The 288,358-nt window shown below is 41.5% G+C and overlaps 4 protein-coding genes across 13 annotated transcripts; 1 reads left to right on the forward strand and 3 right to left on the reverse strand.

Moving 5' to 3' along the window:
- Positions 1-3,174: 3,174 nt before the first annotated feature.
- Positions 3,175-15,567, reverse strand: Trappc2 (trafficking protein particle complex subunit 2). The gene is made up of 5 exons (XM_085837909.1): positions 15,465-15,567; positions 9,415-9,526; positions 6,367-6,515; positions 5,592-5,673; positions 3,175-4,159 (listed from the first exon to the last, which is right to left on the reverse strand). The coding sequence occupies exons 2-5, from the start codon at positions 9,505-9,507 to the stop codon at positions 4,061-4,063; spliced, it is 423 nt and encodes a 140-aa protein (XP_085694035.1). The 5' UTR covers positions 9,508-9,526; positions 15,465-15,567; the 3' UTR covers positions 3,175-4,060.
- A 23-nt stretch (positions 15,568-15,590) lies between these two features.
- On the forward strand, positions 15,591-64,547 carry Ofd1 (OFD1 centriole and centriolar satellite protein). Of its 3 annotated transcripts, XM_029473384.2 has the most exons (24): positions 15,591-15,638; positions 15,922-16,044; positions 16,208-16,306; positions 21,857-22,057; positions 24,779-24,847; positions 24,925-24,955; positions 27,840-27,947; positions 30,539-30,675; positions 30,848-31,021; positions 32,733-32,839; positions 36,386-36,505; positions 38,109-38,182; positions 39,574-39,665; positions 40,704-40,893; positions 42,235-42,365; positions 43,196-43,307; positions 46,619-47,230; positions 47,672-47,828; positions 49,609-49,706; positions 52,003-52,116; positions 61,107-61,261; positions 61,867-62,046; positions 62,549-62,616; positions 63,625-64,547. In XM_029473384.2, exons 2-24 carry the CDS (start codon positions 16,030-16,032, stop codon positions 63,665-63,667), a joined length of 3,087 nt encoding a protein of 1,028 aa, XP_029329244.1. In that variant the 5' UTR covers positions 15,591-15,638; positions 15,922-16,029; the 3' UTR covers positions 63,668-64,547. The 3 variants fall into 3 exon arrangements, with proteins under 3 accessions (XP_029329244.1, XP_021009274.1, XP_029329243.1); XM_021153615.3 differs by lacking the exon at positions 15,591-15,638 and having other exon boundaries at positions 15,673-16,044; XM_029473383.2 differs by lacking the exons at positions 15,591-15,638; positions 15,922-16,044 and adding an exon at positions 16,051-16,133.
- Positions 64,548-65,650: 1,103 nt separating this feature from the next.
- Positions 65,651-214,435, reverse strand: Gpm6b (glycoprotein M6B). Of its 6 annotated transcripts, XM_029473196.2 has the most exons (9): positions 109,268-109,669; positions 100,701-100,820; positions 81,814-82,000; positions 78,783-78,939; positions 74,365-74,536; positions 72,081-72,154; positions 70,651-70,716; positions 69,168-69,258; positions 65,651-67,708 (listed from the first exon to the last, which is right to left on the reverse strand). In XM_029473196.2, exons 1-8 carry the CDS (start codon positions 109,326-109,328, stop codon positions 69,178-69,180), a joined length of 918 nt encoding a protein of 305 aa, XP_029329056.1. In that variant the 5' UTR covers positions 109,329-109,669; the 3' UTR covers positions 65,651-67,708; positions 69,168-69,177. The 6 variants fall into 6 exon arrangements, with proteins under 6 accessions (XP_029329056.1, XP_029329055.1, XP_029329059.1 ...); XM_029473195.2 differs by having other exon boundaries at positions 65,651-69,258; XM_029473194.2 differs by lacking the exon at positions 69,168-69,258 and having other exon boundaries at positions 65,652-67,708.
- A 49,783-nt stretch (positions 214,436-264,218) lies between these two features.
- Gemin8 (gem nuclear organelle associated protein 8) lies at positions 264,219-285,248 on the reverse strand. 3 transcript variants are annotated; one of them, XM_021153523.3, is made up of 5 exons: positions 285,111-285,248; positions 277,221-277,329; positions 277,033-277,071; positions 275,105-275,561; positions 264,219-266,567 (listed from the first exon to the last, which is right to left on the reverse strand). In XM_021153523.3, exons 3-5 carry the CDS (start codon positions 277,033-277,035, stop codon positions 266,311-266,313), a joined length of 717 nt encoding a protein of 238 aa, XP_021009182.1. In that variant the 5' UTR covers positions 277,036-277,071; positions 277,221-277,329; positions 285,111-285,248; the 3' UTR covers positions 264,219-266,310. The 3 variants fall into 3 exon arrangements, with proteins under 3 accessions (XP_021009182.1, XP_021009180.1, XP_085694036.1); XM_021153521.3 differs by lacking the exon at positions 277,221-277,329; XM_085837910.1 differs by lacking the exons at positions 277,033-277,071; positions 277,221-277,329; positions 285,111-285,248 and having other exon boundaries at positions 275,105-275,576.
- Between the last annotated feature and the right edge of the window lie 3,110 nt (positions 285,249-288,358).

Below are 288,358 nucleotides of genomic sequence, written 5' to 3' on the forward strand. Positions count from 1 at the left end.
TAGGGGAAGAAGCCCATGGGCTGAAGAGGCTTTAGAGTAGGGGAGTACAAAGGAGCCCTAGGTATTGAGTCTAGAGGCTACCATTCACTTTGATATGCTAATAGGAAGACAGCCATTCTGTGTTTCTTTGGGACCTGACACTAGTGTTCAGCTTGCTTTTTCTACTCAACACAGAACAGAATCCCTTGCTTAGGGAATAGTGCCACCTACAGTGGGTGGGTCTTCACCTTAACATATCTGTGGAGACTTCCCATATGATTTTAGATTGTGTCACGTTGGTAACACAAGTTTTGGAAGTTAAGGTTTCAACAAGAATTTTAGGGTGACATAACTCAGCTTATAGGTATGTTTAAACCTTTACTACACAGACACACATATATGTGTATGTATACTAGAGCAACATAACCAGTGGCTTCCCCCATTCCCCTAAGGGAATACAGATCCTCAGGGAGGGGTGGGGCCCTGTGAGCCCCTCCATAGTGTAAAGTCAACAGATCCAGTCTTGGGTAGGTAATCACAGCAGATGTAGCCAGTGCAGTAACCATGGTGTATTTTCTATTTGTAGATTGAATGTCTTAGCATCTTAGCTTTTAGGCTTAATGAGATAGGATCTCTTGTAGCTGAGGTTGGCATTAAAGTCCTGACCTTCCCAGGTGCAGGATTCCAAGTGAGCACAACCCCCCCCCCCCCCGCCACACACACACACATTTAACATTTTCACTTAAAAAAATATGTTTATAACGTGCAGTTTACTATTGAAGGATTAGACTAGTTGGTTTTTCAAAGTTGGTTTTCAAAAGGTTAGAGCTGGGCAGCCAGAAGTGATGAAGTTTCTGGTTTTCGGTTTTTGTTTGTTTGTTTTTTGGTCTGTGGAGGGAGGAAATACCTAGCTTCCTTCACAAGGTGTTAAAGGAGTACAGTGAATGCTGGCTAAGCAGCCACACATGCACCAACTGTATAAACCAGGAGGAAGAGAGGAACACAACTGTAGGGGGAGGGTAGCCTTGGCCACTAAACTAGCTAACAGGATTTTGTTGTGTTTCAGGACAGTCAGGGGTGCTGATAGTACCTAGACAAAGATGGACAATACAGAAAAGTAAGAAATAGGAAATAAAGCAGGTGGTGTGGCAGGAGAAGCAGTGACACGCAGCTGTCTAGGAAGAGAGCAGATGGATGGGAGGAACTGTGTTACGCTTCACTGCTCCTATGTAGTCACCATATAGTGTCTGACTTTCATTACAGTTGTCATGTCATATCTAGCTGAGGTTAGACTGGACTCATACAGAGCCTTCTGAGTTAGTTCCATTTTAAGAGGCACATTACTGAACTTGGAAACACATAAAGGTGCATTTGGCCACTCAAATATTTCTGCTCTTCTATCCTGAGAACTTTCTAGTTGAAATTAAAACATCACAGATGTTCCTTTGCTTTAAACTTATTTTACAATTATATATTAACTTCATATTTATGTAATGATGCCATGATGGCAAATTCTTTCCAATGGCAGTAAAGGTAAGTAGAAAAAAAATGGACCAATATAAGTTTCTAGTGAAATGGTGGTTTCTGGGATGCTAATGGACTGACAACTAGGCAATCTGGGTGTCTTAAAAGATTAAAACGGGCTGGAGAGATGGTTCAGTGGTTTAAGAGCCCTTTCTGCTTTTTCAGAGGTCCCGAGTTCAATTCCCAGCAACCACGTGGTGGCTCATAACCATCTATAATGTCATCTGATGCCCTCTTCTGGCATGCAGGTGTACATGCAGATACAGCATGCATAACATAAGTAAATCTTAAAAAAAAAAATTGGCTGGGTAGTGGTGTGTATTCCTTTAATCTCAACACTCAGGGCTCAGGAACAAGCAGTTCTCTGAGTTCAAGGCCAGCCTGCTCTACAAAGTGAGTTCCAGGGCAGCCAGGGCTACACAGAGAAACCCAGTGTTTGCTCAGTGGGTAAAGGCCTCACATACCTGACTACCTCCAAGTTCAATCCCTGGAACCAATACCCATGCAAAGGCGTAAGGGAAAAAACAATTTACATTGTCTTCTGACCACATGCATACCATGGCACATACACCCTCCTCCAAACTTCATACACACACCAATGACTAAGACTTTAAATAGCCACAGGGGTAGGGACAGAGTAAAGACTTAAGGCCAACATATTAGAAATACACCAGATCCATGGATACTGAGTGAGGTATCCTAGAAATGTCCAGCTACAGAAAGGATACAACCAGGTTTATGTATTTTTATCTGGATCACCTTTTGAGTATAAATGTATTTAAAAATTTAGTGCCAACATGAACTTTTACCTATCAGCTCCAAACTTTGTCAGATGAGCTTGCTTAATGCTTTACCCTTACACAGGTTCTGGCTCCCATGCCTGTATTCCTGGAATGCTGCTTTCCTGTTTGAACACTCTGAGGTCTCAGTCATTGCTGGACTTCCTCTTGAGCTTCCTGAAGGTCACACGACAACTAGTACTTAACTGTTGCAATATATTTACAAGGTGAATGGTCCTAGTTCCCATTTTGCCCTCATAAGCCTGAAGAAAAAGCAGGCTATTTGCAAGGTACCTCTTCTCCAGGGCTAGAACCCAAGTCTTGCCCGACTTCCTGCTGTAATATGCTGCTGCTACTGGTTGGGAATTATAGCACCTACCTGGGTGTGAGTTACGTGCTCATTGAGGGTGAGACAAGTTGTATATGATAAAAACATCTGGGTCTCGACTGTTAGCATTGTTCAAAGTACTAGATTAAAAAAAAAAGATTGTTTTTAATAGTATGTGTGTGTGTGTGTATGTGTGTGCGCGCGCGCGCGTGTGTGCGTGTTGGTATGTGCATGTAAATGTAGGTGCTCAAGGAGGCCAGAGGCATTGGAAATCCTAGAGGCACACCCTTTAGGTGCTGGGAAACCAGTTTGGGTCATCTGCAAGAACAAAACCACAAAAACATATTCTTAACTGCTGAGTAATATGTCTAGCCTCAAGTCCTAGAATTTTACCTGAGTGCCTTTGTCAGCAAGTAAGAGGTGATCTGTGATCAAGATGTACCATATTACTTTTCAGACTTCAGTAGTGAAATGGGATTGAAAAAGTATTGGTGTGTTGGTCTGCATTTTAAAGTAGGCATCAAATTACCACATTGTTAGATATAAATCTTTATTTAAGAAATTAAAAAAAAAAACTAGTGATGATAACTTCACCAAAGAATACAAGAAAGTTTAGAAGTACTTACTCAAAAGTTAGAATGGAGAGAAATTTCCAGTGTGTACATGAAAATCTGGTTTGCTTTTCCATACATATGTATTACTGTAAAATCAAACCAACATTTCTAACACAAGAGGCCACATCTGCCACCTCCCACCCTGTATATAGCCTAAAAGGTGAAGTGTAAATGTCAGTGTAACCCAGGCTTTTATTAGTAATACTAAATCCATATTATAGCATTTTTCAAGTACAGATATTAATAAATTCAAATAAACCTTTAGTTTACTAAGAGAAAGGAAACATTAGAATGTAAGGTGACAGAGGCACCACATTTTGCCAAGGCCTGTAACTGGTGCAGCATACATAGATCTAGGGGTCTAGAGTTACAGCAGGATGGTTATTCTCAGCCTCTGGCAGAGGTAGGCAAGCATGGAACACTTGGCATGGGCTTTCTGCTTCAGCTTCTTGGTACTGCAGTGTATTATGCATTTTAAAAGACCATCTCTAAATGTATAAATAACTCATTTCACTCATGTCCCCAGAACTTTTCAGTCTTAAATCAATCTAACAAATATTAACTATGACATATGCTTTTGAATTAATAAATTAAGATCATATTATCTTCGGCAAGAAAAGTTTTCTCAAGTTTTTAAATAAAAATGTTCAAAACTACTGGTAAAGAGCTGTTTATAAATATCACAGTTCACAAGCGAATATTTATGCTGATAGTCAACATGAAAACAAAGTACAATTTTAAGGGAATGTTTTCCAGGCTATTTCAAATTATTTACAGAACACACATTCCTGAGTATACCCCACGATGATACAGCTTATTTCAGAGTTGTTCTCCATTTAGCTTAAAAGGTGTTTCTTCCCAAGAAACTGAACTTTTCTGTCAAATGCACTTGATCGAATAGGAGAATTGGGTTCATAAAATGGATTCATTGCAAACTAGGAAAGAAAAGGGTTATTAGTGAGCCTATTAAAGGAAAGTGGTTGATAAATCATAGGTTGCTAAAGGAAATTTACATCTTAAAATTTAGCAAAGAGTCTGAGTCCCATTTTTAATTTTCACTGAAAGTGCTCCACTGCTTTTTTTTTTGATGAAGCAGAACTGGATTTCAAAAAGGAATTTATAGAGTGTAATCATGAGAGTTATAGAGAAAGAGACACCCAGGAAGTAAGGCATATCTAGGGCATCTGTGTGGGCTTCACAAAGAAGGATGCCCATTGTAACATCTTAGCCAGGTGCAATTTCTGAACTTGGGAGCTGCAGGAGGACCAGGAATTCAAGCCTAGCTTTAGCTGCAGAGTGAGTTCAAGGCTAGGCTGGGCTACATGAGACTATCCCAAAAAATTAACAGGCCCAGTGCCTAAAGCCAACTTGACAAGCAGACGTCCATCTCCAGAACCCACATAGTAGGAGAGAACTGATTCTTCCAGGCTGTCCTAACCTCCCTCCATTAGTACACCATGGCATGTGTTACCCCTCCCGAGCCTCCCACCCACACAAATAGACAAATAAATGCAACAAGAATCTTTAAAAAATAAACAACAAAAACGTTTTTTCCCCCCTGGGAGGCAGGTTCTCATTCTGTTCCCTAGCCTGACCTTGACCTCTGTAACCTAACTAGCCTTAAATTCACTGTAGTCCTTCAGTCTCCTAAGCCTTAAAATTCAGGTGTAAGCTACCACACCTGCTTGTCTGATAGCCTCTTGTACAGCCCAAAGCTGCCTTAAACTCACCATTTATCTGAGACTGGCTTTGCACTCCTGAATTTCCTATTCTACCTCCCAAATGCTGGGATCATAGGCATGCATCTCCTTACCTGGCTCCTCTTTAGGAATTCAGTATTTTAGTTCTGAGAAGTTCCTTAAGAAGCTAACCTTACGATAGTATGTGTGATATGGCCTATATACATTAACATGGACCTTGAATCTCCTTTGTATTCATTACAAATGGATTAATCTATATTTCCCTTTGGATTATGTAAACAAACAGTAAAACATAAATGTCTCATATGTTCAGTTTTTTAAAAAGTTATGCAATACTGTTGCTGTCATTTCCAACCCCAACCCCTCCCAAAACTCTTGTGTAGCTTGGCTGGCCTCAAACTCATGCTTCTGCCAAGTGCTGGTATCACGACATTGCCACTGTGCCCTATAATTCTTTTAATTTAGGGTTTAAATACTTTACTTTAACATAAAGCTAAACCACATCAGTTCCTTAGCTAATATAGGAGCTTCATAACATATGTGAGAAAACACTAAGAAGAAATTACTAATGATAAGAGAAGCTGACTTTTTATACCTTAATTTGGGCTCTATTTCCTGCCCTATCCTTTTTAAACATTAGATATTTTAATTTTAGGGTATACTGTACCTTTATATACAAATCATAGACATCAGTAAAGAAGTTCTTTATTCCATCTTCTTGCCTCACATCATGAAGCATAATAAATCTCATATGTGAAGAGAATTAAGGCATAATCTTTACTAGAAATGAAGCCTTTAAAGCAGTTATCTGGTAAGATGGCCTTTACATTTGTCACATGAACTGTACTTTGTGATGGCAAAGCTGAATACATAAACTGGCTTAAAATCAACTTAGCTTTATCTTAAGGAGAATTTAAAACAGGCTTTAAGGAAAATAGCTTTTGCTATGGTTCAGATACCCCCCAAAACATGTATGTATGTATATTAATGTATGTGAGTACACTGTTACTGTCTTCAGACAGACCAGAAGAAGGCATTGGATCCCATTACAGATGGTTGTGAGCCACCATGTGGTTGCTGGGATTTGAACTCAGGACCTCTGGAAGAGCAGTTAGTGCTCTTAATCTCCGAGCCATCTCTCCAGCGCTGCTTGCCTCCCCCCACCCCCCCCGCCCCTTTAAACACCATGTTTTTTTTAAAAGCCTTATAAATGAAAAGAGATTGTGTTAGCTTGACCTTTTGAAGTTGTAGGAGGGCCAAGCTTATTGACGGCAGTACCATCCATAGGCAGGTGGTCTCTACTTCAGTTTCTGCTTAAGCTCCTGCCCAGATTTCCCTCAATAATGGACTCGGGAAGTGTAAGCTAACCCTTTTCTTCCTGAAGTTGGTTTTAGTCACAGTGTTTAGAACAGCAGCAGAAAGCAAACTACCATAAGGTAAGGATATGCCCTGCAGTGACAAATGCTGATACAAACCACTCATTAAATTTGTCCACAGTTTTTAAGTACATGTTGTTAGAAAGCCACATATTTTCATCCACAAGGTCAAGAGCAGCATGAGCTATAAACTGGTTCAGATGACGGTGATCATCCTAAATAACAAAATGAAGAAAGATGAACATTTCCATACAGCACTAGGAACACCAGCAATTCATTCTAAAGTCTGTCAATTTGTATGTATTGTGTTTTCTCTTATTTTAGATATGGCCTTACTATGTAGCCTAGAATGCTCTTGAGCTCCTGACCCTGCCTCAGCCTCCCAGGTGTTAGGACTACAGGTGAGTACCAGCATGCCTGGTTTTTATTCTGTAAACTCCATACATGTTTTTCTTAGGGGAGGACTCTTTGCATTTATTTCATGTATTATTATCATAAGACATAAACGATTATGGTGTTTAAAATATTATTGCTATCACTCATAAACAGGAACACCAATTAATAAATAAATGTCTTCAAGAAACTATGAAACATATTTCCAATGCTGGTAGAAGGCAGTTACTAACTTTCTACAACTATTTCATCATCTGAAGAAAGACTACTACTTTTAATGGAGGAAATAAGGCAGATCCTACTTTCCAGAAGTCCCTGTCTTACTAGAAGACAAACACACAGTGTGCAAGCAGATGTCGGCCAAAGAGAGCACTTTCCTTAGGTGGGGACCAAAGTAGAAATCAAGGAGAGAAACAAAGGGATGCCATGTACATAGGGCCCCAAGGGCTGGAGGCAAAAGGGACAGCCAGGCTTCCTAAACAGAAGCTGCAGAGATAGTAGTGGTGGCACTTGTGAAGACCTATGATAGGCCTCTTGCAGAACTGAGCTTTACATGGCTTTGGGACCTGGGATGGGGAAGGAGGTCATGCTCAGCCCAGGTTCGAACTGTCATCTCTATTAACAGCAGAAACAATCTGCTCAGAACTGTGGGTGTCCTCTTCATGGGCAAGATGGCCTAACTGAAAAGAAGGCAAGAGTGACTAACTACAATATAGAGAGTAAATTCCTGACCTGGATGAAGTCTTACTCCTGTGGAATTCTCTTTGTCAATGTGTTTTTTAAAAACCACCTGCTATGGAAGAGATTCTATATGGTATATAGCAGTGGTTCTCAAACTATGGGTGGCAACCCCTTTGGAGGTTGAAAAACTCTTTCACAGGGGTCAGCTAAGACCATCTGTATCAGATATTTAAATTACGATTCATAAATAGTAGGAAAATCACAGTTATAAAGTAGCAATGAAATAAGTTTATGGTTGAGGAGTCACTACCACATGAGGAACTGTATTAAACTGTCGCAGCATTAGGAAGGTTGAGAACTACTAGTATATAGAGTCCTTCTCAAAACTCACATGGTCCTCACAATGTGGCCTTAGAAAGAGGGTCACTGAAGATGTAGCTAGTTGAGGTCACTCTGGAGTAGAGCGGGCCTCTAATCCAGTGAACTTGCTGTCCTTAGAAAAGTTTGCTGTGGTGTGCGGTGTCTCATACCTGTAATCCTGGCACGAAGGAGTTTAAGGACAGAGTATTTATGACCTGGAGGCCATCCTGGGCCATCTCGTGAACTCCAAGAGAGTCAGGGCTACAAAGTGAAACTCTGACATCCTCCACAACAAAAAATGAAATGGGATATCTGGCCACATGTACACAAGGAGAAAGCTACCAGAATGCAGGAACTAAGTTGCTACAGGCCAAGAGAACTACCTTTCATAGGAGTGAGGCCTTGCCAAGGTGTTAATTTCAGACATTTGCTCTTAAAACTGCTACAGTGCATTTTTGTTCTATGCCACTCAAGTTTTGATACTTTGCTATGACAGCCACAAGAAACTAGATTAACCTTTTTACTGGGGAGGTTGTTCCCAGAATGAGGCTGGTGGAAGGTCACCAGTTACCCAGGAACCCTTATACAGTTAAAGTATGTTTGCATTCCTAATGTTGCCATGCCATTCAGAGGATTCCTGAATCCTTAGAGAAATAGCTGTATGCTGTGTCCGTCTCTTAAGCAGTTTTCCCTTCCTATACACTGATGATCACTCTTGAGGAATTCGGCACATACTGTGGAAAGGCTTTAAAGTGAGTGGTAGCCAGAGAAGGAACTAATACCTAGACAAGTTAGATAACAAGAAAGCAGGACCTCTGCTGTGGCCTTTAGAATTTCCTGATGTGGCCTGGCTGTCAGTAAGATAGAAACAATTTAAGCAGTGCTGGAAAAGCCACAGAAATAAATTGCTATAGTCCTGATGACAGGATGACAACATGGGAGTAAGGTTCTTTTAATCCTCAGGTGCAAACTGATCTATGTCTGCTCTGATGAAAATAGGATTTGCGGAAGCACAATGGACTACTATGGCATTTTGAGGCAACAAAAATTGTCCCAGGCCCATGATAGGTAGGCTACATTTCCATATGCTTAAGAAGCCTTTCATAGTTGGTGACATTCCTTCCCTACCTGTTTTCTATCAGCCTATGGAACTCCAGATAAGATCTAATTTAATTGTTGCTATATCTCAGTTGTTTTATTTATCCTGATCTATTTCATTTCGAAAATACTATTATGACATGCCATTAAAATGACATACAAAGTCTTATTAATTTAAGGTTGTGGGCTGGAGAGAGGGCTCAATGGTTAAGAGCACAGAACACTGACTGCTCTTCCAGAGGTCCTGAGTTCAATTCCCAGCACCACATGGTGGCTCACAGCCATCTGTAATGGAATCTGATGCCCTCTTCTGGTGTGTCTGAAAGAGAGCAATGATGGTTTACTCATATACATAAAATAAATAAATCTTTAAAATAAAAACAACTAATTAAAAAAAAAATAAGGTTGCGCCAGGTAGTGGTGCCTTTAATTCTAGCACTCCGGAGGCAGAGGCAGGCCGATTTCTGAGTTCGAGGCCAGCCTGGTCTACAAAGTGAGTTCCAGGACAGCCAGGGCTACACAGAGAAACCCTGTCTTGAAAAAACAAAAACAAAACAAAACAATTTAAGGTTGCATACATACTTTGGATTCTGCTTTCCCAGGTGGCAAAAATTCCATTTCAAAAACTGGATTATCATGGTGGCCAACAATTACGAAGTAGAAGCTTCCAGACATTGTCTCCAATACGTAGCTCCTAATCAAATTAAACAAACAAACAAACAAAAAATACACATACTTTTAATCAATACTAAGGTCCAAAATGATTAACACGAAGTACAGAATTCTAATTTTCCTATTTAAATTGGGCAATATGGTCTGCTTTGTAGTATACTATCATAGGCATATGACTCTCGGACTCTACACATTAAATATCTATGATATGTCCCAATGTACTATATCTTCTGAAGGAAACTGGAAAACTTATATCATAAAGATGGTATTTTCATGATTGAAAATGTAAACATTTAGCTCAAGGGCCCCTTCATCTGATGGAGTATGTCTTGGCTTAAAGTATTCCCATTGGCACCTGGAGAGACTAATAGAGGTTGTTGGTTAAACAGTAGAAAAGGCAAAGGACATAATTAGCTTGTCTCAGAAGTATTCCGGAGGTACCCTTCAAAAGAAGCTAAAAGCCAGCTTTACCACAAATCATTCCTACACAAGAGAGACAATGTAATAAAATATTTGTCCACAGATTATACAGTGTTTTTGGCTTCTTTCTATCAGAAGGATGTATGCTACAAATTTAAGTCCCTGAAAATACAAGGGCCTATGATATGTCTCTTCATACACTAATTTATTATGAAAGCCTGGCAGGCATAATAGACAAGTCTTTAATCCCAGCATCTGGGAAGCAGAGGCAGGTGGATTTCTATGACTTCCAGTCCAGTCTGGTCTATATAGCAAGTTCTGAGGCAGCCACAGCTACATAATAGAGACTGTCTCAAAATAAAAACAAACAACAACAAAAATAAGAGAAATTTGGGTAAGGTAGGCAGAAACTAAGTATTCCACAGTTTTACATTAAAAAAAAAATACATTTACTGTGTGTGTGTGTGTGTTGGGTGAGTAGGTGCATCTGCATGCACCATGAAGATCTGTTACCTCTTGCTTCCATGTGAGCCCTAAGGATCAAACCTAGGTTGTCAGGCTTGGTGGCAGGTGCCTTGACTGCACCAACCCTATTCCATGGGTTTCAACAGAAATTATCAGAAAGCTGCTTGGTAGATGGGGTGGATTTTAGTATGCATATACAAGGGCTTTGGGTTTAGACAAAGCCAGGTTCTGGGTCTCACTTGGAATGTGACCATAGGTACCAGTTTAACCACCCTGTCTGCTTCCTCATATATACAACAGTGGCAACACTGGAGCGACTTTACTGATGTGTAGGAGGCTTACTACCCAAGCTAACATATGTAAAGCATGGAAATCTAACACAGGGTGTCTGGCTGACAGTGAGGGCTTGATTAAGTGTTATCTAGAATACCATGGAAGAATACATGACACAGCTAACTCCTCAGTATTGTATCAGAATCTAGGCAACTGGACTGTCTAGTTAGCCTCCTGGACATCTGAAGCCATGAAAGACCACAGCTTACCAAGCCCCCCTAGGTCGTCTGCTGATTCACAGAAAAATCAATGATAACCAAAGAAATTGGGAATGTGTTCCCTAATGAAGAAAAGCAAGGCAAAGTTAGCACATTTCAAAATGGAAGTCTATAATTGTGGAAGACAAACTTGAGACTCTTTTTGGCACAATGAAGTGTTTAGAACATTATCTAGGGCAGGAGCCCACACTTGCAGATTGCAGGCCAAAACTTAACCTCATGCACCCTACTACTATTGTCTAAAAACTGCTTTCATCCTTCAATGGAAGATCTGAGCATTGACAACAGAGACTACCTAGCATTGAGCCTGAAATTGTTTACCATTTAGTCCTTTCCAGAAAAAGCTGTTAGTTTTAGGAGAAAGACAAGAAAAAGGATCCAATATTAAAAGTGGATAACAAAGATAAGCAGGAATGATATAAAACTATGTGAGGCTAGGAAGCCTTTGCAGTAGTCACAGAGAAAAGGAAAGGAAAGAGAACTTGAAGTTTGAAGCAACTAAGCAATGATATCATGAATTCTTGCTATAAAGGGCTGCAGTATGCCAAGGGAAGGATTTACTTTGTTCGGCACAAATAGCCACAATCGCATAGGAGGGAGCCCCCAGACAGCAGAAGGAAATGCAGGCACAAAAAGATAACCCACATCATGTCCCACAGTTCCTTTATGGGATGTGCAAATGGTATAGAAGTGTCTTGTCTAAGGATACCATTAAATAGAATAGGAAATGTGTATAAGGGTTCTCTTACAAGCTACTCAGCTAGGCAGTGAGACAGAGCTTTTTTCCCTTAGTACTCACTTACTGCATAAACACTGGCTTTCCCAGGCCATCTTCATCCAAACAGAAACCACATCACACAGTCACTGAGACCCACTTTGGTCATCTCCATTTCCTTACCACCTTCTTGTTACTCCCTCCTTACCTCTCTCAAACAGTCCCCACTTCCTTTATTTGCAAATGTTTTTCAACCTAGATCTCATATGTAAGAGAAAGTATGCAGCAGCATTTAGACTTAGCTACTATTCTTAGGCTTACCTCATGCTGGGCCCTGGGCAAAGGTGATACACACTTTTGTTGTCCACGCTAGTAAACTTTCTGCCAAGATAGAAATGCTCTATAACCATACTATCTAATATAGAAGCCACTAAGCATCTTATCTCTACAACTTTTAAAAATGTTACAGTCCCTATGGGTAAAATAGGTGCTTATTAGCTGATCCCCAAATACACAGATTAAAGCAGACATGCAATCCTAGCACCGCGGAAGCTAGGGCAGGCAGATCCTAAGCTCAAAGCTAGCCAGGCTCCATGAAAAGAGCAAAATTAAAGGAGAACTTAAGTGTACAAGCTATGTAAGAAAAGCCAATGCTTCTGTAGGTTGTGACCATTAGGAAAAGAAGGGCTTCCAGCACTGGACATACACGGAAATAACAAAAGATGCAAATCTGCTTAATTTCCATTCTCCCTGTTACATACAAAGCATAACTTCCCAGCAGCGGGGCAGGCAGACAGGCGGGGCAGGATGCAAATTTCAAGACTGCATGTTAGATATTAGAAAACTTCCTAAGCATTTCAATTCAAAAAAGTCTTCAGGTCCTGGCCAATTACACAGCTTGGATCAACAACTCTCCATCTACTGTTAAGTGACATTAAAGAAATCATAGGCACAGAAAGGTTCTATATGCTAAGAGACAGGTAATGATATTCCAATTTTCAGAAACAGATAAAAGGATATCTCCTCATCTATGATGGGGTATATTCATGAGACTAAAACACCAACCTAAGTAGGTCTTACCTGGCCGATTTTGGTCAGATAGCATGTCAGGACCTTTTTCTGTACGGTAGCTCACTCAGTATAAGAAACCACTACTAGCACCACATCCAGGTTATTATTCATTTAATTCTCTACTTATACTAAGAACAAACCACATCAAACTTCACTTTTCTGCTCTGTAAAGGAAATGTGGTAGGTAGACAGTAAATTTTCTGGGTATTTTGGTATCTATGTAGGAGCACACTGGAGACCTATAACCTGGGTGACAGAAAGAAGCCCTCAAAGAGAATAGACACACTGTTCTGTTCTGTATAATATCCCCAGGGTTCCGACAGTGCCAGCAATCTAGCCAACACTCGTTATTTGCTGAATAAGGGGCAACCTAAAGCTGACTTAAAATTAATACCCAGAAACATCTGAGTGTTCTATGCCAATTGATGGTCCAATGTCTCCACAGAGGTTTCCATCTCGGCCTTTGGATCAATACTTTTTTTTTTCCTGGAGGGTATGTGCATGTGTGTGTATGTGTATATGTTTTGTTTTGAGACAGGTTCTTGCTATGTAGCCCAGGCTGTCTCTGAACTCATGATCCTCTTGTTTTAGCCTTCTCAGTGCTTGGATTGTAGGTCTGTGCTATCATGGTTGGTACTAAATCAGTAACTTAAAGACAGCTTATCACATTCAAATCCAAGGTAACTATTAAGAGTTTATTAGTAGACCAAAGTTAGGATTAAAAATGATCTCCAATGCTAGGTCTGGTGGTATACATCTTTGATTCCAGCACTTGTGAGGGGGAAGCAGATGGATCTTTGTGAGGTTAAGACAGCATGACCTGCATATAACACCAGGGACAGCCAAGACTATATAAAGGGAGACCCTGTCTCAGAATGGGATAACAGGAAAGACACCATGGGACCTGTAAGTCTACAAGTGTTGCATAAAATTATTAAGATATAAGAGACTGAGATATAGTTTTATACTTGAGTTTTAAAATCAGCAGAAGCCAGGTACTGTGGCTCACATCTTTAAACCCAGCACTAGGGAGGCTAAAACAAGAGAACAATTATGAGTTGGTCCAGCCTAGGCCACAGTATGAGACTCTCCCTCAAAAAACTAAAACCAGTAACAACAAACCAACTGTACAACAAAAGGAGAGAACCCTAGAGAAAAAGAAATGAGAATCGAAAAGTTTGGATTTATTGCTCAGTAAGGCAGCAGCAGCCTGACATGTCAAGAAAGGAAAGCTAAAGAATTCTAGGCTGAATAAAGAGTAAGACAGCTGGGGCAAAAAGATTGCGCAGCGGTTAAGAGAACATACTGCTCTTGCAGAGGACCCAAGTTCAATCCCAGCTCCTATATCAGGCAGCTCACAACTGCTTGTAACTCCAGCTCTATGGGATCTAATGCCTTCTTCTGGACTCTGTGGGTACCTGTACTCATTACACACACATACACACACACACACACACACACACACACACACACACCTCTAAAATAAATCTAAAAGTACAAAACAACCAAAAACTGAGTGAAGATGGTGTCCAAACAAGGTGTGGAAAGTGCTGCTGTCATCCTCATTACATCTCCTGTGAAAATACTCAGTTCTGGGAATCATAAGTTCAAATGATGGATACCTTTAAACAATATGTTGGGAGTAGGAGGATGGGGGTGGGGACTTAGACAATGAATGGTCTGAAAACAAAACAAGAGCAACTGAAGAAACCAGCCGAGGGTGTTTTAAGCTAAGTGAGGATTTGACTAGGGATAGCTCGAGGTTCCTTATGAGCAAAATCTGCTTTGCTGGTATGGCTGCCAGGAGCTGGTGCTGAGAAACTGTGTGGTCAGCAGTGAAAGGCTGTGATCAATTAATTATTCATGTCTGGTATGGCTGTCAGGAGTTGGTGCTGAGAAACAGTGTGGTTGAATGGCTATGATCAATTATTCATGTCTGGTATGGGTTTGAGGGAGTGCAGTACATACACAAGACCAAGTATTTTTTAACTCTAGACTTGACAGACTTATTCTAAACTGCTGTAAAGGCCAAGCCCAGGGCTGACATCTGAAGTTACCAGGAAGCTAAAAATTCATATGGTGCAATGGTGGAAGACTACCAGTGCAAGAGCAGGAGGATGAATTTAGAAATCCTTACAAGTTAAACATTTTAGTTAACAGGCAAACACAAGATAAAACGCATGCAGCCCAGTTCAAAGCCGTCCATATTTATAGCAAATCTCTCTATGGAGGAACCTTTCAGAAACTTGCTCCTGACAGCTGTAAATTCAACTTGCCCCATAGATCAGCAAAACCAGTGGGGCTTTTCTATAAAATGAAGCTCCGTGCTTCTCAAGGAGATGAGCTTTTGCCCTCTTTGAGAGCATCTGTCAAAGTCTGGAGACACGTGAGGGCGAGGTAGGGTACCACTGGCATTTAATGGAAACAGACCAAGGATGCGGTCAACCTACGATGCCAGGGACCGCTTTCTACAGCAAACCGACTGCAAAGGGCAATGGCACTGCAATGAAGATGCACTGCGTTAGCGACCTGGAGAACGCCAAGCCTCCGTCCCAGTGCGCGGAGGTCCCCTCCAAGGGGACACGGAGGCTGTACCAACTAGGAGAACCGGGATTACTCGGCGCCAGGGACTGGGCGTGCTGTCCCGAGTCAGGGCTGGGTAGAGGTAGAAGACCACTGTCCGTATCACTGTCCGTATCACCCGGAGTGCCCGCCGCCTGCTTCCCTCCAGAGCTCACCTGTAGGGAGGAGCCGAGATGAGAACCAGCCACCTCTTTAATCTGCGCTCCGGAGCCTCAGCCTGGGAGTCCCAAAGTCACTCCCGCGAGATCTGAGGCTATGCTCTCGCGAGACGTGGCCGGGACTGCTCGCCTAAGAGCACGCAGGCGTCACGGAGGGCTAAAGCCTGGGCGGTTAGGCTGGGCCGGCCTAGCGGGCGGAGCGGGTGGAGCGGGTGGAGCGGGTGGAGCGGGCGGAGCGGGCGGAGCAGGCGGCGGGCAGTGTAGGGATGAGCTACGGAGCAGGGAAAACTGCCGACTGAGCGGCCGCTTCGGGGCCCTCGCTTGTCGTTTGCGTCTTTATTCCGTCCAGAGTCCCTCCTGGCTCGCGGCCCCGCCCACCCTTCCCGAACCGTGGGAGGAAGCGCCGCTGCTTGACGAGTTAGGGGCTGAATGTTCAGATCTCTTGGTCCCCCAGGTCCCCAGAGACAAGCTGGATTCCGAGGTCAAAGGCTCCCTCTCCTCCTGCGCCCCGGCCGGGGCCGAGGAGTCCGACCGTGGAGGGGCGAGCTCGGGAGGAAAGCAGATGAGGATGGCTCAGGTAGTGCCACCTGCCACTCACTTACCAGGGTTTTCCGGACAGGACATCTCTTTGTTTTGATGTCCGTTAAAGCTTCCTTAGGACTTCCGGTGAGGTCACTGGTCTGATTTCTGGAATTCAGGTCCACTTTGACACTAGGTAACCCATCATTTTCTCTTTTCAGTCCAACATGCCCCACAAGTCTGATGTGTTGAGTCAAGATGAACTGCGCAAAAAGCTATACCAGACGTTTAAGGATCGGGGTGTACTGGACACACTTCAGGTATCAGATTTAGGCATAGTTGTGTCGTTACTTCCACAAGTGTAACCTTTAACCGCAGGTGGCTCCACGTTTAAATGCATTCTAAAATACTGAAATATCGATTGTATGAGTGAGTTACATTCTGAAAATGTTGCGTTTCAGTCGTCTTTTAAAAGAGCATATAATAGATTTCTTGAACTGACATTAAGGTAGCACATAACGTGTATAATGAACACATTGCCATAAAACTAAGCTGCTGTTACAAATCTTGTTCACAGTCTCGACTTGATCATGCTACGTATATGTAGTGAGCAGGAGGGGGACTTGTGAGGAACAGACTGCAGAGGGTAATGAGAAGGTGCATGTGAGCGGAGTACGGTGGGATACATATCTGAGAACAACAAAATGATGCCCAGTCTGTTTGATGAGACTCCCTAGAAAAAAAAAAAATCTATAGTGGAATGGTACCAGGTGGCTTGTCACACGCCTTTATCCCAGTTCTTCGGAAGCAGAGGAAGGCACATCTCTTGTGAGGGTAGCTGGGCCAAATAGCCAGTTCCAGGTCAGCCAAGACTTCATAGTGATACCCTGTATCAGTAATAGTAAGTACACATAAGATATTTTAGAGTGTGAATATTTTAAATGAATAGCAACTGTTTATTAGTACATCTTAAGTCTGGGTAACAGCAAGGGATGGAGTTAGTTCAATGTGTTTCCTTACAATATACCTTTTAGACTATATTTTACATATAGAATTGGAAATTAAGGAAAGGTGAGCCCGATTTTTCCCACTCTTGTTTTACTACATACAAATATTTTAGACTTGTCCAGAAAATACAGAAGGGCAGAAGAGAGAAAAATCATATATTTCATAACTACAAACTGCTGTTAGGCGTGTATATCATTTTAAAATTTAGATTATATGAGGATCCTGTTCCTGTTTCCTCAGGTTGCTTGAAATCCTTATTTTCAGTGGCAGCAGACTCCTCCTGGTCAGTCAGAGGTCTTGGAGGTCGCTGCCTCCTATTGACTGAGGCTTCTACCCAGGTCTCTACTTCATCTATTTGTTGTCCCTGTTATTTCCTGTCTGAGGACAAAGGCCTGAGCATGCTTTGGCCAGTTTGCAGGGTTCTGCTTCCTTCCTGAGTACTGGGGTGTTAGGCCAGGGCCATTATGCCTTGGGGTAAGAGCGTTTCTAGCAGTGTGTCCATATGGCTAGGAAAGGATTGTTGGTGTATATTTCACAAGCAGTTTGGGAATATTTGTGTCATTGTTGTTTCATTTGTTTAGCAGGGTAACACTGAAAAAAAATGACTGCTTCACTTTCTGCTTCACTTCTTTGTTGTGCTTTTCTGGCTCGCTCACTCTCTTTTCCCATGAGACTGGTTAGAGTGGTAGTATTTTAAGAGTTTTCTATTTTTGTTGCAGTACTTTCCCCTCCATGTTCTGCTTTAATCTGGCTGTACAAATATTGATGTCTAATATTTATTAGGTCAAAAGCCAAACTTTTTAAATTCTCATGTCATTGGATGTTTGTTCACTTTTGTGTTGGTGTGCATATGTGTGTTCTGGCTCCTGTGTGTGTAGATGCATATGCATGCGTGCGTGTTCCTGTGTAGGCCAGAGGTCTACCTTAGGTATCTGTGAGCCATCCACCTTGTGTTTTGAGACAGGGTTTCTTTCTCACTGACCTAGGCTCACTGATTTGGCTAGGCTTGCTGGCCATTGAGCTCCAGGTATCCACCCCATCCCACACCCAAGCCCCAGTGCTGGAATTACAAGCACTGACTATCATACTTAGCTTTTTATGTGTATGGTAGGTAGGGATTGAACTCAGGATCTCATGTTTGCACAAAAGGTATTTCATCAACTGAGCCACCTCCTTAACGCCCACATTTGAAATGATAGAAAGGCTTGATCTTTTACATTGAACTCTAACCCATTAATGATTCTGGATTTAACCACCTGAATTGAATATACTTTATTAATCTCTAATATTGAACAATCTGGGCATGTCATACTCTAGATTAGACTTGATAGTCCTTCATGTCTCAGTTTGATTTGGTCTTAAGCAATGGTTATCATTATCAGTAACCCCTTTGTGCAAGTCTTGTTCCCAGTTTCGGCATGACTGCTTTTTCAGTCCATTAGCCCAATTGAAAAAGGAAAAGCAGGGCACATTTAGATCATTTTTACTTTCTTAGTTCAATGACTGATAGAGGTGAGTTATAATGTAAATTTTATGGAATTTAGTGCTTAATTTATATTCTCCTTTTCTTTGAAATGAATTTGTACTTCTAGTCAATTACAAAGTCATTTATGTCTAGGTACTTTTGTTCAATCTGTGGGTCTTGTCATAACTTGTGGTTTTGAAACAGTGTCTCACTCTACTGCCTCACACTTAGGTGATGCTCCTGACTCCACCTTCCTATGATTAACATTACAGACATCTTCTCCTACATCCAATTTAGGGATAAAATGAAACTTGTCAAGTCATCTGTTTCTTTATTTTTGCTCTAGTTAAGACCATTTCTGAGATGAGTGTTAAGATTGGCAAAATTTTGTCTCATGCTTTGAGTTTCACAGACTTTGTGAGAACTGTCCTTTTGTGCTGCTATTTTTTTTTAAGATTTATTTATTTATTATATGTAAGTACACTGTAGTTGTCCTCAGATACTCCAGAAAAGGGCATCAGATTTTGTTACAGATGGTTGTGAGCCACCATGTGGTTGCTGGGATTTGAACTTGGGACCTTCGGAAGAGCAGTCGGCACTCTTAACCACTGAGCCATCTCGCCAGCCCCTTGTGCTGCTATTTTTAAAAAGATTTTATTTATGTCTGCCTGAGTGTGTGCACCTGTGTAGTTTGTGTGCCTATACTTGCATGGAGGCCTGAACAAGCTGTCTGATTCCTCATGGTTAGCAGGACACCCAGCTGGCTTATTGCACAGATACTAGGATTTAAACTCTAATCCTCATGATTATGTAACAGATACTCTTAACCACTTTTTTTTTTGAGACAGGGTGTTTGTAGCCCAGACTGGCCTTGAACTATGTATAGAGCCAAGGGCTACCTTAAACTTCCCATTTTATTTGAATCACCTGTTTATTTGGTGCTGGAGATCAAACCTGAGTTCTTATGCATGAAAGGAAAACTACTCTACCAACTGAGATACATCACCAGCCTCCAAGCTGTTCAGGAGAGTCATGTATATGGAGGGGGAGTGCGCTCTCTAACATACGGTGTGGAGGCCAGATGTTGATGTCAGGTGCCTTCCTCAGTTGCATTTTCCCTCAGTGTTTTGAGACAGGTTCCTCATTGAACCTGGAGCTCTCCTCTAATTCAGGTAGATTAGCTGGACTGTAAGCCCCAGGGATCTTCCTGTCTTTACCTTCTCAGCTCTGGGATAACAATTGTTCACCACTGTGCCTGGCTTTATGTGGGTTCTGGGGGTCAAATTCAGGTCTTTTTGTTTGTAAGGCAAACTACTTTACTGACTGAGCTATCTCTTCAGCCTGCACAATTTAATTTTGAGTATTTTCCTAGTGTATTGGCTGTTGGGAAGCTCTAAGTCAATTTTGTGTCTCTACTAGCAAGTATTTTTTGCTTTTTGTGATTGTCAGGAAGGCAGTTCATTTATAATTGCAATTTTAGTTTTTCTTGCTCTTATTTTCCTTTCAGCACACACCACCACTAATTTTTTCCTTTAGGCAAGTAATCGTAAATTCTTCTATTGGTTAAGCTAGGACTGAATAGATCATTTCCTTGGTGTATTTTATGCATTCAATTAAGCTACTTCTAAATTTGATTGGTGGAAGATGTTGCACTTTCCCTTTTGTTTTCCTTCTTTCTTTTTTGCTTTACTATGTCGGGTTGTGAATAATGCCGAGTGTGTGTAATTTGTTCAGTGTAAATGTCTTTTTAAGTAGAGGGGTTTAGATATATGTTCTGTCGTGGTGCTTAGATATACCATGCCAAACTCCCACCATCTTTACGGATTGAGCTGGATCTGCTTACAGAAGATCATCCATCATAGCCAGGCTTGTTGACTGTTGACATTCCTTCCTAAATGTTGGGTGGGTAGGATCATGGGACCTCCTCTGGAGTATCCAGTCACTCTTCCCTGATAGTTTGCAGTTCTGCTCTGATTGTACATGGCCCCATTCTCAGGCAGGGGCTAGAGTATATAGATTGGGAAGGAGTCGTCATAATGGGTGCAGAATTCATTTGTTGTGACTGCTTCCTTTAAGGGCATCTACACTCCTACACATAAAAACCTCACTCATTTCTCTGTAAGCAAACCTAATAAACTCAGTTGCTCCCAGAGTGAACTTCAATACATCATCTGTCCTTGGGACTGTAAAAGGAGGGTAGATGCTGTTTTTGTTTTCTAGGAAAGCGGTTTTAGCAGCATTCTACCATACTCAAGGATAGCAGAAAGAGCTAAACTAAAGACCCCTTTTGGTGCTTCCTTGATAAATTATTACATTTTGTTTCATACAGAACCTCAAGAATCTAGGCAACTTGCTGTTAAGTTAAGCACAGTTGTACATTTCTAAACTATATGTAAAAACTACTTAAACATTTAGTAGTCTTGTTAATTTAGGAGATTTTCTTAAAATTCAAATGAATAGTGCCAGTGTTGTAATGTGAAGAAAATTTTGTACTCTGACCCTTTATGTCATCATTTATCAGTGGTAAGAAATCTATCTTCCAGTGGTGTGACATATGAATGAATACCTATGTGATAGTGCATTGTTTTTATTTTTAAAAGAATGCTTGTGTACACGAATGGCTGTGCACATTTCCATATGTGACCCTCAAAGACAACTTTTTGGGAGTCCATTCTCTCCCTCCATCTCTGATCCCAGGTGTCAGAAGACCCAGGTTATCTGGCTTACCTGGCAAGTGCCTTTTTTCTTTGAGCCATCTTGCCAACCCGAAAGTATATTTTCGATAATCTTCTTGGGATATACTAGTTTCCCTCCTGTATGTTATTTCTTTGTTAAGAACTAAATTTTAAGCTGAGTGTGGTGGCTCACACCTTTATTCCCAGCACTTGGGAGGCAGTGTAGAGGCAGGTAGATCTCTGAGTTGGAGGCCAGCCTGATCCATCTATAGAGTGAGTTCCAGCATAACCAAGCCTGCACAGAGAAACCCTGTCCTGGGAAACAAGCAAGTGAAAACCAGCTAAAATTTATTTTGATCAGTATTAATGCCCAAGAACTGGATTGAGCCAATACTTTCATAGACCGCCACAATCCACAGTTGGAATGAAGTGGCAGAATATACCCTTTGGCTTGATTTCCTGATAACAAGCAGTTGAAAATGCTTTTAGAGAAGTCAAGTTATAATCTGTGGACAGTGGTTTTGGGAGCTGGAGAAAGAAAGCTTTTGCCCAAGTCTACTGAGGGGGTAAGAAATTGTGAAAGAAGTGGTTTCTACCTTCTGCCCCTAGACCCAGGGTCATTTTGAAAATTCCAAAGAGTTCAGTGACTAGGACAGATGTGTGTATATTTTTATTCTGGTGAAATGTAACTCCTTTTGCCTTTTTTCCTGTTTTTACACTAGACACAACTCCGAAACCAGCTAATTCATGAATTGATGCATCCTGTATTGAGTGGAGAAGTGAAGCCTCCATCCATTTCAGTGGAAGGGAGTGCCCTACTAATAGGTGCTTCTAACTCGCTGGTGGCAGATCACTTACAAAGATGTGGCTATGAATATTCACTTTCTGTTTTCTTTCCAGAAAGTGGTTTGGCAAAAGAAAAGGTAAAGTCTGGTGGTTTTGAATTTCCTTTTGACAGTTTCTTCCTCTAGTAACTGAAGTCCTACGTAATTACCCTGCTGGGCCCTTGACTGGATAGCTTCATTTCTTGTTCATCTTTGATGCAATTCCTGAACAAATCATACTTGTTAGATAACAAATGAGTACCAAAAGTAGCTGTTGTTAAGGCTTTGGTATTTCAGTCTTTTGTAAAATAGTGATAAGTGCAATCACTAAATATTTTGGAGCTAAAAGTAATGTTACATCCCATGTGGTTTAAATTAGACTGGTAACTGCCATTTCCATAATGTTCACTGTGAAACTGATACTGTGCAGGTAGCACATGTGTTTCAAATGAAGACTCAGACTGTAAACAGGTGAAATGATTTTGATTTACACACAGTGAGTAGCTTCTAAATAGCATTACAGGGTAGAACATTTTGATTTCTAATGTGATAGATTGCTGCAGATATTTCTCTGCTTTATAGTTACGTTAGAGAAGTGCAAAATGCATAATTTAAGAAAATCTATAAAGTTCTGAACTGTAAAAGCACATGTTGTAATCACTCTGATGATTTTAACTAGTTCTCATCACCACTGAACATAATAATCCATTTTATTAATTACTTTAAAGTGATATTTATCAAGCATTCTCAGTACTTGTCTTAGTTAGGGTTTTACTGCTGTGAACAGACACCATGACCAAGGCAAGTCTTATAAAAACAACATTTACTTGGGGCTGGCTTACAGGTTCAGAGGTTCAGTCCATTACCATCAAGGTGAGAGCATGGCAGTATCCAGGCAGGCATGGCACAGGCAGAGCTGAGAGTTCTACATCTGCATCCAAAGGCTGCTAGTGGAAGACTGACTTCCAGGCAACTAGGGTGAGGATCTTAAACTAGCACCCACAGTGACACACCTACTCCAACCAGGCCACACCTCCAGATGGTGCCACTCCCTGGTCCAAGAATATAAAAACCATCACAGTACTTCTATATTATCTAAGATAGAATTTTGTTTTTGGAACGGTTTTAGGTTTGCAGTAGAATTGAGTGTGGTTTTCGTAATACCCTCCTCCCCCATGCAGAGTCCCACACTGTCAAGATCCCACATCTAGGGATATATTGGATGCAGTCAACTATCCCAAAATGACACGTAATTGTCAATCAAGTCTGTCTTTTACAGTAGGGTTCATTCCTGGTGTTTTCTGTGTGTACGTGTTGTTTGTAATTGTCCAGAAGTTTTAAGAAATATAAACAATGTTGGTGTTCTAAAGGAAGATTGAACTTTGAATATGCTATACTTTATTAACAACTGGATTCAACTTGACAGCATAAATAACTTATTTTTTAAACTAGGCATGGGGACACACATGTGTAATCTCAGCAATAGCCAACAGACGAAAATCACAAGTTTTAGGTCAGCTTGGTGAGTCCTAGGCTAACCAGATATACATAATATGACACTGTCTTTAAAAAAGAATTCATTTTTAGCTCATCTTCTTTCTAATGATATGTTTTATAATTTTCTTTACTGTGTAATAGTTATATAGTTATAGTAATAATTAAACCAGTTCACATCATTAGTAGTTTCTAATAATATAAATGCCAACCAGAACTTTTTCTTTAAAAGGAAACCACTTGAAAATGCATTGAATCAGTATTCTAAGGGTAGTTCTAGTACATAATACATAGTATAGAAGAAATACATATATTAAGAATATTTGTGTGATTAAAAATATTCAGGCATGCAGCAGTCATTCATCATAAGAATAGTAAAACCTAGAGTTTATTTACAGTTTTAAATAACTAAGGATCCTGAAATTCATTCATATAGCCACTGGTTCACCAGATAGGTGAATGTTATCTGTAAGGCATTAATCATTTCTTTCATTCTTGTTAGTATTTGGAGGTTAATTACTTCATTTAAGATATTTTATCTGGGCAGGGAAGATCACTTACTAGATAAAGGGACTTGTTATGAAGGTTTGATGGCCTCAGTTGGAGTCCCAGGACCCATTTGGTGGAAGGATTAAACTAATTTCTACAAATTGTCCTCTGATCTCCACATGTATATCATAGCATGTTCATACCCTCCTAACACACACATATACACTAAATAAATGTAATTTAAAAAATAACAAACTGTTTGATCTTTTGACCTCAATATATTTATTGTAATTTGTTAACAACATAAAAAGCTTTACTTTTTCATTATTGGGTTAGCTGTAATATTATTTTAAATCTGAAATGAGTCTTAGTTCTATATTCAGTAACATGTTAATCATTTAAACTTGTCCACAAGTTTGTCTTAGTTAGGATTTCCATTACTATGAAGAGACACTGTGGCACTGTGACTGAGGCAACTCTTACAAACTACAACATTTCATTGGGGCTGGCTTACAGGTTCAGAGGTTCAGTCCATTATCATCATGGCAGGGAGCATGGCAGCGTCCAGGTAGGCATGGGGCAGGAGAAGGAGTTGAGAGTCCTCTGTCTTGATCTGAAGGCAGCTAGGAGGGAACTTTCTTCTGCAGGAAGCTCTTTTCCTCCCTGGGTAGAGCTTAAGCTTAGGACCTCAAAGCCCTTAGTGAGAAACTTCCTCCTGCAAGGCCACACCTACTCCAACAAGGCTATACCTCCTACTAGTGTCACTTCCCATGGGCCAAGCATATTCAAACCACCACGGCTACTTAATCTTTTTCTTCCCTTTCTTTTCTCTTTAAGATATTTACTATGCAGGATCTACTACAACTCATTCGGATTAACCCCTCATCCAGTCTCTATAAATCATTGGTAAGATTAATGATCTACTTTGATCTGCTACTTTTATGAATGAGCAGCTAATAAGAGTAAATATTTTCTTTTAACAGATTTCAGGATTTGATAAAGAAAATAAAAAAGGTAGGAGTCTTCATCTTTGTGGGGAATAGCAAGATCTTTATATGTGCTGCTGCTTACAAAAATGCAAAGCTTTTGGTTATCAGGGAGAAGAATGGGAAATTTAACTAGAATGAAAATAATAAGCAACCATTTACATATTATCTTCATAAAAATGGGTTATTTCTCCTATATTTCTCTCTTTTTAATAAGTCTTAGATATTCAGGTATGGACACTGCAGACAGTAGTCAAGAGCCTAGCATATGAAAATGCTATTTACAGAATACCTGCTGTTTAGAACATTTATACAGTAACTCCCTCCCCTGAAAAACAACAAAACTAGTAACGGGAGCTCACTATCTTTTTATATTAGATAGCCCCCTCAAATGGAACTTATGAAGTGGTACAAATAGAATTTATGAAGTGGTAAATGTATTAGTAGTTTGTTTAATTGAGTTTTTATACTTTGTTGATAACTTGCCACACGCCTGGCCTTGATAACAGCCTTGTATATAGTATATTGTTACAGTTGCCAGGCTGTAGTTTAGACTTGGTAATGAGCTCTGTGTCGCAAACTGGCAGCTTAGCTGCTAGGGATCGTTCCTTTACTCTTTTTAAGTACTCTGTGACATGTTGCTGTGGTCCTTTTGTGTTGGAATTTTTGCCTTGCCATCCAGGCTAGGATGTTTATAAGTTGGTACTTAATGAGCAAATATTTGCATGTCTACTTTCAACTAGCCATTAGTCTTTGACTTAATTGTCAGTTAATGCTTGTAGTTGGTAAGTAAATTGGCTTACAAGGTGTTCTAGGCTTCCTGCAACAGAGATCCTCCCTATTGAATTTCATTATGGCAACTGACTCTACATTCCACAGTGAAACAGATTCCAAAGGCTAACGCTGGATCAGTTTGTACAACAAAATTAAGTCTCTGGCAGTCTAAATACTAGTGAATTATTATTCAAAATAAAAAGATGGCTATCTTTTATTCAATTCTGCTAAGGAAATGAATAGATAAGACCCTACATTCTGAACTCTTAAGAACTCTAAGGCAGTATGCTATTTAGTGTAAGTATGGTTTATTGGAAATGCCCATCTCTGCTGTCTCATGTGGTAGCCACTAAGGTCATGTGATGCTTGAAATGGGGCTACTTACTCTGAACAGTGAACTTAATTTTCGTTGAATTTAAATTCAGTTACCCACATGGCTGCCATACTAGAAAGCACTGGTCCAAACTATATGCCACTAATAGCTGTTGTGAAAATATTGAGAAGGAAATTTAGAGCTTGAAGTAATATTTAGGAATAATCCACTTTACTATAGCTTAAACAATATTGCCCATGTTTCCATACTTTCTTAAGTGTTTCTGGTACAAAAAACATCTGACTAACACTTGCTACCTGCTTACTGTGATAACATTTCTGGGACATGGAGAAACTGAGTAGCAATTGTGTTAAGCATCTAAGTGCCAAAATTTGGGTAGAGCTCTTTGGCTAATCAGTAATCATTTGTTAATTTTGGCAAAAATCAGTACAAAGAGAACTACAATTCAAATTTAGGAGATTAGGTGACCCTAGATGGAATATAGATTGTGGCCAAACAGTGTTACTGAAATGCTCTCACTTGGGCTTGAGTACTGAGCTTCTTAACTTTAAAAGTTAGTGGAGCCTAACAGTTGAATTGGACTGGATTGTGTTTGATAGTTATTTGCATAGTAGGACTTAGTAATTATTGTGAAGTTGCAGTCAAGTCTATAGGTAGCAGATAGTAAGAGCCAGTTTTCTGACTGTTGGAATGTTCCCATCTCACTGTTTGAATGACCCATCGAGATGGGTCAGCACCTAAAGTTACCTGTTGCTAATCCTGACCACGTGAGTTCCATCCCCAGGATCCACATGGTGGAAGGAGAAAACTGACTCCCATTATGATTGAGAGTTTAGGTAGTTAGTGTGTGATTTTTAGATAAGGGAGTAGTGCGTTTGGAAGGAGAAGTTAAAGGAAGCTACAGTTGTGGGAGTAGGATTTTAAAATCTTTAATAGAAAGGGATAAAAGATTGTACTTAGGCTGATGAAGCAGGAGTCCTTTCAACTTGTTTAGATCATTCTTGAAGAACATATTTAAATCCTTTTTTTTTTTTTCTTTTTCCGAGACAGGGTTTCTCTGTGTAGCCCTGGAGCTCACTTTGTAGCTCACTTTGTAGACCAGGCTGGCCTCGAACTCAGAAATCCGCCTGCCTCTGCCTCCCAAGTGCTGGGACTAAAGGTGTGCGCCACCACGCCTGGCACATATTTAAATCCTTATTGAAGGAGATCAGTTGTTGCTTGCTTTTTGCTATAAGAAACAATTAAGTGTGCATCATGCATACTTTGTGCCCTTACTTAAAGGTAGGATATCAGTGTAAGCTGAAAATATGAGCACACTAACAAATTGCTCTCCTCTATTCCCTCAGCACTTGACATTATCATTGATTTAATCTTAATAGTGTTATGTGCAAAATGGGGTCTCTCTGTTTTTAATTTGCACTTATTTATGGGTTTTGTGTATTTGTTTAACATTTAAAAGGTGTTCATTTTTTTTTTCTATTTAAATTTTCTTCCTGTGAACTTTGTCCATGTCTTTTCCTACTTTTTTGTTTTACTGATTTGTAAGAGTTCTTTGACATTACAATGAGACTTCTCCGTCTTTCCTGATATATCATTTGTCTTTTGAGTTTATTTTATGCCATATGTAAATTTATGTATTTTTTGTGGTTATAGTGATCTCTATTTCTTTTCAGGTTTATATCATGCTTGGAAAGACCTTTCCTTGGTAATCAAATGATGACACTATAAATCAAGACTCATAAACAACAATAAAAATATAGCTGAATGATGTTCTTAAACAAAACTATGTATGTTACACTTTTAGGTTTTCTTATGAGTTTCTTAAAGGAGTTGGCAGAATATTATCAAGCTAAAGAGAGCTGTGATGCAGAAACTCAGACAAGCACCACATTTCCCAGCCAAGTGTCCCTAGGTAATTAGAGCCTTCTTCAATTCTGCTCGCTAGCTTGTTACTATTTTTGTGTTTGCCTGATTATTTTACAAACAGGGTCTCACTATTTAGCCCTGCCTGGATTTGAATTCACTGTGTAGATGGAACTGGCCTCAAACTGTTGATTGTCTTGCCTCTACCTCCTCTGAATGCTGGTATTTACAAATGCATGCCACCTCACTTCCTTACTTGTGGAGGTTAACTTCTCTTAACTAGGAAACTCATGACTTCTCTGACTATATTTTTAGTCATTAAATTAGTATATGTTTTTGTCAGTGTTGTGTTGCTGTGAAGAAATGTATTTTACATGGGGCTTGCTTACTGTTTCAGAGGTTTAGTCCATTGTCATGGTGAGGAGCATGGGAACAAACAGGCAGACATTGTGCTGGAGAAGTAGTTGAGAATTCTACAGTAAGATCTGCAGGCAGTAGGAAGAGAGAGCTCCTGGGCCTGGCTTGGGTGTTTGAAACCATAAAGCCCATCCTCAGTGACATACTTCTTCCAGCAAGGCCATACCTCCTAATCCTTTCAAATAGTGCTATTCTCTGGTTACTAAGCATTCAAATCTAGGAACCCATGGTAGGGGCTGGAGTATTTTTATTCAAACCACCACTGTATGTTATAAACTGTTTGCAAAGAATTAGAGAAGTCATTGTCCCATCATTTCACTATATAGTGGAAATTGAGGTCCTCAGCAGGGAGAACAACTTGGAAACCCCCATTTGAGTAGAGTCCAAGGCCTAGAGATTTTACATTCTACCTTTCTATAGTATCTTCCTACCTGTGGTGGCTACTTTTTATTGTCAACTTGACACAAGCTGGACTTGCCTTAGAAGACCCTCAATTGAACAGATGCCTCCATCAGATTGTGCTATGGTTATGTCTGTGGGGAATTGTTTTGTACAATGTGGGAGGGCCTGGTCCACTGTGGGCAGCATCATTCCTAGGTGGGAGTCCTGTTCTATATATAAAATTTAGTAGGAGCCAAGGATCAAGGCAGTAAGCATTCCTCTGTGTTTCTGCTGGAGTTTCTTCCTGACTTCCCTCAGTAATGATGGACTGTGACCTGGAGTATAAGCTGAAAATATAAACCCTTTTCTTCCCTAGTTGCTTGTGGTCATGGTGCTTGTCACAGCAACAGAAAGCAAAGCAGACACTATCTTTTGGTTTTATATCAAAAGAGATGGAAAGCAGTTATCTATACTGATGTGCTTAATCAACTTTTTGGCTCATCTTTAGTAGTGCCTTTAACTTAGAGGAAGATAAGGAATCCATCATTTACAAAGCTATATTCTCCAACTAGGCCCTTAAGTATAATTTTAATTCCATTAGAAAAATAAGTGTTCATTGCAAATGAGAGCTTTCCAGTAATACAAAGCACATAGAAAAATTTAAATTTCCTAGTGGCTACATTTTTGTTTTTTGAGGTAGGATTTCTCTGTGTAGCCCTGGCTGTCCTGGAACTCACTCTGTAGACGAGGTTGGCCTTGAACTCAGAAATTTACCTGCCTCTGCCTCCCAAGTGCTAGGATTAAAGGTGTGCGCCACCACTGTCCAGCCCTAGTGGCTACATTTTAAAGAATGAAAAGAAACAGGTGAAATTCATTTTAATTATTTAACTTAAAGCATTCAAGATATTTCAGCAAGCAGATAGTATAAAAATATTAGTGAGATATTTCACATCCATTTTATGGCAATTCATGGAGATGTAGTGTGTTATTTTCACTCAGAACACAACTATACTCAGATTGATCTCATTTCACATCCTCAGTGACACCATGTGGCTAGAAAGGATTGTGTCAGACTGTGTGGTTACGGCGGCTCATTGGAAAAATAAGGGAAGTGGCTGGAAAAACATGGCCACAATTGTGCCTGCCACAAACTCTCAAGATTTTAATCTACTCCTGCTATCCATTTCTTTCCGTGTGTGCCCTTTGGTGATGTGTGTGTGTGTGTGTGTGTGTGTGTGTGTGTGTGTGCGTGCATGCAGCTGTACTCCATGTTGAAGTTTCTTCTCTGCTTCACAGTTGGTTTGGCTCTCTGTTTGGTTTAAGGGCTAAGGGCCTTGGGAAAAGAGATCTGGTATGAGAAAGTTAGCAGGCCTCAACTTGAGCCTGGTTGTGCTGTAGTTGCTTAACCCTCTGGAAGTCACTCAGACTCTGTGGCCATTTGTTCTTTATCTGTAGAAGGCAAGAATTAGAGTACGTAGTTTTTATACTTTTAAAGTTCTTGTTTTGAATGTGTGTCAAGCTTAATTCAAGTCCAGTTCAAGCTTTCTGCACTTAAAACTGAGAAGGGGATTACTTTGTATTTTCCCCTCCAATTTATTATCATTTTCAAACATGCAGAACAGTTGAAACAATGTTAACAGTGACTACATAGATGCTACTGTGGAATTTGCATTATACTTGTTCATCACTTATCTGTTCACTTATCTCAGGTTTTCAATATATTTCAAAGTAGGTAGCAGACATCTCTACACCTTTCTTTTAGCGTAGTCTGCTTTGGGCCTCTTGCATAGCTTACTGAGTTGATTTTATATTTCCTAATTGGCTGTGTTATTTTTTTAATAGCCGAGAAGTTTCAGCTTATTGACGCTCAATTTGCAGATGGTTTTCCTCACCGTTCCAAGCTAGAATCTTTAGAGACAAAGTTAAACGAGTATAAGAAAGAAGTACAACACCAGCTTCAGGTAGAAATGTGTCATAAGGTAAGCTGTAGTCCTGCTGCTCTTGATGAGAGCCAGGCCTACTTATCTTCTACTAGCTTAACCTTGCTATGTGGGGGCCAGCTACAGCCTTTTATTAAGAAAGGAACTGAATGAAGAGTGAATTTATACTGTTTTTAAGGAACTATTTTTAGTCTTTGTGCTCAATTCATAGCTGAAGTATTTTAGAGAAGCTGAAATAACAAAAGTTAAGATGGAAGAGAGAAGAAAGTATGAGAAGGAATTGGCTGAGTTCCAGAATGAATTTGAAAGAACTTGTCAAGCAAAAAATGAAGCCCTCATTTCTCAGGAGAAGAATTCTCTGGAAAGAATTAAAAAACACCGAGAGGTAATATGTGGGCATAAGTTACTGGGTGTTGTGTCCTGCTGATGTTAGTAGCTTTGTGGAAGATCTAGAAAGGACAGTGGATGGAACAAGGCTCTTTAGGGGCAGGTAGGGCTGCTATCAGGAATACAGACAAGCTCATGGAGACTTTGCTCAGCAGTGGTCAAAAAGAAAGCACTGGGGTGAATGTCCTCACTGATTAAGAGACACTCAGCAAACAGGCTTAAAACTTGTCAGGCAAATTGGAGAGGGCTTTACGGAGAGGCTTAGAGGTAAATAGTTTCTATGGATGGGGGTGGGGGTAGCTCTTTAAAGCAGAAAGGATGTTACCATTGTAACACCCAGCTGACGCAGTAGCCAGGAAGGGGCAGAGCAAACCATGTGCTCTTGTGACAAGAGCTTTCTGTTCTGGCTCTGGAGAGGACTGAGCATTTATGAGTACCTGCTCACCCCTTTCTGTGGGGGTGAGAAAGTAGAAGTGATTGAGGAATGGTGTTTTGCTGAACTTAGTTTGACCTGAGAAAGGCAGCCTCCACAATTAAAGACCTTGGTGCTCTGCTAGTGGATGAAGAAAGCAAAGAGAAGCAGGTAGAACATGAGTGGCCCCCATCCTGAAGGCAATGGAGGGATACATGGTAGTGTCAGAAGTAGGAGTAGGGTCTGAGCGGCTGTGTTCAGAGTTGCCCCTTTGTTTGCTAAGAGAATGTCTTCAGTCAAACAGGACTTGCACCACTGTTTTCAGTGTTCATCCAGAGCAGCTGTTAGAAAATGTTCGAAATAGGAGTCCTTCCCCTTAGAGTTCATCCTTGATGGTGCTTTTCAGTAAGAGCTGTTATCCAGCATGATATAGGACTCTTGTACTATGTATCTAGTGTATCTGAGAAAGGAACTATTTTCATCTATGAAAACAGGCATAGATATTTAAGATACTGGGTTATGTTTAGACTAACAACTTTATTTTTAATGTAGGTGACTGTAGTCACCTAGGCTGTGATCTGCTGGCCGGACACAACAGGTGGCTGCCTAGATCCCCATTTAGTTAATATTACCTGAAAGTATTAAAGATTATCATCATCTTTGGCTATACCATGCCTTTGGATGCTTGTCCACATCTGTCCCTGATAAGGCTGTACTGTTCTTCAAAGACCTAGCTTGATGTCACCTCAAGTGGCTTCTTACCCAGCTCACTGAGCGACTCATACATGTGCTATTCCTATATGTGGTCTTTGTATACTTCAGTCATGAAATCATTTCATCTTTTCGTGATTGTTTCTCTCTCCCTCAACCAAATTGTGAGCTCTGTAAAGATGAGGAACTTATCTACTCCTGGTAGTGTTTGTTCACTGATGGGGTGGCTCATTCACTGGGAGTTCACCTGAGCCTGTAACTGGAGTCAGAATGATCTGTAAACAAACATTTAGGCATCACCATCAATCACCAAGGAGAATATGAGGGATGCTAAAGAGCTAGCTAGGATCTCTATTCCTAACAATGGCAATGTAGTTTACCATTCATTGAGGGACTCATTTTTTTGTGTGGACAGGAAGTATATTTTTGTGCCAAAACAATCTTCATTGAAATATCTTCATGGAGAAAGTGTTCCTCTAAGTATCTGTAGCTTTCATTGTGTTCTAGAATAAGGAAGCAATGTCTTGAGTTCCAGGGTTTTATTTAACTTTGCTTGCTTGCTAAAAGTAAATGCTTTCCTATGCAGATGGAATCAAAAGAAATTTATGCTCAAAGACAGCTTCTACTAAATGATATAGCTTTGCTTAGAGGTAGAGAAGCAGAGCTGAAGGAGCGAATCGAAACTTTTCAATTGTAAGTAATAAATGTGTTCTTTTTGGATATGAAAAAGTTATACTAAGTATTATTTATGTCTAAGTTTTCTAGCCTTTTCTAAGAGATTGTGTGTGTGTGGTCTGCAAGGTTACATGCAGGTGCACTTACCCATGTGTGTCTCTAAGGTCAGAGGTCAACGTGAGGTGATTTCCTTTATCATTCATCTCCATATTTTTTGGGGGGGGTCTGTCTTACATTGGTTGGCTCAGTGATTGACTAGACTATCTGGACAGCAAGCTTTGGGCAGCCAAGTGTCTCTGTCATCTCCCACCCCATGCCTGGCTTTTCTATGGTACTGGGGATCTGAATGCAGGTCCTCATGCTTTTACAGCAAACACTTTATTTAGTGAGTTATCTCCCCAGGCAAATAAAAGCCTAGGGTGGTAGTGCATGTCTGTAGTCCCAGCACTCTGGGAGGGGGAGACAGGATGATTTCCAAGAGTTTGAGACCAGCTTAAGCTTCATGGTAAGTTCTAGGCCTGCCTAGATAATTGAATCAGCTGTTCAGACCTGCTACTATACTGAAAAAAAAAAAACCCAAAATAGAATAGTCCAACTTGACTTGTCATGGATGGAGCTATTTCTCATGGTGTTAATACCCTGTCTAAAAACAAAACAAAACTTCCAGGGAGAGTTCCTGGCTCTGAAGGTGATATGAACTGAATTAGAAGGTATAACTTGGGGTTTTTCTTGTCAAGTATTAGATAATTAGTTGGAAACTATGGAAATATTTCTGTCAGACTGCCCTGAGGCTGGACAACTTGGCTATTCTCCTGATGTGTGCTTTGCTGCATCTTAGTTATCAGACCTGATAGTCTCATATATGTAGCTGAACTCCAGGCACCCTGGCCTACTCCATTTACCTACTTTGTACTCCAGTAAGGAACTCTGTTCTAAGTTGGCTCATCTGGTATGGAACCATTTCTCATGATGGGGGCAGAGGTGCTACTTAATGTTCTCTAAGTGCTCAGGATGCTTCATCCTTCAGTTCTTACCTGGGACTGCTAGCAAACTCAGAATCTGTAGTGTATATAACCTTTTTTTCCAATTAGAATTTGCTATTAGCATTCATATGTTCTTTAGAACTCTTGCTACATTAAAGGCATTCTTTTTTTTTTCCCCCAAGACAGGGTTTCTCTGTGTAGCTCTGGCTGTCCTGGAACTCACTCCGTAGACCAGGCTGGCCTTGAACTCAGAAATCTGCCTCCCTCTGCCTCCCAAGTGCTGGGACTAAAGGCGTGCACCACCACACCCGGATTTTTTTTTTTTTTTACTTTTTAAAAGATTTATTTATTATTATATCTAAGTACACTGTAGCTGTCTTCAGATGCACTAGAAGAGCGCGTAGGGCATCAGATCTCATTACGGATGGTTGTGAGCCACCATGTGTTTGCTGAGATTTGAACTCAGGACCTTTGGAAGAATAGTCAGTGCTCTTAACCACTGAGCCATCTCTCCAGCCCTAAAGAAATTCTTTATTGGTGTTTTCTCACTTCTGTATGCACAGTTCATTTGATTTCTTTTCTACTTAACTTTTTAATTTTTTTATTAGATATTTACTTTATTTACATTTCAAATGTTGTCCCCTTTCCTGGTTTCCCCTCTGAAAACCCCCTATCCCTTCCCTCCTCCCACTGCTCACCAACCCACCCACTCCCACTTCCTGGCCCAGGCATTCCTCTATACTGTGGCATAGAGCCTTCATAGGACCAAGGGCCTCTCCTCCCATTGATAACCGACTAGGCCATTCTCTGCTACATATGCAGCTAGAGTCACGAGTCCCACTATGTGTATTCTTTGGTTGGTGGTTTAGTCCCAGGGAGCTCTGGGGGTACTGGTTAGTTCATATTGTTGTTCCTCCTGTGAAGCTGCAAACTCCTTCAGCTCCTTGCGTCCTTTCTCTAGCTCCTTCATTGGGGACCCTGTGCTCAGTCCAGTGGTACATTTACACAGTAGAGTACTACTCAGCTATTAAAAACAATGAATTAATGAAATTTTTAGGCAAATGGATGGAACTAGAAAATATTATCCTGAGTGAGGTAACCCAACGACAAAAGATCACACATGGTATGCGCTCTATTTAACTTTTTTTTTTATCCACTGCTCTCCCCTCCTTCTAAGCATTCATGTAAATTAAGTGTGTTTTCCCAGCTCCATGCCTTTCCAGGTTAGTCAGCAGAGGGTGCTGGTGCTGGCACCTCGAGCTTTTGCTTAGTTCTTGAAGCAGTGAGCTTTAGGTATTGGTTCTCAGAGTGGCTTGTTCTCTGCAGTACCTGGGAGGTAGAGAACTGCTAGTACTACCCACTTAAATGTCTCACTAGGAAGGCCTTGTAGGCTCAATATACAGAAGAATAGGACTTCTCCTCCTCCCTCCCTCCCTCCCTCCCTCCCTCCCTCCCTCCCTCCCTCCCGCTCTCCCTCTCTGCCTCTATTCCTTCTTTCTTAACTCCCTTCTGTCACCCCCTCTTTTCATATTTAATCAATAGATTATTAAATGTTGAAAGCAGGTCTTAAGCCTTTAGTATCTGTGAACTAGTGAATTAAATCCAGCAGTTGTAAAGAATATTATAGAACAAACAGTTATGTGTGTAAGCTAACTTGTTTGTGCTTTTGTAGCATTAGTCTTTACTTCTAAATTGATTGTGGCCACTTACCATCTATAGCCAGGTTTTTGTTATGCTTTACGTTTTTTGTTTTTTTGGTTCTTTATTTTTTGGTTTTTGTTGCTGCTGTTTTGTTTTGTTTTGTTTTTGTTTTGTTTTTGACATATGTTTTCATTTTGTTTTTAACCCTGGCTGACCTCAAACTCACTATGTACACCAGGCTACCCTTGGACTTGCAATGATCCTTCTGCCTGTCTAGTGTTAGAATTATAAGCATGGGCTCACGATGTCACTAGTTTGTTGTGTGTGTGTGTGTGTGTGTGTGTGTGTGTGTGTGTGTGTTTAATTTTAAAACTAGGGGCTGGAGAGATGGCTCAGCCGTTAAGAGCACTGGCTGCTTGTCTAGAGGTTCTGGGTTCAATGTGGTGGCTCACAACCATTTGTAATGGGATCCGATGCCCTCTTGTGGTGCTGTCTGAAGACAGCTACAGTATGCTCATAAAATAAATCTTTTTTAAAAATTAAAAAAATAAAACTAATTAAAACGTATTGGTGTGTGACTGGGTTCATGCATGTCACAGCATGGAGGTTAGAGGACAACTTGTAAGAGTCAGTTCTTTTCCTTCTATCATGTGGATGTGGGTCCTGGGTATCAAACTCAGTCTTGGCACCAACTGCCAAAACTGCCCTCCTAGGCAGTTTTGAAATGTTAGCTCTCTCCTGTAAGAAAGGACTATGGCATTGGCTCCTTCCCACTTCTTTACGCCAGCTACCCCTCCCTGTTCTGCTCCCTCTTCAGGCTGACATACAGTAACGAGGTCAGTTTGTAAAATACAGGGAGACTTTCTCCTTTACTTCCTAGTTAGGACAGTCACAGAAATTGCAGTCTGCTTTCCTACAATTTTTTTTGGGTTAATTTCAGGACCCAGAAGCTCCAAGAAGAAAAAATTAAAAGTGAGGCTGAGGCACTTGAGAGACGGGAACAGAATCTGAAGAATATTGAAGAGACCTATGATCACAAACTCAAAACTGAACTGCTAAAGTAATTGTCGGGCGTTTTCAAAAGACTAATATGTTTCAATTAAGTTGCTGAAAATGTAGCCAAAATTGATGAAGTAAGAAGACTAATATTTACATGACAAAATTCAGTGTTTGAGCAAAACTATTTTCTTTGACAAATCATAGCTTTTTGATAAATACTTAAGATGGTTTCTAAAGCTTACAGTGTAGAGAATTACATCAGATACTCTTATTCATAACTCCTCGGACTGTGAGGACTCGTGAGTTACTTTAACCTTACATATGTAAGTGTGTATTAGATTGTATAATTATTCCATTGTTTTTAACCCTTGGATGTTATATACATTTGATTTTATTTTTGAGTCTCTTTTTTTTCTTTTTCCAATTTTTTATTAGGTATTTTCTTCATTTACATTTCAAATGCTATCCAGAAAGTCCCCTATATCCTCCCCCCGCCCTGCTCCCCAACCCACCCACTCCCACTTCTTGGCCCTGGTGTTCCTCTGTACTGGGGCATATAAGTAACTTTAGGGCACCATATGTCTTGCTTAGTTTGTGTAGCTGATCAGCTGTAAAATTGGAATTCTGATTAGTCATCGTTCTCATGCTGCCACTGAGATGAATGTCAATAACAATTATAAGTTGTTTAAGGTAGAATTTGATTGAGAACTCAAGCTTTGTTCTCTCAAGACTCTGTAAAGCCAGAATCAAAAGAAGGGAGCTAAAGTAAACTATATGAAGCAAAAGGTGATGCAGGGAAATGAAAAATGACAGCTACAGTTAATTTGGCCTACCCCCCTTCTCTTCTGCTTCTTGCTATGTAACATAGCCCAGGTTGACCCAAAATTCTTGATTCTTTTGCTCTGTGCTCCCAAGATCAGTGATAGCAAATGTGTGCCACCATATCCAGGTACTCTAGTCTGAATTTTATGGGCCAGTGACTAGAACCCCAGAGCAAGGATAATTGGATGGTAATTTTTCTCAGTGGCAGGTGTACTTGTCCTATCTAATAACCTTTAATATTTGTCTTTGGTTTCAGCAATGGTAGGGGTGAGGGATATTTATTACAGGAGGGTTTGCCTTTCTTTTTGTCCATCTCTGACTAGTGATAACTGAAGAAAATAAGTAAAACTCCATGGTAACATCCCCTTTGCTATTGCTGATATGGATCTAATACCAGTAGGCTCTCAATTGTATATAAACCCTAAGAACAAAAGTTCTTGACTTGGTTGGAATTGGGGAGATTGCACAGGCAGATTACAAATGACTGAATGCCTTGCCATCTCTGGGGACACAGAATCTGTTGCATGCTAGGTAAGCTTTTCTTTGTTTCCTTTTATACTCTCTGTATAAATTGAGGCCAGTGGAAAAGTAGTTGTTTCCAGGAACCCCATGATAACATCCTTCATTTTGTGTAATTGAGTTTGGGACTATATTTATAGGATGGAGGGTTTATTGGACCTTTGATGTTTAAAGTTCTGTTCCCTGGCCTTAGAACTGAGACTTTGAAGTTTCTCCTAAGCCATGTTGGTAGTGGGTATGCTGGGCCACAGATAAGCTCCTCAGGATTAGTGGTCTCTCCAGGTAGATGGCAAGGATCTCATTTTAGTCATTCTGATTCTCAGGTACCAACTGGAGCTAAAGGATGACTACATCACTAGGACAAATAAACTTCTGGAAGAGGAAAGGAAGAATAAAGGTGATGTGGATGGATGGCTCATTGCACTTCTGATATAGGCTACTAGCCTCCTAAGTTACATCTGTGGTATATTCTTTTTGTTTGTTTCTTGTTTTGGTTTCTCAAGATAGGGTTTCTGTATCCTGGTTGTCCTGAAACTCATTCTGTAGAACAGGTTAGTCTCTTAATTCAGAGATCCATTTGCCTCTGCTTCCTATGTGCTGGGATTAAAGGTGTGTGCCACCACTCCCTGGCATCTCTTGTATATATGTTCTTAAATTTGGCTTCCACTTATTATGAAACATTTATTTGCATATTTATTTGTTAGGGGGTGGTTGTATGTGTTAAGTAGTGTGCATGTAGAGGTGACAGAACTTAATGGGACTTGGTTTTTGTCATTCTACAGTTGGGTCCCTAGCATTGAAATTGGGTTGTCAGACATAGTAGCAGGTGTTTTTACCTACTAGTCCATCTCACTGGCTCTTCATTTATTTTTTAAAGATTTATTTATTTTGATTTTATGTGTGTGAGTGTTTTGCCTGCATATATGTCTGCACCATGTGCATGCAGTGTCCGTGGAGGTCAGTAAAGCATATTGGATCCCCTGGAGCTGGAGTTACAGATTGTGAGCCACCATGTGGGTGCTGGGAATTGATCCCAGGTCCTCTGAAAGAACAACCAGTGCTCTTAACTGCTGAGCCATCTCTCCACCTCCATTATAGAAAATTTTACTTTCTCTGTCCTGTGACCAGGTTTCATTGTCCATTTTTTCTTACATATCTTTATACTTCCTAAGTTTCAAGTTTATGTTGATCTGAGTCTATGAAAATTGACTACGTTTCTAATTTTCACATATTTTACTTTTTAGTATATTTGTAGGAAATTGTGAAAAGAACATGATCTTTGGAAATTTCAAACATTTTTGAAGTAAACTAGAGCTGCTTATTTTATTGACTAGATACCAACTGTGTGGCTCCTTTTGCTCCTGTCTTATAGAAGCAGATGCATCTTATAGTTCAGTGCTCTGGTGTATTTAGATTTAGTAAATTTTCCTTTGATATATATCTGCATAGAGTTTTGGTACAGGAAGGAAAAACTACAGAAGGAAAACAGATCTTTGCTTTTAAGGAAAGTAGGCACTCTTAACATTCAGGTCCCATGCCCTGCTCAGAGAGAGTAACTGGTTAGCATGTAGTAGGAATTTTACCGCATATATGGCAGTTGGAATTTGGCATCACTCATGGGTAATGAAACTTATTTCTTATTTGCCCACTACGATTTTGGCTGATAAACTTGTTGCTTTAAACCATGAGACAGTGGTGATTAGGTCTCACAGAGTGGCCATAAATTATTAAATGTCTTTTATGTTCAGTAGGAAATCATTATTTAATTGGTTCTTCTTTATTCTCTAGAAAAAACTATTCATTTGCAAGAGGAGCTCACAGTTATTAATTCAAAAAAGGAAGAACTCAGTAAATCTGTTAAGCATATGAAAGAAGTTGAGGTAATTGTTAAACCTATCTCTTAACTTTCCTTAATGACTGCCATGTTAGGGTTAATGCTTTCTTATTTATAGAGAATATAGAGGTGTTTTAAGATTTATTTATTTTTATTTTATGTGTATGGGAGTTTTGTCTGCATGTATGTCTGGCAACCACATGTGTACAGTGTCTGTGGAGGTCAGGAGATCCCCTTGGAACTGGAGTTACCCAGGGTTCTTAGCTGCCACGAGGGAATCTCCATTCTGGGAATCAAACTCTGGTTCTTTGGAAGAACAGTCAGTGCTCTTGACATTGAACTATGGCTCTACCTCCTTATGCCATCTTCTTCATCTGCTTGGACTGATTATTTTATGACTAAGAAGGTGATAGCTGAAGTTAGTAGAGTGGGTTCTAATTTTAAGCAAATAGAAAAAGAGTTTGGATCGAAGAATCCTGCTGCTTAAATTATTTCTCCCTTCTTAACTGCTTATGTGCCTTTAGGCAAGTTCTGTGACTGTAATCTTAGAGATATTACTAACAAAGCATGATCGTTGGGGGAGTTGGGTGATGTACCCATAACAAGTGACCAGTAGATATTATCTTCTATCTTACCAGCAAGGGATAAGTGAGACCCCATCTAAAACAAAATGGAGTGGATTCTGTAGGTGAAGTTTACCTTTGCATCCTTGGGACACTTTACACTAAGAAAATGAGAGCACCTCACAGCAGTAGAGACTGTATTCACCTCTTATCTGTTTATGTTTTTTAAATGTCTTGTTACATCATGCAGTTGTATTGGTGGCATTTTGGAATTGACTCCAAATTGCGTTCACCATATACCCTTCCCTCACTTCATAGGACAGATATCTATTGATATAGGTTCTGAGCTGCTGGCCTATCTGTCACCAGTGCAGAAGAGATCCTGTTGCAGAGATCTTGTTACCCATGTCTGGTAGTCACTGTCATTCATTTGTGATGCTCAGATTCAGATAGCCTTCCAGCCTTAACTTTTGCAGTGCTGTGAACATTTTCACATACAAGTTTTCCCTTTTCAATTTTAGCTGGAACTGGAGTCTGTGAAAGCTCAGTTTTTAGCAATGTCAAAACAAAACCACTTGCTGAATGAAAAGGTGAAAGAGATGAGTGATTACTCACAACTGAAAGAAGAGAAAGTGGAACTTCAGGCACAAAATAAATTACTTAAACTGCAACTGGAAGAGAATAGGAATGAAAACTTACGACTCCTAGACCGTAAGTCTTTTTCTGTGATCTGCATGTTTCTGTAATTTCGATTAGGTCAGGATTATAGAATTACTACCTATCTGTAAGGGAGGCTTACATTGGGAGAATATTTTAATATTCTGACATTGAAGTTGCTTACGTTTTGTTTGCTATTGCATAGTTAGGAGTTTCATTTAAGTAATATTTGTTAAGTAACTGCCTCTGCGGGTATCTTCAGGGTTCATGCCCTCTGACTGTTGCCTCAGGCGAGCCAGTAAGCACTTGGAGCAAGGCAGGGAGAAGAGGTTAAAATTGTAATCATTTCTATTCCTAGCCTTGGCCTTCAGGTACAACAGTCTGGACTGCCTGCCTACTGTGATTCTCAACCAAGAGGGCTCATAGTCCCTTCTTGGTGCCTTCTACCAGTGCTCTGTGCCTTTGCTTACTCAGTGTACCTCTGGAAGTTGTTCTCTCTCCTAAGCCCCTAGTTCTAAGAGAGTCCTAACATTCTGACCCAGTTTCTACTACATTATCCTTTATGATTACCCTACATAAGTCACACTTTACGAAAGGGGCCTTTGGGTCACCCAGATGGAGAGCACCATCAACCTTATTTCTGGAGCCTAAATGCCATGGGCTGCTGTTCATATGACATGAAACCAAGGACAGGCACTGATAGGTGACCACTGGAGAGCTCTTTGTTAGAATACCTTCTGCATGTGCTATGGGAAAGAGATAGGCTAGTGGGTTAAGCTAAAGGGATCTGCAACCCTATAGTTGGAACAACATGATGAACTAACCAGTACCCCGGAGCTCTTGTCTCTAGCTGCATATGTATCGAAAGATGGCCTAGTCGGCCATCACTGGAAAGAGAGGCCCATTGGACTTGCAAACTTTATATGCCCCAATATAGGGGAATGCCAGGGCCAAAAGAATGGGAATGGGTGGGTAGGGAAATGGGGGGGGTATGGGGGACTTTTGGGATAGCATTGGAAATGTAATTGAGGAAAATATGTAATAAAAATATTAAAAATTAAAAAAAAGAAATTCCTTCTCATAGTCAGAATAGAAGTTGAGTAAAATGCGCATGTTGTAATAAAAAGAAAGAATTAGAAAGAATTCTTTATCTTAGAGGGCTTTCAGAGGAATCCAATTATATTAACATGCATTAAATTATTCTGAAATTTGTGACTCAAGATGGTTCTTAGGTCACTTAATCGGATTAGTAGAATATTAATTGCATGAGTACAAAGAAGGAAAACTATTTTAAACCTCTCTAGCTACTTTGTCTTTTTAGTGAGATAGGCAAATTGAAGATTGATAATGACTAGGAATTTTTTTCTTTTTCTTTTTTTTCTTAACCCTTCTTAGGTATAACTCAGCCACCTCCTGAGCTTGTGATTTTTCAGAAGGAATTACAGAAAACAGAGAAGGCTATGGCACTGGAGCACAAGGACTTTGAAAGTCATAGGCAGGCTCTTGAGAAACAGCTGCAGCGTGAGGTGAGTATTGGTCTTTATTCTTACGGGAATTATGCCAGGCTGGTTTATAGGAGTTAGGGAAAGCTTATACGTATCAAGCCAGTGAAATCATATTATTTGAGTACAAATAATTCCTTACCCCAACATTGCAAAAGAGCCTTTCTCATGTGAGAAAATTCTCTGGTGATTTTGACTTCATATTCCTAATGATAATAGCACTGGAAGGAAAGCAGACTTATGTAGGTAGACTTAAACTTTTCAGAAATCCTGGTAATTCCCATTGTCTCTGGATAACTGCTTTGTGGCTTACACACATCTACTGTGTCACTGTAATTTCTTCCTGCGAGCAATAAATAGAATAGCTGATTTTAGACAGGTGGCACACACATTTAATCCTAGCACTCAGGAGGCAGAGGTAGGTGAATCTCCTTGAGCTCTACAATAGGGAGAGACCTTGTCTCAAAAAAAAAAAAAAAAAACAAAAAAAAACAACAAAACTTGTTTGGGTGGTTTTGTTTGGTTGGTTGGTTTTTGGCTTTTGTTGTTTTTGATTTTGAGGCAGGCTATTTCTCTGTGTAGCCCTGGCTGTCCTGGAACTCACTCTGTAGACCAGGCTGGCCTTGAACTCAGAAATCCGACTGCCTCTGCTTCTCAAGTGCTGGGATTAAAGGTGTGTATCACCACGCCCGGCTGGGTGTTGTTTTAATAGAGGTCATCCTATTGATTGTTGGTGTACCTATTGATTGTTGGTGTAAAGGGTTTAGAATTGACAACATAAAGAATATAAGTACAATAAAAGACATTTTCTTTTTAGAGCAAGCTGTAATTAATTGTATGTATTTCTTTTTCAGATTGAAAATTCTGCACAGCTAAGGAACCAGATAGCAGAATATGATGCTTCTGTCAAGAGGTTAACTGTTCAGGTGGCTGAGTTAAAGTCACAACTAAAACAAACTCAGATAGGTTGGAGACTTTTTAAAAAATAAATTGTTTATTATGTGTGCATGTGTAAGAGAGAGAAACAGATACAGAGAACAGCAGAGCACTGTGGCACTCTGGTGTAGGTTACAGGACTTGTCAAGGCTTAGTTCTCTGCTTCTCCCTTAGTGCGACAGTGAGTCTCTTGTTTTAGTGTCTGCAATGCCTACTCCAGGCTAGCTAATCTGTGCAGTACTTGCCCATTGTCCTGCTGCTCCTACCTCTAACTTGCCATAGGAATGCAGATGTGTGCACCTACATGTAGCTTTTTTCTTTAATTCTTTGACTATTTCCTAGATGTATAAAGTGTATCTTGATCGTCTCCACCCTTCTCTCTCTCTCTCTCTAGCTTCTGCCTCCCGTCATTATATCTTCCTTTCAGCTTCAATCCTCTTTGTTCCTTATGTAACCCACTGAGTCCAGGTAGTGTTGTCCATATGTACCCCAAAACAACTGCTAAGCACGCCCTACTCAGCCCCCAGTGCTGGTATTTTTAATTGTCTTGTTGTTGTGCAGATAATCATAGTTACTCTGAGTTTACATGTGCAACAGCTATGTCATGGTCCAGAAGACAGCATTTTACAGCACTTGTTGTCATCTGCCAGGGTTTACATTCTTTTCATACCCTCTTCCCTGATGTTCCCTGAGCTTCTGGGATGTGTTGTTAGAGATGTCGCTCCTATGGTCAGCATTTGCAATTGCTTATTCTTGGCACTTTGAACATTTATGAGTCTCTGCATTAACCATTACCCACTGCAATAAGAAACTTCCCTAACCAAGGTTGTGAGCAGAACAACTTTATGTTTATATTTAGGTTGCAGTTTGACATCATAGTCGTTTAATCAACATCATAAGCAACATTAAAAGATGTCCTCTTGGACCTATGATTCTTTACCCACTTTTTTTTTTTTTTTTTTTTTTGAAATAAGGTCTCTCTACAATGTCCTGGCTGTCCTGGAACTTATTATGTAGACCGGGATGGCCTCAGACTTACAGAGATCCCCTTACCTCTGCCTCAGTAGTGTTGGCATTAAAGGCATAAACCACCATACCTAGCTACCTATGTTTTTGTTGATGTTTGTTTTTTGAAGATTTATTATTTTTAATTTTTTATGATTATAATTATTTTAATTTTATGTATAGGGCCATTTCACCTATATATGTATGTGTATTGTATGCATACCTGGTACTTATGTAGGCCACAGGAGGACATTGGATCCCTTAGATCTAGTTATAAACTAATTTTAGGGGGCACTCAGAACTGAACTTGGGTCCTCTGAAAGAGCTAGTGTTCTTAACTGCCGAGCCATTTCTCCAACTCTACCATGGGTTTTGACCATGTTTATAGTAGCAGTTACAGTGAACTCTATCCAGTGGAAAAGACCTCAAAACCCAATTAAGAGAACACTTGGTTCCGCCCATATATAGTCTGCAGCAGTAGGCACCCAGGTCATTTTTATGTGGGTTTCAGGGATCAGACTCAGGTAGTCGGGCTTGTACAGCAATCACTTTTACCCACTGAGCCAGCTCCCTGGCTCCAAGAGACAATTTTAACTGGTGTGTATGTGTGTAAAGTTTCAGGTGGTTGTACAAATACAATGACTGTGATCTATTAACCACTTAGTAATACTGTAATAGGGAAATGCTATAGAAACAAAAATCATAACAGAAATGAAACTTCTACTTAGGAATATCAACTGAGTCACCAACTAAAGTGCTTCACTCACCTTTTTAAACAGGCCAGGTGTGCAGGTGACACAGATGTACCCAAACTTGTTTTCTAATTTTTTTCTATTTGTTTTGGGATATGTGTATGTGGAGGCTGGGATGCATATTAAGGTTCAAGAACAACTTGCAGGAAGGAATCTGTTCTCTGCTTCCATGATGTGGATCCCCAGATTGAACTGAAATGCTTAGTGGCAAGTGCCTATACTTTTTTAGCATCTTATTGCTTCCCTACCCCCAACCATCTCAATATTTTCTTTCTTGTGTGTGTGTGTGTGAGAGAGAGAGGGGGGGGGAGAGGGAGAGAGGGAGGAGAGGAGGGAGAGGAGAGAGAGAGAGACAGAGACAGAGACAGACACTCTGTTAAGGCTAGCAGGCTTTTTCATATATCTATATATTCCTTACCAGACCTGTGTATAAATGCGCAAGAGAAGCAGGATAGAACATTGCTTTCAGAGTTGGAGACCTCCTTTGTTTTTGCCTTCAGTTGAAGTTGTTTGATATTGGGAATGACATGTTTAGAACGTCTTCAAGTTCCCCATTTATAAGGGAGCTAACGCCTATTGGGTCACAGTGGGCAAAGATAGAATCGTATATGGAAGCCCCCCGGGCACTCGTTACGCCAATGATTCATTACTGCCTTTGCTGTGAATGTCTCTTCCCCTGCTTCATGGAAAGAGGAGAAAAGGTTGAATACTTTGTTCTTCAGTTGGTTTTGGGCCCAGTGTGTATTTGTTGCAGTTCAGCTTGTTTCTCATCCTTCCTCTTTTTTTGTATTCCTCAGTTCTTGCTTGGACTTCTATCAGTCACTTGTTCCTTACACCTTCACTAGTTTATTTCTAGGTCTTTATTCACTTCTAAACTCTTTTCCAATGCCTTGTTTTCTGTTAGCAGTTGTTTGCCAGACCGTCTGCCACTGAAGTTATAATGGTCTTGTAATGCGAAAGTCATTCAGTGAAGCTAGGCTCTTCTGCAGTCCTTCACATACGTGGCCTACCTCTAGCCCATTGTACACTTTGTTTTGTAGCATCATAAGGAGCTGTTGCAGGGTTAGAGGCAACATAGACACATGCTAGGAAATTTCAGCAGCTCTAAGAATTGCTGACCATGTGGTTCCCATGTCAGGAAGACCCTGTCCCCTTTCCCAGCAGAGAGCAGTGGCAATTTTTAGCCAGTTTGGCCAGGTTATTTGACACTTGGGCTTGGCAAGAGACTAAATATATTGCAGTCAGATGTGTGAATATTCTCACGCTAGTTGGAATAAACAAAGATTAAATGTGTTTGCTATAGTTCAGCTCTGGCTAGACTGTACCCAGTAAATTATATATTTTCACTTCTCAGACGTAGTTATTGTAGACTCATGTGTAACAGATTATGAAATTTATCGTGTTTATAAAGGCTTGGTACATGAAGGCAGCTTTCAGTAAATATTAATGAGTATGACTATGGATTCAGAAACTGTTTAATATGTAGGCTTCTTTTTACCACTTTAAAAATATTCCTAAGTATAATTTAATTTTATTCATAGCCTTTTCGCCTCATTTCTCAAATTTTCTTTTTGTGATCTGCAGCCCTAGAGAATGAAGTGTACCGAAATCCAAAGCACTCTCTGATTCATTCCCTGAGTGGTCTCCTATTGAGTGGCAAGATGGCACCCCACAATGATGATAAAAGTGGGGATCTCTTGAATGTACCCCTTGAACAGAACAAGGTTATAGCAGGTGCAGTTATGTCAAGGGTCCCACCTTATGTAAATACAGCAACAGAAGCTAGTTCCCCAGACTCTGACCTTGAGTTCATAGCCAGTAGTACTAAAGCCAAAGTAAGAGAGCTAGAGCAAGAGGCTGAACGCTTGGAAAAGGCATTCAGAACTTACTATCAAAGAGCTACTCAGAATCCTTCTACGAGCCCTCAGCCGGCAAAGAGTCCTTCATCTGTAAACTCGGTGGCAGCTCTCAGAAGCATAGCTTCCAGTTCCATGGACAGACCTGTTTCTGCAGAGGACAGAGTTGTCTCTGAACAGCCTCTTGGGGACATACTGAAGGAAGAAATGAATGATATGTCCAAAGCATTCATGGGCAGTGTGGTTTCACGGCCACGCAGGACCTCTTCCTCCACACGCCTCTCCTCTACACCCCATCCAAAATCGAGAAGAAGTCTTGATAATGAAATGTATCTGGAAGGTAAGCCACTGTGAAGAGGGTTGTAACATAGATGCTTTAGACTTGGGCAGCATGCTCCATAGGTAGCCTGGGGAAGTCTGCTCCAGCACTGGTGGCTGCTCTCATCCTACCATACTCTGGTCAACAGTAGTAGCCCTTCCATGTCACAGGATTGCTGTGGAAGTCGGAAATACAGAGGGGGTTAAGGTCTAGTTTCTTTAGCATGCAGAAGTGTTGAGGGAGCACATGGCCTTTGTCTCGCTGCTGATTAGTTCTGTATGCTCCATGTTACTTCTACAGTTTGATTTTGGTGCTTGAACCTTGGTTCTCATACATCAAGCTTGGCTATTTGCAAGGATTGTGTAGAATTTATTTTCAAATTAATAGAGATTTAAAAATCCACTTTGGTATCTTCTCTATGCAGTTTGTAATATTTTTGCCCTGATTCATTCTTCCTCATAGGTCTCGGGAGATTACACATGACTTCCTCCAGCCCTCTTCTTGACAGAGTTTCTGCATCACCTGCTGCTTCCCCTAGTCCTTGTCCTGAGAGAACAGCCCAGCCATCACCTGTTCCATCTAGGCACAGCTTCTCTGGTCTTCCAGAGCAAAATGCCTGGTAAGTTATTTTCTCCTCATCTTCTGTTGAATCATGCTGCTGACCTGCTATTTTGACCTTTACTCCTTTGGTCTTTTTAAGGCAATGATAAAGATCATGTGGCAGTCTGGAATTTATAGTTAGACTGTTAAGCCGTTTGTGGTCTTCAAAAGTCATTTGAATTAGAGAGAGAGTGCGATAATTGTGCGAATAAATATCTTCCTGGGTCTGTGAATGGATTTGGTTCATAAAGATAAATAGTTGCTTATAAAGTTTGTCACAGCAAATAAATTGGGCTCATTTTGAGACTTGGAGAAATTTCACACATCAAAATGTCATTTAAAAATATGTTTTGAGGGTCAGGAGTGGTGGCACATAACTTTATTCCAAGCACTCATGAGGCAGAGGTAGATGGATCTCTGCATTCAAGGCGAGCCTGGTCTACAGACTGAGTACCAGGACTGCTATATAGACAGACCCTGTCTCAAAAACAAACAATGATAAAAAATGCTTTGGCATTTAAATGTAAACAAGGTTTCAGTTTGTGTATCATTGAATCAAATTCTGCAGTAATGATGGACACTAGGGTATAACTGTCAATGTAGGAAGAAGTGGATCAGGCCAGCGGGTTGCCTGAGCTGTAATTCACAGGCAGGACTACAGTAGGAGATTCTGAATCCCTACTTGTGGGCTCCAGTTGGATGCCTGATGTTTATAAATGCTGCCTGTACATACTTGAAAAACTGCTCTGTGTGTCTACCATGGTCCTAGGGCATTTATATTCTTTAATATCTTTTAGATTGTAGTTTTATTTTGTTTTCAGACGACTCATTTGCTATATTGCCTGGGCTGGCTTCAAACTTATAGTGATCCTCCTGCCTGATTGCTTCTTGAACTTTAAGGCAACAGGCATGAGACCCCACGCCCAGCTTGTATTGAATTTTCTTATGAGGAAGCCAAAAAGAGCATCAAGACCCATATTATGTAAAGTCAGTGTACGTTGATATATTGTTCGGCTGTGCAGTTGCATCTTCAGCTGGTTTGTGCTGATGGCATATGGGATGTGTCTTTAGAGAAAATGTTTTGTTGTTACTGGAAAACTACCCTAGGAATAGTATTGAGAGTATGTTATTCTTTGCAACAATGTCTTCTTCAGGCCATAGGGTGGTAACAAGGGAGATGACTGAGTAAATATAGACTAGTTGCCAAGAACAATGCCTGGTGGCAGGCTCTGTCCTCTGGAGCCATTCTCTCACACCACACACACACATTTTTCTTTTCATTTTTCTTCTCTTTTGAAATATATTACAATAGAAACTAGGATCTCATACATGCTGGCCAACCATTTTTTAATGTGTATGGGTGTTTTGCTTCCATGTAAGTCTATACCACATGCCTTCCTGGTGTCTACAGAGGCCAGAAGAAGGTGTGAGAATCCCCTAGAACTGGAGTTACAGGCTGTTGCAAGAAGCTATGTGGGTGCTGGGAATTGAACCAAGGTCCTCTAGTAGAGTGGCCAGTGCAACACGTAGAGAGCCATTCTTTATAAGCCAGTGAAAAAATGAGTGGCAGAGCCAAACATCCTTGCTTTTCATACAATCCCTATATTCGGGAGTCTGAGATAGAATTGCCAGGAGTTTGAGGTCACTTTGGTCTACATAGTTCTAGGCCAGCCAAAGAGAACTATCTTTAATAAAAGCAGAACGTTCTATAAATTATTTTTAACAACCAGACAACCTATTCTCGGCTTTTTATGTTGTTATTAACACTTCATATTCATGTATTTATTCTTTCAATCTAGTTTATATCAGAGACAAACTGAAACGCAAGATAAAAGTGAGTTTTCAAATGTGGACAAGCAATCTTTGAAAGATGAGAAACTTGAACCACCTTTCAGATGTAAGTTTTGAATATTAGATTTTGTGTATATATGTTCATGTTTACATATGTGCCAAGACACCTGTGTAGAGGTCAGAGGACAACTTCAGGTGGTATATTTCATCTACCACCTTTAAGGCAGGGTCTTATCATTCCATTGTATACCAGTATGCCAGGTTACCTGGCCTGTGAGTTAACTAATGGAGACTCTCCTGTCTTAGCCCTCCATCGTGCTTTAGTCATGCTGGGATTACAGACACCGATTTTCATGACCCTTTTTATGTGGGTTCTGGGGATTCTAACTCAGGTGCTTCCTCCCCTTGCAAAGCAAGCACTTTATTCATGGAGCCAGGCTCCCTAACCACATAGCATTTTTTAAAAAAAAAAATATTTACTTTTATGTGTAGAGGTGTTTTGCCTGCCTGCATGTTTCTGTGTCTTGTGCCCACAGGGCCCAGAAGAGGGTGTCAGCTATCCTGGGGCTAGAATTACAGATTGTTAACTGTCATGGGAGTTCTGGATGCTAGGAATTGACCTTGGGTCCTCCTTAAGAGCAGCCAGTGTACTTTTTACTGATGAGCTGTCTCTTCCCCCGCACCCCAACCCTAACATACACCTATCAGTTTTTATAAGTAGAAATATAGGAACACTTTCTTTTAGCAAAATACTCAAATGTTGGGACATGTCTATTTTTGACATGGTACAGATGATTCCTTGATTTTTTCCTTTTAAACAGTTTTATTGCACTTTTATTATGTGTGTATGCACATGTAACATGTACGTGTATCTGTGTAGCACAGCACAGATGTGGAAATGAGAGGACAACTTGCATGTGTCAGTTTTCTTGGTTCACTCTGTGTGTCCCAGGCATTGAACTCAGTAGCCAAGCTTAGTGGTAGGCACCTTTACTTGCTGAGCTGTCTTGACAGCCTTGCTTCATTTCATCTTTCTGTGACAGAAGTTTAGGGTGCACTTGAATTTCCTTTGAAAACAATTGGTATAACTCATAGTTTCCAAGTAAAGACTCATGCCATAAAGTGAATCTTTAATATTTCAAGGCTGGGGTTACTTCAGTAAGTACGTTTTTCATTGTTCACTCTTTTTCCTTTCTGTGGAATATGAAGATATTTTCTTTCAGTTATATTGATCTTGGTGATTCTTCAGATTTAAGCAAACTTCATCTTCATTGGTAGAATGGAGGTGAAAGAATATTCAAATGAGGGGCTGGGGCAGTGGCTCAGTCTTGTAAAGCACACTCACATAGTAAAGGCTGGGTAAGTGGTGCACCCTGGAAGCAGAGGCAGGAGGATGCCCTGGGGGTTCACTAGCCAGCCAGCCTAGCCAAGTCAGTGAACTTTCAGGTTGAGTGATAAACTTTGTTACAAAAACTAAGATGGAGTATGACTGAGAAAGACACTGAGCATTGACCTGACCTCCACAGGACTACACCAAAATTAAGATGAGAGTCAAGAAAATGGTGGCCTGGCCATATAGCCTTACATAGTATCACCTACTGTATCACCCTACTTTATAAGTATAATAAGGATATAGGGTCCATCACCTTTGAGACTCTTTCTAGCTTGAGAATCCTTTACATTTGTATATAATTTCAATGTCAGAACTGAAAGATTCATATCCTGCATAGTTAAATGAAACAACTTAGTGCATTTTGTCAATTTTTTAACTCAACAATTATGACTGTTAAATCATTATTTTTATTCTTTGAGAATTTCATACGCGTATACAATGTATTTTGATCATAGCCACTGTCTGTTCTCCCTCAACTCCTTCCTGACTCCCCCTGTCACGTCTCCCTCCAACCCACCAGGTCCAGTTAGAGCTGTCTATATGTGCACCAGTATACAGGTGTAGGATCATCTACTAGAGCAGGAGTAACCCAGTAGGAGTCTCTTTCCTTAAAAAATTACAAAAACTGGCTCCCTACTCCAGTAGCTTTCAGCTACCAAAGTTCTCTAATAATATACCAGAGTGTTGACTAGCTTTCCATCATTGATGTTTAAATTGACTCAAAGGGTTTTATCAGCAAACCCAAATGAATTCTCTATTGCCTGTATTGGTTTATTTTTTTGCAAACAAATATAATTCTTTAAAATATAAAGAAACTTGAGAGTTGAGCACTTTGTAAGTGGTTGGATTTAGAACTCTGTAGGAAAGGGCAGTTTTAGTGTTTCATGGCTATCCCTACCACTCCCTAACTCCCAAGCACTCCCCACTCCTGCACTGCATAGCACTCCCTACACTTGCTACTGTTACTAAGGACTCATGGCACAATTAATTGTACCTCATATGGATGCAGGGAACAAGACAGCACAGTTTGAAGCAGAAGGACTCCACCCTGCTGGTGACATGCCTGGAATAGATTTTGCTGCAGCTATTCAGTCTTCAAGACTCATTTCATACGACTACCCAAGTAAGTGGTTCCTTACTTAAACTAGCAGTAAACAATAGCTACATATTACATGCTGATCTATGTGCTCTGTAACTTATTCCTTACATGACTTCTAGTATTACATTTATTTATTAAATTATATATAGGTGTATGTCTGTATATATGCATGAGTGTGCCTGAGAGTACCTGGGGAGGCCAGAAGAAGACATTGTATTCTTTGGTGTTACAGCTACAGGCAGTTGTGAGCTGCCTGGTCATGGGTTCTGGGACCCAAATGCTGGTCGTCTGGAGGAGTAGCAAATACTTTTAACCCCTGAGCCATCTCTCTAGGCCCAACATTAATTGTTTGTTTCGATTTTTGTTTTTGTGTGTTTGTCTACGGAGGTCAAAGGACAACTTGTAGCAGTCAGTTCTCATGGAACTGACTGCTGGGGTTTGTAGCAAGTGCCTTTACCTGCTGAGGCATCTCTGGTTCTGTAGGACTTTCATAAATATAGATAGAGGCTTGGGCTTGTGGCATTATCATTCTTATGGGACTTTCCCTGTGTGAACATGTACAGACTGCTAAGGAAAACCCCAAGACAAGACTTCTCATTTAGTCTTGATTGGAGTTGGACAGAGCACTTACACTTTTTGCTCCTCTTCTGCAAAATCTGTCCCATAAGGAACCTTATCATCTTTAGAAATTGTGTTAAAAACGTGAAGTAGGAGGACACAGCTACCCAGGAACTCTGCCCCACCAGTGGCACAGGTTCCTTCTGGTCTGGGCCGGTGCCCTGAGCAGACCTTGGGCTCGAACTCCAGCCAGTCCCACAACACCCATAGGAAGATCTGTTCCCAGGTGCTCCAGTACTCCCAGAATCATAGGATCAGAGCCAGTCACACAACACCCAGAGGAAGCTCCGCTCTCAGGAGCTCTAACACACCTAGGATCATAGGCTCAGAGGTGTTCTGAGCAGACCTTGAGCGCTAACTCCACAGCCAGTCCCACAACACCCAGAAGAAGCTGCACTCCCAGGAGCACTAACATGCCCAGGACCACAGGATCCCAGGAGTTTTACCAAACACCAGGATCTCAGGATCCCAGAGGGAGCTTGACTCCTAGGAGCTCTGACACATCCAGGATATCAGGATCACAGGATCACAGAGACAGCTGAACTCTGAGAAGTTCTGACACAACCAGGATCACAGGAAGGACAGTCCCCAGTCAGATGGGCAGGCAGAACTAGGGATAATCAGATGGCAGGAGGCAAGCATAAGAACAGAAGCAACAGAAACCAAGGTTACTTGGCATCACCAGAACCCAATTCTCCCACCATAACAAGTCCTGGATACACCATCACATTAGAAAAGCAAGATTCGGATCTAAAATCACTTCTCATGATGGTGATAGAGGACGTTAAGAAGGTCATAAATAACTCCCTTAAAGAAATACAAGAGAACACAGGTAGACAGCTAGAAGACCTTAAAGAGGAAGCACAAAAATCACTTAAAGAACTACAGGAAAACATAATCAGAGAGGTGAAGGAAATGAACTAAACCATCCAAGATCTAAAAACAGAAGTAGAAACAATAAAGAAAACGCAAAGGGAGACAACCCTGGAGATAGAAACCCTAGGAAAGAGATCAGGAGCAAGCATCACTAACAGAATACAAGAGATAGAAGAGAGAATCTCAGGGGCAGGAGATACCATAGAAAACATGGACACAACAGTGAAAGAAAATGCAAAAATCTAACCCCAAAACATCCAGGAAATCCAGGACACAATGAGAAGACCAAACCTAAGGATAATAGGTATAGAAGAGAGTGAAGATTCCCAAATTGAAGTGCCAGTAAATACCTTCAACAAAATGATAGAGGAATACTTCCATAACCTAAAGAAAGAGATGCCCGTGAGCATACAAGAAGCCTACAGAACTCCAAATAGACTGGACCAGAAAAGAAATTCCTCCTGTCACATAATAATCAAAACACCAAATGCACTAAACAAAGAATATTAAAAGCAATAAGGGAAAATGGTCAAGTAACATATAAAGGCAGACCTATCAGAATTACACCACACTTCTCACCAGAGACTATAAATCCTGGGCAGATGTCATACAGACCCTAAGAGAACACAAATGCCAGCCCAGACTACTATATTCAGCAAAACTCTCAATTACCATAGATGGAAAAACCAAGATATTCCATGACAGAAACACTCTTATACAATATCTTTACATAAATCCAACCCTACAAAGGATAATAGACGGAAAACACCAACACAAGGAGGGAAAAAACAAAGTAATCTTTCAACAAACCTAAAAGAAGCCACATAAACATAATTCCACCTCTAACAACAAAAAGAACAGGAAGTAACAATCACTTTTCCTTAATGTCTCTTAACATTAATGGACTCAATTCCCCAATAAAAAGACATAGATTAACAGACTGGATACGTAGACAGGACCCAGCATTTTGCTGCATACAGGAAATGCACCTCAGTGTCAAAGATAGATACTACCTCAGAGTAAAGGTCTGGAAAACAATTTTCCAAGCAAATGGTCCCAAGAAACAAGCTGGAGTAGCCGTTCTAATAGTGGATAAAATCGACTTTCAACCAAAAGTCATCCAAAAAGATAAGGAAGAACACTTCATACTCATCAAAGGAAAAAAAATCTACCAAGAATTCTCAATTCTGAACATCTATGCTTCAGATGCAAGGGCACCCACATTCATAAAAGAAACTTTACTGAAGCTCAAAGCACACATCGCACCCCACACAATAATAGTGGGAGACTTCAACACCCAACTCTCAGCAATAGACAGATCATGGAAACAGAAACTAAACAGAGACACAGTGAAACTAACAGAAGTTATGAGCCAAATGGATCTAACAGATATTTATAGAACATTTCATCCTAAAGCAAAAGAATATACCTTCTTCTCAGCACCTCACGGTACCTTCTCCAAAATTGACTATATAATCCGTCACAAAACAGGCCTCAACAGATACAAGAAGATTGAAATAATCTCATGCATCCTATCAGATCACCACGGACTAAGGCTGCTCTTAAATACCAACAAAAACAATGGAAAGCACACATATACATAGAAGCTGAACAACGCTCTACTCAATGATAACTTGGTCAAGGAAGAAATAAAGAAATTAAAGGCTTTTTAGAATTCAATGAAAATGAGGACAGTTCATACCAAAACTTATGGGACACAATGAAAGCAGTGGTAACAGGAAAACTCATAGCTCTAAGTGCCTCCAAAAAGAAACTGAAGAGAGCATACACTAACAGCTTGACAACACACCTGAAAGCTCTAGAACAAAAAGAAGCAAATTCACCCAAGAGGAGTAGATGGCAGGAAATAATCAAACTCAGGACTGAAATCAACCAAGTAGAAACAAAAAGAACTATACAAAGAATCAACAAAACCAGGAGCTGGTTCTTTGAGAAAATCAACAAGATAGATAAACCTTTTGCTAGACTACCCAGAGGTCACAGAGACAGTATCCAAATTAGTAAAATCAGAAATGAAAAGGGAGACATAACAACAGAAACCAGGAAATCCAAAAATCATATATATATATATCTTAAAACAGTTATGCCGCTTGTTGAATATTAACAGTTGAAAATAATAAAATTATGTTCTACAAACATCATGGAAATATTATTGATAATTTGTCTCACTGCTTGAAATTAGCATTTTCTTAATGTTTAACTTCAAAGAGCTTTTGCTATTTTGAAAAATTTAAAATATACTTACTGATAGAATAATTTCTCTCCTATAAACACTGATAAACTTTTTTAAGTAAACTGATTGTTAGACAATGTACACAGATATATAATGCATTTTAAATACTCTCTCACTATGTCAGGTGGTATCATATAAGGGCTTTTGAATATATTTCTTAATGATTCATTTTTAATATTTTATGCTCTTTTACTGTGCTTAACTCCCAATGAATATTTTGTATGTTTTGAAACAATTTAGTATTCAACATTAGATATAGGATCCTCAGTTATGGCTAGTATTGCATATTCATTAATGATATTTTTAGGATAAGGATATGAATATAAAAGCTGAACAATTTTTTACCTATTATTTGATTCTCAAAATACTCAATATTATTATGTTTGATGTATAAAATGCATTTAAATAAGAAAAAATAAGAAAAAAAAAACCCCTGAAGTAATGGTCAAACCCACCGTATAGCTTTACTGTTGCAACATTTTAGTATTTATTGTCTTACTGGCTTCATATTTCATAAATTAGGATAGAAAAACATATTTCAATCTTCAAACGTTATATGTTACATTGTCACCGAAAGAAAGTGGTCATCACACTTCTGCCTGGCCCATGCTTTTTTCTCTTCTTCAGTTTATCTACTTCTCCCTCAGGTGGTAGAGGGATCAGAGAGCAGAATTGAGAGGAAGTTTGTCCTTTCTTCCAGCCCAGTCAACAGCCAGGTCCCTTTCTTCTCAGCCACAAACTTGAGAGGAAATGTTTTACTTTAGGTTGCCTCTTAGATCTGCCCAACTAGGAACACCATTAACACTCCTGTACTCACTGTTTTTGTGTGTTAATTTGATACAAGCTGGAGTTATCAGAGAGAAAGGAGCCTCCCTTGAGGAAATGCCTCCATGAGATGCAGCTGTGGGGCATTTTCTCAATTAGTGATCAAGGGGAAAAGGCCCCTTGTGGGTAGTGCCATCCCTGGGCTGGTAGTCTTGGGTTCTATGAGAGAGCAGGCTGAGGAAGCCAGGGGAGGCAAGCCAGTAAAGAACATCCCTCCATGGCCTCTGCATCAGCTCCTGCTCCCTGACCTGTCTGAGTTCCAGTCCTGACTTCCTTGGTGATGAACAGTGTACTGGCTATTTTTGTGTCAACTTGACACAGCTGGAGTTATCACAGTGAAAGGAGCTTCAGTTGAGGAAATGCCTTCATGAGATCCAACTGTAAGGCATTTTCTCAATTAGTGATCAAGGGGGAAAGGCCCCTTGTGGGTGGGACCATTCCTGGACTGGTAGTCTTGGGTTCTATAAGAGAGCAGGCTGAGCAAGCCAGGGGAGGCAAGCCAGTAAAGAACATCCCTACATGGCCTCTGCATCAGCTCCTGCTCCCTGACCTGTTTGAGTTCCAGTACTGACTTCCTTTGGTGATGAACAGCAGCATGGAAGTGTAAGCTGAATAAACCCTTTCCTCCCCAACTTGCTTCTTGGTCATGATGTTTGTGCAGGAATAGAAACCCTGACTAAGACAAATTGGTACCAGCAGAGTGGGGTATTCCTGTGATAACCTGACCATGTTTTGGGGAGGACTGTGGAAGGACTTTGGAACTTTGGGTTTGAAGATCCATTTGTTGTTAAGAGCTCTGTCAGATGTTGTGTAGGAGCTTGGAAGATAATGCTGAGAACAGTGCAGAAGATGGAGGCCTGGTTTGTGAAATTTCAGAGGGAAAATTAAAGACTCTCTTCAGGGCCATTGCTATTCTTATTGTGAAGATTTTGTAGTTCTGGTTAGCTGGGGCTGAAGAATCAGCTATGATTAACAAGATACCAAACTACTAAAGCAAAAACTTTGCATTACTGGGACTATTGATGCTGGTTAGCTGGAGCTAAGAAATAAGCAGTGATAAAGAAGAGACCAGCATCGTTGAGGTGACATCTTCTGGGAAGTGTTTTCTGAAAGCACAAAGAGGCTGTGTTCCAGAAATAGGCAAGGTTGTACTCCTTCTGCAGTGGGACTTGGTAATGTGTAAGGGTCACCCAGGTGGTACTGGTTTTGAAAGCATGAAGGGGTCATGCAGAGCAGCTGAGGCTCGGCACTGTGAGAGGCCATGGAAGGCCATTGGTGAAGGTGCAGCCTCAGTTGCAGTTGACGGCCCAGGACTGAAGGGGTCATGCAGTGTTTTGGAGATGCCAGTACCATGAGATGACCACCAAGAGCAGCAGCAGCAGTGGAGTACAGGCATCTGGAGCCCAGAGGACGACGTGTGTGCTACAAAGGGCATGGCTGGAGAAGTGACCCAAGCCCTTGGAGGAGCCCAGAAGATCGTGAGTTGGATCCCAGACGTTGGACGGTTGGAGATTGATTTTTGCTTTGATTGTGATTGTGCCCTGATATTTTCCCTCTTGAAGGAAGAAACTGTTTTAGTGGAGCCCACAGTTAAGAGACTTTTAATTGTAAAAAGACTTTGGATTTTAAAGAGATGGATATTTTAAAGAGATTGAAATTTTAAGAATATGTAAAGACTGTGGGACTTTTAAAGTTATTTAGATTTTGGGGATGAATAAGAATGTAAGGGTTGAGGCTTACTAGTGATGTGTTTGTGTGTCAAGTTGACAAGGGGTCAATTGTACTGGCTATTTTTGTGTCAACTTGACACAGCTGGAGTTATCACAGTGAAAGGAGCTTCAGTTGAGGAAATGCCTTCATGAGATCCAACTGTAAGGCATTTTCTCAATTAGTGATCAAGGGGGAAAGGCCCCTTGTGGGTGGGACCATTCCTGGACTGGTAGTCTTGGGTTCTATAAGAGAGCAGGCTGAGCAAGCCAGGGGAGGCAAGCCAGTAAAGAACATCCCTACATGGCCTCTGCATCAGCTCCTGCTCCCTGACCTGTTTGAGTTCCAGTACTGACTTCCTTTGGTGATGAACAGCAGCATGGAAGTGTAAGCCGAATAAACCCTTTCCTCCCCAACTTGCTTCTTGGTCATGATGTTTGTGCAGGAATAGAAACCCTGACTAAGACAAACAGCAATGTGGAAGTGTAAGCCGAATAAACCCTTTCCTCCCCAACTTGCTTCTTGGTCATGATGTTTGTCTAGAAGTCACAGTACTCAGGAAGGAGAGGAGCTACTGACAAGGAGCAGGAGATTTTGATTATACTTATTCCTGAGTAAGTAAGTGTGCTTTGGGAGACAGTTCATTTAATTAGACCCAAGCAAGCACCTTCTCTCTGTTGGGCATTGCCTAAGGGCTAGGTATATTCAGTGAGCCAAATCAAGCTCCTGCCTTCATGGAGAGTGTGGGATAAGAAGGTGGAGCAATGAAGGAGTCTACCAGGCTATCACTGAGCAGACGGTGCAGCAGCCATGTTCAAAGCCTTGAAGGAAGTAGCCAAAATACTAGCTAAGGGAAATCAGTGAGTAGTTAGATGTTCTGCCTTGAGATGTATAAGCAATCATGGCTCTTGAAATAGTAAATAAGTAGCATTGGTTATGTTTTGGTCATTTGATAAATGCTTATATATTCATTTCTGCCTCTTCATCTAGGAACAACACCCCCCCAAAAAAGAAACAAACAAACAAGAAACAGTAAAAATGTGGTGTCCTTGAGGTTCCTAACGCATATGCTTCTGGTCTTGGCTTTTGTGTCCAACACATTTCTATATAATTTTGCCACTTCCTCTCTCTTTCCTCTTCCCACTTTTTTCATCCTGCTCTGCATCTTCTTTTTCTTCATTTTCCTGCCTTTTTTTCTGTCTTCTTTTTCCTTTATCTCAACAACAATCTTATTTTGTCATTGCTATTTATTCCCTGTGGGAAAGTAGGTCCATTTGAAGTAACCTCTCCTCTACTGGAAAGGAGGGACAGGGTAAGTGTGTCTGTGGAAATAAGTGTGACCTTTTGGTATTTTAATTTATTGAATGGCTGGCTGGATAGACAGATAGATAGATAGGTAGATCTGTGTGGCCATTTTTCAGTAAAGCTAGTTCTTATTCCTGCTAAGCATCTGGAACAAGGCACAACACCAGAGTCTGAAATCCTTTGGTGAACCTGTGGCATTGTTGCTGATTAGCATTTTTTGAGTGAAAAAAATGTAGGTCATGGGCTGGAGCTGAAAGAATGGCCAGCATCATCATCTGTGAAACTGAGACTTATTTAAACCTTTGAAAGGCAGGGACCTGTGCCAAGAATGAAAGGGAACAACAGACAAATAATTAAAACATGAACCTTGCTCAGAAGAAATAGAAGTGGGAAAAATACGCACACATGATTTTTTTTCTTTCTTTTCTTTCTTTCTTTCATTTTTTTTTTTTTTAGAAAGGGGTATAATGTATTGGCAAATGATGTGCTGGCATATTTATGTATCACTTGGAGGGTAAGGAGGACCTCACAGAGGAACTGTCTCTAGCAGCAAGATGAATTGGATAAGCACACAAGTACTGGTGGCTCAGTGGACCTGGGATAAACTCTGTTGCCTGGGTTGCTCTTTATCTTGTGGGCTCAGCCTCTTGAGTTGCTAGCATTATAGATGTGTATTTCCATGGCCTACCTAGACAGAGATGATGAAAGAACCAGTGTAACTTGGGGAGGAGACTAGCATTTTGGGATTTCTCCATTTCTGTGACCAAAATCCCATTAAAAACATGATTGTTAGGCTGGGGGAAATGGTCAGGAATGAAGAAAGACATGGAAATGATTAGGGGTTAGAGATGGGTCAGTGGCTAAGAGCACTAAATGCTCTTCTAGAAGACCCAGCTTCAATTCCTATCATCCATATGGCAGCTCACCACTGTCAGTAACTCTAGTCCCAAGTGATCTGATGCCCTCTACTGGCCTTCTCAGGCATTGCATGCATGTGGTACAGATAACACATGTAAGCAAAGCACCTGTACACATTGAATAACAATGGAGAGGAAAAAAAAGGATGATCCCTAGAAAGGACCAGGATCAGTATAGCTCGAACTGAATAGTGGTGGTAGTGCCAGAGGATAAAGGGGAGGAGGGAGTTTTGTTCTGTTTGGGGATAGGAATGTCTCGAGCATCTTTTTTAGGCATAGGGAGAAAGGATTTTGAAATTACTGTGGTTATGAAACCCCTATTGATGCGCTAATAGTTCTAAAGATAGGGGATGGATTGTAATGAAACATGAAGGCAGAACTGTAGCATTTGCTATGGACCAGCAGCTTAGAGCAGGCCATCAGAGTCAGTAGAAAATCAAGCAGGCCTGCAGAAGACTACATCTGAAAAATCTGATGCCGGTAGCTACTCACTCTGTTCTCTGTCCTGTAAGGTGCTGTTCAGAGCCAAACTGGAGAACAAGACGAACAGCAGCTATGGGAACTCCACATGAAAGAACGCAGGCAGAGAGAAGAACAAAGGCATAATGAACGGCAAGAAGCTTTAGAGAGGGAAAGAAGAGAGCTGGAAAAACTAGAGCAGGAGCGGGTAATGCGTCCCTTAAATCTCTGTATACATTTCTCCAGTGGGCATGGCACCTTTAGCAGGTACCTTGAGCTCAAGGCTGGGAGCCAGTAATGCTGTGAGATCAGAGAAGCAGCAGGTGACCTCAAAGGCATTCTCTTTCCCCTCCTGTCGTGCTCCTTCTGAGCAACTTGGTTTTGAAAAGACATTCACATGTATTCTCATCTGTTGTATACCTTCCCTCTGTATGTGCACTCCAGGAGAGCCAGCTTGCCAGTTGGAAGAACTAGGGCAAGAAGGTGCATCTAGTCAATCTACAGTGGCGTCTAGGCACACACAGCTTTTCTACCTCCTCCTTGCCGTTCTTGTTCTGATTTTAGTGCTAGGCAGATGGATTACTCTTGGCTAGTTAACATGCCTTAAAAATGTTTCTTGGCCTCCTGGTTAATCCTTTTCTTCCTTGAAATGACATTTTTGTCTGATGATAGCAATGTCTTTAATTTTAAGCACTTTCTCTGGTATGCAAGTTATGCTACCAGAATAAGGATCTTATTCATATGATTTTTAAGACTGAGAAGCTTATAAACTATGTTCATATATTTCCTCTTTTGCCGCTGGTCTGTTTCTAGAGGATGATTGAAGAGTCACTGAAGATGGAGATGGAAGAAGAGTCACTGAAGATGGAGATGGAAGAAGAATTAGAAAAGAGTGTTCAAGACCAGAAAGACAAATCAGCTCATTGTGAAAATACTTTAGAAAAATACATGAAAATTATCCAGCAGAGACAGGAAGAATCAAATGCAGATAAGGTGCCTATGCTGTGGCTAGCAGTCAGATGGCAGAGGGGAGGGGAGGCACTGGGGCCTTGAGACATGTATTCTCTATTGAAGACACAAAGATTAAAGACCATAAAGTGAATACTTGAAATAGAACCAGGATTCTGTAATATATATATATTACACACACACACACACACACACACACACACACACACACACACACTGTTGACAAAATTTGAGCCTTAGTTTAGGTAAAACATTGAAGAGATTCTAATTTTTAATTTTGTACCTGATAGGATGTTTTATTTGATGTTTCATTGAGTTATAGATTGTGAAACATTTTTTCTGTCTGGATTATGAGTACTGAAAATACATGCTATGTATTATTTTGATGTGCTTGCTAAGTTTCACTTTAAAGAGGCTCTTACATATGTTTCCAAAATGATTATTAGAGAAATCAAAGTGTACTATTTCTTGGCCTTTTTTTGAAGTTAACTTGTTTCAAAATTCTTCTTTCTCCATCCTGTGTCAGAGCTCCAAAAAATCAGGCAAAGAATGCTCGCTAGTGGACATGATGATGCCTAGTGACAAGGATGAAAGGTATGGCTTCCTTCAAACATGTCCCTCAGGCAAATCAGTATTGCTCATGTTGCCAGATAGAAATGATCAGATACTTGAGCTTGCCTTAAAGAAACCATTGGATTAGTAAAAATTACTCCTTTTGAAAGTTAGGTATGAGCCGGGCGTGGTGGTGCACGCCTTTAATCCCAGCACTCGGGAGGCAGAGGCAGGTGGATTTCTGAGTTCGAGGCCAGCCTGGTCTACAAAGTGAGTGCCAGGACAGCCAGGGCTACACAAAGAAACCCTGTCTCAAAAAAAAAAAAAAAAAAAAAAAAGAAAGTTAGGTATGATAGTATATTCTGGTAATTCCAGCACTCTGCTACCTGAGACAGGAAGATCAAGAGTTTGAAGCTAGCTTGGGCTACATAGTAAGACTCTCAAAAGTTATGAATTTAAAAGGGATGGAGATTTACTTCAGTTAGCAGAGTGTTTAACTAAAAGGTAGAAGGTAGAAGTCCCCGGGTTCAATCCCAGACACTCATAAACAGGGCATGGTACCACATGCCTGTAATTCCATTACTCAGGTAGAAGCAGGAGGTATTTAAAAATTTCAGGTAAGTTTTGTTTACATAGGCTAGCCTGAGACACAGGAGACCTTTATTAAAAAATAAAACAACAAAATAAAAAGCCACTGGCCTCAAAAAGTCGATTGTGATTTGACTTGTGAAATTGACCCTAATACTAATTGTAAGTGAGAGTAAAAACACAACAAGAAAGGAGTAGAAGATCTGAAGATCTAGAGCAGTGCTTCTCAGCCTTCCCAATGCTGTGACCCTTTAATATAGTGCCTCATGCTGTAGTCACTCCAAGCAGGAAGTTATTTTCATTGCTACTTCTTAACTGTAATTTTGCTACTGTATGAATTGTAAATATATGTTTTCTGATGGTCTTAGGTGACCCCTGTGAAAGGGTTGTGACCTATAGATTGAGAACCTGATGATGTAGAAGTTGGCATGAATTTTTTAAACATCTAATTTTTCTCTTTAGTTCTCCAGGATTTTCTCATGAAGAACCAGATGACATGTGGTAATAACATTAGCAGTCTAGTTTCTCACAAGAAGTCACGTAATATGTGTTCTTGTTTTTCTGTAATTAAAGTTGTCAAAAAAACCTTTGTGTATTGTTTTTAACATTGTTTTAATTTTGCACCATAATGTATGAGACAACAGTAACAGAGTCAACTGAACCCTTCCTCCACCCCTTTTATTTTTGGAGATAAGATCTCTGTGAAGCCCTGGCTGGCCTTGAAGTCACAGATTCACCTGCCTCTGCCTCCCTTTGAAGGCATGCACCACCACACTTGGCCCATGTAGTCCCCTAGCCATGGCATGTATTCATTGTTTTAAAATGACATTCCTCTCTCTGGCTTTGTCTTAAGTTACATCTATTTGAAAACTTATCTTGTCACCTTCCAGGCTTGCATTTGCTAAGTTTAAGCTGTGTGCCTCCTGCTCCACACTTGGGCTATAATGTGTAAAACAGGAAGCCATCCTCCCAGCACAGTTTTCTCCCTGGACATGAACACAAATCTTTTCATTGTAATGTCTATAAATAATATTTTGCATCTGGTGTGGTTAAACTTGTAGGTCCTCCAGTATTCATGTTTGAACCCTAGTGTGATGGTATTAGCTGGTGGGCCTCTGCGGCGTGATGACATGAAAGCAGACCCTCCTACATAGAATGAATGAGAGCGCAGCCATCCCTTTCAGAAGTACCAGAACTTGACACTGTACAAGCCACGGCCTGACTCTTACCAGACACTGAACTTGCCAGCGCTTTGTTACTGAGATTCTCTGTTTCCAGAAAACCCCAAAGTTCTATTCTTTACTCGTTACCTTGTCTAAGATTATTTCTGTAGCAGGAGTAAGCCAGCATCTTTACTGTAGAATCCTTTAATCTTATTTATAATGGATAATGGGTGAACTTGTTGATTTTTAAATATTTAGGTTACTAAATATTTTAAATAAATATTTTAAAATATTTAAAATAAAAAGGGAACTTATAACTTTGACTTCTTTTTTTTTTAAACCCTCCAAGACAGGGTTTCTTGGTCTAGCAGTCCTGGCTGTCCCGAAACTCACTTTGTAGGTCAGATTGCCTTCATACTAATAGACATCTGCCTGCCTCTGCTGCTCAAGTACTGGGACTAAAGGTGTGTGCCACCACCTGGCTCATTTCATCCTTTAAAATGTGTGTGTGTTGAAACCAGAGGTAATTGGAAAAACCTGTGTCCCCCAGAGGTTCCTATGTTTGATGGTAGAATTACTGTCAAGGTTACTTGTGGTTTTGTTAAAGCACTCTAGTATTTATTCAGGAGGCTTATCCAGTGACACAATGCAGCCTGAGCAGACGGTGCTAAGTGAGACAAACTTCATTACATTGGAGCTCCTGCTCGTTTCCCTGCAGTGTGTGAGTGAAGGGGAATGATCCAGAGGCAACTCCTCATTTAGAGGTGGTGTGCCCATAATGCTAAAGGCACAGCCTCACTAAGAAAGGTCAGGTGGAGACCAAATGCATAATCATCCTGACAGTGTTATTTCAAGTTAGAGAATGAAATCCCAAGACAAATTTAGTGCTGCTGCTTAAAGAATTAACTTAGAATTAGATTTCATTATATCCCCAAATATACCTTTCCCCCTAGACTTTGGCTTATAAGTCAACAGTTTATAGACCCTTATTAAAGTTCCCCATTTTTCCTTTGCCCAAGATTAAGCTGTGTATGTGTCAATCCTGTAGGTAGATGGCTTTTTATTGGAGAAACTAGTTAGGAAAATTCTGTGCTTTTCACACTCTTAAGTGCTAGTAGCATTTTATACAAAGTACAGCTCAGTGGGCTACAGTATTTTCTCAATTTGCTCTTGCTAAAAACATTTTGTGTGTTTGTGTGCATGTGCAAAATGAAACCAGTAGCAGTCTTCCATGGACTATATGTCTCTACCTATGTAAAATCTTGGTGATGTATATTATTTTAAAAAATGACACCGTACCGCGAACAGAGAAAGATAGGATTTATGTATGGTAAAAAGGCAAGCGAATGAAGCTATAATTTTATTTCATTATTCTTTAGTACATCCACAACTATTTCCACCTAAATAGATCTTTAAAATAAGCATACACAAGTATTGACTATTATCTACAAATATTTATTGTAACACTTGAATAGAACTACAGGAAGCCCTTGGCACTGATAGAAAATATTGATTCACTGTTAGGTTACAAAAATTTATACATAGCAAAATTTAATGCTCTTTACATAAAAAATATTAGACTACTTCAACAAAACTTTCAAAAGTTCCTGGCAATAGCTACCAGAATTAGAAAAGTAAAATTAGGCTTTAGACACTGCCTCTTCTAGAACACTGGACTCTTAACAGCACCTCCACTGCTGGAAACAAGAATTCTGTCATGCAACAGGAAAACAAAACACTAAGCTATCTTGGAACAACTGTTCTACACAGAAGAGAGCGTCTCCCAATTAAAAGGAATCCAATTAGGCGTTTCTCGGCATTAACCAAAAGAAAAAAAAATCCAAATGAAATATTATAGTTGATGTTCAGTTTTAATAGCATCTTGATAAAGGTATGCTTCCTTTCATTTGAATACATTTCTGCACATGTATATGTTTTAAAATCCAGGAAACAGCCAAACCACAAGTTAACTCTTAACATGAATATACATAGTTAACCCTATAGTATGCAGCCCCTTTGAAAAGCACTGATGCACCCCACAGTTATATGGATCATTCCAGAAAGAACAACACAAAACTTACCATCACTAATACCCAGTACCTATTAGTCACTTAATGTTCTGGAACACAATGAGTTAGAAGGCAAGTTTCTTTTGAAAATGGCTTAAACTCAAGCAGTTTTCTTGCTGAATATCAAACATTATTATTCCAGGAAATTAAGACTTAGATAGGAAAACAATGAAATAAATACCAACCCTAATTTAAATTACTTATGTATTAAAGTCTATAAAAGTAGAAGGTCAGAGGTCTGTGGTCAATTTGCAGTTAGGTTTTAGATAGTTGATATGAAACTGTAAACTCACTGTCCAGACCACTTAAAAATGGTTTAGAATGGTAGTCATTTTAACAAGGTAACACTTCTTAAGAAAGATATTCATGGAACAAAAAAAATCTATGTAGGAATTTTGGGTTTCTGGTTATAATATAAATGATTAGAAATTGAAAGCAAATATTAAGGCAGAGCTGACATTTGTTTCCAAACAAGAATAGTGATCACCAAATCCTCACTCCCATTTTGTTCCCATGTGATCGACTGTGAAGCTGCTTTTGCAGAGCTCGGGTCAGAATCCAGCTTCTGCACTGATAAATTTATCATAATTGCAGCTCATTTTCGTATTACTAAAAGTTAGGTTTCTGAGTGGCTTGGGAAACGAATGTGTGAAACCATGAGGGTGCTGATTTTTAAGTTTGGAAGAATCACATTATCTTTGATGAGCCAAAGGTTAATAAAGGTCAGTTATCAAAAATGAACTTCACACTGATTCTATTTTGATAACACTTGAGGACAGGTGGCATATGTAAATCTAGGGTCATATCCTTTGATACTGGCATGCCATAGGTCCCCAGTAAGGAACATGATGTGATTCTATCCCGTGTTAAAACTGCTCTAGCAGTTAACTGGACATGCCACGACTTTGCAAAGGATGAATGGTCATTCTGTCAAGTGTTGCCTTTTAAAATGGCTAACGTGAAACCTCCAATATTTGTTCTAAAGAAAATGATTTACCCACTGGAAGGTTTTCCTAGAGATCCACCCCAGCAGTTTGAGACAGACAGTGAAATGTTGGTACGTCTACATTAGTTTGGTGGGATACACATCTGTACTGCAGAGCAGCTGTCTGATGATGTGTCAGAGCTGTAAATTCATTGGCTGACACGCTCTGGCAAACACTTTTAAGTGTAAGAATTGAGTTGTTCTTTTGACCGAGACTGGATATCTTGCAGTTCCTGTTCTTCCTTTGCTTTGATATCCTGGTAAGCCTGCATTTTGCTTGCATCCTTTAAGTAAGCCCAGTTAGAAGACAGTATCATGAGGAAGTGGATCTGGAAAAGAAGGGTGAGCATGATGGCTAGTGAGCATGTGAGAAGGCAAAGCGAGCTGCTAGTCAGATTAGACGGATCAGCTGGAGAAGGGCGAGGGTTATTCGCTATTAATACTCTTCTGCTGGCAGAGCTGGCAGACACGGAGCATGCTCTACTAGTTTGCTTCATAGTAGGTTGAAGAAACGTTAGTATGCACATATAGTGAACTTGGGAATAAAATGACCAAGTTATTGTTAAGAAGTAAAAATGAAATATATGACAGTGTTTTTCACCATTTTGAGAGTAATTTTAAAAGACAAATGCAAAAGTTCAGAAACATGTTGCTTTTTATGTTTAAAAATGTGGAGCAAAGACTTATCTGTGGGTAAAAAAAAATTCCCCCAAAGGCCTACAAAGTGTGAAAAATGTTCATTTTGAGTAAATGACTATAGAAGTATATATTTACCATGAAGAAATTAAATGAATGTCAAAACCAAAATTAAAAGTATGAAGTCTATATGTTAACAATTTTTTAGCAACGAAAACTATTTTCTCCTTTTTATAACTGCCAGTATTTCATTTCCTCTAAGTTCATTTCACATAAAAATCCTTATCATTCTTTATAGTTCCTATGGCATACACATCCTTCCCATGTATTTTCCCATTGCCCGAAGCAAATCTACACAGCTCAGTTTCCTAAAAGGCCACATTCCCTTCTCATACCATACTTCCTTCTCAACGTAGATGAGACCTTCAACTCTGGGCCCAACTTCTCTTCCCATTAAAATCTTACATGTAATTTAAGAACCTAGTTATGAGGGAACAGTTGCTATGCAGCAAGACAATTTAAAGTTACCAGTTTTGTGGGTTCTAAAGAAGTGATGGTGTTGTATCAAAAATATGTAATCTTTTTTTTTTTCAGAAAAATCAAATGGGTGATACCCTTCAAATTTTTATCTGGCCTAACTTGGCATCTATTTGGTAAGGAGCCAACGATGTGCTATAAAATTCTTTAAACTTAATTTTAACTATACTTGCAAAATCTTTTCTAGAAAGATATGACAAAATGAAAGCTAGGTTCTAACTTTCCTCCTTTGGCACTCGTTCTCTTTCCCGTCACTAAGGCTGGTTATCAAGCAAGCAAAACTAACGGAAAAGACAGGTGTGTCAAGGTATTAATATTCCATTGAGAGATACTGACTGCTCAGAGTTTAAGGTCAAGAAAATTATTTTTCAAAGGATGCTTACCGGAGTCAGTAAATAACAATCCTTTTCAAACTGTGGGAATAGCCAGACCCCATTCTTTTGTAATTCACATACAGTAAGTCCTATTTAGTCTACCATGCAAAGTGAGTTAACTAAAGCTATTTACAAACTACTGTAGCAAAACTGCAGAAACCTAGGCTCCGCTTTAGTCTGGAGTGTCAGTGGTGTTCATGCTACAGAATTGAGCTCTCCTAAAATAAAGCTCCTTATTGACCTTATGCAATTTAGAACTTAGTGCAGCAGTCTTCTCGACTCTTAAACTTCAAAACCGCATAGTTATATGTAGTAGCCATCATGTAGATCAGCTGGTGGAAGAGAACAAAACAGAGCGGTAAGATACAGGCAGTGAGGGTTGATGGTGTGACACCTCTAAAACTGGACAGGGATAAGTGCCAGCTCAGTCTGAGGGGTTTCTCCCCACCTTCTCAAAGCAGAAGAGTTCTCTCGTCTAGCACATGCCTCTTTTCTGAGCACACATACATAATGGAAACCTTTGACTCTGCCCTCAGTAAGCTTATTAAAAAGCCTTGGATGTATTTCAAGAATAACAAGATAGCAAGCTGGGTCAGCAGTATGAGAGATGAAGCTCAGTGCCCTATTTCTTCTTTCCCTCATCTTTCCCAAACTGCCTGCTCAGCAGCAATTAGTCTTCCTGCCTGTTGCTCAGCCAAGAGAACAGGTCACGACCATGGTGAATTCATGGGAAGGAATGACTTAATGCTTAGGAAAACTGAGAATGGGTCATCCTCAAGCAGCTGAAATCTCTTTGGTCTCCCAACCTACTAGTTTTCTACAAATCATAAACCAAGCAAAACAAACATGCATGCAAGCCTGTTTGCTTATAAGTTGATTCTCATTATGTGCAGATTCCAAGTTTGGCAACTTGTAAAATATGTAATCACCAAACAAGTATTTCCTCAGCCATGACTAGGCACGTTCAAAGCACTTAAGGATTTGAGTGCCCTTATGTGCACAGTCCCAGCTGAGGTCTACTGAAGTGATACTTCGCTGCACTTGTTTTGCACCCACAGTAAACAAGCATCCAGCACCACATTTGCTAAAATAGTTCCCAAGAAAGGTGTGCAAGTGCCTTCCAGAGATAATGTGCATGACAGAACCTTTAGGTGGGCATGAGTGATAGTGCTGTTGCCCATGAACTCACTAGTAATGTACCAACAGTATTAGCTAAGGTGTCTTACACTCAAATCTACATGGGAGGACATGGCCAAGAACCTACTCTATTTCCTCCAGCAGGCTGTGTTCAATATGTACAACTTAGCATTTATATTGCCTTTATAGAAGTTTATTTCTGCACATAAGGAGATCAACTATACATTACCTTTCTATTTGGAAGTCAATATTTCTTTGCAGAGAAATGGGCAGTGCCTCACAAGAGTCTCTGTCCCTGAATGAAATCATGGAACTAATTGCTAAATGCAATAAGGCAACATGCTATGCCTAGTCAGCAGGTGTTGGTACCCTCTCTTCTTTCCAGTGTCCAAATTGCATCAGTCGGTGCCAAGACAGCCACTAGTACTTCCTGCAAACTAGACATTCGGTAAGTTTACAGAGGGAACAGTTAACCACAGCAGGATACACAGATCCTTTGCTTCATCTGCTGGTAAAAGCTGAAAGGGAAACCTGTGGTTCCGAGGTAGGGAAGGAATGCTACACTAGGGTGGTTCTGGGATACTCACCAGGGCAATGACGGTGGCACCAGCTCCAGCACAAGCCACAATGAACAGGTGATACGACATGTAGAACTAGGAAAGAATAGGGCTCCATGAGCATTTTGTGGGGCAGGAAGGGCCTTAGTAAATGTGTTCTGGAATGATGCTTCACTGTCCTTCACAGTTACTGGCTGCCAGCCTGGGCACAGACCCACATGCCCTTTGAGCCTTGGATGCATGTTACAATCACTGTGGGAACTTCAACCATGGATATAGTGTAGTCCCTTGATGACTGTAATGTGCACCCAAGGTTAGGAGGCTCTGCTCTGAGCCAACAGTCCATGTTATGACTATACAAACTGACAAGCCAGATAGGGTAGATGCAGATCGTTTCTATAAGTTGATGCTTTCTAAAAACAGATCATTGTCTTAAATGTACATACTCCCACCAGTGCATTGAAGACTTTTGTTTCATAAACAGTTATAAGCCCACAGCTGACAAATACTTTAGTGTTAAGAAAGTTTGATTTCAAAGTGTTAGGGCATATTGCCAAATAAGGACTAAAAAGAAAAAAATAAGCACTTATCACAAGTTGTTCTGGAAATATGAATGATTAGCTCTGGCCTCTTACTAAAAAAATCTGACACATGCACATATTTAGAATACCTTGTTTTTATTATCATTTTAAATTGTATTTGTGGGTATGGATGTTTTATATGCATATAAAATATATGTGTACCACATATGTGCCTGGTGTCCTTGGAAGACAGAAGACCATTTTGGGTCCCCTGGGACTGGAGTTAACAGGTGGTCGTGAGTTGCTATATGTTGCTATATGGGTGGTGTGAATGGAACGTGGGTCTTCCTGAACAGCACCAAGTGTTCTTAACTGCTAAGCCATCTCTCTTCTTTCCAGCCCCAGACCTTTGTTTGTTTTTCAAGGCAGGGTTTTTCTGTGTAGCCATAGCTGTCCTAGAACTCACTATGTAGACCATGCTATCCTTGAGCTCACAGAGATCCACCTCTGTGGATCTCTCTGGAGTGCTGGGATTAAAGGCAAGTGCTACCATACCCAGCCAGCCCCAAACTTTAAAAAACAAAAAACAAAAAACAAAATAACTTGGAATTAACTTTCATTTGCCTGTGAGACGTGTTCTTTGTGAAAACATTGCCAAAAATCATGTCTCAGATTTTTAGATTTGGGATCACAAACTATTGCAGAGAGGAAGAGCCCATTGCCTTAAGGATGCCTCCTAAATGGGCTAGACCATCCGAAATGGATATCGTTATTGTAGGTGGGAAATGAAGAGTGATGGTTACATAGTGTTCCACTGTTCCACAGTTTACGTGGAAGCCCTTCCTTTCAGAGCACGTTGGCCATTATCTAGAGGCCTGTTTCTCAGCTTAGGTTGTAAGTCACCAAGTGTGTGAGTCCTCAGCTCTGCGGCATGGTTACCTCATTTGTGTTGCAGATGTTCTCCAGGGCCGAGCCACAGATTTTGCCTGGGAATGCATTCCAAGGAATGATACCTGCAAAGTGAACCCCAACAGAATATGAGTGAAAGCTGTAGTGCCCAGTGGCTTGGCTTCAGTTTAGGTTGTGTTTTGTGGTGCTGGTGCTGGTGCTGGTGGTCCCTCCCATCCCCAATACTAGGACCTTTGCATATGCTAAATACACATTGTTATAATCCCAGCCCACCGCATATTCTCAGCAGACCTTTCCATTCTAGATTCTAATTACAGTTGTTAGCTATGTTCCTTTTCAATCGAGGTACCCAGTGTCTGCAGTTCAGGCAAGGCAGGACAAAGAATAAGCAAGAGCAAAGTTATTCTAGTTCATGTGAGATTTCAACAGTTGGGCATCTTTTTTTCTTGCCTATACATTGTATGTTGTTCAGTGGAGTTTGGTATTTGTACACGTCAGATTTTAATTAATTAATTAATTTTAGAAAAGGTTTCACTATATAGCCCTAGCTGGCCAGGAACTAGCTATGTAGACCAGTCTGGTCTTGAAGAGATCTGCTGTCTTGTGCCTCCTGAATGCTGGGATTCAACATGTGCATTGCAGTGCCTGGCCCACATTTTCAAGGCTAGTTGTTATTGTTGTTGCTGTTGTTGTTTGCCTGCAGTGAGTTTATTAACTTGCAGGGGAAGCTCCTCATGAAGCATGCTAGTGGTGCTTAGGCCACAAGACTCTGGGACCTGTGTCTGAGTCCTAGCCAGAGAAGCACAGCTTGCAGTCTTTTCCTAGCCAGAACTCTTAAGTTCTCTCTACAGTGACAGTTGAATACTGGACTGCTGGTCTTTCCCCTCTTTAATGCATGGGGATGTACTCAATTTACACAATTACCAGGAAAGAAGGAAGTAAGGAAGAGAGGCAGGGAGGGAAGAAGGGAAGAAAAGAATTTTAAGTCTGCATTTTCTCCTATCTCTAACATCAACTCAAACAAGTAATCTCAAAAAATAACCAGCTGGGCAGAGACAGAATTAAAAAAAAAAGTATTACCATGGCAACAAGAGTTATTTGTAAGGAACCCAGAGATTATTTGCACATATTCTTTTATGGAAACTTTTTGTTTTGAGGTTGGATCTGACTCTGGCCCAGGCAGGCAGGGAAGCGGCAGTGTGACTGCCTCAACGTCTTGACTCCTTTGAGTGCCACCACATGTGGCATGTGCCACCACACCCAGCTTTCCAAGTGCTTTAAAAACTAACCCAGCGCCCTTTCAATCTGTTTTAAGGCCACGCCTTTGTGAAAAGAGATCTACTGTGAGCAGTTTTAGGCTGGTTTTATACCATGCTATAAGATAACACACTGAGAATAAGCCACATAAGAAAATCTATGTAGGAATGAAAGAGCCATCACATTTCCTACTATGCTAGTTGGAGCAGTAATTACACTCCCTCTTTAAGATATGACTTTCCCTTAGCAAGGAAGTCAATTCCCATCCAAATTAATTGTCTGGAGGCCCTAGTGGCTTCTTCTATGGCTGGTCACAGAAACTGTGTTTTGAGGATGCCATTTTTTAAAATTAAATTGTCTGAGTCAGCTTCTGACGGTGGGGACCGTTCTCCCCAGAGTCTATTGTGATGGCTTTTGAAATCCATCTGCAGTTTATGTTGAGTTTTTCAGTACAGATAAGTTGAAGCAATTGGTCATTTTTGAAAAGACCCCCTTCAAAGGGGCAGGCATGCAAGTGAAAAGTCCCCAAGGACCTGAGAAGAGCTGGCTATGGGAGCACATGCCAGGATTGCAGCACTCAAGAGGCTGAAGCAGGGCCAGCCTGGACTACATGGTGAGATAAAAATACAAATGAAGAAGAGCAAGGGGGCAGAAAGGAAAAACTGAAAAAATAAATATATAAATTCTTATGGTGGCTATCTAAAAGTTTTTTTTAAAAATCGAACTGCACTATAAAGTAGTTTTGCATTATAAAAGACATTTTTTAACTATATGCCTAACTTGAAAAACACTTTAATAAATCTCATTGGAAATGTAATTGAGGAAAATATGTAATAAAAATATTAAAAATCAAAAAAAAAATCTCAAATAATATCCTCTAGCAAGTACAAGGGCCAAGAGATGCTTACCTCCAGGAAATAGAGAAGAACATGAATTAGTCATGAAGAAGGTAGGAAGTGTGTTGTGATGACTAGAGAGAGGTCTATGTGTTAATTACAACCCAGACTCAGGCAGAAGACAATAACAAAGTAATAGGGGCAGGATTGAAAGGAGGTACCGTATTGCCGGACATCCACACAGATCTGCTCCACACCCGAGGTCCCGTTGCTTTGTGGGGACTTGATGACTTCACAAGTTGACCAGATGTTGTAGAACATAAACACTGGCACTGCAGAAAAGCCGAACACACCCAGCCAGGCCACTCCCAGCACATAGGTGAGGAACACGAACTAGGCAGAGAATGAGAGGAGGGGCAAAGCAGCTCACTGAAATAGGCAGCTTGATCTTAGAGGGACAGCTGTACTTCTCTGCCCTGCATGGACCTGTGGGATGCAGGATTCATATGCCCGGGACTTGGCTTGCCTATGAATGTGGGGAAGAAACACCTGCTCAGAGGCTTTCTTGGGCACTGATTTATTTAGTGTGTGTGTGCTTGTGGGTGTGTGTCTTTGTATGTACAGGTGTACATGTGTATGTGTGTGTGTGAATTATGGAGGCCAGAAGATAACCTGATTGATTCTGAGGTGCTTTCTACTTTGTTGTGTTGCTGCTGCAGTTTGTCTCTGTGTTCTGAAAGAGACCAAGTAGGCTAGGCTAGCTGGCCTCTGAACCCGAAGGCTCCACTTTTCTCTGCCTCCCCAGTAATGGAATTCTAAGCTGGGCCACCATGCCTATCTGTCTTTTCCACGTTGAGTTCTGAGGATAAAACTCAAGACCTCCTATCCATCTCTCCAGCCCTTGGTGTTCCTCTTTTAGCCCAAGAGGTAACCTTAATCCCCCAACCTAATTAGTCACAAGGCCAGAATGATGGTTAGTTATTGTTATTTATTTCCTTTTGTGTTCTGTACTGGGGATCAAATCTAGGGTCTTCTGCATGCTAGGCAAATGTTCTGTCGCTGAGCTAAACACCCAGGCCCCCTTTTAGGTTTTTATTTGGAAAAAATGGTTTCACTAAATTGCTTAAACTTTGGATTTCCCTACCTCAACCTTGCATAAAGCTGGGATCATAGGCTCACACACTTAAGCCAGCCTATGAGATATTCTTTCTAAATATCAGTTCTGAAAACTCCCAGGTAAAACTCCTACTAAGCGTGGGATAGGTCCAGGGTGTCTGTCCAGGTCTTTGAGTCCTAACATCATGTTGATTTCTCAGTGGGGAGGGAAGAATAGCAGCTGCCACAGGAAGCCTTCTCTCAAAAGGAACTCTACCAGTTTCCTCATCCTGGGAACTTACCAGAAGCATTCAATGCTTGAACCTTGACCAAAATTTTCAGTCACGAGCACAAGGACTCTGTCAAGATTCTCATTTTCTTCTTATATGTCATCGTCACATAAACGTTATGCTGTAGGAAATGTCTGTCCAGAGGAAGGCTGACCTGGACATTAAGTTTGTATTGCTGCCCCTTACTGGTCACCTTGGGGAACTGCAGATACCAGTTTACCCTCCTGTTCTTTTCAAGGACCTTCACAATCCCAGAAGCACTTGAATTGCTGAAATTATTCAAAGGTCCCCACCTCTGTCCCTCCCCAAAGCTGTTCCAGAATAGGTTTGCTCGTTCTTTCCCTATCCATGGAAAACGGATGCCCTTAATGGCAGTTCTAATAACACTGCAGGGACTTGAGAAGGGGCTAGTGATTCTTGGCCTTGGTGAGCCTTTACTTCTTATGGAGGGTCTGGGTCCCAGAGGTCAGGCCAGAAAGCAACCCCTGCTCCTTCCAACACTATGAATCTGATGTTCAGAGCCTTCCTCAGTAGGCTCTCCCTGCACCCCAGGCAGATAGGTATTTAGCTCCCACAAAGGCCTGAGAAAAAGCAAGGTATCCCTGAACAAAGCACAGGTCTCATCTTCTTCCCCACAATGGCATGCTGCTGCCGTACTATTAACCCTGGGCTTTGTTTTGTTTGTTTGTTTTTTTTTAATTTTACCTTGTCAATCAAACCTTTAAAAACCGAATTGGGGGCCATTGAGATGCCACTTGCTACCAAGCCTGATGACAACCTATTCGATTCCTAGAGTGCACGAAGGAGATGATTCCTGCAACTTGTCCTCTGACATCCATCCATACATCATATGTGTATGCTATGTGATGTTCTATTATGGTCCTCACCCCACTAAATAAATATTAAAAAAATTTAAAGTCAAAGTGGGGGCTGGAGACATCATGGTTCAGTTGGTAAAGTGCTAAAAGTAGGAGGCCTGGGAGTTCAGTTCCCAGTTGCCACGTAAAAAGCAGAGTGTGCTGGTACATGCCTGTAATCCAAGTGCGGAGGAAGCAGAGACAGGTACATCTCTGAAGCTCACTATCCACCCAGTGGGATCTACTCAGCAAGTCCCAGGTCCCAGACCTGCCAGGAGAGACTGGTGCTGTGAAGCGACAGGCATATGGTCCCTAACAGGAATGAATGGTGGCCACAGTGGGTATTTTCTTTTAGTAAGATTGTTTATGGCACTGTCCTTCTTATGCTGAGGGAAGTGAGGCCTGGCCAATCCCTGTGGGAGGACAGTGGGACAAGAGACAGCAGGAGCCTGAGGCACAGCCATTCAATTGTGGCACCACTTGGACAAATCTAGCAGAGTGGAGGTCAGGGCAAGGTTATAGGTCCCCGGGTATCTTCAGGCACCATGTGCCATAGCCTTCAGGATGTGGGTTCCTGGAATGGCAAGGAGGCCACGGATGGGAGGAATGACATGTACACTAGACCTGATACATGAAATGAGCTGGATCCTTTGCAGGAATTTGTCTCTAGGTGGTTTCTGAACCTACACATCCGATAAAGATGTGCCTATGGATTCCTCCACAAGCTTCGGTGGACACTTGCTCATAGTTACTACCCCTTAGCAGGCAACACCCAGCCATCTCAGCCCAGAGCATCCTCAGGAACTCTAGCCCCAAGTGTGCATATGACACACTGGTTAACTGTGCTGCATGGTTCTCCGAGGCTTATCAAGCTCCTGGGGTTCAAACTGAATCCACCTGAATTCTCTATCTCCTAATAGGACACAGCTGCTCAGCACAGTACTGAAGCTGACTTGTCACTCACTGCTTCCTCTCACTGTCCCACCCATGGTCACCACCACAGCCCCTCCTCGACTCAACTGTCTGGGCCTGGATCACATCTCCAGTCTGCCTCACTTGGGTCTTAAGATGGCCTCTTGCAACTCCACTTCCCCAAATTCATCCTCCATACTACTAGGTGATAGGCCAAAGCTTATGATCACTGAGTTGCTCTGGTCACTGCCCCTTTTGTCTTAGCCTACCAATGGCATTCCTAGCCTTAGATCAAGGCTCACCTTGATTGGGTCCCTTCCACTTCTCTAAGCAGTATTCTTTCCTGCTACCTCCATTCTTCCTGTTTAGCCTATCCAGACTGGACTTTTCTGGGCCTTCCCTGCCCACACTAGTTCCTCTTTCCTGGTTTCCTGTGAGGTGAGTGCCTCTGTTTTGGTCTGGCATAAAGCCATTCTTAATTCTGCACACTTCAGTGCCCCCTGTCCCTTGGCCTGCTGGGCCTGCTGGCACTTGTGCCCATCATCATCACAACTCTCCTGCCCTTAACTTTTCCCCTTTGTCTGCGCAGCGAAGGACACAGAAACCCAGGGCCAGGCAGAGCAGCAGCTGGTGCAGCCAAAATCCCCATGATTTCCCCAGGCCTTTCCAAGGATCGTAATATTTCTGCCCAAGGCAGTATCATATTTATCTTGATCATTTTTAAGATTTCAATGACTGTGTAGGTATTGTGTATATACAGCTGCATGGGTGCCAAGTCACCACAGACACAAAGACTTCTATCCCAATCAGCATACCTCTTTCATGGAAACTGTGTAAACAGTGGTCTCTCCTGGTGCTGGATGGCATACCCATGGCCCCCCTTTCTGGTATTATCTTTCCCCTCTTTTACAGTGGGAGTGTGGTCACTGCTATACACTAGGAAGCCACAGCCCTGGCCTGAGGATGCCTTCTTCCTGGGCGGGCCCATGCCATGCCTCACATTTCTTCCTCAGCATTTCTACTTTTCTCAGACTTCCGGATATTTTTTTCTACACCTGACTGTTCTTTCAATGAATAGCAATCTGTCCCGCTGTATACAACATCTTGATAGGGATATATCATGTACAAAGCCTGTACAAGGGCTGTGATGTTGCCTAGTATGCAGAAGACCCTGGGTTTGATTGCCAGTGCTACGTACACATGTATAACATGTCATGGTTTTCCTTTGTGATTGAGCAGTTTTTAACCCTGTCTTTTTAAGATTTATCTTCCTCTAGGACAGAGTCCAACAAAAAGGAGACATTTGGTTTAATACTATCAGTCACAAATTTTATCAACAACACAATGATTTTCAACTTCTTAGGACCATGTTGGTAAGAGCAGTGTTTGTGTCAAAGGACTCTGCATGAATAGCTCCTAGCTTCACTGACTAGGAAGAAACACAGCCACACATGGCTCTGCTGCACACTTGAGGTTAGTACTCACCATTCCACTGATGCATCGGCCACAGGCAGTTGTTTTAAACTCACCGTGCAGCTCTTTCACTGCACTTGTGGTGTAGAAGCCTTCTGCCAGAAGAATGATGCCATACAGGAAGAAAAAGGAGGCGATTCCATAGATAACATACTGCATCAGTTGGATCCTGTGAAAAGAAGACAGCTCTGCGAATGTGAGAGGCACTATGGAGTGGGGGTGTGATATAACCTTACTGTTCCATTTCCCGTGGTCTCAGCAGGTTCATAGGACAGCCGAAGGGGATATCTCTGTCCATTTGAACAGTCCATAGTAGGCTGAGATACACATCCTTCTCAAGTAATCATGGGCAAGGTCCACTTGTGGTGTATTGCTACTTATCCAAGTCTTGTGCAGTTGAGATTTGTAATCTCCACTTTGCATGTAGCATGACCATTGAGGAGTTAAGCTACCTATTCAAAGCTACATAGTGCCAGAATAGGCATTTGAGCTCTGGTTCAAAAGGCACCATGCTTTTCCCAACATACCAAAATGCTTCTCAACCAGACTTGCTGGTTGATGGTGTTCTGAGAAAACACCTAAGTCAGCCCTCAGGGTATCTTCAAGGAGAAGCTTGTGCAGATCCTTGTTCACAAGTGATGGGACACCAACTTACATGTAAGTTATAGAAAGCTTCTTCTCAACTAAGTTTGTGCTTTGAAGGCAGATCCTTAGGCTTTGGCTGCCCAGAGAAATCATCTAGGTTGTTTTAGAAAATGTTAATACTTAGATAACACTTCCAAGAGATTTAGTTAACTGGCCTGCAGTAAGACTTGAACATATTTTAAAGTTTCTCGGAAGTTTGAGAGCCATGGACTAAGAGACTAAGATCACTAGTTAATTAAGTTAATATACCTTCCATGGTATTTCTTCCCTGCATATTTCTGTCTTCTTCCTTCCTTCCTTCCTTCCTTCCTTCCTTCCTTCCTTCCTTCCTTCCTTCCTTCCTTCCTTCCTCCCTCCCTCCCTTCCTTCCTTCCTTAGTCCTTTCTTTCTTTCTTTCTTTCTTTCTTTCTTTCTTTCTTTCTTTCTTTCTTTCTTTCTTTCATTTAAGAAAAGACAGAGTGTCATATATCCCAGATTGGCTTGCAAGGCCTATTAACTGGTTAGAACTTAATGACTGTGGACAGGTCCAGAGCCTAATTACAATTCAGCTTGGACTATCTTTAATCCCTTAAATAGTCATTTCTCATCCACCTCTGTGTCAGACCTAACATCCTGTGAGTAACAGATAAAAAAAATCTTTAGAATATATTAATTTAGTAGAGCACTAGCACCCATCAACCAAAATCAATGAGTGTCATCAGATAGCATCTGAGGCCATCAACAGTGGTTTCTTGCTTTGCCATAACCTGCCTCTCTGATCTTTCCATCAATATATTTGAAGAATGTCTTGCTTTGTGGCTTTCTTTATTGTTACTGTAAAAACATTAAACTGCTTCTTTGTTGGAGCATGGAATTTCAGGTGACTTAAATCTGTGTTCCTGGGCCATGGTCACTCTCATTTGACTCCAACACATATTTTTGCATCAACACTAAGGTTGACTTTAAACTTCTGGTCCTCTTGCCTCTACCTGCTTGAGTTTTGGGACTACAGTTATGAGCCAACACATTCAGTTTGTGTAGTGCTGCGAGTCCAACTCAGAGCTTCATAGATATTAGGCAAGCACACTGCTTGCTGATCAGGGTGCCCTAGCCTTCTGCACATACATTTCTCCTGCACTTCCATACTAGCTGATTCCCCCATTGTAGCCTTCTTATCCTCTCTCATTTCTTTAGACACCATTTGTGAACAGATTTTAAAACATGATCACCCCCCACCTCAGGCATGCTCACTGACACCTGTAATTCTAAGCACTTGGGAGGCAGAAGCAGGAGAATCACTTAAAGTTCAAAGGCAGCCAGGACCAGAGCAAGACCCTCAACAACCCAGCAAAAAGCCAATTCATCCATAATTCCACATTTATTTATACCTTTTCTACTCCAACGGTGATGTTTCTTCACAATTACAACCCACCAGCACTGAAGCTTCACAACAAAACAAACCCCGAATGCCCAAGGAATCAAGCAAGTAGAAGCTGTTTAAAAGGAAGTACCAATGGCAGTGGGGCTTGCAGTTAGAGATCAAGCTTGAGAACTGTTGGGATTCTGCTGAGAATCCTTGCGAAATAGGAAGATAGACAGCTGGGACTATGTTTCCAGGGCTTCCTCTTTGCTGTATGAGGATGCTCTAGGCTTATTAGTTCTCCTACCAGAAAAATTGACGTGGGAATCCCATTCCTGTCAACTTCGATCTGAGTGAGTCCTCCATAGAGGATCCATACTGGGGTGCAATCTAGAGAATCCTTGTTACTTAGGAACAATGAGAACTGTCTAGTGAGATGCTCTGCAACATTGACCTGTCACCATGGATGTCTACCACACCCACCACCACTGTGAGCAGTATGCACACCTTGTCATGCTCAAATGAGATTTTAACCTGGGCCTCAAGGACCCCCATCGCCCTCTTGGTGTTTTCTTTTTTGTTGTATCATAGACTTCCCCAACTCCTTTTTCCTTTCTTTTTCATGAAACAAAGTCTCATATCCCAGATTGGCCTCAAGCTTATTATGACTTTGAACTTTTAATATTTTTATTAAAAATTATTCTTTGAGAACTTCTTGTTTGTATATAATTAAATGTGACCATGCCTATGAACATTTGATCCTTCTGCTTTTACCTTCCAAGTGCTGAGAATACAGGCATGTCCAATTTATGCAGTGCTGGGGATAGATCTCAGGACTTTGTACACAGGAGACAAGCACTCTATCACCTATGCTACCTCCCCATCCCTCGTAGACTTTTTCTATCTGAATATAGCTTTAATCAAAGGATTTGACTTTCTACCAGAAAAGGACAAGACACTCTGTCAAAAAACAAACAAACAAACAAACAAACAAATAAAAAAAAACATTGTGAGGCAGCTGCATCTTCAATATATTTGGAAAAGGAAGCAGATACTCACACTTCACTCAGCAAGGCATGGTCACTGGTGTTGGTGGAGAAGTGTTGCTCAAGAATTGCCACGGTGCCTGCAAGAGCCACATGCCCACAGCCACAGAACAAGGCCACTCCAGAGAAACATAGGATGGTGGCCACCAGGGAGGCATAGGGAACTCCTCCCAGACACTTGATGCAGCATTCGAAGCAACCTAGATCAAAGGAGGAAAAGGCAGCCATGATGGGCAGGAATGCCTCAGGTCTTCATGATCACTAACATTAACACATCTATTTCGAATGCACCACCCTTCTCAGCTCTATGACTACTGTGTCCAAAACCACAGGGGTCGTTTCTAGGGTCTCAGATTCCATGAGGGAGGACCCTGGCACTTCAAAGGAGAGTGTAGCTGACTTTCCTTAGATTCTCCAAAGGTAGTGAGTGACAGCCATCAACTGTCACTTATGAGATGTAACTAAATTTGAGAGCTTCCCAACTGACAGTGAGGCAAAGGGGCAGCTGCCCAAGTGACGATGGCTTGATAAAGGAAAAGGAGAGGACCTCAGAGCCATTGTAGCTCCATAAAGAAAAGCTACAGTCAGGTTTCCTCCAAAGCCAGCTTTATGAGGTTTCAAATAAAAATTCCCCCTCCCCAACATGGGCAGCAGAAGCACTTCATTCATAGTCCTCCTCATCTTCCTCTTCCTCCTCCTCCTCCTTCCCAGCTTCCATCTTAACATACATGCTACATGCTCAGAGTCAGAACCCAAACCCAGTAGGTGATATTTAAGTAGTTGAAGGGAAAAGAAACAAGGTGAGGAGAAAAGGGACAAAATGAGACTCCATGAAGTGAAATGAAGGAGACAGAGCCAGACTTCACACCTGCTCTTGAGAAGATGAGACATTATCTACTTGTTGAAAATATTTATTTTTATTTTATATGTGTTTTGCCCGCAATTGCATACATCTGTGTACCACATGCATGCCTCATGGCCAAGGAGGTGGTGAGCCTCCTTGTGGGTGCTGGGAATTGAACCCAGAGCACAAGAAGTGCTCTGAATCACTGAGACAACTCTCCATCCCCTTTATCTACTCTTAAAGAAACGTTTCCTTGAAATGTCCATAAAGGTCTGCCTGACCTCCACAGCCAAGTGACATTTCCAGCTTAGAGACAGTTATTTTCTACTTACCACAGTGCTGTTCCTGGGGATAATGCCTTTAGCTCTCCTGACCTCTCAGCCATGCTTATAGCATCCAGACCCTTCAGTATATGGCCTATCAGGGAAAATCTAACTTTAAATGCATTAACGTGTTTAATTGCAATCAAAGGCAATTCATTAGCTTAGGGTAAACACACTAAGCCAGTTGAAAGTCTTTCTCTCTAATGGTCTTCATAGGAGTCAGGGATTGGAAGCCTAGCAGAACAAACCAGTGATGAACTCTCCTTAGATGAGCATCCTATGCGAAGGCAACATTTCTTTTAGTCTACTGCAGAAAGTGACTGGATTCTCTGCTTCTTGCAATTGGTCTTTAGCTCACTGGAAAAAGGCAAAATATCAGGGTTTCCCAAGGAGCCTGTGTATCCTTCTATTTCCAAAAGGTGACCAGCTATATTTGGGAAGGTCTGCCTCATTGAAATAGATGTGTAAATCCTCATAAAATAGATCCGGTGCACAATATGGTTCCAAGTTCATTAGCAAGTTAGTCCCTTAAAGAGCTTTGAACACTTGAGATTTGTGAGTGTGGAAGCTGGAGCTCAGCTTTATCTTGCCACATGGCTTTCTGAGGACTAAGTAGAACGAATGAAACTAAATTCCACATTCTCTCCAGGCACCCATCCTAAGAAAAACCAACATCCTTGGTCTTGATCTGTCCCATCAGATAAAGATGTGTGTGTGTGTGTGTGTGTGTGTGTGTGTGTGTGTCATTTGTGACCTCCTCCTTCCCCCATTCTCAGTGTTTATGATAATATGAAGAACAGGATGGATGCTTGGTGGTGCATCTGATCTTCATTAAACAGCGGTGTGGCTCCAGGACTGTGCTATCTGGTCAAGAAGTCACTAGTACATGTGGGTCTTGAGATTTAAGTTATTTTAAGATGAAGGAGAAAGAACAATTCATTTTCTCAGTACCACTGTCCACACACACACAGCTAGTGGCTGCCATGATGGATATTGTCCATAAACAATGTTTCATTATCACAAAACTCAGACTTACCATTTATTTGTTTGCCAGTAATATGAACTGGGTTCTAACTGAACCCAATGAAATCACCTTGGATACCATTCATGAGGTACTTATGAAGGCCTACTGGGTGAATGTCAAGCACTGTGCTTAGCACCAGGGACATACATCTGAAACAAGACACTTTCACCTTCCAGATCAGTATGATGCTGCATCAAAGACTAGACTTCACCCAAGCATATCCACTGTTTTAACACTGCAACACAACACTGTAATTTACAAAGCTCACACTCAAGAATTGCACAATTGAGTCATTGCAAACTACATCACAAACTAAATGTAAACAAACAAACAAACAAACAAACATGTTTTTAGAAACTTTATTATTTTATGTTGAACCACATTCATAGCTATCTGGTGGTGCATGAAATCTCAGACTACAGATTAGGAATACCTAGTATCATGATGAAGGTCAGGATCCAGACCATCAGAAAACCAGTGGAGGAAATCAAAGAACAAGGAGGAGGGTGTGGCAGAAGGGAAGGTAATTCGTGCTGGAGATGGGACAGGAAGGCTCTGTGCAGAAAAACATAGCAACCAATGCCTCACTGATGTGCTGACCATGGTATGTATATATATATATATATAACCTGATAAAGTGCTCTTTCATTTCAGGATATTTTGGGTGCATATATACTTTTAACAATCCATATCTTGTCATTTGGAGTTAGGGTTAAGTGTTACAGTATAGCACATTCATTCATCCCCTAACAATGGAACACATCCTTCCAAATCCACAGTGGCTGCTTTGAAAGGCTCTTTTATCCAGAGGGTTAGAGTATTCTGCTTCTTTTCAAAGGAACTATCACAGCTGCTCCCAGGCTTAAAAACACAAGTGGAGTTAAAAGAACAATGACGTACAGTTCCAAATTCAACACTTGATCAAGGCTGATGTTTCTCTCCAATTTCTCACTCTTACAGACACCATATACTGCATGCTGTGGATCTAGTCCGGTAACAGCAGGGCAAACTAGGGATTCAGGAACGTGGGGAAATCACAACCACATCAGTGAATTCCAGTCTAGACTAACATACATTTTCAGCAGATGGCTTCATTTGTGGCTGGGAACCTAACTGAAACCACACAGTGGTCATCTTTGTTGTGTGCACACACACACACACACAGAGCTCTTACGGACCCTACAACAATACGACTAGAAGCTTGTGATATGTAATATAGAAAAAAAGCTGATTAGGAAATAGTACTACCAGGTGGACCTAGACCTAGTGGACCTAGTGGCTTTATTAGCCAGTTATCTAAAGAGCTAAAATTCTATGTGTGGTGACTATTCAGATATCTACAAATGGACTGCTCTCTTCCATATCTATGCCACTGTAGATAGCCCCAACACCCATATAAGCTCTACTTTGAGATCAACTGCCTGATACAAGTTCCTTACTAGTCCAGTTGCAACTGCTTTTCTTCTTCTATGACAAGTCACATTCCAGTAGAATGAAATCTCTGCAAAACAGTTCTTACTTTTGGCTAAGATGGAGGAGGAGCAAAAACCAAATTTAACTTCGAGCCCGAAACAGTCAAACAAAAACTGGACAGATTACATGAAACAATATACATGTAAAGATAATACCGGTTATGAAGAACTATCCTTGGCTAATGATAAAATTACTAAATCATAGTGAAAAAGCAGTCATGACAGCACAAGTCTTCATGAAATCACGGCTTGGACCTTGCTCAAGCTAAAGATGCCATTTCCCTTAACCATTATTACACATGTTGGGGTCTTTTGGAAGATAGTCTTATTTATTGGAGCTGCTGTGAGGCAGGATTATGGGTCAAAGCAAGCATGGTCAGACATTCTATCCCTTTCACAGAGTAGCCATTGTGTACTGAGTGCCTTTTGTGTCCTGTGCTAGGTACTGGGGACCCAATGATGAGCTAAGATATGTATGATCTGTTGACATCTGCAGGTTATGGAGGGTGAGGGGAGACATTAAACTATTTGAAACTCAAAAGTGTAAAGAGAATTAACAGTGGGGGGCAACTCAAGTTTCAGGAGGTGACTGAGGAAGACATCCTAAGCTTAAATCTGAGACTGAATGAGTTAGGCAAAGGGAGGAAAGGAGGGAGAAAAAGAGTGAGCAAGGCAGTGAGAATAACATGACTGGAAACCCTGTGTTGGTGGAGACCAGGATGCACTCAAAGCCCACCTGAAGCATGAAAGAAGCCAGGGACAGGTCAACGTGAGGGTGGCGTGGTGAAGCAGGAAGGTCTATAGGTGTTCAGTCATGTCATGTAGGGTTTATCTGGTCACTTTACCAATTCTGGAATATGTTACAGGTTCCTACTGGCTATGGTGGTGCATGTCTTTGATTGTGGCACTTGGAAGGCAGAGGCAGGTGGATCTCTATGAGTTCAAGGCCAACCTTGTCTTTAAAGTGAGTTCTAGTCATAGATTAGGCACTGCGATCTTGTCTCAGCTCTGCCCAGCCACCCCGCCCCCCCAGCAAGAAAAAGATTCGACTGACTGATTGATTAGAATTTCCCTGATTGTGGAGAGATGGAATGTTGCAGGTCCTGAGCCAAAGAATCTTGCTCTATCTTTAGCCCACTTAACATAAAGACAACCATTGCCCACCTGTGTTAGGACTTACTAGGTAGATCCTTTTGGAATATGCAAATAGACTCTAGCCTTTACCAGCCCAAAGGACTAAGAATGACATCAGATAGCTTCTCAGGTCTGCAGCATGGGGTTCCTTGCTTTCTGCAATCTGTGCATCTGATGTTCTCACCTATGTATTTTACAAAAACACTCAGGTTTATGCCTTTCTGTCTTCTGTCACTCTAAGAAATATAATGAAAACTATTACCATGTTGGAACATGGTGCTTAGGGGTCTGGATTTGTGTTCCTGGGACATGGTCACTCATATTGGGCTCTAGAATGGACTACAAGTTTGAAGTAACAACTGTTTGTTTGTGTCAACAAATGCATCCCTCAGAATCATGCAACATTCTATTAGACATTTTGAAGCAGGGGAACAGATAGCGCTGATGAGATGAAACATATGGGCTTGCAGCTCAGCAAAGGTAAACATGAAGCCAACAACAGCTACTGGACGGCAACAAAAACTTCGAGGGGTCAAGAAGAGATATAAGCCAGGCCTGGAGGTAGACATCTCTAATTCCAGCAGTCAGCCAGGAGGCTGGAGTAGGAAGAGTGTGAGTTCAAAGCCAGGCCAGGCTGCACTCAGTTTCCATTTGATCTTAGCCAAAAAGCCAAGAATGGGTAGAAGATCAGAGGGGAGATGGAGAAAAGAGGTGTTACTTGGAAGTGCCTTGCACAGGGTAGTTCTGGGAGGAACCAGCTGAGGCTTCAAGAAGTAGGGAGTTTGTGAGCTATACATCTGTGTAGAATCTTGGCCATAGTCTCTACCAAACAGCTGAGTGTGTACCTGCACTGTAGCAAGGACTATCTTCCCAGAGTGATATGCACAGGTTGGAGAAGCCACTCTAGTTAGCAGTCCCATCTTCCCAGGCTCAGGTGTGGCATCCTGAATCTATGTGCGATGCCTGCTTTCACAAGGTGCTTGGCATTTTTACTCCCTAAAAAGAAAAATGAAGATCCTCTAGGATTCAGCTACAACATTCTAGCTACTTGCAAACCAAATAGCTAGTTTCGGGGCTATAAGGAAGAAAATATAAGAACCAGAGTGTTCCGAATTGTTCTGCTCTCTTGAAAGGCTGCAACTTTAGTGCTTTCTCAGAGACAAGGAAGCACAGATAACCTCAACACGTTTCACAACTAAGATACCATTTGCCCCAATATGGGCAGGGGCTGAGAAAACAGATATGGGACCACTGAAGAAAGTTGATTTATTTGTACCCCTCATCCCCCCCCCAAGATGCTAGGAGTGTATGTACTGGCAAAAATAGTGAGTCTCACATATAGACTAGCTCTAATGTAGGGAGTCCCAGGCAAGTGATACTTTTTTTTTTTTAAGTATGGGGTGGTGCTTCATATCAGCAGAGCACTGGGTTGCTAAAAGCCAATGCTTGTTAAGGAAAGAGTAATGCTTTGCTTCAATGCACTTGCAAACTTGCAGACTTGAGTTTTCCCAAGCTTCAAGCCAGCAATCATAATATTGGCTACCACAAACCAGGGGAACAAGAAAAAGTACTTCCCCCCAGTTCTCCCCCCTCACCCCCGCTCTTATTACCGTGATCTTAAATCAAAATGGGAAAAAAAATCAATGCCAGGGTTTCAAACATATTTTTACTAGTAATTCTCACTCTCTCACCAAATTCCCAAACCACTTTTGAGCTAATAGCTTAAGCCTTCATTTAGCTGGGCTCTGTGTAAAGATAGTTTTAGGTTTGACTCACACAAAAGCTCCAGTGTGTATTAGCCTAAGACAGTTTAAATATAAACCACATAGTAGGGAGGAAAAAGTACACATCAATGCCTATAACTGTCAATGGCCATTTTGTCCCCAGCACCCCTAGAACCTTTTGTGCAGAACAACAGAATAAAACACCTTTTGTCCTCAGACTTGGGGATGACCGTTGCCATGGCTGTGAGTTCATAATGGCCAAGTGATTTGCCCAAGTCATCCATGATTTTGGCTGCAGATTTAATGCTGGCTCAGAAGGAGGGCCAGCAAGAACAAGGGCTCAGATTCTTCCCCAGGGAATGAATGTCACACGAATGCATACACTATACTCCCTTCTACCCAGGGCATGCCTTACCCCTTTATCAAGCTACAAAATTAAAAAAGGAAAGGAGGTTTTGCAATGGTCAGACTTCTATCTACAGGGGAATGGGAGCAGCTAGAATCCTACTTAAGAGAAGCCAAAGTAAACGAGTACACAGAAGCGCCAGGAGATGCTAAGTAGCATTCTCAAGAAGCAACGGTTGTGCCCCATGGTGACCTCTGGCAAAGTTGATTGATATTTTTAGTTGTCACAGCTGGGGTAAGCGGTGCTACTGGCATCTATAGTGGGTACAGGCCAGAGATGTTCTAAATATCCTACAGTGTACATGACAGCTCCTCCCAACAAAGACTTACTAGATCCCAAATGTCAATATAGTCCAAGAGGAGAATTTCTGAGATGCATAAACAAAAACTGTTTAGACTAGTGGTTCTCAAGCAGGTGCCATCTGGCTCCTCAGGAGACACTGGGCAGTGTCTAGAGATAGTTTAGGATCAATAATACTTGGAGGATGGTGTTTATATTTGTGCTAAGGAACCCTGCTCTGAGGTTACAGTATTCAAACTTGGTCTTAGAATTTGGCTTTGTCACCAGGTTAGTTTAAAATAAAAAGGGATTGTGTTTGTGTGTGTCTCTGTGTGGATATATGCAAGTGAGAGCAGGTGTCCCTGGAGACTAGAGGCATCTGATCCCCAGAGCTGGAGTTACAGGTCCTTGTAGACTGCCTGATGTATGTGCTTAGGAACTGGACTAGGATCCTCTGAAAGATCGGCATATGTTCTTAATTGTAGAGCCATTTCTTCAGGCTCCCAATTCTAAATTTGTTTTAAAAAGAAATGTTTAAGACAACATCCACTTAAAAAGCATGCTAGAACTATCACATTAGAAATATCTGAAAATTCTGACATCAAAGCTCCACTGACCTGGATCAATTAGATTGGGATTTTCAGTTGACAAGTGGTAGTATTAACAAACGAGAGAGTTTGTTCTCTAAGCCTGTAAGCTTTCCTGGTGAATTCAATGGAGGCTCAAGTTGGAAAACCATGGATACAGAATACATACAGGTCAACACACTGGTCCACGGGGGCAAATCAGGTTTGCTCTCCATATAGCTATGAACAAAGAGTGTTTTTTTTTTTTCCACAAGTTCAATGCCAGCTTGGGCTATTTCTTTAGTTTATGTTTATTCCATCCTTAAGTGAGCCCAATCTTGTCTAAATGGGGCATGTGGAGGGAGGCTTGAAGAATACATTGCGACATATGGAAAGCAGATGAAATTCAAACTTCTGTGTCTGTAAATAAAGCTTTATTAGCACATGGTCACCCACGTTCATCTCCATATCATCTAAGGCTATAGTCAAGTTCCTAAGGCAGTGAGTTCCTAAGAGTGAGTAGTTGGCCACAGATAATTACATCAGAGCCTTTACAGGAAAAGCCTTCAGAGCTCCACTGGAGAAGAAAGGTGGTTCACATATTTTACCATGGAGAACTCTGTCTAGGGGCTAGAGAGCTCAGTCATGAAAGTGCTTGCTGCTCACCCATGAGAACTAGAGCTAGATCCTCAGAGCCCATGGAAAATTTGAGGTTTTATAATTTCAGTGCTGTGGAGGTAGAAATAGACCCCTGGGGCTTGCTGGCTAGCCAGTATAGCCTACAAGGAGAGTTCCAAGCTGATTGAAACACCCCTTTTCAAATAACAAGATAGACGGTACCTGAGGAACGACAGCTGAGATTATTCTCTGGCCTTTACAAGTGTGTGTGTGTGTGTGTGTGTGTGAGTGTGTGCGCGCATTCCCCCCCCCACCCCCCACCAACCCCCTCACAGTCTGGAGAGGACCAAGCTGTTGCTTTTCTTACTAACTCTGATACTTTTCTTACTAACTCCCAGAAAATTCTACGGTGCAAGTCTGAGATGTAGAATGGAGGGAAATTGGTTTAGCCCCAGGAGACTGCAAGGCCCCTGTAGGAGGCCTGTGAGGTCCAAACTATCACTCTAACAGCACTAAGGCGTTATTTACTTTTGCCACTGTACTGACATTTGCTCAGTAAAAGTGCTGATGCCATAGCACAAAGCAGACAGTGGCTCTAAAGTGCAGTGAACGCATTCTTCAGCACTACGCATTGCAGCAAAGAGAAAGAAAACTGCAGAGCTGGTTTCATGTCACAACATCCTCAGTACAAAGGAGACATCCATCCATCTGCAGTGCCATGTATACTAATATATGGGACTTTTTTTTTAAAGTCACAATCCTGAGACTGTGTCTTTGAATATTCCATGTAATGAGAGCGGGGGAAGTGCAGAATACTCGAACTGCACATCAACAGATGGCCATAACCTTTAGGAAAGTTCTGCTTCGGGTGTGTGACAAGCCCACCTAGCACCTTTTCTCATGGAACACTACTTGATTTTTTTCCTAGAAAGCAGCTCTGACAGGCTATAGTTACTTAGACATAGCCATTTAGAAGAGATGTTCTCAGTCATGAACTAAGTGAACAGCTTGTCATTTCAAAGAAAACAACTGGTGGTACGTGTTGCCAGTGAACTTGGAGAAACGTGTACCTGCCGCAGTGAGACTGACAGCTTCCCCAGCTCTTATGACTTCTTGATGAAGTCTTAGTAGTGATATAAAGACATAGGACTTTATATGGCTTAATAAAATGTGTCAGTATTGGGAATTCAGACATAGGTCCCCACTCACTGCTAGTGTTTTCCAAATAATCAGTGTGTAACTTTACAGAATCATTTATGAATATAAGAGCCAATCAACATTCAGGCTACACCAACGGATTTTAATACCTCAGAGTACCAAAAGATCATCAATTGGTTTCAGATTCCACAGGGCCAACAGTCTTTAAGAGACCACTACTTGGGGCAGCTTAGTTGGTAAAGTGCTTGCTGCTAAACTTGATGACCTGAGTTTATCCTTGGGACCCACATGGTGGAATGAGAGAATGGCTTCTGGGAGTTGTCCTCTGACCCCTCCCCCAAAGTTATAATAGAATATCTTTTCAAAAATGAAACTATTACTTGCTGAATCTTGCCATTGGCAGAAAGGATTTTCTTATTCTGCAATTATTTTTAAAGACCACTAAAAATCTCCTCAAACCTCATACCTGTGAGAGATGGAATTTTCTTCATATATCTCAACTAAAGTAGGACAAGCCAAGATACCACTGAATGAATACAGAGGCAGAGGCAGAGGCAGAGGCAGAGGCAGAGGCAGAGGCAGAGGCAGAGGCAGAGGCAGAGGCAGAGGCAGAGGCAGAGGCAGAGGCAGAGGCAGAGGCAGAGGCAGAGGCAGAGGCAGAGGCAGAGGCAGAGGCAGAGGCAGAATCCGGATGTCTCAAATTAAGCTCTATATTATAAGGAGATTTAAAAGTTGAAAATGGTATTTGCTCTTCTCACTAAAGCATTATTTTGATTTGGAAAGAATTTCGCTTTTTGAAGATGCAATTTAGGATAATATAGGATGGGTTTATTATTATTTTCAGATGTAGGTTGAACTGAGGATGTAGCTAAGTGGGAGAACAATGGCCTAGCATATGCAAGGTAGTCTCTTGGGTCTCATTCTGACAAAACCAAAAGTTTACTATTAATTATAATTTCTTATAATGCATTTATATCTCTATCTATCTATATATCATCAATATTGTTGAAAGGGGCCTCTAATTTTAAGGGTATAAAGAGGCTTAACATCCCAAAGTCTGAGAGTCACCAATTCAGAGCACTATACAGTATTATGATGTCAATTTATGGCAGTGAGGCTTTCTTTAAAGAGCTAAGCACAGACACACAGTAACTCACCTTCCAGTCCTTTTGACTCTCTTTTAGACCCAGACATGAATGTTCACCCATGTAATGATAGGAATGCTGAAACTATTTCTAATGTCATAGAAGGAATTATGTCTCAGCAGACCCTTTAAAAAGCTTGTCCTAAAAGTTGTTTAACACAAAACTTCCAGTTCTGTGGCATACCATGAAAATCTTAAAGTAGATTAATCGCCAACAGTTTTAAAATAATATGTGTGCAATAGAAGCTAGGTGACCACATAAAAGTTAGACACTTACATGGCTGGGAATAAAGAAATTTAAATAGACACACTTGCTAGTCTTTTCTTTTGCTTTCTATAGGTAGGACTGACTGCCTTTGTATTTCCTAAAGATCACTTTAAAGTGCTTCACACTTTGCCTAGTCAAATAGGGGAGCAGGCAACTGCAGAAACTGACCCTGAGAAGGGAAAACTAGCTCTAAGTCCAAATAATACTGATATTCAGAGCAGGAAGGTCTTTAGGAAGTGAGTCTGGGGTCTACCAACATTCAGCATTCTTGACAATTTGGGGGTCAGAATCTTTGCTTTCTTGGATCCACTCATTGACTCTCTTGATTTGATGCTATGTGTGAGACATTGTGCCAGGGCTGGCAGGTGTTCCCTTCCCAACACTGATCCTTGTAGGGGATGGTGAGGGAGCAACGTACAAGTATATAACTTTTAGTTAGAATGAGAAGAGCGACAACATAGGGATATGGGGAGTGAGGTAGGACAGATGCCCTTGGTTAGTGTGAGATACTGACAAAAAGGTATGGATCCATCTATGGATAGACTGAGTGTAAATAAGCCTTGGAGTACACACATGTTCCCATGATAGGCACTAGGGAAAGAATGCTGAATCAATGTGGTTTGGGGGCCAAGGTTTAGCTGAGTTGCTCAAGGACACAGGGGTAGAGTTAGGAGAAGTCAGAAAAGAAAAGCAGGTGGGCCCTCCTCCAACCGTAGGAGGCAGTCAAGCCGTCTTGAGCCTCTGTGCTTCATTTGAAAGCAGGAGAGGGGGCAGGTTTATGTGCAGGAGAGTGACATGATTGGGGATGTGCTTGTGAGATTCATCTGGTGCTGGTGTGTAGGCTGGACCAGAGTGGGTGCAAGCTACAGTCTTCAGCTGTGGGCGGAGGCAGAACCAGCCTTTCTGAGTTTTATTCAAAGGGGACAAGGGCGTTGTCAAGGGAAGCAGGAAGGATAAAAATCAGACAAAGCCACAGAGCTATTAAGCAATCAGTGTCACATGCCAGTTTTTAGAAATGAATAAATGAGAAAGGGCAAGAAAACTTATGTGAAGCCATCTTCATAAGGCCATTCTAGAAAAAGCACAGAAACCCAGAGAGAAGGCAAAGTCAAGGTTGTTTTGGGAAGGGAACAACAAAGAATGGCTTAAAGAGGGCGTGGTGATCTCTGGGCATGACAAACACATCATCATACTTGGTACACAAGGAAGCCAAGACTTAAACCTTTGAAATCAATGCAGGGTGATGTTAATTCTGACTGTCAACTTGACAAAAATCTAAAATCTCCTGGGAGGTAAACCTCTGGGCATGTCTATGGGATGGCATCTAGATTGGGCTACCTGAGGTGGGCAGGCCTACCCTATGTATGGGTAGCATCATCCCATGTGCTAAGGTTCTGGATTGAAAAGGGGAAGTGTGCAATATCTGGTTTAAACTCCATATGATCCTTGACTGTGGATTCAATGTGACCAGCTGCTTCATAACTGCAATTTTGCTACTATTATAAATCATAATGTAAATATCTGTGTTTGCCAATGGTCTTAAGTGATCCTTATGAATGACCCCCAAAGGGTCACAATGCACAGGTTGAGAACCACTCGTCACATCTGTAATGCTCATGGTGACTTCTTCCCCATGATGGTCTACAACCAGTGGTTCTCAACCATCCTAATGTTGTGACACTTTAATATATACAGTTCCTCGTGTTGTGCTGACCCACCAACCATAAAATTATTTTTGTTGCTATCTCACAACTGTAATTTGGCTGCTGTTTTGAGTCACAATGTAAATTCTGATGTTTTCCAATGGTCTTAAGTGACTGCTGTGAAAGAGTCATTCTACTTCCAAAGGGGTCGAGACCCACATGTTGAGGATCACTGGTCCACACCTTCAAACCATGAGCCCAAATAAACCTTTTCTTTCTTAAGCTGCCTTTATCATGTATTTTGTAGCATCAATGTTACTGCCACTTCAAAACAAGGTATTTATTTGGTTTACAGGAAATAACCATAGGTCACCTATAAGTGAATGGGTGTGGCTGGTTTGCATAAAGTTTTATTAAAACACAGTGGGTGGTATTACAAACACCCATAGGAATTTCCACTAATTACCTCCAGGAAACAACCACAAAGCACAGGAACATGAGAGTTTCAGTCTTTGTTTCTCCTTCTGGGAGACATTTCATCATTGGCACTATTCTCCTTAGGGCAAACAGCATTGTCTGTGCAAGTTTATAGATAAAATACAAGCATAACTTCAGAGAGAGGCTTAACCTATTTAAACAGCATTTTGCGACCAGAAGCATTCCATTTAGTATTAGCTTGTCCCAGACAGACACAGCAACTGCCTATGAATATAGGGCTTGTTTGGAAGTGAACCTGGATGACCAGAAGGACACAACCTGAAGAGGTGCGGGCCACACAAGCTGCCAATGTCGTCTTCCATGCCAAAGTATGTCCACTTACCTCTAAGAGGGCCAAAAGATGCCAAGGCAAAATTAAGTGGTCATCACTGAAAATAATGCAAAGAAGTAATCAGACATAACCATTAGACCTCACCAATTGCAAAAGACTGAGAATTACTCATTCTGGAACAATCCAAGCTTTGTTCCTAAAAACTTTTGTGACTGGCAAATAGCTCCAGCTCGGCATCCAGGGCTGATGGACTCTCTCCTCCTCTCCACTTTCTTTGCTTGCCTGCTGTGAGCTAAGGAACATATACAAGGGCAAGTAGCCAGGTAAGCTGATGCAGTGGGCAGTCACCTGGGCCATTGTGACACAAAGCTGCACCACTCAAGTACTGACAGAAGAGCAGCCCCAAACTGGAATGCTTGTAAACAAACCAGAGATGTTTTCTGGATATAGAAGATAGTTGATTATCATTTGTGCGAAGGACGGTAGGAAGCAGCTACTCTACAGTAGACTACATTTTATAAAAGCAAGAAAAGAAAGGGCCCAGGAATACTGAGACTTAACAGTATGAGTCTAGACTATGGTATGCTCACACTGTATTTACTTCCATGGAACCAGAAAATCCCAAATGGCTAGAAGCATACTGTAGAGTGAGAGTTTCTCTGACTTGAACTCTATATACTCAGAAAGCTGCCACTGAATGTAGACTCTAGGGATCAGAATGACAAGGGCCATCAGAGCCTACATGACATGACTACCCCTCTAATGATAGAGGAAACCCCACCACAGACACAGGTGACATGTTCCTGGTACATGTCCAAATAGGAACAAGGGGATTTCTCTCTTGAGATACATTTCAACTGTTTGAAGATATGACCCTAAAACATAGTGGCCATACATCCTTAAGTTCCGAAAGAGGAACTATTGTTCCCTAAGGGACAATAGCACTTGGGAAGCAGAAGAAGGTGGATTCCTAAGAGTTTGAGTCCAGGACACCCAAGGCTACATGGTAAGACCCTGTCTCAAAAGAACATAAAACAGAACAAAACAGAACAAAACAAAACACAAGTGTAACAGCACTTTTAAGGAAGAAGCAGGCTCTTCTCATCTACATAGAGAGATCAGATTCAACATGGCTACATGAGACCCTGTCTAGGCATGTGGGCGGGCAATGGCCAGAGTAACTATCAAGTCTTACAGTGAAAAAAAAAGTTATGTGTTTTGGGGGAATCAAGGAAAAAGACACTGGACCAACCCTGACCCTTCTGGTGGGGGACAGTGAAGTTGGGGTAAAGTAGTCTCTGATAGTGGCTGCACAGTGAGAGAGGCATTTTTCTTTGGCAAAGGCTTCCTGGTCAGCTAGTATCAACACCTCTATGGAAAGAAACTGAGAACTATATCGGGGCGGAGGGTGGAGGGAGACATACAAGCCATATGGAATTCTCTATTTTTTCCCACCACACCATCTGGTTTAGAATCTAAGTACAGAATGGCAACTGTGTTGATTTTAGAGCAGAAAAAAAAAAAAACCAACCCTAAACCAAAAAACCTGGGGAGACAATGACATGACTGGGGCAGGTCTCACTCTGTGACCAAATCTACCATCTTTATTTACACTGGTGGTCTGGTGTAACATTGTTCCAAACACAAAAGGGACTTTAGACATACATTTGGTGCCCAAGAGACCGAGGATTGAGGTGAATTCATACAAAAGTCAGGACATATGTCCACATAAACTGCTTCAGGATCTCTTTAAAATCTACAAGTTCAAATCAAGTACAAAGACTTTCTTTCCTCCAGGCAAGACCCTGCTGGCTCCTAGAATTCTTTCCTTATAAAACGACCAGCAATTTGGATACCATAGGCAGCCTGGATCTCTCATTATACCTAGAATTTCAAAGCCCCTGAAAATGTAAGTTTTAAATTGGGGCAGGGAGGGCAGAATGGACTCACCTTCCTTGGTGCTGAACCTTAAACTGAATGGCCAATGGGCCGGCCTTTCTCAGAACAGAGCTGGGCTCTTAAGAAAGGTGAGTGCACTGCATGTGGTGGTGGCACCCTGGACAAGCTGTATCACCTTCAAAAACTCATGTTCCTCAGGGCTCCCAAACAAACCGATGTTAGCAGAGTCTTTGAAGCATTACCATTTTTGTTTGTATTTTTGTTTTCATTTACTTCTCAGCCATGACTGCAGCTTCAAATGCCTCACATTCTGAGGTTTGGCTGTCAGGTGGAAAGCACACACATCTTACTCCAGTGCTTTTCTATGAAACTGCTTGATGCCTGGAGCCACAGACAGACTCATGGTTTCCTCTAGGAAGATGACAGTGTTTCTTTTCCACACGGTCTAGTGTCTGGGGTTCAAAAATGACTCAAAGCTCTTTCTAGATTTCCAAGTACCCTGGTATCATTAATTTTTATTACATTTATTTATTTCCTTATAACTGTATATTTATCGCACATGCGCACACTCACATGTGTACACACACACAGACACAGACACACACACAGACACACACACACACACACACACACACACACACACACACACACACACACACCATGGTTGCAGTATCTCCTACCATGTGGGTCGTAGGTATTGAACTTAGGTTATCAGGCTTGGTAGCGAATGCATTTATTCACTGAGCAATCTTGCCAATCCCAACACTCGTTGTTAATAGAAGCAGTATCCTGTCTCAAGAGTGGCAGTTTCGGGTTCCTAGTCAGTAACATACTCCCGTCCTCTTTCTGCCATGGATTGAATATATGTAATGGGATGGTGTGTGTGAGGTAAAACAGACAAACAACAAAAAAATGGCTTTAAGATATAACTTATAAACCAGAAGATTCATTTTTTAAAGGTAGGGTCTTACTATGTATCACTAGCTCAAGTCATCCTCCTGCCTCTGCCTCCCAGGTACTGGGGTTATGGGTCTGAGTTCCAGTGCCAGACTCTCATCTACTCTAAATGTTACAATTCAATGATTTGGAATGAATATAGAGTTGTGTGATTATCTCCAGAATCTACTTTTAGAACAGGTTTATCACCCCAAGAGATTCTTGGTTCTCATCTGTGGTCAATCTCTGTTCCATCCTTCTCTCAGCCTCTGGCAACGAACTCTCTAAGAACTGTCTCTAAGAAGTCACCAGTTCTGGAAATTCAATACAAACGGAGTGTTATAACACTCGGGTTCCTATGTCTGGCTTCTTTTACATAGGTTCCTGCCTTTAATGTATATCTATGACACAGCATGGGATAGTACTTCATACTGTTTCATTGCTGAACAGGAATCCATTGGACGGTTGTATCACAGGGAATGGCAACAGCAATGTTTAAATCAAGATTCCACCCCTCACACCCACATTCTTTGAAGGATCTATGCTAAAGAATGCTCAGTCCATTCTTGCTCACCTTATAGGCACACACAGAATAAGCACCTATGGGCAGGGGGAAGCAGCTATGTTGGTAAAAGCTTTCATAGCATACATGAAGCCCTGGGTTTGATCCCTAGCACCACAGAAACTGAATATGGTGGTATGCACCTTTAATCTCAGCATTGCGTCATCTTTTGGATGTTCACAAACAACCTGGGATACATGACTTTGTCAAGAAGAAGAGTTGAGAACCACCATCACCAGCAGCAGCAGCAGCAGCAGCAGCAGCAGCAGCAGCAGCAGCAGCAGCAGCAGCAAATTGTAGACCTGCGTGAAAGGGCCTTAGCAGGCTCTGGCCTGGCAAGCATGGTGCTAGCAAGCTATGCCTTTCCCCTTTTCCTTAGCTAGCCATCAGGGTCTATTTCCTTATTTGGACACTTTCTTATTCCAGACTTGTTTCTGAGGATGACTACCAAAGTCCAACAATCAAAAATCCCCTTTAGTTCACCTGACAACATGCCAAATCAAAATCTACCACCACATCCTAGCCCATTTTAACACAAATGTCTCCTTTTTCTCTTCTTAAAAATTACACCTGCAAGGTCATTGGTTGCTGTTTTTCTGCCTGAGTCAGAAGGCAGTCACTTTAACTTTCCTTCCCTGCTCAATAAAGGATCCCTCTGTGAAAACAGGTGTTTGGGCATGCTTTGTGCCTTATCTGGAGTCTGGGAGGGAGCCCAGAGTGTGTAGAGCTTTCTTCACTATCACCCTTATGTGGAATGCTCAAGCACATAACCCAAGACACAGAACTAAATCCAAGTTGGATTTTATGATAATTAACCTCATGGTTCCATTTTAGGTCTTAAAGGAAAAAGGGCAGATCTGCCATTCAACAGGATATTTTGTACTATCCCTCAAGACTTCTATATCTAATGTCATTTACCATACTGCTATTTCTTTGTTCTTTTAGAGGCATGTATGTGTGTACCTGCATGTACATATGGAGACCAAAGGTTAATGCTGGATATCTTCCTTTATTGATATTTCCCTTTTTTTTTTTTTTTTGAGACAGGGCCTTTCACTTAACCCAGAACTCATCAGTGGGCTATGAGCTCCAGTGATCCACCTGTCTTTATGCCCCTTATGCTGGGCTTACTGATACACACTGCCATCTGCTTCTACATGGGTGCTGAGGGTTGGAACTCTAGACTTCGTGCTTGTGAAACAAAACCCCTTTACATTGAGATACCTCCCCAGCTCCTATCACTGCCATCTTTGGTTGATCCCTGAACACAGCTCAGTTTCGAGAAATGGCATCGCAGATTGAGACAACATGATAGTAGTATTTTAAGCTTACTGATGAGTTTATCTGACCCATCATTAGTCCTTTGTATCATGTTTTACATGACTTGAGCTACCATCTTACACTGAGTTAAGTGAGAAGAACACTAAGACATATTGCAACTTTGGGGCTAGAGAATGAGGGGAGGCATACTGCTTAGCATCTTTTCCACCTCAAATCCACCAAATGACTCATACATATATTTTGCTCAGACCTAGCCCCTTAATGGTCATAGAGATGAGTGTCCTTCCTAAGCAAGGGAAATGGAAACTGAACTCAAAGGACCTACCTGCCCAATGTGTAGCTATCTTATCTTAATTTCACCGGCTTTGCTTTCTTGAAGATATAGACTGATACTAAATGAGAGTGGTACAAAGCTGTACCACTGAAGAGGTATGTAGACATGCTCAATACTTTCATAGGTGAGGCTCCTTGAAATCTCTGACCCAGTTCTGAGCCCTGTAGTGGATATGTACATACCCCTGCCACCATTATTGATTCAGACATCTGAAAATCTGTGGTTAACCCAAGGGCATAGCTTACTGCACACTGTTCCCTTTGATACAAAGAAGTGGGTTGAGGAAAGCGAGGGAAGGTGGGAAGAAGGTGGAGAAAGATGGGGTGGAATGAAAAGGGGGAGGAAAAATGAAAATGATTAAAAAATCATTAAAGGGCTGTTTCCACCCACACCCATGTCAACAAATGAATGCATCAAGAAAAACATAAAATATCACCAAACTGAAAAATCCATTATAAATCCCAATCAAGATAACAGTCGAGTTGCTTGTGGAATTCACCCCAAGGCTGTATTTACCTGGACTGCTCAAGGGGCCAGCCCTGTCCCCCAGGGTTGGCACAGGACGGTACTGATGGTTCTTTGAGCCTGGGTACATCCAGTGGTACCTGCCAATTTCCATTTCAGCTCTGCTGTTCACTGCCAATTTCAGTGGCAAAGAGTCAGTGTCTTTCTCCAGCAAAGATTCTATAATCAGCATTTCTATTTATTCTCTTACCATACAGTAAAGGAAAACTGGGAGTTAAAAAAATGCTATCAAAATGCAACTTTTCAGTACCAATCTATCAATTGAACATGAGAAATTTCAGAATCAGTTGGACTTTGGTCTTCCATTTTTGAATTTAAGTTTATACAAATTACCAATATTTTTTTGGTTTCTATTTCTGCATTATCTCATACTCTAAAATGTTCATTTGGGGATGGTACTGTTCATGCTAAAATGTGACTTCTCATAATGTGTTTCTTTGGATTTATTTCTTTTTCAGACAAGCAGAGACCTGTAATTTTTGCCAGCTGCATGAGCAACGGTGAGCAGAGTGCCTTCCTTTCTGTAACGGTGCCTGGTTTCCATTCTAGAACTTTGGCAAATTATTCTATGGCCTGTTGAGTTCAGAATGTGGCTCCCACTTCCACATGGACACCTGAAATACTCTTGGTCACTTCATCTTCCAATCAGGATCATTACATGGTCCTGAATATTCTGAATTGCATCCCGTTTCAACAATCTTTCTGTCTGTCCTAGAGAAGGAGCTGCTTACTCGAATGGCAACAGATAACCTCCCAGGAACTCAGGTCACTGTCTGCTAATACATTTCCCACTTCTTAGGGGATCGGAGAAGCAGCAGTACTTCTCAATTTGTCTGGCATAGAATATAGGCTTCTTATTCTGAATGGAATTCTAATCCTGAGGTTCTTAAGAAGTTAAAAATGTCACTATGAGCCATCCATGCCTATAAATTCCATAAAATGAAGGAAGCAATGATGTACTCTATGATACTACAAAAACTTAAGTATTAAAATAAATACCTTTGGCATTGATATGGGTAATCATTCCATCAGAAGATGAGGCTCTAATTTTCCATGTGGCACCTCAATCATTGAAGACCAGATAAATAAGCACATCGTGGAGCTAGTGAATGCCCATTCTTACCAGGTACACCAGGAACCTTAATCCACCTTAGAAATACCCCAGTTCTACTTGCCAATCTCTGAAAGTCCTCAAGATATTTGAGACTGGGACACATTGGGTCGTAGTGTTTTATAGAAGACCCTTTCTGGCTTCAAGGTCAGATAAAAATGTCTTATTTCAAAGGAAAAAGAAGAGCTAGGTGTGTACGCTACAGGGATAGAGCAACTGTGTAGCATATGTAAGACCCTGGGTTAAATTTCTAACACTGAAAAATTAAGTAAATAAGGGTAAATAAAGGCTCTCGAGTGAAAACAGAAGTGTACCATGAAGCTATTTTTGCTGCTTCTGTTTGGGGTCTCAATAAGGATGCTAACTATAATTTATGGAGTACTCAGTGCGCTAGCCTTAGTGTTATGCACATACCTGCTGTTTCACTAGCTATAATCACCGTAGGAAATTATCACTCAGTCTTGACGACAGACAGAAGAATAGAATTCAAGAAGAGACCTATTACTTGCCTAGCCTGGAGGTGGAGTCTGGCTACGCAGCTGAAAAATCAGCCTCCAGAGGGCACCCTTTCAAAAGCCTAGCATCATCCTCACTGGGGCCTAGAGAAGTATGGTCTTTTTCTCTTTTTTCAAGTTGTTAAGGCCACTGAGAGCTGGTCTAAGGTCCCCGTGGAAGTGAGCAGTACTTCTGAGGTTCCTAAAGAAATGGTCCTGGTCCTCTATTAATTCAGGGTTCATAAAATGTAACTCTATTTCCCTTGGAATGAGATGTTTGCCTACTGGTTTTTGGGCAAAGGTTACATATGGCTCAAAAGTACAGTATATGGCTATCACCTGTGGGGCCCTACATTTGGTTCTTGGGACCACCCAAACCAAACCAAACCAAACCAAACCAAATAAACAAAAACTTTCATTATATTAAAAAAAAACCCACATTCTTTTAGACAAAGGTTATGCTATATTCTCTGCAAGGAAGAAACACAGGCAGACTGATGCAAAGAACCAAATGGTCAAGTCACCTCACAGTATACACTGATCTCCTTTTGGTAAAGCTGACTGTGAGTCCTTCACATTCACCTCTCAAGTAAAAAGATTTTAAGCAGTTGAATATCTTCTGATATGAGTTTTTTCTTTTCTTTCCTTTTTGTGAGTATAGGGAAGGTGTTAGAGATGGAACCTCATGCATACTAGGCAGGCCCTATACCATTGATGTACCTTCACAACCCTCATCTTGTTCTAATAAGCTTATTGCTCTATGTACAGCACATAATAGGTGCTCAATAAGTTGCTGGATCGAGTATTTTATTGAAAGCAAAGGACCACCCTAGGGCCCTATGGACCCCTACCATGCTGCCTTTCCTCTTAGTAAAGTCTGACTGGTACACTGTCACTTCCACACATAATACATTTATGCACATGATATCTATGGTTGCAGTTCAGAAGGTCGATTTCTGTCCTGTCTTCATCTCCTCACATGGATGGGAATGTCTGCAGATATCTGGGCAGTCAGGCACCGGCTACTGATTAAAGACAATGGAAATGCACGGATTATCCAAGTGTGATATTTTTTAAAAAAATTATCCTCCCGCTCTCTCCCTTCCTCTCTCTCTCTCTCTCTCTCTCTCTCTCTCTCTCTCTCTCTCTCTCTCTCTCTCTCTCTCTGTGTGTGTGTGTGTGTGCCTGAGTGTATGTTTGTGCACCACATGCAAGTTAGAGCCCACAGATATTGGAAGAGGCTACTACGTGAGTACCGGGAACCAAACCCTGGTCTTTCTCAGAGTAAAATATACGGCGGCTATGCATTCCCAAATGCTTCCCAGAATGTGAGAATATGATGAGAGCGGCAGATCTGGAGATGAGATTGGACAACTACACAGCCATTCTCCAGTCCTTTGGGCTAATATTGGAGAGGCCTTTCTCCAACAGTAAATCTTGAGGTATAAAAAAAAAAAGAGAGAGAAAAATAATCACTTCTATGCTGTAATTTTGAGCCAAACTTAAACAGAGACATTAAACACAGAGTTATCTCCAGTGTGTATGACATCACACTACACACTTTAATCCTGAGGACAGGATCCAGATACCTAAAAGGAGTTAAACACCTTGCTGATTCTAGGCATGGACAAGAATGAGGGAATGATTACACAAACAGATGACAACATGCTCTCCCTCTGAGATGACAGAACAAAAGTAGCTGTGCTGGCCCATAGAGACACATACAACTGTGAGTGGTCATCACCAAAAGGGGCATGACCTACATCATGGGAAAATTGGAAGGAAAAATGAAAACAATGCCTTGTCCTCCTTCCACACCCCCCATTTCCTCTGATAATATGATGTGGGTACTAGGCTGGAAAGCTCTTCAGTGTTTAATAATTATCACTCAGAACAACCAAGTAATAACTATGGCTGGCAAAAAAAGACCACAGTTACTGAACAAGGTCTTTCAAAGCTGTGTTTGTCATAGTCTGTTTGTATCCACTAGCTAAAATGTGAAGGGAAAGACTTAAGGTTCCAACAGAGTACAGGACAGCCCTGCAGACCTTCTCATTTAGTAAATAAAATCTGATTGGAACATTGCCACATGCCCTTGTGCACATACATCTGTGGCTGTTTCTTCATGCTAGGATAGTAGATGTATCAGTGGCCCAGAAGGGTAAAATATGTGCCACCTGACTATTTTCAGGAAAAGTGCATTGTGCCTTGGTATCAAGTGGTAGGTAGGGCTTGGTAAACAAAGTGGTTAATGGAATTGATAAAATCAGCCTGTAAAACAAGGCGTTCTTTTATTTTCTCTCATTCACTCTCTGAAGAAATGTATCATGGAGCTGGCTGAGGATCAAAAGTCTCTGTTCCTGCTATTGGTTATTTGCCACCAACCAGTACAATATGGCCAAAACCCCTATGATACTACTTCCAATGATGCCTGAATAGCATCCCTCCTTCAACGGAAGGGAGGGGGAAGGATGACATTTCAAAGGAGCATATTTTTAAATGAAGAAATGACTGACAAATAGCGAGTAACAAAGGACACTTGTAAGACTAGGAGTGGAGCCTCCCTGTCTCAAAAGCCAGTGTGTGTCCCATTCTTCTGCTATCCTGTGGCCACCCCTTTCTCCTAGCAGATTAGATCATGTGTCTGTGTATTTGATCTAAAGGGGGCAAAAAAGGAAAGGGTGTCTTTGGAATAATCCAACTCATCAGCAGTCCCAGTGAAAGGGAATGGACATCATGCAGACACTGGATGTTCATTCTGCATGTTCGTGGATGCATGAGGACTAAGAAATGGTGTCACTAATTAAAATCTTTCACTCTCAACTGACCTGTATTTCCAAGTACCAGAAAAACACACAAGCTTACAATTTACTGCTACAATGCTACAATGAAGGTTTATGTTCAATTTCAAGGAAGACAAAACTGATTTTTCAAAAAAGGGTCCCTTATTTATTTATTTATTTATTTATTTATTTATTTATTTATTTATTGTCTAATGAAATAACATGGCCAGGTTGTAAAAAAATGCGCTCATGGAAATTGTAACAGAAAAGGAACAGCTAGACCAACTTGCTCAGATTGTTCTCCACATTTAAATTTTCTTAGAAAAAAACCCAATAACCCCCTTCCCCCTAAACCATCACAGGCTGCCATGTCATACCTACCACATATGTCCCCCACCATCTGGCCAGCCACTTTTTGCTACAGCCTATATTCCCCAGGCACTGTCACTTCAGATGCTCACCTTGGCAAACTCTTACAAAGAAGAGCTGCAGTTAAAACTTTCCCTGTGCCACCTTCATATAAACAAGTTAGTAAATGTCAGTAAGAATGTCATGGATCCTTCAGAATAATGTAACACGTTAAATGTTCCAGAGAAGTGCTTTTTCCCCCTTCTAAACAAGCACTGATTCAAATTCATCTTGCATTCCAACTCTGTCCTCCAATTTATTTTCAGTCAACATTATTTCCAATTTAACCACATTTTTCCCTTCCAACGTGGCTAGAAACTTAATTTGATACTTGGATTCTGGAATTGGTTTCAGCAATGATTTACAGGAACTAAACTAGCCTGCTTATGATTATTCTAGTAGATTCCAATTTTCTACATGTAATAAAAATAATTTTCATTAGAGATTCTGTTGCTTCCCCCATAACAGAGCTTTAGAGTTATTCGGGGGTTCAATTGTCATCTAACCCACGATGACATGCTGCCAGCAATTCCAGACGCATCTGTTTTCACAAATGACACTAAGTGATACTCCACAGAAACAAATGGAAACCCAGCTTTCCATCTTTTCATTAGCAGAGGCATCATCCACTTCCTTTAATTGCCTTATTCATTTTCTCTGCTCATTCTGCCTTTGCTGATTTGGTTTACTCAGTTCTGCCACTTTAATTCTACACTCCCACTTAAAAAAACTGTCACTTGTAATAATTTTGCGTTTGCTACACTCATCAGAGAAAACCCACTGGCTTAAAAAAAAAAACAACCCCCCCCAAACCCAAACAACAACAAGAACAACAACAACAACAAAACAAAAAAACCGCCCCCCCCCCCACCACTACCACCAAAGCACACAAACCCTGTATACTGTGAATTTTGGTTGCTCAGCAGCATGCCGGGATAATACTATGAGAACACTGAGAAGCCACAAACCCTTCCCCTTTTGTTAAGATTTTCATCATTTTTGTCTGAAATAAGAACAAAGCTATTCTGATTGAGTTTCTAAAGAAAAAGACCTCTTGGTGGCAGCTAGTGAATTGCAATAGCTCACTTGTGTCGCCCTATGTAAACTCCCTATGGGAACAGACACTAACCAAAAAGCTGGGGTCAATTTATAAATCTTAGTTTAATTTACATTCTTCATAGACACTATAATAACTATCCAAAGCTATTCATTCACAAGATGTTGGGTGCTAGCCACTGAGCATCAATACCCCTAATTAACAGACAGGAATTGCCTCTGCCATCAACTGAAAACCAGTGGGAATATATGCATACTAACCTCTGTGCAGTAACAAAAATGTAGAGGAATACATTTAGGAACTAAGAAGTCTTGAAAGAAGAGGGAAAGAGGGGGGGAGAAGGAAGAATAAGACGGGGGGAACAGGAGGAAGAAGAGGAAGAGGAGGAGGATGAAGAGGAGAAGGAAGAGGAAGAGATTCCCTAAGTTCCCAAATTACGATTCATTTTGTAAATAATAATGTTAAAATTGTAAATGTTAATGTCAATAAACTAAGCATAGGTTTTATACACTTATCATTATAGCTTAAGAAATACAGAAATAATAGGTGTACAGGACCATTCATGGTTACTGTTTTAGGGCAATGGGCCAGTGAACTAGGGAATGACAAAGATACGTGTGAGAGTTTGGACTTTGTGCAGCTAGAATATGAACTTGGTCATCCAAATTAAGATGCATACATAAGTCACCTTCCCTTTGGGTGGGTGGGTGGGGTGTCCATAATCACAATCCTTGCTGCAGATGGAGGATAAATTTTCTGGCCCAGATCCAAACCAAAACATGTATCATACATGTGACCTTAGCTTAGTAGCATTTTAATTTTTAATTAATGTTTATGAATCCTGGTCATCTTCAAAGTTCCTCTAAAAATTGTATTTGCTTCTAATTTTGCCTTTATAATAATAGCTAGCTTTTCGTATACTGGAGATGTAGAGGCAACCTGTAGACCTGCCATTAAAATGTGTAAATAATGCAAAATAACAGAAGTCTATGAGACAAAATTAAAGTAAGATACACAGTTGTGTAGTAAAAATTGTGTGCCTTTTGGTTTTGAGAGAAAAACCAAAAGGTACATTTCTGCAGACCTAGATGGTCTTGCAGAAGTCACACTGGTTTTATCTGCCACAGGCAAATATGACATTAATAAAAAGCATGTATAAAGCAAAAAAAAAAAAAAAAAAAAGCACTCATTTAGGAGAGAAATGCTATAAACTGTGGTAAGTTTCTTCCAGGATACTAGTATATTATCAGGCATGCAATTGACTTAGTACTAATTGAGACGGAAATGAAACCTGAGAAATAGTCCCAAGAGTTTCTCTGATTGCTATTTGACCGTTCACACAGATTAGAAAAAAAAATGTGAGAGAAAAAAATCACATGCAAGAAAAGACAGAGTGTCTTTTGTTGGGGGAGAGGTAGACTTTGTATCAGGATTAAACTAAAGTACCGGCATTCAAATTAAATTGCTATGTACTTGTTGCCTCTGAATTGTACATTTCAAAGAGGTTAAATGGAAAATCTGTGGATTGTATCATGCTTCTAAAAAACAAATTTTAAAAATGAAATTGGTCTGTTTAGGATGGAATGTTAATATAGGCAGAAAAAAATACTATAGGAAAATAAGCAGCTTTTACCCAAATGTGCTGTAAAGTTGAACCACATATAGATGTGTTTTTTTCATATTTAAAATGTTTGATGGTAGCAATTTCATATGGCTCAATCCACATATTCATAAAGAAAACATGCCTGAAGAATTACTATTATTTAGTATCTGCTATTGTGTGTAAAAGTCATGAGAAAGAGCCTTAGCATGACGTTTTTTTTAAAAAACTGAGCCAGTGTAGTTATAAAACATGTTGGTGCATTTTATGATGGTTTCTATCTTGGAGTGAAGAGATCAATTACAGCGCAGCTAGACGCCGTTAACCTAGCACTGGCTGCGCTGTTTCTATGGGGCATCAAACTTGACCTTAGAGGCATAGCATCTCTTTTCTGCCATTTTCTTGGTGCAGTAACGATAATTTCTCCAACATCTAAATATCAAAATTGTGACATGCTCTGAGACTTCCTTTAAGGATGGAGCCCTTGGACAGTTTTCCTGTCCCCAAATCCTTTAAGTCTCAATTAGCAAAAGATCTCTTCCCTTCTGTCAGTGCTGGTGGACAAAACTGATGTCCCCCTTTAAGCTTCCGTTACTAGTGATTATTACATGTCATAGTCTGATACATGGAAAGAGCAATCATGTTAGAATAAAAAAAATAGAGCATGTCTAAATCACTCCAGTATTATTGGAATCAAAGCATATTTAGCATGCATGTCCCTCTAGTTCTTCTTTAGCATTAGTACAGAATAGTGCATCCCCTAATCCCTGAACCTAGCATGCAGAGCAGAGGACTTAAGTTATGATTAATTATTTTAGTTAAAAAAAAAAAAAAAGGAGAGACGGTTCTCCTCATCCAGAAGCTCAAGGTGACAAACTACAAACATCCTTCTATGAAATACAATATTACATAGAAATACTTGCAACAGAAATAGAAGAGAGGCTACACTATTAATAATTTAATATTAGCCCCCAGGATAAAGAAAAAACCCACCCAAGACAAGACCATACCACCCGGGATTGTTTTAGAACCGTTTTTGGCTAACCCCTTTCAAGAACCCTCAGTCAAAAGCTTTAAAACAGGCTATTGTCAGAGCGCTGGGTACCTTTTCTCTCTTGGCTTTGTTCAGTATTTTCCTCGGCTGCAGTTTCCATGGCTGGCTTCATACCATCCACCAAAAATGCTTTTTCCCTGCTTCCCCACAACACACAATTTCCCCCCTCCTCTTCCTTTTCTTTTGGACTCCCCTCTGTCTCTCTTCTTTACACCCGCCTGATTGAGAGGCTCTGTTCTTCACTACAGTAGATTACAGTGCCTTCCAAGATGCAAAAGTCTTGTCAGCGTCAATTTCGCTCTGCCTACTGGTCCATAAAGACAGCTGCCAAGGAGCAGGCGACCATACGTCACCGAGGATCCCAGTTATAAAACAGCCACTCTGTGCCCCCACTCCCAGTACACCCCGGGAAGCTCCTGCTCTCCCACCAAGCTCCTTTTCCTCCCTGCTCTCTCTCTCTCTCTCTCTCTCTCTCTCTCTCTCTCTCTCTCTCTCACCTCCCTCTCTCCCTCCTCTCCCTCTCTTTCTCCCTCCCCTCCCTTTTTTCTTCTTGCCAACTGCAACCCAATGAATACTAATTAATTCTCCCAGGAAATAATAGACTTGTGACATCAGAGGAAGGGATGTGGAGGAGAAAGAAAGGAGCCCCCTCCCACCACGTGACTTGGTCAGACCACACTATATGTTATCTCTCAGGAGAATGCCTGTTTCCCTTTGCTTCCCCTTTCTGGGCCATTGGTTTTGTTTATTCTATTTATCCCTAAGCCCTGGAAAAGTATCTTCAAAAGATGTACCCTTGCTCTATTTAAAACAAAAAACAAAACCCAAAAAACTTCTGTTTCATGAATCTCTAGACAAGCTGACTTAAAAAAAAAATACTAACGACAAAAGAATAAAGGTATTCAAGAGGGAAGAAACTTCAAATAGATTTAACAATGGTGATGGCAATTCAGCATTAGATTCTACTTTTTTGTGTTAAAATATGAGAAATTTTAGCTCAAACACAATTTCCAAAAGGAGCTAATGCTTATTCAACAATCAGTATATTGAAAGTATATCTATCTGATATTTTGGTGGTTTCTAATATGAAAATCAAGTTTTTTTGATAGGATATGATTACATTTGCATACAGTATTATTTGTTAGATGTCCTTAGTCAAAATCTCAAGTGGGTACTTTTTAACAGCACTCTAAACATCTGGCTTTAAGACTATTGTGCCAACAGGGATTCCAATGATTCTGACGGCTGTTTTCACAAACCCCTTTGCACAATTGAGATCAACGTTCTCACATTAAGCATTTAAATCTTTACTTTGATTATGAGCCGTAATTTTCAAGTATCACCAATTTCATACACATTTAATAATTGCATTTAGCTCACTCACCTTCATTGACCTTGTTGAAAAAATTCTATAAACTGAAGTCACATACAAAGATAACTATCGATAACCACAGGATAAAGGATTTCTGGAGCTGCCATAGCTACTTGGCACCCATGCTGGGAGTAAACATTAAAGACATGTTGGGGGGGGGGCAGTGAAATGGTTCAGCAGGTAAAATTGTCTGCTGCCAAGTCTAACCACTAGAGAGTTCCATTCCTGGGATCCACACGGTAGAAAGAGACAATAGATTGCTGCAAGCTGTCCTCTGATCACACACACGTACACACACACACATCACACACAGAGATACACATAGACACACACAGACACACATACCAACACATACACACACACACATTTTTAAAAAGACAAGTTGGCAACCACCTCTCCTAAAAACATTCTCTAAAGTTTTATGGGGTTTTTACACAATACCTCAAAACAATGTGGGAAGATCCCAAATCAAAATCCTTTACCAGCCTGATCTTTTAATGCTTTGGTTTTAGATAATCTCTCACGCCCACTTATATTCAACATTTCTGCTGTGTTAAACAAGAAAACACCTTGAAAACCTGTTTAGCCTGCTTCAACTCTTTCTTTTAATTTTCCATCTCACTTTCCACTTTACCCATTGTCCCTGAAGACCACGCCCACAGCCAGCTTTCCCTGGAAATATGGCTTCCGCCCATTTTATTGTGTCTTGGTGAAGGGATTGGGAGGGCACCACCTAAAACTTCAGCCTCTGGAAAAAAGTGTGTGTGTGTGTGTGTGATAACTATCTCCATGGGAAAACTTATAGTGTGCCTTAATTGGACAAATTTTTTAAAGGCCATGTTTGAACAACTTAGGTCCATTCAGACATAAAGGTATAAAATTTTACTTGTGCATTAGCAAGATGGCTCTTGCTATCAAGTATAATCCGAGCTTCATCCTCAGGACTTGAATGAGAAGCGAATACCAACTTCCACAGTTATTCTCTGACATATATATATATATATATATATATATATATATATATATACACACACACACATTATTACAGTGAAACAAATGAATATAATTTAAAAATTTTAAAGTATAATTGTGATTAACTATGTTAGTGGGTTTTTTATAGAGTGTCTAACAAAATCATTTAATTCTAGAAATATCAGAGGAGCCTAATTTTGTTGACTCTCCTATTAGATAAATTAGTTTATTTACATAAGAGACAGGGTCTGGCTATGGTGAGGTACCCACCACTGAACTTAGTTTGAAACATTATTTTAATATGAATACAGTGAAAAGCAAAATATAAAAGGCATTCTAAATTTCCTTAAACAGCTCTTGTCTATAATATAGTGACAAATCAAAGCAACTGGACAAAATGCTGATGCAAGAATAAGAGATGTTGACCTAAAATGGATGAATTACATTGAACCTTATGGAACTGCTGGTACTGCCTTAAAAGAGTGTAGTTTCATCTACATGCCGAGCTTATTTCCTCTACCATGCACATCTGCTAGAGTACTACAGGGAGCTCCATAAACAAGCACATGCTTGGAAGAGCTTCCCAAGGGCTAATGTCTACCAGGATGTCCACGAGCAAGCCAGGGCGCCTTCTCTAGGTAGTCCTCAGGCTAATGGGCCACAGAAAACTTGCTTAACCAGAGCGCTCCTTCCTGCCAGCGATATCACAAGATGAACAGAGGAAAATTCATTAAGTTGCAAAGTCATCTCCCTATACTTAGCCTAACCACATGATCATAAAACAATTTTGCCCACTGCCTCCTGTCCACAGTTTTCTGGAATTATATCTTAGGGGTTTTGTTTGTTTGAGGAGCAGGGCTCAAAATGAGTGAAGTCAAAAGAAAATTGAAAACACCAGGAATAGATTTCTTTTTTCAATTAATTCTAACTGCAAATTCCTCTACAAGCCTTCTTGGCTCATAGAACATTTATGTCACATGAAATACACTTGGCCATAATCCTTCCTCAGTGTCTGATATGTGAAGTGCTGTCTAATAAGAAATACAAACTAGAAAAACAGAATAGTGCTAGAAATTCAGAATATGATTGTTAAGAATGGTTTTTATCCATAACTAGACTGTATTAAAACTTTTTAAAAATCAGCTTGGGAAAGCCTTTGTCTTGCAGGATAATTAAATTTCTAATTTTTGTCTTTTTAAGCCAGGAGGATTTAAAAAAGCTTGAGGCCAGTCTGTGCTATATAGTGAGTTCTTAGCCAGCCTCAGCTACCAGTGTGATACCCCACCCCACCCCTGTCCAACATAAACAAATCAAAAGAGGGGTGGTATACCAGTCCAGTGAGTAAGAGACTTGCTGTCAACCATGACTATCTGAGTTAGATCCCTGGGACCCATGGCGAGAGAAAATTATCCTCTGACTTCCACATGTGTGCTATGGCACATGCAAGCCGACAAACACAAAAGAAGTAACAATGTCATTAAATGATAAATAAAAATAATTGAATTTCTAATTTTTCATGAAATGTGAGTTTTGAAAAATGCCTGTGGATTCAGTACTTATGATTATTTTCCTTCCTTGATGGCTTTACTCCATATCTTCTGCATATCTGCTATAGTTTACAAGAAATGACACCTTATATTGAACTGAAAGTGAAGATCAAGTCAGATGATATTTATGAATACTCTTTAGAAATGGTAGAGCTAAGGGCTGGAGAGATGACTCAGAGCCCTGGCTGTTATTCTAGAGGACCTGAGTTTGATTCCCAACACCCACATGGCAGCTCACAATCATTTGTAATTTCAGTTCTAGGGGAGCTGAACCCCTCTTCTGACCTCTGAGGGCACTAGGAATGCATGTGGTATTCAGACATACAGGCAGGCAAAACACCCATATACATAAAATAATGGTGAAATTATTTTTAAATTGTGAAATTTTGGTTGAAATTGTAGTTTTGGTTGAAAATGTAGCTCAGTGGCAGAGTGCTTGCCTAGTATACAAGAAACCCTGGGTTCAATTATTAATGCCACAAAAAATGATGAATTTCCATAAAGGTGAGCCATCATCCATAGTAGTTGTCTTTAATGACAGAGTTTGTTCCCAAGTAGATCCTGGCTAATGTCCACAAATATGATGAGCACAAGAGACTTTTTTCCCCTTTCTTTCCAGCCTCGTCAGCTATTTACTTAGTTCCAGGCAGTAACCTCATTAGAAAATTCAGGAGCTGCCAAAACAGCAATTGTTGAGTTTAGCAACAGCCAGCCTAAGGTGTGCCCAGCTCCTCTGCACCCTGCCTCAAACAAGCAAACAAACAAACAAGCAAACAAACAATTCACGGAACCAAATGTTCAGAGAGTGAGAACAAGTTTGGTAGGCATAAACTAGGGCTTGACATGATAGCAACAGGGGCAACGTGGACTGTTTCCACATTCCCAGCTGAGAAATGGGCTCAGCACAGAGGCACTGTGTGATTAAGTAGCATGTTCATTTTCCCAAGCAGGGTGGGCCACACGTATCTCAAAGTCAATGTGAGTATTGTGGCTTCCTTCCTCTCTCTCTCTTGTATCATGCTTGCACAATGTGAGCATACGCCACACTCAGCATGTGGTCGTTCTTCACTGGCCAGGACATGTGGGTGTTTGAGAATGTTCCTGGCCTCCACTCACTAGACACATGAGGGAGGAAACTCATTCCCAGCTGAGAACCATTGCCTTCAGTCTAGTTTTCTACGGTTGCTAGAACTTTCTCTTGTTAGCCAGTGGCTCTAAAGCCTGGCTGTACCCTGGAGTCAGCTGGAAAGGTTTTACTATATGTCCTATGCCCTGATATTGTGAATGGGTAGTGACCAGCTTGTGTGGTGTGAAAACTTTAAAATATGTACACACACCCCCAGTATGTTTGAACACATAACAAGCCATGTAGGCAGCTGGAACACAATTAGCTACTTTTGGAAGGGTACAAAGAGAGGAATTTGATGGACCTATAGGAAAGTATAGTCAGGGAAATAATGTCCAACAGGAAAAGATGGAGGATTTATCCCCAGCAGAAAAGACCAATTGAGCATCAAGACAAGAGATGGGGGAGGTAGTGCTGATGCCCATGGGGAGCATAAAATCAGGGGACAGACTGGTTTCCTAGGGCCACTGTGGTAAAGGAGCATAAACTTGACAGTTTTAAATCACAGAAATTAGTCTCTCACAGTTCTGGAAGCTAAAAGTCCAAAGCCAAGGTGAAGAAAGGGCTGCAGTTTCTCTGACAGGACCATGAAGCAGATTCATTTTTGCCTCTGCCAGCTTCCAGCAGTCACTAGTAGTCCTTAATGTTTAGTCCTTGGCTTGGTTCTGTGCTCCAGCCTCCACCCATGTCACCATATGGTGTTTTCTCTGTGTGTCTCATAAGGACACTGATAGATCAAGTTGGACTCAGGCCTACGCTAGTCAACCAAGGCCTCACCCCCACTTCATTATATCTACAAAGACTACTTCCAAGTAATGGCACCTTCACAGGTACTAGAAGTTAAGATTTTACTATATTGGCACCTGAGAGGCAATATATGACTCAACTCCCACCAGGTGAGGGAGACTGAGAAAGACAATCACATTTGGAAGCCATGTGAGCTATTCTTGTAAAATTGCTCAGTCTAGGCAGAATTTGGAACTGAAGAATTGGGTGCTAGCAGCACAGAGGAACAAATTTGAGCGGGGGTGGGTGTGATGCCAGAGCAGAAGGCGCAAAGGAGAACACCATGCACGTACCACCTAAGCTCAGGGGCCTTGGTAGAAGTACTCTCAAAGGAGGCTGAGAATATTGGAGACGATCCAGGTCAGGGGCTTGTCACAGAGGAGAAAATTTTGAGAAGCGGGGGATGTGACACAGTGAAAGCAGTTAGGCGGGGAGGATATAGCAAAGACCACTAAAACAGAAAATTCCAACTCCCTTGCCAGTGTTATCACAGAGACTAGAATGGAAACCAGCAGTTTTTAGAAGGATCGCCGGAGGACTGGGAAAGTGAGGAAGAGGAGGAAAGGATGGGCTGCATACTGCAGAAATGTAGCGAGATAAGGCAAGGGAATGATGTAGCAGATAAAGGAGAAAAATCACGGCCAAGAGCAAGTCTGCCAAATGTTGGATCCTGCAAAGATGATGCAAAGAGGATGGAAAGAGATTAAGATGTAAGTGGAGGTGGATGAGTGGCAAGGAATCAAGAGGCCAGGAGAGTAGGCACCAGATACAGAGAGCAAGTTGGGACAGCTCCTGTTACCATTTGGTCTAAGCTCCGCCCCACAGTTACCTGGCAACATGAGTGCACATGAGTGTTGAGGTGTGCCTGACTCACTATAAAAGGGGTTGCTTGCCCCCTCTGCTCTCTCTTGCTCTTGACTTCTTGCTCCCTCTCTACCTTCTCGCCCCTTCCCACTTCTCTCCCCATTCCTTTCCCCACCCTCCACATGCTCATGTCCTGCCTCTACTTCTCTACTCCTCTTTTCTTCTCTCTCTCTCTCTCTCTCTCTCTCTCTCTCTCTCTCTCTCTCTCTCTCCTCTACCATCTCAACTCCCGCCCCATGCCCCAAATAACCTAAATAAACACTATTCTATACTATACTGTCCTGTGGCTGGTCCCCCTTCCCCCATACCGACTACACATCCACCAAAACATATTCTTCTCTTTATCTTTTTATAAAACACAACAGCTCCTTTAACATGGAAGTGAGGACAGAGGAACTAGAGGAAAACAGATGTCTATCCAACTCCAAGACAAAAAACACTCAAAAGATATGGTGATGACTGGCAGGTTACAGGTACAGCCTGTCCTGCCTGGAAAAGGGGACATACATCCATTACGTGATGGCATCCATGTTAACAATCTTAAGAGGCATAACTGGTAGAAGACATAGTAAAAGGGTGATGGTCTTGGCCTTATTAAGACAAGCAGCTTGCCCCAAGTTGGAGTTGCTTGAGGATATTAGTAGACTTTAAATGTTTAGAATATTAGAGGCCCCAGTGGGTAGAGGAGAGGGAGGGGAGGGAGAAGGAGGAAAGGAGGAAGGGAGGGAGGGAGAGAGAGCGAGAGCAAGAGCGAGAGCGAGAGAGAGCTTTTACTATACACTGTTACACTGGGGAATGGACTCTGGCACAACAGTCACACCTAAAAAATGAAAAAAAATGGGAGCCAGATGATTTGTCTTTTGTTATAGGTTTGTTTGTTTGTTTAAATTGAAATGGGGTTTCTTATACCCAAAGCTGCCCTTGAACTTGCTATACAATCAAGGATAAACTTAAACTCCTGGTACTGATACTACTTCCACCTCCTGAGTATGGGGATTGTAGGTGCTCAGTACCATACCCAGTTTCCTTAGAACATGGGTTGCTTTTTTGGGGTGTGTGTGTTTGTTTTGGTTTGTGGTTTTTGAGACAGGGTTTCTCTGTGTAGCCCTGGCTGTCCTGGAACTCACTTTGTATTCCAGGCTGGCCTGGAAATTTGCCTGCCTCTGCCTCCCAAGTGCTGGGATTAAAGGCATGAGCCACCACACCCTGCAAACATGGGGTTTTGTGTATGCTAGGCAAACACTCTCCCAACTGAGATACATTCCTTGTCCCCATTTTTATTTTTTTAAACTTTTTATTTAAAAAAAAACATGCACATGAGTGTTTTGCATTTGAGTGCTTTGCATATGAGTGTTTTGCATATGAGTGTTTTGTCTGCTTACATGTACATGTGCCACATGCATGCCTACAGAAAATCAAAAGCGGATCCAATGCCCTGGAACTAGAGTTATAAATGATTGTGAGCCACCATGTGAGTTCTGGGAACTGAATCCAGGTCCTCTACAAGAACAGTAAGTGCTGCTAACTGCTGAGCTATCCTCCCAGCCCTTCTTTCTAATGATTTTGATAAAAGAAAATTTCTGCTTCTGTGTACACAAGGCACACATCAGGAGACAGACAGCTGATCTAATGAGAAGATGCTTCTTGGTTCATTATCATATTCCACAGGGATTTTGGATTCCCTCATTAAGAGTCTTATACCACCAACAGGCTCTTCCTGAAGGCCCTGGTTAACACATCTATGATACATGTACCACATCAGTATGAACAAGGGGCAGACCTTCAGAGTCTCTTTGTTAAGCCCCCACTGCAGCTCTTCGAATTCCAGTCGTTACTTTGTTGTGGCTCATTCTTATGTCACCAGAAATCCCAGAGGGTAGAGTATTCTCCTAAGAGTGAGCCATTTAATTTCATAGCTGGGAGAACCTGGGGTGCTCTGCTAAGATTGTGCCTAATACCATCTGTCAAAACTCCACCCCAGTGCCAGCCTTCCCAGCTCTGACTCTGTTCCAAGAGGGGACAGCTCCAGGTCCCTTTCCTTTAGGTGGCTTCCTGGTTGATGTCTGTCTCTGTTTGCAGCAGTCAGGTTAACTCTCTTTCAATCTCTCTTACTGATAAGTGTCCACTTTCTCCACTAGAGTACAGCCATGCACATTTACCTGCTGTCCACTTGACTTGGAAACGATCACTTGGAGCAACCCCAACTTTGAGTACGGTGCGCCCAAGGAAGGCAACCCAGAGCAGATGCGTCTCTGTATCTGTGGCCAGCTTTGCCAAATAGAGACAATTTGAAGTTAAATCACAAGACATTCGGATGGTAAAGTATCTTACAAGTTGAAAGGAAGAAAGATGATGTGACTCTTTTAATATCCCCTCTGAGAACTCAGGTGCACCAAAGGCCCCCCCCCCCCCGCCTTTTCCCTGCTTTTTGCCTAGAAGTTACTTCAGCCCTCAAACACACATTTTCCCCAGACTTGAGTCAATGTAAGGATTAATGAGCTTCTGTCTAGGGAAAGGTGCTTTCTCGGACAGGTACATGGACCCTTCCCCCATTCCTCTTGGACCCACCCAGGCCCACTCACAACACTGCTCAGTTCATTCTCATCTGGGAGACAGAAAGCATCAGATACTAAGAGCTGGCTGACTTTGTATATATGCACCACAAACAGTAGGTCACATGATTACATGTGGAATGCAGTGACTGGGCTCAACACTGCCTCTGTAGAACCATAGCTGCCCACCTGTGAAATGTGTGACACAGTCCCTCTCTCAAGGACTAGGATGGCAGATTTCATGCATCCTCTGCACCAGCATTGCCAAGGGGAGTTGACCCATGTTCATTCGTTCTCTCTCTCTCTCTCTCTCTCTCTCTCTCTCTCTCTCTCTCTCTCTCTCTCTCTCCCTCTCTCTCTTATTTTATCTGCAGGACAATATTGAGAGCAGGTCTTGCCATCTTCTTTGGACAGAGACACCAAGCAGAAGAAACCAAAGGGACTTGGGCTATGGCCCGAGTTTGAGCAGAGTCTTGGCTATCAGATGAGATTGCTGGGAGTTCAGGAATCAGGCAGTTAGAATGTAAAGACACAAAGCTATACAAGGACACCTGCATAAAAGGCATTCAACACCATCAACTATTTAAACTTCAAGAGTTCAGGTCAGCACCTGTGATTTTTTTCAAATCAGTTCATTAGGGCTGAAAATGTAGCTCAGTTAATAGGGTACGTACTACAGATGAAGCCCTGAATTCAATCCCCTGTACCTCATAAAGTAGCTATGGTGTGCATGCCTGTAATCCTAGCATTTGGGAGGTGGAGGCAGAAAGAACAGAAGTTCAAGGTCATCCTTAGCTACCGACTGGAATACTTGAGACTGTCTCAAAGAAAGAGAGACAAAGAAAAAGTGAAAGAGAAAGCACTCTCTTATACTTTCTCCCCGAAACACAGGGATTCAGACAACTCTGCCTGCCCTTAAGAGCTCTTAATCTCCCTGACAGAATGAGACTCTCATGGCCGCATCCTCACCCACCATCTGCTCTAGCCAGCTTTCTGGTGACCAGTATCCTGACGTCACCTGACCTTGCATGAACCTTGACTTCATTAGCTACGGGAAGAACTCATACAGGAGCATCCTTCACTGGGCTATTGTTAACATATCAAGATGCTGCAAAGCCTCAACATGCCTCCTACTTTGTACTGACAAAATGCTATTTCTATTTTGGAAGCTTTTCATGCTCCCACTACTGCCATACAGTCCCATGGAAGAGTGAAGCCGAGAAAGGACTAGTGGGTGATTGCATATTCTACTATGTCTTTCCCTGTCCTTGAGCGCCCCCGCATACTTTTCAATTTACATTTTTAATTCTGAGACAGACTATCACTCTGTAGTCTGAGATGACCTGGAACTCATAGCAATAATCTTGCTTCAGCTTTTTGAGTGTTGAGATTACAGGCGTGAGCCATTATGCCTGGCTTCACTTCTGCGCCCCTGTCTAGCTTGATTAGATTCCTAGGGCACTTCTGTCCTCTCTACTTTCCCTAGACCTCTCTATGATCTTGTCCTAACTTTCTCCCAAGCATTCCCAAGGACAGTACCCTGAAAAGGATGCCCAAGGGTATAATACCTCATAAATAAGTGGAGCCGATATGAATAAAGCAACAAGATTACAGAAAGTATGTCTCTTGAACAGATGGATGGAATTTGTTTCTGGAAGTTGATGGGGGTGGGGTGAAGGTGAGGGTTAACACCTGAGTATCTGAGATAAAATTAGCTTTGCCTCTAGTTTCAAGTTTTTTAAAAACACAATTGAATTTCTTCACATCTGAGACCACACAAACATAACTACCTGCATGGTCATGCAACATGTATCCTTATCTCAAAAGAACCTTTGATATCAAGGTCTTGAACTCCTTTCTTTAGAGATGAGGTCTTATATATCCCACCCTGGTATGCTATGATTACAGGTATGTGCCACACACACATAATTTAGGCAATACTAGGGATCAAACCTATGGCTTTGTACACTGCCAGGCAAACAGTCTACCAAATGAGCTGCCATTCCCAACATGTTGAAACAAACAGACCACATTTTCAGTTTGCTCTGAAAATTCTATAGCTAGCCTTACCTGTAAGTTCTAACCTAGTAAGTTGTCAACCTCCACATTTATAACAATGGGATTATGAGATCAGGAAGATGCTAACATCCGTATTGACTTCAAAGCATTTGGCAAAAATCCCATCACATGTTTGGGGGAGGGTTGCTTGGTATTAGCAGCATCACTCCAGTGCAATCAGAATGGGCGAATGGGTATTCCAAGTGGCTACTAGGTGGTAGCTGTCATCCCAGAGAGTAAGTTCTCCACCACACACCTCTGCACTTGGTCTATGCCATGAACATGGGAAAGCTACCTACAGCCTCAAGAAGAGAAGCTATCATTTTGCCACCTACTCGTGTGAAATAAAGACACAGGAATCAATCTACAACTTCCTCATAGAAAACTAGAAGAATTTTGTTCAAGTCTCCTGATCTTATTTTAAATAAATGTGATGTACAAACAATTCCAAAACAGGAAAGAAAATTTAAGAGCATTTAGCTGCTTCTCTCCTTTTTCAGTCTGGAATCAAGGACAAGACAGGACTAGAGGGTTCAATTCTCTTGACCCCAGTCCAAATGTTCTTGTTTTCATCTGATGCATAGTTTGCAAATATTCTCTTATAATGAGGCATAAATACCAAATCTACAATGTATATGCCAGTAAAGATAATTCTTCCCATAATATTCATCTTTGCATAAAACAGGTTTTGTGTATTTTTACAAAATACTTCTCAAAAATAAAACCCTGTTGGGCCAAAGCAGAGTATAGTAGAAAAGACAGCATATATCGTTGGAAATCAATACTCCATAATGTTAACTTATCTTTGTTTGTTTTGTTGTTGTTGTTTTCAAGACAGTGCCTCACTGTTCTGGAACTCACTATGTTTTCGAGGAGGGCTTCAAACTCACAGAGACCCACCTTCCTTTGCCTCCTGAGTGCTGGGATTAAAGGCATGCACCACTACAGCTGGACAATTTATCTTTTAAATGAAACTCTTCTGGTAAGCCATGCCATAGGGTTAAGTAAACAAATGTGCATCACAGGTTTTCAAGTAGACCTAGGGACCAACCCTTCATGAGAAGCAGATGCTATGTTGACTATGTGGGACCACAGCTGGGTGTGAAATGCTTTTTAACAAAGTCAGTAAGTGCTAGGACCAAAGTTGTCAACCTGCCTCCACCATGATAGATGCCTCTCTCCATGATAGATGGATAATGGTCACCTGCTCCACCTACTCTCGGAGGACAAACTTGGATTATGGACAAGTCTCAGCTCTTAAGCTGAGAGCCTGCTTACTTCTGCCCACTCAGGAAAACCAAAGCCAAGTGCAAGTGGAATATGTGCAGAAACAGTGGAATATGAACAGAATGAATGTATAAGTTTAAGAAAGGGTCAATATGCACCTTTGCATGCCCTTCTGTATAACAAATGATTAGAAAGTCTAATGACTTTACTGAAGTACACAGGGGTTAACATGCTCATAGCTGGGAATGGCTGCTTTAGGAGAATATGAAGTACTCTAAGCACTAAAAATGATGAAGTGCTCAAAGAATCTAAGCTGCTGTAATTATACAGCCCAAGAAGAAACACTCACTGATACTTGGGCTAATGGAACAAAAGGCAAATTCTTGATTTGGGCTATTCTTCAAATCCTCCACTCAGAGAAGAGTTTGAAGTCATTTTTTGTTTTCTTTTTAAGCACCTGATCCTAAGGATTGACAGAGAAAGGAGTAATTAAACACAACACTGTGCTGAAAAACGAACTTCAAATATATTTAGAGAATTTAAGGTGTTTTCTTTCTTCTTTGTTTTGGTTTTATGAGATATGATTTCCCTGTACAGCCCAAACTGGTCTTCTGTTTTGTGACAATAGCACCTCTTAGCCTCTTAAGGCCTGTCATTACAGGTATCCATTCCGATGATTAAAACACCTTTAATCAATTTTACCTCTAGGTAGATAGATGTTCAGGCACCTTGTTTGTGTTAAACAGGAATGGTAGTTAGAGGCCTTGCTGTGTACCCTCTTTGCCAGTTTCACAGATAGAAACTCTGGATAATTCATATTCACACCCAAGGGCAGATCAGTCAACACATGAATTATATATTTATTATTAGTTGTGAAAATGTAGCTTCTTTTCCACTAATTTTTGCTAGTGCTAGTGAAAATATCAAAAAGAAATTTGGTGACTTTCAAACCTGTTATCCTCATACTAAATACATTTCATAGGGGGAAAGTCAGAAATTAATTCACAGAAATAAATGCTTTTCATTTCATTGCATTTACTTATTTTTCTTTCTTTCTTTTTTTTTCTTTTGACACAGGGTCTGTCTCCCTATGAAACCCTGGTTAAGCTGGAATGTGTTATATGATCAGTTTGACCTTGCGTTTGAAGGAATCCCTCCTCCCTCTGCCTTCTGAGCACTGGGATTACACGCTTGAGCCACCATACCTGGCTACTACCCCCAGACTTCTGAGATCTGAACAGAGCAGTGGTATAGAGCCATGCCAAAGCTGACTCAGAAACAAATGCAAGATGCTACTTAGATTAATATGGCTCTTAAACTTGGCCCTTATACCATCCACCTCTCTCTCTCTCTCTCTCTCTCTCTCTCTCTCTCTCTCTCTCTCTCTCTCTCTCTCTCTCTCACACACACACACACACACACACACACACACACACTGGCTGGTGGTGCTTTGTATCTTTGTATCTATAACTTGCTTTTTTCACTCTGATTTCCTTGACCTGCTACAATTTCAACCATTTAAGAAAAATGACTGCTGTTCACAGGCTGTCATTCTAAAAGCTAAAGTATGCTTACCATGCCTGTAAACAGACCACCAAACAGAAGAGTACAGACTTAACTTAAGGTAATAAAACTAACAAATCCATAGTCTCAACCAATTAACACCTGCATGCAGCATGCATGAGATAAGTGAGCTGCTTCTTTGTAGTGTGAAGTAGGGTGGCGTGAACAAGCTCCAATCCTTATTTCTACCTATGAAAATTTGTGGACATAAATTCAGCTGTGTATTGCTCAAAGAAGAGCTATATTCTGAGAAACACATGACTAAGTAATTCCTTTGTTGAGAGAACAAGTGTACTTATAAAAACTAAGATAACTAAACAGTCACCATGCAATGTAATCTTATGGGACCAATGTCATTCATGTGGCCCATTAAGCAAAACAACATTGTACAGCCCATGACTGCAACGTCACATTTCTGCAGTGCAAAGAGTTAGCGTGCTTTTAACTCTTTAAAATATATAACCCAAGGAAAAAGGATACAGTCAAGTGCTTTATTTTAAAAATAATTATGTTTAATTATGTGTACATGTGTGCTATGGGGTGCCGTGTCTGAGTTGAAGTACCCATGGAGCTCCAGAAGAAGGCATCAAATTACCTGGAGCTGGAATTATAGATGCTTATGACCCACCCAACATGGATGCTGGGAACCAAACTTGGGTCCTCTGGAAGAACAGTACATCCTCTTAGTACCTGAGCCATCTCTCCAGCATTCATTTTAAAAAGAATAATAACAGTAACAGCTACTGCAATAAAGACTATAAGCCTATAGTTTTGTTTCATACATAAAGCATACTGCTATCAATATTTACCAAAACAAACCTAGAATTTAGCTAACATTTGTGACCTACATAGAATATGCCACAAGTACAACAACAAATATATAAACTACCTCCAATGAATCATGCGAAATTTCAATTTAGAAGCACTTTTGCCTATTTTAATGGCTGCTTGCCTAATTAATGCATATATATATGTGTACACACACACACACACACACACACACACACACATTCCGCACATTTAAAAAGCAGCTCAGCTAAAATGTGCCCACAAGGAATTAAATCAATGCACTTTCACACATAAAAATCAGCCACTCTGAGCAGCAAGGAAACATGTTTGTTTTCTATTGTGGAGTATGAATCTCCACATCTAATATTGTTGTCTTACTTTGCCGAATCCTGGTAAAATTTGCCTTATTAAAAATAAAATAAAAACCTAAGCTAGATGTGATGGGACATAGCTGTAATCTGTATCACTGGTGAAGCAGAGGCAGGAGGATTGCCCATGAATTTGAGGCCAGCTTGATGTACATAGTTCCATGCCAGACTCTGTCTCAAAATAAAAGAATAAAAGTGAAAGTACAGAATATAAAATTTAATGTATGTATGTATGTATGTATGTATGTATGTATCTATCTATCTATTGTTATCTGGTAAGAAAACTGCATAAATTGACAATAAAAATAAATATAACTCACAATATTAAACCATGACAAACTAAGGCTTTAAAGGCCTAAGTTGCCATAGCATTATTAGGTCTGTGGTGCCATTTCAAAACACTGATTCTTTTTTTCTTTTTTTCCCTTTGGCAATGCCTTGTCTAGGGCATGGAAGCTCAACCCGGGTCTCTCTCCCATCCCCCCCCCCCTCATCCTGGCTTGTTTATTCATTTGAAGCACACAGTCTGTCTTGAAGGAAGTTGGACAGTCCCCTAGAGGATGATGCCATGGAGCTAAGATAACAAGAGGCAGCCATCTGGGGAGGCAGGGCCAAGCACAGTCATGAGAGCCCACCGGGTGCTGGGCAGCCTGCAGACCTGAGGGGTTTCATGGGTGACTGGAGCTGCCACCCTATTGGTCTCTTTTCTCTGGGTACAATAAGAGGCGTCCAAGCCCTCGAATGCTGTCCTCTCCTCTCTATCATCATTCATATCTCAGCTATGACAGGACTAAAAAAGACTCTGATGGGAAATGTGCCACCAATTAGCATATCCCCCCACCCCCACCCCGCACACAAAAGAGGCTTTTAAGCTTCTGCTTTTTAAAAACCAAGGGCTGGGGGTGGGGGTGGGGGGAGGGGAACAGCCAGGCAGCTCTTAGCAACAGTGTCTGAAATTCAATGATCTGCACTCCCTCAAAGCTGTTTGTACGGTTTTCAATTTTCTTCAGGCAAGCCTCCTCTCAAATGGCTTAGGAACTTATTAGAAAGTATGTATTCGGCCACTAGGTAATGAACAGCTTCCCTCTTGTCATTAAACTGCAATTCAATTCTTTGATTAAAAAAATAGTAATTAGAAACCTGCAGCCCTTCGTCCACAATCCTGTTACAGGGTATGGCATCCTCAGCCCAGAAGAATCGACAGAAACAAGGAATCTACTAATTGTACATAAAGGCAACTGCTCTGAGGGGACAACCCTGTCACATTTATTTACTTGTTTCCCATCTCCATGAATAATGAGAGGGAAAGATAAAAGAAAGCAACATGGCTGTGTTAGCCTGGGGTTTGCCTGTGGGGATGCCAGCAATCATTTCCTGCTCACTTTCGCCTAAGGAGGCTCCCAAAACACAACCCGCCTAACCCATCTGAAAGGTCATAAAAATGTCCATTGAGGAGCTGCAGAGAGCCAGCATTGAGCTAGAGTGCTGTCTGCTCAAGCATGAGGACCTGAGTTCAGATAACAGAATCCATGCAAAAGAAGCCAGTGCTGTGATGGGCTTCAGGGTCAGTGAGAGACCTGGTTTCAAAGACTGATAGAGGAGGGTACCTGATTTCTTCCTCTAGCTCCTGCACTTGGGTGTGAACAACCCCCGAACATGTGCATCTGGGGTCCCCTCTCTCACCACACACACACACAATCAAGTACATTTCTAGGGACTACCAAAAGAAATGTGGCATGGCCCATGCCATGAAATATTAATTCTCTTAAATACAGATCCTCAACTTGAAAAGGAAAAAAATGGAGATTTATCTGGCTCCGAATGAATTCTTTAAAGGGCTCCAAGCCTTTAATGACAGCTCAAAACCACTAGAGAGTCATTAAATGAGTGGCTTTCTTTACAAGGGCTCCAGGTGCTCAGCTACTTAAAGGACAATTCCAGCATAGTTCAGCTTGGGGAACCACTGAGTTTATTAGGTATCCTTACAGAGCATGTATGAAGGGTTACTTACCTCAAAGCAGCTGCACAACCAGAGATTTTCAACTGAACATAGAGACTTCCTCATTGCTACATAATTGAGCTAACTTTATATACACTAACATGTCCAGAGACCATGAGGAACACATATATTTAGGGCAAAGAACATACAAATGGCTCGGAGGTGCATGAAGGAGAGGCTGGAGTCACAGGTGAGGGTCCAATGATCTTCTGTACTCTCTCTCTATGGGACAGTGTCAATGGTCTTTGTCTGTTGCTTGGTACAGAGTAGAGACAACTTAAACATCAAAAACCAAACCAGCCCCCCACCCCACCCAAAGAACATTGACAAACATTCAGATGCTGGCCCTTGGATTCCTACTTCTAGCTGAGATATGCCTGGAACAGCTACCAAGGGAAAGACAATTCTGCCCACCCCCTCTTACTCATAGCTGTCTTCCCTGGTTGGACAACCTATTTTATTTTTGCCTAGGGCCCATCTATGAATGTGTGAAACATACAAAGTCACTTTTTCTTATAGAGTCAAACAATTCTTCCTGGCCCTAAAGCCTCCACTCAAAATCTGAGGACAAGATTTTTTGTTTTGTCTAAACTCCATTCTTTTATTTACCAAACAGCCACATTTATGTAGGTATATGCACACACATTCACATGCACACATCAGTTTACTTGTGAAAGGGAAGGTAGAGTCTAATGAGAACAGGGAAGATACATTGAACTTGCAATATGTCAAGTTTAGGATTTAAAGGATTTTCCATTTGGTTGTTGTCTCTTGGAGCCTGTTCTTTGTTGAAGGGAAACAGCAGGGTGTGGATCTGAGGGAGAAGGGAGGTGGAAGGAGTGGAAGGGGGGAAATGTGGTAGAAATGTATGAAGGAAGAACATATTTTCAATATATATTTAAATGAAAGTATATGTGTATATATATGTTGGCACTTGCATTGCATATGCATGCGTTGATACACATATATAGGCATAATATATGACTGATGTATAATAAACACATATGAATGCATATGCACTCCTATATATATAAAATCATGGAAACATGCTGTACACACATGCATATACTTAAACATATACTTTCATTTAAATATATTATATCCTTCTAAACTCAAAATATGCAAAGTTGGATTCCCTTAAATTTTTAAAAATATTTACTGTACAACTGTTTTGCCTTTATACATATATGTGCAGCAGATGCATGCCTGGTATCTGTGGAGGTCATAAGAGGACATTGCATGACCTGGAACTGGAGTTACAGACAATTGTGAACGGCTATGTGGGTGTTCTATGAGAGCAACGAGGGCTTTTATCTGAGAAGCCATCTCTCCAGCCCCCAACTTTTCTTTCTTCATTTTGGTTAAAAATAAGTTTTTATAATGTCTATTTATTTAGGTATGTGTGTTCACAGCGCCCTCATGGAGGTCAGAAGACACTTTGTGGGAACTGGTTCTCTCTTTCTATTATGTGGGTCCCAGGATTTGAACTCAGATCAGCAGGCTTGGTGGCAAGTGACTTTACCTGCAGAACCATCTTGTTGGTTCCCATTTAGGGATTTTGAGACAGAACCTTGTTACATAGTTAGTCCTTGCTGACATGTAACTAGTTATGTAGAGTAGGCTGGCCTTAAGTTTATAAGGCTCTTCCTGCCTCTACCTCTTTAGTGCTGGGATTACATTCCTTTTCTTTACCCCTAACCCCATCAGATTCCTTCCATATACCCTAGCCCCAATGCTCTTCTCATCAAAGGCGTCTTTACTTCTAATACTTCAGAAAACCACTCTGCCATTTACCAACTAAGCCACTTTGGGAAGCTAGGAAGCTAGCTAACTTCTACTTCTCTGGATGCCTTTTTGCATCCACATAGTGGTTGTAATAATATATTCATATACCACTGTATACCACACAGTTTGGGTCCACCATTCATGATAGACAAAGTCCCCCTATATAATGTGCATGCACTATATATATATATATATATATATATATATATATATATTCAAATCCCTCATTACTGCTTTCTTCAATCTTCTCTGACCACAGACTTGTAACTTTAACAGTGGCCAGTTACACCCTCCATAGTCTCCCACCTGAAGAAACAGCAACAACAACAACAACCACCAAGCTTTCTTTGCCTGAAATGAGAAATTTCCCTAAGCCTTTCCCCTCACCTGCAATGAAAATATTCCCTAGTAGACCAGGCTGGCTTTCAGTGACCCACATGAATTTCCCTCCTCTTTTACAAACCAAGCTACCACCAGGCTCCCCACACTTAACCTTCACGTATCCCCTTGCCTCTGCTTCTTGGGCCAGTTATTTTTCCTCACTTCTACTTGCCTTCCATCTTAATAAATGTCTCTTTATTTTCAAGGTACAACTCAAGGGTCATGACATGTGAGGACTCGTGATTTGTTTCTCGTCGTCTATATTTCCCCCAAGTTATTCTATTATAACACCCTATCTTTTCTTCTAAAGCATCCACATACAGCTTCTCCTCTGCTGTCATAACAACTGCCCTAGGACATGAATTATGTCCTTTGATTTTAAAATTAGGGTATAATCTCTCTATCTTACCAAAATGCCTACCTTACCAAAATAACTATGGAGTATCATGTCTATTATGGAGTATAATGTCTATCATGGAGTATGATGTTAAATATCCAGGCATATACCTCATTGCAGATACTTCTGAGGCTGAGGCTGAGGCAGGACAACCACTTGAATCCAGGAGTTCAATAATAACCTGGGTAATGTAGCATAATTGTTGATCTCCGGGTCAAAGAGGACATTGTCTCAAATGAGGTAGATGGTGTTCCTGAGGATGGTACCCAAAGTTGTCCTCCAGTCTACACCTGTGTTCCCCCTCTCCCTCCTCTCTTTCACAGACAGACAGACAGACAGACAGACACACACACACACACACACACACACACACACACACACACACACATTCATACACCTCAAACAAAACCAAAACCAAAACTAAAATATGTTAAGCAAATGGCATTTCATTACCAGAAGGAATCTGGCAAACAACACAGTGGAAATTTATGCATCTAATGCATTGTATCCCTAGAGCTCAATACATAGAAATGCTGCTAAGTAGCTTTCATTTTCCACCTATGGTTTGTGAAGCCCAGGGGGGCCCACATGACCTCACTGCAGAACAGAAGACACATCCATCTGCCAGCAGCAATTGTTTTATTGACCTGATTAAAGAACAACTATTTCCACGGTCAACAAGATCTATCCAAACATATCAGCCTCAGCTGCACAATAGCAGTAATTAGAGATTCATTGTTCTTGGATTAAAATATGAGTCAGTGGGCACAGCACAGAATCGTGTGTTATTAACATTTACCCAACCTATTTCTTTTGCTGGTTGTAATGTATGATTAGAGTCAGAGCCTTCCTTCCTTTAACAAAACTACCCAAACCCAGCTTTTCTAAGATAATACAGACATGCCTTACTATTCACCTAATTACTCAAATTGTCTTAAACATATTCTCATTCTTCTGCTTACTGCAGTTGTCGCTGCAACCTGATTTTGATTGGTTTTCTTTCCCCTAAAAGAAAGCCTAATCCCATCAGCACTTGGTTCCTATTCTTGCTAACACTGGTACAGGGAAGCAATAAACTTTATAAAGTTGCCTTTTCTGGATACCTAACATAGAATTAAAAAAAATCACTTGTTTATATATATTTTTAAATCTGTGTGAGTGTTTTGCCCAACATGTATGTAAGTGTACCACATGTATGAAGTGCCCACAGAGGCCAGAAGAGGGTGTCAGATCCCCTGAGCCAAGCTTTAAAGATGGTTGTGCATTGCTATGTGTGTGTCAGGACCTGGGACCTCTGGAAGAGTAGCTGTCCTCCTAACTGTGAAACCATTTCTGTGATCCCAATATGTGATCCTTTTTGTATTAGATATTTTCTTCATTTACATTTTAAATGCTATTCCGAAAGGCCCCTCTACCCTCCCCCTGCCCTGCTCCCCTACCCACCCACTCCCGCTTCCTGGCCCTGGCATTTTCCTGTACTGGGGCATATGATCTTCGAAAGACCAAGGGCCTCTCCTCCCATTGATGGCCGACTAGGCCATCCTCTGCTACATATGTGATCTTTTACGGCAGGCTTTTGTTTTCACCTAGCACAAGGATTCTAAAGGCCATGTTTCTTTTGTTTGCTGAATCACATTCCTTTGGAGAAATGTAGCAAATTTTGTTCCTTCATTTGAGTTTTAGTTTTTTGGGCCATCATTAATATGAACGTTATGGATTGTCCTTTGTGTGAAGCAAGTTTTTAGTTCTCCTGGTTGGCTATACCTAGGAGTGGGAGGAAGAGTGGGGCCATATGGGAACTCTATGTTTAGCCATTTGTGAATCTGCCAGGCTGTTTTCCAAAGTGGCTAGCCTACACATTTTTCCATTCCCACCAGCAGTGTGAGAGCTTTGAATTTTCCACACCCTTATCAACACTTCTTTTCTGTCTCTTTGATTCTGGCAGGTGTGATATAGTATCTCCTTGTGGTTTTCATTTGTGGGTCCCAAAAGACATGTTTTCATACATTTTTCTGGGTATCCTTTTTTCTTTTTTTTTTTGAGAGAGGTTCTTGTTAAATCTTTTACTTTCATTCTGAGTTGTCAGTTGTGAGCTCATTTTATATGTTCTGGATGTAAGTCTCTTATATTCTAGTCTACTGAGTTGAGGTCTCACAAAGTAGACCAGGCTGGCCTAGACCTCACAGACACCTGCCTGCCTCTGCTTCCTGAGTGTTGGCATTAAATGCCAGGTTCTACACTCTCGCTTAAATATTTCCTTTCATTCTACTGATTGCATTTTAATTTTTCTGATGGTATTTTTTGCAATACAAAAGTGTTTCCTCTTTGTTCCTTACATTTCTGGTATTGTACCTAAGAAAAGTGTGTGTGTGTGTGCGCACGTGCGCACACGTGTGTGTGTACATTGGTGCACATGTATATGCGTAGGAGTCAGTTCTCACCTTCTACTATTTGAACCCCAGGAATGGAAATCAGGTTGTGAGGCATAGTGACAAGTACCTTTACCCACTGAGCCATCTCACCAGTCTATTTAAGTTCTTTTCACTGTTGTTTTAACATGAAGTGAAGCCAAGAGAGCTGGGAGTTAGCCTCCATTTGTTCAAGTGTCTCCCACTATTTGCCAGGACAGTTTCTTTCTTACAGTAGAAATCTGAGCACCCGGAAAGCTTCCAACTTGAACTATTTATTTAGGAAAAATTGCCAAGTTCCATCTCACAGAATATTTGTTCATTGGAAAGAAATAGCCTTCCTCTTGAACAGTCCAAATGCTTCTAATACATACAGAAGGTAGAGTTTGTTTTTCCCTGCAAAGGTTGAGAGTAAAAGTCTGATTTTTTTTTTTTGCACAGATGTTTAGATCACAGGTGCCTAATAGCTACAACTGTTTTCTTTAAGTCATGAGCTTTCTAGCACTTGTTTTGAGACAGTGTCTTAAGTAGTCCATGCCCCCATCAGAATAAACTTTTAGAAGGGCAGAGGATGTAGGTTGGTGGTTGAGCTCTTGCCCCTCACGCATAAGGGCTTGGGTTCAATCTGAAATAATGCTAAAAATGAGGGGAAGATGAAGAGAAGGTCATTTTCCAAAACTTAATAATTACCAACAATACATTAAATTACTATGATAAAAATTTAGGAACTCAGCCGGCCAGTGGTGGCACACACCTTTAATCCCAGCACTTGGGAGGCAGAGGCAGGCAGATTTCTGAGTTCGAGGCCAGCCTGGTCTACAGAGTGAGTTCTAGGACAGCCAGGGCTACACAGAGAAACCCTGACTTGGAAAAAAAATTAGGAACTCACTTTGCAGCATTCTCCATTGACTTTGTCTCTCTTCTCAAAATCTTCTTTGAACAAATAAGGATCTCTCGTCCTTATGAATTCCAGCATATGGTTTCTCAAAGAAATGTAGAAATACCCTTATCTAAATTCTAAGTCAGTACTAATCCCATTTACATTGCATTTCACATAGACTGAACATATGAATTATAGTTCTATTCGGCTCCCTTGTCAGCGTTATTCAGGCCTTCCCCATAGTCATCCCTTTTACAGGAAACATGTTTGCTAATCCACTAGCCACTTAGTTGCAAGGAGATTAATGGTTGCTGCATTAGAAAATGGCCCCCATAGATCATGCCAAATGAGTAATTCCCAATATGGGACTTTGTAGTAAGGCCAAAGGGGCGCTCCAAATGATGGCTTTAACACTCACTGTTTATTCTTTTACAAGTAACTGTACTAAAACAGTGTTTTAACTATTAATTAAAATTCTCCATCACTCTGTGTTTAAATGGTGTTGGGGATGGAACCCCAGGCCTTATCCATACTCGGCAAAAACACCACCACTAAGCTACACCCCCAGCCTTCGCTGTCACTCTTGCAGCTCCTTTGTTTCAAGATATCAAAGGTGAAATAGAAAAGAAACACCCACATTTTCTTTCTATAGCTAAGTCTAGAACTACATGAATATTCAGTGGCCATTACAAGATATTAAGGAAGCTGCCAAAAATAAAAAAAAAAAAATCAAGAACTTTAAACACATTTCCTGCACTCCCAACTTCTGTTACACATCATAAATGCCCCTCATCCAGTCCTCTACACCCCAAACACCCTCCCTCCCATAATTTCACTTTAGGATATCACTTTTTTCCAGTTGGGGAGGCTAACTTGAATGGAGAGGAGCTTAGAAAACATAGTCTTATGATCACTATTTAAACAGGCTTCACAAAGGACACTCACTTGGTATGAAAGTGCTTTGTAAGAAGGTCAAGACTACAGAATCCTTCCATAAAGGTTCAAAGGTGCAGGAGAGCTGGCTCACTTGGTACAGCTTGTAATGGGATCATGGAGGCCCCAAGGTCAGACTTCAGTACCCATGTAAAAACCCTGGACTGGCAGACATTGGCCTGAAATTTTCTTGCTGTAGTGGCAGAATCAGAAGGACCCCTGGGGCCTTGTCCGTGAGCTAATCTGGCTAAACTGATGGGCTCCTTATTCAGTAAGAAACCTTGTCTCAAAAAAAATGATAATAATAAGGTGGGGGTCTAGCAAGATGGCTCAGTGGGTAAATGAGCTTGCTGTGCAGGATCACTACCTCAATTCAACACTGGAGCCTTTATTGAAGAGCCAAATGTAGTGGCATAAAGCTGTAATTGCAGCACTTCTAAGGTTAGATGGGAGGCAGAGACAAGAGAATCAGCTGGAAGCTCACTGTCTAGCTAGTCTAGAGTACATGGCAAGGCAGAAACAAGAGAGAGCCTGCCTTGGAAAACCAAACAAAAGCAAGGTAGGAGGAGAGAATCCGCTCTTCTAACCTCCAAAGGCAAAGAACAATAAACAAGAATTTTAAAATATGATTGGAGCTGTTGAAAAAGGGATCCATCGTGGACTTCTGGAGCATACACATGCATATCCCACCCCTCAAAATTAAAAAGTGACAAGAAATGTTGAAAGTAAGAAGAATATAAAGGGAAGGACTTTGGGCATGGTGGTTCATACCTGTAGTCCTAGAACTAGGGAGCCAGAGGCAAACACACACACACACACACACACACACACACACACACACACACATGCAAGCATGGCGGTGTACAACTATAATTTCACCAGAAAGCTTGCTATGAGTATGAGTTTGGGGTCAGTCTGGACTACATAAAAAAATACAAAGATATCCAGGGCTGTATAACAACTGAAGTACAAATTAAATAGAGATAGAGGAAACAAGTAAAGAGCTAGTGTAGTGATGAGATTATCCTTTCTTGGAACATACTGGAACAGGACTAGACACAGAGGACTGATCAGAAAGATGGTGAGGAACCAAGCTGTCCTTTCCGTAAAATGTCAACACTCTGTGAACTCTTGGAGCACTGCTAATCTCCTGCCCTATTTGCTTGGATCCAATCTTGTATTGCTGTGCATGCTCAGTTATTTGGGGCACACAGTCATTGCCTGGAGTCGCATGTATACATAGCTGCACTGTATATACAAACCAATGTATGGTGGAACAATTGAGTATAACCAGCCTAAGGCTAAATCCAATTGATGAGTCTGGATTCTCCTAATAATAATCAGAATATTAAGACAATAAATCTAGCAATTCCCCTTGTATAAAAGCTGTAAAAGTCTGTGGGGCGGTGGTGGTACATGTCTTTAAACCCAGCACTTGGAAGATAGAGGCAGATCTCTGAGTTCAAGGCCAGCCAGGTCTACAGAGTGAGTTCTAGGATAGCCAAAGCTCCACAGAGAAACCCTGACTTGAAAAAAAAGCTGTAAAATTCATCAATACCTGGTTGAATTTAAAATGCCCTCCCCTGCAGGTCCATGGGTTGAACACTGGGTTAGCAGCTGGTAGCCCTGCTTTGGAAGGTTGTGGAACCTGTAGAAGGTGGGGCCTAACTGAAGGAAGTAGTCCCAGAAGGGTGGATCTTGAAGGTTATAAAGCCCAGCTCCACTTCCTACTTCAGTGCTCCCCAACACACACACACACACACACACACACACACACACACACAGAGAGAGAGAGAGAGAGAGAGAGAGAGAGAGAGAGAGAGAGAGAGAGAGAGAGTTATGAAAAATAGCCTAAGAGATGCCTCCATGGTAAAGGCAATCATGATGTCCTGAGTTCAATCCCCAGGACCCACATGATGGGAAGAAAGAACCAACTCCCACAAGCTGTCCTCTGAACTTCATGTGCATGCAGTGGCACATGTCTCTACATATACATAGAAATGATTAAAAAGTGTAAAGAAATGCTCCTAACATTAAACTAAGTAATGTTCAAAATACAATCAGATATCTAATAATGATGCTTCTGTTAACAATGGACCACATATATTTCTTATTTAAGAAAAGGCAAAAACAAATAAAAAAAGGTAGTAAGTATTTTAAACTTTGCTGTCCATATGACCTTTATTATAATTTCTCATTTCTACCATTAATTATAGTACAAAAGCAGCCATGAGCGATATATAAAGAGTGGTCATGGCTAAATTTTAGTGAAACTTTATGAAGATAGGTGACCGAATCATGGGCTGTAATTAGTACAAGCAAAGGTAACAATCGGGAGAATGTACACCTCTTTATTTCTGAGACAGAGTTTACTGTGTAGCTCTGGTTGTCCTGCAACTCATTATGTAGACCAGACTGGTCTTGATCTCACAAAACCAACCAACCAACCAAACAAAAAACCAAAAAAAAAAAAAAAAAAAAAAAAAACCCAAAACTTGCTTCTGCCTCCCAAGTACTGGCATTAAAGGTTTGCACCACCACACCTGATGAATGTGTACTTCTTATCTCCAGGAATGATAGTTTGATGTCAATACAAATGTCATCTACATTTAAGCATTTTCATCTGTTCTTTGGAATGCACCTGTAATGCTAGCACTTGCAAGGTTGAGACAGGAAGATAGCACTGCTATAACTGCTATATCATGAGACCCTGTCTCAGAGAGAAAGAAAAGTTATTTGCATACACAAATCAGATACTAGATTTATTACTTGGTATTTTAAGTTCGATTTGGCTTTGCTTTTTATTGCTTGCTTGGTTTTTTGTTTTGTCTTCGGAGACAAGTCTCACTATATAGCCTCAAACTGACAGTCTAAGGCTCATTAGTCCAGGGATTCTGGGTGGGTATCACCATGCCTTGGTGTATATCTTGCTTTTTATTGTTTTATCCCCTCCCCCACTGCAGCTGTACCTTTCAAAATCCTAATGACATCCCACAGGGCACACAGAATTCTGGTGTTTTGTTCCTATAGTTTGGGGATGGGGACTGCAAGTGCAAGTTTTATGTGTCACATGGTCTGGTCAATATTTATGACTGCTCCAAAGGGATCCTTCCACACCTTGTTCTAGACCCTCTCGCAGCACACCTGAGGACCTTCTGCCACATTTGTACTAGGAGAAAGAAAGAAAGAAAGAAAGGCTAAGACCCTGTATTCTATACTTGTCCCCAAGACCACCGTATGCCCCCAAATTCCATAGAAGGCCTCACAGGACTCAGTGCCTTGAACATTCAGACAGTGTTTATTACAGCAAAAGCTGAAGGGCACAAAACAGATCCTAAGGGGGAAAGATGGCACAGAGCCTAGGAGAATCTACATGCAGACTTCCTTCTGTTCTTTCCCTCCCAGGAGAGGCTGACACCTGGCACACTCTGCCAAGCAATGAAAGCTTGTCTCCTGTGTAAAAGTTCTCCCCAGGAAAGCCCATTTAAGAGGCAGGCTGGAGCCACAGGTATCTGCTGCCTATCCACAGTAAAGAAAGGAACACCAGTGCTCAGCATCAACCATGTCCGCACAATTAGGCAACCTGAAGCAGCTTGATGAGGGGGTTAGGAGGAGGATGTCATAATCCCCTAGAGAGTAGCTCATCACCTAAATTCTCTTATGTAAAGGAGACAGGCAGTCTCTCTCTCTCTCTCTCTCTCTCTCTCTCTCTCTCTCTCTCTCTCTCTCTCTCTCTCACACACACACACACACACACACACACACACACACATATTCATTCCCTTTTAGCGATGGCTTCACCATGCCAATTCTTCCCTTCACTGTCTAGCAAGTCTTTTCAGATTAGTCAGCCAGCTAGTTTGAATGCGTACCACCAAAGACAGGAAGTGGATGTGGTTTTGGGCAAACCGTGGCTCCATGGGATTGGCTTTGATTGGCCAGCTGCTTGCCTTGAATCACTTCACACCATTTGAACTGAACCGTAGCTCTCTCCAGGCTGCCGCAGGGAAATGTGCCTGGCATGACAAAACTGTCTCCTAACAAAATTACTATTTATCACGAGCTGCTGCTTGTGGAAAAAAAAATGACCCCATTCTTTCATTCTTCTGCACTACAAAGGACCAAAAGGGAACAGGGCTGATACTGGCTTCAGGGATTTTCATCAAAGACTGTACCAGTTCAGTGAGAAAGCAGGCTACAGAATAGATGGCATTTGGTTTGGAAGTAGGGGTTTAAATACACAAATTCCTTAACAGGCGTTTTTCTTCTCTGGGGCAAGTATTTTTCTAGGGATTCTGTATTGGTACAGCTATTTTGAATGCATAGTTCTCCCAAATCATCAAGGCTTAATAGACTACACAGAAAGAAAATGCTAGGGTTACAGGCAAACACAACAAATGCTTGCTGGATTTTATTTGTGCTGGGGATTCAAACCTAGATTCTCATGCTTGCCCAGGGTCTCTCACCTCACCCACGGAGCCATTTTCCCAACCTCTCATACCTGATTTGGAATGCCACTAATGAACCTGCTCAGTTTTGACTTTTCTAGAAATGGAACTCTATGGAATATTCTCTTGAGATATTTTTCTGCCTTGATGCCCATTCTAGTAGCTTACTCACTCTCGGGGCTGCATAGACATCTGTGACAGGAATAAACCATGGCTTATTTAGCCAGAGTACTTCAAAAGGCATCTGGGTTGTTTTGTTATTTGCTTTTAGGAGGAAGAGCTCAATACATTCATTTTCCAAAATGCTAGAAAGAATTTTCAAAATAGCTAAATGGCAGGCGCACGATCAAGTACACAAATTCTTGGTATTCAACTTGATGAGTTTGGCATCCAACCCATCAGTATAAACCATGTGACCGAAGCTAAGAGCAGGCCACTTTTCAGGGGACAATTTCTATTTTAAATTACTCCACAGCCAGGAGCAGCCCCTGCGTCTTTGTGCATACAGCACAGCTTCCAACTGAGGTGGTACACTGCAGAGGACTAAGCCCCATTTTTTAGGCCATCCTTTGGCAGTGCTTGGTAATGTCCTGGGGGTCATTCTTGGCTTTGGTTTCAAAGTCTATCAAATGAGAGGATGCAACAAGGTGGACACCAGGGTCCTTCACAGTTCCTGTCTGTCAAAGAAACCTGCAGGCAGTGTTTCCTTCCTATGCCAGACTCCTTCTTGTGGGGGTCTCTAGTTGGCTCCCTAAAAAGAAAAAGCAGCTAATCACTGTTTTCCTACTAGTTACCTGTCCAGTTTCTTCCATATCCCTATTATTCATCCTTCAGCCATCTCTACTTATAGTTGAATAATTGCAGCTTTTGTTCCCTTCCCCCAAGTTTCTGTGACTTCTCTGGAAACATCTTCTAATTCTCTACATGCTTCTAGAAAGGAGCCCCAGTGAAATCTAATATTTTAGTCAAGTTGCTCAAAGGTAATTAAAGAGAGAGAAGCCAGCCAAAGATGAGATCATCCAGAGCCTCCCTATTTAAAGTCTGGGAGGGGGCAGCAGCAACCAGCCTGGCAGCAGCATCAGACCACTTTGCATCCTGCTCCTTCACCATTCCCCTTCCCTGAAATCCTACTCATCAACAACATCCCCAGGTGAGCCCAGTGTATGAATGCAAGGATCTTCACATCTTAGGAAAATACACATTGCCAGTTTCCTTCAGTCGTTCCTCCTTCCTAAGGACTCTTGTGACAGTTCATCCAGCTAGATGCTTAATCACATTCCAGCAAAGTCTCTTTTACCCTGTCAGATAGGAGAGTCACAGGTTCTGAGGTGAATGACCAAGGAAGGCATCTACAGGAGTCGTGCATTATTCTGCCTTGCATAGTGAGGCAAAATAAGCTAGATTGAGGTAATTATTAGCTAACATCTCTTTTGTTTGTTTATTGTTTTCGAGAAAAGATCTCACTATGTAGGCCTGGCTGTCCTAAAATTCACTCTGTAAACCAGGCTGGCCTCAAAATCAAAGATCTGATTGACTTTGCCTCTCAAGTGCTGAGATAAAGCCATGAGCCACCATGTCCAGCCAAAGTCTTAATTTATGATTTTCTTGATTTGTTAATATGAAAACTTCATGAAGTATTACCACCTTGGAACATGGAAGTTGCATCTAGTTCCTGGGCCATGGCTATTCATATCTGGCTCTAGAATAAACTAGCTCTTATCTTGCTTATGGTGAGAACTGTATTTTAGCAATGACACTATCACCCAATATAGAGCTTTTTTTTCTAACCTTTGAGGAAAGGCTTAAATTTATTTTATAAAGCTGATCCGATAATTGCATGTCATCTACAATGAAAACTGTACAAACTCATTATTTCAGCAAGCATTTCTTGAGTACCTACTGGACAGTAGTAGAGTACAAGGACACTGAGAGATTCATAATGCCAGGCTCTTCTGGAATCTGTGCTTTAATGAGACAGACAATGCACAGATAAGGTGTTTATTCTCTTCTATGTGTGTGTATGTAAATGTATATGCTGCAAGTACACAGTATGGGCAATAGCATAAGAAATAGTTCATGAATTGGGGCTCAGGACATAGCTTAGTTGGTATAATGTTTGCCTAACATGCAGGGGGACATAGGTTCAATTCCCAGGACCACATAAGGCAATAATTGTGGTCCATGTCTATAATCCCAGCACTGGATGGTAGAGACAAGAGGATCAGAAAATTCTAGCACATATTCAACTACATAGCTACTTTGAGGCCAGCTTGGGCTACATAAGATCCTGTCTCAAAGAATGATAACTCAAACAAACTAATAATTAATGGAAACTAAGTGTAATGAACAAAAACTCCTAAAAAGCTGTGTCTACAGAAACTGAGTAATTAGAACTATAGTACTGTGGAGAGACTAGGATGTTATGGGTCCAGAGGCTATTACCTTATCTTTGGTTAGTTCCTGTCCTCCAATACAGCCATTCCTTGCCCATGTCTGTGCTGGAATTAACATCTTGAGACTAGTAGACAGAAACCTATTAGCATAGCAGAATACTAGCCTCCACCAATAAGAATGCCATCAGATAGCATCTTGGGACTTATAGAAAAGCTTCCCCCATCTTGCTGTATGTGCCCACTGTATTTTAAATTTGCCTTGATTCATGACTTTCCTTGTTCTTTAAAACTACAAAAACCTCATGAAACTACTCCCATGTTGGAACATAGAATTTGGGGAAGCCTGAATCTGTATTCCCAGGACATGGTCACTTAAAATGGCCCTAGAATAAACCATCTCTTACTCCCTTTAAAACGGGAGCTGTGTTTTTGTGCCAGCAATATGAAAATGCCACAAGGGAACCTGATAACTTGTGGACTATTTTCTTAAAGAACATACAAACTAACTAACTAACTAACTAACTAACTAACTAACTAACTAACTAACTGAAGGAAGGAAGGAAGGAAGGAAGGAAGGAAGGAAGGAAGGAAGAAAGAAAGAAAGAAAGAAAGAAAGAAAGAAAGAAAGAAAGAAAGGTTCTATTCATTCAGTGACTATGCTTACCTTCTATGTTCCAGAACCTGGAAGAATACCAGAAGGCATAAAGAAAGGATTTCATTTGACCTATGGGAAAAGCTTCATATATCTCAAAAGAAGTCACGAAGAGAGAGAACATATTTACCGAAGAAGGTCTGCAAACCTGTTTGTGTGAGATGCTCATTACAGCCATTGCTTTAGTTCTTGAGGGCACTACACAAAACCACTCCGCTCTTTCCTACTTTAGCATGAGATCATTGTGCCTTTTCATTTTCCCATATGAGTATCTCTGTGCAGTATCCATGATCATTCTGTTTCCTTTCTTCCCTGAAATTCAGAGCTACTTAGGATTACAATCCCTTTTCTGCCATTTCTTTTTGGACCTAATGCATCTACCCCTTCCCCTCACCCACACCCCTAGTCAGTAACAACACATCTAAAATTCTCATGGGATTTCATGATAGCTTTTATGTAACTTCCTTATAATCTCTGAAAGGATACAGATTATCCTAAGTCCCCCTCCTTTGAACCTTTGACAGTATGCAGGTGCATGGAGAGGTCCCAATAACATCTGTGTCAATTCCCCCTTTGAAATACTCCTATTGGGTTGGAGAAATAGTTCAGCTGTAAGTGTGCATACTACTCTTACAGAGGACCCATGTTTGGTTCTTAGTACCCACATCACGTAGCTCACAACTGCCTGTAACTCCAGCTTCAGGGGATCCAACCCCCTCCTGTGGTCTCCATAGGCACCTTATTAAAATGCACAGGTGCGCGTGCACACACACACATACACACACACACACACACACACAATTAAAAGTAAATAATTTTTAAAAATGTAAACAGTCTTTAAAAAATCTGTTCTAAGAGTTTTCATTCACCTTTTCCAAAATACATGAAAATCTATGCCAAGCAGTTTTATAATTTGCAGCAACTTCTAGCTTTGGGGTATAATTTACATACATTAAATTTCCCCTATTTTTAAGTGTATACTTTTATGAAATTTATTACTTCTCTGCAGTTGTATAATTACAATAATCAAGATACAAAACAGTTCCCTCCACTCATGGCACTCTAGTACCTTTCTGCAACTCATCTCCTCTCCCTGATCCCTGACCTTTTTCTTTTCATCCATCAGTAACAATCCATAGAATACATATGCCATGGTGACAGCTATACCCTTTGAGTCACATTTGGATTGTTTCAAGTTTGGGGCAATAATAAATTATGCCTTTGTGAGCATTGATGTATAAGTCTCACTGTAGAGAGGGTTTTACCTTCTGTGCCAGTCAGTGAGTTCTCTTAGATAGTAAGCCCAATTATAAATGCTTTCTATTCCATGCTAACATCAAGCCTCAGGAATAGTTTCAACTCACCTAAAACAGTGAAGTTGCACAACTTTATACAATGAGGAAGTGGAGGAGTTAGGATTTGAACTCTGCTAATGCATATGGTTGTCATGGGGATCAAATGAGTTAATACATATAATGTGCTTAGAATAGCAGGCGTTCAATAAATGTCAGCTATTATAACTAAGCTCTTTCCCACACACGATCCTACCACCCACGGAGTACTCAACAGTACTTGAAATAACGTTGTACAGCTACTGGAATAAATGAATAATGCCTCATCGTTACTTTTTTTTTCTCTGTTTTAACCCTGTCCTTCACTTGGGTCCCAGGTTACAAAATAAATCCTTGTCTCCTCACCTCCACAACTGATACCACAACAATAGTGACAACAGTCATCACTCCCTGCTAACACCTAAAACAAAACTATTTCACAGACAGGTGGAAGAAGAGCCTACTAGTTGGGACAGGTGGATTTAGTATCTTGAGTTTGACAAGAAAAACAAGAGAATGTTAGCATTCCCTCACCTCCATCATCAACCATTTTTCATTGCTTGGATCATTTGAGTCCTGTGGATTTGAAGAATGCTTCTCAAAAATCTTAGAGCACCTTTGTTGGGAAGAGTAAAAGATGACTTCTCATTTAAAATAGAAAGCTATCTGGGAGTTCAAGGTTTATGTCCGTGTTTGGGTGCAAATATACATATATGTAGATATGCACACACAGAGGACTCTTACAATAATTTCTGGGATGGCATATAGGAACCCAGTAACAAGGCATGCCTATAAATCCCCCAAGATGACTTTGTTTAGTCAGAGAGTTGTTTTTGTTTTCATTTTGTTTTGTTTTTTTGATAAAGTCTCAACTATATAGTTAGTCATGGCTAGCTTGACATGCACTGTATAGACCAGGTCAGCCTTGAACTCAAAGAGATTCACTTGCTTCTGGCTTCTGCTGGGATAAAAGGTGTGCACCACCATGTCTGCCTTAGTTTTTTGTTCCCAAAGAGAGCCACTTAAGAGAAACACATATGAACACCCTAGGGGAAGGGTCTTAAATATTGTTTTCTTAGTGTGGTAATTATTCACTCTTACCCTTTTCATCTTAACAGGTAAGCAATGTTGGCAACTGTTAAGTTTTTGCCTAACCAGATAGGAAACCAGTAAAGTGACCTGTACCCTAGCATATTTCTATGTCTCTGGGTAAAGTGGAGCTTTTGCTTCATTTTAGCAGGCAGCCTGAGGTGGCTAAGGGAGAAGCATAGCCACTTCAACACTAGCCTAAGTACCAGAGTGACTCTTTGTCTTAAATAAATAAATATGCTTCGGTTTTATATTCTGTCTTCAAAATCACTCAGAAAATTAACTGTTAAGGAAGAAGCTAAAGAGATAGCTCAGTGGTTAAGAACACTTACTGCTCTTGCAGAGGACCTGGGTTCAGTCACTAGCACCCACACGGTGACTCACAAACACCTATAACTTCAGCTCCAGGGCATCCCTCACCCTACCGGCTTCTGCACTGTACACATGTGGTGCACATATATACAGACATACATGTACGCAAACACTCATATGCACTAAGTAACAAATTTTAAATATTTAACTAATGAATATCTATTATTTTGGCTCTCAACACTGGCTTTGGCAACCATGCTGATAAATATTACAGTATATTAAACATCAATACTAAATATTGTGCTTCCCAATTCACCCTCAGGACTCAATATTATGTCTCACCAAGTAAGAGAAATCTATTTTTAGCCTAATGGCATTCTAATTATCTTGTTAATTAAAAATAACCTGAACAGAGTTAATTAACTAATATAATATCTGCAAATAGTAATATCAAAATAAAACAGAAAGTCCTTCAGTATAGCTTTCATGGCTAAAAATCCCTCAAAAAACTGTAGCCAAACTCTGTTTACATTTGTGCTAACAGTTTTCGAGAGAAGAGGAATCAGTAGATTCTTGAGGAGTCAGTGACTCAGACATGGTAACAATCATTTGTCAAGTGGTAGATAATGATAGGGTTCTCAGGTTATGTTCTCAAGTCAGTAGATGAAGCAAAATGATACATGGCCCAAAACATAGTGCCTACTGGTATTTAGAAGTTAAAAAGCCACAGAAATAGGCTGGGGTTGTCGATCAATTGGTATAGAACTCACTTAGCATGCATCAAGCCCTGGGTTCTATAATTCCAGTGCTTAGGACATAGAGTCTTTAAAGCTTAAGCCCTATTTTCATAGCATTAAGTCATAAGAGTGACCTGATGGGCAATATAAATGTTGTGAAGCACTAGCAATAAATACAAATACAGCCAGTCCCCTGTATTCATGTATAGATCCCACAAGCAGTGATTGAGAATATATTTTTTTTAAATTCTGTCTGTACTGAATGTGTACAGGATTTTTTTCTAGAGCTAGGGATGTAGCTCAGTTGGTAGAGTGGTTGCCTAGCATGCAAAAGGTACTAGGTTTTCTCCCCACCACTACATACCATAACTAAGGGTGAAAGCTTGTAGTCCTATGGGAAGATGGACATGTACTAAATGTAGATATCCTTTCCTTCATGCTAGGAAGTGAACCGAGGGCTATGCATTGGTATAGTACTTTGTTATAGAATAATATGCTTTCCCAGTGAGAAATCAGTTCTCACACTTAGAGATTAGTAGAGGAAAAAAGTATGTGGTCAGCAGTGGCTACTGCCCAAGAAGAAGCTGGCCTTGAATAGAAGATTTTACTAACTTATATACACCTTAGGCATATGCATTCCACATAAACTGTTATCCTTAAATCTGTTTTAGGTCCTGACCCCAGGTTACTTTGAACAATTTAAACAGACAAGAGATTGCAAGTCTGGGCGTTTGGACAGATGAGAGATTTACACAGTGAAGAGATTGCCAGAATGATTTCTTTAGTCCACCGGTGTTGTTCTTTTCAGAACAACAACATGTATTACTTCACTCATCTTGCCCATCTGGCAGAATTATGATTTTCCTGATAAAAGGGAACTCCATGACAGAGCAGACAGGACTTAATGGCATTTGGAACCCTATGCTGCTCCCTTGAGCTGACTATCAAAGGGATATTCTTTGGGGATTGGCCTAATGGCTGGTCAATTCTAGGGCCAAGCATTTACATCCTAGCCTAGTAAAGTTCCCTTTTCTCTAAAAGCCCTGGTTAGCACATTATTTATCTTTGGGGTATTTTGGAGGCAGCACTCCCTTAGTGGTTCTACTTGACACCAATTCTATTACTTTGAGTTTCTTCTACATCACTTGAACTGAATCTCAACCTTTTATACTACAGATGTGAATGTGCTGTTATATAAAGGCGTCATGGACATCCATGGATTTTGGTACCTAAGAGGATGCCAAGAACATTACCCTGCGGATATCAAGGGCTGACTGAGCACTATAGAGCTACTAGAAGATATTCAATGAAAAAATTATGACTATCCCTTCCAAGACCTACCTGTCTTACTTTGGATTTATTAGAAGAAACACACTTTAAGAATTGGCATAATCATGAAAAGCCATTGAGCCATAATGTAATAACTCTCTCCCATGCTTAACCCCACCAGTACTGTGGATCTTGCTTTGGCAGACAGCAGTCATGGCCCTGCTCTGATCTAATGATCAAGGAGCGTGCATATTTTCTCCCACTACATAATTAGTTTCACCAAAACATCCTCCAGGGGTGACCCTTGAAAAGGGAGCTGCAAAAAGTAGATAGTTTCACACTGACATAGTTAATCTCATTTCTAGATTTAAAACAAATGTTCTCTCCACGTGCTATAGTCATTTGAAATCAAAACGTATCAAGCTCCATTTCAGTTGCTCACTCCATAACAATATCCATCTCTCCGAAAAATGGTGGATCACAGTGCGACAGTGCAGGGATTTTGCTTGCAGACTACAAGGATTCAGTCCCAGAGTCGGGGGGAAATAAACCCAGGAGCCCTAATGCCACATGCAAAAGCAAGCTGGTTGTGTGTATTCTGATGCCAACCAAGCTGGCCATTGTGTGCCCTTTTTCCATGCTGGCTGCTCCCCAGTGCTCATTACGGCAAAGGCTGTTCTTTCTCCTTCCTCAATGAATGCAGCTTTTGAACACACTTTCTAGTTCTATTTGGTCCCAGCTCCGATAGGTTATTTTAACCATGATCTCCTAATGGGAAATTCACTCACTTTCTTCCCAGAGAATGAGCTGCCTTGTGACAATTATAGCAGTTTTCAAAACTCCAGGATATGTGGCATTTTTGAGAGGAAAGGGATAGAGTCCTTGGCAAAACAACAAAGAAATCATTTCCCTTTGGTCTATCCTTGTCTGTTTTGGAGCTTGTGGTGAAAGGGTAAAAGACACGGGAAGTGCTTGGGTTGCAGTTTTGTACTCATATTTTGACTAAAATGGGTTTCCCCCCCTTTGTGTGTACATGGAGGGGTGTGGGTGTGTATAAATGTGTGCAGGCAGAGATTAAAGGTGTCATTCCTTGCTGTCTACCTTGTTTGAGCCAGCGTCTATTGCTCACAACTACATACACCGGGCTAGCTGGCCTATGAGCCCCTGGGGCTTTCCCGACTCCACCTTCCATCTCACCACAGAGTGCTGGGATTACAAACCCTAGTTACCGTGCTCAGCTTTACATAGGTTCTGGGTATCCGATCTCAGGTCCTCACAGTGGTGTATCAACTGCTTTAACCACCAACCTATCTCCCGAGCACCCAAGGCAATTAGTTGTGGCAACTTACCATTTCCCAGAAAACTAGTGGACTAGGGCCAATTTCTTTCTGGAAAGCAATGCAAAGTTAATAAAAAGATGAAAATATTAAATGGAACCAGCAAGGTGATATTATAAAGGTTGTCTATCTCTTGGCTTTCCACTTTATGGCACAAGGGACCTACCATAGGAAATCAGTAAGAGACTTGACAAAAGCTAAATTTGATGCTGACCCTTAACCTTCAGCTCTTCTCCCCAAGGGCATGCATAGTAATGTCAATAAACCAGTGAAATGGGCTGGTAGAAGGTCTCATTTAGCAAAAAGGCAGAGTATCGGATCTGGTACCATTTCCTTCTGCTAGAAGGCACACAAAAGGGGCTGCTATATTAGAACAAATACTGCCTTGGGCACTGTTTGGGAGGAAACAGACATATTTCTTATGCTAGGTTGTATGGGAAAAATTATTCTGAAGAGAATAATTTTGACTTTACAATCTTCCAAAGGTTCTTTTAAAAAGCAAATTTGTTTCTTGGATGGAGGTCTCTCCATATATGTGTATACGTACAAGCAGAGGACAATAGTTGATAGATTTTTTAAAATCACTATCCCCCTGTCCTTATAATATTTTTTTCATTTATTTGAGACAGGGTCTCACTTTGTATCCATGGCTAGCCTGAACTTGTTCTATAGACCAGGCTGGCCTGGAACTCACAGAGATCTATTTGCCTCTGCCTGTTGAGTGCTGGGATTAAAGGCAGGCACCACCATACCCAGCCACCCTAATTTTTGACATAAACTCTCTCCCCAAACCTAGAGATCAGCAGTTAGGCTAAATTGGCTGACTAGACCAAGGGATCTTCTTGCCTCTGCCCACCTTGGGGTAGGATTCCAGGTATATGCTACCATGAGTAACCTTTCACATAGGTGCTGGGGATCTAAGCTCAGGTCTTCATGCAAGCATGGCAAGCACTTGACCCACTTAGCCATCTTCCTGGTCCCCTGGGATCATTCTCCTTAATTTTCTTTTCACATTTACCTTTTCTCCTGTCCCTTACTCGGGTTCCAGGTTAAAAAAAAGAAACCCATGTCTCCTCACCCTGACGACTGATATTCCAGTAATAGTCAGTGTTAACATATATGCAAGGCGATTTCATAGTGAGGTGGAAAAGGAGTCTATTGCTGGGAGGGGCAGCTGGATTTTGTAACTGGAATTTGTACCTGAAATGTATTTCTTTCTTTAGAGAAGAGAGAGCATGTGCGCTTGTACATTGGTACACTTAGGACACACTTACAGAGCTCAGAGAGCAAACCAGGGTCATTAGCTTTCTCCTTCTACCATGTAGGTCCCAGGGATGGAATGGAACTGGGCTTAGTCAAGCATGGCAGCAGGTGGCTTTACTTGCTGGGCCATCTGTCTGGACCCAGATCAATTTCTTAAAGGACAGCTGCTTTAGAGAGCTGGGATTATCACAGAAGGGATGCTCTGGACGTCTTAGCATCAAAGAGCCCCACAGAAAAGCAAATGGGAAGGGCAGAGTTGGAGTGACTGATGGGAATGACCCTTTCCATACCGTATTTCTGGGAGTGGCAGCAAGGAAAGGTCAAACGAATTTTAGGGAATAAAGACGGAAAGGTGAGCTTCAGAAACCATTGCCAGTAAAGTATAGTGGCAAAGGCTGTGTGGTAAAAATGCCAGCAGGCATTGGGGTTTGTCACAAAAAGGCCTCCCGACTTAGATGAGCCCCCTTGAGTCCCGATGTCATTAAGTACTGGTTCAATTCTGCTTCCTCATTATTAAATTGCAGGCCAAAAACCAGTGAGTCACAGGGTGATTATAAAGATCATATGCATGTGAGAGCTTCTTGGAAACTGTAAAGCAGCTCAGGACTTTGTGAACAAAAAGAACCAACAACCCAGTGAGATGGTTTCCAGGCTGAAGATGTCTGCTGTTAAGCCCGGTGACTTGAGTTTGATCCCAGAGACTCAGATAATGGAAAGAGAAAATGCCTACAAATTGTATTCTGGCCTGTATATGTCACAATGGCAATCCCCTAATAAACATACAAACAAGTGTAAATATAAACAGACAAACAGGGGCTGGGGATATAGCTCAACTGGTAGACAACTTGCCTAGCATGATGAAACCCTGGGCTCCACCCTCCAACACTGTGGAAACTGGATATGGGTGGTGGTAGATGCCTGTCAAACCAGTGCTTACTAGGATGAGACAGGAGATTCAGAACTTCAAGGTAAAGCTTAAGGCTACCCTGGGCTCTTCGAGGCCCCATCTCACAAAATGAGATAAGACAAAACAAACGAAGAAACAAACAACAAAGGCATTGTCTTCACTTGCTTTCAAGGTGAATTTTATGAACTGAGCTACCTTCCTACCCTTCCTAGGCATATCTTCATCCAATCAAGATTAAGTACCACAAGATTTGCCAAAGCTTCAAGCTCCCTTGTTCAAAAGGGAATGTAGAAGCAAAGTTCTTTAGTGGGATTGTTTCTTAAAAGATGTCAAAGCTGTGCCTGGAAGTGGTAAGGTATGAAGTGGTTGAGTGGGATGTAGATATTTCTCCATGCTTATTATCTCAGTTGTTGTCTTGTTGCTATGATATAATACCCTGACAAAAGCAATTTAAAGGGACAGAGGGTTTAGGCTAGCTCACAGTTCCAGTAGGTTACATACCATCATGGCAGGGAAGACACAGCAGTGGGTAGCAGAGGCCTGACAGCAGGAACAAGAGGTTGGCTAGCCACATTGCATCTGCACTCAGGAAATAGAAAGTGAACAGGAAGTGGCACTGGACTGGAAAACATCAGTGCTCAACTCCAGTGACACACTTCCTCCAGCAAGGCTAAGGACCTTCTAAAAGCAGTGCCACCAGTTGGGTACCAGGTGTTAAAATATATGGACATTTCACATCCAAACCACAACGTTTATCAATGCCTAAAATTACATTATTGATATTTTCTTGCTTAATTGTGTAGGTGATTCGAAGGCAAGAATGAAGGCCAATCTGTCCAATGACAAAATTAATCAGGCACCTAAAGGAACCTGGAAAGCCAGAAAAATGGGGAGACTAGAAAGGCTGAATATCATCAGGACAAATGTTTGGGTGTTTGGAACTAAATAACTAAATGCATGCTTTCAAGAAGGGGGAAAAGAAGGTGTGGTTGTTTGAATGAGATAGTTTCAGGCATTTGAATACTTGATCCTCAGTTGGTTACACTGTTTGGGGGAGATTTAGAAGGTATGGCTTTGCTGGAGGAAGTATGGCACTGGCAAGTAGCTTTGGGAGTTTCAAGACTTGCACCAATTAGAGTTTATTATCTCTGCATCCTGCTTGTGGTTGAAGATGCTGAGTGTTCAGCTTGCTGCATCAACCACCATGCTTGCTTGCTGCCACAATCCCCACCAAGACAGACACTTTCTCCCTTTAAAACCAAAGCCAAACAAAAGTTTCCTTCTGTAAGTAGTTGCCTTGATCATGGTGTTTTTAATCACAGAGATAGAAAAGTAACTAATGTAGAAGATTTGGAGCAGACTCAATAGCAACAGAAAACAATTGAATGGGCTGATTTTGCATAAACATCCCCGTTAAGTTCAAATGCTGTGGTCACTCAAAAAGGCCAAGCAAAGCTTACATTGAAACCCAAATAAGAACTCTGATCTCTGTGTGTCATTCTAGATGTGTATTTTCTGTAACAAGGAGTCTAGTGGGTGGATTAGATGTACCTAGCACACTTCATCTCCCACACTCCACATTCTGCAAAAATGCTTCCGTTTTGTTCACAAGTGAAACGTCAGCACTGAGGAAAATTCAAGCAGGATGACGGGTTTTCCAGGAAGTGAGAAGTTCTTCATGGAAATTTAAATCACTTTCCAGTATGTTTTAAAGTACTATTGGAACGAGTCATCAAGATGATGGGAAATGCTTTGTGGGAAAAACAAAACAAAAACAAACAAACAAACAAAAAAAAACCTCTTTTAGACAATAGCTGAAAATTCTAGATTTTTCAAATAAAAGCCCAACACTTAAATGGAGTTAAGTTTACAAGGTTTATTCCATTTTGACTTTAGAAGGTTGTCTTCACAACTGAACAGAACTATGAAACTTTTAACTCAGCTCCAAAGCAAGTCTAGGCTTCTCCCCATCCCCATCTATTTCATTTATTTCTGTTAATAGAACATGAATTAGATATGTAAATCAGTTCTTACTAAAAGTAAAATACAGGCTCTTAGTCATCTCTCCTTAGATAAAATTGTCTGGTGTTGGTTATTAACCAGCCCACAAGTAAAAGATTAACTTTTAAAATATGATGGTTGCATAAGAGTTTTCCTTACCCCTTGGGTCAAACGAGGGGAAATTCCATGACCTAGAAAGCAATGTATGCTGTTTCCACAGAAAACATTCTGTTTCCACAAAGTTTGGCAATAAGCATTCTTGGACAACTAATATCTTTCCATTCTCACATTTATTCAATAAAGCAATTCACTGCATAATTCCCCAAAGTGATTATTGATTTACACATAAAATAAGACATCCAACCCCCCCATTCTGTGACCCCCGGGAAACATTTCTTACTTTAATTCTAAAGACATTCCAAAGTGGTTAATCACATGTATAAGTAAACAGTATGCTTGGAAATGTGGAAAATAGAAAGATGCTTGACTCCCAAACTGCTGTCTTCAGAAGCAACAGATACAGATGACTCTCCAGAAGGATTCGACCAAAAGTCATGGTGGTCATGATCCCGAAGACATTAGGTATTCATCACATGGTTAGGGCATAAACTAAACTGCAATAGTACACCACAGAAAGGAATGAAATAGAAGCTACTGTGCAAACAAACCTCAAAACTGCTGTGCCAAGTGAAGGAAGTCAGACACAAAAGATCACGTATGATATCATTTAAAATAAACATCCTGAATAAGAAAACCTATAGAAACAGAAATAAGATGAGTGATTGCTTAGAACTGTTTAGAAGCAGGGAGAAGACACGATGGATACCAGTGAATGAGGAGAGTGTTTCTTTTTTTGAGGCACTGGCGATAGAACCCAGGGCCTCAAGACTATCAGACAAGTACTCTACCACTGAGCCATACGCCCAGTCCTTTCTTTTAGGAGAAAAAAAAAAGTTCTAAAATTAGCCTGTGGTCGGGCTTGGTAGAATGAGCTTAGTGGTCAAGAGCTCATAGCACTCTTGAGGACTTGAGCTGGAGTCCCTAGGACCTGCATCAGTAAGCTTACAAAGAACTACAACATCAGCCCCAGGAGAGTCTGACACTTCTCAGGTCCGTGAGCACTTACATTCATGTGCATGCACCTTTACCCCCCCCCCATTATTAAAATGATAAAAGTAAATCTTAAGAAAGTAAAATTAAACCATGGTGATAGTGACACAACCTTGTGAAAATCATCAAACCCGGGGAATTGTACACCTTAAATGGGTGAATTATGTGGTGTATAAATTCTATTTTAATTGTTTAAAAAAATGGAGTTGTGACAAAATGGGAGACCCTCAGTTTGTAATTTCTAGTTTTCTAATTTAATTTTCATGTTGAAACAACTGTTCTTTTTTTTTTTTACTCCTCTTAAAGCATAGTAACTTTCTAAGATTTAAAACAAAACAAACAAACAAAAAAATCCTTTTGTTGTTTTGAGGTTACTTTAGCCTTTAAGAGGGGATGCCAAATGTGATAGAGCCAAGCACTGTAATTCCAGCATCTGAGAGCAAGAGGGATCCAAATTCAAGGCCAAACTGGGCTACAAAGTGAGACCTTGTCTCAAGGGGGCAGGAAGTGCTAAATGTCATTATAGTTCTGATAAATGCTTGTCCTCACAACTGGACAGCCAAGCTTGGTACAATGTTATTAACCCACATGATGTGCACGTGTGAGTTGGCAGCTGGGGAAGGTTCTGATGATGTACTTGTAGGGATCCCAGGGGTGGACACAGGATGCCCTGCTCTACTTCCTTAAGAGAGGGATTGCACTACTACTTTCTACCATATTCCCTCAAGACAGGGCCTCTCACTGAACCTGAAGCTAGGCTGATGGTTGGCAAGCCCCATCAATCCTCTTGTCTCTACCACCGCTTGGATTACAGGCATGCACATGACCTTTGTCTTCATTTAGTAGGTCAGAAGAGGGCATCATATTCTGTGGAACTGGAATTACAGATGGTTGTATTGGTACTGGCAACTGTACTTAGGTCCTATGTAAGACCAGCGAGTGTTCTTAATTGCTGAGCCATCTCTCCAGCTCACTATGTGTCATTTTTGAGAGTGACAGGAATATTTTCAATAATGATCCCAAAGAAATAGGAATAAATTTGGACTTTCCAGGCTAACCAGAATGCATGGCCACAAGGGCTAAGGCTGAGAGAAAACAGCGCTAGAATTGTATGGATATGGAACACAAAACTGAGGGAATGCAGAATGGATGGGACGATCAAAGGGTGGGACGGGGATCTGTAGAGAAAGGAAAACAGAGGGGTAAGCATAAATTGTCCACATTTAGGGTGCTAGTAGAGCAGGAGGGATGCCATAGAGGACTGGAATAAGGGAGAAGCAGAACAAAGACGCAGAAGTAAACAGGATGCTAGAATTCACAGAGAGAAGAGAGGAATGGGATGAGAAGTGGTAAGACTTTGATGTGACCTTGAGAAGAAGTCCAGGATAAAGCCAAGACCAGGCAGGTAAGGAAAGCAAGTACTCTCAGCTTATACAACTCAGCACACAGAGTCCTTTAGGACTTTCTTCCACACTGACTTGGCCCCAGCCATGGTGAAGGTACTGAATCTTTGAGAAATATGCATGAAGTCATAAGGGAGACAGATGTGAAGACAAACCATCAGAAACTGGAGAATCACTATCCCATATGACATTTGCAGAATGAGGCTCTGAAGGAAAACGGGGAGAAATGGGTTTGCCTGGTTTCCCTAGGGAAACAGAATAAGAATTTTCTGTTAAGAACAGAATTTTGTGTTAGCAACTACAAGATATGTTACCGGCTTTTTATTGAAGTAAAGTACTGTTCTGAGATATAAGGGAGAGCTTAGATTTGAGTGTGATGATTTTTAATTTTAAAAAATGTTGTATGTATGGGTATTTTGCCTATTTGCAGATCTATGGAGCATAAGCATGCCTGGTGCCGTTGAAGGCCAGAAGAGGGCATCTGATGCCCTGGCACTAGAGTTACATATTGCTGTGACCTACCATGTGGGTGGTGGGTCCTTTAGAAGAGCAGCTAGTGAGTGCTCTTAACCACGGAACCATCTCTCTAGGGCAAGCTCGATGTTTTTAAAGTGGTACAGGGTGGCTCAGGTTCCTACCTAGACTCCATCCCTCAGGCATAGAAGTCGATTGGTTGATCTACTCAATGTGTTTCCTCAGCCTTAAGAATACTGATAGTGAGCCTGGCAGTGGTGGCACATGCCTTTGATCCCAGCACTTGGGAGGCAGAGGCTGGTGGATTTCTGAGTTGAAGGACAGCCTGGTCTACAGAGTGAGTTCCAGGGCTATACAGAGAGACCCTGTCTCGAAAAGCCAAAATAAATAGATAAATAAATAAAATACTGATAGTGTTTCATTTGTGTGTGATGAAAATGTCTTGGAACTTGGGTAGTACAAGACTGACAAAGTGCTACTTAACACAACTTAACTTTATATTTCAACATGATCCACTTTGTTATATAAGCTCAATTTTTCTTTTTCTTTTTTATATCTTTATTAGTTGCGGATAGCCCTGGGGCTAATGGTATTTGATGTTAATTCTGTTTTCCTGTGAGGGGTTGAGAACAAGGAATGAGTCAGCACTCAGGTGAATTCCTGTAAACCTGCTTCCCACCTTAATTTATAAATAAAGGCTAGAGTCAGTGATTGGGCAGAGAAAGAGGGGAAGGTGGAGCTGAAGGTTTTGGGAGCAAAGGAGAGAGACAGAGGAGGAAAAAGGAAAGTGGAGTAGAAGTACCTGGCCTGGAGAAACGACAAGTTCTAAGGGGTCTCTTATATGGGGAAGATGGTAGTGCAGTGGTAGATCTGCCCAATCTAGGCGCACAACATGTATTCATAATAATTGAGTTGTGTTTTCATTTCCTGGGCTTATATGGCTTGGAAGTTTACCACAACATGTATTTATAGCATGTGAATGTTTACTTGCATGTATGTCTGCTCACCACTTGTGTGCCTGGTCTCTGTGGAGGTCAGAATTAGGCATCAGATCCCCTGGAACAGGCGTTACAGGTGGCTGTGAGCTACCATGTGGGTGCTAGGAATAGAACCCTGGTCCTCCTCAAGAGCAGCCAGTGCTCTTAACCACTGAGCCACTGAGCCACTTCTGCAGTCCCCTCATTTTTATTTTTAAAAAGGTGTGATGGTATCCACTTTATAAAGCAATCTCAGGATTAAAAGGACCAATTAGAACCATGCCTGTCACGTGTTAAGACCTCAACTGACATAGATTAAAAAGGGATGCTTCATTTCATGTAAGAGCCGTGAAAACATTCTCAGGAGATCCATAAGCTTTCAAGGTAGCAATTGTTGCCTAATAAATGCTTAAAGACCAAACATATTTTAAAACTGTGGTTCCTAAGGTAAGCATGGTGCTGAGTGCTTGTAATCTTAGCAATTGGGAAGGAGAGACAAGAAGGCTGAAGAGGGAATTTGAGGCCAGCCTGGATTATATGAGATCTTGTTTCAGAAACATGAAATAAAATAATAGTAATAAATGCATTTGTTTTAATAACATCTCTGCTGTATCCTATCCTTCACAATTTCCCTCATTAAAATAGCAAGTTCTTCTTTCATTAAGCTGATCTTTGTCTTTTAAAAATTAAACACAGCATTTAAAAGACTGGGCTGCTTTAAATAACAAAGCCCACCATGTCATCTTTTCTTACCCTGAGCAACAACACATGAGACTACTCAATAGCTCATATTATGCAGAAAGACACATCTCAACTTAAGCTGTCAGCAAGTTACAACAGATATATTAATGCTATTCTTATTAAAAAAGTGAGATTAAGAAAGATATTGTGAGAGAGTCAAAATCTTTGTTTTAATGGCTTGTAAACAGATATAAAGAATAAGGTTCCTGTCTAAGAATAAAATAAAACTTTTTCTTAAAGAAAAGGCCTACACTTTCCCAGGGTTTAATGAGAACAACTTAAAAATCTATGTTGGGGAAAATAAAGACTAAAAATGCTATATTACTTGGTTAATTAGATTTGACAAAGATTTGCAGAACACTAAGTATATGCTGAATATATGCAACACGGTCTGAAGGTTCAAGGGGGTGGGTACAACTTTTGAATTTGGGAGCTTGAGCTACAACCCCAGCCCCCACAAACTATATTTGCAATTTCCAGTTGTTACTAGAATAGCCCAACAATAGAAAGACAAAAATAGCAAGAAGTCCTATGAGTGCAGAGAACTGATATCCATTCCTATCCTTGAAAAGCAGAGTGCAGGTACAAAAGCAAATACCACCCAAACCCAAATGTTGGCTCAGATGGAGATGTGAGAAGGCACATGTGTACTCTATCTAGTAAGAGCTAACCGAGCAAATGGCCTTCACAGAGCTACTAGGGAAAGAACCAAAAGATTCAAGGTACAGTCTAAGCTCCAACAGCAGTTTCAAAGTGGATGAACCTGACATTGCAGAGGGAAACTGGCGTGAGCGAAAGACCTTGAGCAGTTCCTCAGTATGTTTAACATGCTATTACTGTATGGCACAGTGCTTCCACTTTTAGTTAGACATTCCAAAGAACTGAAAACAGGTACCCCAAGGGAAACTGAGATGTGCATGCTCATGGCAGCATTCTTTACAGAAGTCAAAAGACAGCAAGTGCCCTAATCGCTACCATCTGATGAGTGGACGGACTGAGGTCTACCCATTCAATGTAAGCAGACAGCCAGGAGAGTGAATTATGAACAGATCAAAAATGGGCTTTGAAACACAATTCTGAGTGAAAGGTGTATGAATTTACTTATGAATCTATTCATGTGAAATATCAAGAAATGAGAAATTCATTGAAACAAATTTAGAGGTCACCCAGATTAGGAGGGAAGAGAGGAAGACAAGAATGAGTGAGTATCAGGTTTCCTTTGGTGATAAAAATGTCCTAGAACTAGATGGTAGTGATATTTATACAATATTATTAATGTGCTAAATGCTATTTCAAATGACTCCAATGGAAAGCTTTATTAATGTCATATATGTACATATATATGTACATGTATATATATATATACACACATACATATATATATGTGTGTGTGCATGTTTGTGTGTGTGTACTTGCTGCTCTTGCAGATGGCCTGGGTTTGGTTCCCAGTAACCACATGGTAGCTCATAAACATCTATAAATCCAGTTCCAGGAGATCTGATTCCTCTTCTGGCCTCTATGGGCACTGCATACACATATGGTAGACATAATACACATAAAATAAAACTAAAAAAGTAAAAATGAATAAGCAAAAGGGAAAATTCCATAAGAACAGCATCACAGTGACTACACTAGTTACTTCTCCCTTTGCTATGACAGAAAACCTGACAGAAACAACTTAAAGGAGGGAGGGTGTACTTTGGCTCTTAGTTTGAGGAGATACAGTCCATCATAGCAGACTACAGCAGTAGGCAGCTCCATGGTAATAGAAATGTGTAGCTAGGACTCCTCACCTCCTCACATCTTGAGATGGTTCAGTCAGTAAAATACTTGTAAGGCAAACATGAGGACTCAGAACTCATGAAAAAAAAAAAGAGGCAAGTGTATGCTTGTAATCTCAGAACTGGGGAGGGGGAGACAGGAGGATCTATTGTGATTGCTAGCAAACCAACTTAGCCTACTCAGTGAGTTCCAGACCAGTGAGACTCCTTGTCTCAAAAAATAAGGTGGACAGCATCTGAGGAACAAGCACCAAAGTTGTCCTCTGGCCTCCTCATGCACACATATGAGTATGCACAGGCATGCATGCACATAGGCACACAGAGAAATGAAATATGGTCAGATAGATTACAGAACATCCAAACACATGTTTCGGGGTAATCTGAAACAATCTACTGTTTGTCAAGGTGGCCCGTGGGCTGACTCGAAGAACAGCAGGAATCTTCTGCCAGCTTCTGCAAGCTCAAGTCACAAAATATCCACCTAAAACTACCAGTGATAGTGAACAAGGGAAGAGTTGTTTCCAAGGCAAGCAAGTGGCCATGATAGAATGCTACATATCTAACACTGAGTGTGGCTGTTGTCTGGTAACATTGGAGGTGACATCATGTACATGCCATGATGTTGTCTCACCCCTTTGGAATAATGGACAAGCCTCGGGGCTAATTTCAGAACACTATCTTTACTCCCAAATTGGAAAGCGGGTTGGTGCTCATGTGTGTGAATAGGCAAGACCATTCTTTGGATCCCAAAGTTCCAGCTGTGCATTTCAGTGTCATTGAAAGGCCTGGGTCACAGGGCAGGAGAGGACACTTCCTCCAGCATACTCTTTCCTAAAGAAACCCCTTCCCCAGTCTCCAGGAAGCTAAAAGAAACACGCACCAATCCAGAGCTGCTTTTGACTGGCTTTCTGTTCTCTTTGGCATGCTGTTCTCGTAGAAGGAAGAAGCGCCTTTAAGATTTTAACAACTCATTGAGATATTCAAGAAAGAAAATGTAACAGGATCCAAAGATTGTCTCTAGGGTCATGGAAACTTGACAGAAACCCTGAATTAGTTTCATAAGAGCATCTAATAAGCTGGGAAAGAGTGAACAGAGCAGAGCTCTGTGACTGTCTTTGCTACTTTGTGGTTCTTTTTCTTCATACCCTTTATTTCTTCCATACTACCATTTTGTCCCCTATCACTAGAGAGAGAGAGAGAGACAGAGAGAGACAGATAGAGAGAGAGAGAGAGACAGAGAGAGAGACAGAGAGAGAGACAGAGAGAGAGAGAGAGAGAATCCCTGAATCTAATTTCTTTCCTTTTGTTTCTTTTCAACAACTCAACTCACCCAACTACCCCCCCTCCCGAACTATCACCACCAACCCCTCCTATTGGGGCTCTAGCATGTATAGACCCTCTGAAAAGTTCCCAGATTTCCAAACATCACACAATCACAGAAACTATCTGCAGATGGCAAAACCACACCTCTGCTAGAGCATGAGGAAAATCATAGTCAGCTGCTGTGGACAGTCTGAAGCAGCCCCATAGTCCCACACCTGGGATTTAAGAAAACCCCAAATCCAGTAATATTTCTGTATTTCCAAAGAAACCAAAACCCCAAAATTGTCACCACAGAGCTCAATTGGCTGGAACAGAAGACAGGGTCTTTTGTATTCCTTGGCTACACAGTGAGTTCAAAGCCAGCCAGGAATACAAAAGACCTTGTCTCAAAACTAAAATTTAAAAAAAATCTTCCTTAGCACAATGACTTGTTTTCCAGCCATGCAAATGTTATCCTCCTGACCTCCTGTCTGACACGTGCTGGGATTACAGGCCCTTGCAACCATGCCCAGCTTATTATGCAAGTTCTTGGGACCTAAACTCTGGTCCTTCATGTTTGTATCACAAGCACTTTTCCCCCACATACCATTTCTCTAGCCACAGATTCCTCTTGACATTGAATATCAAGTAAATTCACCACGTTTTCTTTCATTTGTCAAATGTACAGAACAACAACAAAAACCAATGTTCTATTTTTCATCTGTTTGAAGCAGAGAACACCAAGTTGCCTGAATAGAATTCTGTACTGTTTTTAAATATAGGGAATTATTTTTAAGGGTCTTCCAAGTGGTACAGAAAACTCCTAAAGCTAGAGTCTGTAGATTTTTACCTTGTCTTTGTTCATTGCCATTAAGATATTTGGGAACTGGAGTTGAAGAGATAGCTCTGTCAGTAAAGTGTCTGTCATTCGGGCACAAGGACCTACATTTGATCCTTAGAACCAATATAAAAGGCTGGGTACCTGGGCAAGTGGAGACTTGCTGGAAAGACAGTGTAGCCAAGTACGTGAGCTCGAGGTTCAGTGAGAGACCCTGTCTCAGAAAATAAGGTGAAAATTGACTGAGGAAGATATCGGTTATCAGTCTCTAGGTACATGGGGGTACACATGTACACGTGCACATACAAACACACAGAGAAGATCTGGAAAACACAGTATAAGAAATAGTGTCTCTATATTGTCACATTTTTCCTCCTCAGAGCTATAAACTTTAATATACCATATTATGAAGTAGTTTTCTCCATAGATGTTAGATAACTGAAGCTACACTCGACCAAAGTGTAAATCAGTAAATCTTTCTAAATCAGAAAGATCTAAATCAGTGACAGAAGGAAATATTCATTGTATAAACTGAATAGTGTTCAAAACATGAAAGGACACAAGCGGGAGAAAGGCTTATATGCCATGATTCAGGAAAACGTTTGGTCTGCCCGGAAATTTATTTGAGAAGGAAACGGAGAAAAGTAGGGGGCAGCAGGGAGCAACATCTGTAGAGAATGTACACATAGTTTGTCATCTCACGTAAGGAGACATTGAGTAATTGGTTTGCAAAGGAGCCTAGTTCTCCAGCTTTGAGTTTCCAAAACAGGTTATTCAGAAGCCTATTTGTACCACTTAAAAACATTTAAAAATGATGTGTACATGTGCATGTGGGTGGGGTGTGGGCTTTGCACACAGGAATGCAGTCAGTGCATATGAATGCAGTGCCTGGGAAGGCCAGAAGAGGGTATCACATCCCCTGCAACTTGAGATACAGACAGTTGTGACCCAACTGGTCTGGATGCTGAGAATCAAATAGGCCTCATTAAAAAAAAAATGTGTATATGGAGGTAAATTATGTATGTATACCACATGTGTACATGTACCCAAGAAATCTAGAAAAGAGTGTCGGACACCCCCATCTGGGGCTAGAATTACAGGTGGTTGTGAGCCACAAACATAGGTGCTAGGGAACCAAACATAGGTCTTCTACAAGAGCAGTGAGTATTCTTCCACATTGAGCCATCTCTCCAGCTCCTGTATCATTTTTATAAGTCTTCAAAGCATGCACAAGTAAACTATCACTAGCACATACTGAAGACTGCCTTATTAAAATATATGGCATCACCAAAATATGAAATTTCATTGACTTTCATCTCAAACTGACATATTAGTTAACTCAAGTGCCAAAGAACCTATTCGTTATCCTGTTTGCTACCTCAGAAAAAGGAATGCTTGGGAGAAAGGTGTAGCTCAATGGCAGAGCACTTGCTTAGAAAAAAAGAACTCTTTATTGTTCAAATAGATGCCCAGGCCTACACTGCATGTAGGGTGACCTTGAGTCCAGCCAACATCACTGGGAAGAAACAGAACAAAAACCAGTCAAACAGAAGAAAAGGCATAGATTTCTAGAAGTTTAGGCCAGTTCTAGTTTGCTTTCTAGTACTTTGATAAACATCATCACCAAAAGTAACTTGGGATGAAAGGGATTTGCATCATCTTACAGTTTATAGTTCATCATCAAGGGGAAGCCGCTGGCGCAGGAGCTTAAGGTGGGGACTTGAAGCAGGAACTCAAGTAGAACCATGAATGAATGCTGCTTACTGGCTTGCTCTTCATGGCTTGCTCAGCCCGTTTTCTTATATAGCCCATGATTACTGGCCAGAGGAAGGTACCAGTAACAGTGGGCTGGGTACTCCCACATCAGTTCCTAATGAAGAAAATGCCCCTACAGATATGCATATGCACCAATCTGATGGAAGCAATTCCAGGAGAGTCCCTATTCCTGGGTGACTCTTGTTTTTGTCAGCATGACAAAAACCTGCCAGTACCACAGTAGAACAAATATACTTGATTTCTTGGAAGTTTCAAACTGGCTGGATGGAAGAATTTTGAATGTTCATAACACAAAAACATAAAATTGTGAGATGGTAGAGATGCTAACCTTGATTAGATCACTATATACTATGAACTTCTATCAAGATAGCACTCCACCCATAAATATATACAACTATGGATCCAAAACCTTCACCCCCTTTAGTAAAGTCAGGGTGTGTACCTGACTACAATGAACCAGTAGAGAAGACGTTAACCTTATACTAGAAAGTCAAACATGATTTTCTTTTATTTGAGTTTTTGAGTTGGGAGTGGTTTGAATTCTCACCCCCACTTCTTTCAAATATTACAAGTGAAGTTTGTGAGCTAAGCGTGATGTACACTCCTCTGTAACCAGCACTCAGGAGGAAGAAGCAAGAAGATTGGGAGTTCCAGGCTAGCATGGGCTGTCAATCAAATTCTAAGCCAGCCTGGGCTACAGGAGACCTTGTTCCTAAAGAAAAACAAACCCCAGTCCCTAAATATACAAAGGCTTGAGTTTTCTGTAAACTAAAACCGATCAGAAAACGAGTACAGAACAAAGAATTTACATTTGTGTATCTGTACTCTATTTGCAATGTGTTAAAGCAGCAACAGAAGTCCAATTCTGACCTTGCTTTCTACCCTGGTCTCCTGATTTTCTGACTCGTGAGCATAAAATACTTGTGGATTTCTGGGTTAGGAGCTGCCGAGACTCTGCTGAATTAGTATTCAACATATGCGAGGAGACAAATTTATTCACATTTCAGCTAATGAATTAGCAAGCAAAAGCTCACCCTGAAGTTCCACGTTTAATCAATGATTAATTTAACCTAATGCCTTTCGGAGCTCAATTGATCTCTTTGTAGTCCACAACATTTTTCTCTCGAGAAATGTGCAAACATTGTCCATGACTGGTACATTCCTTCATCTTTATGTTTACAGTGGAGTATGTATCAGGATGTAGCTGCTTTGCCAGAGCATGTGAAAAATGTTTGCAAGCATAGGCACTATTTATAAATTCCCAGCACTGTTGACATTACAGGGCCAGGAATGGATAGCTTCCCTATATAATCCTGTCATCCCAGGACTCTGCCCTGGAAACTTACATTTCCTGTTTTGCCTACATGAAAAGACACCAGGCCAGTCTCAGCAGTCACTTTCCTGGTGATATCACTGCCACCACCAAACTCTCAACATGGATCCTGGCTCCTCCTCTCTGCCTTTCAGTCCCTACCCCAGCCATTATCATGGAAGAAAATGATGTCAAACTAGAGACATTTTCCCTCCTATTGTTTAAGATGTGGAGTTGGGCACTGGGCTACTAGTGTCCCCAGAAATGGTGCACTTCATCTTCTAGATACATTAGTGTGGTTCCATCCATGCCTGTCACTGATGAATGCTTTTTGGGTTCTCACAAAATCTAATGGCATGTGCACTGGGGAAAGAGTTCAGTCCTTGGGGCTTCTCCTTCCAGGGGACTTTGGGGCTACCCTGAGGGAAGACAGAGGCAAAGCTGCTAGAAGGGAGGGACAACACAGAATCCTTTCAGTTTCTGTTATATCATACCCCTCTCCCGGTGAGTGGTGGCTGTGAAGACAGCTGGGGTTGAGGGGAGTATCAGAATGCCAGTAGGCACTCTCTATCACTAGCCTTCACTTCATAGCCTTACTTCCCTAATAACTGAGAATGGAGGGTGAGAAGGGCAGTGTTATGTAAGGGAGTCTCAATACTGGCTGTATTGGAATCACTTGGGGAGTAGTCTGTTGCTGCTGCTGCTTCTGGAGTATCCCTAGGTCCAATCAATCAGACCCTGTAGAGGTGGAACCAGAGGACAGTAAGCTGGCCTCATTGGCAGTATAGCTCAAGAGCCAGCGTTGAACTGCGGTGGTTTTGCTCCAAAGTCACCTCTTCTCGAGCTACCCTGTGATTCTGCCATGGCCCATCAGGCCTGAAGACCCAAATTTGGAAGTTGATGCTAGTTGCAGGCTTTACATTTCACACGTGTGGTTGGGAGAGAAAAACAGATGGAGTGATGCTGAATTAGAGGACGTCTTTCAGCATTCAGGGGCCGTTTTTCTGTGGCTGTAATAACACCTCTCATCATCTCCTGATGGGAATCAGCATTAAGGAAAAGTGGTGAACTGTGCTTGTATTTTAATTTTTTCCCCCATGGGTATATCTGTGAGTGTGTGGGTATGGTACATGTGGAGGCCTGGTATCAACCTCAGTGTCATTCCCTAGGAGAAATCCACTTTGTTTATTGAGATAGGCTCATCTACTGGGACTCTCTGGGTTTGGCAATTAGCTATACTGCCTGGCTAGCCAAGGGAACCCCAGATATCCACCTGTCTCCACCATATCAGCATTTTGATTACAAGCTCACTGCCATGTGTTCAGTTTTTTGTGTGGTTGCTAAGGATGGTATTTAAGTCCTCCTGCTTGTGAAGCAAGCACTTTTACCAATGGAGCCATCTCTCCAGCCCCCTGGAGTCTTGAAATATTTCTTTAAGCAGCCAGGGATTACTGTAAAGCCGGCTTTCCGTAAGAAAGCCATTGGTTACAAGGTTGGACTAGAAAAACATCCTCAGTCCTTACAGATCTTCTAATGTACGTGCAGAAACGCTTCATGGGTAAAACTCATTCCCTTCCATTTTCTTTCATGGGAACCCACAAACGACAGAAACATGTGCACATTTCCCTTTCGCCCTGGGAAATGAAATCAAGATCTCCATTTGTCACATGGTCTCTAACAGAGCCAATACTTGGCAGCTCCATCTCGGGCCTCTCAGCTATTTCTTGACAGTCTTGGTTCAGGAGCTGTGCACACACTAAAGCCTTATGTTCAGGCCTCTGGTAAAGACAAAGAGGAAGGACATTTTATTCTCCAGGGGAAAAAGATGTAACTTTTTGCCATATATATATGTATATATATATATATGTATATATATATATATATATATGCGAAGGTTATTATGTTTCATCTATTTGAGTTCTCCCTCCCCTCCCCTCCCTTCTCTTCCCCTGTTCTGTTTCCTGGTGGTGTTATAGGCAGGCTGAGACTACAAATGAAAATAGGGTAAAACATTTTTTTTAAATGCTGTTTGCCTTTTGTCTTCAAAACCAATGACTTAGAATAGATTCGCGGCTGCTTCAGATGGCAACAGTACCTCTCTCTCTGTGGATTTTTAATTTTGCTTTGCCGGTGTGGCCTCCAGAAGCACACACCATTTTCCTTCATGGTGCAGCAAACTGCTCTCCAGCTCACAGGGCCAACTCAAACAGTGTTGTGGAGACACCAAAGGAAGCTGGAGGTCTCTCTGATGTAACATGAAAACAAGTTACCTGAGGCTGCTTGTTAAGCAGTTTCTGACTGCTGGACTCCAGTGTTTCAAAGAAGCCCTGAGGTGTTCCTGATGCCACAGGTCTTGAGACCTCCCTCTGGGAAGCAGGGACCTAGATGCTAGGTGGAAACCCTGGTGTGTGTTGAGCTCCTTTCTAAAGGCTGCAGAGTTGGCAGGTCTTCAGGTCAATGGAATGAGACTCTGTGGCCTGTGGTTTGGGCATTAATGGGCATAAACTGCTCCAGGTGAGTCAATTCTATGCTAATCTCCAGAGAATAACATCGCAAAACCTGTACTGAACCACAAGTTGTCTATCTCACAACTCCTCCTGCAGCCAGAGGGCTAGAAGAGAGAAGATATTAAATATGAATGCATGAGTAAGTGAGTTGCTCTCCCCAGGGAGGTTAACAGATGTACTACTAGATTCATCCAGCCAGCAAATATTTGTGAGGCAGTTGCTACATCCCAGGAATGCTCCTGGGTACCAGGGATTCTGGGACAAACAAAGCAGTCTTGGTCCTTACTGTCAAAAAGGGACAATTTGGTGAGGAAGAGGACCACTCAGTAGCACAAAGCCATGTGATCTCAGCCCATAAGTGCTAGCAAGCCAAGACACTGAGTGTAGTGAGTGGAGAGGACAACCTGATGCTTTCAGATTAGAACCAGGGAAACATATGGTTTATGGCTCACTCCACAAAATTACAGGATCCTCCACATTCCTTCATTCCACATTCCTTCAGGGTATCATGTAGCTAAACTACCCTTAAACTTGCTATGTAACCAAGGATGACCTTGAAATTCTTGATTCCCACTACTTGGGTTTATAGGTGCACACCATCACATCCCGCATACCATCACATCCTGTTTCTGTGGGGGACTGAACATAGAGCTAGTTATCCAGCTCCATTCCTAGACCCAACCTGAAGCACTTCTAAACCAGCTTTTGCTCAGGTTATGCTCAAGAGCAATGGTTCTCGACCTGTGGGTTGTGACCCCTTTGGGCTTGCATATCAGATATCCTGTATAGCAGATGTTCACAATACGATTCATCGTAATGGCAAAGTAACAGTTATGGAGTATCAACAAAAATAATTTTATGGTTGTGAGTCACCACAACATGAACTGTATTAAAGAAGTCACAACGTTAGGAAGATTGAAAACCACTGATCTACAGAATTTAAATAATGTAGAATCCCTGAGGGTGGAGCTGGGCCAGGAGTTGTTCTTTATATTTTTAAAAATTACATGTGTGTGCATGCGTTTGCTTTTAGGCACAAGTGTGGAAGCCAGACGACAACTTTAAGAAAGCAGTTGGCTCTCACCTTTTACCATATGGGTTCCTGGAATCACACCCAGGCTGTGTGATTGGCTTGGCAGCAAGCACCTTTACCTACCTACTGTCCTACTGGGACAGCCAGCTTGCTGTCCCAGGATCTTAGAATTCCCCAGGTGATCCCTCTTACCAAGGTCAAGACCCATTGATGGGGCACCAAGGTCCACAAGTATACGGATCCTTCTACAGCAGCCTCCCATCAGACCTGGAAAGCAGTTACAAACTTGCAGAGTGCTCAGCAGTAGCCAGACGCCAGCTGACTCAATTGCGCGTAACTACTGCAGAAATGACAGCTCTAGAATTCAAAAGAAGAACCTGACAGGCATGCTAATCTTGCTTTCCAGGTTCAGAAAAACAACTCAGATAAAAACAACAACAACAGCAATTGGCAACTGTGGAAGAGCAGGCTTCTTAATTTCCTTTTGAGCTCAGGAGGCCACTCTTTGGCTGGTGGAAACTCCTGATGGTAAACCGTGCTGTGTTTACCATTTGTCTGAGCTTGCAGCCCCCCATAGGGGGCCCAATACACTGCTATGAGCTCCGTGGGTGCTTAATAAATATTTGCTGGCTGTCTAGATCACACAAACGGGAGAACAGAGTGTGTTTTCTTTGCAGCTGGAGAAAATATAGCTACCTAACTACCGCCTATGACCTCATGAAGGCAGGTACGAGTCAGCTTGTGACCAGGTTTTGAAAATCAGCAGGGCAGAAGGTGCTGGAGGGGAGAGGGAAGAGGCCATGCAAGAAGCTTCGGCATCTCTGTACCCCTGGCATGAGATAAACAGAAGAAAACTATGCCAATCGCTGCATAATGAATTTGCTTCTGACTGCCAAAGTAGGGGGCCTCTGAACAATGAACAATTTGAACGGCTTCTGTTTCCACAATGCAGCCTTGTGAATGTCCACAGGCAAGAATTTCTGCCTACCAAGCAGTGTGCATTTTTCCTGTCAGGGGCTGTGCTCTAGACCTGGGCTGCAAATTGTGGACCAAAGACACATTTCCTGTCCAGGGCGGGGAAAGGAACGGTTGCGCCTGCTGTCCGGCGTAGCTCTCAGGTATGATAGACAGAATTTCTTTTTCTCCAAGCCATTTTTTTTCTGAAGCAAAGACAACTGTTCTAAATAGCTGCAGTGGCCTGGCTTCAGGCAGATGGCACACCGACAGGGTTTCAAGAACGTCCCTATCGTTACGACCATGCTCTAGCTTCAGCAGCATGAGAGGATGTAGTGAGTTATGTGGCAAGTCACAGCAGGATCCTTTGTAACTAAGCCCTCACAAAATTTAGAGACCACATTCAACACCCTCTCCTGGCATGCCAGCTGGCCTACCAACAGGGTTCCCAATCTGGATTTTTTTTAAACAGTTGAGAATAATCACTGCTTCTGACAAACTCTGAGGCCTAAGTAGATAATATTTACCTAGCATGTATAGAATCAAGTTTCCCTTCCTTCCTGTTCTCAGAAAGTCCTTAGGTCAGATCAAATCTCTAGTCACAGACTCACACAGTTACTGGTGTTACAGTGTTATAGTCACAGTGTTTCTGGTGCCTGTGTCCATTGTGCGCTCAGCATCTGAGGACAAGCTCAATACTAATATGGCTGTTTAAACAGAAGGTTTTTGTCCTCCAATAGCAAAAGCATGTGACATTCTGGATGCACCTTACCTACTATGATGCAGAGGAGTGAAAAATTACCAAGAAAAGTACGAAGGGTTAGCCAAGATATGTGTAGTACCCATCCCTACAGACAGAGGTCATCAAGAAATGATCCCTGAGCCAGAGCCAGGGTAGCACACGCCTGTAATCTTAGCACTTGGGAAACTGAGGCAGGAGGATTGAGAATTATGGACCAGCCTGAGTTACAGAAGGAGACCCTGTATTAATAGTGATTACTATTGCTTCCTGGGAAAACAGATATTTTTTAAAAAGCACAACACTTAAGGATTTTAGTTCATGACAAAGACTAGGATCTATAAGGGACAACATTTACCTCCCAGAAGTTCTCAGGATGCCTAGAAGAATGGCATCATCATGCAATTCCCTCAAGCTTAAGACTGAACATATTAAATACCCAAAGAGAAAAAGCAAAACAAAACCCTTCCTGCCAAACACTGCTTCTTACCTTTTCTTTGACCTTAGTAATGGAGGGAAGACATGATATTCCAACTTTGTACTGTGTGTGTGTGTGTGTGTGTGTGTGTGTGTGTGTGTGTGTGTGAATGCCATCACAGTATATCAAGAGGAGACAAATTTTAAACAACGTTTGTGGTAAGTGTGTTAGTGAGGAGGGCCTGGGTATGGAGTATTAAGCTTGAATAATTAGAGGCTGGGGAGAGAGCTCATTCACTAAAGTGCTTGCCTTGCAAGCATGAGAAACCTGGGTCAATCCTAACTGAGTTCAATTCCCAGAAGCCACATAAAAAAAGCTGGGCATGGCCACCTATGGGCATAACTCCAGTGTTGTGCTTGACAGGCACAAAGTGATCACTGGGACTTTCTAGTCACCAGTCTAACTCTATTTCAGTGACAGATACAGTCTCAAAGGAATAGGTGATAGAGCAGGACACCTGATGTCCTGCTACAGATTCTATACTTATGTGGGTATATAAGCCCCCACCCCGCCTACATACACACTACACATTCATACACATACATAACAGTACATTTTTTTTTAATCTACAATGCACAGCTTCTGAGGAGCAACACTGGAGGTAGATCTCTAGCTTTCCTAATGTGCACAATACATATGCATTCATACTTGTAAACAGGCATGCACGGGTGTGCATGTGCACACACACACACATACATACACATACAATTTAATAACTCAAGGCTGAAGTTGTTGTCATGTTTTGGTGTGGCTTTGTTCAGAGCAAGCTTTTATGTTTCATCACAGAGAACCACCAGTTGTCCACAAGAACTGTTAACTTGTGATTGCTTTTAGAGAATTATCTAACAAAACATAAAGCAATCACAAAACCGGATCAGTTAACTCAAGGACCAGCAAACTGTTTCAGTAAAGGGCCACAGCGTAATGATGCCTGGATTTTGTGGGCCACATATGGACTGTATTCCAAAGAGTCAATTTTCTCATTTTGACAAAAACACAGCTTAAGATAGATCATGCACAAATAAATGGCCCTGGCCAGGCATGCTTCATCTGTAGCTCCAACAACTTACAAGGCTGAAGCAGTATGATCGCTTCAGTTTGAGTTCAAGGCCAGACCAGGCAGTATAGGGTGATCCCAATGATTCCATAAAAAAGAAAAAGGCCTGAATTGGAAAAAAAAAAGACTTGTGTTGTTGGAACAAAACTTTACTGTGGACACTGGGTTTTGAATTTCTTAAACCTTATGCTTCATAAATATTCTTTTAAGTTTTCTTTTGAAAATGTTTATTACTTTGTTTATTTAGTGTGTGTGTGTGTGTGTGTGTGTGTATGTATGTATGTATGTATGTATGTATGTGTGTGTGTTTGTAGGTGCAGATATGCCACAGTATGCTTGTGGAGGCCAGAGTATGACTTTTAGAAGTTATTTTTGTCCTTCTATGATGTAGGTCCTGTGGCTCAAATTCAGGTGATTAGTCTTGGTAGCAAGATCCTTTCCCTAAAGCCCCTTTATATTTTTCAATCATTTAAAAAGGTAAAACTCATTTGTAGTTTATGGGCCATCCAGAAAATGATGGTGGCCCAGATTATGTGTCCATGGGTTACAGTTTGCCAAATTCTGATATGAAATGATCATTTTATAATAAAGCTTTGTTCCTAAACTATATACCTGAATTGGTGGGATGTTCACTAGAACGTACACAGACTTAAACTGTCCTCTGACCTCCATGAATTTGCTGTGACATCATCACATACAAACATACATAGGAACATACACTCGTGAATAAATAAATGAACTTAATTTTTTTTCTTTTAAAAAGAATTCAATAGATCCAGGAGGTGAGTGTAAACAAGGCAGGGCACGTAGCTACAGAAACACCCTGCTTTTATTTTTGGCTTCTGGAACAAAAGGATCTGCTACTTTGAATCTTTCTGCAGGATAAAGCAGAAATTGGCTCAAATATGGAGGTTTTGTCTATGCAGAGAACCAAAGTGGGCATCTCTCCCTCTCCCTTCTAGTCTCTGACAACTGCTCAGCCCTAGGAAATAGAAATGACAAATAATAAGTTACTGATACTCACTATTTTCCTGGAACGGTTACATCTTTTGGGTGAGAATGAGCTTGTCATTTGTTGCTATGTCAGTATTTTCATTTGGGGTTTTCTTTTCATCATGGGCGAGATCTTAATTTGAGAGTGCCTGCTGGGACCTCTGGCCGGGTGCTTTGCCTTCTTTAGGGCTTCTGAATTTATCCACACAATCACAGCACCCAGGGGGCAACCATTAGCTCTTCGGCATCCCTTGCTATGATCCTGCATCTCAGTATCATATTGACCAAAGCCACCGGAAAAGGAATGAGTCCAATGTTTCCCCAGAGCATAATGCTGTGGCACTTGTTTTTCTTCATTTATAGTTGATTTAAGGAGTTCTAAACTTGTGGTGAAACAGGCAGCTTTCATTTCCCCAGAGAAGGATAATATTCTTTTAGCAAAATTCCTGGGTCAACTCCATGTGTATTTTGGAATGGACCAAAAACTGAGGGGGAAAAATCCAACCCAACAGATTATCATTCTGGGAGAAAAAAAAATGATAGCCAATTACTAACAACTCCTTCTGGAACATGACTAGGAACAAAAAGGATTTTCCAGACCTCAAAACCCCTGTTTCTCCAGACGAAATAGCAGTCAAAAAGCTTGCAATATGTGGCTAATGGGACAGAAAGGCTGAGATACAAATAGGGGTTTAAAAAATATTAAAATCAGAAATTAAAAAGTAACCTTAAACTGGGCATGTAGCTTTATACCTATAATCAAGACTCAGGAAGCTGAGGCAGAGAGAGTACCATGAATTCAAGGCCACCCTGGGCTACATAGTGAATTCTAGGCAAACCTGGCTTATAGAAGGAGACCCGGGCTCAAACGAAACAAAATGAGACAAAAAATCCCTTTAAAATGTTGCTTATGAAGAATTAAATAGCCAGAAAATATAAATTAAATTAATTGATCTTAAAAGTGGAAGAGAAATGCCATTTCTGTATAGCTTGAAGACAATGGGAAAAGCTCCTGGAATCTTGGAGTGAGAAAGAGCCCCTTTCTATAAGGGAAAAGGACATAGCAACTCCGTCCTGTAGGGACAAAGACTACAGCAGACCAAACCAACTGTTCAGAAAGCAGTCATTTCACTGCATTCTCATGAAAGGTACTTTTAACTGAAGAAGGAAAATAAAGTGGTAAGTAGTCCAGCAGTCTACAGGCAATCGTATGGAGTTTCCTAGGTAGAAAATGGTTGTACACTGTCAGTTTGATATGGTTTACTCTAACAGAAATTATAAAGAGGTGAGTAAAAGCTAGGGTGATATAGAGTTTTAAATATTAAATAAGGACAGCTGTGACAAGTCAGCTAATTAAATTAACTTTACTTGTGGGAACAACAAATAACAAACACTTAATCCACATGATGAAATCAATGGTTAGGAGATTACTATTTTTTAAATACTGGAACATTAGCCCAAACCCTAAGTGTTCTATTTCCTTTAATTTTTTTTTTAATTTTAAAACATTACAACAACTTTGTAGAGTCTGTTCTCTCCTTTTTTTTTTTTAACCTGGGTGTCAAGGACTGAGCTCAAGTTGTTAAGATGTGTGCATAAGAGATATCTTGCCAGTCTCAGAGATGCATTCTTTATTCATAAGAAAAGGTTAGATTTTCTTAAGGCTCCATACATTTTTGCCTTGTCTCTAAAATTCTACTGGCCTTAAGAGATGTTGATACCAATAATGTGTGTGTGTGTGTGTGTGTGTGTGCACGTACATTTTCCTATGGGTGCCAGATACTGACTTCAGGATGCCTTCTTCTCCACCTTAGTTTTTGTAGCAGGGTCTCTCACAGAACTAGAGCTCACAATTTTGGCTTGCCTGGCTAGCCAGTGAGCCTCTAGGTTGGCTTGCTTGTGCCCTTCCAGGGCTAATGTTACAGGTATGCACTGCTTAGCTCAACTTTTATATGGTTATTGGAAAGAATTAGTCTTTGAAATTTAATTTTTTTGAGAACATCATACATCAGTACTATATTTACATTATTTCCATCTCTCGTCCCTACAATTCCTCTCCACTCAAATTAATTATTGCTATAGATATTATATATAAATTATTTGATTAATTTTTCATATCCACCCCCCCTGCTGTGTCCATTTACTGTTGCTCATATGGTTTTGTATTTCGTGCTGATCCCTTGGGATTAGATAAAACCTATGGGAATGGCCTGTCCCTGGAGAAGAAGAATTCTCTGAGGCTCTTCACCTAGGGTGAAGCCTTGATTTCCTTGATCCGTGTTGGTCTGCCAATTGGCGTCGGCATTATATGGATGGGTCTTGTTTATGTGACTGTAGTTTTGAGATTTCACAGGTGCAGCTTCCCTGCCATAACGTGGAAGACACTATCTCAGGACAGATGTCCTTGCCCTCTGTCTCTTACAATCATTTTTCCCCCTTTTCTGTGATGTTTCCTGAGCAGTGAGTGTAAGGGTTGGGTATAGATATATCCACTGGGGCTGGGTATCTTATGGTCACTTGTTTGTTGCATTTTGACCAGCTGTGGATTTCTGTAATAATCTTCATCTACTATAAAAGTAAGGTAGGGATGAGAGAGCTACACTCATCTGCAGCTATGAGAACAAGCACTATCTGACAGCTAGAAATTATACTGGTTTAGGAAAGTGACAAAAATAGGGTCTCTTCTAGGGCCCATGGTCTCACCAGGCGTGGATAATCATAGTCAACAAGTCTTAAAGACACCTTGAATGATCCAAGAGTTCTTTCCTCCTTTCCACAAATGGATCTGTACATTATTATTATATTGTCTTCTAGTGTCTCTACTGTAGTTAGCTTACAAAGATATTTCAGGAGCAAGTTATAGAATATTAAATTTCTTTTGTTTTGGATTTCTGTTTTGTTTGAGACATGGTCTCATGTAGTTTAGGCTGCCCTTGAATTTGTTGTGAAGCTGAAGATGATTTTGAACTTCTGGTACTTTGAGCAACTACCTTCCAAGTACCAGGATTACAGGTGTGTGCCACAATGCCTAGCTTTTTACAATGCTGGGCTTTGGATCCAGGCTTTCATGGATGTTATGAAAACTGCACCCACCAAAGCCCCTTAAATTTATCCTAGCACCTACTAAAAGTGACACTTAACAGAAGACAGCTTTCAAGCAACTCATTTTCAGATAAGCAACTCCAACATTTTGTTGCCTCTGTTGTTTTAAATGATCCAACTACAAAGTGATTATATCACTGCATGGAAAAAGCCAGATGCTGTCATATGTCCTGGGGAATAAAAGTGGTTTGTTAACAAGCATATGAACTTCTGTGTACCAGTCTGTATTTGTTGTTTCCGGGAAGGGAAAGCTCTTCCTTGGAAGACTCTGGAGCTTTTCTATCATTGCAGAGAATCTGAGGTCTGCAGATCATAATACTGCACCACTTTGTTACCCAGCTGCAAGTCATAGTCAAGAAAGAGTCCAAGGAATGTCCTAAACTGGTTCCAAAAATGTCCAGCTGGACTCACTCACAAACCACTCCAGTAACAGCTCTGATGGACATTCAGAGTTTGGTTAGTTCACCACATGCAAATTCTGCAAGGCGGAGGCATCCACCTTTAGCAAAGACATCCAAAGGGTCTCTGCAGTATACATATGTCTCTCTGTAGATCTCATGTTGCCCAGATTGGTTTCCTTTTAATGTAATTAGCCGTGTTTATTTGGATTGTAGTTAACATACTCTCTCTCACTTTAAATCATCGGAGGATATCTTGTCACAGCAACTGCCAAGTTTCAGCATTATAAACTATGTGGCACCAACAGGTTGGGTCAAAATTACTCTGACCAAAGACAGTGCATTTATGTCTGTACTTAGAATAAGTATGTGATCTTTTCAAAAGAGAGTTTCCAGCATCAGTATTGCTGACACTTGGGGCCACATCATTCTATGGTGGAGGCTATCTTGGCACTGTAGTATATTCCCAGCTTACTTTCCATCACTAATTGCCAATATCACCAGATGGTACCAAATGGTCCTGGGCAACAAACTGTGCTCAGCTGAGAACTACTGCTTTAGACTTTGTGGAATTCTAAAAAGAAGTTTTAAGGGCTGAAGATATCTCCATTGGTAGGGCACTTGCCAAGCATGTATGAGGTTTGGGGTTCAATCCCCAGTACCTCATAAACCAGGCATGCTTTTAATCCAGTGCAGCACTTGGAAGGGAGACACAGGAGGATCAAAAGCTCAAAGTCATCTTTGGCTATGTAGTGAGTTCAAAGGCAGCCTGGGACACATGAGACCCTCTCTAGTTTTTTTAAAAGAAGAATCAATGATAATAAAATAATATTTGCCTTCATGCTTTCTTAGGATAGTGCTACTTAAAGTGTAGTTAAAAGACTGGGAGTGTGGTTTAGTGCCTTGATTAGCAAGCATGATGCCCTGGTTTCCATTTACAGCCCCACAAAAGAAACAAAGATTGACATAAAAAGAAGTGGCTTAAAAAATATATAATAAAAAGCTGAGAGATGATGGCACACACCTTTAATCCCAGCACTCTGGAGGCAGAAGCAGGTGGGTCCCTGAATTCAAAGGCTAGCTAGGCCTATAGAGTGAGTTTCATAACAGCCAGGGCTACACAGTGAGACCCTGTCTCAAAACAACAACAACAACAACAATTTGATAAGATGATAAATTGTCCAAGATGCCAATTTAAAGTCAGCAAGATGGCTTAGAGCAGTAGTTGTCATTTTCAACCTTTGTAATTTGAGACTCTTAAATACAGTTCCTCCTGTTGTGGTGACCTCCTCAACCATAAAATTATTTTTATTGCTACTTAATAACTTATTTTGCTACTGTTATGAATTATGACATAAATATCTGTGTTTTCTGATGGCTTTAGGTGACCCCTGTGAAAGGGTCAGTCAACCTCTCCAAAGACTTAAGACCCACAAGTTGAGAACCACTAGCTTAGAGGTTAAAGTTGCTATCTCCAAACCCGAGGACCTGAGTTCGATCCATAGGACCCACAGGATAGAAGGAGAAATCTAATTCACAGAAGTTGTCCTCTGACCTCCACAGGTGCCTGAAGATAGATGAGGTCCCCCAAATAAAATCTTAAATATAATTTAAAAAACCTTAACATGCCAGCTTAGCCTTGCTGAATGAATGCACCGTGATCAACAACATATAGAGAACACACACAAGTATAGAATGAGAAAGCCAGTATACAGTGGGAAAGAGGAGAGTCTGGGGATCACTATTGCTCTGGGAGCCATGACTTGGAGCAGCTCACTTTTGATCTTCAGTTTCTTACCACTTGAGAGGGTTGCCATGAAGACACAGCGTAGCAACTACATCCAAGGAGACCTGGCACCCAGAAAGCAATTGATTTTCTTTCTTCATTAGTCATCTCCAGCTACAGGCTTTAAATGTCATTAATTTTGTTCCTTTGGCAAATCAAGCTATTCTTTCTTGTGCACATTTTGGATAAATTACAAATGGAACTTTACCATATTAAAAAGCAGCAATAACAAGATGAGTCTCTTTTATCTCATCTAGAAAAATAACACTAAATTGCATGAAGCTACATGGAAAGATAAGAGCAAACAACCTGTATAGTCACTTATGCTATAAGGTGTCCAACATAGATTGGCTTAAAAAATGATCATTCTTGGCCCCAGTAGAAGGCTCGGAAAGGAAGGAGGATTTCTGTACAAGCCTGGTGAGCTGAGTGTGATACTCAGAACCCATAGATCAAACATTGTCTTCTGACCTCCAAGCCTTTGCTGTGGCTAAGCTAGGGGTGAAGCGAAGTTGGTAGAGTGCTTGCCTAGTGTCCACGGAATCCTGGAGTTCATTCCTAGCACACCATAAACTGAATGTGGTAGAACCAAATGAATATGGTAAAGCTCACTTATAATCCCAGCACTTATGAAGTAGAATCAAGAAGTTCTGGAGTTTCAAGGTCACCTGCATCTATAAATTGAGTTTCAGGCTTACCCGGGATAACTTTATCAAGACCTCCTCTAAATTAATGAATTAAAAAATAAGACTGCAATGTAGTGTTAAGGTAAGTGCTGTCAGTACTCTGAATACACAGGAAGTAGCAATAAAACTACAAAAGGCTCACATATTAATGAGGGTGAAGGGACCTCGGAATGCTCATTATATAATGTTCAAATCAAGGGAAACATGTTCTTCTCCTCAAACTTGTATTCTTTGTGATAAAAAACGCTAAAGTCTTCTAGGCATTTCATTTCTTTTTTTTCTCCTTTTCTCCTTTCCCTCCCTCCCCGTCCCTCTCCCTCCCTCCCTCCCTCCCTTTCCTCTGTGTAGTCCTGGCTATCCTGGAACTCACTTTGAACAACAGGCTGGCCTTGAACTCAGAGATATCTCTGCCTCTGCCTTTCATGTGATTAAAGGAGATGCCACCATGCCTGGCTTAATTTCTTAATCTCAGATACAGTATTTTAAAAAAGACTCTTTTTCTGAAGGGTATTTTAGCTGATAAACAGATCCAACTGTAGCCTGAAGCCCCAAACAGAGCTTTCTAGAAGCTCTGTTCTCTCTATGACAATTCCAATACATAATATTACATTCCACTCCTCAGTTTCCATAGGCCCAAAAATTCACCCAGTCATGAAATGAGCTGAATACTAGAGGCAGTTGAAGAGAAAGTTCGAGGCAGACCCCTGCATGACCTGCTCCGAGCCTCATTATCTAACTCTCGTCAAAGAGGTTGTTTTGAGGACTAGATGAGATAACAGTTTGAAATTACCTGAGCCAGGCTTAGAAACACAGGCATTGAATGTAAATGGGGATGTGGTTCTTAACTCTAACCTGTCTCTTTGGAGGCAATGTCCTAGACTGCCTCAGCATAAAATGCTCACAGTGATAGCTGGGAAAACACAGACAGAGAAGAAACATGCCAGGCACTGAGGGAGAGGAGAGACACAGGAAAGCATGAGGAGTGCGGGCTGCTTCTACAGAGCCACAGAAAATTGCATTTCATCCTGGAGTTCTCATTAACTTTTGATGTGTGTGTGTGTGTGTGTGTGTGTGTGCGCACACGCGCGCATGTGCATATGTGTAACCATCTGGAATGTCCCACTTCTTTGTCTAATAATCAGATTCATTCTCCGGAGTCTGAAATACAGTTCTTTCTTGCTGAACCTTTTCATTTTTTCCTTATATCTCTCAGGAGTGAGGACCATTTGTTCAGACAGATAGACAAGAAGGTCATGAGGCATCCTCCAGAGACTTGGGCTTGCTTATTGTGGGGATTCTGGGAAGTCCCTTCTGAACCAGACTTGGGGATCCTGACTTGAAGCCCTTTGGTGGCTTCCAGTTATTATTTCTTCCTGCTCAGCTAGATTCTGATTTAGATAGCCCTCACTCAAACACTATCTAGAGTTCAGAACATACACTGCATAGTAGACCAGCCATTTTACTTAGAACCAGGAAACTTTCCCAGACAGGAAAGGGATTAGCAAGCCTAAATCTATCTGCCTGTTTATTATTATTTATTACAAATTCATTAGATGACCTCTGACTTTAACAGCTTTTTGATACATGTTTTTTATTATTATTATTGAATTTAGGACCTCTGCTCACTCACCCCCTGTTCACTCCAGCCCAAAGATTTATTAATTATTATACATAAGTACACTGTAGCTGTTTTCAGACACACCAGAAGAGGACGTCAGATCTCATCACGGGTGGTTGTGAGCCATCATATGATTGCTGGGATTTGAACTCAGGACCATTGGAAAAGCAGTCAGTGCTCTTACCCACTGAGCCATCTCGCCAGCCCAGATACATGAAATTTTTAAAGAGTTGTCACATAGAAGTCAAAGGTGACAATGCCAATGGCAGCTCGCACTACAAGTCTGTGATGCTCAGACAGAGACTCATTTGTCTCCTTTGTTAGTTTGAGTTCAGAAGTGTGACATGCTCACCAGAGCAGAAAGGTGGCTGACCATGTCACATAGGTGTGTGTGCTTTTTCCTGTGCCACTCAGGACCGTCATTGCTGCGGTCATGTATTAATATAGATTGTCAACTGGACAGGGTATAGAATCAAGGAGGAGAGACATTATTTAGATTACATTAACTGAGGGAAGGAGCTACCTAGCTGGAGGGCTGGGCTGAATAAAAGGAGTGAGCCGAGGACCAGCCTTCACTGTTCTCTCCTTCCTGACTGTGGATGCCATGGGAGCAGCTGCGCCACTTACATCCTTCTGCCATGTCTTCCCTGTCACGGTGGACTTCTTCTCTGCCAGTAGGCTAAAATAAACCCTTCCTTCCTTATGTCACATAAAGAACTTGCTTTGGTCTTGTCGCAGCAATCAGCAACAACACGTTAATACAAACAGGGTCTTTAACCGAGCCCCTCAATGAGGAAATACAAATAGGGATCCTGTTGAACTGTTGCTGTTTTCTGATAATGGGTACCTTCAAAGGTAAGTGGGAGATTCTGAGGCCCCCAGAAGATTAATTTTTACTTTCACTTAATTTCTTCCTAAGGGTGACTCCATGAATAGAGATTGACTTTTTTTTTCACTGTCTCAGATCTCTGAGCTAGACACAACTGATATCCCTTTCCTATACCATTAATGCAAGTGGCTTGCTTATACAATGACCTCTTATCAATATTCCCCTTACTGCTCAGGGAGGGGAATTGCTCTATTTTTGACAGTCACTTAACACATAGAGGAGTTTAGAGATGGAAGAGGTAGTAGAGGTCCCGGGTCTCAGATGCTTAGTCTACACTCCTTATATTCTGTCACAGTAGCTGGGATTGCAAGGGCTTCGGAAAAGGCCAAGAACAAATTACTGAGAATCTCAGGCTCCTCCTGGCTGAACTTGTCAAGACCCATGACAGAGCTCCTGCTGAGCCACGACAGTGAGACCCATCCATCCATCTCTCCTCATTCTAGTGGCTATGACAACTCCTGTGAACCATTGCTGCCTGGATGTACAGGAAGTCCACAGGACTCAGGCCAGGGAACACAGTGAATATATAGTTTCATTAAGATAAAAGGAGGTTTGTGATGTATACTTAGAGGGACATGTCTGTGTGTGTCCGTGAGCATTTGTGTATAGGTACATATAACAACCACAGGTCAACCCTAGGCACCTTTTCTCAAATATCATCCACCTTATTTTCTGAGACAGGGTCTGTCAGTGGTCTGGAATTTGCTGAGTTGGCTAGGCTAGATGGCCAACAAGCTCAGGGATCTGCCTGTCTCAGTCTTCCCAGATCTGTGGTTACAGGCATGAATAGCTGTGCCTGGCTTATTTTTACAGGAGTTCTGAAACTCCAACTCAGGCCCTCATGCTTTCAAGGCAAGTGGTTTACCAATGGAGCCATCTCCCCACCCCCTTCCCCCGACTGGGACCTTTCTAGACTTATTCTACCAGGTGCTTGTGGAGCCATCTAAGGACTCTATGACTGAATACTAAGTCCCATAAATGACCAAGCTAGATATCAGGATCATAAGATCAGATCCTGACTTATAAGGCAGACTTATTTATAAGGGCAGACTTATTTAATGCTTTGTCACATCATACCAGTCAGTCTGTCCCAGGGGATCCTCTCCGGGCCCTACCACTGTCCACTGTGACTCTGTCAGGTGAGTTCTCTAATATAGAAACCTCCACCCGTTTTTGTTGTTGTTTTTGTTTTTTTTTGTTTGTTTGTTTGTTTGTTTGTTTTTTGCATTGCGATCTCAGGGCATCTCTGGGTATACATAGTTCAGAACTTAGATTAGCACCAGGCCAACCTCACGATAACCAGGCCATTTAACTATTGACCAGCCAAGGCAAATACTACGTTTCAAATACTGAACATGTTCTGTGCACCAAGCCAACCGCTTTTCCTTGAGTCAGTCTCTCATTTAGTCTTGACTGCATCCTATCAAGTAAGTATAATCCCCAATTCACAGACAAGGAAATTGAAGTTCAGAGAGAATAAAGAAAGGCCCTTCCCAAGCACATAGTTAGTGGAATGGACACATCAGAAATCTGCCCCTAAGCTCCTGCTCATTATGGTTTTGCTGTGCAGGCTCTTGGACCTTCTCCAATATGAGGTCAGCCTCCAGAAAGAGACCCCGACATGATCAGGGTGGTTCAAGGTCATCTTTATGGTCAAGGCTATTCAACACCAATGTGTCATTGCGCATGAGAAGGGGCTCTTTTAATTAACCAATCACAAACCTGTGAGATTTCAGAGCTGACTTTCTCACTGGGGCCTCAGTATTAAATGTAAGCAAGTAATGACATTTTAACGAGGATGGGCTGGGGTGAGTATCTGTGATTGGCACCAGAGGTAATAGAGCCAGAGGAAGATCAGTGGAACCCACATAGTCCTTTTTTTAAGGCTGAGTGGGTCATACACGGGGTGGGCTTGGGGGTTTAGGGGACAGTCAGTGAGCTGGAACTTTCTGAAACCCAGGGACTAGGTGAGGCTCTGATCCTCTTGGGGGTTGGGTTCCTGAACAATTCTGAATTTGAGGCAGCAGGGCAATCACTGCTCAAGCAGTTTATCTCTGAATCCAAGAAAAAGGGAGGCACACACTAGGCATCATGAACTTTCAACCTACTTATACCATCGAGAAAAATCAGATTTCTTGTGTGGCCTGGGAGTGTAGCAGAGCAGCAGCCTAGCATGCAGGAGGCCCTGGGATCAGCCCTCAGCACTACAGGTAAAACAAGTCAAATTCTTGGCTACACAAAGCCGTGCCATGCCCTTCTCTAGATCTGCCTGTGCGCAGATGTGATTCTATTAAGAATTCATTCTCATTCCCTACAGTTTATATAGCCCCAGTGGCAACATGCCAGGAGACAATTTCCATTCCCTTATAAAATGAAGGACTCTCTGCGCTGCTAGGAAGAATAGTGACAGAAGTATTACACACAGTGGAGCCATCTGTAACCTTGGAAGTGAGGACTTCCAAGAAGAGCCAGCTAGTCTCGCTTTTGCCATGGTCCTCAGGTAACTCTGGCTTTATTTTATTTGAGGTAGGGTCACATGTGGCCCAGGCTGGACTCAAACTTCATATGTAGATGAGGATGACATTGGATTTCTGACTCTCCTGCCTCAACTTACTGAGTGCTGAGACCACAGGCATTGCACCATCATGCCAGGTTTATGCCTGGGACATCCTGGACACTCTACTAAAGGCAGTAATTTGGATTACTCCTTCTAATAGATTGACATTAAAATAAGGGTGTAACCATGCAGCCTGACCTCCCAGTTTGCCCAACTTATACCACGTTGTTCTTTGACTGAGATAATATTTTCAAACCCCTATTTGGGGCTGAAGAGACGGCTCAGTGGTTATGAGCACTTCCTGCTCTTGCAGATGACTTGAATTTGATTTCTAGCACGTCTTAGAAGGCTTGGGTCACAATCTTCGGTAACTCTAGTTCCAGGGGACCTGAAACTCTCTTCTGGCTTCTACAGTCCTTAGGTGTACATGCATGCAGGCAAAACACTCAGTCATCCACATAAAATAAAAGTAAAAGTAAAACCCTTTTGGCCTCAGACTTGAGAGGACTTGGCTTGGACCATCTATACCCTTTATTGAGGAAATAATGGGATCACATTTAAGAAAATAAATAAGAAGACAAAACCACAATCATAATTGCCTTCAGAAGCCCTGCCTTCATGTTTCATAGTAAACACAAGAACAGAATTTCAAAACCAGGTAAAAGCTGTGTTGATCTAACAGCCACTGGTCTCTTAGACCAGTTTCATCTCCGTGTTAATTCACCCCCTTCCTACCCAGACTGCATTTCATCTCTCCCCTTATAAAGAACATCCTGAAAGTGTCAGAATCATCAGAGTGATCCAGCATAAATCCATGGCTGCTTGCTTCTTTGAGAATCTGCACAGCTGCTGTGAGAGAATTGTTTTTCTTCTCCCCCTTGGCTGCTTTTGTCTTTTGTTCAACTGCCTCCTCCCACTTCCCCTCCCCTAACCACTTACAAAGTTGGGGGCCAGGGCATGCTGGATACAAAGCTGAGCTTGTTATAAATTTGAGTAAATCTGGGCTAATAGCCAAATTTAATTCTAAAGACCCTTTCTAGAGGCTTAGCTTCAACTGGAATCTAGTTATAGGTCCGGCTGTTTCAAGGACACCATGTCCCTATTGCTAAGGGGGAAGGGAGTCAAATTAGCTTTGATTGGCTACTGGGTTTTGAAGATTTGATCCATATTTTTAAAATCAACAGTTTCTCAGAGCTAGGCTTATAAAGAGACTCCAGTGAATTATCAACTTCTAACTAGAGAAAATTTTACACTCAATGGATATATATATATGGATTATGTGATATATATATATATATATATATATATATATATATATATATATCCTATCTTTCAAACTATAACCAAACTAGACAGAGGCAATCTAGCCTTTTTTATTATATTTGTTTTTGTCACTAATGGGGCTTGAATCTAGAACCCTATGTGTGGAAGTCAAGAGTTCTACTATCAAGTGGTCTTTTTTTTTTTTTTAAGATTTTATTTTGTAAGAAATACCCAACTATTGAACTTCATATTTTGGGAAGCAATTTATCAGGAATATCTAGCATTAAAAAACCCAGAGTGTCTCTTGGAAAAGGAATTTTGCCCAAATTTATGTGCCTTTTCCCCCAGTGATGAGAATATTCCCACATCAACTCCAAAGACCAATTTTAATAAGCCAATTTTAATAAGCCAATTTTAATAAGCCAATTTTAAAACATCATACAGGGAGCTAGAGAGATAGCTCAGTGTTTAAGGTCACTCGCTGCTCTTTCAGAAACCACAGTTCACTTTCCAGCATCCTGGGTGGATCAGAAATTGCTGTGACTCTAGCTCTAGGGGATCTGATACTGTATACTGGCCTCTGACACACACACACACACACACACACACACACACACACACACACACATACAGAGAGAGAGAGAGAAAGAGAGAGAGAGAGAGAAAGAATAAATTCACACAGATGAACACACATACATAAATATCAATTTTAAAAAGTTTGAATACTTCAGACATGACTCCTATACTACATAAGGGGATTTGAGGTGGAAGAGAGAGGAAGGGTTTAAGATAATCTTAATATGTAGCCTAGCCTAGGCTGACCTGGAACTCCTTATAAAGCCCAGGTTGGTCTTGAACTCAAGGGATCCTCCTTGGCCTCCTGAGAGCTAGGATTACAGACATGAGTCCCCACAGTCAAGTTCTGTGGTACTTGTGGGGTGATGGTCAGGGAGTACTCTTTTGTGTTTTGAAGTTATGGCCACAAAGGCAAGACGACCAAGTCGAGAATGTGCCTGGCACAACGTTTTACAGCAAATTTCTTGCTGTATAAGGAGAAGGGATATTCTGTAAAATGATGACTAAAACTAGTCAATAAATAAAGCTAACAGCCAGCAAAACCCAGTGAATCTCTTGTCTCTCTGCCCTCATTCCCCTGCCCCTGTAACTGGGGTTATTATAGGCATGCACAGAAGACCCAGTCTATTTTGTTATATAGATGATGAAATCTGAACTCCGTTCTAACAAGTGCTCTTAACCAATGGTCTGATGCCCCACAAACTTCCTTATAACAGCCTCACCACAAACAGGAGTGATGCATTGCTGTATATATTCTGTCACCAGGTGACAGGAATTTCTCATCTCCATTACTTTCTTTGTTGTTTGTTTTAAGATGGGGTAACCCAATGTGGCCTCCAATTCTCTCTCTGTACCCCAGGATGATCTTGAATGCCAAATATTCCTGTTTCCCAAGTGTTGAGATTCCAAACATGCCACTATACCCCACACCAGATCCATTATAATCTTGTAAAACCACTGAAGTATATGCAGACTCGCACTGATGAAAGCATCACCATGTGGCAGGCAGCTCACCATTCACACCCTAGGGAGCTTTTTCTGGAGAAGCTAAGGAACTTGATAGCAGTAGGTAAAGTCACAATTTGAATCTAGGTTGGACTGGTTCAATTCATTTTGTTTGCTTGCTTCTGAGGCAGACTCTCATGTAGCTCCGGATAGCCTTGAATCTCTGAACTCCTGATTCTCTTGTCTCCATCTTCCAAGTGATGGCATTACAAGTTTGTACCTCCATGCCTGGCTTACTTGCCATGTATCCTTAGTCAGATTCCAGTTTAGGTTTGTGAAACTTTAAAATGTGCAGTAACTGAGTATGGTTTAATCCTGCCTTTAATCCCAGCATTTGGGAGAGAGAGGCAGACAGATCTCTGTGAGTTCAAGGTCATCTTGGACTATATAGTAAATTCTAGAAAAGCTAGAGCTACAATGAGACTCTGTCTCCAAATAATTACTACTACTACTACTACTACGACTACGATGACGATGATAAAATGGGCTATAAATAGTGTACTCATTTTAAAAGCCAGCAAAACCAAAGTGCTTCTAGGAATATGCTAAAAACTTAACATACTTCTTCTCCTGAGCTCTGTGTCAAGTCTGGCTTCCAAGCCTGCTCCCTCTACACAAAATTCTAACAGCTTGGTGAGCTGTTTGCCAGCCACTGCCAACAGTAGAACTCTAGAACCTTTGAGCAATTATATTGAGAGTAAACATGAGATAAAAAAAGCAAATTATGAAAAGGACACACAGAAAGTCTGAAACATAGGTTATTTGGAACCATTTTAAATGTGGACATAATATTTTCCATATGATTTTTATATTGTAACATGGCACACAAATGATGTCTGTTATTAAAGCTATTTATGACAATAGAGCCCAAATTGAATCTCTAGACCTCTTCTTCATTTTGCTGTGAATCCCAAATGCTCTAAAAAAAAATAAAGTCTTTAATAAAACAAACACCAGTTCAAAACTATAGATGTGCCCTTAAGTAAACTATCAGGATTAGAAGTGCCAGTAATGAGATATACTGACATGACATATTCCCTGATAGTATATGTGTGACATTTATACCCCAAATCTATTCTTCAAATCATGAGAAAATACTGGACAAATCCAACTTGAGGGACTTGCTCCAAAATACTTGATCTGTACCCTTTAAAACAGTGGGGATCAAGGGCTAGGGATGTAGCACATTTGGTAGCATGCTTGCCTACCATGTGTGAGACCCTGAGTTCTGTCCTCACCATGGCATAAAACTGAGCAGAGTATTTACACACCTGTATCCCCAGCACTGAAGAAGGTAGAGGAAGGAGGAACAGAAGTTCAAGGTGATCTTTGGCTATCTACTGAGTCCAAGGCCAGCATGACTATGCCAGATCCTGTCCATTTTTTTCTTTCTTGCACTTTGTTTTGTTGTTTTATTGTTGTTGTATTTGAGTTGAAGTTGAAAGCCATAGAAAGAGTAAAGAACTATGATGGGGAGGGAGGCTAAGGGACTACAACCAGTAAATGTCATGTAGGTAACTGTACAGCGTTCTGCTACAGAAAGGCCCTTGGAAGAAAAGCTAGTGAGGTTTAAACAAACAGCTTAGCTTAGTTAACAGCACTGTTCTGGTGCCAATTTGCTGGTTTTAATCACTGAGCTATGGTTATGTAAACGAATGTTAGGGGAAGCTTGGTGGAGGGTTGGCAGCAGGTTTGTGTTGTTTTTATGGCATTTCTCTATCTAAAAGGATTATTATTACTTTGTTGTTATTCCTCCTCCTCCTCCTCTCTTTCTCCTTCTCCTTCTCCTCCTCCTCTTCTTCTTCCTCCTCCTCCTCCTCCTTCTTCTTGGCTTGTTTGTTTGTTTTTTTCTTTTGAGACCAGGGTCTCATGTAGCCCACACTTGCCTTAAATTCCTGACCCTCCTGCTCCCCTCTCCCGAGTATTGGGATTATAGGCTTTCATCATCACTCCTGACTTTTTCTGCATAAAATTATTTTTGGTGGAACCAGAAATTTTTACATGAGTCAAGTCTGGTTAAGCATACATAAAAAAATATGTATCTTAGAAATGGCTGTTCCAGAAATATACAAAATAAAATTGTTGGTTCTAGCAACCACAAGGGTTAGCATCAGATTTACTATGCATATAGCTGGTATATAAATATTTGTTAAGTAATGGATACATGAATTATTCCCATTTACCAAGACAGTATTCCTTTGATAATAAGTTATTTAAACATTTTATCTTTGCACTCTTAGGTTTACACAATTCTGGCCAAGATGCTACACAGAGTTCTCATATGGTTCACACTCAGCTGCCCCTATGAACATATACCCCACTACCTACTTCTATAAATACGTACTCTGCTGTCTATCTTAGTAAGATCTTTATTCTGAAAAGGAAGGACAGACCAACTTGATGCTACCCATATCTTTGTTTTGTCTTTTTTTTTTTTTTTTTGACCAGGGTCTCATGTATCCCAGACTGGCCTCAAACGCACTAAGTAACTGAGAATGACCATGAGCTTCTAATTCTGTCTCCACCTACTAAGTGCTGTTTAGGCAGGGCTGGGGGCATTAAATCCAAAGCTTTGTGCATGCTAGACAAGCACTGTCCAACTGAGCTGCATTCATAGCCCATGTTTTTGTTGTTTATAATCACAGTACTGAGAGTGGGTCAGGAGTTTCAGTTTACACAATCATCTAATTATCGCCATAATGGAATGAGATAGGTTCCTTTTCTTATTCCTGCTAAATGGAGGAGGAGAATGAAGCTCAGAGAGGTTACCAAATATGTCCCAGATCATCCTGGAGGAAATAGGGAAACCAGACTCAAGCCTGCAACTAACTGTCAGCAAATCCAGCCCTCGAAGCAGCTGTTTGAATAAGCTGTCCACACCATGGGCATGTTCAGTTTAGTCTTATTTCAAGCAATCAAACAGCTTTTTCTTTCCTTCTCTCGGATTTCCCTTTAGGTCTGTGTGTCTTTCCTTCTAACTTGACAGTGTTGCTTCCGGCACCTGGTAGCCAGTGTCTACTCCTTCCAGCCTAAAGGCATCATTCCTGGGTATGACTCATTCCCTAGGCTTAACTCCTATCACTGACCAAAATGTAGACCTGGCCCAGGAGTGCTGGGGCATGTTTATAATCCCAGCCCTAGGGAGAGGGAGGCAGGAGATCAGTCTGGGGTACAAGGAGAGAAACCTTGTCACAAACAAAACAAAACAAACAAATAACAAAGCAAGGCATAATGTCACACACCTTTAATCCCAGCATTTGAGAGGCAGAGTGGCAAGGGAATCTCTAAGTTTCAGGCCAGCCTGGTCTACAGAGCAAGTTTCAGGACAGCTAGGGCTATGTAGAGATACCCTGTCTCAAGAAGAGAAAAAAAGAAAAAAAGGTTGGGTGTTAGTGCTGCTCTAGTGCTCTAGTTTAACCAGCACAGAGTTTGCATGCACTCATTCCTGGATTCAATCTCCAGCGCAGGCTAAATAGACTCTGAAGGGGTATGCTAGCACACACCTGCAATCCCAGTGCTCAGGAGGTAGAGGCAGAAGGATCAAGAGTGCCGGCCGGGTCATCCTCAGCTACATAGAGAAGTCAAGGCCAGCCTGGGCTACTCAAATAAATCAAACAAACGAAAGTCCTGGCCAGAATTCTGTGAAAACCAGCAGCTACCTCCATCTTTTATTAAAACACTGGATGGACCTCCCTTCAAAAGCAGCCACTCCTCATCACTGGGTACAGTCCCACCCAGTGCTGTATATTAGAATCACCTGTCAAGCACAAAATCTCCCAAAGCCCAGGGCAGCATCCTAGAGAATTATACTCAAATCTCTGTGGGTGGGACCAGGTATTAGTCACTAGCATTCCTAAAGCCCTCCAGGTGAGGCTAGGGTATAGCTGGGACACACCTTTCTTGGTTCTTATGCAAAAGAACATTATCAATCTCTACTTCCAACACAGAGTGGGCACTGAGTCCATTGGCTTAGCATTGATCCTCATTGTCAAGTCAAATCATTCCAGGAGGGAAACAGTGCAGGGCACCTAGAGGGCACAATGAAGCTACAGGCTGGACACACCTTTGAGCCAAAAGGACACAATTTTACCTGGCCCATATACTGGCATCACAATATTCCTCTACACAAGGGTGTGGATATGTTCTCCGAGGTTTAGAGTGGTTTTAAGTTCTGGTCCAGAGCCTTTATGATGCCAAGCTGAACCAGAAGCATCTCAACACCCATCCACAGCCTGCTACTTGAAAGGAGCGCCATTTGCTGTCATTTTTTTGGTGATGGTAGAGATGTATTATATTTGGTTGTTCAATCTAGTAGCCTTTAGCCACGTGTGGCTACTGTAGAGTTTAAATGTGTCCAGAGAACAGTATTGCATTTCGTTTTAAGTAGCTCAAATTGGAATGGCTAATGACAGCCATATTGCATAGACAGCAACAGAATCCAGGCGATGTCTGTCATTTGAGCCCTTTAAAAATCACCATCTCAACCGAATTGGAAACAGGCACCGTGAAGTTGCTTTTGCTAAAAAGCATTGACTCACATTGCTCACACGGGTAACTAAAGGCAGGATGAAAACCTGGCGTTTCTGCCTTCATTTTGCCCCCATCTCTGACACTTTGGGTTGTAACTCTTGCTTGATTCTGCATAGGCATGTTCCTCAAGAGAGTCTGTCTGTAGCCATGAACTTCACAAAAAATCCTGACAGGAAGGACCTGTTCCCAGGATGGCTGGGACTGCTTAGTGATGCAGATCTCTACCCATCATTCAATTCTCTAAGTCAAAACTTGTGTCATATTCCTGCAAGACACTTTAGTCCACTTTCTAATGTGGTCACAGTGAACATCTCCCTCCTCTCTACTGTGTACCATTCTTTGTTTCTTTCATTGATATGTCAGGAGTATGTGGTAGAGCCTAGACTTTTACCCTAAAAATCTCCAGTCACAAATTCACTTCCCAAAGCAGGTTGTCTTTCTGTGACTGCTCATTGGCTCATTTTAAACTCTACTGAAAGAAAAACTTACCAAGAGAGTTGGTGGCCTGGCAAAGTCAGCAGAGCAGGTTCAAGTGAGAGTTGGAATATTTGATTTAACAACATGGAGAGAAGTCAATTAATCTCTTGCAAAGAAAAAAACAAAACAAAACAAAAAAACCAACAAACCAGTCCTGTTGCTCTGCGCTCACTGAAAGGGGGAGTCAGTTTTCAAGGCGTTGTAAAGTATGTTGTGCTAAAGCAAATGTGAACAGTATTCATCAATAGCCAATCACTTACTTGGTTAACCTAAAATCTCGCCTTAAGTTTTGATGTTGGAAGTTAGTAGCCCAAAGCTCTCCCCAGACACCAACCACAACAGGTATTCAGCATTTCCTTTGTCCTCTTACCCTTTCATTTTAACAACTGAGAAAACCAACACCAAGACAGAGAAGGCTAAATTATCTAATCACAGGTCTCATTTGTAGTAAATGTAGGAGCAACCTCCTCCCCTCAAATATTGCCTTCCATTCTGCAAAATACTATTTAAACAAAATATGACAATTTTTCTTAGTTTTCCCTATTGATCTGCCACTGAAAAATATCTGCAATTGAACCAACAAAAAGATGTACCTATGATTCTAGCACTGGTGAGGTGGAGGCAGGAGAATAGCTGGGAGTTCAAGGCCAGCCTGATTGACATAGCAAGACTATGCCTCAAAAGAGGGGAAACTTTTGTTCGATTAAAAATAGATTCCAGAGCTGGTGAGATGACTCAGTGGGTAAAGGCAGTTGCTGCCAAGCCTGATAGCCTGAGGCCCCTTTCCAGTATCCACAAGGTAGGAGAGAACTGAATCTTTCAAGTTGTCACATGCACCTTCATGTGCAGGCATTGCTATAAAGGAATTCTCTCCCCAAAATGAAGAATGTAAAAACAACTTATAAGTAATTACAAAAGTATCCACATAAAGAAGTATTTTCTGGCTTTTCATTCAGTTGGAATGAATGAAGCGTGCCTGAAGCCCTGAGCTCTGTCCTCAGCGGTGCCATCAAATGGTATCAACTGCACTATCTCCTCTAAGAGGAGATGAGGGTCATAGATATGGGCCTATGTCAGTTGTGTGATATGGTAAGAATTACAATGTCTGATCCATGAAAGCATTTAGAATAGTGCCTCCACACAGTAAGGGCTCAGTCTACCCACTATATGTGTGTGTGTGTGTGTGTGTGTGTGTGTATGTATGTGTAATATATGGTGTATGTCACATATGTATATGTATATATAACATATATGTATAAATGATGGATGTTTGTCATAAATATGATACATATTAGTACATGTATTATCTATGTATAATAGCTAACATATACTCCTTTCCTAGATGATGGGGTTTGGGGGGGGAATGGTGATATATGTCTTATGTGTATGTGTGGACATATGTTCATTTCTTAACTGATATACACACATACTCTTTCTGTGAGAATCAAGTCGACTCATAACAGTAGTGTCTTTTTGTCCTGACTTCAATATTCTCTTGTCAAAGCTCATTCCCCAGCATTCATAATACGTCTACTAATTAAGTGCATTGGCCACTTACCCATGCCCCCCCCCTCAAGGAAGTGTGAAAGGCCCAGCAGGAGCCTTAGCTACTGGGGACCCACTCTCAGCAGGGAAGGAGACATGTGGGTACAGACAGAGCAGGAAGAACACAGCAGGCAGTAGGCTCTGAGCCTGCCTTGGGAAGCTACAGCTATAATTTGATTTTCCCAGTGACCAAGGGAGCTTGTTTGAGCCACCCAAAAGATGTAAACAGAGAGATGCAGATACTGCCAATGAAAGGTTTCCATAACAGCCAGTGTGGAGCAAAGAGAAGCTTGCAAAGACAGTGAATCTCTCTCCTGTGCTGCCCCAAGTTTTTGGAATGGAAATCTAAACAGAGAAAAACAAAACAAAACAAACAAAAAAACCAAAAGCCACTTGTCATTGCTGATGTCCAAAGCGGGATGTATTTATCTTGCCAGTATGAACCCATAGCACCACAAAGTGATATTCCCTACTTTTCTAAGATGTGAACATCCAGACTCAGATATTTGCAAAACAGTCTTGTACAAAAGGCAGAACAGTAAGCCCCTGCCACATTAGCCTGTATACTGTCCTGAGGTGGGATCATTGCTGGGCACCTATTCCAGGCTACTGAATGGTAAAGAATCCAGGCAAAGGATTCAGCAATCTTTACTGCTTTTATTTATTTGAAAAGAATGTGTAGTTGTTCATAAGTTTGTGCATGTTGGAAAGAAGCTCCAGCTTAAAGAAGTATTTAAGATTTAAGGGACCTCTGTGACAACAGAGGGGAGCTGCAGACTGACAGGCTCAAATGAGGCATTGGGCAGACTCGTGGGAAGTCCAAGGCTTCCTTGAGAGCTTGGGAGCTGAAGATTCCTGTCACACTCAAGTACAATAAATGACTATGTCTACAATTTTTTAAGAAACACTCTAATAAGGTGTTTTCACTCTGTTAACATGGCAAGGACATATGGACAGTAGTTTTTTTGTTTTTAAAATTAGACTTGTTTTCAGTGATGGCCATCTAAATGTCTTTAGTGCTTTAATAAATTATTTGTTATTTCACCAAACTGTATATGATCAAGTGACATGCCTGTTAAATGAAGACTTGGTCACTGGACAAGAACAAATCACATGCAGAGGTTTCTTTTGTCTAACATCGATCAAGCTGTAGATATTTTAAAATCAACTAAGTATAGTTTGCTATTTTAATTACAAAGTTACAACAGGAATAGTAACATATAGTCTGTCTCCATTACCCCCAAAGATACTTATCATAGATGATTAATACATAAAAATAATTAAGTGAATTGCTGGAATGGACAGTAACATTTGATATTGGAATTCACTGAGCATTTTAATAATGCCTTAATTGAGAGTCAGTTTTCTCCTACAATGATTTCTGGGAATCAACCTTAGATGGTTAAGCTTGAGCAGAAAGCACTTTTATGGGCTCAGCCTCCTTGCCAACACCTTAATTCATTTTCATATAGCATGACAGTGTCATGAGGCTTGTGAAAAAGGAAGCCCCAAGTCATGGTAATATTTCATCAGGTCATCTAGAGCTGCTTACATCATTTATGGCTGATTCACCTATATGACTTGTGGTTTTTATCAGTTTTATTCCCAACCTCCATTTTCGTAATTGCAGAAGACTATCAATGATAATTTGCTACATTCAGAAAATGCCCTTTTGGAAAGGTTGAGTTCTTCTCAGCTTCATATTTCATTTCAGCAGATTGTGCACTTGGAAAAAGAGCAGCACGCAGATACAAGTAAAAATGTGTTAATACACTCACAAAACAGTCAACTACAATGTATAAGGAGACAGAATGGTCTATGCACACATGTGTGGTAGAACTGCAGGTCACTATTAAATAGTATCTTATCACCAGAGGAAAATGCTTTCTTGAATACATTTTTATTGTTTTACATTTACCTTTACCATAACTTCTTCTCTGGGGCCAGTAAGATAATTCAAAGGGAGAAGGAAGGCGCTTGCCTCCAAGGCTGCTAACCCGAGTTCGATCCTAAGGACTTGTGTGGTGAAAAGAGAGAACTGACCCCCAAAAGTTGCCCTCTGATTTCCAACATGTGTGCCATAGTATGTCCAAAGCCCCCATAAATAAAAAAGATAAAATAAAATTAAAAAATAGAAGTAAATTCTCTGCTTGCAAGTACCTGGGCCACCAAACTGTTGGAGTCCACTTCAAAGCCAAGGGCTGGCAGCATATAAGGTTTATGTGTGTAGCCTATACTTAAAATTGCCTTTGAGCAATGAATGTGTGCCAGAAAAGCTGAGAGGCTGGCTAGGAAAGAAAACGGTGCCTCAAAGAACGCCTTTGATGGCATCAACACAGGTAAAAACATTACTCCAAATGGCTACTGTGCATACTTGGAGCTCAGGCCTTGGCCGCAGCCTTTCTCTTCACGTAGTTGGTGGGGTAAAGACTAAACAGTAGACCATTTCTACAGCATTTGTAGCTAAGAGAATGGAAGCAGAAAAGATGGTCTGGAGATGGGTGTGGGAAGTAAGAAGGGAGTTGTTTTGCCCTTCTCTTCATCTGTCTGACATAGGCTCTACTTCTATAGTTCAAGTCAGCCTTGAATTCCCTCTGTAGGCCCCGCTTGTCTGGAACTTGTGATGTTCCTGTTTCAGTCTCTTGAATATCTGGATTCCAATCATGCATCATCATGCCTGGAAAGCTTCTTCCCTGGCCAATATGGAGTTTAATGATTCTTCCTTGATAGTTTTAAGGACAAGTTTCAACTTTCAAATATAAGTAAGTTAGAGCTGGGGAGGTAGTTCAGTGGAGAGTGCTTGCTTAGCAGGAACAAGTCCCTAGATTCTATGACCAGCATATAAAAAGAAAAAAAAATGTTGACAAATATAAGTAAATAATCTAATGAGCAAGGTTCTGATTACTTTGTTTCATGTAAGGATGAACTTTTATATTTTAATTAGTTAAATCTTAAAAACGTGTGTGTGTGTGTGTGTGTGTGCATGCACCCATGTGGAGGTCAGGGGACAACTTGCAGGAGGTTTTCCCCTCCTGTCATGTGGGAGCTGGGCTTTGAACTCAGGTCAGCAGGCTCGGTGGCAAGCACCTATACCCACTGAGCCCTCTCAACAGCTCATGGATCAGCCTTTAATTCTAGGAAATCAAGGTACAGGCTTCTTTGTTCTTCACCCCCAAGGAGAAATATTATTTTTATTTATAATAATGTTCACAACTGGTTAATAATTGTGTAAAAGTAATTAAAATTTAGACTTTTCAACTGTGCAGACATCTATGTGAAAATATACTTCTTTATGAGGCATTGGCTTGACAAGAGGTATACATACCATTAGGAATAATTCAACTGCATGGATATGAACAGTTCCCATTTAATAATTATTTAGAAATTATATATTATATATAACATTATATATAATATATATATAATTGTTTTCAACTAAATATACAGGTAGAACACTCTCCTGTAAATATTATCATCAACTGTGTACACCAACATCAAAGCACATAGAAGCATCCATTAACTATAACTGCAAGAAGAGGCTGAACCCAGCTATGGAATTTCCTCTGCTTGTCCATACCGTGTATCCATCCACACAGGCACTGCTCACACCTGAGCAGACAGCACACAGAAAGCAGCACGTGTAAATACAGACACTAGGGTGTAATTTCTTTGTTTCTGCAAAGGAGTTGCAGCAGGGGGTGTGGCCTCCTGTGCCTCTGCAGGACAGTGTTTGTGAGAGCAACTCCAGGTCCACAGACAGGGGAACCTAAAACCAATGTTCTTTTGAAAGCTGATCAGAATGAGACTCTGACATAATGGGTAATGTTTGAGAACAAGAATGGATGGTTGGAAGGAACCCTGGGCTCTGAGGTTGAGACCATGACTCCCTCCCTTCTTTTATTAACATGTAGAACAATTACGCCATATTTGAATGAACCATCTGAAAAAGCCAATCTTGCTTATTCAAAAGAAAAAGGTCCAAATATTGTATAATTCGCATGCCTCAACCTAGCAGCTACATAAGCAATGGGAAAAGCAAGGCAACCTGATACTTAAACCAGACATTATAATGTTCATTAGATGCTCTCAATATAAAAAGGTTAAACCTATTACTTCAAATTAAATGATGAATGAAAAATAATTGGTTTGCTACAGCATTCTATCCTATCTTCCTTGTTGTTGTTACATTAATTATGTGAATGTTAGCTAGAGAAGTTAAATAACACATAAACAAAACACTTATGGTACAAAGGATTTTCTGAAGCTCATTATGACACAGTTTTGCATATGCTATCATGACTTGTACTCCCCCTGACTTTTTTATATCATAAAGCATGCCTTGTTGCTGGGTATGGTGGGACATGCCTGTAAACCGAGGAGCTCATGCCCAGCCTAGTCTACATAACTGCTACTAGGCCACTCAGGGCTATATAAGCAGACTGTCTTAAAAACAGACAAGCCACAGCACCGTGTTCATAGTGAGAGTCCTGTGAGTATCTAGAGAATTATCTGAGTTACTTGTAAAGAGTGATACTTGGGACGAGATCTGTTTCTAGGTGGAGCTTATCTCTTTCCAAACCCTTCTCTCAGTTTTATTTTTAGATAAAGAGTTTTATAGCAGTCTATAGTGGTTTTGAACAATGTTTAACTTCCAATCCTTTGCTGCCCAGATTATAGATGTGTTTCCACCAAGCCCATATTTATGAGGTACTGGGGATCAAACCCAAAGGTTCATGCATGCTAGGCGAGATCTCTATAGACTGAACTATATCCCTAGTCTCATTTTCTTTCTTTCTTTCTTTCTTTCTTTCTTTCTTTCTTTCTTTCTTTCTTTCTTTCTTTCTTTCTTTCTTTCTTTCTTTCTTTCTTTCTTCCTTCCTTCCTTCCTTCCTTCCTTCCTTCCTTCCTTCCTTCCTTCCTTCCTTCCTTCCTTCTTTCCTTTCTTTCTCTCTCTCTCTCTCTCTCTCTCTCTCTTTCTCTCTCTCTCTCTCTCTCTCTCTCTTCTTCTTCTTCTTCTTCTTCTTCTTCTTCTTCTTCTTCTTCTTCTTCTTCTTCTTCTTCAAATATCTCATTTGCTGTGTTAAGACGGGAATTGTTAAACTGCAATTCTATTGCAAAGAAGTTATACTTCTGTGTCTGCACAAATCCCTGATGGTTAAAATAAGATGGTAAAAATTTAAAAAATCAGCTCATTTTCACATCCAAATTTAGACTTCAGCTTAACTTATTTACTTATGTCCTTATTTATTGGTGCTATGAACAGAAGCTAAGAATTTATGCATGCTGAACACATGCTTCACCACTGAGCCATACCCCGAGTCTACACTTCCATTTTATTTATTTACCCATTGTTTTTACAGCACTGGGAATTGAACCCAGGACCTTACGTATACTAGGGAAGTGCTCCACCACTAAGGAGTACCTTTAGCTTAGATGTCAATTTGACTTATTTTGTTATGTATTTGTATTTTGCAGTGTTGGAGATGAAACCCAAGGTCAACAGTGCCCCTGGCCAGTGAGGTACAGCCACAACCTTCGACTTCAATTTTAAAATGTAAAAATATTCACACTATTTTATATTATGAAGCTATGCAATGGGAGAGAAACACATTACAAAAGAAGGGAACCCTGAGAGTGGATCCTTAAGGCTATAGCCTTTTAAGGTGGCTGAAATCTAAACATGGCTAGGTGTGTATGTGAAGGACCACAGACAGACACAGGAAGTATCTGTAAGTTTGGTTTGGATTTTTACTGCCCTTAAGACAGTCACAGCATTCTATTTCTAAAAGTCACCCCCCTGCAGAGTGGCGGTGCACACCTTTAATCCCAGCACTCCGGAGACAGAGGCAGGCAGGTCTTTGAGGTTGAGGCCAGCCTGGTCTACAGAGTGAGTTCCAGGACAGTCAGGGCTACACAGAGAAACCCTTTTGAAAAACAAAAACAAAACAAAAAAAATCACATTTCCAAGGTTATCTTTTAGGAAAATTACATTTGCAGTTTTCTGTTGCCCTTGAAAGAAATAAAATTTGAGGCGTTGTTGAAGAATACAAATATTTCTGGGAGTTGATGGTAGCAGCCACACATGTAATCTCATTTGACGGCTGAATAAGCTGCTTTCCAAAATAAATCAAACTGGTGCTACAGGCCAACTGCTAGCCTCCTCTTTGCAGGGTACGCAGTTATGTAAAATATTCCGGGAGAAGCGTTCCATTAAATTACTTAGGGAAACTAGGTAATCTTGAATCGACCATGAAAATCTCACTTTTTTTTTTATTACAAGTAGCATCATTGTACTTGGAAGTAGCACGTGGACATTGCTGTGATATAATGGAAACTTACCTTTTTTTTTTTTTTTCTTTCTCTTCCCACTGGGAACTACTGATTCTTTTCCCTCCATATATCATGTGCTGAGATCAGAAGCATGTGGTGCCATTCCCTGCTTTTTATTTATTTGATTTGTGTGTGTGTGTGTGTGTGCGTGTGTGTGTGTGTGTGTGTGTGTGTGCGCGCGTGTGTGTGCACTCACCCATTCGATCCTGCTATGTTGCCCAGGCTGGCCTCATACACACAGTGATCCTCCTGACTCTATTTCCCAAGTTAAAAAATTATCCGTTATTATTAGAGACCACATATAGAGGTCAGAAGACAACTTTGTGAAGTTAATGCTACCTTTAACTGGGTTCTGGGGGACTAAATTCAGGTTGCCTAGCTTAGTGGCAAGCACTTTTCTTCACTTAGCCATCTTGCTGGCCCCCAACTTACTACTATTATTTAGCCAATTACTTTCCCTACCTTTTCTAATTAGTGTTATTTCCACAAGGAACATAGAACTCCTGGTTGTAGTGATAGAGAATGAGAATCCAAATTAGCTTTTCTTTGGTGGGCAGTAGAGAATAGCCTGAAACTATAGTTGCTTGTTTTATACCAGGATCCCATGAATTTTGGAGCCACATGTTAAATGTTAAATTGTCAATTCCACACGGTGACAGCATTCACAATCTTTCCATGAAGGGATTTTCTTTAGGGCCTTAAAGATCCTAAAGACAGGGCCTCGTAGCTTAGTCTTTATTCAGAATATAAGAAAGAAGGAAGGGGTTTAGTTTGGATATAAACAATTTCTTTCAATTGATGGTTGTACAGCAAGGAAGACTATAAAATTTTAACATGAATTCCATTAAAAATTGTTTGTAAGGCTAGGAGAGTAGCTACACAAAACACAGCCCCAGGAGATCCTGAGAGCCCACCGGGCAGCAGCTCCCATTCCCAGAGTTCCCAACCCAACTCACTCCAGCCAACGTTTCCTGAAGCTCTTTCTCATCGAAAATGAGTGGCAACCTTGGACCTTGCAGGGAGAGAGGGGAGACAAATTGTTTCTAAAGAAACAATTTCAGGAAGTGGAGAATGTAGTCCAAGACTGGATGATAGAGGCAAGAGACCTTGGAGAACAAAAAGCCCTGTGTGGGCTGAGGGAGCTGTGGGTGAGGTGCAGAGAAGAGGGTGGGACCTGATGAGCTTGAGGCCTGAGTGATAGGGATGTGTACAAGTGAGCACTTTCATTCCACCTATTCTTCATGGAGTGGCTGTATTATACATGTGTGCAGATACCTTTAAACTTAGCACTCTAGAGGCCAAGACAAGCATGTCTATACAAGTTTGAGGTTAGCCTGGTGTACAAACTGAGTTCCCTGCCTCAAAACAGAACCAAAACCAAAAACCAAAACAAAGCAAGAACAACAAAAAACAACTTTCAAAGCTAGGTACAGCAATCCTCACATGCCATCCCAACGTTTGGGAGACAAAAGCAGATCAAGAGTTCAAGACCACGGGCTGGTGAGATGGCTCAGTGGGTAAGAGCACCCGACTGCTCTTCCGAAGGTCCAGAGTTCAAATCCCAGCAACCACATGGTGGCTCACAACCATCCACAACGAGATCTGGCGCCCTCTTCTGGAGTGTCTGAAGACAGCTACAGTGTACTTATATATAATAAATAAATAAATCTTTAAAAAAAAAAAAAAAAAAAAAAGAGTTCAAGACCAGACACTGCCCTAGAGTAAGCTCTAGACAAGTCTGGGTTCCATGAGACTGTCTCAAAAAACCAAAAAAAACCAAAAACCCAAAATTCCCAAACCAAAACCAAAACCAACAACCCAAACCCTGAAACGGTGACAGTGTCACACAGGTATCATACATAGCTCTTCCCAACAGGCCAGTAGGTGCTGACTCAAAATCAGCTTTCCTATGCTGATAATTTCGTTTAGTTGACCAAGTGAACACACTGCTGGATTTCCTAAAGTCATGAGTGTATGGAAGGGAACCATGACATTCAATGGAATTCAATTTGATCTTATTTGGTTTACTTTTTAAGAAGCTACAAAGACTATGTGGGACTTTAAACTGATGTCAAGAGGAAGTGAAATCACTATGAGGAGGCATAGCAAAGGTTAAATGTGTACAAATGGGAAGACTCAAGTCATGCAGAATCAGCATGTTAGTCAGGACAATCAGTGCAGTCCCACTCACAAGCCTAACAGGGATGCTGGTGGAGCATGGCAAACTCATTCTAAAAGCAGAGACCAAGAATAGCTTAGTAAAGAGGCGCCAAAAGAAAAAACTTCTGTGAGATTGCCAGGCTTATTTTAAATGGATAGTAATCAAGGCTGTTTATATTAGCATAGAGATACACTCATACATATATGTAATATATGCATAATATAAAACTAACACAAAAAGGTTGAGTTGCACACTATGGGTGGTTTCCTAATAGAAAAAATTGTTAAGCCTAACTCTACATAAAAAAAAAATATATCCAGATGGAGAAAAAGGACATAAGGGGGAGTGCTTGATGTGCAAGCATGAGGACCTGAGTTCAAATCTCCAGCAGACACATAACAAGCGTTGGCATGAAGTAGTGGGCTGGAAAGATGATTCAATTGTTAATAGTACTTGCTCTTCTCACAGAAGATCTAGGATTGGTTACCTGCGTTCATATGGTGGCCCTTCCTGTAACTCTAGTTCCAGGAGATGCAATCCCCCTTCTGACATCTGAGTGCACCAGGATCATATGTAATATACATATGTACATATATGTAGACACTTGCACAGATGCATACAACAACAACAAAGAAAACTAGGTATGGGTTAGACATCTCAAATTCTGATGCTGAGTAAGGAGGGGCAGGGCAGAGGTAAGAGGATTGTCTGATTTTGCTTGCTACCAGCCTACCCCACAATAACCAAACCAAACCAAAACCAAAAACCAAGCTGAATTCCAGTGAGTGCTCAGTTCATAAAAGATCTTGCATCGTGGAATAGGGTGGAGAGTGATGGAAGTCTCCTATGACCTCCATGTGCCAACACACATCAATCTGCCCATGAGTATACACACATACACAGCACAGATAAATAAAACTGAAAAAAAATCAAAGTATAAGTTGGTAAAAATCTTTAAAGAAATAGTAGAGGGAAAGAAAACCATTTTCCTGATCTTAGGGATAAGAATGATTTTTTTTAAAGCGCATATTATAAAGTAGTAAAAAGAAGCATTGATAATTGGGACTCTCTGACAATTTAAAAACTCAGTTCAGTAAGTGACCAGTTGAGCAAAGTGCAAGGTGAGTCACACGGGCAAACTGACACAGACCACACCCTTAGCAAAGATTAGGATCTGAAATGTATATGAAGACAAACAGGACACAAATGGAAGACAAAACCTAAGAGGCCAAGAACGTAGCCCATACTTTCAACCTCTCTAGGGAAATTCAACATTAAAATCATAAAAACCATTTCATACCTGCCAGATTTTTAAAAACTTAAACAGTATAATTATACCAAAGCTGAAGACATGGAGAAGCTAAAATTCTCACATGCTCCTGGTGGAGAATCCATGGGAGTCTTCACTTAGAAAGGTGACATGATAAAATGTAAGGCAGTTCTGTGATACAATAAAGTATCCGTTCTGCTGACCACATCATTATTGTGGTCAAGAAGATAAAACTTCTCACAGAGGGAAGGCAGGCAGCTTATAGCTATAATAACAATAACAAACAACACACAAAGAAGTCATGTGTCAAAGATAATTTTGTATCTATTTGTGTATTTTTAGATGAAAATCTGAAACCATTGCAGTTCTTTGAACCTTTTCCCAATGTTGTATGCTATTTATTGTCAGTTTCTGACAAATTAGGGTTAATCCAGACACATCCTAAGACTTCATCTTATTCAAGAAACTCATTGGAGAAAGGCCCTGGCATCTACTGCAGCCTTATATCCTGAAGCCAGAAAGCATCCATATTGATCATTTCCTGAATGATGTAACCTAACAGTCACAGCTTCCTGTCCTCAGCATGCACTTTTTCCTCTCTGAAGTACACATGGGGATACATTATTTTCCTAATCTTTTCAGTTCCATCATCTTTTTCTATGCAAACAGCTCCTCTCTCTTCAAATATTTTCCAAGTTCTCTCTCTCTCTCTCTCTCTCTCTCTCTCTCTCTCTCTCTCTCTCAGCTGCTATGATGGAGGGAGGGTTTCACCTAAAAGAGGAAGTATGAACCCATGCTTTATATACTTTCTTCTAAATTTCTATAGACAAGGGCTTTGCATAAATGCTTCTAACCATAATGATTTAAAAGCCTGCCTTTCCGGTTATCATGTAGAAGAATGCAAACTGATCCACTCTTATCTCCTTGTACAAAACTCAAGTCTAAGTGGATCAAAGAACTCTACATAAAACCAGAGACACTAAAACTTACAGAGGAGAACGTGGGGAAAAGCCTCAAAGATATGGGCACAGGGGAAAATTTCCTGAACAGAACAGCAATGGCTTGTGCTGTAAGATCAAGAATCCACAATTGGGACCTCATAAAATTTCAAAGCTTCTGCAAGGCAAAAGACACTGTCAATAAGACAAAAAGGCCACCAACAGATTGGGAAAGGATCTTTACTAATCCTAAATCTGATAGGGGACTAATATCCAATATATACAAAGAACTTAAGAAGCTGGACTCTAGAAAATCAAATAACCCCATTAAAAATGGGGTACAGAGCTAAACTAAGAATTCTCAACTGAGGAATACAGAATGTCTGAGAAGCACCTGAAAAAATGTTCAGCATCCTTAAGCATCAGGGAAATGCAAATCAAAACAACCTTGAGATTCCACCTCACACCAGTCAGAATGGTTAAGATAAAAAATTCAGGTATCAGCAGATGCTGGCGAGGATGTGGTGAAAGAGGAACACTCCTCTATTGTTGGTGGGATTCCAAGCTTTTACAGCCACTCTGGAAATCAGTCTGATGGTTCCTCAGAAAATTGGACATAGTACTACCGGAAGATACAGCAATTCCTCTCCTGGGCATATACCCAGAAGATGTTCCAACTGGTAATAAGGACACATCCTCCACTATGTTCATAGCAGCCTTATTTATAATAACCAGAGGCTGGAAAGAACCCAGATGTCCCTCAACAGAGGAATGGATATAGAAAATGTGGTACATTTACATAATGGAATATTACTCAGCTATTAAAAACAATGAATTTATGAAATTTTTAGTCAAATGGATGCATCTGGAGGATATCATCCTGAGTGAGGTAACCCAATCACAAAAGAAGTCACTTGATATGCACTCACTGATAAGTGGATATTAGCCCAGAAACTTAGAATACCCAAGACACAATTTGCAAAACTCATGAAACTCAAGAAGAAGGAACACCAAAGTGTGGATACTTCGTTACTTCTTAGAATGGAGAACAAAATGCCCATGGAAGGAGTTACAGAGACAAAGTTTGGAGCTGAGACAGAAGAAAGGACCATCCAGAGACTACCCCACCTGGGGATCCATCCCATAAACAACCACCAAACCCAGACACTATTGCATATGCCAGCAAGATTTTGCTGACAGGACTCTGATATAGCTGTCTCTTACAAGGCTATGCCAGTGCCTGGCAAATACAGAAGTGGATGCTCACAGTTGGATGGAACACAGGGCCCCCAGTGGAGGAGCTAGAGAAAATACCCAAGGAGCTAAAGGGGTCTGCAACCCTATAGGAGGAACAACAATATGAATTAACCAGTACCTCCAGAGCTCGTGTCTCTATCTAGGTGCATATGTTGCAGAAGATGGCCTAGTCGGCCATCATTGGGAGGAGAGGCCCTTGGTCTTGCAAAGATTATGTGCCTCAGTACAGGGGAATGCCAGGGCCAGGAAGCAGGAGTGGGTGGGTTGGGGATCAGGGCTGGTGGAGGGTATAGGGGGCTTTCGGGATAGCATTTGAAATGTAAATGAAGAAAGTTTCTAATAAAAAATTGCTTTTGGAAAAAAAAAAAAAAGGAACCTGCCTTTCTTCTGGACAGAAACCATCCCCAGATCTTAAAATAGTGTTGTTAATGTTGAGCAAAAGCTGTCAGCATTTATACTGTATGATAAGTAGACATAAAATGAAATGTCAACAAAAATGAAAGTACTAGAAATTAGTGATCATCCTTTGTGGGTATAACAAAAAGGTCCCTTCTGAGTGGCTAGTAATAAATAAATAAATAAATAAATAAATAAATAAATAAGCAACAACAACAATAATTTCCTTCTTATATTTTTCTTCCTCCTATCTTCTTCCCCTCTCCTCCTTTCCCCCTTTATCCATATTGAGGCAGGGTCTCACTATGTAGCTCTGCTTGGCCTAGAACTCATGATGTAGACCAGGCTGGCCTCAAACTCACAAGAGATTCTCTTGCCTCTGCCTCTAAAGAGCCGAGATTAAAAAGTACACCACCATGTGCTTGGCCTTTTTTCTTTTCAGTGGTAAGGACAGAACCCATGGTTTTGTACACACTGGGTAAGCACTCAATCACTGAGTATGCCCAGGCCCATGTTCTGCTTTTTAAAAATGTATCAAACCTGTATGTTTATTATCTGCTTACTTTTGTGGCTATCTTATGCAAACAAATTTTAAATCAGTTTGCAATATCCATGCTTCTTACAAAACATCTAACAGTATTTGTGTGTGACAAGTCCTCTTTACATGATAGGACTCTAAAGATTTTTCAGTATCCAGTTCAGTAGTTCTGCAGAATGCTCATGATTCACGCACAGTGGAGCTTCAGCCCTTTAATGTTCTGGATTCTGTTTTTCTTATCCCAGAAACTGTCAGAACATGCCATGTAAGAGAAGGAAGAGGGCAATATGAAATAAGGGACTGCATCAAGTAAATTTATCTGAAGTGCTTGCATTACTTTGCTAATTATGACTCTATTCTTTGCTCACTGCATGAAGAACAGATGTCTGAATTCAAGCTCTCATTTGAAAACCCACCACTGAAACAGCCTTTTCAAGGGAAGTTGTAAAGAACATACTTCTCCACCTAAAACAGTAACCTGCTACACATAAAGAAAAGGCAGGATTTCTAAGCTCCTCCCAACCTTTGCTTCGGATATACCTTCTATATTTTTTTTAAACATCTTTTCAACTATGATCATATCTCGGGACAAGTCAGATCTCTTGGGCTTATAGACTTCACTGGGATAGGTTAAGACTGGAGAGTAGGAAAGAAAATATAGTGGTCACTGGAGAAAGATCTCTGAGCAACAAGGGGGAAGTCAGTCTTGTACCCAACTCTTGAACTTGAAAACACAGCCATGTACCTTAAGGACACCCTGTAGGAAGGTAGCCTTAAAGCCTTAATCTGGCTAGATTTGATTCTAGCTAAGGAGATGAAGTCTAAATTTGGAAAGGCCACCATGGTAATTAAGGATGTGATTAGCTCCTTCATGTCTTAACCAAAACAAGGAAGGATGTTAACAATTTTAGTAAGCAAACAAGCTTTAGAGATAGAGCCTTTTGAGTGAGAAAGCACTCTAAACACCAGACAAAGAAACCAAAGTCAAACAGGCATCGTATTCCAGGGGAGGGGGGAAAACAGGTCGTTTCAATACTGAGATGGTTTATAATGATATTTTACTTCAAGGAAAGCATGAATCTTGTGGCCTGCCAAGATTCCCATTATCATATAATTCTTCCTAGTGATGTTAGAAAAAGATAAAAACAAAATACGGCTTTCTTAAGCTAGAGGGCAGGGTTAAAACAAGCATTCTTGGAAAGAATTAACCTCTTTAACCAGACATCCCTCATTTTGTAGTCAAGTCCTCAATGAGACCACTTTATGATACTGTGATGCATAAAGGTTTTCAGTAGGTGCCCCTCTTTTCTAAGACAAGATTTCATGTAACTCAGACTGGCCTCAAATTTTCTATATAGGCAAGGGAGACTTTGAACTTCTGATTTTTCTACATCTGCCTTCCAAGTGCTGAAATTCTATGAATATGTCATCATTGGGTTCTTAGGATTGAACCTAGGGCTTCCTGCACATGAAAGATACACTCTACCAACTCAGCTACATCTACATGAACAGCTCTCAGTATGGCCAGCCCCTAGTCTGTCAAGGTTATCAGACAACATCTGGGGACACTTGGTTGTTATAACTACAGTATTGTCACAGCATATAGTGAGTAGAGGTCAGGGATGCTGCTAAGCATTCTGCAATGCACCCATGAGAATGGGAGGGGCAGAAGAGGGCAGCGATGGGTGAATATGATCAAATAACATATAAAAATATGAAAATGTCAGAATGAAGCCCATTATTATACATGTAATTAACATATGCTAATTTTAAAAAACCTTGAAAAAAAACAAAAAGCAAGGGAGAGGAGACGGGAAGCTTCTAGGTAGCTAAGCACATAGTTTCTGTGAGGTTAGTGTAGCAAGAAAGGGCATGGAAACTCCTCATGTCTTCTCCCATCTCTTACCCTATGCACCTCTTTAGCTGTGTACTCTATAAAATCCTTTATGATGAATCATCAGACATGTCTAAAAAAATAACAATAACCAAATAAATAGACAAGGGTGGCAGTCTCTGTTGATTCCAAATCATGAAGGAGTTACATTACAGGTACTCATCTTTGTCCATCCCAGAAAGCCTACACTTTGTTCTGCATGCTTTAAAGGGAGGAGATCATAGATTTGCAGGATTCTTTGTGCTCATTTATGATAAATTAAAATGGGTTACTCCCAAATGGATCTCTGTCAGCCCTCCAAATCTTTTTTCTTTATTTAGATTTTTATTACCTTCATTTATTGTGTGTGCATGCACATGTACATGTTATGCTGAGTGTGCAGAGGTCAGATAAGATTTGAGGGAGTCAATCTCAAGCCTCCATCACGTGGGTCCCGGAAATCAAACTCAGATTGCCAGGCTGTCAAGACCCTTCATCTGCTGAGCCATCTCTCTGGCCCCCAAACCTTGTTTGCTATTCTCTGCCACACCTACTCTTTGCTATGTCCAGTTAAGTTTCTTTAGGCTCTCACTGATAAACCTTGCTCACTCCTACCTCTCCTACAAGGGCAGCTCCAATCTTTTCCATCCTTCTTCTCTGGACACCTTCAGTGCAAACTTGCACTAGAAACCTTACAGAGAGACAGAGTCTCAGTCTCTTCAGAACTCACCTATGCGTTTATTTAAAATTTTACAACAAGATCCTAAGGGTCGCTATGTTATAGTGGAGCTTTTTGTAGTTTTGTTTTGTTTTAATTTGGGGAATACTGGGAGTGGAATATAGTGCCTTATGCATGGTAGCTCCTTACCATTGAGCGATTTCCCAATAGTGCTCTCTCTGGCTCTGTCTCTGTCTCTCTCTGTGTGTGTGTCTGTGTGTATGAACACATATATACAGGTTCATATGTGTACATTTATGTAGAGACTAGAGGACACCTCAGTGTCATTCCTCAGGTATACTGTCCTTTTTTTTTTTTTTTTTTTTTTTTTGAGACAATCATTCGGCTAGATTGGTTGGCCAGGAAAACTCAGGAATGCAGCTGTTTCCACCTTACCAGCCTTGGGCTCGTGCCCAGCTATTTTACATGGGTTCTGAGGTTTTGCGAGGCAAACACTCTACTAATTGAGCTATTTCTCTATCCCCTTTCCTCATCAAAACAGCAGCAGCAGCAGCAACTTTGAGACAAAATCTCTCTTAAGTTGTTTGGAACTAGCTTTAAACTGCCTTTGTAGCCCCAAATCATCTTTCAACTTGCAATCCTCTTGCCTCTGCCTCCACTTGCTAAGTAGCTAGGATTATAGACATTCCTTGCCATGTTCAGCTTTAAGTCCTCTTTTTAGTCCCTTGGGAGAACTGCCATGCTCCTCCAGCTGTCACTTACCTGCTTGAAATCCCTTCATGATTCTCTATGGGTAACAGAGTAAATGACTGTTGTCTTCCCAGGCATTACACTGTACAGTCTGGTCTCATCTCTCTAGACTCCTCCAAATCTGGCCATTTTCATTTCCTTAAACTATCCAGAAAACTGCCTTTGTCATGGCGCCTACCTTTCCTCATCTGTACACGGGTCCTGCATGTTCTCTCTCAGACACCTCCTGAAATACTCATTTTCTTTTCCCTACAGGACCTTGTCCATCAGGTTTTATCAAATGGCTGGGTATATGAGGATAGTTTGTGCTTATCCAATTTTTGCTTCAAGACACAGCAGAAGTCCTCAGTGCATCTAGGCAGCTCTCCTCCATTCCTTTAATGGTACTAACGGGAAGAAAGAGGCTTAGGGTTCATCCTGCACATACTCACTGCAGGTTACTACTCCACTTTATGCTAATTTAACCCTAACATTGTTGAGAATGGAAAAGCAAAGCTTTGGGTCCTTTAAATTCTCAATACAATGAGAGATTTCAGTGAAACAAAAGACTTCTCTAGCTTTCCTGGACTTCAAAAATTTGACGAGGAGAAATTATTTTTTCACCAGAGAGAGGAAAATCTAACATCATGAGAGGAAAAGCTAAAGGAAGGAGGAAGAGGAGGAGGGGGAGGAGGAGGAGGAGGAGAAGAACAACAACAACAGCAACACAACAATAATAACAGAGGAACATTCAAATTGCTACGTAAATGGTTTGGGGGTCTGTGCATGCATAAAGTGATAGAATTACGTTGAAGGTGATTTTTCAATGCAAAAAATTCTGTTACTCCATGAAATGGTGTTACACTTCTTAATTGTATTAAACTATGATGTTATTTGCACTATTTAGTCAACTATGATTTATTATAGTTTGTAATGATTTTGCATACCTTAAATCCACATATCTATTATAGGCATACTAGGAAAAAACATACATCTTATATGATATATTTCATATTTTTTCTAACAAATGTTATCTGGAGCTCCTACAATATGCTGCTCATTCAAATGAACACTGAACAGCAACAATGTATAGGAGAATGTCTGCTTTTGAAAGAGTTGGTTCTTTGAACAGCAAGGGAGGCATATTATGAATAAACATACCAATGTGTCAGACCATGATGACCATGTACAATCATGTTATGATTATCCAACAGATGAATCTGGCCCACAAATATAATAGAAATGTTCTTACCAACATCATTCCCTCAACATAACACCCTCAATTCATTGCCTTGTATGATGATCAATACTATCAACTTGACAAGATCTTGATTCACCTGGGAGGCAAGCCCCTCACACCCCCAGGCACTCCTGTGAGGGATTAATTAGCTGGTGTAGGTTAGCCTCTGTGTGTGTCTATGAAGGAATAGCTTGATGAAGTTAATTGAGGTTGGAAGACCCGCCTTACTTGTGAGTGCATGATGCCTTAAAAAGGAAAGTGAGCTGAGTGCCTGCAGTCATCATTCTGCCTCTTGTGGCTGGAATGATCAGCAACCTCAGGCTCCTGCTGCATGGGTTCGTTGTCCTACGAATTTTACCTTCAAACTGTGAGCCAAAGAAACCCTTTCTTCCTCAAATTGCTATTGTCAGGGCATTTTATCATAGCAACATGAGAATGCAACTAAAACACCTTGCATTCATTATTCTTTTTCTAAACCATACTTAGTGCTGCCCACGAAACTGGGGTTCTTCTCCAGAGTATAGCTAGTACTTCTCTTATCCATTTGTGTACTTAAGAAGAGTCCATTGTCTTTGTCCCAAAAGGTATTCATAATAGTTGTATTTGTTATCATAATTATGCAAATGAATTCAACATTGCATAAACTAGTGAAATTTGAGTCCCCCAAAGGAAGTTTTCTTTCTTTTCAAACCAGGTCCATTGCTTTGCAAAGTCTTACCCAAAATGAGTCACTTGGAAAATAGTTGCCAAAGTAATTAATGGCAATAAACTATTAAAGTTTTACGGGGTGGGTGATATGAAAGGATTCTGCACAGACCAGTGTCGAGTGCTTTCATGTCTCATTTTACTTTAAAAGTATCTCAAGCTGGTCCTTAGCAGCCAGTGATTGGCTATGATTCATGTATGGAAAACTTCAAGGAACCCCAATTCCAATTGGGATTTCTTGGTCAAAGAAAGGCCTTGACTATCCAACAAAAACTTAGCAGATTAATGTTTAAAGATAGTGAATACATTTCGGACACAGAAATACTACTTCATAGGATTTGCCACTTTGGCATTTTCAATAAAGCATCCAGCGACTTGATCCCGGATGTCACTGTCCTCTAAAATGCTCTGGGGAAGCCAAGTGGTTTGGCCAACAGCTACTGCTAGAGCAAAAATATAGTAAAGAATCAATTACTTCTTGTTTGTCACAAACAGTCCTGGGTAGACGTGGGTTGAGGTTTACTCAGAATTTCAGCCTGTTTTGAAAAGAGCCTCTCTGAGGTCCCGGGTGGGCTCCTCGCTAGACATTTAGTCTCAGAAGGAGGCTGCCTAGCACATGCTGGGACCATTTCCTGCCCAGTTATGCATCAGGACACCACTCTTTTGTCTCCACTTGCATCTGAATTCCTAAGCAAACTTCCAGAACAAAATCTTGTATGGAGGAGTCTTTGGGGCACTGCTTCCTTTTGGGAGCACAGCCTGGGTATGGGGGGGTCAGGAAGAGCTCTGTAAAGACAAGAGAGGAGACACCAAGCTGGAAGTGTTAAAAGAGGCATCCTTAAGGCTCCCCCCACTAGTTGCCTTGGAGAACAGCCACCATCCTGTAGGCGGGCACATGGAAGGTGCCAGCATTTTACCCAACTACAAATGAGGTCTGGCTGCTGCCTTGACAGAACCAAATAGTGTTTAAACAATTAGGGAGCTGTTTGCTCCTGTTTTTCAAGTATAACACTACTTTCTCATCCTTGTCCCTGAAATTACATACTTGTAGATCTGTATGGATTTAAGGAAGTGATTTTATAGATTTTTTTTTCTCCTAGTAAACTGAGGTTAAAGAGGCAAGAATGGCATTACAGTGATCATACAGTCAGTATTGAGGGTAAGCTGAGGCATGGACCAGGTCCCTGACTTTCCCAGGCTTTTTCTTTATTTTCTGGCTTTGGATAACCAAAGCCAGAAGCAGCAGTGCTGGCATGACTTTTAGAAATGCCACCAAGGCTGTGCCCAGGCTGAGTCAGGGCTCTTGCCTTTCATCAAGATCTCCAGATGATTTGTGACACATCATTATTAAATTAAAAAAAATACATGTGTGTATGTGCATGTGCGCACGCGCCATGGTATGCATATGAAAGCTAGAGGGTTGTCTTCTTCCATCTTGTTGAGGCAAGCAAGGTCTTTACTGTTGTTTCTGTCTTGCTGTCTAGTTGGTTCATGAGCTTCAGGATAATTCTCCTCCTTCTACATCCCATCTCAAAGAAGAAGTTCTGGGATGACGGATGGATGTCACCAAATCTAGTTTTTTGTTTTGTTTTGTTTTGTTTTATTTTATTTTGAATGTGGGGTCCAAGGATTAAATTTAGATCATCAGGCATGTATGACAAGCTCTTTTACCAGACAGCTGAGCCATCTCAGTGGCCTTGGCTTTTCTTGTAAATTGTATATGTGTATATGCACATGTGCTTGCCACAGTATGTTTGTACAAGGTCAGAGGACAGTTTTGGGAGTCAGTTCTCTCCTTCCACTTATCCAACAAGCACTTTTACAAGCTGAGTCACCTCACTGACCCTTTTGGTTTTTCTTTTTCTTTGCTTTCTTTCCCCACCTCCTTTTTTTTTTTTTTTTTTGAGACGGGTCTGATGTAGCTCAGGCTGGCCTCAAATTAGGTATATAGCCAAAGATGTCTGTGAACCCCAAATCCTCCAGTCTCCACCTCCTAAGTGGTAAAATTACAGGTGTGAGCTACCACATGTAACTGAAATGAGTATTTTTCAAGCAATAGTGAAATGATCTCATTTCATAATCAAAAAAAAAAGTTCTTGTCAACTTGGTGTAGTATTCTTTGGCCCCAACTATTCAGAAGTGGAGGCAGGAGGATCAGTTGAGCCCATGAGTTTGAAAACAGCCTAGGCCACATAGTAAGTGCCTATCTTAAACTGAAACATACTCCCTTACTGTAAAATTAGTTAAATAGTTATTTCTACCCATGTTTTATGACATTGGATTTCTTCACATACACAGCTAATAAAATGTCAGCATTTTTCTCTGGATACATGAGCCATATTCCACAAAGGTCTTCTGAGCATTTATTGTATTGAGTCTGTTTAATTACTATGTCTTCAAGCCTATGTGCAGAAAAAAACAGAATCAAAATTTTGTTGGTCACAATGGGTTCCCATCAAATAAAATAGAGTAACACTGTTAGAGAGAAGACACGGTGGGTGTGCCATGCCTTTAGCACCCTTTAGCTGGAGAAATAATTAGTCTCAGTGCACTCACTTAGGTGATGTATTCTACACAAACAATCCACCAACATCTCATTGTGCCAAAGAACCCAAGGTACTAAATAGTCCAATACAGTTCAAACATTAATTGGCTCATTCCATTTACATGGAACATTGGGAAGAGGCAAATCCATAGAGACAGAAAGTAGGTTATTGGGTGCTAGGGTTGGAGGGAGGAGAGAATGAGGAAAGACTGCTAATAGGCACAGGTTTATTTGGGGTGGGTGGGTAAAGATAGGAGCAATAATTACACAACTCTGTATCAAAACCTACTGGCTTTTACACTTAACATGTATGAATTGTACACAAATGGCAGCTGAAACAGAGCAGAAGAGAAAAATCAATTAACTGGGCAAAAACAAAACAAAAAGCAACTCATTTTCTTTACAGATGCATGGAAACCTGGAATTGTATACGAAAGCCACTGTATCTTATCTTATTTTTTTTTCTTTAAAAAGATTAAAAAAAAATCTTCAAGTGCAAACCCAAAGGGGCTTTTATTTCTATAAAGTTTATCTATTTTACCAGTGAAGTGACTGATGTCAGGGTTGAGAAGTGACGTGTGCACAAATATTCAACAGAATGGGTCAATAGGCAGAAATATCCCAGCATTAACTCATTTGAATTAGTGCATTCACAAGGGTACATTCAATAATTAACAACATCTGCAAAAACAAAGCCAGTTCATGACCCAGTAGTATATTTAGTGGAAACATAAAGGAAGTCAGTATGTCTCCTTTCTGGCATGAAGGGAACTTACTTTTTCACGGAAACTACAAAACTAAAACCAAGGCTGCTGCCAGAGCCAATGAAGTATGCACAAATTAACATAAATTGGCTACTGCAGTGTAGAACCAGCAATTGTCCAAGACACAGTACTTCCGTGAGAGCAGGCTTTTGGCTTGGATATTTGTTTCCACGCCCACTTCAAAACAAAGCCCACCCTCCAGTCAAGACCAGAGCAGCTCAGAACAGGACCTCTCAGAAGGTGCTAGTGTGCTGGTTCTAGACTCTAAGTCAACATCGAAATGTCAATGTCTGGAGTTCAAACACCAGAGATAATTTCCTCTCGGCAAAATTTGTGCTTTCCTCAATCCTGCAGTTCTGTGAAACTGCAATTATCTTCGACAGCAATAGTTGCTAAAGCAGCTACAAGTTGCCCTACAATCCTCATGGCGCAAACCTTTAATCCCAGCACTCGGGAGGCAGAGGCAGGCGGATTTCTGAGTTCGAGGCCAGCCTGGTCTACAAAGTGAGTTCCAGGACAGCCAGGGCTACACAGAGAAACCCTGTCTCAAAAAACCAAAAAATAAAATAAAAATAAAAAATAAAAAATAAAAGAACCTCATTTCAAAGGAAGTCTGAGTTGATGGCTGTAAGAACCAGAGTTATGTGCCACTCGGCTCTGCTCTTTCTAGAAGAATCTTATCCCAGCTTTCCTCTAACTTTTTGGGATGTGTTTTTCTCTATTCTGATTCTAGTAAAAATTTAAAATTGTTTAAATATAAAGTTATTCTAGGTTTTCTTAAATGGCTGTCCTTACCATCTTCCCCAAAATTTAATCAGAAGAAAAAAAAATCACACCCTGCCCCCACTTAGAGGAGGGACAAGTAGGGCAAGTGCTGAGGGCTTGCTTATGACACCCAAGCTTCCCTGGCTGTTAATCTTCAGTGGTTAAGCCCACTGCTTTTCACATTAGAAATGTTTCCGGGGGACTGGGGGGGGGTACTTCTCAGTCGTCGTGGCGCTGTGGCTGGAGCTGTCAGTAGAGAAGGATAATGAAACAGAGAGAAACCCCTTTCTCAGACACAGCTCTGAGAGCAGCCGCACAAGGCTCATTTCCAAGGCACTCTTCGAGTTTTCCTCCCCATGGTGTGGGTTTAGGGACATGTTGCTGATGGCAGCATTTCGGGGTGTTAGGGAGTGACAGACGGGATTCTCCCGCCGCTTAACACCCACCTCCAGCCAGGTGAAAGATTTTCAGTTCCCTGAGCATAGTCTTTCACTGTTGAGTTTCCCCAATTCCCCAAGTGGAACCCACTTCTCACCGGCTCCATCTGCTCCCATTTAGGCAGTTGGAACAGGGGACAAAGAAAGACTCGTGGTGTGTCCCATCCTGTCCCCTCCCATCCCTTCCCACTTGACTGGTTTCAAAGACCTGGGTTCCGAGAAAGGAGCGTTTTTTGGAAGATCCTGACTTTAGAGGGTGCGGATATGTTTCCTTGGGCTTCAGGAGAACTAGAGGACTGCAGGGCGACACAGGACTGGACTCGAGATTGAGAGGTCCGGTGACAGAGAGATTGTCCCAGGAAATGGGCAAGAAGCCACTCACTACCAACCCCTTTGAAATAAAGCAGGAGTCCGCAGTCCGGGACGCGCTGCCCGAGCCCGCTTGCTACCCTTCGTCGGGCGGGCCCAGCTCTCTAGCTCCCGCGCTTAGCACGCGCCACAGTGCAGTGTAGGTGCAGCAGGAGTGGAGATGTCCCTGCGGTCGGTCGGAGCTGGGAGGCGTACCTGGGCGTAGCGGACACCTGCGCCGTGTCCCTCCCACCTCCAGCCTCCGTTCCCCTCCCTCCCACAACGGTCTGGACTGGGTCACCCAGGTAGCTCAGGTAGCGCCACCTGAGCTGGGGGTAGGGCGGGGCGCGCCCCTGTGCGAGACGGGGACGCGAGGCCGTGGCCGTGGTGGTGGCCGTGGCGGTGGCGTGGGGCCAGCGCGATCGCTTACCCATGGTTGGAGACTGACAGGAGGGGTGCGGGCTCTGGGCGATTGGGCTCCCCGGGGACGCAGGATAGCCGGTGGCACAAGTTTGCAGGTCTGGCGGGCACGTGCGCGGGGCCGGGCTCTGGGCTGGCTGCGCTGGGCAGAGCTGGGCTGGCCGCTTGGCTCTTCGCTCCTGGCCGGGGTGGGAGCTCCGCGCAGCTCCGCCTGCACTGGGGGCCGGCCGTGCAGAGAGGGGCCCTGACGTCAGCGCCGGGGGCTTTGTGTGCCCGGAGCGAGGGCCAGGCTGGGGCAGTGGCCGTGGCCGCGCTGTTGCAAGCCTATAGCTTTCACTGAGACCCTGGAGTGAGGGGCTTGGAAACTGGAGAAGCGGGGGGGGGTGCAAGAAGAGGAGAGGGGCGTTCTAGTATTTGGGGGGCGTGAATCTACATTCAAGAAGAAAACTAGTACGGTCAATGAGGCGGGTGCTTGAGGTCTTACTCACCACCCATTGTACAGATAAGGAAACTGAGGAGGGGGTCATTGCTCCAAAGATTGGGCACCTCTGCCTCAGTCTACACTTCTGAATTCTTTTGTACAGCTAGAAAGCTGCAGGTGGTGACTTAAACAATTGGGCTTCAATTCTAGTGTTATTGTAAAATCACCTATTTCATCAGGGCGTCTGTGGGTGGGTCCCAGGATAGGACTCCCACATCTCTCCAGATGATTCACCCTGTTGGTATAAGACCTCACACAGACCACCACCAACTGGAGTTAGCTGTGGATAACAAGTGACTTAGAAGAGCTCAGGTGACACCCTCCAGTCCTGGGTGGAATCAGATCTGGAGGTGTCCATAGTTAGCTAACCAGCTCTCTAGCTGGAAGCCCACCCGTGTAAGCTCGTGGAGACCACAGATTTGTGTCAGCCAAAGGAGGCTCCTGCTCCTCACGCCTTGCACTTGAGCCTTTAAGTGAATTAATGGTTTAACTGCGTTGGGCATTTAAAATCTTTCTGCTTCTCTAGGAAGAGAAGAACCTTCCTGTCAACAGAGGTTTTAGACAAACCATAAGAGCCTGCCTGGCAGTTCCTGAGGCCGATGCTCACCGGGAATGTTTTGTGTTGTGTTCCTTTATGGCTTTGGAAATACAGTGTGATACTTGAACAGAGGGTTACATAAACAGTAACACTAGATAGTGCATTTAAGGGACATTTAAGCCACAAGAGAGAGGCTTTGGGATTGAGAAAGGGAGGGCGAAGCAAACATTTCATCCATTGAAATTTATTGGATTAGGAAAGATTGTATCAAGGCAGAGCTCTAGGAAGCCTAATAATATTTTACATAAAAGGACAGAGATTTGTGCTAGGCGGATCACTGGCTCATTTTCACAATCCCACGGGAACAATCATTCCTACCCAATCTTCATGCGGTTAATAAAGCAGCAGGGATCTCACAGGTTTCAGTTTTCCTATTACCAGAGAGTAATCCCTTTGCATGAGTCCTGAGTGCATCCTTATGCAGGAATACAACCACAGGTGCCCACCTCAGGCTGCCTGTGAAGAACACACAGTCCAAGATGGTCTGGGTGAAGATGAGAGAGAGGAATGCATGTCAAGTCCTGGTTTGTGGGGGAGCCCTTTGGTTAGTTCTTACATCTCAGTCGACTCCTAGGAAACAAAAAAACACCAGAATGGGATTTGAGCATTCCCAATCAGAAGGAGTGTATGTATGGCTTCTGTAAGCTACTTAAGAATTAAGAGCTGGAAAGTTTTGTACACAAAGATGATAGTGACCCTTTAGTCTGCTACCATCGCATATTGGATTTTTTTTTTTTAACCACAGAAAGGAAAGAACAGCTGTCCAAATATTGGAGGTAGGGATGCTGTGATTAAAAAGGAAAGTCACATTTTAATAGGAACATTCCCTCATTTTGCAAGTGTTCTGGATTGATTTCACCAAGCCACTGACGTCAAAAGTCTTAAGAAAATCTGGGGAAACCCGAGTGCAGAAGATGGACTAACCAGCATGTTTGAATTCCCTTTCTTAAAATAAAATGAATGTTCTCATGTTAAGTAGCCACAGACTTTACAAATTAAAACAAGATACACTGCAGGTGGGTGAACAAATTGGGCAAGGCTTTCTGGAAAGCTGTTTGGCAGTGTGCGTCAAGAAACTTAAAAATATTCATTGCCCCTGACCTAGTAAGTCCTCTCCTGAGACTCTCACCTCAGTAAATAATGATAGTTAAAGTCAAAATGAATGCAAAAGAATGTTTATCAGATGGCGAGATAAAGTAGCAAATAAAACAACAAAACAAAACCGGGAAAGCAACCATTGCTTAACTCTCAGGAAGTAGCTGAAGAAAAGTCTTTGCTGAGTTAGCTCTGTGCTTCTCAACTAAAATGGGTTTTGTGACCCTGGTCCCCAGCTGTCTCTCCCCATCTCCCTCTCCTTCTTTCTCCCCTAGAGGCCCCAGAGACATAAATTTAGCCATCTCTGAGGAGTTTTGAGCATTACAAACAGGTAGGAAGGCACATCTCTGTCCTGTCCACCCTGGGACTGCTACAGATGTCTCCAAGCTGTGGGACTATTGGTCTGAGCTACAGGGTTGGATAAACACAGACGTTCATCCTGAGGTTCCCTTTTAGGTCTGGTATCCAGCTGGGCTGTGACTTAAGAGAATAGGGGAAAGGGTTACATCCTGTGGGCAGGTTTTAAAGAGTCTGAGGTTAGAACTGAGGACTTAGACACATAGAAATGAGCAGTAGCCTGGGGGCTCTGTATTTCAAAGCTGACTAAAAAACAGATCCTGCCTTTAAAACATAGGTCATTTCATGCTGCTCCTCTGAGTCATAGCAATTGGCAAACAATTTTTAATGTGGTTTGTAATGAGTATCTCAATCCAGCAGTTTGGGCCATGTCTGTCTCCAGGGTTAGGGCCTTTCATATGTCAACCCATATTTTTGCACCATGGCCAAGTTTCCCACATGTATGAGTTTAGATCACAGTTCACAGAAATACATCCGGAACTGATAACAAATGCCCAAGACTGTGGCTAACTAGACAGAGACTACAGCTAATCTGACAGTGTCTCCTTGCATCTATAGATATACTTTTAAAATGAACCATTCATACAGCTCCAAAAATATTTAACTAACCTGTTCTAGTTTCATTTCTGTTGCTATGATAAAATATAATGACAAAAAAGTAACTTAGGAGAGAAAAAATGTATTTGGTTTACAATTTCAGGTTATAGGCCATCACTGCAGGGAAGTCAAGGCAGAACTTAAGGCATCTCTTCCACAGTCAAGAGGAGAGAAAGGATAAATATAGGAGTTCTGGCTTGCTCACTCTTAGCTGGTTTTCTCCTCTTTTATACTGTTTAGGATTCCCTGACTAAAGAATGGTGCCACTCACAATGGGCTAGATCTTCACATATGATTTAACAATCAAGACAATACTCCACAGACGTTCCTACAGGACAATCTGATCTAGATCATTCCCCTTTCCCCTGGTATTCTAAGTTTGTCAAGTTAACAGTTAAAATTAACCAGCACATAGGCTATTACCTGTAATAACAGAAAATTATCTCTCTTTCTACATCTTCCTATGGCCTTGAAACAATGAGTTTGGTATGTTGATACAAAACAAAACACAAACCCAAAACACAGCTGTCACTTCAAAGGACATAAAACAGTTGATTCTGTTTATGAATGATCTTGGTCAGGGAATAGATATGGGTTACCTCAAGTACCAGTTTCATGAAGTTTTTAAAGTAAAAAAAAAAGTCTTAAGACATTTTTTTTTTAAAAAAAAGACACTTCACCTGGGGGTTCATCCCATAATCAGCCAACAAACGCAGACACTATTGCATATGCCAGCAAGATTTTGCTGAAAGGACCCAGATATAGCTGTCTCTTGTGAGACTATGCTGGGGCCTAGCAAACACAGAAGTGGATGCTCACAGTCAGCTATTGGATGGAACACAGGGCCCCCAATGGAGGAGCTAGAGAAAGCACCCAAAGAGCTGAAGGGATCTGCAACCCTATAGGTGCAACAACAATATGAACTAACCAGTACCCCCAGAGCTCATGTCTCTAGCTGCATATGTAGCAGAAGATGGCCTAGTCAGCCATCACTGGAAAGAGAGGCCCATTCGTTTTGCAAACTTTATATGCCCCAGTACAGGAGAACGCCAGGGCCAAGAAGTGGGAGTGGGTGGGTAGGGGAGCAGGGCGGGAGGAGGGTATAGGAAACTTTTGGGATAGCACTAGAAAGGTAAATGAAGAAAATATCTAATAAAAATATTTTTAAAAGACTTAATTTTTATTACATTGTACGTGTGTTTGCGTGTTTTTGCACATACGTGTGATGGTGTGATTGTGGCAGTCAGAGGACAACTCACAGAAGTCATTGATCCTTCTACCATGTGAATCAAACTCTGGTAAGTTGTCTGGCTTGGCAGAAAGTGCCTTTCCCCAATGAACCACTTCACTGGCATCATGACACTTTTAAAAATATATTATTGGGAGCATCAGGTAGTCTGGTTAGTATAGCAAGGTGGGGGAACTCTCTGCTACAGGCCCCAGGTGTTATCTGATGATATTCTTAGCTGTAGGGTTTATGGAAGCCAAGGGTATATTTGTACAGTCCAAACGGACTTTACCTAAAAGTCATGAGGATGTTAGATCAAGCACATAGATAAACTATTAAGAAGCCTAAAGAGATTGTGAGATAACGTAGCTCTTAAGTCACCTGCAATATTCCTGCTGCTCAGCAGTCTTTTAAGTTCTAATCAATCAGCCTTTGTTGGCGGTTCTAAGTAGGGTGCAGCTTGTTTGGGAGAACATCAGTTCAAAATGTAGTTTAAGATTCGTGGAAAAAAAATTCTTGGAAAAAATATTCCAAGCTAGTAGAAGTTTCTTTGACTGTTATAAGAGTCAGTTATCATTTTAAAAATTACAAGAATGTTTTAAAAATATCACAGCATCCTGGGTTGTCCTATGGACTGCCTGCCCAAATTCAGTCTTCAGGTAAGGGACTCTATCTATAACTTGTTGGTCAAGATAGAATTTTCTCTTGTCTTGTCTCAGGCTGGAAACATTCTAGAAGTATGTTTTTCAGGTTCTTTTTAGTTTTTGGTTTCTCATGGTAAAACTCATATAACATAGAATTATACCTTTTTTTTAAAAAATTTTAATATTTTTATTACATATTTTCCTCAATTACATTTCCAATGCTATCCCAAAAGTCCGCCGTAGCGCCCCCCACTTCCCTACCCACCCATTCCCATTCTTTTGGCCCTGGCATTCCCCTATATTGGGGCATATAAAGTTTGCAAGTCCAATGGGCCTCTCTTTCCAGTGATGGCCGACTAGGCCATCTTTCGATACATATGCAGCTAGAGACAAGAGCTCCGGGGTTCTGGTTAGTACATCATGTTGTTCCAACAATAGGGTTGCAGATCCCTTTAGCTCCTTGGGTACTTTCTCTAGCTTCTCCATTGGGAGCCCTGTGATACATCCAATAGCTGACTGTGAGCATCCACTCCTGTGTTTGCTAGGCCCCGGCATCGTCTCACAAGAGACAGCTCTATTTGGGTCCTTTCAGCAAAATCTTGCTAGTGTATGCAATGGTGTCAGCGTTTAGAAGCTGATTATGGGATGGATTCCTGGATACGGCAGTCTCTAAATGGTCCATCCTTTCATCACAGCTACGAACTTTGTCTCTGTAACTCCTTCGCTGGGTGTTTTGTTCCCAATTCTAAGAAGGGGCACAGTGTCCACACTTTGGTCTTCATTCTTCTTGAGTTTCATGCGTTTAGCAAATTGTATCTTAAATCTTGGGTATCCTAAGTTTTGGGCTAATATCCACTTATCAGTGAATACATATTGTGTGAGTTCTTTTGTGATTGTGTTACCTCACTCAAGATGATGCCCTCCAGGTCCATCCATTTGGCTAGGAATTTCATAAATTCATTCTTTTTAATAGCTGAGTAGTACTCCATTATGTAAATGTACCATAATTTCTGTATCCATTCCTCTGTTGAGGGACATCTGGGTTCTTTCCAGCTTCTGGCTATTATAAATAGGGCTGCTATGAACATAGTGGAGCATGTGTCCTTTTTACCGGTTGGGACAACTTCTGGATATATGCCCAGGAGAGGTATTGCTGGATCCTCCGGTAGTACTATGTCCAATTTTCTGAGGAATCGCCAGACTGATTTCCAGAGTGGTTGTACAAGCTTGCAATCCCACCAACAATGGAAGAGTGTTCCTCTTTCTCCACATCCTCGCCAGCATCTGCTGTCACCTGCATTTTTGATCTTAGCCATTCTGACTGGTGTGAGGTGGAATCTCAGGGTTGTTTTGATTTGCATTTCCCTGATGATTAAGGATGTTGAACATTTTTTCAGGTGCTTCTCTGCCATTCGGTATTCTTCAGGTGAGAATTCTTTGTTCAGTTCTGAGCCCCAATTTTTAATGGGGTTATTTGACTTTCTGGAGTCCACCTTCTTGAGCTCCTTATATATATTGGATATTAGTCCCTTATCTGATTTAGGATAGGTAAAGATCCTTTCCCACTCTGTTGGTGGTTTTTTTGTCTTATTGATGGTGTCTTTTGCCTTGCAGAAGCTTTGCAATTTCATGAGGTCCCTCTTGTCAATTCTCGATCTTACAGCACAAGCCATTGCTGTTCTATTCAAGAATTTTTCCCCTGTGCCCATATCTTCAAGGCTTTTCCCCACTTTCTCCACTCACCAGCTACCCACAACAGAATTATACCTTTTTTTTTTTTTAAAGTCAGGATCTCCCTACATAGCCCTAGCTATTCAGCAACTTACTCTGTAGACTAGGCTGGCCTTGAACTCACAGAGCTCTGTCTGTTTCTGTCTCCCAAGTGCTCAGATTAAAGGCATTTGCCTCTATACCTGGCCAGAACTAGACATTTCAAGGTAGAACTTGCTGATAATTAGCATATTTACACCATGGTAGAAACATCAACACTAGCTGCAGTGAACTTTCACCGGTCTAAAGGGCCACCACATACCAGTTAAGCTGTTGTTCTCCCATTACTTCCTTCCCTTGTGCCTTAACCATGACTAACCTGTTTTCTGTTGTATAGATTGTCATCTTCTAGATGTCATATTGGTGAAATGGCTCGTGTGACCTCTGTGTTTGACTTCTTTTGCTTAATGTCACGGTGGAGTGTGTTTCCCCACAGCATTCCACTTCTGTGGCTGAATATTTCCCATTGTCTAAATGTCACACATTTTCTTGACCCATTCATCTTTCAGACCTCTACCTTTTGGCTAAGTGTGAACAACATTCCTCTCAACATTAGTCCACAAAGAGCTGTTAAAGTCTCTGATTTCAATTTGTTTGAGCCTGTTGGAACTGCTGGATCATTTGATAAGTTCACAATGCCTTAGACAACAGCAGTGCCTTTGATGTTCTCATCATCAGTACAGAAAGGCTCTAACATCTTCACCTCCTTGCCAATACTTGTTATTTTCTGTCCTTTTCATTACAGCCATCATGGTGGTGGTGGGGGGAATGCAGTCATTTTTGTGGGAATCTGTATTTTCAGTTCTCCTCGCCATGTCTAGGCTAACCTTCATCTCCTACTGCTGCTCCAATTCTCCCTGCTCCAGAATTACAGCCCTATTGTTACCTTCCAGTGTAGGACCTCTCTGCTGGTTAGGTCTCCCTCCGCATCTGGCACCTAGCTTGGGTATCACACCTGCCCCCTGTAGTCCTGTCTGACCTGGTGGCTGGCACATTGGCATCTCACTCTCCCAACCTTTCCAGGGTTACAATTTTACTTTGGAGTATGTGCCTATGTAATATGTGTTGGCCTCCCTCCCCTCCCCTCTCTCAATTCAGGCACAGGCAGAGCTCAGTTGATGGAGAACTTAAGCAGCATGCACGAAGCTCTGGGTTTGATCTCTGGTACTGTATAAACCAGGCACAGTGGCACATACCTGTAATTCAAGCTCTGGGGGCTGGGGAACAAGGAAGAGCAGAAGTTTAAAGTCATTCTTCAGTAGATAGTAAGGTAGATAGTAAGCCAATATGAACGACAGGAGACCCTGGCTCAAAACAAACAAACAAACAAACAAACAAACAAACAAACAAACAAAAAACAAAACAAAAAAAACCTAAAGAAAATAATCCTCCTTCTCTAGAACTCTGGTCCTTTGGATAACCTGTGGGGTTTTTTGTTTGTTTTTTGTTTGTTTTTGTTTGTTTTTTGTCTATTGTGAATCACAACTTTTAATCAGGTCATTTGAGATGATCCTCTGTACCAGTTGTTGTCACTGTACCAGTCTCTTAAGAAACCCTCTTGGAAAAGTCACCCACATTTACACACACTTTCCCCACCTCCTTCATCTCCGGAGTCCCCTCCAGTAAGCCTAGTGCACACACCCTGCTGCCTAAATAGCCCATGTCAAGGACACAAATGCCTTCAGGGAGCAAGAGAGGATGTTTGTCCTGCATCCCTCCATTCTTCTGGAACAGCTTCTTATCTGAGCCTCTGAGAACCAGGCATCCTTGTGTCCTCCTATCTCACTGGACACAAGTTTTGCTTGTTCCTTGCTGATACTTAAACTTTGTTTCTTCTCTCTCCCCACTTTCTTTCATCTTTCTGTGCTGTGAATAGAACCCTGATGTCTCATTCATACTAAGCATGAGCTGTAGCACTGAACCATACCCACTTTAATAATTACTCAATTCATGCTCTGTGTGTGTGTGTGTGTGTGTGTGTGTGTGTGAGTGTGTGTGTGTGTGTGTGTGTGAGTGTGTGTGTGTGTGTGTGTGTGTGTGTGTGTGTGTGAAGGGCAGAGGACAACTTTTTTCTTTTTGTTTTTTGGAAATACAGTTTCACTATGTAACTCTGGCTATCTTGGAACTCACTATGTAGACCAGACTGGCCTCGAACTCACAGAGATTTGCCTTCTGAGTGCTGGGATTAAAGGAATGTACCACCTTGCCCAGCTTAGATGACAGCTTTTAAGAATTGGTTTTCTTCTATCATGAGAGTAAGCACCTTTATCTAGCCGAGTATCTCACTGATTACTATTTATTGTTGTTGGTGGTCTTCTTGTTGTTGGTAGTTGTGTGTGTGTATGTGTGTGTGTGTGTGTGCACGCGCACACTCTCAGATGTGTGCATGTGCCACAGAATACAAATAGAGGTTGGAGGGCAGATTTTTGGATTCCAGGGATCAAACTTGAGTCATCGGACTTGAGCCATCTTCCCCACCCTTCATTTTCTTTCTCCACCCTTCATTTTTTTTTTTTTTGAGCATACCCTCGAGTCTTTGTTCACTGAACATTAATCTCCATTTCAGTTGGTGCAATTTTGAACATGTTTAATTTTGGTACAAGGGATTGTACTTGGGGCCTCACACAAACTAGGCCTATGCATTGCCTACCAATAAGCTGCACCTCTAGCCTAAAAAATAAAGTTGTTAAAGATTCTTGTTCAGGTCAAAAATATTCTACTGTCTTGTCCACATAATCCTTTGTCATCTTGATCCTCCTATGGAGTATACATGCTATTCCTTCTACTGCTTCTGGTGATGTTTCTGTACTGTTCCTGGTTATCTTTCTTTCTTTGGGTAGACCTCAAGTCGTTGACCAGAATTCTTTGGGCACCAGTATTTTCAGCCACCTGGGCAGTCATTAGTGTGTGGCACATATTTCTCTGTGTTGTCCACAGAGATACAACAATTTCTGTTGTAGAAAAAGGCCATCCTCTGTTTAGCACACACAGAGCTCTAGGCTTGTGCAGCTGTTCAGCTGGGAAAGGCACCTGCTGGCAGGGTGATTTCCAAAGTGCAAGTGAGCAAGGTCCATTTTCAACCCACAGAAAGAGGAACAGATACAACAATGTTGAAGTTTATGGTGTAACTCCATGTCTGGCAGTAGTCTCCTGGTTAAGGACTTGGTTCTCATACAACCCTGTGACTAAAGTCAAAGAACTAGTCTAACACGGCCATCTGATATGGTTTCTCCTTTCTGTCATTGCTCATCGCTTTGCTTCTCCACCTCCTAATGGTCGGGACAGGAAGTTGAGTGACATCTTTATTAATTCTAGAAGCTTGATCCAGGAAAGCAATGATGTTAGGGGTGGGCGGCAAGCTGCTGTGATGATTTCATAAGCTTTCATTCTGTGGGACCATCTCTTTCTCTTAAAATATGCTCAGGTCTAATAAAGATTCATATATGCACTCCTCACATTGCCCAAGAGTGCCCCATGGGATTGAGCAAATGTGAAGCCCATTATGATAGTTTTGGAGAAGTGCATGTTTAGTCTCAGGATGGAGTCGTGCTTTAGCCATGGAGGGAACCTCATGGATCACTGCTTGACCAGAGTCACAAGAGCTTCTTCTCCACACTATCCTTTCCCACATACCTGTATCAGCATATCAGTGGCAGAGTGCTTGCTTAGCATGCATAAGGCCTTGGGTTCAATGCCCAGCCTCTACCTCTTACAAAATTGGTAGCACTGACTTGGCCATTTGCAGTTTTCTTTCTAGGGATTTTTTACCTAATCCCTTTGAACCTATTTTGTCATTTCTTTCCTTTTTAAAAATATTTATGGCTGGAGGTAAGCAGTACATGCATGCCTTTAACCCCAGCACTCAGGAGGCAGAGGCAGGTGGGTCTCTGTCATTTCCAAGCTAGCATAGGGTACAATATAAAGTTCAAGCCAGTCTGGGCTATGTAGTGAGACAATATCAAAAATAAAATTTATTTAGTCTCTCTCTCTCTCTCTCTCTCTCTCTCTCTCTCTCTCTCGATCTCTCTCTCTGTGTGTGTGTGTGTGTGTGAGCATGTGTGCTCCCTGTGTGTGTGTTTCATTGTACTCAGAGAAGTCAGTAGACAACTTGATGGAGTTCCTTCCCTACTCAGACTTTTATGTAGATTGTGTGATGCAACTCCTGTTGCCAGTCTTCTGTATCAATCACCTTCGCCTGCTGAGTCATCTCACTAGCCCTGTGTCCTCATTCTTGATTGGCAGAAGAGATACCATTGGCCCACGCTTTCATATTCACTGTTTGAAGATGCAGTCAGATGGAGCCAAGCATCAAGAATGATTACGTTTGTTGCCGTTGACATGCTATGTTCGGTTAACATGTTTCCTTTATTGGAAATGTAGACTTTTGCTTCAGTCCATCTCTCAGTGAATCTTTTGTTTGTTCTCTGTTGATGCAAGTTCATATTGGAATCTCATGGCATCTCTGGATATTTTTTTTTCAGGAACAAAGTATCAGATAGAAACACATGGAGAGTGGCAAGAAAGATGAGAGAACTTGTCAAAAAAGAATATGCCATTCTGAGGCTGGAGTCATGGCTTTCTGGTTAAAAGTACTTAGTGCTCTTGCAAAGAACTTGGGTTTGGTCCCAGCATTCACGTTTTTCACCTTCCAATCACCTGTAACTTCAGTTCCAAGGGACCCAATGCTCTCTTCTGGCCTCTATGGACCAGTGGTGTACACATAGACAAAGAAGTATGTGCATCCAGTCAGAATGGCTAAGATCAAAAATTCAGGTGACAGCAGATGCTGGCGAGGATGTGGAGAAAGAGGAACACTCCTCCATTGTTGGTGGGATTACAAGCTAGTACAACCACTCTGGAAATCACCCTGGCGGTTCCTCAGAAAATTGGACATAGTACTACCGGAGGATCCCGCCATACCTCTCCTGGGCATATATCCAGAAGATGTTCCAACTGGTAAGAAGGACACATGCTCCACTATGTTCATAGCAGCCATCTTTATAATAGCCAGAAGCTGGAAAGAACCCAGATGCCCCTCAACAGAGGAATGGATACAAAAAATGTGGTACATTTACACAATGGAGTACTATTCAACTATTAAAAAGAATGAATTTATGAAATTCCTAGGCAAATGGTTGGACCTGGAGGGCATTATCCTGAGTGAGGTAACACAATCACAAAAGAACTCAAATGTTATGTACTCACTGATAAGTGGATATTAGTCCAGAAACTTAGAATACCCAAGATATAAGATACAATTTCCAAAACACATGAAACTCAAGAAGAACGCAGACCAAAGTGTGGACACTGTGCCCCTTCTTAGAATTGGGAACAAAACACCCATGGAAGAAGTTACAGAGACAAAGTTTGGAGCTGAGACAAAAGGATGGACCATCTAGAGACTGCCATATCCAGGGATCCATCCCATAATCAGCCTCCAAACGCTGACACCATTGCATACACTAGCAAGATTGTGCTGATAGGACCCTGATATAGCTGTCTCTTGTGAGACTATGCTGGGGCCTAGCAAACACAGAAGTGGATGCTCACAGTCAGCTATTGGATGGATCACAGGGCCCCCAATGGAGGAGCTAGAGAAAATACCCAAGGAGCTAAAGGGATCTGCAACCCTATAGGTGGAACAACATTATGAACTAACCAGTACCCCAGAGCTCTTGACTCTAGCTGCATATGTATCAAAAGATGGCCTAGTTGGCCATCACTGGAAAGAGAAGCCCATTGGACTTGCAAACTTTATATGCCCCAGTACAGGGGAACGCCAGGGCCAAAAAGTGGGAGTGGGTGGGTAGGGGGGTGGAGGGGAGGGTATGGGGGACTTTTGGGATAGCATTGGAAATGTAAAGGAGGAAAATACCTAAAAAAAAGTGTGTGCATGTAAGTGCACATACACATATGCACACACAAATAAAAGCAAATACAAATTCCAAGGACTAGAGAGACTGCTCAAAGGTATTGCTCTTCCAGAGGCCCCGAGTTTGGTGTCTAGCAACCATGTTGGGCAGCTCACAACTGCCTGCAACTCCAGTTCCAGGGAATTTGACTCTATAAGCACCCACAAGCACGTATATCCATAATTAAAATAAAATTCTAGGAGCTGAAGAGATGGCTCAATAGCTAAGTGCACTTGTCACTCTTCTGGAGGTCTCATATGGTAACTCCAATTCTAGGGGACCCAGTGGGAACAAGGCATGCCCATGCTGCACATACATATGTGCAGGCAAAAATTCACACACATAAAAATCAGTATTTTTATTTATTTCATTTCTATACTTTCATTTATTGTATTTAACAAAAATTAAGTTTTTTTTTTTTTTTTGAAAAGAAAGAACATCATGTCAAGGTAGGAAGTTTTGAAGATCAATGGCAAATGCTGTATGAAAACTTTCATGTTACATAGTGTGGGCTTTTTGGGTCACTTGCATGGTGGCTTTCTCCAGTGTGTTCCCATAAGTGTCTTTCTGCATACAACTTCGTGTGCCATATGTCTCATTAGAATTGAAATCACCACTTAAGGATCTATTTTAAGATAATAAACCAGAGGTCACCTACAAACAGACCCTCCAGAGTGCCTTGGTATCTGTGCCAGTAACTTTAGTCAATTGTCTCTGTGGGGCTGGTTGTGTTCCAGCCTTCCTGTTTGCCAACAGGTTTTTGTCCTATGTCCCTTTTGCAGCTTCATGTAAAGCCTTCCAGACTCCAGTCTCCAATCTGGTCTCCTACTTCACTGTGGCTCAAATGGTTCATGGTGATGGTAACTTCAAAGTCTTCCAGGGATGTTCTAATGACTGACAGGCTTGGGATTTTGAACTCAGATGAAAGGAATAGGACATGATCCTGATCAATTTGAGCCGCTTTACGAACTACCATAGGCTGGAGGGAGTGGAGGCTTATAAACAATAGAGATTTTGTTCTCACAGTTCTGGGGGCTGGGACGTTCAGGATCAAGGCAGCAGTGGTTGTTTGTTAGAGGCTGTTTACTGGTTCACAGAAAGCCAGCTCTGAATTCCTGTGTCTTCATGTGGTGGAAGAGACTAAGGGTCTCTATGGAACCCGTTATAAGGGTATTCATTAGCTTCCAATACTACTATCTCAACATATGGAGTTGGGGACACAAATGTTCAAGTCATAGCAGAAGCGCTCATTTCCAGCTGACTGTAAAGATGGCTGAGTTTTCTCCATGGCCTTCTCTAATTGTGAGGCTCTCATTGAATGGTTATTGAGTAAATGAATAAGTGGATAGATGGATGGATTGATGGATGGATGGATAAGACAGACCCAGTATCAGGCCTTATTATTGGAGCCTGAGGCTCTCCACCTTATCACCCTTAAAGGGTTGGGCTGGCCATATAAAGAATAGCTACTTTGTGTTTTTTCTTTCCCACATTCTGTTTAACTCAGTCTCCCCTTTCAGAATGATACCCACCTTCATTTTGTTCTTTCTTTGCATATACTTGCTTATTTATTTTTATTATTTGTTCCTTGTCAAAGGGAGAGGAAAGTAATCTCTCTGTCATCCAATTTGTTCCCTACCATACCTATTCATGCTTTGTCCCTCTGCCTAGCCATGGGTTTCAAAATATCCTTTGTGTTTTGTGGGTCACAAAATAAAAGCATAGCACACACAAAGATAAAATATTAGTGGGCCAGACAGCCAACACTATGTAAAAAAAAAAAAAACCAAAGTAATTGCAATTCATAATTCTAAGAACCCTCATACTTGTTTTGATTCTTCAAAATGCAATTGAATTTGAGATAAAGAATCAAAATCCTTTATCCAAATTATATTGAAGTAGCTTTCTATCGCCAAACAGGTCATATTTGGGGAGCAATTTCTCAATATGTAAAATGAATAATAATTGCTTTAGAATAATCATAATTACATCCCCAAAAGGGAATTTTATCTCAGTTCATTTTTTCCCCTTTGTACTGTTGAATGACTGATTCTGAAGTAATTACGAAGCACAGCATTCTTTCTTGCCACGGAATGGCATGCCTATTATCTTGCCTGTGTCCCGTGTTTCCCTGCAGCCCCACATGCATTTGAAAACAGTGGTTTTGTGATTTAAGCTTATCGTACAAAATGCCAATGCTAATCGACCTTTGAGCGTGAACATCTCTGTACCATAGCAAAGGGCCATGAAAAAAAATATGTAGGCGTACAGCTATGAGACATTTGGTTTCCACTGTGCTAAGGGGCTCTGCGTGGGTAGTGTGAGCAGACTGAGGTCTTACAAAACCCTGCTCATCTCTGAAAGAGCTGCAACCTCGGCTGTGGCTTCTGAGCGCAGGCTTTCTGAACCTCTTTGCAGATGGGGTAATGGGGTCTGCCTTCTTGACATGTGTGTCTATTACCTTGCTGCTGGGGCAGCTGCATAAGTATCAGATCCTATCAAGAAGGATGGGTGATAGTACTCTGTTGGCACAATCCACTCATCTAGGATGGTGCTCACGAGTTCGTAGAGAGGCAAGCTTCGAGGGTAGGTGGGTACAAATCCCAACCTTGCTTACAGCTCACCCGGTGATGCAGTAGGCCTGTCCATGTGTGGATGTGGGGGATACTGAAGTGGAGCTAGGTGTCACACCATAGGTAGTTAGCTTTGACAGAAACCACCAGGTAGAGCTGCTCAGAACCCATCTGGGACTGCCCTTACTGTGGTACTTTGCATGACCCAAACCTATCTGAGCTAGTGTTCTTTCACAGATTGGGAGAGGACCACCATACCTCTCTTAAGAAGTTGTTAAGAACATGAGTATACAATGCACTCAGATATATATTTGTGGTACAGGCCTCATCCTTTACACAGAATCTCCCCATTTTGAGCATCCTGGAAGGGCCCTAGGCATGGTTTCTTCAGAAGGCAGTGTGTGAGGGGGTCCGGGGGGTGTTAGAGGGCAGCTTTTGGAAGTCAGTTGTCTGCTTCCACCAAATAGATTCCAGGGAACCAATCAATTCGGGGAGTCAGGCTTGGCAACAACCTTCCTTACCTACTTAGCCTTTTCTCTGGCCTCCATGTTGATGGGTAGAAGTGTAAGTTAAAATTCATGTACACACACACACACACATACACACACACACATACACACACACACACACACACACACACACACACACACACACACACAGTCACCCGTTCCTTTTAGTAACATTGAATGGTGCTTTTCTTGGTTTTCTCATTTCATGAAGGTTCCATCATAAGACCAAGATTTTGATCTCTGGAATGACTTCTAAGCCTGACATTCATTTCTTGGGTTCAGAGCTTTGTATCTGTGCATTCAGACCCTCTCTCTAGCACTCCACCACTCCCCTGGTGCCAAGTGTGTATACACAGGGGATGCCAGGATGGGGGATGAAGGTCACAGCATAGCCAGCTCTCTTTGGCAGGAGGCAGCATCCATTCTCCCACTCCCACAGTGTCCTTGGCTTACATTCCCAGCAGTTGTCCTCCTTGCTGTTCTCCCGTCTTACTCATTGTCACTCACTGTTCTCAAGCTGTCTTTTTCTGATTTCCTTTTTCTTACTCCTCCTACTCTCCTCCTTTTCTTTATTTTTGAGCTTCCTTGTCTAATTTCCACCAGTCACTAGAGCACATGCATGAGTACTCGAGCGTGCACATGCACGTGTGTGCTCACACACACACACACACACACACACACACACACACACACACACAGCCCCTGTGTGTGCATGCATATTTATTATTTGTAAATTTAGAAACCGGATCTCATTAGCTCAGGCTGGCCTCTAACTTGCTATATAGCTAAATGACCTTGAACTTCTGGTCCTTTTACTTCTACCTCCCAAGTCCTGGGATTGTAAGCTTGCTCCACTATACCCAGTGTAGGTGGTGCTTGGGATACAACCCAGGGCCTTATGCATACTTGGCAGGCTATCCATCAATGCTACTACTTCTGACATCTAGGGAAGTGATGACTTGCCTCTTGGTCCAGTGGTGACTTGCACCATGTCATAGGAGGGGCTTGAATGCAGCATTTCTCATCTAGTGGTGCTGGAGGGGGTAAGGGTGCTGGAGAAACAAGAGTTTCCTTTCCTCCTCAGGGACTGCCTCTTAGCTAAAGCTAGATCTTTGACTAGACTGCAGATAAAGACTTATAGAATGAGCCCGAGGGAAGGATAGTTAGTGAGTTTATTAAGGTAAGGGAGAGGTGTACCTCAATGGGTAGAGCAGTTGGTTACTAAGCATGAGAACATGTTTTTAATCCCAACATTGCATAAAGTTAGTGTGGTGGCACATGCCAGTTATCACAGCACTCTGGAAGTAGAATCAGAAGAATCAATACTTCAAGGTCATCATCCTCAGCTACACAGGGAGTTCAAGGTGAGACTGCTGACACAATGGCTATGAAGGTATAGGTGTAAATAAGGAAATTGGTTTTGTTCCCAGCACGAAAACCTGACGTTTTTTCATCTCGATTCCATGACACAGTAATAATGTGTTTCCCCTACCTCCTAGCCTACTCAACCCAGTTCCAGCCTACAAGAAATGACATTAGCTACAAGAGATGCTTTGTGATATTGCTAGGAGGGATGCCTGTCTTCTAACATTGTGTGTTCAGACATCAGTGTGGCCTTCTGACAAAGCAGGCTATGGAATGTGCCCTGTGGCCATTGGACCAGCAAGACTGCTTCACAGAACCACACAGTTCCTCACACCTGTAATCCTAGCACTTGGGAGGTAGAGGGGAGGCTCAGAAATCCAAGTCCATCCTTGGCTACATAGAAAGTTTGAGGCCAACCTGGGCTACATAAGACTGAAAACGGAAAGAAAAAAGAAATGATTTCTAAATTGATTGCATCAATTATCACTATTTTGACACACTGTACTGGAAGGGACAGCAGGTGTGAGTCACTGTCATTTAATTTCTGACCCTTCGCTTTTCATATGCCCCAAAAATGATACAAATATTTAAGAGTTTTGTTTTTTGTTTTTCTTTAAGTGGTTTCCAGTACCAACCAGCACTACAGTAAATTTTCAAATACTTTCACTGGTTCTGAAAGACCCCGTCTAGAGCAATTAATGGTTACTTCCAATTGCTCTCCAGCAACAATGAATGTTGGGAGGTACTGCTCGGGGAGGGCAGGACATAAGATCTGGCTGGAGAACGCTCCAGTCTCTTCAGAAAGCCCCTTCTTGCCGAGCAGTTCCCTGACACTTTAAAAGGAAGCTGGTCACACGGTTTCAGAATGAAGTGATCCCTTAGAAGATGGGGACACATCCTTATTCCCCCTGCCGTCTGGGAGTTCATCTAAGTGAGATGTTGCAGTTAGAGTGTATTGGGTCTTATTCAACGTTCTGGGGTTCCAGGTACAAAGCAGCTGGCTTTAGCACTGTCAGGGAGACAGCAGCCCCAACCAGAAGCCACAATTTCATCTAAGCTGAATTCCATGATTGATAGTCACCTATCACACTAGACTCCAGGCCAGTGTAATTGGACTAAGGATTTGGCTCTACCAAAAGAGCCCCAGTGGGAACCAGCCCTAGGCTGGGGACTCTAGCTTCATCCCTGTGTGGAAACTGTTTCCCCAGTGTTCTCAAAGTCAGGGACTCCTACCAGGTACCTATGGTGCCTAGACTTTAAATACACACACACACACACACACACACTCACACTCAACTGTGAAAGAGAGAGAGAGCAAGACAGAGATACAGAGAGACAGAGTGACATCTTTAATGATGATTAAAAAAATACAAAGTTGGCCTATGCAAAGATTTAGAGAAAACAAAGACCTACAAAAATTGTAGGGGTTTTCCTTTGGGTCACTGTATGGCATGATATTCCAGGGTGCAAAATGGTGCTGTTTTTTTTCTCCCTGTGAGGAGGGGTGTGTTTATTGAAAAATTGTATTAGTTTTTGAGATTATAACATAATTATATCATTTCCCCTTCTGTTTCCTCCCTCAAAGTTCTCCCATATACCCCTCCTGCTTCTCTTTCAAGTTCATGACCTCTTTTTATATACATGCATATATATATACATATAACAGGTTATATATATATATAACCTGTTTGGCCTGAATATGTATACTTGTATATATGTTTTCAGTCTGACCATTTAATATTAAGTAAGCAGTTGAGCAGTTGGTGTGGTGTTTCCTAGAAAGACTAGTTCTCCCTCTCTCAGGGTTCTTTATTTGCCTTCAGTTCTTGATGTTGGATTTAATCACTTTCTTTTTTAACAGAATGTCACCACCATAATTTTCCACTCAGAAGTCAGCCCAGTGTTAGTGTTTGGTTTGAAAAAGATAAAGCAAATGAGAATTTTGATGAAAAGATAACCCACTTAGCTTGGGGAGATAGCTCAGTGCTCAAGAGCACTTGCTGGAGCTGAAAAGATGGCTCAGTAGTTAAGAGCATTGACTCTTCCTCCAGAGGACCTGAGTTTAATTCCCAGCACCCACATGGAGGCTCACGAACATCTGTAACTCTAGTTGCAGGGAATCTGATGCCCTCTTCTGGTCTCAGCACCAGGCATGAATGTGGTGCATAGACATACATTGCAGGCAAATTATCTATCCACATAAAATAAAATAAAATAAAATAAAATAAAATAAAATAAAATAATTTAAAAAGAGAGAGAGCATGGTGGTTGCTCTTCCAGAAGACTCAAGTTTGGATCCTGATACCCACAGCTGGTGGCTCACAATTGCCTGTAACTCCAGCTCCCTCCATGCCCTCTTTTGCCCTCATGGAATACCTAATCCCACATATGTCATACATTCATGAGCAGTATACACACATACACACACTCAAAATAAAAATATATTTTTAAAAGAAATCTCACTATACTTTCTGCTCCTACAGATTTGCCTATACTGAATATTTCATTTAAATAGATTCATTACAAATATGGGTCTCTGCCCACACTCCTGTAAATAACCCTATACCCATGCTCCTATAAGCAACACTAGCGAAACTCAATCACACAGACACGTGTACACCCAGAAAGATACATGAAAGGAGAAAGGGGTAGGGGACCTGTGGGAGCTGGAGGGGAGCAGCTGAAGGTAAAATGATAAAACCATATCATATCTGTATAAAAGTACGGTGAACTCATTATTACATAATTACATATCATTAACATGTGAATAAAACTGACAAATCTAGGCCTCTATGTCAGTCTCTCTCATTGAGCACCAAGTTCTCGAACCTTATCTATGCTGTAGCCTGAATCATCATCAGTACCAGTCTTTTGCCAGCCATGTACCATTTAACTGTACAGATAGATCATATTTTGTTCATCCCTTCATTCATCTGGCTTGGATATTTGAGTTGCTTCTAGGTTGGGGCTACTATGACTAATGCTGCTATAAACACTTCTACATAGGTTTCTTGTTGTTTTAGAGATAAGGTGTCATGTAGCTCAGACTAGACTCAGTTTCTCTATGTATATCCTTGAAATCTGGCCCTCTTGCTTTCAGCCAGTTTTATGTGACATGAGTGATCAGACCCCAGGGATTCATGCAAGCACTGTGACAATGGAGCTACAAACACCAATTCTCCTGGGTTGTGCCTATATATATATATATATATATATATATATATATATATATATATATATATATAACGTATTTCAAGACAGGGTGTCTCTGTGTATGTAGCCTTGACTGTTTTGGAACTCTCTCTGTAGACCAGGCTGTCCTGAAACTCAGAGATCCGCCTGCCCCTGCCTCCCAAGTGCTGGGATTAAAGGCGTGCACCACCACCACTGGACAGAGTTTTGCTTTTTAATCTTTCCTCAAGCTATACTTTTATGGTGTGTGTACAAAATCTAGACCTTAAACTTTTTTGTTTGTTTGTTTGTTTGTTTTTAAGGTGAGGTCTTGCAGTGTATCCCAGGCTACCTTCAAATCTGCAAAGGTGAAAGCAGGAGAATCACTGTAAGAGTGAGCCACTCTGCTGGGCTCTCTTGAACATCTTTTAAAAATTGGCCGCCAGTGTAGAGGCCAGACCACTTGTCTGCCTGCCTCAGAGAATCTGATCATTCCACCGAGTGAAACTGAACTCCACCACATTAGAGCATTCATCTTCTCTCTTCTGAGGCCCCTGGCCTCCCAACCTAAACATAGAAAGCCAGAGATGGAAGAATAGAAAAAAAGAAGCAGTAAATCATTCACATGAGTGGATCATCTTGAAACTAACAATGTAAAACCCCCAGTGAGAGAATGAGTCTGCCAACTGATTGAGGTTTTAGTGGAAGGAAAAAAAAAGAGAGAAAGAATAAACCATTTTCAGGAAATGAACCCAACATTAAAATATTAACAGGAAATAGAATGTTCTTCAAATGTTGAACAAACTTCCCTTTAAAAAAATACTGCAGATTCTTTCAATAACAATCTATAGCTATATCTTTATCTAATATATATGTATATGTGCATGTTTATTTAATATGACAGCTGAAGCAGGCATGGTGATGTATGCCTGTAATCCCAGAACTAGTGGCAGGAGGACAGGGCAGCCTGGGCTACAGTGTGAGGCCCTATCTCAAACAAACAAAAATGATAGCTGAGTTTCTGGAAAAAAAAAAAGAGGTGTGTGTGGGGGACTGGGAGACTGTCCTCTAAATGTGACATGTTTCCTGGAGCCATGTTGGGAGAAAGAATGGAAGCACACAGGGATGTTGAGCTGTCTCAGCAACTCAAAGCGCTTGCCTTGTAAGCCTGATGATTTGATTTGGATACCAGCAACCTACAGTGGACCCTTTCCCAAAAGTTGTCCTCTGAGCTCCACATGTGTGTATCTGCATGCATATATAATACAGGCACTCCATGAAGAATAGGTGGAATGAAAGTGCTCACTTGTACACATCCCTATCACTCAGGCCTCAAGCTCATCAGGTCCCACCCTCTTCTCTGCACCTCACCCACAGCTCCCTCAGCCCACACAGGGCTTTTTGTTCTCCAAGGTCTCTTGCCTCTATCATCCAGTCTTGGACTACATTCTCCACTTCCTGAAATTGTTTCTTTAGAAACAATTTGTCTCCCCTATCTCCCTGCAAGGTCCAAGGTTGCCACTCATTTTCGATGAGAAAGAGCTTCAGGAAACGTTGGCTGGAGTGAGTTGGGTTGGGAACTCTGGGAATGGGAGCTGCTGCCCGGTGGGCTCTCAGGATCTCCTGGGGCTGTGTTTTGTCACAGCTCTCGGGCTACTGGCAGAATTAGAGAACAGCAGGCTTGGGGGCTGCAGCGTCTGTCAGTATGCTATTTGGCTCTTCCTCTTCTCTTTTTTCCTTCCTGTGTCTCTGCTTTCTATTTCTGCCCATTTTTCCTTTTCAAGATTTCTATCCTTCCCACTAAAAGAAGAGGAAAAGATGGTGGTCGTGGGGCTAAAACAAAGCTGTCCTGAATTTGTGTGTGTGTGTGTGTGTGTATCATTTCTTCATATTCTTGGGTGGGAGCAGGGGGAGCTAGGGCACTGCAGCTCAAACTAGGCTTTGTGACTTCTAAACTCATATTCCTATTGAGCTATACCTGAGTCCTTTATTTATTTCATTTAAAAATACTTGGTGAAGTGACTTTTGGACATTTGGATTCAGCCTGCATTTTAGATGTTGGGAAGGCTTTGAAATAGCTTGTACATGAGCTAGGAGTGTAGCTCAGTTGGTAGAGGCTTGCCTAGCATGCTTATGAGCCCTGGTTCCAGCCCCACCACTTCATAAATAGGGTGTGGTGATGCACACACATGATTTCAGCACTTAGGAGGGGTAGCTCAAGGTCATTCCCAGATATATAGCAAGGCTGGATACATAAGTCCCTGTCTCGGGGGTAAAATAAATAGATGCAGACAAAAATTCAGATTTAGCATGAGCATGAAGGAACTGGTTTTCTTTAAATGAAAGAGAGGGGGAGGCATAAGGAGGAGGGGAAGGAGGGAGGGGGAGGCAGGCTAAATGAGAGAAGTGTTGAAGGTAGTACAACTGAGGAAGGATCAAGGGGAGATCCTGAGGGTCTTGCCTTCCTGCCAGAGAGGTGGGTGGGATTTTTTATGCATAGGAAAGCGTGTGTCCTAAGGAGGAATTGTTACTGCACTTAGCAATGTCTACCAATCTGTTTCATGTAGGATTCAATAGGCTGTACACCTAGAATTCAGTTCAGACTCAGACAGAAAGAAGACTTCGAACTGCTCAGTCTCACAGGTTTTTAAAAGCTCATGGCAGCGCTGCTAAATCCCCACAGCCTCCTGCCCTGGAGAATGGCTTGCTTTATTTCTGGTGATGATATGACAAGAATCAGGAGCTAGCAATCTGGGGACATGTCAAACTCAGAAATGTGTGTGAGTGTCTAGAGGCCTCTCCTGGGGCTTTGGTGTCCTCTCCTCCCATCAGCCAGTTTGAATCAGATTGTCCCAGAATTAGAATGAAAAGACTTGTTATCTATAGGCAGAATGGCATGTTCCAGCATTAGTAAGAAATGTAGATTTTCATTAAATGTATCTGTGAGAATCAGCTGATGTTGAGTAGGACAGGAAGGCAAACATCTGCCCCTGAGCAGTTTCCATGAACTTACTTCCAGAACCTTCTAGCAGATGTCTTAAGACTAGTTCCTCCATTTATATGGGCATTAAAGATAACACTCAACATTATTTAAATGGCATTTACTTCTCTTGTGTTGTGGGAGGGTGGTGTCTGGTGGCCACTGTGAGGGTTTGGAGGTCAGAAAACAGCTTGCAGGGGTCTGGGCTCAAAGTCAGGTGGTCAAGATGGGCAGCAGGTACCTTTACCCACTGACGGAGCCATGGGGTAGGCTGGCACTCTCTTTTACCATAAAACTTGGTTACATGATACAGCAACGACAATGAAAACAGTAATGGGAGGAAATGGAACCAGGGCACTGAGATAAAAGACACATTACAATTTTGCTGTTTTGTGAAAAGTGTCCCTGTCTGCCTGGATTTTCAATTCTTTCATCTTCATGAGGGTTGAAACCCTGCCTGGAATGATCAAATTCAAGCAGAGTACCAGTTGAATCTGCTCCTGGGAGAACACAATTCTCTGAGAAATTGGTCTGGTTCAGGCCCTCTAGCAGTTATGTCCATCAGAATCCTTCATTGATGCTGGTTGCCAAGGAGACGATTAGTTTAGGGACCTTGGAAAAGAGCCCAGCTAGATGGCTGCCAGGGAGCCTGCAACCCAAAGTCTTTTATGACCTCTTGGTCATGAAAGGCACTCTCCCTCTTTGGAGCAACATGGTAGAAGAGATGTACCCATGTCACTACAATTTTGTCTCTTATGCCTTTGTGGTTCACAACTCACACTGATAAGAAGGCCAATAGCCAAAATCTCAAGGCCATTTCTGAAGTTGGCAAAAGGCAAATCACAGCTTCCTGTGGTTTACTGAAGTATTGAGGCCCTCTAGAGAATTTTTCTATGTACCCTAGATTTCTGCTCAGTAACCATCTTTCTGAAAGAGGATGGGATGAAGTCCATGGAAAGATGAACCCAGCCTTCTGAGAACTCTCCTTCAGTCTCAGCACCATTTCATGCAGGCTGAGGTTCTTTGCAGTAAAGGGCCTTTGGTGTTACAGATTCTGTGATACAATGTAATATATCTTCTACCCCAAGCATCATAGTTCCTAAGGAGCCTGAGACTTAGAGGAAAAAAGGGGAAGTGCCTGGTTTAGAATCTTCTCCTCTTCCTGGCCACATGGCATCTACTGCGGGGGAGTCAGATGGAATCCCGCCCTGGCTATGCCTTATTCCAAGTGTGAAGTTTCACGAAGGTTTGTCAAAGCCCCATATGCCAATGTTTTCTCCAGGCTTCTCCCATGCCCTCTCTTCCATAAAGCCACCCACATAACACAAGCCCAAGTAGAAGGCCATCTGCATTACCTCATCCTTTTTTGTAGGCCATAGCTTCTCTATTGCTATGGTCTGGGCTTTAAAGATGCCAGCTTATTGCAATTTGAACCATCAGACATTGGGTTTGTACTGCATAGAAGAAGAGCAGTATGCAAAGAAAGTCTCAGAGCGATTTATTGGGTAAATAAGAATGCAAGAAAGTGAGGGCATTCAAGAGGGAGAGGGCATGAGTAAAATGTTTTATGTTCATGTCCTGGAAGCCCATTGTGGTTTAATTAGAAGATCCAGCATCACAAGCTCAGACACTACAGGGCATTGGTTCTCAGTCCTGGCTGCATATACAGTCCCCTGGGGAACATTTAAATTGTACACACAGCCTGCCCAGATCGATTATACTGGAATCTCTGGGGGCGGTTCACAGGCATCGAATTTATTAGAGAGTATGCTACTATCTAGAATCACCAGATGCCAGAGAACCATCAAATTAGGTTTCCAGTAGCAAATTTAGGAAGGCCACATTTTAAAACATGTTCAGCTTTTCTATTTAAATACAAGACCTCACCACAATTAGCATGTAGTGTTGGCCCTCACTAACCTCAAGTTGTTATTCTATTCTTTATATTTGCAGTTACTGAGGGAATACTAGATATCAGTTTGCATAAAAGCAGTTAGTAGATAATAATGTATTTATGTAGTTAGACTGGTTTAAAACTGTTTGTTTCAGGAAGTGATACACAGCATGGCTTCATTTTTACTTGGTATTTGTTTGTTTCCTACTATGACCTGAGACTTGAAAAATGTACAACACACACACACACACACACACACACACACACACACACACACACCACATGACACAGTCTTGTGTCTCAAATAGTTCAGGCTGTTCTTAAAAATTGATAAGTAGCTGAGGGTGAGCTGAACTTCTGATTATTCTGCATCTACTTCCTGAGTGCTGGGTTTATAGGCATGTACCACCACTACCCTTGTTTTTCGCCGTGCTGAGGTGGAACCCAGGGTTTGTATATCCTGGGTAAGCACTCTGATGCCCTATGAACCAAGATACACTCCCAACCCTGTCATCCATTTCTTTACTCAGAGACCACATTTGAAGCTGGTGATAGAATCCAGCATTGGTCCAAGGGAGGAGACATAAGAACAGGCTGATAGAGTATGGCTAGTCTGCCAGGAAAAAGAATATTGTAGCACCCATGGAATGAGTTGGATTGAGGTGTGATGGATGTTGACAAGAATCTCTGAGTCAGAGAAAGTTTAGAAGAGATGACTTCCTAGGACCAGAGACACAAAGGTTGGCTTTACTGGTAATCCAGGAGGGATGGAAACACAAGATGGGTGACAGGATGCTCAGAAGCAACAAATAAATTCCTGTTAGACCCCTTCTCATCCACTCATAACTGAGATACAACACTAAGCAGGGGGGGTGGTGGTGAGCCTATTTTGTCTTGCCAGGGACTGTAGATGTTTATCATGTAAGCAAATGAAATACAACTGTTGTTCTTGAGGAAATGCCAGCCTAACTAGAAGGCTCGGACCTTAATCAATACACCCACACACACCCCTGTAAGTATATTCTCCCAGAAGTAGACTGTTGAATCTGCTACAACTGAATGCAAGACTAAATTTTTGCAGAGGCGTTCAAGGCCCTCTTTATGAATGAGTATCCAAAGCTGAGGGCCCAAGATCAAAGCAGTCATCTGAGACCACTTTGTCACTTATTAGCATGTATGTGCTCTTCACAAAAGCTCTGTTAGATTCCTACTTTACTTGACTCAGAGGATTAAGTGACGGATAGACATGGAGTCACAGAGCAACACATTGTTTTAGAACTCATGTCTTCCTATTTCTTATCTTGCCCTCATTTTGTGCAATTCTTTCCCTTCTGGCCAAATACCATTTGTCCCAAATGCTTCCATGCTATACCATTTAACAAAAAGAGACGGCTAGTCCTGAAATGACTCACTGGAGGAGAAGGTGTGAAAAGTTAATTCCTAGTCTCCAGCTTAGTATCTTAGCAACCACATATATTTAGTCATGACTGCTTCTATGCCTACTTTCATATGATCTGCAAGCTGCATCACAATTTAACTGAAGCTTTGCTCTAAAGGCACTAATGACTCTTTCATACTCAGAATCTTAGTTTTCACTCTCTGCCATGCATATGATGTGCGAAATTCCAGCACTTTCTTAGTATAAAAAGAACCCACCCTATTTTTAAAAGGAAGCTGATGCTAACCAAGTGCTTTCTCCTCCTTTAAGGTTGTATATGACTTTCATAAGCCTGGGGAATTTATATAGGTCTAACCTTTTTGAGAGCGATTTGATAGTAACTATCAAGAGCCTAAGACATGTTCTCTAATTGACTTGCTAATTCCACCTCTGTATTCTGTCCTCAGGCAGACTAGTCAGAAAAACAGACTAAAATTTATGCATAAAAATCTTCACCAAGCCGGGTGTGGTGGTGCATGCCTTTAATCCCAGCACTTAGGGGGCAGAGGCAGGTGGATTTCTGAGTTCGAGGCCAGCCTGGTCTACAGAGTGAGTTCCAGGACAGCCAAGGCTACACAGAAAAGCCCTGTCTTGAAGAAGAAGAAGAAGAAGAACAACAACAACAAAAGCAAAACAAGAAAAACCTTCACCAATGCATTATTTATGAACATCAAAGTATCATTTACAACAGCAAAAAAAAGTGGAAAGAACTTACAAGAATAAGACTTTAGTGGGATGGTTGAGTTGAAATTTATATAGTCCTAAAATAGATAGACTCAAAGAAATCGGGTAGAGGAGATGACTTAGTAGGCAAAGTGCTTGCTGTGTAAGCCCGAGGACCTGAGTTCTAATCTCCAGAACCAAAGTAAAAACCTCCCACCCCCTCAAAAAACATAACACACATAAACAACAAAAACAAAGCATAGAAAACATCTCATCATGGAAACTGTAGAATGTATCCCAGGATATATCTCTCTGTCAACACATCTTCACTTGCAAATGTTCATTGCAATGAGTCATTGTTCTGGTTTGAGATCTCTGGTTTCTGTGACACCATCAATATTGGATCCTCACTGGGACTCCTCCTAGTTATCCTGTTGTTGCCCTGTGTCAAGTAGATCCTATAGTCTTGGGACAGCAGGACTGGCTTTTCATTCATCCCAACCATTTTCAGATGACAAAGATTTTTCAGAGGGCCAAGTCAGATCCTTGGATCTGTACCTGTAGGGTAACTGAGCTGGTCAACCCCCAGCTCTCCCTTATATACACCACTAAGATGTGCTCTCCAGCACTGCTCCAGCTAGGCCACCCAATGCCTTCAGCAGCAGGAGGCAGGCTCAGCTCTCCTGCTCTCATGATAGTTCATCTGTACCCATGCCTCTAGAGCCAGCTAGCTGGCCCATTAGTGCTTCAAAGTCAGGGCCAGCCCCATTGTGTTGTTCAGGTGATGTGCAGGGCCCACTGTCCCAAGTGCTACCAAGTGTTACAGCCATTGGGGGAACAGGGCTAGCTGTCTCAAGCCCCCAGGACTAGCTCTCTGAGGGGAAATGGGGACATCACCCCTACACCCACACCACTTCTTGCCAGACAAGTGGCAGGGCCAGCTCTTCCCCATGCTCTCACCCTTGGGGGTTGGCTCACCTACAACCATCCCCAACCAGGGCTAGCTCTACTGTGCTGCCTAGAGGAGGTACAGGGCCTGTTCTCCCAAGTACTATAGTTGGCTCACCTGTTCTTATGACCTCAGGGCCAGCTCTCCCGACTGCTGCAGGTGATGAGGGGCAAAGGGGGAAGGGCATGATCTCAGCATTCATGCCATCTCACCTGCACCCTTGCAACCAGGGCCAACTCCGCTGTGCTTCCTGGCGAGGTGTAGGTCCTGCTCTCAAGAACGCTGCTGCTACTGAGAGATGGGGCCAGCTGCCCTGACCAGGGATATCCCCATGTTCTCTATTGGAAATATGAGCCATGATCAACACCAACCCTGCCCTGTTGCTGTGTAGCCACAGACTCAGACATGGCCCTCAGTGGCTGGAACATCACAATGGAGGTCATAGGTGGCAGGGCTGGCTGCTCCACCCTTGAGTTTCCAACTCCATCTCTCTTTATAGTCCTCAAACTGCCCCACTTTGCTTTCTCTCCTATCTGATCACAACATACACATTGTGGTGGCTCCTGCTTTAAGATGGCCACGGGGCTAGTGTGCCCCTGGCGATATCCTTCATCAGTGCTGTAAGGCGTGGTTACAAGCAGGTGTCTATGGTCTGACTGTGCTGTGCACTGGAGGGCAGGTCTGTGGATGGTATGGTGGTGCACAAGTATCTATCTCTCTTTCTCTTCCTATGTCACACTGCCTGGATTTCATTTGATTTTTATTGAGTCCTAGGCATAAGACAGCTTTGGCCACCATGCCAGATCTTAAGCTAGGCTGACAAAGACCTGTCATCTGCTCTGTCCCTGACTCAGAACTACAACAACACCACAATAACTCTTTGCCCATTGCTGGTGTGTGTGTGTGTGTGTGTTACTATGTATGTCATTTTGGCTATCCTTGACCTCTCTATGTAGACCAGGTTGACCTTTAACTCACAGAGTTCTGCCTGCCTCTATCTCTCACATGCTAGGATTAAAAGCATACATCCAAACCTCTGGCTCTTTTTTTTTTTTTTTGAGAGAGGGGCTCATGTGGCCATGTGATATAAGCTGGCCTGGAACTCATTATGTAGCCCAGGATGACCCTGGGCTTCTGATCCTCCTGTATGTACCTCTAGAGTTCTGAGATTACAGATGTGTGCCACCATGTCCGGAGTTTATGGTGTTGGGGATAAAATCCAGGGTTTCTTTCATATGCTAGGTAAGAACTCAAGCACACCCATCTCCTGATTTTCTACTGCTTCTTTTCTACCCAGCAACCACAGAGATAGATGTTTTGAAATGAAGAATGAGTTTCCTGTCTCCGCTCAATGTCCTTTAGCACTTTATCATGGCAGCATCCTTAGGAAAGCTGATAGAACTCTGGGATTCTCCCACTTCCTTTCTTTTCCAGTCACACTGGTATCCTTGGTGTCTTCTGAATAGGCTAGGCACACTCTTATACACAATAGGTCTTTACCCTGTTAGTGAACACACTTCTCACACATTATTATTATTATTTTAATTTGTGTGTGCCACAGTGCATGTGTAGAGTTGAAAGGTAAAGTTCTGTCTTTACTTGGGACCCGGGTGTTAAGCTCTGGGTCCAAGGCATGGAACCATCTCATCCTCCTCCTCATGAATTTTTTAGCAGCAAAATTAGCACGTTTTTGTGTGTTTCTGTCTGTCCGTGTGATTATATATCTGCTTGATTATTTTTGTATTTACTAAAACTGGATGGATAAATCTTTATCATAGTGGTCATTTTTGCTTAGTTGGTAAAAGCACACCCCTTACCTACACACTAAGATTTATGTCTAAGAATGTTCATGACAATATTGTTTGTATTAGAAAACCACAGGTGTGGGATGGTGTAACTTTAATGTTTGCAAAGCCCACTTTTAATGATGATTTTTAAATGCTTTAACCTCCCATCTAGCCCATCACCCACCAGAGGTAGTGGAAAAGAAAGGATACAGAAGAAGTGGACCTGTTTAGAAGTTTGGAGCAACTCTCATCTGTGTTGTCTGTAAATCAGCAGTTCAGTTCACGGGAGTCAACAGCAGCAGCTTGGTCTACTCCCAAAGATTTTACAGATATATCTGCAGTCCAGTTCTGTACAGTTGGGTTAGCAGCAGTGGTGGCACTACCTAGCAGAGACAGTCAGGTCTCAGTCTCAGCACAAATCAGCAGGAGGGACCAGGGCCAACAGGAACACCAGGAAAAGTTCTTGGCTGTGCCTCGTTCGGTGATGTGAAGATCAGCGAAGACATGAGAACAAGTGTTTCACAGCTAGCTCTATAAGCAAGCCAAACTCAGCCACCTTCACTGTCCACGGAGTTCTATTTATCCTCCTTCCAAACATCATGTGTCTTCCATGAGTCTTGCCTCAGCAGGTGTCTTGCCTCAGCACATGCATCTGTCTCAGCTGACATCACTCTGCCAATCAGCCTGAGTCTGAGGAAGCAGCAAGAAGCCACAGCACACCAGCAGAAGGTTTTTGATGTATTTCTCTCTATGGAGTTCTGACAAATGGAGCTCAACTACACAATGTAGGGTGGACCAATACATGTGTGCCTTTATTGAAGAATCCATCAACATGTGTCCTTTCAAGTGCTTGTTTTAGCAGAACATCCTTTCTTCAGTGTCTGCCTCAGTGACACATCCATTTTTAAGTGTGCCTTAACCTTTCACCTGTGTCCACTTCAGGAAAACACTCCTTCATGTGTTTGCCTAGAAAAGCACCATCCAACCCACTTTTCAAAGAACCTTTAAGTTTCTACTTCAGGATAGAGAGATGGCTCAGTGGGTGAAGGTACTTGATGTCAAGACTCATGCATGACCTGGGTTCAGTCTCCAGGACTCATACATTGTGAGGAGAGAACCAACTCCTTAAACTTATTCTCTGATATCCACATACATGCTGTGACATATGTGCACCTTAACACAAAATAAAGGGCTCTTGAACAAAAACAAAGGAAGGAAGGAAGGAAGCAAGAGAGAAAGAAAGAAAGAGAATAAAAGAAAAGAAAAACAAAATTTCTAACCCTTGCTCAGTGGTGGAATTCTGGTCTAACATGCATGAGGCCCTACATTTTAATCTCCAGCCTGGCAAAACAAACAAAAACTGAATTGTCCAGTAATAAGGAAATGATATTTCATGTGACCTATAACTTATCTATAATTACGTAGTGGTTGATATAAGATACAGTTAAGTACAAACCAGCCCTGCAACATATTTCCATTTGTGTTTAAATGGATGTCAGTATATATTATTGTACATGTATAAAAGTATTATTGTGAATATATACAGACTTTTTGGGAAGACTCATAATGTTACTGCTGGGTGATAGGCCCTGGGCCTACATTTGAGCAAGGGAAGCTGTACCTCTCATTTAATAGTCCTTTTATAGTCCTCACTTGTATGAGACACATGTGTTATCTTTATTATGGCAGTCTAAATCCAGGTTAAACAGAACTCCAAAGTAGTATTGGTACTATGTTCCAACTATGAAGATATCTTATTCACTAGTACTTTATCTTCCTGAACAACAACAACAACAACAATAACAACAACAACAGAGAGCATTGTAGAGACTGAAAGCCAGACTTAGAACTTAAAAACTAAAGAACTGACCGGAGTTCAGGTGGTCACATTAAGTTATCATCATAGCCTAATGAAAGTGACATCCCTACTTTCCAATTAAAACAAAGAGATGATTAGCCCCAAAGACACTGTGGCCTGAGAGGGTTAAGTTACCATTAAGAATCTGAGTACTGAAGTTGAGAAACCCACATTTTAAATACTGTTAAAAAGTTTCAGGAATGAATCCATGTGAACACTGGACTGCTAGTAAAGGATATAAAGAGAGATAAAGGGAGCAGAACTGATTCTCCCCAATAACCATGGATATTTATAGCTGATTGTTTTTTAAGTGAGAGTACCTCATAAGCTGTAGGAAAACTGTGTTTTTTCCTAAATGACACAATACCTACAGTTAATCCTGACAACATACCCAAATAATTTCCATCTCTAACCCCACTGGGGCAAATTATTTGGAAATTATTCTCAAAGCTTTAGTCTAGTCTACCCACTCTTACCAAGGTACCACCTCTCCTTACAGCATTCAGTTCTTTCAGGAGTCCCTGTAGATCAGTACAAGTATGCCGCGATCAACTTTAACCTGTAGGATATGCTACTGACACATCACTATGGGATGATGATGTCTGTGTTCGTGTTAAGATAGGACAGTTTATGATGTATGAGTAAATTGTAATTTGTTTCATCCCATCTGCTTTTGGTGTTGTTTTTTCTACTCATATGATTGTTTTAAAATTTTTTGCTTGTACTTTAAAACCAGGGTTAATTAACATATTCATTCTATTTCTTCCAGGCATACTCAAACAAAATAATAAATACTAAATTGTTTTTCAAATTATTTTGTCATGATTTTGGACATCAGTGGAAATTAGTGAGTATCCAGTGGACTATAAAGAACTTGATCAATATAGTAATTGTATAAATGTATATATACTCTTTACCTGGCCTTCTTTAATTAGGAAATAATCAATAAAGTCCAAAGGAATTGTAACATCATTAAAAAAAAAAAAAAAAGAATCAGCCAGGCATGGTGGCGCATGCCTTTAATCCCAGCACTCAGGAGACAGAGGCAGGTGGATTTCTGAGTTCGAGGCCAGCCTGGTCTACAAAGTGAGTTCAGGACAGCCAGGGCTATACGGAGAAACCCTGTCTTGAAAAATCAAAAAAAAAAAAAAAAAAAAAAAAAAAAAGAATCTACTTCTTGGTTATCTGGTTATCTGGTGACCTAAGGCTTTCAATAAGGAAAATCCTTAAAAGTAACAGAAGGTTTTTTGTTGTTGTTGCTGTTGCTGCTGCTGTCCTCCCCCTCCCCATCAAAAAAAGATAATCTAGAGGTGAGAGTCTAGGGCTGTATGGTGGCCTCAGGTCCATGGTCACCAGAGACACAAACCTTTGTACTTTCCTTCTTTATCCTCCTGGAAAATGCTTCCATTTTCAAGATGCCTCAGGATTCAGGGTGGCATCACCAGTCATTATATCAGAATACCAAATAACAAGCAGGTATAAGGAAGAAAGGATGAAAAGGGAAACTTGTCACTGATTAAATTTCTTTAAGTGCCCCAAGAAGTCTTGCCCAATAGTTTTGCTTGGCTCTTTCAAGCAAGATGCTAATGTCGGGGCTGGTGAGATGGCTCAGTGGGTAAGAGCACCCGACTGCTCTTCTGAAGGTCTAGAGTTCACATCCCAGCAAACACATGGTGGCTCACAACCATCTGTAATGAGATCTGACTCCCTCTTCTGGTGTGTCTGAAGACAGCTACAGTGTACTTACATATAATAAATAAATAAATCTTTAAAAAAAAGATGCTAATGTCATAATCAATCATAGCTACAAGGGAGGCAAGGGAATGCAGTCTTTTAGCTGATCATATTGTTAGTGTGAATAAACCCAGCCTTCTGATACTGAGAAGAGCTTACAGGGTGGACATAGCCCCCAGAAAAAGAAATAGAATGTCCACTTGAACTCGTGCATGTGTGCATTGTATGTGTGTGTGTGTGTGTGTATGCATGTACGCTTTTTTTGACACAAGGTTTTGAGGCTCAATTTGGTCTCAAAATTATTGTGTATCTGAGAATGACCTTGATCTTTTGACCCTAGTGCCTCCACTTCCAGAATACTGGGATTACAGGCATGCATCTCCTTGGCTGGTTTATGTGGTGATAGAAAGTGCAACTCAGGGCTTAATGAATGCAAGCACTCTACCAACAGGAGTCACGTCCTCAGTCCCAGACCTGAGGAACACTCTTTTTTTTATTATTAGATATTTTCTTTATTTACATTTCAAATGCTATCCCGAAAGTTCCCTATACCCTCCCCCCGCCCTGCTCCCCTACCCACCCACTCCCACTTCTTGGTCCTGGCATTCCCCTGTACTGGGGCATATAAAGTTTGCAAGACCAATGGGCCTCTCTTTCCAGTGATGGCCAACTAGGCCATCTTCTGATACATATGCAGCTAGAGTCATGAGCTCCGGGGTACTGGTTAGTTCATATTGTTGGTCCACCTATAGGGTTGCAGACCCCTTCAGCTCCTTGGGTACTTTCTCTAGCTCCTCCATTGGGGGCCCTGTGTTCCACCCAATAGATGACTGTGAGCATCTGAGTAACACTCTTATCAGTGACAAAGCTGATATTTCCATTTCTGTTGTCTGGATACCTGCATTCAGTTTGCAATTAATCTTCAATGTGAATAGAAAAACAGAGTTAAAATGTATTAGCATCTTACTATCCATAGATGATTATTTCTATGGACTGACTTCCTTGATTTTTTAAAGTGGGAAACAGAAGAGGGAGATTTATTCAATGTGGCAGTGTTGGGAGGAGGGACAAAGATCATGTGAACCAGTGAACCCTCTGTGGTCATTTGAATGAGAATGGCTCCCTTAAGTTCATGTATTTGAAAGCTTGGTTCCCAGTTGGTGGACTGTTTAGGAAGTATTGGGAGAAGTGGTCTTTGGGGAAGGTTTAATACTAGGAGTGGGCTATAACAAAGGTTTTAAATGCCGATGCCAGGCCCCTTCTGACTGTCTCTGCCTCTGACTTGTGATCAGCTGTAAACTCTCAGTGATTGCTCCAGTGCTATGCCTGCTTGCCTGCCTGCCTGCTGCCATGATTCCTGCCATGGACACACCCTCTGGAACTCTAAGCAAGCCCCAAGCAAGAGCTTTCTTTTATATCTTGCCTTGTTCATAGCAATAGAACAGTAACCACAACAGCATTCAAGTCCATCTCAGGTCCAAGTGAGATTAACCTTTAAACAGAGCTCCAAGGATATGCACATCCAAGTTCCAGTGAAGGTGTGGTCCTGTGCACCATAGACCCAGCCCACCCTTCTCTGGGCTTCAGTCTTACCTTATAAGGTGGTCTGACATGTTGTTAGAACTGTGTGAAATCTCTTTCCAGAGACAAGTCCCTCCTTTGGCTGGTCCCTTTTCCTTCTTCCAGCATGAAATTCCCGGTGAAATTCCCATTTCTTTGGGACCTATTGTTTTAATAATGTGATATTCACACTGAGAGACAAAAATCAATCTCTCTCTCTCTTTCTCTCCCCCTTCCCTCCCTACTTTCCCCCTTCTTTCTCTCAATCCCCCTTTCAGTTTTTGTAGTTTTATTTAAGCACAAAGAAAACATGCATGTGAGCTATCCATTCATTTTCTTAATTTTGCAGCCTGGCATTAGGATTGATGATTTTGATGGCCAGCTGTGTTGCTTTTTCTGTGATGGCTTTGTGGTTCTTGGAAGAAACTCGAGCCATGTCAGCACAGTAAGATCTGGTGCATATCAGTAGCACTTCCAGTTCCTTAATGTATGGACCAGAGATTTCAGGAAGCTGCCAGGAAGCATGTGCTTGGTTTTTACTCATAACCGATGTTGAGCATCAGGATTTGGCCCTTGGGTCCTTTTTGTATCCTACTGTCAACACCTGTCGGTTTTTACCAGTTTTGATTCATTTTGCTTGTCTGTTTTATTGGTGCCAGATGGACATCTTAGTCCTCTTTTTGATGATCATGAGCTCCTTCAGGTGTCAGAGGACAGTTATAATGCCAAGGAGGAGATGGCACCCACCATATGGGCAATGTGGAAGTAGAACAAGAGTGTCTTTAGAATATCTTCATTTCTTTCTTAAGGTTTTTAACATAATTTGACAACAACAACAACAATAACAAAATGAGAGACTTCCATTAATGCCCAGTTTGTGGAACAATGTTTTTGTGGGTTTGACATAATTGCACACAATAATGAATTTCATCATGACATTTTTATACATATAATGTATTTTTGCTTCCTTTATTTGCCCCATTGCCCTCTCTCATTTTCCTTATTCCTCTTATTTGGAATGGTACTTTATGACTAGATTTACTCTGTATACTTTGTTTTCTTATATGAAAAAAGACCAAATACAAAATAGTGTGCCAGAATTCTACTTTTCCAACTACAACAAAAATCAGATCCCTCCTCCTCCCAGAAAGATGACATAAAAGAACTGTGTGTTGGCAAATGTACAGGATGGATTAATATTCTTTTTCATAACTTGGGCAACAATGGTCGTTTGTGACTTACAGAGACACACTTATCTTCTAAGACAGAAATGACATACGTGCATGTCTACCATAAAAAGAACCTTGCGCAGGGAGTGCCATATACCCCCAGGGAAGCAGAAGGGAGTGACAGGAGACAGCAGCAATACCTTTTATGGCTTCCTTTCAGAAACTGGCTTCTTATGCCCTTTGCATTTCACTTCCTGCATAATGAGGTTCATGCATAATGAGAGTCTCTGCTACTTGTGTTGTTTCTATTTGGCAACTAGTTCTATTTCTACTGTACTTCAAAGGAAAAGAAGACCCTTGAAATATCGTAGGAAATGGTCCTAGGCAAAAATAGAAAGGGAATTGACTACTTTTAGAGAAATGAAAAGTTGGAAAGAGCAAGTTACTATAAATGTGGCACAGGTGGGCAGGAGACGTAAGTTGGGAGTCAATGATGGGCACAGTCTGTAATGGTTTCAGCTTCTCTTCATCTTTTAATCTCTTTCTCTCTCTCTCTCTGGGTTCATGTACATAAATATGGGTGCACATGTACCACAGTACATGCGTGAAGGTCAGAGGACAGCCTTGGATATTGGTCCTTGCTTTCTATCTTTGTTGGAGACAGAGTCTTTTGTCCACTGTGTACACCAGGCTCGTTGGCCAGTAAGCTTCTGGGGATCTCTTGCCCCTACCTCCCATCTCAGCATAGGAACTTTAGAATTAAAGATGTGTGCAAACATATCTGGCTTTATGTGGATTTGAACTCAGGTCTTTATGCAGGATGTGTTTTATCCACTGAACCATCCTTTAAATTTTGCTTTGAGACAGGATCTCCTTATAAAGGCCAGCCTAGCCTTGAATTCATAAATTCTTTCAGAGTAGCTCACTTCCCTTCATTTTTAATAGCCCAGATCTTCACCATCTTCCTAGGGGGGTGGCTTTTCCTCACCATGGCCAGCAACTGATCAGAATGAATTAGGGACAGCTGCAGGTAACACACTCCAGACTTCAATTCATAGCAGCTCAAGGAAATGAAACTTCCTATCATGAAAAAAGTCAAGACAGAGTAATTCAGAATCGATATGACTTTTATGCTTCGTCCAGTCCTGAAGATGTAGACTCATTTCATTGCTCTTGTGTTCTCTCAGGGCAATGATGTCCTGCCTGTGTTTGAAAATCATGCTCAGGAGTTGAACCACTATAAAAGGATTCAGGGCAGCAGAAGAAAGAGATGAAGAACAAAGTTCAGTGTGCATATGCCAGCTGTCTTTAAAAGACAGCTGGTAGCAGTCATGGGAACTTTTTGCTCACATCTCATTGGTTAGAATTTAATCATATGGCCACAACTAGCAGCAAAGGGAAGTAGAAAACACAGTCTTTCCCTGTATGCAGCTTTTAAAAAACTAAAACCAAAGCAACAACAACCATAACACCCCAACAGTTTTCTCTCTGATTCTCAGTCTTCTGGCTACGATCAAGTGTGACATCTACTCCAGTGGAATGAGAACTTTAGATACTAGGGACAATCAAGATGAGCCAGTGTTCACTGTGCCTTCTACGTGTTGGTCTCAAGTGCTGTTTCGTAGGTTCAGTGCCAATCAGACACAAACGTGAGTATATAAAATTCTAGGTGGGGCTAGAGGGATGGTTCAGTAGTTAAGAGCACTGGTTGCTCTTCCAGAGAACTCAGGTTCAATTCCCAGCACCCACATGGTAACTTATAACCATCTGTAACTCCATTTTTCAAGGTTGTCTTCTTGCTTCTGTAGACACTAGTCACTCATTTTACACACACACACACACACACACACAACTTTAAAAAAATAAGAAAGTCTTGAATGAATGTAGTTGCTTTATTGCTTTTTTCTGGGTAAAGCAAGCTAAGAGTTCAAGTTTATCCATAGGAAAGGTATGCTAACAAAGGACTAAGAGGCTATTGTCTTTATTCAATACAAATGTTGAGGAAGATTTTAAATATTCAAATATTCTACATATCTAGAGAAGTATTACAAAAATTCATTCTTGGTATAAATTCACTTTTTTTGCACTCCTTACCTTTTAATTTACTTTTTAGTTGTGTGTGTTTGTGTGAGTGTTTGTCTGTGTGTAGGCCTGAGGTTGATGTTGGGTGTCTTCTTCAGTGCCTCTCCAGCTTATTTCTTGAGACAGGATCTCACACTGAGCCTGGTGTTAAAAGCTAGACTCACAGACCAGCACATCTCAGTGTACTCTAGTCTTTACCTATGCAATGCTGGGATTATACACTTGTACTGGGTCTTAGTCAGTGTTCTATTGCTGTAAAGAGACACCATGACTATGGCAATTCTTCTAAAAGAAAGCATTTAATCGGGGCTGGCTTACAGAAGAAAAGGGGAAGGAGGCCTGTCTCTGTTCTTTGTTCTCAGCACTTGTATGACTTTCAGAGTGTGTAATCACAGGATAACAAGTTCACTATGAGTTTACACATAAATTCAGGTCATAAATTGAATAATAATGTTACAACAGAGAATGTCTTCATGCATATCCACTAGGAGTAATTATCTGGCTAAGCAGTCATCATTTGTTACTAGCTTACAGGTTCATCGAGAGTTAAAAGCCATAACTATGTTGTCCTTGAAGTTTTCTATAGATAAACCCAGTCAATATTTTCTATCCTGTCCTTGCATATGGGGTGTATGTCCTTAGTTCATTCTTTATGACTTTTGGTTAATGGTTTTTATAATCCCTTGGGTGGAGTAAGAGAATAGACTTCTGAAAATTTTCCTCTGGCCTCCACACAATATATACACATGCACGCATATGCACGTGCACACAAGTGCATGCATGCACACACATACACACATGATCCTCCTGGAAGATTTATGTAGTGTTATTAGCTGGCCTGTTGGATGACAATATTAAAAACTAGTGTTCATTGGAATGGGGTTGTGTCCCCTATGAGGGAGGGGTACCTTGATCTTATTTGCTTTCTGTCATAAGAGCCAGCAGCAGAACTGTCTTTAGCTGACACCCAGGGGTAATAGGAGAGATACTTGAATTCTAACCAGCTTTTTAAATGAACTCTACACCTAGACCCCAGAGGGGCTCAGAGAGGTCAATCACATCTCTAGTGCCTTAAAGACAGCTTCTTAAGCCCAGTGTGGTGATACATACCTTTAATTCCAGTGTTGTGGTAAATATTAATTGGGGGTTTCTACCTCACCTTTGATCATTTAGTTCTGAAATAAGAGACACAAAACCTCTCTATGTTATTTTGTCTACTTCCCGGTCAAAAACCCCAAAGATATCACTTGCCATGTTCTGCCTGGGCCACCAACAGGCTGGTTCTTCCAGCCTGGTCCTCATGGTCATGTGCTCCTGATCCACCTACCCCATGGAGCTTTCTTCCTTCTTCCTCCTTCCCTCTCTCCCTCCCCCCCCCCTCTCTCTCTCTCATAGTTTTAACCTAAGACTCCAAACCCTAAGAACTGAAGCCCCCACCTACCTCTCTTCTGCCCAGCTACAGGCTGTAGGCATCTTTATTGATCAATGCCAGTTAACTTTGGGGGTGGGGTGGGCAGGTTTAAACAACAAAATCTGCTATATGTGAGGATCTTCTTGTCTTGAGGCAATTAGACCCTGGGAGACAAAAATTAGCATTAAAACACATAGCAACGGACCAAACCTCAACATCCCAGCACTTAGGAGGCAGATCTCTGTAAGTTTGAGGCCCACCTGTTCTACATAATGAGTCCCAGGACAGCCAGAGCTACATAGAGAGATCCTGTTACAAACAAACAAAGATAGTGTCTTACAGTTGTATTAAGTTTATAAAAATTTAGTTTTGTGTGTATGCTGGTGGAGATCATAGAGCAACTTGTAGGAGTCATCTCTCTCCTTTCAGTTTTGAGTACCAAAAATTAAACTCAAGTCATTAGGCTTGGCAGCAAATTAACGAATAACCTGTGCTCTCCTGGTGTTTCATGCTGTTGCTGCTTTAATGATTTTAGTTTTACCATTTTAAAAGTCTCTGTATACATGTCTCTGTTTGTAGGCATGTGCATATGAGTGCAGCTGCTCTACTAGGGCAGGAGGTATCAGATACCCTGGGGCTGGAGTTATAGATGGTTACCAGCTCCTCACTGTGGGTGCTGGGAACCAAACTCAGGTTCTCAGGAAGAGCAGCACATTCTCTTAATGGTTGAGCCATCCTGCTGGTCCTAGCTGCTTGCTTCTTGATACAATGTTTGGTCACTAGTGCTGGCTACCAATCTGTACTATGCAATAGAATTGTGACTGATGATGGGTGTGCTATCCAGTAAGCTGCTGAACACCTGAAGTGTTTCAAGCATGACTCAGACCGTATTCAATGATACACGTGGCTACCAGCTACAACACTGGGCAGTGAAGATGTTCCCATCATTGAAGAAAGTTTTCCTAGAAAGCACTGCTCCTCTGGAAACCAGCCCCGAGTTATATAACCTGTAACTGATTTAGAAGCTACTGGAGTGGGAAAACAGGAAGCTGGAAAGGGGTGCACCGAGAAACAGGACTGCACATGGGCAGATGGGACAATGGGACCCTGTCAGCCTCAGGAGTTCTGGGAACCAGCAGAATGTACACCTTAGGATCAACTTGCCCCTAATGTCATGGAGTTGGCATATTTCTCCAGCACTTTCCCCTTGTCTTGTTCCCGTGACATTTTGGGCACGTCTCCCTGTCTAAACAAGGGAGGACACCGTGCCCTTAAAGGTTCTCAGTCACAAAACAGAACAGTCAGTGCTGTCAGGGCCTACAATACTGGTATACATGGGGCTTGCTCTTTTCTGCTCCAGGTCTCCAGGCTCAACTATGTTTTATATATACCTCCAGAGAAGTTGTCTCATGTATTTTTTAAATTTCATTTTTATAAATGGCTTTATTTCATACATGCACCACTACATCACATTTTCTACTTAATTGTATGTCTCAGAAATATCCCATTGGAGTCATTTCTTTAATTTTCTCTTCTTGGCTGTCTTTAGTACAAGCAAGTTCAGACTGGAAGAGAAAAAAGACCTTCAGGGGCTTGGCTGAAAGAACACAAGGAGCCTCATGTTTGGCTTATAGAATTCAAAGGCAAGCTGTTGTTGAGACTACAGTTTGCTTTAAGTCATTTCAGGATGGTGATTTTCCTGTTAAAAATACAAACAGAAGTTTGCTTGGTGATAAACCCAGGCAGTGTGTGGGCTGATTAGATAATGGAGTAGGCAATCAATGCATTAACCTCCCAGGATGACTGCTGCAGCAGAAGGAAGCAGTCTCCTAGGCAAGGTAGCTCCCAGCATGGGGATTCAAGTTGTGGATTCAGGCCACAACACCAGTCAGACTATGTTACTTTTGATGCCTCTTGAATGTCTTCTAGGCATAGTGTCTTTTTTCTTCTCTCTACCTTCATTCACACATCCCAGGCCGGTCTGAGCCCTTCACCTCCCGATTACTGGGATTATAAGCATTTCCCACTGTGCGCAGCTAAGGAAGACTATATTACACACACTCCTCTTCATTTTCTCGATTTGATAAGGATGATAATGGCTGTTGAGACCAGGCTGTGCCATACTCCAAGTTACTTCCATATTGTGTAAAACTGAGTTTTCACACTGTGCCTGCCTCGAGAGACTCCATTTTATAAGCAGCCTTTGACTCTATTTCAGGATGGAAAATGACTCTGCACCTTGGAGGACACCTAAAACCATGTGTCTCACAGCATCCAAATGGCACAGGTTGTTAAGTAACTTATACCTAAAAGTAGAAAAGGTGCCATCCTCTGACTTTATCAAAGTCTACTGGAACTATAGGGAGACATGTGAATATTACAAATGACATCAGGGTAACAAAGCCTGAGGAAAGGTTGCAATACTCTCATCTGGACACCAATCAGAGGAAGACACCTAATGCCAATGACCGCAGAGATATCTGGGGTGGTGTGTGTGTGTGTGTGTGTGTGTGTGTGTGTGTGTGTGAATAACGTTGGGATAAAATGGCCAGTATTAAGGAAAGCAGAACAACTTAGAGATTGCTGTCAACAAAATCAGCACACCTTGTAAATTTATTGTTATTCAATAATTCTGACATTGTGGAAAGACACACTCTTGCTCATTTATGTTTCTCAAACAGCATGCTCATGAGTATGCATTTGCATATTGCACTCCTTTTCAATTTTAAGTTTGCAAGAATAATCACATTCAGGTCTATGTAAGCCAGGCAAGTGGGTAACAGGGTAGTGGAGGAGGAGAGGTAAGAGGAGAGTAAGTTACATGCACTTCTATCTTTCCTCCTTTTCAACATTTAGCCACAAATAAAGACTGTATCTATGTATTACCTGAAGCTCCTCTGCATGAGTTGAAACCCTTCAAATTTGAGTTATGTTTTGTGTGTAGACTGTGTGGCCCTGTTGTGACTTTTTAGTAAACCTGTAGCCTCTTCAACATCACCTCCCCCATTTCCACCATCCTTCCATGCAGCAGTCATGAGCATCTGTTACTTTGTGGGAACTATTTGGAAACGCTGAAGGTTTAGTTTGTGCATCCTCAATCACAGCCTGATGGAGGTCATCAGCTTGGACCTCACATCATCCTGTTCCAGTGTTTCTGTGACCAAAGGAAGGGAACAGAAGGGAATATTCTTCATAGGCTTATAATGACTTCTATTTGTATCTCATTGCCCAACACAAATCATGTGACTCATCTATTCCCAGGCACAGTATGGCAGCTGGGAAAAGTACTAGAAATGTCTGCTAAAAGCACTAAGGAATCAGCAGCTGTTTCTTCTCTCCCAATACTTTACTGGATAAAGGTGACATGCCACAGCTGCTGACTACTGAGCCTCCTATTTGGTTAGAGTGTACTTGGTGCCTTCCATTGTGATAGCGTGAGTCCAGCAGGAGCTTTCTATTCTTTCTTTTCTAGCTTCTATTGGAAATGGTCTTTACCTTAGGGATGGGGTAAGTAAAAGCAGAGGTGGGTCTGTGGTCTTTTATTCTCTAGCAGTTAATATCAAACAAATGAAAGATATCCAGGCACGTAATTTAAGAGTCAAGTGATCAAGCACGGATGTAGCTCAGATGGTAGAGGACTAGCACACATGAAGCTCTGGAGTTTGCTTCAGCCCTCAGCATCTGTAATCCCAGTACTTGGGAGGCAGAGGTAGGAGGATCAGAAGTTGAAAGTTGTTCTTAGCTACGTAGTAAGTTCAAGACCAGTGTAGGCTACTTGGACTATTGCTCTTTTCATCTCTCCACAGAACTTAAGAAGCTGGTAGAGACTTGTGATTTTAATTTTATATTTTTAATTATTTAAAAATCATTCAGGGCTGCACAAAGAAACTCTGTCTCAAAAAACCAAATGAAACAAAAAATTATTTAGTGTTTGTGTGTGTTGTGCACATATGAATGTACATGTTATGCGTGTGCCATGGCATCCATGTGGTAGTAAGAGTAAAACATTCAGGAAAGGAATTAGTTTTGGCATCCAACCTTGTTGAGGTAAGGTCTCTGGTTGCTTCTGCCACACTGCATAGCCCAGGCTACTTGGCTCACTGATTTCTGGGTGATTCTCATGTTTCTGTCTCCCATCTTGCTATTGAAGTGGGATTACACACACCACACATCCATTTTTATTTTTACATGAGTTTCAGGCATGGGTGTGTAGCTTTGGTCCCTGTTTCTATGAAGCTAATGCCTCTACCTGGTTAGCTATCTTAATTTGGTTTCTAAAATATGTTTTATTTTTGACACATCATGTTTGTAAGTATGTATGGGGTACAATATGTTCAAATATGTACTGACTCATTTGAGATAATTAGTATTTCTATGTTCTTGAATGTTTATTATTTATGGGCTGGAAGTCTTCATACTTTTCTAGTTCTTTTGAGCCATACCATAAACCTTTATAGACTGTAGTCAGTCTACTGTGCTATAGAACACTAGAACTAATTTCTCTTTTGTACTGACTGGCTAGCCTCTCTAAGTGACACTGGGGTATGGCAGAGGCGTGTGTGGGGAGTGATTTATGTGGATACCTAGAGGGTCTGTTAGTTAACTTTTCTCATAACTGGGACCAAAATACCTGACATAAACAAGTTAAGGAAGGAAAGGGTTGTCTTGGCTCATGGCTTTAAAGGATCACAGTCTGTCATCATGGGAAAGGCATGGCAAAGCAACAACATGGTGGCAAGAAGGTATACCAGAGTTCCTCACATGGAATTTAAGAGCTTGGGATGGAGCCAAAAAATATGTATAGCCTTCAACTCTACCCCAATTGAGCTAACTCCAATAGGTTGGTCCCAGTTCCCATATGTACCACAACACACCAAAGGAACCTCATCACCTAGGGACAAGAGGTTCAAACACATAAGCCTATGGGGGGCATTTTACATTCAAACCAAATCCAAGAGTTATGTGGAGAAGAAATTATAAGAAAGAAAGTGTGCATAGAGAGCTGTTGAATGATTCCTGATTTGAAACGGTTGGTGGTTTTTGGATAGTATGGAGGTTTGTATGACAATGGCCCCATAGGCTCATATATTTGAATGCTTGGTCCCCAGTTAGTGGAACTTTTTGTGAAGGATTAGGAGGCAGAGTCTTATTAGAGGAGGTATGCCACTGGGTGTAGGCTTTGAGCTTTAAATGCTCACACCAGGACCCCCTCTCTGCCTGCAGCTTGTAGATAAGATGTGAGTTCTCAGCTACATCTCCAGAACCATGCCTGCCTGCCACCTCACTCCCCACCATGATAATCAAGGGCTAGTACTGTGAAATTGTAAGCAAGTCTCCAGTTAAATGTTTCCTTTTATAAAATTCCTTGGTCATGGTGTCTCCCCACAGCAACACAACAGTAACTAGGGCAGATAGGGAGGGAAGGGTGTGATGTGAGACATAGACAGAGCCAGCAAGATTTCTGATGCATTGGTTGGAGGACCCAAACAGCGGCTTAAACACCTAGAATGATGGAGTTGTCATTTCTGGTCCATCTCTCACATCTATCTTCTGCCCCGTTCTACTGCCATTTTCACAGCTGAGGTCTCACTTATTCTCATTGTTGTTATTGCCTTCAAACAGATCTTTGTGGGAAAATGGGTTTGTTTACTTTAGGCCTTTGTAAAGACTTGATGGTTTGCTCACCCAGTCCATAGTAGAACATGGTAAACCTACTCCAGTTCAAATACTACTTGTCTCCTCTGAAATTCAGTCAGGAATTAATTATTAATACAAGGTATTAAGAGATACTGGAATCTTAAAGAGATTAGGGCTCTGTCCTCAAGAATGGATTAGTTCATATAAGTCCAGTCTAAACCCAAGTTGATCATGTCCATTCACTGTATTCCATCACATGGTTCCATCAGTGCCTAAGGACTGTTAGCAAGAGTTTCATGTAAATTCCTAGTTCTTGGTAAACATTAACTCTCAGTGGATTTGTCTACTTTGAACATTTCATATCAATGTGTGTGTGTGTGTGTGTGTGTGTGTGTGTGTTTCTATCTGGCTTCTTTTATTGATATAATGTTTTTGAGGTTTCTATTCCAGGCACTTACCTTTGTAATAGTGGGTCTTCTTGAGTTCCACCACTGGCTCTTTCCCTTTTTCCTTTTAGCCTTTGCAGCCATCTGTGGTGGTTTGTAAATGCTTGGCCCATGGGAAGTGGCACTGTTAGGAGGTGTGGCCTTACTGGAGGAAGTGTGTCACTGTGAGGATGGGTTTTGAGGTCTCCTTCTATGTTCAAGCTTCAGTCAGTGCGGAAGAGAGATCCTCCTCCTGGTTGCCTGTGGAAGCTAGTTTTTTCTTTTGGCTGTTTTCAGATTAAGTGTAAAGCTCTTCAGTTCCTTCTTCAGTACCATGATGATAATAAACTGAACCTCTGAAACTGTAAGCCAGCCCCAATTAAATGTTGTCTTTATAAGAGTTGCCTTGGGCATGGTGTCTCTTCACAACAACGGAAACCCTAATTAAGACACTACCCTAAATAGTTTACTCTATTCCCATGAAATCTACCCCTACAAATAGACTCACAGTTGATGGCTCAAACTGCCTTTTCAGTTTTTCGGCAAATGCCCATCTGCAATTCCAGGCAATGGAGAGAGACTCAAGTCTTCCAATTCAAGAGATGGGGCTCACTCAAATGTTTTCCCTACAACTACAGATGAAAAGCACATCACAGAGGTAAGAACTCTGAAAGCTTCAAAACCTGGATCAATCTTCAGTCCTGATGTGGCCCTGTTTGAGGGCTTTGGGAAACTTTGAGTCCATTTTTTTTTTTTTTTTTTAAAATCTGGGCAATGAAGAACTGACCTTCAGAGGTGTGCTGGGACTGAATCATGTAATGTACATGAAATGCTCAGCACACAGCATCAACAATCAATCACAAACTTCCCATCTCAGTTTCCTGTTGCCTCTCTGATAGATTACTACAAATACAATGGCATGAGGCACACAGCTATATCCTCTTACACTTCCTGAGTCTCACGGGGCTAAAGTCAAGGCACAAAAAAAAGCTTAATTTCTTCTAGAAGCTCTTGCGGCGAATCCATTTTCTTTTTTCTTTTTTTCTATTTACTTATTGATTGGATATTTTCTTTACATTTCAAATATTATCCCCTTTCCCAGTTTCCCTCCCTCCTGGAAACGCCCTATCACATCCTCCCTCCCCCTGCTTCTATGAGGATGTTTCTCCACCCACCCACCCTCAATTCCCGTATACTGTGGCATCTATTGATGCATGACAAGGCCATCCTCTGCTACATATGCAGCTGGAGCTATGTGCACTCCTTTGTTGATAGCTTAGTCCCTGGAGTTCTGGAGGCTCTGGTTGGTTGCTACTGTTGTTCTTCCTATGGGGTTGAGAATCCATTGCCTTGACATACAGTTTCTGAAGACTGTAGGTAGCTGTCCTTCACTCTTTCCAGTCATGCCTCAGACTTCTGCTTATGTTTCCTTTTTCACTCTAACCCACTAACCTTCTTACTTATAAAGATCCTTGTGATGACGAAACACATATGGAGAATACAGGATCATCTTTCCTTTCATATGATCTTTCACTTCACTGTATTTGCTCAGTCCCACATTGCCATGTTGGACAAGTGCCTGAGACTAGGCAGTACATTCACACCACTGCTGAGATCTGTGTTCACATTCTCTATATCTAAGCTTTTCCCTTCAGTGCCTAGGGATAGCTCTTTCCAGCTCTATCTAGTTCCCACTTTCTTCCCTTATTACTAATATTATCTCCTATTCCCCCCACTTTTTTTTTCTTTTAGTGACAGGGTTTCTCTACATAGCCCTAGCTATCCTGAGACTCACTAATGTAGACCAGATTAGCCTTGAATTTAGAGAAGCCCCCCTCCCCCCCAGTCTTTTCCTACCAAGTGCTGGGATTCAATGCATGCACCACCACTCCTAGCTCTCCTGATCTTCTGGTGAAGAGTTTAAGAAGATTCTGCCAGAGCAATGCTAAGCAGCTTCTAGCATTCTGGACCTTCGGAACTAAAGTCCTAGAGTCCATCTTTATGCAGAGACTTTTGGCTCTTTGTTCCAGGTCATAAACAGCTGCCTAATCTCAGGGTTGAAAACTGATCTGGATGCAAGGGATATGGAAACAGAAGGAGTTCAAGGTCATTCTCTGATACATAGGAAGTTTGAAGTCTGACTATGCTACCTGAGACTCAGGCACAAAACTCCACAAAATTACACACACACACACAAAGAATCAGGTGGTATTAGCTGGTTTTATGTTAACAGAACCTTTAATCCTCAGAGAAGGGGGAGCCTCCATAAGACTGAGCTATATGTAAGTCTGTTGGGCATTTTCTTAATTAGTGATTTGGGAGGGCTCACATCATGAGTTGGTGACTGATGCTGGGCATGGTGGCATATGCCTTTATTCCCAGCATTCAGACACAGGTGGATCTGTGAGTTTGAGGCCAGCCTGTTCTACAAAATGAGTTCTACGACAGCCAGGCTATCTTGAAAAAACAAACAAACAAACAAACAAACAAACCAAACTAACCAACCTACCAAAACGAAAAAAAGCAGGTTGAGCAAGCCATGGGGAGCAAGCTAGTAAGCAGCATTCTCCCATGGCTTAACATTAGCTCCTGTCACCAGTTGCCTGACTGTTTGAGTTTCTAATCTGACTTCCTTCAGTGATGGGCTATGTAAGCCAAATAAACCCTTTCCTCACCAACTTGCTTTTGGTCATGGTGTCTCATCCTAGCAATAGTAGGCCGATGGTTCTATATTCCTTGGTGTGAGTTCCTGACTCTTTGTCTGTCTATACATTTGCCTATCTGAAAGGTGTGGAATGGCATTCTGTTTTAATTACCATGGTTCTGATTGGCAGTGGGATTATCCCTAATAGCCTTGTGAATAGTCTGGTAGAGAGTATCATACTTCTACATCATGATAAGATTTATTGGCTTTGTTTCTGGTCTTTGAGACAAAGTTTCATACAGCCTGGGATTGTTTCCCACTTTCTGTATAGCTGAGGATGCCCTGGAACTCTTTGAACCTCCTGTCTATACCTGCCAAGTGCTGGGGTTATAGGTGAACACCACCACATCTTGTTTAGGGTGTTGGGGATAGAGGCCAGGAATCATGCATGCTAGGTAAGCAGTCTCACAATGAAGCTGCATCAGCCCTGTGGTATGATGAGCAGTATGTACTGGCTTCTGCATCTGGCTCCCATATGATTTAAAACTCTGGTAGAGATTGGCTTTGGGAGAATACTAAGGCTTGACCTTTGATTTTCATGGTATGAAGTTCTTAAATCCCTTGGAATTTCCTGCATGATGAGAACATCTCTTGATCTACTGAAGCAATTCTTGGTAGGCTCTCAGATGCTCCATTTGGGAGTTTTTTGCTAGCAGAAACAAGCATGCAACTAAAGCTGACAGAATCAAAATGGAGTCCCTTATGTCAACTTCTACACAGAAACTGTTTTTCTTCAACTTTGATATCACTCTGGTTACTAGGCACTGTGATAGAGGATATTGTTTCAAAATACCTGACTTGACCCTCCTCTTTTCATCTTAAATCTTCGCCATGCCAACTTTTCTGAATATTGGTACAGTTTAATATGGCACAAATATTCTCACTGCCCTGCCCTAAGCTCTCTCTTCTGCTTCTATATGTGCCTCTAGCAGTGCACACAACCATACACACACACACACACACACACATGTAGAATTCAAGTTCTCCGAGGGAAGAGACTATGGTATAGCTAATTGGAAGGGATAGTCAATATACTCAATAATTCCTTGCAAGCAGTGGGTGCACCCTGACAGCAATTATCCTAGGTATGAATTATGGTTGGGCATGAGCTATTCAGAAGCTAGAGTGGACAAGGAAAGACTTTTTCATATTTGCAAGTTTTATATCCTGGACTCCTTCTCAATATTTTGACATTTAGAAAGATCAAGTGTGTAATATACATATTGCATACTTACCGTGTGGCCAGCAATGTGTGTTTTATAGGTACTGCTCACTACAGTGTTCCTTCACAACAGCAGTGAAGGAAAACCATTGTATTAGTTAGGGTTTTACTGCTGTGAACAGACACCATGACCATGGCAAGTCTTATAAAAACAACATTTAATTGGGGCTGGCTTACAGGTTCAGAGGTTCAGTCCATTACCATCAAGGTGGGAGCATGGCAGTATCCAGGCAGGCATGGCGCAGGCAGAGCTGAGAGTTCTATGTCTTCATCCAAAGGCTGCTAGTGGAAGACTGATTTCCAGGCAACTAGGATGAGAGTCTTAAGCCCACACCCACAGTGACACACCTATTCCAACCAGGCCACACCTCCAGATGGTGCCACTCCCTGGTCCGAGAATATACAAACCATCACAACCATTAACACTCATTTTGAAGAGCAGGGAGAGAGGCAGGTTAACTGTGCAAGGTAACAAAGCCAGCAGTGGCGGGATAACAACGCTGCATTTCTGAGGTGGATATAGAAAACCGCACTCTCAGCCGGGTGTGGTGGCGCACGCCTATAATCCCAGCACTTGGGAGGCAGAGGCAGGCGGATTTCTGAGTTCGAAGCCAGCTGGTCTACAAAGTGAGTCCCAGGACAGCCCCAGGGCTATACAGAGAAACCCTGTCTCAACACCCCCCCCTGCCACGCCCCAGAAAAAAAGTACCTGCTGTCTAAGCAGGCTCTGACTTGTCTATGTCTGTTGAAAGGGACCTGGTTGTCTCAGGGCAGGGGCTGGATGGAAGCGGAATGTGTTCCTAGGGAGCAACATGTCAATACAGAATCTTTTCACCAACCTTTGATGGATGTGCTAACCTTCTCAGGTCAACACCGGCTCACCCTGGCAATGGACTGTAAGAACGTATTTAAAAAGGAGCTGGCTTCTATAAATGGACTGCTCCATCAATGTTTAGATTTTCCTTCTCACAGCTGTTATTTGCTTACTAAATCAGCACTTACTATATGAAGTAAGAGCTCAACTGTGCATTTTGACAACAAAAGAGATTGTAAATGACCAGGCTTGGGAATTACTGTTTGTTATCAATTCTGCTTGACAACCAAGTTCTGGACAGAAAACAAGATAACAATAATGTCAGATGGGTGATTTTCACTGTTTTACAGCAGCAGCAGTTGTAGATCAAATCCAGTCCATAGCCTGTTTTATTTTATTATTTTTTTTAACAAATAAAATTTTATTGAAACAGTCACATTCATTTGTTTATTCAGTAACTATGGCTGTTTTTATGCTATAAAGACAGGGTGAGGCAGTTAGTTATGAGACAACATGGCCTGCCAAGCCCAGAGTATTTATTCTCAGGTCTTATAGAGCATGCGGGCTGATACCTATCAGAATAACAAGTGCCACTTCTTCTTCTTCTTTTTTTTTTTCCCCAAGACAGGGTTTCTCTGTATAGCTCTGGCAGTCCTGGAACTCACTTTGTAGACCAGGCTGGCCTCAAACTCAGAAATCCACCTGCCTCTGCCTCCCGAGTGCTGGGGTTAAAGGCGTGCGCCACCACGCCCAGCACAGTGCCACTTCTTTTAATGTTCACTTATATCATTTTCAGAGGGGTCCAAAGAAGAAGTCACAGGAAATACGTAGACAGAAGCTTAGTGTGGGCAGTGCAAACCTGTAAACTAGCATTTGGGAGATAGAAGCAGGAAGATTTTAAGTTTGTAGCTAGCATGCACTGTATGAAAACTGGTCTAAAAAATGTAGGAATGGCTGGGCCAGGATGTGGGAGTGGGTGGGTTGGGGAGCAGGGGGAGGGGGGAGAAGATAGGGAATTTTTGGAGGGGAAACAAGGAAAGGGGATAACATTTAAAATGTAAATAAAGAAAATATCTAATAAAAAATGTAGGAATAAATGACACGTGGCTTAAGGCTTTTATGACATTCTGGATGTTTTAAAGAAGGACATTAAAAATGCAAAACAATAGGCAGTATTGCTAGGCAATAATTTCAATGAACTGGACTGTTAAAGAGAAAACCAAGAGCCAGTACAATACATAAATTATCACTTTGTCAGTGAACATTCCTTGTGTTGGCAACAGTATACTTCTCTCCTATTGACAGACTGTATCCACCATGTTGGTATGCAGGCCTATTTCTCTGAAAAATGTCCAGAAGAGATGAAGAGGGAGAGGCTAGGAACTGTGATGCATTCCCTAGGGTCCCGGTGCCCAGGACTCAGAACTTCAGGGGAATGACAGGCCAGTACTTGGGTTGCTTTCTGTCACAGTGCTTGTCAAAGCTCAGCTGTACAGCAGTCTCCATGGCCAGGATCTTGGGAGCACTGTTGCCGTATAAGCGCTTCATCTCTGCTTGGCGCCGCTCCCAGGGCTTCTCAGATGGGGGCTCCAGTGACCTACGGTGGTTGAAGTACAGGCCATGGTCTGCATCCACATAGTCATTCAGGCGCTCTGCGTCCAGCTGCTGCTGTCGCCCTGGGAATGGATAGGACTGAGACCATAAAAGATATACACATGCAGGGAGAAGATCTGCTGGATGCTGACACTCCTGCTACCACGCCTCACATGCCATCTGTGCTCCCTAAGCTCCTCCTATTGTCCTTCCCAATAGCAAACTTGGACCTTGTTGGGGCAGCTGTGGTGATCCGCAGATCCTAAGGCATGAAGCTCACTGTTCACTTCTTAGGGGCCACTAGCCATTGACAGAACCTGCAAATGCCTCCAAGAAACCCATTATCTCAACCCACTAATCCTCTACAGCAGACCTTGAAGATACAGGAGAAAAATGGAAGCACTTGGCTTTCTCGTGTCATCTGACTGGCCATCAATGGCAGGCAGTCCTTGTTTGCTTTCATGTACTGTTCCTCCCTGGGATGGAAAAGTTTCCTTCAACGTTCAGTGCTACCAAAAGCACATCTTTAAAAACTACATTTGGGGATGTACATTCACTGTGCTATATGTGGGGGTCAGAGAACAGAGTTCTTCTACTACGTGAGTCCCAGGGAATCAAACACTGGTTACCAGGCTTGGCAGCAAGTGTATCTCCCCACTGAGCCAGCCCATCCGTCCCAGTTTCTTTCTTTGCCTTTTGCACTCATGTCTGGTGTCCCTATGTGTGTGTACACATGTGAACGTGGAGGCCAGAGGTTGATGTCAGGAGCCTTCCTCAATTACTATCCATTTTAGATGGGCTCAGTCATTTGAAGCCAGAGCTCAAAATGCAGCTAATCTGGTTAGCTGCTCCTGGGCCCTTGTCCCCACTTCTCAAATGCTGGGATTACAGCATGCCTGCCATGCATATCTAGTATTTCTGAGGATGCTTGGGGGTCCAAACTCTGGTCCTCACACTTACTAGCACAAATGTGGTGGGTAAGTGGCGTGGCCCCTCTGGATCTGACTCACATTCTTCCAGCTACAAAACAAAGCTGCTTTTCCTGGTGTGGAGCTCAACTTGTTAGGTCCCAGCTTAGCACAGGGGAGACCTGCCAAGTCTACTAATTCAGTAAATCCTTGTAAAGGAAGCATTGATTCAATTTCTTTCTCCCTTCTCTCCTTTTGTTTAAACCACAGACAGTCCCAATATTACAATTCTTATTCCTATGTAAATACCAACATAAGAATGTCAACAAAGCAAAGCAGCAGAAGGGAGAAGGAGGTGGGCAGGCACACTCCGATTTTGTAAGCAACTCTGTCAAGAGGGAAATTGATAGCTTCAAGCGCACTATCTGTACCCACTATTGTTACCCAGAGGAATGCCCCGAGATAAGGAGTTAAACTGGCTGTAGGGGAATAAAACTATGGGATAAATCATTCTTTCCATGGTGGGCCACTCTCTGCTAGTATCTGGAAGGGAAGATAGCAGTGAGCTAATCAAGTGTGAAGGAAGACATTTATATAGCTATTCGAAGTCACCCTTGTAAATCCCGTTTTTGTTCTTTTTTTGTTTGTTTATTTTTTTTGAATGACTAACACCTTAGAAATGTCTAGGAGTTTTACAAACTTGGACCCATTAGATACAGATATATAGCTAGGCCTGATATAGCTAGGCCTAATAGCACATGTCTTCAATGCTAGCATTCAGGAGGCAGAAGCAGGTGCAAAACTGTTAGTTCAAAACCAGGCTGGTCTACATCATGAGTTCGAGACAGCCAGAAGCACGCAGGGAACTGCTGTGAAGGGCATTCTGCTGTCACACAGGAGCCTGCTTTCATTCCCAGCACTCACGTTGGGTAGTTCACCATTCCATGGAACCCCAGTTCCAATGGGTCTGATGCCCTCTGGCCTCTGAGAATACCCCCAAACATTCGGCATTCACTCACACACACACACACACACACACACACACACACACACACACACACACAGAAGCAGACAAGACAAATAAAAATGGCTATGGCCACACATATACAGCCACTGTTGTCTTAGAACATCTGCCCTTACTTTCACGTGTGGAAATAAAAAATGCATAAAGCAAACGACAGGAAATAGCAGAAAAGGCATGCATGGCCTTTCCTGGGAAATGCACAGAACTGGGCCAATCACAAATGAATTGCAGGTCACCAAGAATTTTCTTCAAAACTTTGGTCTTTGGGCCAAGTTGAAAACATCAGCATTCCTGCTGTTCAGTGCTCAGAGGCATGTGCAGTCTATAGCCATGCTGAGCTCTGGGAGAGGAGTGTGGTGGTGAATGTGGCAGGGGAAATGGCCATTTCACCTCTGACCTCACTTCTATAGGGAGAACAAAAATCAAAACTGGGTCAGAGAAAAGCACCTGCCAGTTCTGTTTCTTATTTCTAGAGATCCCTGTGTTTGTGATGGGCAGCTAGGGTAGATTCCCCAATGGGGAGCATGTTTTTCCCCTGGGCTCACTTTTCTATCATTCCTTCACCTCTGTCCTGGAACTGCTCACCTCTGCTTCTTCTCACAGAACATTAAAGTAAGCTTAGATTTCCTGGTGAGATACACAGGGTTTGTATTTTTTTTAATTAGATGTTTTCTTCATTTACATTTCAAATGTTATCCCCTTTCCTAGTTTCCTCTCCAAAAGTCCCCTATACCCCTTCCCCTCCCACTGCTCCCCAACTCACCCACTCCCAGTTCTTGGCCCTGGCGTTCCCCTGTACTGAGGCATATAAAGTTTGCAAGACCAAGGGTCTCTCTTCCCAATGATGGCCGACTAGGCCATCCTCTGCTATATATGCAGCTAGAGACATGAGCTCTGGGGGTACTGGTTAGTTCATATTATTGTTCAGCCCTATAGGAGAGACACACAGTTTTTAACAAGCACTGGGTTCTATCCTTAGCCCAGGCTGGCTATGTAGCCAAGGTGACCTTGAATTCCTTAATTTATGGTCTACACCTCTGAGGTGTGGGGTTATAGAATAGTGCTACCATGCTTGGTTTCTACAGTGCTGAAGATGTAACTGCAGACTCTTCTCAAGCTAGGCAAGTATTTATCAACTGACTTATAGGCTAGACTAAACCATTTAGGTCAAAATCAAATGCTCTCTGATCAACCTGCTGTGTTCTAATGATCAGATAGTTTCTGAAAATATTTTAGAATATACTGACTTAGGGAACCAAGAATTGTATGATACAATTCCTGGGCTTGAAGGCCTCTATTCAGTTTATTGTTCTTTAATTCCTCCCACCCAAGTAAAGACAGGATCCTTAACGCTCACTCAGCACATTTTCCTTGTCAAGGTAAGGTGAGGGCTTAGCTAACTGGATGTGACTGGCCCAACTGAAGTCGAGTAGTATCAGTATTACAATGGAGACACAACAGTATGGTCGCTTTGCATGGGCAACAGCCTGGCTCATCATAAAACTGAAATCAGCCGTAGCACTCACTGTTACTGAGCACTTTTCTCCTGTGGTTGTGATACTGAGTCTTGATTGACAGCATGACTACATTGAGGGACACTTAGGAGATGGTAAAGCATGCCGCTGCAAGCGTCTACGAGTGTATTTCTAGATGATCAACCAAGGAAGGGAGATCTGTCAGGAATGTGGGTGGCACCACACAAAAGTCTGCGGCCCTGAGCAGGAAGAGGCCTGTCAGCGTAGGCATGCTCTGCTTCCACCAGAAGCTATGCTCACCTCATGGTTTACTGTTTTCCAGGCCCAAAGCCATGACTCCATCTGACTGATCTTGAACGGTAACATCTGAAACTCTCGAGCCAAAGCAAGTCTTTCCTTCCTAGTTGACAGGTCTTTGTCCCAGCCATCGAAGGTGTGAGTAACATACAGGAATTGACTCACTAACTACAAATCAAAACAACACTTAGGTTCCATTCCAGCTTCAAACTGGGGCTGAAGAGGCCGAGCAGCAGGTCCTCGTCACTGGGGCTTACTTGGAAAGAGGCTTTGTGCAGATAAAAGATAATGATGAGATTGTACTAGATTAGTGCACACCTTAAATCTAACGAGAGTGGCCTTATATGAGACAGAAAAGGGCAAAGAGACACAGGGAAAGCCATGCATAGACAGGTGGCGATACTGCTACAAGTGAAGAGATGCTAGAAGACACCAAGTGCTGCAGGAAGCAGGAGTCTCCTAAGACTGCCAGAAAACACAGATACTTAGCTATGAGTCATGACAGTAGCAACATTACAGTTATGAAGTAGCAGCGAAAGTAATTGTATGGTTGGGTATCAATCACCACAGCATAAGGAAGTGTATTAAAGGGTCACAGCAATAGGAACGTTGAGAACCACTGCTTTAGAGCCTTTGTAGGAAGGCTGCCCTGTGGACACCTTGATTTTGGATGTGAAAAAAATAAACCTCTGCTGTTTGGCCATGAAAATTGCTGTAATTTGCTACAGCAACCCTATAAGACAATACAAGAGTTAATATGCATGTGGAATTAAATAAGCATGCCCCACCTCTAACCAGTAATACATTTTAAAGGAAAAACTTTACTGGACTCCATCTAAGTTTAGGGCACATGGTTTTGGCATGCTTTTGCCCCAGTCTGTGCATCTATAAGAAGCTACCAGGAGAACTGAGAGATGGCTTACTGGTTAAGAGTTCAGATTGCTCTTGCGGAAGATCCAAGATTGGTTCCCAGTACCTAGGGCAGGGGATTTAACAACTGCCTTTAATGCCAGGTTCCATTGTATCCAAAGCCTTTGGCCTATATAGGCATTGTGCGAACACTCATACTCCTTGCTCTCCCTAATTAAACATGATTTTAGAAAAGAGTTATTACTAATGTAGAATTATAATCCATAATGGGAAAAAATAATCACAGGAAGCAACTTGGACTTTAGGGAAATTTTACACAGCAGGAAATTACTCACTAAATATGCTATACATAATTAGCTCAAAGGCAGCACAGTTTGAGAGACAAAGCACTACAGTAATGTGTGTTGAAGAATGGTATCGCCCCTCATTTTTCTAGGATTAGCAGGGCTTTCTGATGAGATTTTCTGCTATGTTGCCAAAGTTAATGGCGACAGCATAAGCAAGGGACAGCACAGACTTGAGTAAATCAAGAATGCCTTTCTGCCTCATCAGCAACAGACTCAAAACACAGTCTCCTCACTCTGGGTCCCCCATTCCATCCAATGTAGCCCTGCAGTGAGTGGACAATCACCGGCTTAGCTTTAGCAAGGAAAGTGCCTTTACCCACTCTCTTCTACTTTTCTGTGACCTTCACCATCCATTATCTTAATGGATGCTCTTTTGTTCTTCTGAACATCCATACTAGAGGAGATGAAGGCATACTTGGAATGGTCAGAGTCAGTGTGCTTTCATACTTTAACCACACTATTTAAACCAAAACAGCTCAGGCAACACTGGACTGTGAGCCTTGTTATATGCTCTACGTTTTCTAGAGGACAGACTAATGGTTTTCAGTGCATTGACTTAAAGGGTCAGTCACTATGGACACAAGAATGGAAAGAAAGCCTCTGAATGGGGTACACAATGGAGCACATGTTCCCCATGAGATGTACAAACACAAGTGGACTCTTCAGGAAAAATAACACAGTAGTCTACGCACCAAGTGAACTCACCTTTTCTCTCATTCCAAATAGATCGTACTCCCCCAAGTCTTAAACGTTCCATTTCTGCACAGCTACCTGGCAACAATCCTCCTTCCACTGCTTTGGACACTGGCTGTGCCCCTTGTTTGTATCAGTAACTTTGGGCTCTATACCACAGATACTCTTCTATACATCATTTAACCAGGATTCGATTTCAGTTTCATTTCAGAATATCTCACTCTCTGAGAACACGTCCTGGTTTTGAGCCAACATCCACCCCTGAATCACATCTAATAAAGACCTTTCTGGCACAATGCCAGGACTGGAGGGGCAGGGTTTTTTCTGGAGGGCTTTCTTTCCTATGGGGGATGTTAACTTTCATTCATGTTCCTTCTAAGTATCACGCAGTTTCAATTGATGGCTATTTATGACTAAAATGTATCCCGCTGAATGCTAAACATGTTTCCTAATAATTGAAACCACAGCTAACCTTTAAAATGTTACAACTGTCTATTTTCTAAAAAGTACTGTTATCACTAACATTTTGAGGAAGTATGTTAAGAGGAAATGATGACATATAACATAATGGAAAGCATAAGTGTTTCCAAGGCACTAAAGGTGTTGGTTTTTTCTCTTTATTATGCTGGGGATAGAACCAAGGCCCTTGTGCATGCTGGGCAACCACCTTTCCACGAAGCTACTGCCACCTTTTAGGTACTTGTCTATGTGTGTGAGTACCTTCAGTGAGGCCTGAAGTTGGTGTCGGGTGTCTCCCTTGATTACTCTCTACCTTAATTTTCTGTTTAAGTTGAGGTAGGGTCTCTCACTGAACCTAATCTTCAAAGCCAGCCAGCTTATCCTGGGGATCAAATCTCTACCTCCCAAATACTGGAATGACAGATGGATGTCATGCTCGACCAGCTTCCAAGTTGGTGCCAGAAATCTGAACCCTGGTCTTAAGGCTTGTGAGACAGGCACTATATCCAGGGAGCATCTTCCTAACGCCATCCAGGATTCCTTATCCTGTTTCAAGTTTTGTGCTTTCATTATTTAAAGATGTTAATCATTGGAGACAAGAACATGCTTGCTGTCCAGGCTGAAGAATTTTATTAAACAGCTCACTGATAATGATGGACTGTGTAAATGACATATTCTTGTTGACTGACTACTTCTTAAGTCTTAGGTTTAAGAACTCAGGTATGCCTTTTCTCGAAAGTAATAGTTTAGACTCCTGTGCTCTCTAACCCATGTTGTAACGCACAGCATAACAATTACACGTGAACAAGCTCCAACACCTTACCTCTTCATTTTTGGTGCATGTCTAAATTAGACAAATTACTGCTTTGTATGCATTCTGAGAAAAGCTAAAATTTATTTCTGGGGACCAGGGAAAGAAATGTACCATGGGGTTCTTGAGTTGGCTTGGTGGGTAAGGGCACTTGTCATCAAGACTGATGACCAGAGTTCAATCTCGGTGACCCATATGGTATAAGGAGAAAACCAACTCTGGCAAGTATGGCCTCTGACCTGCACACTCTCCCACAGATAAATAAATATTTATTTATTTATAACAAAAAAGAAATGTATTCTATGCACATCAGAAACTATTGCTTTCATATACTTGTTTGCATATACGTTCTTTTTATCACTACATGTATGTTTGTGTATCGTGTTTATGCCTCATGCTCCTGCAGGTCCCAAGAGGGCACTGGATCTCTTGGAATTATTGTTACAGGTGGGTGGGTGAGTGCTGGGAATGGAGCAGCAAGCATTCCTAACCACTGAGCTATTTCTCTAGCCCCTGGATATACTTTCTAATATGAGCATGCCAAAGAAATCAACAGTTTACTCAGAAGAAAATAGGTAAACCGAAGAGAACAAGTGGTTAGAGAAGAATCACAAGCAGATACTAAAGGAAACGATACTTTATCCAAAGTCTGCTGCTCAGTTCCTGGCATCTACTGGGGATCAATAAAGCCTAATCTACTGTTAAGAGGGCACAGACATTTTAAAATGGAAATGAAACTTTCCTTTGTTGAATTCTCCATGTTTCTGTTTATTTGAAAATTCTAGGTTAGAAGCTGGCTATAATGATCTATATCTTTAACCCTAGTACTCAGAAAACTGAGGTAGGAGGATCAGAAGTTTCAGGTCAATTTGGACCATATAGGAAGACTGTCTCAAAAACTCAATTAACCAACCAAGTGAAAATTCTACATAAAATACACAATGAGACCCTACTGAAAGGCATTTAGAGACAGAATGCTGGTTATAATGGGAAAAGAAGTATCTGTACATTTTCAAGGGCACTTAACAATAATAATAAAAGGTCTGATGAATAGTAGAAATTTTAAAAAGAAAAATTCCTGCTTAGGGACTTACTGTGCAAAGCCCTAAGCGCTTTACTGCAAAGCTCTGACCTGTAGTGTGGAGAAAACAGGAAAGCTGTACCTGGGAGGCATTTTGTTATTCTATTTAGGTTCACACTGACTGTGTAGTGCAGGGAGCTGTATAGGAGCAGCTCTGAGCTGTGTCCCAGAGAAGCGCTCAGAGTCCAGCATTTGGGAAACCTCACCGTGTCAGGGAGAAGCACAGCCCAGAGAAAGCTGCATCGTGGAGCGGAGCACAGTCTGCAAGCGTGGACTCCTACTAGCAAGTGGGTGATTGTGTAATTAACCTCCTTAAGCTTCACTTTTCTCAGCTGTAAAATGAGTTTCATGCCTTGAGGGTCGGCTATGTGGATTAGAGAAGGTATGCACGCATGCGCACATACACATTTCATCTGGTTGAATGTCTGATGCTCACAAAATGGTAGGTGTATTATTAGGAACTCAAATGAATAGCACTATATAAACCAACTCTGAGGACCAAATATAACTGAGGTACAACATCACTATAGTTTTTTTTCTAGGCTTAAGACCAGATTTAGATTATTAACTGCACCGAAATAAGAAGTTATAAAAATAACTTGGTATGTCAGAAAAGGAAAGAGCTGTAAACATCAGGGCAGTGAAGAGAACTTACTTCTCTCTTCTCTGTGCCTCTCGGTCTGCGCGAAGTACTGGCGGAGCTCCTCAGTGATCTCCACATTGCTCAGGTCGCACTCTACTTCATCATCTGAATCTGACTCCAGCTCTTCCTTCTCATACCGTGCTTCATTCCCTCTTGGAGATGCCTGGCTTCTACTGCTGTTATGCAGAGGCTGCCCAGGGCTTCTGGGATGGGAAACACGGTAGGGAGACTCCTGCCGTGCCATGTGCTGGCCTTCAGAGTCCCAAGGATGCCCAGCCTCATAAGCAGGAAAGTTCCAGGGAAGAGCTCCATGAGGGAAGAGCCATGGGGAAGTGAAATAGGAATCCCTGAACGTTCTGTAGGCATTCTGGTGGCTCTGCATCCAAAGCATTGCATGATGATAATGTTGCCAGTATCTTGCATATACTGGGTGAGAATACCAAGATGCACTAGCCCTCCAGTTTGAGGCCTACAGAATGGACATATAAGACAGACATCAAATGGTTCAGTCTCTAGAGAATCTTCAAATGTTTAACCAACTAACTAACCAACAGCTATTTACTGTTACCGGTTACTTTTCTGTTGCTGTGATAAAATATCAGGAGCAAGAACAGTTTAAAGAAGAAAGAGTTAGAGGGCTTACAGTTCCAGAGGGTTTGAGTCCATGATGGCCAGGAGGCACAGCAGCAAGCAGCAAGCAGCAGGCACAGTAGCCTGAGCAGAAAGCTGAGATCACAGCTTCAAACATGAACTTGAAGTAGAGAGAGAGAGAGAACTGGAAGTGGGGCAGTGCTGTGCATTCTCAAAGCCCACACTCCAAGTAATGTCCTTCCTCATGCAATACTACACTTTCCCAGAACTTCCCCAAACAGTGCCACCAACTGGGGATCAAGTGGTCAAATACCTGAGCCTATAGGGAACATTTCCCATTCAAGCCACCACCCTCCTTTCCATGAGGATGCTATTAAGCTTAAAAACACAAGTGTAAAATAGGTTTGTGCTCACTGCAGAGGGCAAATGTAATACATTTCCTGACTATCTGTACTTCAGCTCCCCACAGGACAACAGCTGAAGGTTATGGGGGCTTATATAATGTGATTAATGATGACAACTTCACAGGATCGCAAATCTCAGGGTGGCAGATCTCTGGGTTCACTTGTGAATTGAGTCTGGCAGATCTTTGCAGTGGATGGCACCATTCCTTTGTCGGGATACTAGACTATATAAATAGGACAGAAGCACGCACTCATCACTCCACGTTCCTGATTGTGTATGCAATATTACTGCCATGATGAACAGTACCTTTCGACTGTGAGCCAAAATAATTTTTTCCTGTCTTTTGTATTTTATCACAACAACAAGAAAAGAAACCAAGACACTGAGGACAGAGACAAATAAAGATTATCTATCTTCTTTGAAAAATGCCTTCATTTTATTCACAGTATTTATTTATAGTAAGAGTTTACTTTAAGATTTTTTAAAATGAGTATATGTAACTATAGTTTCATAATGACATTCTCATGCTGTACACGATGTATTTTGATTGTAGTCACCCCTGATTAGCAGGTTTCACCCTGTCCCATTCCTAATGTTCTTCTTCCCCAGTGGTCGTCTGTGTACTTTTTGATAAGACAAGGAAAGATAAAAGTCCTGACATTTATTAACCTGGCTATCTGTATTAGCTCCAAGTCAGAAATGGCTTGCTCATTCTAATGACCATACTAGGGTTCCTTCCCTTATTTCCTACTAATCTGCTCGTTGAGTCCATTCCTCAATGTCTGAGACATATGTCTATTATCATACAAGATGCTCTTTTTACTTTTAGTTGTCTGATAGACAGGCTAAGTATCCCTTATCTCAAACGCTAGGGCCAAAAGTGTTTCAGATTTCAGTAGCTTTTGGAATGGCTGCATATATTAAGAAAAAATAGGTAATCTTACCATTGCTGTTATCTCTTATTGCAAAAGTCCAAGTGGGAACTAAAAGACAAACACAAACACAGTGAGAACATTTCATCATCACTCTATAGGACAGTCACAGCTATTCCATGGTCTTCAACGTAGCCCTTAAGAGGCTGTTTTTTTGTCCCAATATCATGACTGATCTTCCTGCAACAAGAATCTGTTACCTGGGTTGTGATCTTGTGGTCTGGAGAAGAGCAATCTCCCTTAGGTGTGATTGAGTCAAAGGACTCCGACTGGTTTTGTATTCCAGTACTTGTTTACTCAAAGAAAAGTCTATGAAAAGAACCATAACCATATAACTTAGTAAAAGCAGTATACAGAATAATGTATCTTAGAGCAAGCCTACAATATTACTTTACTAGTTTTCCTTCCTTCCTTCCTTCCTTCCTTCCTTCCTTCCTTCCTTCCTTCCTTCCTCCCTCCCTTCCTTCCTTCCTTCTTTCCCTCCTTCCTTCCTTTCTTCCTTTTTTTCTTTTCTTTATGGAGACAGGGTTTCTGTGTAACTGCTATTGCTGTCTTGAACACTCTATGTAGACCAGGCTGGCCTTGAATTCAGTGATCCACCTCCCTCTGCCTCCCATGTGCTGGGATTAAAGGCACGTGTTACCACTGTCAGTCTACTTTGCTAGTTGTAAACATAGGCAAATGTCTATTTAAAATAACCTTGGCTTCTCTCTTTCTTTTTGAACATTTCCTTATTATTTATGGCACATGTGGGCGTGTTGTGCGTGCCATGACATGTGAGTACGGAAATCACATGTGATTGAGTCAGTTCTCCTGGAACTCACTCAGGTTGTCAGGCTTGCTGGTGGGCACCTCTATCCATGGGGCCATCTTGCTAGCCCATTCTTGGGCTGTCTTGAAGCTTGAAAACACTCTATCTTTCCAACTGACTAGAAGCCCTAAGTGTGGGGCTTGTAGAAACTTCTTCCAACAAGACGTTTCTCCAGCCTACCTCAGCTTTGGTTTTTGTTTCATACAATACTCTTCTCCCTAATCCCCCTGCTTCCTTGCAGAAGAAGGCTCCAGAGGTATGGCAGGGCATTACCTACACATCTTTTACAACCCAGTTAAAGTAAATGTTAGGGCTGGTAAGACGCTCAGCAGCTCATCACACCAGATTGATGACCTGGAACCCACAGTGGAAAGATTCCAAACGTTGTCCTCTGACCTTGGCCTGTGCACACACACATACACACTAATAATAAATTAAAAGTTAATTCCTTCTCCTTAACAAGGAGTTTCTAAAATGCCTGGCAACACCAGAATGGACTTTTAACAAGTTATATCAGGTATGGGGGTACATGCTTGTAATTCCAGCTTGGGGGGCTGAGGCAGGAGGATTGCCATGCTTCAAGGTCAAGGTCATTCTGGGCTACAGAACTCTTGTCTCAAAACAAACAGTTAACAAAAATAGTATTTTAAAATCCATGCAAATTTAAGATCATGAAACAAAAGCACAAAAAACTTGATACTTAAAGAACCATTCATAATGAAATGTAACAAGCTTCCAGATAGGGCACCACTAAGAGGGTGGATGATACGCTGCAAACTTCTCTTAAACACAGTCCATACCTGATACATTTAGGGTTATGCTGGCGGGCGCGCGCACACACACACACACACACACACACACACACACACACACACACACGGTGGATGAAAACCAGGAGAAAGTTATCAAATGCAGTGAGTGTTTAAGTTTAATCGATCCACTTTTCAACTGTGATTTAAAGGTTTCAAGCAGGGCCCATTTCCTGGAGATTCAGCTAACAGCTAATGTTCTTTACAGGCTAGGGAGGAAATAGAAGGCAGTCAGTAATTGGGTGCGTTGCCATCCAACAAAATAAAATGCAAATGTAATGATAGAAGAAATCAGTGCACATTTAAGTGCCAAACTATAATAAATATTAGCCCATAAGTGGCTAATTCACTAAAGCTAGGTTTCATATTTCTGTCACCGAAACCTGAAGAACTTTCAGTGCCTGCAGCACACAATGACATTAAAGTGAACTCATGTGTGTCCTAATCAAATTTGTTTTTTGATTAACAAATAGCATTGGAATTAAATGAGAAAAGTCCAAGAGTCATCATGTGTCTCCTGGAAATTTAGAGCTTTGCATCCTAGCAGGGTGTAGTAGTACATGCCTGTGATCCCAGTACTCAGGAGTCTGAAGCAGAAGTGAGAAAGTTTGAGGCCAGCATGGGCTACAGCATTGAGTTCAAGACCAGTCTGAGCTATAAGCTCAGACCCTGTCTTAAAAAATATTAAATAAATAAATAAATAAATAAATCAAGCCAAGTAATCCAAGCAAACCAAAGTGCTTGGAATATAGACGTCATTCTATGCCTTGCAAGTGGATCAAGTCTGATGAACTCAAATTTAAGAAACCTCACTGTGAACACTGTGAATGAACATTTATTATAGGCCAAATCCTGTTTTGACTTACATAAGATCCAAGCTGGCCTTAAAGGTGCTAGCATATTCTGAGACAGCAGAATATATTCTGAGACAGCAGAGGCTCTTTACCTACAGATAGACATTTAAGTAACATGAGACTTTGGGCAGTAACCCCTGAAGATCATCAAGGATAATTAGTGACATTTGCCCAGCAGCTCAAATGTCAATGGCTGTGATTAAAAAGGGCTTCAAAGGAGTTCTACTTTGCACAAAGGTTGCTTATGATTTGGGTTCAACAACTAATTAGGTAGCAGGGTTGCAGTGATATTACGCAATAGGGATCACTCAGTGCTCACTCAAAATATTTCTGTAAGCCAGAAGCCAGGAAAATCATCTTTGCTTACTAAAGAAAGTGGATTTCAACTTTCCAACCACAAGAGGTTCACCTCGAGCCTGGTGTATCCCACCATCAAGAAGGTAACATAAGTTAACTAACTAACCACATTCCTTGTGAGCCATGCTGAGGTGAGCCAAGGCCCTTGTACAAGCTAAGCAAGCACTCTACAGAGTTACAGACCCCCCAGTCAGCTACCAGACATTTTGAAGACCTAGGCCATAAAGGAAAAATGCAATTTATGTCAATGACAGACTACAGGAACTTTGCTAGCAATTTTATTTGCTTTGAATACCAAGTAGAAGAGGAATTCAATTAGTTTTGGCTGCTGGAAGAGTTATAATCAAATTGGTGCCATCCTTCAGCAAGTAGAGGGTCACTAGGGCTGGATATAAGAAATGCTCATTGCCTCGTTTGCTTTATTTTTTTTTTCTTCCTGACTTCCCAAGCCAATCTGTATATTCTTTTAAATTTTAGGACCCCTAAAATCCTATAGATCTTCAAATTAATAATTTTGAAGAGTTAAGATGGAAATTTACAAAGAAATCTCTCAAAGTCAAATAAGATAAAGCACAGAGAAACATGTCAGAGAGGCATAGCAATTTGCACAGAGCTTTATAATTCTTAGCTCAGGATTTCTAGTACCACTTTTCATATTTTATGCTAGAATTTTTCAGCAAAGGTTCAGATAGGAAATATTTTAAGGGTTGTGGACACGCACTGATTTTTTTTTATATATATATAATGTCAATGTTCAACTTTCCACGACAAAACCAGCACCCCGACCTTTCAAACATTCCTACCTTCCTGTTGAGCATGATTTTCTGTTACTATGATGATACCTTGTATGTTCTATACTGGTATACTGAGCATCCCGACTGGTCTTCACTTTCCACTTGGACCTCAGTAGAGCATTCTCCTACCTTTCACGAATTATCAGGCTCCACTTAAGACTAACAGAAACAAAACCAGAAATTATGATCAACTCTATCTTGGTCAGTGATCCCTAATATTTGGGGCAAAAGAGGAGTAAACGTTTCTACTAATAAGTAAGGAAATTGGAACATTTATTTGATCTCTTCTTAGACATATAAAGACTTTTTTTTAGAAGTACCAACAAGTACTGGAGAGATGGCTCAGGGTTAGGAGCACTGATTGCTCTTGCAGAGGATGGGTTCCCAGCATCCACACAGTCACTCACAACCTTCTGTGCCTCCAGCTCCAGGGGACCTGATGTATCTTTTGGCTTCCTTTGGCACTATATGAATGTAGTACACTTACATACATGCAAGCAAAACACTTATACACATAAAAAAATCTTTTAAAAAAGCAGTAACAAGAAGTCCTGTAAAACACTATCAATCTAAAGCACACGGAGGGCCATGATTTCTGGTACAGACTGCTAACTAGTCATTAGTAGACAGGACCTTGCGGAAGCAGGCACGACAGTTTTCAGGAGATATACCTGGAAAGATTACAGTCTTCCTTCAAAGGGAACCTGCCCCTTTGCAAAAGCATCTGTTAATATGCTAAAGCTGGCTAAGGATTTAACAAAAACACTTAGCATCCCTGGTAAAGCTCACACTGCAATACTCCCAGGCATTATAGCAGTACTTTCATGTCAAGGAAAGCAAGCATGTGGGGGCAGCAGGTTCCATTTTATCTTTCACTCCCCCGACCCAAGTCTCCTTCTCCTTTCTGGAACAAGCCTTCAGGGACTGAGTTTTCTTCTGAAGGGCTGGTAGAACTGAGAGAAAAGCGATTGGCAATGTCAGGGAGGGCCGGATCTGCAGCTCTGCAAACTGGGCAGCCCTCCACAGTGGAACACAATGGCATCATGGTCACCACCCAGCTGAGCTCTGGGGAATACAGAGACCATTCATTGTCTGTCCTCAACCACCAAAGGAGGGAGGAAAAAACCCACGACAGCATTGAGGTCATTCACTAACCACCGCTGAGGCCTACAGACAAGACAGAGCCTCCCAGTCTTGAATGATATATTTTCCCATACGGCCTTTCTAAGGCAAAAAGGAAAAAAAGGGGGGAAAAAGCACATTTGTTCTACAGTGGCACTGCTTGCTCTGAGAGACATATTTTTAAATGCACAACTATAAACGAAGAACAACAGTTGGGAATTCTGTCATTTTTTTCCCCCAGATAAAAAAAAACTTCCACCTATGATAATGCTTTGTTGAAAGGCATTTTCATTGCATATTTGTATACCATTTCTTTTTTCTTGAATATTTATAGTCTTATAATTATAGGATGTAGGACATGTCATGGCAACCAGAAAGTAAAATAAAACCACAAGTCCTCCTCAGAACTATAATGTTTATTCTATCACACCAATTTCCTTTCTGGTTTATCTTCCTTTATACAATTTTGAAAATTAAATACATGAGAGGTCATTTGCTTTTATTTTTGCAAAGGAAGATATTCAAAAGAAATTATTATATTATTAGTCTTTGTGTCTACAGCCTGGAGGGTCAATTTTTGTTTTTTCTGTTGAGGTCCCCGTTGATTTGGCTTTGAGCCAGACTGACAGTCTGGGGGTGCAATTAAGACCATCAGAACACACTGCCTGCTACAAAGCAGTATGCTGGGGACTAAAACGAAGTCAATGAAGGTGCCCTGAGTAACACAAGTTCACGTGTGATTGTAAGAAATCTTCCTGAACATGCAATGCCAGCCCATTAGAGATGCCTGTCAATTGTATAAATACCAGTAGTTCACTCAATGAGAAAAATGATAAAAACAGGGACTTCTGACACTCTTGTTTCCTGCCCTCCTACTCTTGCTTTCCCCATGCCATCACCCCTAGCTGGTTGTTGTACTTGGTTGAACGTATCAGGCTTGACACTCTCATGGATTTTTTTTCCTATGGCTTTGTATGGTCCCTACTTAGTCATTTAGACATCAAAGATGGCATGAGTTCAAATGGCCTACTTCCACCAGAGAACTTTTAAAACAAGAACATTGGTTTATTGTGTGCATGTGTCAGGTTTGGTGACAAGTGCCTTTACCCACTGGGCTACCTTGCCAGCTCCCCAAACTCCATCTTCAGCTGGACACAGGGCCTGCTTACAAGCATACAGCAGCTGACTGTGTTTCCATCTGTAACAGCCACCTTTAAAGCTGAAGATGGAGGGAGACTAGTAAGTATTATTTAACCCCTTTCACTTTCTCAAGCCTAGGCTCCAGTTTATGCTTGCCTGGGTGCTGCATTAAGAGTTTTTCCAAGGCAGGCATGGGGTGGGGTGGAGAGGAGACTGAAAGTGTATAGTTAACAATTCTTGCCACCTCCCTGCCCAAATCACATCCCACCCATGGAAGGCACTGTTTAATTTATCAGCAAGGGTGATAAGGATTTGTGAATGGTTTACTTTACAATCCTGCAGAATCCTTTATGTGGCTAGTGTCGATCAGAAATGAACTAGAAGCCCAAGAAAGAGCAAGACACTCTGGCTCAGAAACACCACAGGTAACGGGAAAACTGAAAAAAAAAAAAAAAAACAGGACAACAGAGGACGACGACAGTGATAATCTGGTTCAAAAGAAGAAACAGATGGTGTCTGTCTTATTTCAGGCATGTATTTCATACAGCATATCTGAGTGTGACCATAAAAGAGTCAGGGCCAAACACAGCACACACTCAATTGCTGGCATAGCAGCAAAAATCTTGAGTAGTTTGGGTAGTTAAGACCACTTTTATCTTTCCAGTGAATTATTTTAAATTACTTTCTATAAACATATTTCTGATAATTCTATGCTAAATTCTTTTCTGAATACTGTACTTGCTCCGGGCACTTATTTGGAGGGGATAGATGCTATACTTTATTCCTTTTAGAGGTCCCATTTTTCTTCCACCAGAGAAAATAACAGGTATAATCTCTTGCCTTTGGGGGCTACTGGAATTGTTGAGATTATCTGTTGTATCCTGATAATATTCCCTCCTACTCGTGCTCCCCCAAATTATTAAGGGGTATTAACTAAAAACAACAATCAGTAAGAAGTTCCAAATGTATTAATATATTTTCAGTTCATCTGGTCTTAAATGTTACAGTCTGCATTTGATTGTCCAAGTGCTTTATGAGTGGATTTCCCAACATAAAGAAGTAATTCTGAGAGTTCTATAGTGTGCTTGAGAACTCTTATCTAACCTCTAGCTATGTTTAATTTCCTGCCATCCTTCTTATCTTAACTTCTCCTTAAACGCTGGACTTGAAGAAACACCAAATAAGCCTCTGCCATCTGTAAAACAGTTTCGCAATGAAAACGTCTCTCTGCAACTTGGGTTTACTTGTTCCCCCAGCCCAGCAGTCAACAGAAGGGATCATACACTTTACTGTGAACTTGCACTTGTTAGGTTTACCCAAAGCATATACACATGGTTTCTCTTTCCACTGCCATCCCAAAGGCACTGTTATCTTGACGAATCACACTAGCATAAATTGTACTTTCAAACAGTATCACAATCTCACAAGTCATAGAGGCTTTGTGTCAGTAACTTTTAGTCTTAAGATTTTGAGTAATGTTCTGGCTTTTAGTTAAAAAACAACAATAAAACAAAAACCAACAAACAACCCCCCCCCCAAGCAAATAAAAACCCCAACAACAGTGGAGTCCAGAGCCTAATTTGTGCAACGAGTTTGTAACAATCATTTCAGAAAAAAAGGAAAAATGGTTCAGAACTTTGGCTACCCACAGCAACTGTCAAATGTTCTTAAGATAATATCCACTACGAATTCTGACCTACAGAACTCAAAAGTTGCAAGGGGTGGGGGTGGGGGAGGAAAACTCAGGTTTTTGTTGTTTTGTTTTTGTAAATGACCCAGTAGCTTTGACATCTCTGCAAAAACGTGTCCTGACAGACTTCCTGCAACATTGTGATCCACAGCACGTTTGAATTACACTGTGAGTTAAAACAAAACAAAACAAACAAAAACCCCAACCTTCCCATGCTTGAGCCTCACTTCTCAAGATCTGAACTGGAATAGTCTGAGGTGGGGGCCTGGGAACAGAATTCTCGGCAGGCACCCAAGGATTAGGAAGCACATAGGGGTTGAGAGCATAAATTAGAACTAGTTTTAACAGTCTGTTATGGTTTGGGACTCTCATGGGTCTCGGCAACCATCTCGTGCTGCCGGGTGATGGTAATTAAAGCCACAGCATGAGCGCCAAGCCAGTACTCCAAGCTTCAGGAGTCCGCCACGTTTTTCCCTTACTCCCCAAAAGCAACCCATCAGCCCCCGAAGTCACCTCGTGGGCACGCAGCTGGCAGATCTCGGGCGGTGGGCAACAACCGACCTAGCTCTGGTGGTGGGGAGGAGGAAGGGGCGGGAGAAGTGGGGGAGTGACACCAGAAGAGCGGGAGGCACGGGTTGCCTGGGCAACAAGGAGCTCGCTTCCGGTACTGGGCTAGAAAGACGGAAGTCCCGCCTTATCCGAGACGTAACGTCGTGTCAGTGGCTACACAGAGTCAAGGGCGGCACAGGAAGCGAATTCGTTTGTTTGGGCGGTCCCAGCAGCTAGCTATTGGGCACTAGGGGATCAGAACTGAATCGCGACCCTCAGCTTTCAGTTATATTATTATTTCTTCTTTAGCTTTCACTTTCTTAACTAAAATGGAGGGTGAGAAATTGTTTTGAAAATAGAGATTCACTCAGATCTGTGTCAGCTTGACATTTATGAACCTTAATTTGTACCTAGTGTTTCTGTCATTATAATCGTCAGCAGTACACGCCCTTCTAGAGTTGCAGAAGAGTCCTTAGTAACCAAATATGAACTACTAGAAGGCCAAATGGGCTTATTTGGCAAAATGTGCCATATTTTGCAGGAATTTATTCCTAGGAAAACCAGATTTGGACCAGATGCATGGTTATTCCAAAAAGTGAAAATAGGAAACAATTTAAATGCCAAAGGCTAAGATAATTAGGCAATGTCAGCAGTGGGACATTATTACCTTGTCATTCCTGTAATATTGGTGCATCAAAGTAGTATAAAAGAATATTTAACAAACATTATAGCAGATGTCCAATATATGCTAAGTATCTGCAGTGTCTTGTAGCCGCAAGGCACACGTGGCTTTGAGGTAATTAAATGTGAGAATTTTCGATGTGCTTAACTAAATTCCACAGTACATTTTAAAGAGTTAATATTGAAAAAAATACGTGAACTGTCTAGTTGTTGTTGACACTGTCTCACTTTCAGCTGGGTCGAAGGTCATCATCTTGCCCTGGCTGGTTTGAATTCACAAAGAGCCACCCGTCTCTTGACTGTTGGGATTACAGGCACGAATATCAACAAACCTGCCTTAACTAACTCACGTTTTAAGCAATCTTAACCTGGCAGTGGTGTAGCTTCATTGATAGAATGGTTGTCTAGCATGAATGATGTGCTGGATCATTCCTTTATAACATCTCAAACCTGGGCATGTTGGCGCATCTGTAATCCTAGAATTCCGGACATGGAAGCAAGGTTGTTGTGGCTACACAGTGAATCTGAGGTCAACCTGGGATACATGAAGCTGCTTCAGGAAAAAAATCCTTGCCTTAGGGAAGGAGAATTTACCTTAAATGAAGAGTAAAATGAATTCCATGTACACATTTTAATATTTATGTACATATTTTAATAATATGTACATATTTATTTATCTGTCCAATAGAACATGAAATTATATATTTCATGGCATAAATTATAATTCTAAAGGAGAGTAGTATTTTATTTAGTGAATATACACTGGTAAACAGTTTTTTTACTTCACAAAATTGACAATTGTTTGGGTAGAGATCATAGACAGTAAATGCAAGTGCAATTATGTTTTTCATTTGTTTGTTTAGAAAGAGTCTCATGTAGCCTGGGCAGAACTCCTATTTCCCAGGTGGGAGAATATTCATTACCATACCTGACATATTGTAGTAAATTTATATGATGAATATATTGCAGAAAGGGACAACACACACACACAAACACACACACACACACACACACACACACAGGCAGTTTGCTTTAGGCAAGAAATGAGAAAGGGCTGTGTGTGTTTGTAGGACTGTGACTATCTTCTGGGAAGCAGGCAAGTCATTTGGAGCCTGTGGGAAGAAGAGCAGGAAAGAAAAGAGAGTGATATGAGAAAGCGGTGACGCACTTGCAGAAAAGGCAGAACGTGATGGGCTTATAGTAAATGTATTTCAAATGGAGCAGTTCTGGAAATACCAAGTGTCTATATGCACATACAGAGAGTCTGTGTGTATGTTATATTGCTAGCTAGAATATTACTAGTGCTTTGGCTCCTATTGTGGCCATCCAGATAAGCCATTCAGAGTGGTGAGAAGTAGGTTTCTTTCTCACAGTTGTGAGTGTGAGAAGCCCAGAGGAATATGGCAACTCCATGGGATGAGAAACTCGCCCTCTACCTGTCTTTTAGCTTTACCCATCTTGCCTTCCTGACTCTGACTTATTATGGCACCTTCCTCCAGCCCCTGCCCCCTCCCTCAGCTCAGTGGGAGGATAAAAGGGAAACCTCTTTGCATGCCTCTTCCTCCCAGATAGAGTTTCGAGACATTAATCATATTTGAGGCTGAATTGTTCTGTGTTCTGAGGGCTGCCCTGCTAAGATAAGATATCAGAAGCATATCTGTCCTCTACCTACTATGTGTCAGTAGCATCCCTCAAATGTGACACCAAAGGAAACGTCCAGGCATATTGCCAAATGTCCCCTGGGGGCAAAGCCACCTTCACTTGAGATGTATTGTCTTAGGACTTGTCCACAACACTGCTCACTGGTGGTTTGAATGTCATGACTCATCCATCATAAGGATAAAGCACTTTTGAAATTTTCTGTCTTTTAGGTAGCCAAGAGGCCCAATGATAAGTTAGCTGAAGATGAAGTCAAGAAGCTAGCAGATCCAACCCCCCCCCCCATCTCTGATTAAGGTGGCTCTCTTCTTGGCTGAGTTTTAGTGGTTGTTTATCTTAATTTAGTTGCATAAAAACATAGGTGATGGTTAATAGTGAGCACCTAAGAGGTGAGAAGCCAACTCCTGATTGTCTTGCAATCCTTAGTGTGGAGATTAATGCTGTCCAGAGAGCGATATACATGTATAGATGCTGTGTGATACATTTACTCATGAATAAATGACTGACAAAAAAAAAAGTGAGAATTCTGTTTACGAAGCATGGTCATTTTAACCCCCCAGGGTGAAAGAAACATTGAGAGGACTTGGAAAAGCTAGGGGGAGGTTGTTTTATTACTTGTGTTCTACCGCCCTCTGGTGGGATTTTGTAATTCGACTATTCCCCATCTAGCATCGTTTGTTCTGGTTTAAACTTCAGAGAAGGCAAAACTTCAAAGGGTCACCTATGATGAGGAACTTTAAAGCACTGCTTTTCACACTTGAGACTATTGCATTTGGGACTCTGTACTGTCTCACTGTGAAGGCTGCCCTATGTATTGTAGGGTATTTAGAAACATCCCTGGTGTTCCTAGCACCTCTCATTTGCAGAAAACA

The sequence above is a fragment of the Mus caroli genome, unplaced genomic scaffold (assembly GCF_978045245.1).
Source record: "Mus caroli unplaced genomic scaffold, Mus_caroli_1 scaffold_5, whole genome shotgun sequence".
Lineage (NCBI taxonomy): Eukaryota > Metazoa > Chordata > Mammalia > Rodentia > Muridae > Mus > Mus caroli.

What these genes read in the sequence shown, in the direction of transcription:
- Gemin8 (XM_021153521.3), bottom strand. An exon ending in GAGGCACAGAGAAGAGAGAA is followed by an intron (nt 266,568 to 275,104) that starts GTAAGTTCTCTT and finishes ATCCATTCCCAG; the next exon opens with GGCGACAGCAGCAGCTGGAC.
- Trappc2 (XM_085837909.1), bottom strand. Translation starts at nt 9,507, where the DNA reads ATGTCTGGAAGCTTCTACTTCGTAATTGTTGGCCACCATGATAATCCA. An exon ending in CTGGGAAAGCAGAATCCAAA is followed by an intron (nt 6,516 to 9,414) that starts GTATGTATGCAA and finishes TTTGTTATTTAG; the next exon opens with GATGATCACCGTCATCTGAA. An exon ending in TTTGTCACTGCAGGGCATAT is followed by an intron (nt 5,674 to 6,366) that starts CCTTACCTTATG and finishes CTCTTCACATAT; the next exon opens with GAGATTTATTATGCTTCATG.
- Gpm6b (XM_029473194.2), bottom strand. Translation starts at nt 109,328, where the DNA reads ATGAAGCCAGCCATGGAAACTGCAGCCGAGGAAAATACTGAACAAAGC. An exon ending in TGTGGATGTCCGGCAATACG is followed by an intron (nt 72,155 to 74,364) that starts GTACCTCCTTTC and finishes TTCACTTTGCAG; the next exon opens with GTATCATTCCTTGGAATGCA. An exon ending in GTGCCACCGTCATTGCCCTG is followed by an intron (nt 67,709 to 70,650) that starts GTGAGTATCCCA and finishes CTTCTTTTCCAG; the next exon opens with ATCCACTTCCTCATGATACT.
- Ofd1 (XM_029473383.2), top strand. Translation starts at nt 16,104, where the DNA reads ATGTCCGTTAAAGCTTCCTTAGGACTTCCG. An exon ending in TCCCAGCCAAGTGTCCCTAG is followed by an intron (nt 27,948 to 30,538) that starts GTAATTAGAGCC and finishes TTTTTTTAATAG; the next exon opens with CCGAGAAGTTTCAGCTTATT. An exon ending in ACTAAAACAAACTCAGATAG is followed by an intron (nt 43,308 to 46,618) that starts GTTGGAGACTTT and finishes TGTGATCTGCAG; the next exon opens with CCCTAGAGAATGAAGTGTAC.